Raw genomic sequence first — 288358 nt, 5'->3', positions numbered from 1 at the left:
GACCACCAGGTAATGCTCCATGGTTCTACTGCTGACCTTGCAGATAAGTTGGCTTGGAGACTAAAGTTCTGAATTGCGACGAAATTTCTATGTTACATCCTCACTAGGAAGCTGCGAGATTTACAGTAAACTTGCTTTGGTGCATCGGATTCAAGCTACTGTTCCACCAGGTGATGCTCCATGGTTCCACTGCTGAACTTGGAGATAAGCAGCCATGGAGACTAAAGTTCTGAATTGCAACGAAATGTCTCGGTCGTATTCTCTCTAGGAAGCTTCGGGAGTTACAGTACACTTGCTTTAGTGCATCGGATTTAAGCTACTGGTCCAACAGGTGATGCTTCGTGGTACCTCTGCTGATCTTGCAGATAAGTAGGCTTGAAGAATGCATTTTTGAATTACGACGAAATTTCTGGTTTGTATTCTCACTAGGCAGCATCCAGTGTTACAGTAAACTTGCTTTGGTGAATCGGATTTAAGCTACTGGTCCACCAGGTGATGCTCCATGGTTTTATTGCTGACCTTGCAAATAAGTAGTCTTGGAGACTAAGGTTCTGAATTTCGACGAAATTTCTTGGTAACATTCTCACTAGGAAGCTTCGAGAGTTACAGTACACTTGCTTTAGTGCATCGGATTTAACCTACGGGCCCACCAAGTGATGCTCCATGATTGCACTGATGACCTTGTAGATAAGTAGGCTTGGAGACTAAAGTTATGAATTGCGACGATATTTCTGAGCTATATTCCCGCAAGGAAGCTTCGAGAGTTACAGTAAACTTGCTTTGGTGCATCGGATTCAAGCTACTGTTCCACGAGGGTGATGGTCCATGGTTCCACTGCTGACCCCGCAGGTAAGTAGTCTTGGAGACTAAAGTTCTGAATTGATACCAAATTTCTAGGTAACATTTTACTAGGAAGCTACGAGTGTTACGGTAAACTTGCTTTGGTGCATCGGATTTAAGCTACCGGTCCACCAGGTGTTGCTCCATGGTTGCACTGCTGACTTTGCAGATAAGTAGGCTGGGGGAAAAAAGGTTTGAATTGCGACGTTATTTCTGGGTTATATTCTCACTAGGAAGCTTCGAGAGTTACCGTAAACTTGCTTTGGTGCATCGGATTTAAGCTACTGGACCACAAGGGTGATGCTAAATGGTTCCACTGTTGAAATTGCAGATAAGTGTTCTTGGAGACTAAAGTTCTGAATTGCGACGAAATTTCTGGGAGCTTCGAGAGTTACAGTATACTTGCTTTAATGCATCTGATTTATGCAACTTGTCCAGCATGTTATGCTCCATGGTTCCTCTGCTGACCTTGCAGATAAGTAGGATTGGAGACTAAAGTACTGAATTGCGATGAAATGTCTGGATAATATTCTCACTATGAAGCTTCGAGAGTTACAGTAAACTTGCTTTGGTGCATCGGAATTAAGCTACTGGTCCACAAGGGTGATGCTCCATGCTTCCACTGCTGAAATAGCAGATACGTAGTCTTGGAGACTAAAGTTCTAAATTGCGACTATATTTCTGTGTTATATGCTCACTAGGAAGCTTCGAGAGTTACAGTAAACTTGCTTTGGTGCATCGGAGTTATGCTATTGGACCAGCAGGTGATGCTCCATGGTTAGACTGCTGACCTCGCAGAGAAGTAGGCTTGGTGACTAAAGTTCTGAATTGATAATGAATTTCTAGTTTACATTCTCACTAGGAAGCTTCGAGAGTTACCTTAAGGCGGCTTTGGTGCATCGGATTTATGCTACTGGTCCACAAGTGTGATGCTCCATGGTTCCACTGCTGAAATTGCAGATAAGTAGGCTTGGAGACTAATGTTCTGTATTGCGACGATATTTCTGGGCTATATCCTTACTAGGAAGCTTAGAGAGTTATAGTAAACTTCTTTTGGTGCATCGGATTTAAGTTACTGGTCCACCAGGTGATGCTCCATGGTTCCTGTGCTGATCTTCCAGATAAGTAGGATTGGAGACTAAAGTTCTGAATAGCGACGAAATTTCTGGGTTACATTCTCACTAGGAAGCTTCGGGAGTTACAGTACACTTGCTTTAGTGCATCGGATTTAACCTACGGGCCCACCAAGTGATGCTCCATGGTTGCACTGATAACCTTGTAGATAAGTAGGCTTGGAGACTAAAGTTATGAATTGCGACGATATTTCTGAGCTATATTTCCGCTAGGAAGCTTCGAGAGTTACAGTAAACTTGCTTTGGTGCATCGGAATTTAGCTACTGGTCCACAAGGGTGATGCTCCATGCTTCCACTGCTGAAATAGCAGATACGTAGGCTTGGAGAGTAAAGTTCTGAATTGCGACGATATTTCTGGGTTTGTATTCTCACTAGGAAGCTTCGAGAGTTACAGTAAACTTGCTTTCCTGCATCGGATTCAAGGAACTGGTCCACCAGGCAATGCTCTATGTTTCCACTGCTGAAATTGCAAATAAGTATGCTTGGGGAGTAAACTTCTGAATTGCGACGAAATATCTGGGTTACATTCTCCCTAGGAAGCTACGAGAGCTACAGTAAACTTGCTTTGGTGCATCGGATTTAGGCTACTGGTCCACCAGGTGATGCTCCATGGTTGCACAGTATACCTGCCGATAAGTAGGCTTGGAGACTAAAGTTCTGAATTGCGACGAAATTTGTGGGTTTACATTCACAGTAGGAAGCTTTGAGAGTTACAGTAAACTTGCTTTTGTGCATCGCATTTTAGCTGCTGATCAACCAGGTTTGTTTCCATGGTTCTATTGCTGAAATTGCAGATGAGTATGCTTGGAGACTAAAGATCTGAATTGCGACGAAATTTCTGCGTTACATTCTCATGAGGAAGCTTCGAGAGTTACAGTAATCTTGTTTTGGTGCATCGGATTCAAGCTACTGGTGCACATGGGGATGTTCCATGGTTCCACTGGTGACCTCGCAGATAAATAGGCTTGGAGGCTTAAGTTCTGAATTGCGACGAAATTTCTGCGTTACATTGTCATTAGGAAGCATCGACAGTTACAGTAATCTTGTTTTGGTGCATCGGATTCAAGCTACTGGTCCACATGGTGATGCTCCATGGTTCCACTGCTGAACTCGCAGATAAGTAGGTTTGGAGACTAAAGCTCTGAATTGCGATGAAATTTCTGGGTTATATTCCCACTACTAAGCTTAGAGAGTTACAGTAAACTTGCTTTGCTGCATCGGATTCAAGGAACTGGTCCACCAGGCAATGCTCTATGTTTCCAATGCTGAAATTGCAAATAAGTAGGCTTGGAGACTAAACGTCAGCATTGCGACGAAATTTTTCGTTTACATTCTCACTAGGAATCTTCGAGAGCTACAGTAAACTTGCTTTGGTGCATCGGATTTAAGCTACTGGTCCACCAGGCATTGCTCTATGTTTCCACTGCTGAAATTGCGAATAAGTAGGCTTGGAGACTAAGGTTCTGAATTGCGATGAAATTTCTGGGTTTCCATTCACAGTAGGAAACTTTAAGAGTTACAGTAAACTTTCTTTTGTGCATCGGAATCAACCTACTGGAACATCAGGTAATGCTCCATGGTTCTACTGCAGACCTTGCAGATAAGAAGGCTTGGAGACTAAAGTTCTGAATTTCGATGAAATTTCTGGGTTATATTCGCACTAGGAAGCTTCGAGAGTTACACTGAACTTGCTTTGGCGCATCGGATTTAAGCTACTGGTCCACCAGGTGATGCTCCATGGTCCCACTGCTGAACTTGGAGATAAGCAGCCATGGAGACTAAAGTTCTGAATTGCGACGAAATGTCTCGGTCGTATTATCTCTAGGAAGCTTCGAGAGTTACAGTAAACTTGCTTTGCTGCTTCGGATTCAAGGAACTGGTCCACCAGGCAATGCTCTATGTTTCCGCTGCTGAAATTGCAAATAAGTAGGCTTGGAGACTAAGGTTCTGAATTGCGGCGATATTTCTGGTTTACATTCTCATAATGAAGCATCGAGTGTTACAGTAAATTTGCTTTGGTGCATCGGATTTAAGCTACTGTTCCACCAGGTGAGTCTCCATGGTTCCATTGCTGGAATTGCAGATGAGTAGGCTTGGAGACTAACGTTCTAAATTGCGACGAAATTTGTGGGTTTACATTCACAGTAGGAAGCTTTAAGAGTTACAGTAAACTTTCTTTTGTGCATCGGAATCAACCTACTGGACCACCAGGTAATGCTCCATGGTTCTACTGCTGACCTTGCAGATAAGTTGGCTTGGAGACTAAAGTTCTGAATTGCGACGAAATTTCTATGTTACATCCTCACTAGGAAGCTGCGAGATTTACAGTAAACTTGCTTTGGTGCATCGGATTCAAGCTACTGTTCCACCAGGTGATGCTCCATGGTTCCACTGCTGAACTTGGAGATAAGCAGCCATGGAGACTAAAGTTCTGAATTGCAACGAAATGTCTCGGTCGTATTCTCTCTAGGAAGCTTCGGGAGTTACAGTACACTTGCTTTAGTGCATCGGATTTAAGCTACTGGTCCACCAGGTGATGCTTCGTGGTACCTCTGCTGATCTTGCAGATAAGTAGGCTTGAAGAATGCATTTTTGAATTACGACGAAATTTCTGGTTTGTATTCTCACTAGGCGGCATCCAGTGTTACAGTAAACTTGCTTTGGTGAATCGGATTTAAGCTACTGGTCCACCAGGTGATGCTCCATGGTTTCATTGCTGACCTTGCAAATAAGTAGTCTTGGAGACTAAGGTTCTGAATTTCGACGAAATTTCTTGGTAACATTCTCACTAGGAAGCTTCGAGAGTTACAGTACACTTGCTTTAGTGCATCGGATTTAACCTACGGGCCCACCAAGTGATGCTCCATGGTTGCACTGATGACCTTGTAGATAAGTAGGCTTGGAGACTAAAGTTATGAATTGCGACGATATTTCTGAGCTATATTCCCGCAAGGAAGCTTCGAGAGTTACAGTAAACTTGCTTTGGTGCATCGGATTCAAGCTACTGTTCCACGAGGATGATGGTCCATGGTTCCACTGCTGACCCCGCAGGTAAGTAGTCTTGGAGACTAAAGTTCTGAATTGATACCAAATTTCTAGGTAACATTTTACTAGGAAGCTACGAGTGTTACGGTAAACTTGCTTTGGTGCATCGGATTTAAGCTACCGGTCCACCAGGTGTTGCTCCATAGTTGCACTGCTGACTTTGCAGATAAGTAGGCTGGGGGAAAAAAGGTTTGAATTGCGACGTTATTTCTGGGTTATATTCTCACTAGGAAGCTTCGAGAGTTACCGTAAACTTGCTTTGGTGCATCGGATTTAAGCTACTGGACCACAAGGGTGATGCTAAATGGTTCCACTGTTGAAATTGCAGATAAGTGTTCTTGGAGACTAAAGTTCTGAATTGCGACGAAATTTCTGGGAGCTTCGAGAGTTACAGTATACTTGCTTTAATGCATCTGATTTATGCAACTTGTCCAGCATGTTATGCTCCATGGTTCCTCTGCTGACCTTGCAGATAAGTAGGATTGGAGACTAAAGTACTGAATTGCGATGAAATGTCTGGATAATATTCTCACTATGAAGCTTCGAGAGTTACAGTAAACTTGCTTTGGTGCATCGGAATTAAGCTACTGGTCCACAAGGGTGATGCTCCATGCTTCCACTGCTGAAATAGCAGATACGTAGTCTTGGAGACTAAAGTTCTAAATTGCGACTATATTTCTGTGTTATATGCTCACTAGGAAGCTTCGAGAGTTACAGTAAACTTTCCTTTGGTGCATCGGAGTTATGCTATTGGACCAGCAGGTGATGCTCCATGGTAAGACTGCTGACCTCGCAGAGAAGTAGGCTTGGTGACTAAAGTTCTGAATTGATAATGAATTTCTAGTTTACATTCTCACTAGGAAGCTTCGAGAGTTACCTTAAGGCGGCTTTGGTGCATCGGATTTATGCTACTGGTCCACAAGTATGATGCTCCATGGTTCCACTGCTGAAATTGCAGATAAGTAGGCTTGGAGACTAATGTTCTGTATTGCGACGATATTTCTGGGCTATATCCTTACTAGGAAGCTTAGAGAGTTATAGTAAACTTCTTTTGGTGCATCGGATTTAAGTTACTGGTCCACCAGGTGATGCTCCATGGTTCCTGTGCTGATCTTCCAGATAAGTAGGATTGGAGACTAAAGTTCTGAATAGCGACGAAATTTCTGGGTTACATTCTCACTAGGAAGCTTCGGGAGTTACAGTACACTTGCTTTAGTGCATCGGATTTAACCTACGGGCCCACCAAGTGATGCTCCATGGTTGCACTGATAACCTTGTAGATAAGTAGGCTTGGAGACTAAAGTTATGAATTGCGACGATATTTCTGAGCTATATTTCCGCTAGGAAGCTTCGAGAGTTACAGTAAACTTGCTTTGGTGCATCGGAATTTAGCTACTGGTCCACAAGGGTGATGCTCCATGCTTCCACTGCTGAAATAGCAGATACGTAGGCTTGGAGACTAAAGTTCTGAATTGCGACGATATTTCTGGGTTTATATTCTCACTAGGAAGCTTCCAGAGTTAGTGTAAATTTGCTTAGGTGCATCGGATTTATGCTCTTGGTGAAGCAGGTGATGCTCCATGGTTCCACTGCTGACCTTGCAGATAAATAGGCTTGGACACTAAACTTCTGAATTCCGATGAAATTTCTGATTTATATTCTCACTAGGAAGCTTCGAGAGTTACAGTATACTTACCTTGGTGCATCGGATTTAAGCTACTTGTCCACCAGGTGTTGCTCCATGGTTCCTCTGCTGACCTTGGAGATAAGTAGGCTTCGAGACTAAAGTTCTGAATTGCGACGAAATTTCTGGGTTATATTCTCACTAGGAAGCTTCCAGAGTCACAGTATTCTTGCTTTGATGCATCGGATTTGTGCAACTTGTCCAGCAGGTGATGCCTAATGGTTCCTCTGCTGACCTTGCAGATAAGTAGGATTGGAGACTAAAGTACTGAATTGTGATGAAATTTCTGGATTATATTCTCACTATGAAGCTTCGAGAGTTACAGTAAACTGGCTTTGGTGCATCGGTTTTAAGCTACTGGTCCACCAGGTTATGCTCCATGGTTCCTCTGCCGACCTTGCAGATAAGTTGGATTGGAGACTAATGTTCTGAATAGCGACGAAATTTCTGGGTTACATACTCTCTAGGAAACTTCGAGAGTTACAGTACAGTTGCTTTAGCGCATCAGATTTAACCTACTTGTCCTCCAGGTGATGCTCCATGGTTGCAGTGATGACCTTGCAGATAAGTAGTCTTGGAGACTAAAGTTCTAAATTGCGTTGAAATTCCTGTCTTACATACTCATTTGGAAGCTTCGAGATCCAGAGTAAACTTGCTTTGGTGCATCGTATTCAAGATGCTGGTCCACCAGGTGATGCTCCATAGTTCCACTTCCGACCTTGCAGATAAGTATTCTTGGAGACTAAAGTTCTGAATTGATACGAAGTTTCTGGGTTACATTCCTCTAGGAAGCTTCGAGAGTTACCGTAAACTTGCTTTGGTGCATCGGATTTGAGCTACTGGTCTACCAGGTGGTGCTCCATGGTTACTCTGCTGACCTTGCACATAAGTAGGCTTCGAGACTAATGTTCTAAATTGCAACGAAATTTCGAAGCTACATTCTCGCTAGGAAGCTTCGAGAGTTATCATAAACTTGCTTTGGTGCATCGGATTTAAGCTACTGGTCCACAACGGTGATGCTCCAAGGTTCCACTGCTGAAACTGAAGATAAGTAGGCTTGGAGACAAATATTCTGAATTGCGACGAAATTTCGGAGTTACATTCTCATGAGGAGGCATCGAGAATTACACTACACTTGCGGTGGTGCATCGGATTTAAAATACTGCTCCACCAGGTGATGCTCCATGGTTCCATTGCTGACCTTGCAGATAAGTAGGCTTGGAGACTAAAGTTCTGAATTGCGACGATATTTCTGGGTTATATTCTCACCAGAAAGCTTCCAGAGTTACAGCAAATTTCCTTTGGTGCATCGGATTTATGCAACTGGTGAAGCAGATGATGCTTCATATTTCCAATTATGACCTTGCAGATAAGTAGGCTTGGAGACTAAAGTTCTGAATTGATACGAGATTTCTGGGTTACATTCTCACTAGGAAGCTTCGAGAGTTACAGTACACTTGTTTTAGTGGATCGGAATTAATCTACTGGTCCACTAGGTGATGCTCCAAGTTTCCACTACTGACCTTGCATATAAGTAAGCTTGGACACTAAAGTTCTGATTTGCGATGCAATTTCTAATTTATATTCTCACTAGGAAGCTTCGAGAGTTACAGTAAACATGCTTTGGTGCATCGGATTAAAGCTACTGGTCCACCAGGTGATGCTCCATGGTTACACTGCTGACGTTGCAGATAAGTAGGCTTGGACACTAAAGTTATGAATTGCGATGCAATTTCTGGTTTAAATTCTCAATAGGAAGCTTCGAGAGATACAGTAAACTTGCTTTGGTGCATCGGATTTAAGCTACTGGTCCACGAGGTAATGCACCGTGGTTCCTCTGCTGATTATGCAGAAAATAGGATTGGAGACTAAAGTTCTGAATTGCGACGATATTTCTGAGTTATATTCGCACTAGGAAGCTTCGAGAGTTACAGTAAACTTGCTTTGGTGCATCGTATTCAATATACTGGTCCACCTGGTGATGCTCCATGGTTCCGCTGGTGACCCCGCAGATAAGTAAATTTGGAAACTAAAGTTCTGAATTGCGATGAAACTTCTGGGTTATATTTTCACTAGAAAGCTTCGAGAGTCACAGTAAATATGCTTTGGTGCATCTGATTTGAGCTACTGTTCTACCAGGTGATTCTCCATGGTTACTCTGCTGACCTTGCAGATAAGTAGTCTTGGAGACTAAAATTCTAAATTACGACGAAATTTCTGGGTGACATTCTCATTAGGAAGCTTCGAGATATACAGTAAACTTGCTTTGGTGCATCGTATTGATGATACTGGTCCACAAAGTGATGCTACATGGTTCCACTGCAGACCTTGTAGATAAGTAGGCTTCGAGACTAAAGTTCTGAATTGTGACGAAATTTCAGAGTTACATTCTCACTAGGAAGTATTGAGAATTACAGTACACTTACTTTGGTGCATCGGATTTAACCCACTGATCCACCAGGTGATGCTCCATGGTTCCACTGTTGAAATTGCAGATAAGTAGGCTTGGAGACTAATGTTCTCAATTGCGACGATATTTCTGGGTTATATTTCCACTTGGAAGCTTCGAGAGTTGCAGTAAACTTGCTTTGGTGTATCGGATTTAACCTACTGGTGCACAAGGTGATGCTCCATGGTTCCACTGTTTATCTTGCAGGTAAGTAGGCTTGGAGACTAAAGTTCTGAATTGATACGAAATTTCTGGGTTACGTTCTCACTGGGGAGCTTCGAGAATTACAGTACACTTACCTTGGTGCATCAGATTTAACCGACTGGTCCACCCGTCGATGCTCCATAGTTGCACTGCTGAGCTTGTAGGAGAGTAGGCTTGGAGACTAATGTGCTGAATAGCAACGAAATTTCTTTGTTACATTCTCACTAGGAAGCTTCGAGAGTTACAGAACACTTGCTTTAGTGCATCAGATTTAACCTACTGGCCCACCACGTGAAGATCCAAGGTTGCACTGATGACCTTGCAGATAAGTAGGCTTGGAGAGTAAAGTTCTGAATTGCGACGATATTTCTGAGTTATATTCTCACTAGGAAGCTTCGAGAGTTAGAGTAAACTTGCTTTGGTGCATCGGATTTGAGCTACTGTTCTACCAGGTGATGCTCCATGGTTACTCTGCTGACCTTGCAGATAAGTAGGCTTCGAGAGTAAAGTTCTGAATTGCGACGAAATTTCGGAGTTACATTGTCACTAGGAAGCATCGAGAATTACAGTACACTTGCTTTGGTGCATCCGATTTAACCTGTTGGTCCACCAGGTGATTCTCCATGGTTGCGCTGCTGACCTTTGCACATAAGTGAGATTGAAGACTAAAGTTCTGAATTGCGACGAAATTTCTGGGTGACATTCTCATTAGGAAGCTTCGAGATATACAGTAAACTTGCTTTGGTGCATCGTATGCAAGATACTGGTCCACAAGGTGATGCTCCGTGGTTCCACTGCTGACCCTGGAGATAAGTAATCTTGGAGACTAAAGTTCTGTATTACGATGAAATTTCTGGTTTATATTCTCACTAGAAAGCTTCGAGAGTTACAGTAAACCTGCTTTGGTGCATCTGATTCGAGCTACTGGTTTACCATGTGATGCTCCATGGTTACTCTGCAGACCTTACAGATAAGTAGGCTTCAATACTATAGTTCTGAATTGAGACGAAATTTCGGAGTTACATTCTCACTAGGAAGCATCGAGAATTACAGTGCAATTGCTTTGGTGCATCGGATTTAACCTACTGGTCAACTAGGTGATGCTCCATTGTTCCACTACTGAAATTGCAGATAAGTAGGCTTGGAGACTAATGTTCTGAATTGCGACGATATTTCTGGGTTATATTTAAACTTGGAAGCTTCGAGAGTTACAGTAAACTTGCTTTGGTGTATCGGATTTAAACTACTGGTCCACAAGGTGACGCTCCATTGTTCTACTGCTGACCTTGCAGATAAGTAGGCTTTTATACTAAAGTTCTGAATTACGATGAAATAATGGGTTATATTTTCACTAGGAAGCTTCAAGAGTTACAGTAAACTTGCTTTGGTGCATCGGATTTAAGCTACTGGTCCATCAGGTGTTGCTTCATGGTTGCACTGCTGACCTTGCACATAAGTAGGCTTGGAGACTAAGCTTCTGAATTGTGACGAAATTTCATGGTTACATTCTCACAAAGAAGCTTCGAGAGTTACAGTAAGCTTGCTTTGGTGCATCGGATTTAAGCTACTGGTCCACCAGGTAATGCTCCATGGTTCCACTGCTGACCTTGCAGATATGTAGGCTTGGAGACTAAAGTTCTAAATTGCGACGAAATTTCTACCTTATATTCTCACCAGGAAGCTTCGAGAGATACTGTAAACGTGCTTTTGTGCATTTTATTAGAGCTACTGGTCCACCAGGTGATGCTCCATGGTACCACTGCTGACCTTGCAGATAAGTAGGCTTGGAGACTAAGCTTCTGAATTGCGACGAAATTTCTGGGTTACATTCTCACTAGGAAGCTTCGAGAGTTTCAGTAAACTTGCTTTGGTGCTTTGGATTTAAGCTACTGGTCCACCAGGTGATGCTTCATGGTTCCACTGCTGACCTTGCAGATATGTAGGATTTGAGTCTAAAGTTCTGAATTGCGACGAAATTTCTGGGTTATATTCTCACTAGGAAGCTTCGAGAGATACGGTAAACTTGCTTTGGTGCATCGGATTAGAGCTACTGGTCCACCAGATGATGGACCATGGTACCACTTCTGACCTTCCAGATAAGTAGGCTTGGAGACTAACCTTCTGAATTGCGATGAAATTTCTGGGTTACATTCTCACTAGGAAGCTTCGAGAGTTAGAGTAAACTTGCTTTGGTGCATCGGATTCAAGCTACAGGTCCACCAGGTGACGCTGCACATTTGCACTGCTGTCCTTGCAGGTAAGTAAGCTTGGAAACTAAAGTTCTGAATTGCGACGATATTTCTGTGTGGTTTTCTTACTAGGAAGTTTTCAGAATTACAGTAAACTTGCTTTGGTGCATCTGATTTATACTACTGGTTCAGCAGCTGATGGTCCAGGGTTCCACTGCTGACCGCACAGATAAGTAGTCTTGGAGACTAAAGTTCAAAATTGATACGAAATTTCTAGGTTACATTCTCACTATGAAGCTTCAAGAGTTACTGTAAACTCGATTCGATGCGTCGGATTTAAGCTACTGGTCCACCAAGTGATGCTCCATTGTTCCTCTGCAGACACTGCAGATAAGTAGCCTTGGAGACTAAAGTTCTGAATTGCACCGAAATTTCTGTGTTACATTCTCACTAGGAAAGTTCGAGAGTTACAGTACACTTACTTTGTTGCATCGGATTTAAACTACTGGTCCACCAGGTGCTCCTTGGTTGCACTGCTGACCTTGTAGATTTGTAGGCTTGGAGACTAATGTTCTGAACTGCTACGAAATTTCTGGATTACATTCTCATTAGGAAGCTTCGAGAGCAACAGGAAACATGCTTTGGTGCATCGGATGCAAGCTACAGGTCAACCAGCTGATACATAACTGTTCCATTGCTGTCCTTGCAGATAAGTAGGCTTGGAGACTAAAGTTCTGAACTGCGATGAAATTTCTGTGTTATATTCTCACTAGGAAGCTTCGAGAGTTACAGTAAACTTGCTTTGGTGCATCGGATTTAAGCTACTGGTCCACCAAGTGATGCTCCATTGTTCCTCTGCAGACACTGCCGATAAGTCGGCTTGGAGAATAATGTTCTGAATTGCGTCGAAATTTCTGGGTGATATTCTCACTAGGAAGCTTCTAGAATTATAGTAAACGTGCTTTGGTGCATCGGATTGAAGCTACTGGTCCACCAGGTGATGCTCCATGGTTCCACTTCTGACCAAGCGGATAAGTAAACTTGGAGACTACAGTTATGAACTGCGACGATATTTCTGGGTTATTTTCTCACTAGGAAGCTTCTAGAGTTACAGCAAACTTGCTTTGATGCATCGGATTTATGCAACTGGTCCAGCAGTTGATGCTCCATGGCTCCTCTGCCGACATTGCAGATAAGGAGGATTGGAGACTAAAGTTCTGAATAGCGAGGAAATTTCTGGGTTACATTTTCACTAGGAAGCTTCGAGAGTTACGGGACACTTGCTTCAGTGCATCGGATTTTACCTTCTGGTCCACAAATTGATGCTCCATGGTTGCACTGATGACCTTGCATATAAGTAATCTTGGAGACTATAGTTCTGAATTGCGACGATATTTCTAGGATATATTCTCACTAGGACGCTTCGAGAGTTGCAGTAAACTTGCTTCGTGCATCGGATTTAACCTACTGGTCCACCAGCTGATGCTCCATGGTTCCACTGCTGACCTTGCAGATAAGTAGTCTTGGAGACTAAACTTCTGAATTGCGACCAAATATCTGGATTATATTCTCACTAGGAAGCTTCGAGTAATACAGTAAACTTACTTTGTTGCATCGGATTCAATCTACTGGTCCACCAGGTGATGCTCCATGGTTCCATTGCTGACCTTGCAGATAAGAAGGCTTGGAGACTAAAGTTCTAAATTGCGACGAAATTTCTGGGTTACATTCTCACTAGGAAGGTTCGAGAATTACCGCAAACTTTCATTGGTTCATCGGATTTAAGCTACTGGTCCCTCAGGTGGTGCTAAATGGTCCCACTGCTGAAATTGCAGATAAGTAGCCTTGGAGACTAAAGTTCTGAATTGGGACGAAATTTCTGGGTTGTATTCTCACAAGGAGGCTTCGAGTGTTAAAGTAAACTTGCTTTGGTGCATCCGATGCAAGCTACTTGTCCACCAGGTGATGCTTAATGGTTCCTCTGCTGACTTTGCAGATAATTTAGGATGGAGAATAATGTTCTGAACAGCATTAAAATTTCTGGGTTATATTCTCACTACGAAGCTTCGAGATTTCCAGTAATCGTGTGTGGCGCAACGGATTTAAGCTACTGTTCCACCAGGTAACGCCCTTTGTTCCTCTACTGACCTTGCAGATAAGTTCTTTTGGAGACTAAAATTCTGAATTGCGACGATATGTCTTTGTTATATTCTCACTAGGAAACTTCAAGGGTTACAGTAAACTTGCTTTGGTGCATCGGATGTAAGGTACTGGGGTACCAGGTGATGCTCCATGGTTCCACTGCTATAATTGCAGATAAGTAGGCATGGAGACTAAACATCTGCGTTGCGGCGAAATTTTTGGGTTACATTCTCACTAGGAAGGTGCGAGAATTACCGTAATTTAGCATTGGTGCAACGGATTTAAGCTACTGGTCCACCAGGTGGTGCTCCATGGTTCTACTGCTGAAATTGCAGTTAAGTACGCTTGGTGACAAAAGTTCTGCATTGGAACGAAGTTTCTGGTTTGGATTCTCACAAGGAGGCTTCGAGAGTAACAGTAAACTTGCTTTGGTGCATCGGATTTAAGCTACTGGTCTACCAGGTGATGCTTAATGGTTGCACTCCTGACCTTCCAGATAAGTAGGCTTGGAGAATAATGTTCCGAATTGCGATGAAATTTCTGGGTTATATTCTCACTAGGAAGCTTCTGGAGTTACAGTACACTTGCCTTGGTGCATCGGATTTAACGTCCTGGTCCACCAGGGTATGCTCCATGATTGCACTGCTGACCCTGCAGATTAGTAGGCTTGGAGAATAATGCTCTGAAATGCCATGAAATTTCTGGGTTATATTGTCACTAGGAAGCTTCGAGAGTTACAATAAACTTGCTCTGGGGCATCGGATTTAAGCTACTGTTCCACCAGGTGATGCTGCACGGTTCCTCTACTGACCTTGCAGATAAGTAAGCTTGGAGACTAAAGTTCTAAATTGCGACCAAATTTCTTGGTTACATTCTCACTGGGAAGTTACGAGAGTTACAGTACACTTGCATTGGTGCATCGGTTTTCACCTACTGGTCCACCAGGTGATGCCCCATGGTTGCAAGCTGATCAAGCAGATAAATAGGCTTGGAGACTAAAGTTCTGAATTGTACGAAATTTCTGGGTCACATTCTCATTAGGAAGCTTCCAGAGTTGCAGTAAATATGCTTTGGTGCATAGGATTCAAGCTACTGGTTCACCAGGTGATGCTCCATGGTTCCATGGCTGTCTTCGCAGATAAGTAGGCTTTTAGACTAAAGTTCTGAATTGCGACGAAATTTATTGATTACATTCACACAAGGAAGCTTCGAGACTTACCGTAAACTTACTTGATGCATCGGAGTAATGCAACTGGTCCAGCAGGTGATGCTCCTTGATTCCTCAGCTGACCTTGCAGATAAGTAGGCTTGGAGACTAAGGTTCTGAAATGCGATGAAATTTCTTGGTTATATTCTCACTAAAAAGTTTTCAGAGTTAGAGTACACTTGTATTGGTGCATCAGATTTAAGCTACTAGTCCACCAGGTGGTGCTTAATTGTTCCACTGCTGAAATTGCACATAAGTAGGCTTGGAGACTAGAGTTCTGAATTGGGACAAAATTTCTGGGTTGTATTCTCACAAGGAAGCTTCGGGAGTTACAGTACACTTGCTTTGGTGCATCGGATTTAACGCTCCTGGTCCAACAGGTGATGCTCCATGGTTGCACTGCTGACCTTGCAGATAAGTAGGGTTGGAGAATAATGTCCTGATTTGCCATGAAATTTCTGGGTTATATTCTCACTACAAAGCTTCGGGAGTTACAGTACACTTGCTTTGGTGCATCGGATTTAAAGCTCCTGGTCCACCAGGTGATGCTCCATGGTTGCACTGCTGACCTTGCAGATAAGTAGGGTTGGAGACTAAAGTTCTGAATTGCGACGAAATTTTAGGGGTTACAATCTCACAAGGAAGCTGCTAGAGTTACCGTAAGCTTGCTTTGGTGCATAGGATAAATGTAACTGGTCCAGCATTGATGCTCCATGATTCGTCTGCTGACCTTGCAGATAAGTAGGCTTGGAGATTAAAGTTCCTGAGTTGCGATGATATTTCTGGGTTATATTCTCACAAGGAAGCTTCGAGAGTTACAGTTTACTTGGTTTGATACATCGGATTAATGCGACTTTTCCAGCAGGTGATGCTCGATGGTTCCTCAGCTGACCTTGAAGATTAGTAGGCTTGGAGACTGATGTTCTGAATTGCGACCAAATTTCTTGGTTACATTCTCACTAGGAAGCTTCGAGAGTTACAGTACTCTTGCTTTGGTGCATCGGATTTAACCTACTGGTCCAGCAGATGATGCTCCATGGTTGCACTGCTGACCTTGCAGATAAGTAGGCTTGGAGAAAAAAGATCTGAATTGCGACGAAATTTCTTGGTTACATTGCCATTAGGAAGCTTCGAGAGTTACAGTAAACTTCCATGGTGCATCGGATTTAAGCTAGTGGTCCACCAGGTGATGCTCTATGGTTCCACTGCTGTCTTCGCAGATAAGTAGGCTTGGACACTAAAGTTCTGAATTCTGACGAAATTTCTGGGTCACATTCTCACTAGAAAGCTTCGGGAGTTACAGTACATTTGCTTTTGTGCATCGGATTTAACATACTGATCCACATGGTGATGCTCCAAGGTTGCACTGCTGACCTTGTAGATAAGTGTGCTTGGAGACCAAAATTCTGAATTGCGACGATATTTCTGGGTTATATTCCTACTAGCAAGATTGGAGAGTTACAGTAAACGTGCTTTGGTGCATCGCATTTGAGCTACCGATCCACCAGGTGATGCTCCATGGTTCCACCGCTGACCTTGCAAATAAATAGGCTTGGAGACTAAAGTTCTTAATTGCGATGAAATTTCTGGGTTACATTCTCACTAGGACGCTTCGAGGCTTACAGTAAACTTGCTTTGGTGCATCGGATTTATGCTACTGGTCCACCAGGTGGTGCTCCATGGTTCCACTGCTGAAATTAGGGATCAGTACTCTTGGAGATTAAAGTTCATAATTGAGGCGAAATTTATGGGTTGTATTCTCACTAGGAGGCTTCGGGAAATACAGTTAAGTTGCTTTGGAGCATCGGATTCAAGCTACTGGTCCAGCAGGTGATGCTAAATGGTTCCACTGCTGAAATTGTAGATAAGTAGGCATGAAGACCAAAGTTCTGAATTGGGACGAAATTTCTGGGTTGTATTCTCTCTAGGAGGCTTCGAGAGTTACAGTTAACTTGCTTTGGCTCTTCGGATTCAAGCTACTGGTCCACCAGGAGACGTTCCATGGTTACACTGCTAAAATTGCAGATAAGTAGGCATGGAGACTAAAGTTCTGAATTTCGACGAAATGACTGGGTTACATTCTCTCTAGCAAGCTTCGAGATTTACCGGTCACTTACTTTGGTGCATCGGATTTAACCTACTGATCCACCAGGTGATGCTCCATGGTTCCTCTGCTTACCTTGCAGATAGGTAAGCTTGGAGACTAAAGTTCTGAATTGCGACCAAATTTCTTGGTTACGTTCTCACTAGAAAGCTTCGGGAGTTACAGTACATTTGCTTTGGTGCATCGGATTTAACCAACTGGTCCACCAGGTGATGCTCCATGGTTCCACTGCTGACCTTGAAGATAAGTAGGCTTGGAGATTAAAGTTCTGATTTGCGACGAAATATCTGGGTTACATTCACACTAGGAAAGTTCAAGAATGACCGTAAACTTGCATTGGTGCATCGGACTGAAGCTACTGGTCCACCAGGTAATGATCCATGGTTTCACTGGTAAAATTGTAGATAAGTACGCATTGCGACTAAAGTTCTTAATTGCGGCGATATTTCTGGGTTATATTCTTACCAGGAAGCTTCGAGAGTTACAGTAAACTTGCTTTGTTGCATCGGATTTAAGCTACTGGTCCACCAGGTGGTAATCCATGGTTACAGTGCTCAAATTGTAGAAGAGTAGGCTTGGATACCAAAGTTTTTAATTGGGACGAAACTTCTGGGTGTGTATTCTCTCTAGGATGCTTCGAGAGTTAAATTGAACTTGCTTTGGCTCTTCGGATTCAAGCTACTGGTCCACCAGGTGATGCTCCATGGTTCCACAGCTAAAATTGCAGATAAGTAGGCATTTAGGCTACTGTTTTGAGTTTCCACGAAATTACTGGGTTACATTCTCACTAGGAAGTTTCAAGAGTTACATTAAAGTGGCTTTGGTGCATCCTTTGCAAGCTACTGGTCCACTACGTGATGCTCCATGGTTCCACTGATTACCTTACAAATAATTAGGCTTGGAGACTAAAGTTCTGAATTGCAACGAAATTTTTGGGTTACATTCTCACTAGGAAGCTTCGAGAGTTACGGTTCACATACTTTGGGCATCAGATATAACCTACTGATCCACCTGGTGATGCTCTATGGTTGCACTACTGACCTTGTAGATAAGTAGGCTTGGAGACTGAAGTTATGGATAGCGACGATATTTCTGGGTTATTTACTCACAAGGATGTTTCGAGTGTTACAGTAAACTTGCTTTGATGCATCAGATTAATGCAACTGGTCCAGCAGATGATGCTCCATGGTTACTCTGCTGACCTTCCAGATAAGTAGGATTAGAGACTAAAGTTCTAAATTGCGACGAATCTTCTAGGTTAAATTCTCATTAGGAAGCTTCGAGAGTTACAGTGCACGTGCTTTGGTGCATCGGATTCAAGCTACTGGTCTATTCAGGTGATGTCCATGGTTGCACTTCTGACCTTGTTGATAAGTAAGCTTAGAGACTAAACTTCTGAATTGCGACGATATTTCTGGGTTATATTCTCACAAGGAAAATTCGGGAGTTACAGTAAACTTGCTTTGGTGCATCGTATTTAAGCTACCGATCCACCAGGTGATGCTCCATGGTTCCACTGCTGACCTTGCAAATAAAGAGGCTTCGAGACTAAAGTTCTGAATTGCGACGAAATTTCTGGTTAACATTCTCACAAGGAATGTTCGAAAATTACCGTAAACTGGCATTGGGTCATCGGATTTAAGCTACCAGCCCGCCAGGTGATGCTTAATGGTTCCTCTGCTGACCTTGCAGATGAGTAGGCTTGGAGACTAAAGTTCGGAATTGCGTCGAAATTTCTGGGTTACATTCTCATTAGGAAGCATCAAGAGTTACAGTAAAGTTGCTTTGGTGCATCGGATTCAAGCTACTGGTCCACCAGGTGAATCTCCATGGTTACACTGCTGACCTCGCAGATAATTAGCATTGGAGACTAAAATTCTTAATTGCGACAAAATTTCTGGTTTACATTCTCGCTAGGAAGGTTCGAAAATTAACGTAAACTTGCATTTTTGCATCGGATAAAAGCTACTGGTCCACTAGGTGGTGCTCCATGTTTCCACTGCTGAAATTGCCGATAAGTAGGCTCGGAGAATAAAGTTCTGAATATCGACGATATCTCTGAGTTATATTCTCACTAGGATGTTTCGAGAGTTACAGTAAACTTGCTTTGAGGATCAGATTAATGCAACTGGTCCAGCAGGTGATGCTCCATGGTTCCTCTGCTGACCTTGCAGATATGTAGGGTTGGAGAATAAAGTTCTAAATTGTGACGAAATTTATGGGTTATATTCTCACTAGGACGATTCGTGAGTTACAGCAAACTTGCTTTGGTGCATAGGATTTAAGCTACTTTTCCAACTTTTGATGCTCCATGATTACACTGCTGACCTTGCAGATAAGTAGGCCTGGAGACTAAAGTTCTGAATTGCGCCGAAATTTCTGGGTTATATTCCCACTAGGAAGCTTCGAGAGTTACAGTACTCATACTTTTGTGCATCGGATTTAACCTACTGGTCCACCAGGTGATGCTCCATAGTAGCACTGCTGACCTTGTAGCTAAGTAGGATTGGAGACTAAAGTTCTGAATTGCGACGATATTTCTGTTTTATATTCTCACTAGGAAGCTTTGAGAGTTACATAAAACTTGCTTTGATGCATCGGATTTTCGCAACTGATCCAGCAGTAGATGCTCCATGGTTCCACTGCTGACGTTGCAGATAAGTTGGCTTGAAGAGTAAAGTTCTGAATTGCGACGAAATTTCTAGGATGTATTCTCACTAGGGAGCTTCGAAAGTTACAGTAAACTTGCATTGGTTCATCGGTTTCAAGCTAGAGGTGTACCAGGTGATGCCCCATGGTTCCACGTCTGACCTTGCAGATAAGTAGGCTTGGAGACTCAAGTTCTGAATTGCGTAGAAATTTCTAGGTAGTATTCTCACTAAGAAGCTTCAAAAGTTACAGTAAACTTGCTTTGGTGCATCGGAATCAAGCTATTGGTAAACCAGGTGAGGCTCCATGGTTACACTGCTGACCTTGCTGATAAGAGGGCTTGGAATCTAAACTTCTGAATGGCTACGAAATTTCTGGATCACATTCTCACTAGGAAGCTTCGAGAGTTACAGTTATCTTGCTTTATCGCATCGCATTCAAGCTACTGGTCCACCAATTGATGCTCCATGGTTCCACTGCTGATCATCCAGGTAAGTGGGCTTTGACACTAACATTTAGATTTGCGACGAAATTTCTGGATTCCATTTTCGCTATGAAGCTTCGAGAGATACAGTAAATTTGCTATTGTGCATCCGATTAGAGCTACTGGTCCACCAGGTGATGCTCCTTGATTCCACAGCTGACCTTGCAGATAAGTTGGCTTGGAGACTAATGTTATGAATTGCGACGAACTTTCTGGGTTAAATTCTCACTAGGAAGCTTCAGGAGTTTCATAAAACTTCCTTTGGTGCATCGGATTTAAGCTACTGGTCCACCAGGTGATGCTCCATGGTTCCTCTGCTGACCTTGCAGATAAGTAGGATTAGAGTTTAAAGTTCAGAATTGCGACGAAATTTCTGGATTACATTCTCACTAGGAAGCTTCGAGAGTTACAGTAAACTTGCTTTGGTGCATCGGATTTAAGCTACTTTTCCATCATTTGATGCTCCATGGTATCAATGCTCATCTTGGAGATAAGTATTCTCGGAGAGCAAAGTTCTGAATTGCGATGAAATCTCTGGATTATATTCTCACTAAGAAGTTTCGAGAGTTACAGTTAACTTGCTTGCGTGCATCGGATTGGAGCTATTGGTCCACCAGTTGATGCTCCATGGTTTGCCTGCTGAACTCGCAGATAAGTATGGTTTTATACTGTAGTTTCGAATTGAGACGAGATTTCTGATTTACATTCTCACTAGGAAGCTTCGAGAGTTACATTAAACTTTCTTTGGAGCATCAGATTTAAGACACCAGGTGAAGCTCCATGATTCCACTGCTGACCTTGCAGATAAGTAGGCTTGGAGACAAAATCTCTCAATTGCCACGAAATTTCTGGATTATATTCTTACAAGGAAGCTTTGAGAGTTACAGTAAACCTGCTTTGGTGCATCGGATTTAAGCAACAGGTATACCAGGTAAGGCTCCATGGTTCCACAGCTAACCTTGCACATATGTAGGACCGGAGACTAAAGTTCTGAATTTGGACCAATTTCTGGGCATTATTCTCTGTATTAAGCTTCGAGAGTTGCAGTGCACGTGCTTTGGTGCATCGGACTTAAGCTACTGGTCCACCAGGTGAGGCTCTATGGTTCCACTGCTGACCTTGCAGATAAGTATGTTTGGAGACTAAAGTTCTGAATTGCGACTTAATTTCTGGGTTACATTCTCACTAGTAAGCTTCGACAGCTAAAGTAAACTTGCTTCGGTGGACGGTTTCAAGCTACTTGTCCACCAGGTGATGCTCCATGTTTTTACTGCTGACCTTGCAGACAAGTAGGCATGGAGACTATTGTTCTGAATTTTGATGAAATTTCTGGCTTGTATTCTCACTAGGAAGCTTCGAGAGTTACAGTAAACTTGCTTGGGTTCATTGGATTGGAGCTATTGGTCCACGAAGTGATGCGCCATGGTTTGCCTGCTGAACTCGCAAATAAGTATGGTTTTAGACTGTAGTTTCGAATTGAGACGAAATTTCTGATTTACATTCTCACTAGGAAGCTTCGAGAGTTAAGGTAAACTTTCTTTGGTGCATCAGATTTAAGCTACCAGGTGAAGCTCCATGGTTCCACTGCTGACCTTGCAGATAAGTAGGCTTGGAGACTAAATTTCTCAATTGCCACGAAATTTCTGGATTACATTCTCACAAGGAAGCTTTGAGAGTTACAGTAATCGTGCTTTGGTGCATCGGATTTAAGCTACAGGTATACCAGGTAAGTCTCCATGGTTCCACAGCTGACCTTGCACATATGTAGGACCGGAGACTAAAGTTCTGAATTGCTACCAAATTTCTGGGTTACATTCTCACTAGGAAGCTTCGACAGCTAAAGTAAACTTGCTTCGGTGGACGGATTCAAGCTACTTGTCCACCAGGTGATGCTCCATGTTTCTACTGCTGACCTTGCAGACAAGTAGGCATGGAGACTATTGTTCTGGATTTTGATGAAATTTCAATCTTATATTATCACTAGGCAATTCGAGAGTTACTGTAAACTTGCTTTGGGGCATCGGATTTAAGCTACTTGTCCACCAGGTGAGGCTCCATGGTTCCACTGCTGACCTTGCAGATAAATAGGCTTGGAGACGAAAGTTCTGAATTGTGACAAAATTTCTGGGTTACATTCTCACTAGGAAGCTTAGAGAGTTACAGTACCGTTGCTTTGGTTCATCGCAATTATCCTACTGGTCCACCTGGTGATGCTCCGTGTTTGCACTGCTGACCTTGCAGATGAGTAGTATTAAAGACTAAAGTTCTGAATTGCGACAATATTTCTTTGATATATTCTCATTAGAAAGCTTCGAGAGTTACAGTAAACTTGCATTGCTGCATGGGATTTAAGCTATGTTCCACAACGTAATGCTCCATGGTCCCACTGCTGACCTTGCAAACAAGTAGGCTCGGAGACCAAAGTTCTGAATTGCGATGAAATTCCTGGGTTTCATTCCCATTAGGAAGCATCGAGAGTTACAGTACAGTTGCTTTGGTGCATCGGATGTAACCTACAGGTCCACCAGGTGATGCTTCATGGTTTCACTGCTAAAATTGCAGATTAATAGTTAAGGAGACTAATGTTCTGAATTGTGAAGTAATTTCTCTCTTATATTCTCACCGGGAAGCTTCGAGAATCACAGTAAACTTGCTTGGGTGCATCGGATTGAAGCTACTGGTCCACCCGCTGATGCTCCATGGTTCCATTGATGAACTCGCAGATAAGTATGGTTGGAGACTATAATTCCGAATTGCGTCGAAATTTCTGTGTTTCATTCTCACTAGGAAGCTTTGAGAGTTACAGTACACTTGCTTTGGTGCATTGGATTTAAGATACTGGTCAACCAGATGATGCTCCTTGATTCCACTATTGACCTTGCAGATAAGTAGGCTTGGAGACTAAAGTTCTGAATTGTGACAAACTTTCTGGGTTACATACACACTAGGAAGCTTAGAGAGTTACAGTACAGTTGCTGTGGTTCATCGCATTTAACCTATTGGTCCACCAGATGATGTTCCATGGTTCCATTGCTGAACTCGCAGATAAGTAGGGTTGGAGAATATAATTACGAATTGCGTCGATATTTCTGGGTTACATTCTCACTAGGATGTTGGAGAGACACAGTAAATTTGCTTTGGTGCATCAGATTCATGCTACTGGTCCAACAGATAATGCTTCATGTTTCCAATGCTGAAATTGCAGGTAAGTAGGCTTGAAGACCAAAGTTTTGAATTTCGACTACATTTCTGGGTTACATTCTCACTAGGAAGCTTCGAGAGTTATAGTAAACTGGCTTTGGTGATTCTGATTTGTGCTACTGGTCCTCCAGGTAATGCTCCATGGTTCCACTGCTCACCTTGCAGATAAGTTGGCTTGGAGACTAAACTTCTGAATTGCGACGAATTTTCTGTGTTACAATCTCACTAGGTAAGCTTCAAGAGTTACAGTAATCTAGCTTTTGTGCATCGGATTTATGCTACAGGTCCACCAGGCGATGATCCATGGTTCCGCTGCTGACCTTGCAGATAAGTATGCTTGGAGACTAAAGTTCTAAATTGCGGCGACATTTCTGGGTTATATTCTAACTAGGAAGCTTCGAGAGTTACAGTAAACTTAGTTTGGTGCATCGCATATAAGCTTCTGGTATACCAGGTGATGCTACAAGGTTCCACTGCTAACCTTGCAAATAAGTAGACTTGAAGACTAAAGTTGTGAATTGCGATGAAATTTCTGTGTTATATTCCCACTAGGAAGCTGCGAGAGTTTCTGTTAACTTGCATTGGTGCTAAGGATTCAAGCTACTGGTCCACCAGGCGATGCTCCATGGTTCCACTGCTGACCTTGCAAATATGTAGGCTTGAAGACTAAAGTTCTGAATTGCGATGAAATTTCTGTGTTATATTTCCACTAGAAAGCTGCGAGAGTTACAGTTAACTTGCTTTGGTGCTTAGGATTCAAGCTACTACTCCACCAGGTGATGCTCCTTGGTTCCACTGCTGACCTTGCAGATAAGTAGGCTTGGAGACTAAACTACTGAATTACCCCGCAATTTCTGGGTTTCATTCTCACTAGGAAGTTTGAGTGTGACAGTAAATTAGCTTTGGTGCATCGGATACATGCTACTGGTCCAACATGGTATACTACATGGTTCTACTGCTAAAATTGCAGATAAGTAGGCTTGAAGACTAAAGTTCTCAACTGCGACGACATTTCTGGATTACATTTTCACTAGGAAATCTCGAGAGTTATAGTAAACTTGCTTTGATGAATTTGATTTGTGCTACTGGTCCACCAGGTGATGCACCATGGTTCCACTGCTGACCTTGCTAATAAGTAGGCTTGGAGACTAGACTTCTGAATTGTTACGAAATTTCTGCGTTACATTCTCACTAGGTAGGCTTCGAGAGTTACAGTAATCTTGCTTTTGTGCATCGGATTTGTGCTACTGGTCCACCAGGTGATGCTCCATGGTTCCACTGCTGACCTTGCTAATAAGTAGGCTTGGAGACTAGACTTCTGAATTGCGACGAAATTTCTGCGTTACATTCTCACTAGGTAGGCTTCGAGAGTTACAGTAATCTTGCTTTTGTGCATCGGATTTGTGCTACTGGTCCACCAGGTGATGCTCCATGGTTCCACTGCTGACCTTGCAGATAAGTAGGCTTGGAGACTAAACTTCTGAATTGCGGCGAAATTTCTGGGTTATATTCTCACTGGGAAGATTCAAGAGGTACAGTAAACTTGCTTTCGTGCATCAGATTTAAGCTACTTGTCCACCAGGTAATGCTCAATGGTTCCATTGCTAAACTTGCAAATAAGTAGGCTTGAAGACCAAAGTTTTGAATTGCGATGAAATTTCTGGGTACCATTCTCACTAGGAAGTTCGAGAGTTACAGTAAATTTGCTTTGGTGCATAGGATTTAAGCTACTTGCCCACGAGGTGATGTCCCATGGATCCACTGCTGACCTTGCAGATAAGTAGGCTTGGAAACTAAATTTCTGAAATGCGACGAAATTCTGCGTTACATTCTCACTAGGTAAGCTTCGAGAGTTACAGTAATCTTGCTTTTGTGCATCGGATTTATGCTACAGGTCCACCAGGGGATGCTCCATGGTTCCACTGCTGACCTTGCAGATAAGTAGGCATGGAGACTAAAGTTCTGAATTGCCCCGAAATTTCTGGGTTATACTCTCACTAGGAAGTTCGAGAGTTACAGTAAATTTGCTTTGGTGCAACGGATTCATGCTACTGGCGCAACAGGTGTTGCTCCATGGTTCCACTGCTGAAATTGCAGGTATGTAGGCTTGAAGACTAAAGTTCTGAGTTGCTACGACATTTCTGTGTTACATTGTCATTAGGAAGCTTCGAGAGTTATAATAAACTTCCTTTGGTGAATCGGATATGTGGTACTGGTCCACGAGGTGATGCTCCATGGTTCCACTGCTGCCTTGCAGATATGTTGGCTTGGAGACTAAACTTCTGAATTGCGACGATATTTCTGGATTACATTCTCACTAGGAAGCTTCGAGAGTTATAGTAAACTAGCTTTGGTGCATCGGATTTAAGCTATTAGCCCACCAGCTGATGCTCCGTGGTTCCACTGATGACCTTGCGGTTAAGTACGCATGGAGATTAAAGTTCTGAATTGCGACAAATTTTCTAGTTATATTCTCACTAGGAGACTTCGAGAGTTACAGTAATCTTGCTTTTGTGCATCGGATTTGTGCTACTGGTCCACCAAGAAATGCTCCTTGGTTCCACTGCTGACCTTGCAGATAAGTAGGCTTGGAGACTAAACTTTTGAATTGTGACATAATTTCTGGGTTACATTCTCACTAGGATGCTTCGAGAGTTACAGTAATCTTACTTTTGTGCATCGGATTTATGCTACTGGTCCACCAGGTGATGTTCCATGGTTCCACTGCTGACCTTGCAGATAAGTAGGCTTGGAGACTAATGTTCTGAATTCCGACGAACTTTCTGAGTTATATTCCCACTAGGAAGCTTCGTGAGTTGCAGAAAACTTCCTTTCGTGCATCGGATTTATGCTACTGGTCCACCAGTTAATGCCGCATGGTTCCACTGCAGACCTTGAAGATAGTAGTCTTGGAGACTAAAGTTCTGAACTGCGAAGAAATTTCTAGGTTAAATTCTCACTAGGAAGCTTCGACAGCTACAATAAACCTGCTTTGGTGCATCGGATTCATGCTTCTGGTCCACCAGGTGACGCTCTATTATTCAACTGCTGACCTTGCCGATAAGTAGGCTTCTAGACTAAAGTTCAGAATTGCGCTGACGTTTATGGGTTATATTAACCCTACTACGGTTCGAGAGTTATAGTAAACTGTCTTTGGTGCATCGGATTTAAGCTACTGGCCCACCAGGCGATGCTCCATGGTTCTACTGCTGACCTTGCAGACAAGTATTCTTGGAGACTAATGTTTGAATTGCGTGGAATTTTCTGGGTTACATTCTCACTTGGAAGTTCGAGAGTTACTTGCTTTGATGCATCTGATTCAGGCAACTGGTCCCCCAAGTAATGCTCCAAGGTTCCACAGCTGAAATTGCAGATACATAGGCTTGGAGACTAAGGTTCTGAATTGCGTCGACATTTCTGGGTTACATTCCCACTAGGAAGCTTCCAGAATTACAGTAAACTTGTGTTGGTGAATCGGATTTTTGCTACTGGTCCACCAGGAGATGCTCCCAGGTTCCACTGCTGACCTTGCTGATCAGTAGGCGTGCAGACTAAAGTTCTGAATTGCGACGAAATTTCTGGTTTACATTGTCACTAGGAAGCTTCGAGAGCTACAGCAAACTTGCTTTGGTGCATTGAATTTAAGCTACTGGCCCACCAAGTGAGGTTCCATGGATCCACTGCTGACCTAGCAGATAATTACGTTTGGCGACTAAAGTTCTGAAGTGCGACGAAATTTCTGGTTTACATTCTCACGAGGCAGCTACGAGAGTTACCGTAAACTTGCTTTGACGACTCGGATTTAAGCTACTGGTCCACCAGGTGATGCTCCATGGTTCCACTGCTGACCATTGAGATAAGTAGGCTTGGAGACTAAAGTTCTGCATTGAGACGAAATTTCTGTGTAATATTGTCACTAGGAAGCTTCGAGAATTGCAGTAAACGTTCTTTGGTGTATCGGATTTAAGCTCTTGGTCCACCAAGTGATGCTCCATGGTCCACTGCTGACCTTGCAGATAATTAGGCTTGGAGACTAAAGTTCTGAATTGAGACGAAATTTCTGGGTTACATTCTCACTAGGAAGCTTCGGGAGTTACAGTACACTTGCTTTAGTGCACCGGATTTAACCTACTGGTCCACCAGTTGATGCTCCGTGGATCCACTGCCGACCTTGCAGATAAGTAGTCTTGGAGACTAAAGTTGTGAATTGGGGCGAAATTTCTGGGTTACATTCTCACTAGGAAGCTTCGGGAGCTACAGAAAACTTGCTTTGGTGTATAGGATTTAAGTTACTGGTCCACCAGGTGATGCTCCATTGTTCCACTGCTGATCTTCCTGATAAGTAGGCTTGGAGATTAAAGTTGCGAATTGGGACGAAATTTCTTTGTTTCATTCTCACTAGGAGGCTTCGAGAGTTGCAGTAAAGTTGCTTTTGTGCATCGGATATAAGCCACTGGTCCACCACGTGATGTTCCATGGTTCCACTGCTGACCTTGGAGATAGGTAGGCTTGGACACTAAAGTTCTGAATTGCGACAAAATTTCTGGATTACTTTTCACAAGGAAGCTTCGAGAGTTACAGTTAACTTGTCTTGGTGCTTCGGAATTATGCTATTTGTCCACCAGGCGCTGCTCCATGGTTCCACTGCTGACCTTGCGGATACGTAGGCTTTTACACTAATTTTCTGAATTGCAACGCAATTTCTGGGTTTCATTCTTACTAGGAAGCTTCAAGAGTTACATCGGATTAAACGTACTGGTCCAACGGGTGATGCTCCACGGTGACACTGCTGACTTTGCAGATAAGTAGGATTATAGACTAATGTTGTAAATTGCGACGAAATTTCTGGGTTTCATTCTCACTAGGAAGCTTCGAGAGTTGCAGTAAACTTATTTTGTTCCATCGGAATTTAGCTACTGGTCCACGAAGTGATGCTCCGTGGTTTCACTGCTGACCTTGCAGGTGAGAGGCTTGGAGTCCAAATTTCTGAATATCGATGACATTTCTGGGTTAAATTCTTACCAGGAAGCTTAGAGAGTTACAGTAATCTTGCTTTTGTGCTTCGGAATTAAGCTGCTGGTCCACCAGGTGATGCTCCATGGTTCCACTGCTGACTTTGCAGATAAGTAGGTTTGGAGACTAAAGTTGTGAATTCCGACGAGATTTCTGGGTTTCATTCTCACTAGGAAGCTTCGAGAGTTTCAGTAATCTTGCTTTGTTTCATCGGTATTAAACTACCGTTCCACCAGGTGATGCTCCATGGTTCCACTGCTGACCTTGCAGATAAGTGTGCTTGGAGACAAACATTCTGAATTGCGACGACATTTCTCGGTTACATTCTCACTAGGAACCTTAGACTTACAGTAAACTTGGTTTGGTGAATCAGATGTGTGCTACATGTGCACCAGGTGTTGCTCCATGGTTCCACTTCTGACCTTGCAGATAAGTAGGCTTGGAGAGAAAAGTTCTCAAAGGCGACGAAATTTCTGGTTTACATTGCCACTAGGGAGCCTCGAGAGCTACAGTAAACTTGTTTTGGTGCATTGGATTTAAGCTTCTGGCTCTCCAGGTGGTGCTCCATGGATCCACTGCCGACCTACCAGATAAGTACGCTTGGAGACTAAAGTTCTGATTTGCGAAGAAATTTCTGGGTTACATTTTCACTAGGAAGCTTCGAGAGTTATAGTAAACTTTCTTTGGTTCTTCGGAATTAAGCTACTAGTTCACCGGGTGACGCTCCATTTTTCCACTGCTGACCTTGCAGATACGTAGGCTTAGAAACTAATGTTCTGAATTGCGAAGCAATTTCTTGGTTACATTCTCACTAGAAAGCTTCGAAAGTTACAGTAAACTTGCTTTGGAGCATCTGATTTAACGTACTGGTCCACCAGGTGATGCTCCATTGTTCCACTGCTGAAATGGCATATTAGTAGGCTTGGAGACTAAAGGTCTGAATTGCGATGACATTTCTTTGCTACATTCTCACTAGGAAGCTTCGAGAGGTACAGTAAACTTGCTTTGGTGCATCGGATTCAAGCTACTGGCCCACAAGGTGATGCTCCACGGTTCCACTGTAGACCTTGTAGATAAGTAAGCCTGGAGTCTTATGTTCTGAATTGAGACGTAATTTCTGGTTTACATTCTCACTAGGGAGCTTCGAGAGTTGTTGTAAACTTGCTTTGGTGAATCGGATTTGTCCTACATATCCACCAGGTGATGTTCCATGGTTAAACTGCTGACCTTGGAGATAAGTAGGCTTGGAGACTAAAGTTCTGAATTGCGAAGAAATTTCTGGGTTACATTTTCACTAGGAAGCTTCGAGAGTTACAGTAATCTTCCCTTGGTGCTTCGGAATTAAGCTATTGGTCCACCAAGTGATGCTCCGTGGTTCCACTGCTGACCTTGCAAGTGAGTAGTCTTGGAGTCTAAATTTCTGAATATCGATGACATTTCTGGGTTAAATTCTTACCAGGAAGCTTCGAGAGTTACAGTAATCTTGCTTTGGTGCTTCGGAATTAAGCTACTGGTCCACCACGTGATGCTCCATGGTTCCACTGCTGACCTTGCAAATAAGTAGGCTTGGAGACTAAAGTTGTGAATTCCGACGAGATTTCTGGGTTTCATTCTCACTAGGAAGCTTCGAGGGTTTCAGTAAACTTGCTTTGTTGCATCGGTATTAAACTACCGGTCCACCAGGTGATGCTCCATGGTTCCACTGCTGACCTTATAGATCAGTAGGCTTGGAGAGAAAAGTTCTGAAACGCGACGAAATTTCTGGTTTACATTGTCACTCGGAAGCTTCGAGAGTTATAGTAATCTTTCTTTGGTGCTTCGGAATTAAGCTACTGGTCCACCAAGTGATGCTCCGTGGTTCCACAGCTGACCTTGGAGGTGAGTAGGCTTGGAGTCTAAATATCTGAATATCGATGACATTTCTGGGTTAAATTCTTACCAGGAAGCTTCGAGAGTTACAGTAATCTTGCTTTGGTGCTTCGGAATTAAGCTACTAGTCCACCAGGTGATGCTCCATTTTTCCAGTGCTGACCTTGCAGATACGTAGGCTTAGAAACTAATGTTCTGAATTGCGAAGCAATTTCTGGGTTACATTCTCACTAGAAACCTTCGAGAGTTACATTAAACTTGCTTTGGAGCATCTGATTTAACGTAGTGGTCCACCAGGTGATGCTCCATGATTCCACTGCTGACCTTGCAGACAAGTAGTCTTGGAGACTAAAGTTCTGAAGTGAGATGAAATTTCTGGGTTATATCCTCATTACGAAGCTTCGAAAGTTGTAGAGAACTTGCTTTGGTGTATCGAATTTATGCTACTGGTCCACCAGGTGATGCTCCATGGTTCCACTGATGACCTTGCAGATAAGTAGGCTTGGAGACTAAATTTGTGAATTGCGACGAAATTTCTAGGTTTCATTCTCACTAGGAAGCTTCGAGAGTTGCAGTAAACTTATTTTGTTCCATCGGAATTAAGTTACTGGTCCACCAGGTGATGCTCCATGGTTCCACTGCTGACCTTGCTGATAAGTACGCTTGCAGACTAAAGTTCTGAATTGCGACGAAATTTCTGGTTTACATTGTCACTAGGAAGCTTCGAGAGCTACAGTAAACTTGCTTTTGTGCATTGGCTTTAAGCTACTGGCCCACCAGGTGATGTTCCATGGATCCACTGCTGACCTTGCAGATAATTACGTTTGGCGACTAAAGTTCTGAATTGCGACGAAACTTCTGGTTTACATTCTCACTAGGGAGCTTCGAGAGTTGTTGTAAACTTGCTTTGGTGAATCGGATTTGTCCTACATATCCACCAGGTGATGTTCCATGGTTAAACTGCTGACCTTGGAGATAAGTAGGCTTGGAGACTAAAGTTCTGAATTGCGAAGAAATTTCTGGGTTACATTTTCACTAGGAAGCTTCGAGAGTTACAGTAATCTTCCCTTGGTGCTTCGGAATTAAGCTATTGGTCCACCAAGTGATGCTCCGTGGTTCCACTGCTGACCTTGCAAGTGAGTAGTCTTGGAGTCTAAATTTCTGAATATCGATGACATTTCTGGGTTAAATTCTTACCAGGAAGCTTCGAGAGTTACAGTAATCTTGCTTTGGTGCTTCGGAATTAAGCTACTGGTCCACCACGTGATGCTCCATGGTTCCACTGCTGACCTTGCAAATAAGTAGGCTTGGAGACTAAAGTTGTGAATTCCGACGAGATTTCTGGGTTTCATTCTCACTAGGAAGCTTCGAGGGTTTCAGTAAACTTGCTTTGTTGCATCGGTATTAAACTACCGGTCCACCAGGTGATGCTCCATGGTTCCACTGCTGACCTTATAGATCAGTAGGCTTGGAGAGAAAAGTTCTGAAACGCGACGAAATTTCTGGTTTACATTGTCACTCGGAAGCTTCGAGAGTTATAGTAATCTTTCTTTGGTGCTTCGGAATTAAGCTACTGGTCCACCAAGTGATGCTCCGTGGTTCCACAGCTGACCTTGGAGGTGAGTAGGCTTGGAGTCTAAATATCTGAATATCGATGACATTTCTGGGTTAAATTCTTACCAGGAAGCTTCGAGAGTTACAGTAATCTTGCTTTGGTGCTTCGGAATTAAGCTACTAGTCCACCAGGTGATGCTCCATTTTTCCAGTGCTGACCTTGCAGATACGTAGGCTTAGAAACTAATGTTCTGAATTGCGAAGCAATTTCTGGGTTACATTCTCACTAGAAAGCTTCGAGAGTTACATTAAACTTGCTTTGGAGCATCTGATTTAACGTACTGGTCCACCAGGTGATGCTCCATGATTCCACTGCTGACCTTGCAGACAAGTAGTCTTGGAGACTAAAGTTCTGAAGTGAGATGAAATTTCTGGGTTATATCCTCATTACGAAGCTTCGAAAGTTGTAGAGAACTTGCTTTGGTGTATCGAATTTATGCTACTGGTCCACCAGGTGAAGCTCCATGGTTCCACTGATGACCTTGCAGGTAAGTGGGCTTGGAAACTAAAGTTCTGAATTGCGACCAAATTTCTGGGTTACATACTCACTAGGAAGCTTGGAGAGTTAAGGTAAACTCCCTTTGGAGCATCGGATTTAAGCAACTGCTCCACCAGGTGATGCTCCATGGTTCCACTGCAGACCTTGCAGATAAGTAGTCTTGGAGAGAAAAGTTCGGAATTGCGACGGAATTTATGGTTTACATTCTCACTAGGGAGCGTCGAGAGTTACAGTAAACTTGCTTTGGTAAATCGGATTTGTGCTACTGGTCCACCAGGTGATGCTCTATGGTTCAGCTGCTAACCTTGGAGATTTGAAGGCTTGGAGACTAAAGTTCTTAATTGCGACAAAATTTCTGTGTTACATTTTCACTAGGAACCTTCGAGGGTTACAGTAAACTTGCTTTGGTGCTTCGGAAATAAGCTACTGGTCCAGCAGGCGATACTCCATGGTTCCACTGCTGACCTTGCAGATAAGTAGGCTTGGAGACTAAATTTGTGAATTGCGACGAAATTTCTAGGTTTCATTCTCACTAGGAAGCTTCGAGAGTTGCAGTAAACTTATTTTGTTCCATCGGAATTAAGTTACTGGTCCACCAGGTGATGCTCCATGGTTCCACTGCTGACCTTGCAGATAAGTATGCTAGGAAACTATAGTTCTGAATTGCGACGTTATTTCTGGACTACATTTTCACTAGGAAGCTGCGAGAGTTACAGTAATCTTCCTTTGATGCATCAGATTCAAGTTACTGGTCCGCCAGGTGATGCTCCATTGTTCCACTGCTGATATTGCAGATTAGTAGGCTTGGAGACTAAAGTTCTGAATTGCGATGACATTTCTTTGCTACATTCTCACTTGGAAGCTTCGAGAGGTACAGTAAACTTGCTTTGGTGCATCGGATTCAAGCTACTAGCCCACAAGGTGATGCTCCACGGTTCCACTGTAGACCTTGCAGATAAGTAGGCCTGGAGTCTTATGTTCTGAATTGCGACGAAATTTCTGGTTTACATTCTCACTAGGGAGCTTCGAGAGTTACAGTAAACTTACTGTGGTGGATCGGATTTGTGCTACTGGTCCACCAGGTGATGCTCCATGGTTCCACTATTGATCCTGCAGATAAGTTGCCTTGGAGACTGAAGTTCTGAATTGCGACGAAACTTCTGGGTTATATTCTGAGTAGGAAGCTTCGGGAGTTACAGTAATCGTGCTTTGGTGCATCTAATTTAAGCTACTGGTACACCAAGTGATGCTCCAAGGTTCCACTGCTTACCTTGCAATTACGTAGGCGTACAGCCTAAGGTTCTGAAATGTGTTGAAATTTCTGGGTTACCTTCTCACTAGGAAACTTCGAGAGCAACAGTGAACTTGATTTGTTGCATCGGATTTTAGCTACTGATCCACCGGTTGATGTTCCATGGTTCCACTGCTGACTAAAGTTCTGAAATGCGATGAAATTACCTGTTATATTCCCTCTAGGAAGCTTCGACAGTTACAGTATACCTGCTTTGGTGCATCGGATTCAAGCTTCTGGTCCATTATGTGATGCTCCATATTTCCACTGCTGACCTAGCAGATAAGTAGGCTTGCGGACTAAAATTCTGAATTTCGACGATATATCTGGGTTTTATTCTCACTAGGAAGCTTCGACAGTTACAGTTATCTTGTTTTCGTGCATCGGATTTAAGCTAGTGGTGCACCAGGGGATGCTCTATGGTTCCACTGCTGACCTTGAGATAAGTAGGCTTGGAGACTAAAGTTCTGAATTGCGACGAAATTTCTTTGTTGTATTCTCACCAGGAAGCTTCGAGAGGTACAGTAAACTTGCTTTGGTGCATCGGATTCCAGCTACTGGTCCACCCGGTGATGTTCCATGGTTCCAATGCTGACATTGCAGATAAGTAGGCTTAGAGACTAAAGTTCTGAATTGCGACGAAATTTCTGGGTTATAATGTGACTAGGAAGCTTCGGGAGTTACAGTAATCTTCCTTTGGTGCATCGGATTTAAGCAACTGGTACACCAGGTGAAGCTCCAAGGTTCCACTGCTGACCTTGCAAGTAAGTAGGCGTACAGCCTAAAGTTCTGAAACGTGATGAAATTTCTGAGTTACATTCTCACTAGGAAGCTTCGAGAGCAATAGTGAACTTGCTTTGTTGCATCGGGTTTAAGCTATTGGCCTAAGGTTCCACTGCAGACTAAAGTTCGGAATTGCGATGAAATTTCTGAGTTATATTCCAACTTGGAAGCTTCGAGAGTTGCATAAAACTTGCATTGGTGCATCGCATTTAAGCTACTCATCCACCAGGTGATGCTCCATGGTTCCACTGCAGACCTTGCAGATAAGTAGGCTTAGACACTTAAGTTCTGAATGGCGACAAAATTTCTGGATTGTATTCTCATTAGGAAGCTTTGAGATGTACAGTAAACTTGCTTTGGTCCAACGGATTCATCCTACTGGTCCACTAGGTGATGCTCCATGGTTCCACTGCTGACCTTACAGATAAGTAGGCTTGGAGACTAAAGTTCTGAATTGCTACGAAATTTCTTTGTTGTATTCTCACTAGGAAGCTTCGAGAGGTACAGTAAAATTGCTTTGGTGGATCGGATTCCAGTTATTGGTCCACCTGGTGATGTTCCATAGTTCCAATGCTGACATTGCAGATAAGTAGGCTTGGAGACTAATGTTCTGAATTGCGACGAAACTACAGGGTTATATTCTCACTAGGAAGCTTCGAGAGTTATAGTAAACTTGCTTTGGTGCATCGGATTTAACATATTGGTCCACAGGTGATGCTCTATGGTTCCACTGCTGACCTTGCAGATAAGTAGGCTTGTAGACTGAAGTTAAGAATTGCGACGAAATTTCTTGATTATTTCTCAATACTAAGTTTCGAGAGTTATAGTACACGTGCTTTGGTGCATCAGATTCAAGCTACGGGTCCACTACGTGATGCTCCATGGTTCCACAGCAGACATTGCAGGTAAGTAGGATTGGAGACTAAAGTTCTGAATTGGGAAAAAATTTCTGGGTTACATTCTCACTAGGAAGCTTCGAGAGTAACAGTAATCTTGCTTTGGTGCATCGCATTTAACCTACAGATCTACCAGGTGATGCTCCATCGTTGCACTGCTGACCTTGCAGATAAGTAGGCTTGAGGACTAAAGTTCTGTATTGCGATGAAATTTCTGGATTATATTCTCACTACGAAGCTTCGAGAGTTACTGTAAACTTGCTTTGGTGCTTTGGATTCAAGCTACTGGTCCACCAGGTGATGCTCCATCCTTCCACTGCAGACCTAGCAGATAAGTAGGCTTGGACACTCAAGTTCTGAATTGCGACTTAATTTCTTGGTTACATTTTTACTGCGATGCTTCGAGAGCTACAGTAAACGTGCATTGGTGCTTTGGATTCAAGCTTCTGGTCCACCAGGTGATGCTCCAGGTTCCACCACTGACCTTGCCGATATGTAGGTTTAGAGGCTAAAGTTTTGAATTGCGATGAAAATTCTGGGTTATATTCCCACTAGGAAACTTCGAGAGTTACAGTAAACTTGCTTTGGTGCATCGGATTTAAGGTACTGGTCCACCAGGTATTGCTCCATGGTTCCACTGCTGACTTTGCAGACAAGGAGACTTGGAGACCTGAATTGCGATGAAATTTTTTGCTTACATTCCCACTAGGAAGCTTAGAGAGTTACAGTAAACTCACTTTGGTGCATCGGATTTAAGCTACTGGTCCACCAGGTGATGCTCCATGGATCCACTGCTGACCTTTCAGGTAAAGGAGTCTTGGAGACTCAAGTTCTGAATTGAGACGAAATTTCTGGGTTATATTCTCACTAGGAAGCTTCGAGAATTGCAGTAAACTTGCTTTGGTGCATGAGATTGAAGCTACTGGTCCACCAAGTGATGCTCCATGGTGCCACTGCTGACCTTTCTTATAAGTAGTCTGAAAGACCGAAGTTCAGAATTGGGACGATATTTCTGAGTTATATTCTCACTTGGAAGATTGAGAGTTACAGTAAACTTGCTTTGGTGCATCTGATTCAGGCTACTGGTCACATAAGTGATGCTCCAAGGTTCCACTGCTGACCTTGCTGATAAGTAGGCTTGGAGACTAACGTTCTGAATTGCGACAAAATTTCTGGTTTATATTCTCACTAGGAAACTTCGAGAGCTACAGTAAACTTTCTTTGGTACATCGGATTTAAACTACTGGCCCACCAGGTGATGCTCCATGGTTGTACTGCTGAGTTTGCAGACAAGTATTCTTGGAGACTAATGTTTTAATTGCGTGGAATTTACTGGGTTACATTCTCACTTGGAAGTTCGAGAGTTACAGTAAACTTGCTTTGATGCAACTGATTCAGGCTACTGGTCCCCCAAGTAATGCTATAAAGTTCCACAGCTGAAATTGCAGATACGTAGGCTTGGAGACTAAAGTTCTGTATTGCGAGAACATTTCTGGGTTACATTCCCACTAGGAAGCTTCCAGAATCACAACAAAAACTTGTGTTGGTGAATCGGATTTTTGCTACTGGTCCACCAGGAGATGCTCCCAGGTTCCACTGCTGACCTTGCTGATAAGTACGCTTGCAGACTAAAGTTCTGAATTGCGACGAAATTTCTGGTTTACATTGTCACTAGGAAGCTTCGAGAGCTACAGTAAACTTGCTTTTGTGCATTGGCTTTAAGCTACTGGCCCACCAGGTGATGTTCCATGGATCCACTGCTGACCTTGCAGATAATTACGTTTGGCGACTAAAGTTCTGAATTGCGACGAAACTTCTGGTTTACATTCTCACTAGGGAGCTTCGAGAGTTGTTGTAAACTTGCTTTGGTGAATCGGATTTGTCCTACATATCCACCAGGTGATGTTCCATGGTTAAACTGCTGACCTTGGAGATAAGTAGGCTTGGAGACTAAAGTTCTGAATTGCGAAGAAATTTCTGGGTTACATTTTCACTAGGAAGCTTCGAGAGTTACAGTAATCTTCCCTTGGTGCTTCGGAATTAAGCTATTGGTCCACCAAGTGATGCTCCGTGGTTCCACTGCTGACCTTGCAAGTGAGTAGTCTTGGAGTCTAAATTTCTGAATATCGATGACATTTCTGGGTTAAATTCTTACCAGGAAGCTTCGAGAGTTACAGTAATCTTGCTTTGGTGCTTCGGAATTAAGCTACTGGTCCACCACGTGATGCTCCATGGTTCCACTGCTGACCTTGCAAATAAGTAGGCTTGGAGACTAAAGTTGTGAATTCCGACGAGATTTCTGGGTTTCATTCTCACTAGGAAGCTTCGAGGGTTTCAGTAAACTTGCTTTGTTGCATCGGTATTAAACTACCGGTCCACCAGGTGATGCTCCATGGTTCCACTGCTGACCTTATAGATCAGTAGGCTTGGAGAGAAAAGTTCTGAAACGCGACGAAATTTCTGGTTTACATTGTCACTCGGAAGCTTCGAGAGTTATAGTAATCTTTCTTTGGTGCTTCGGAATTAAGCTACTGGTCCACCAAGTGATGCTCCGTGGTTCCACAGCTGACCTTGGAGGTGAGTAGGCTTGGAGTCTAAATATCTGAATATCGATGACATTTCTGGGTTAAATTCTTACCAGGAAGCTTCGAGAGTTACAGTAATCTTGCTTTGGTGCTTCGGAATTAAGCTACTAGTCCACCAGGTGATGCTCCATTTTTCCAGTGCTGACCTTGCAGATACGTAGGCTTAGAAACTAATGTTCTGAATTGCGAAGCAATTTCTGGGTTACATTCTCACTAGAAAGCTTCGAGAGTTACATTAAACTTGCTTTGGAGCATCTGATTTAACGTACTGGTCCACCAGGTGATGCTCCATGATTCCACTGCTGACCTTGCAGACAAGTAGTCTTGGAGACTAAAGTTCTGAAGTGAGATGAAATTTCTGGGTTATATCCTCATTACGAAGCTTCGAAAGTTGTAGAGAACTTGCTTTGGTGTATCGAATTTATGCTACTGGTCCACCAGGTGATGCTCCATGGTTCCACTGATGACCTTGCAGATAAGTAGGCTTGGAGACTAAATTTGTGAATTGCGACGAAATTTCTAGGTTTCATTCTCACTAGGAAGCTTCGAGAGTTGCAGTAAACTTATTTTGTTCCATCGGAATTAAGTTACTGGTCCACCAGGTGATGCTCCATGGTTCCACTGCTGACCTTGCAGATAAGTATGCTAGGAAACTATAGTTCTGAATTGCGACGAAATTTCTGGACTACATTTTCACTAGGAAGCTGCGAGAGTTACAGTAATCTTCCTTTGATGCATCAGATTCAAGTTACTGGTCCGCCAGGTGATGCTCCATTGTTCCACTGCTGATATTGCAGATTAGTAGGCTTGGAGACTAAAGTTCTGAATTGCGATGACATTTCTTTGCTACATTCTCACTTGGAAGCTTCGAGAGGTAACACACGCGAGACAGATTGCATCGGATTCAAGCTACTAGCCCACAAGGTGATGCTCCACGGTTCCACTGTAGACCTTGCAGATAAGTAGGCCTGGAGTCTTATGTTCTGAATTGCGACGAAATTTCTGGTTTACATTCTCACTAGGGAGCTTCGAGAGTTGCTGTAAACTTGCTTTGGTGCTTCGGAAATAAGCTACTGGTCCACCAGGTGATGCTCCATGGTTCCACTGCTGACTTTGCAGATACTTAGGCTTGGACACTAATTTCTGAATTGCAACGCAATTTCTGGGTTTCATTCTCACTAAGAAGCTTCAAGAGTTACAGTAAACTTACTTTGGTGGATCGGATTTGTGCTACTGGTCCACCAGGTGATGCTCCATGGTGACACTGCTGACCTTGCAGATAAGTAGGCTATGAAATTAAAGTTCTGAATTGCAATGATATTTCTGGGTTATATTGCAACTAGGAAGCTTCGAGACATAAAGTAAACTTACTTTCATTCATTGTATTTATACTACTGTTCCACCAGGAGATGCTCCATGGTTCCACTATTGATCTTGCAGATAAGTTGCCTTGGAGACTGAAGTTCTGAATTGCGACGAAACTTCTGGGTTATATTCTGAGTAGGAAGCTTCGGGAGTTACAGTAATCGTGCTTTGGTGCATCTAATTTAAGCTACTGGTACACCAAGTGAAGCTCCAAGGTTCCACTGCTTACCTTGCAATTACGTAGGCGTACAGCCTAAGGTTCTGAAATGTGTTGAAATTTCTGGGTTACCTTCTCACTAGGAAACTTCGAGAGCAACAGTGAACTTGATTTGTTGCATCGGATTTTAGCTACTGATCCACCGGTTGATGTTCCATGGTTCCACTGCTGACTAAAGTTCTGAAATGCGATGAAATTACCTGTTATATTCCCTCTAGGAAGCTTCGACAGTTACAGTATACCTGCTTTGGTGCATCGGATTCAAGCTTCTGGTCCATTATGTGATGCTCCATATTTCCACTGCTGACCTAGCAGATAAGTAGGCTTGCGGACTAAAATTCTGAATTTCGACGATATATCTGGGTTTTATTCTCACTAGGAAGCTTCGACAGTTACAGTTATCTTGTTTTCGTGCATCGGATTTAAGCTAGTGGTGCACCAGGGGATGCTCTATGGTTCCACTGCTGACCTTGAGATAAGTAGGCTTGGAGACTAAAGTTCTGAATTGCGACGAAATTTCTGGGTTATAATGTGACTAGGAAGCTTCGGGAGTTACAGTAATCTTCCTTTGGTGCATCGGATTTAAGCAACTGGTACACCAGGTGAAGCTCCAAGGTTCCACTGCTGACCTTGCAAGTAAGTAGGCGTACAGCCTAAAGTCCTGAAACGTGATGAAATTTCTGAGTTACATTCTCACTAGGAAGCTTCGAGAGCAATAGTGAACTTGCTTTGTTGCATCGGGTTTAAGCTATTGGCCTAAGGTTCCACTGCAGACTAAAGTTCGGAATTGCGATGAAATTTCTGAGTTATATTCCAACTTGGAAGCTTCGAGAGTTGCATAAAACTTGCATTGGTGCATCGCATTTAAGCTACTCATCCACCAGGTGATGCTCCATGGTTCCACTGCAGACCTTGCAGATAAGTAGGCTTAGACACTTAAGTTCTGAATGGCGACAAAATTTCTGGATTGTATTCTCATTAGGAAGCTTTGAGATGTACAGTAAACTTGCTTTGGTCCAACGGATTCATCCTACTGGTCCACTAGGTGATGCTCCATGGTTCCACTGCTGACCTTACAGATAAGTAGGCTTGGAGACTAAAGTTCTGAATTGCTACGAAATTTCTTTGTTGTATTCTCACTAGGAAGCTTCGAGAGGTACAGTAAAATTGCTTTGGTGGATCGGATTCCAGTTATTGGTCCACCTGGTGATGTTCCATAGTTCCAATGCTGACATTGCAGATAAGTAGGCTTGGAGACTAATGTTCTGAATTGCGACGAAACTACAGGGTTATATTCTCACTAGGAAGCTTCGAGAGTTATAGTAAACTTGCTTTGGTGCATCGGATTTAACATATTGGTCCACAGGTGATGCTCTATGGTTCCACTGCTGACCTTGCAGATAAGTAGGCTTGTAGACTGAAGTTAAGAATTGCGACGAAATTTCTTGATTATTTCTCAATACTAAGTTTCGAGAGTTATAGTACACGTGCTTTGGTGCATCAGATTCAAGCTACGGGTCCACTACGTGATGCTCCATGGTTCCACAGCAGACATTGCAGGTAAGTAGGATTGGAGACTAAAGTTCTGAATTGGGAAAAAATTTCTGGGTTACATTCTCACTAGGAAGCTTCGAGAGTAACAGTAATCTTGCTTTGGTGCATCGCATTTAACCTACAGATCTACCAGGTGATGCTCCATCGTTGCACTGCTGACCTTGCAGATAAGTAGGCTTGAGGACTAAAGTTCTGTATTGCGATGAAATTTCTGGATTATATTCTCACTACGAAGCTTCGAGAGTTACTGTAAACTTGCTTTGGTGCTTTGGATTCAAGCTACTGGTCCACCAGGTGATGCTCCATCCTTCCACTGCAGACCTAGCAGATAAGTAGGCTTGGACACTCAAGTTCTGAATTGCGACTTAATTTCTTGGTTACATTTTTACTGCGATGCTTCGAGAGCTACAGTAAACGTGCATTGGTGCTTTGGATTCAAGCTTCTGGTCCACCAGGTGATGCTCCAGGTTCCACCACTGACCTTGCCGATATGTAGGTTTAGAGGCTAAAGTTTTGAATTGCGATGAAAATTCTGGGTTATATTCCCACTAGGAAACTTCGAGAGTTACAGTAAACTTGCTTTGGTGCATCGGATTTAAGCTACTGGTCCACCAGGTATTGCTCCATGGTTCCACTGCTGACTTTGCAGACAAGGAGACTTGGAGACCTGAATTGCGATGAAATTTTTTGCTTACATTCCCACTAGGAAGCTTAGAGAGTTACAGTAAACTCACTTTGGTGCATCGGATTTAAGCTACTGGTCCACCAGGTGATGCTCCATGGATCCACTGCTGACCTTTCAGGTAAAGGAGTCTTGGAGACTCAAGTTCTGAATTGAGACGAAATTTCTGGGTTATATTCTCACTAGGAAGCTTCGAGAATTGCAGTAAACTTGCTTTGGTGCATGAGATTGAAGCTACTGGTCCACCAAGTGATGCTCCATGGTGCCACTGCTGACCTTTCTTATAAGTAGTCTGAAAGACCGAAGTTCAGAATTGGGACGATATTTCTGAGTTATATTCTCACTTGGAAGATTGAGAGTTACAGTAAACTTGCTTTGGTGCATCTGATTCAGGCTACTGGTCACATAAGTGATGCTCCAAGGTTCCACTGCTGACCTTGCTGATAAGTAGGCTTGGAGACTAACGTTCTGAATTGCGACAAAATTTCTGGTTTATATTCTCACTAGGAAACTTCGAGAGCTACAGTAAACTTTCTTTGGTACATCGGATTTAAACTACTGGCCCACCAGGTGATGCTCCATGGTTGTACTGCTGAGTTTGCAGACAAGTATTCTTGGAGACTAATGTTTTAATTGCGTGGAATTTACTGGGTTACATTCTCACTTGGAAGTTCGAGAGTTACAGTAAACTTGCTTTGATGCAACTGATTCAGGCTACTGGTCCCCCAAGTAATGCTATAAAGTTCCACAGCTGAAATTGCAGATACGTAGGCTTGGAGACTAAAGTTCTGTATTGCGACAACATTTCTGGGTTACATTCCCACTAGGAAGCTTCCAGAATCACAACAAAAACTTGTGTTGGTGAATCGGATTTTTGCTACTGGTCCACCAGGAGATGCTCCCAGGTTCCACTGCTGACCTTGCTGATAAGTACGCTTGCAGACTAAAGTTCTGAATTGCGACGAAATTTCTGGTTTACATTGTCACTAGGAAGCTTCGAGAGCTACAGTAAACTTGCTTTTGTGCATTGGCTTTAAGCTACTGGCCCACCAGGTGATGTTCCATGGATCCACTGCTGACCTTGCAGATAATTACGTTTGGCGACTAAAGTTCTGAATTGCGACGAAACTTCTGGTTTACATTCTCACTAGGGAGCTTCGAGAGTTGTTGTAAACTTGCTTTGGTGAATCGGATTTGTCCTACATATCCACCAGGTGATGTTCCATGGTTAAACTGCTGACCTTGGAGATAAGTAGGCTTGGAGACTAAAGTTCTGAATTGCGAAGAAATTTCTGGGTTACATTTTCACTAGGAAGCTTCGAGAGTTACAGTAATCTTCCCTTGGTGCTTCGGAATTAAGCTATTGGTCCACCAAGTGATGCTCCGTGGTTCCACTGCTGACCTTGCAAGTGAGTAGTCTTGGAGTCTAAATTTCTGAATATCGATGACATTTCTGGGTTAAATTCTTACCAGGAAGCTTCGAGAGTTACAGTAATCTTGCTTTGGTGCTTCGGAATTAAGCTACTGGTCCACCACGTGATGCTCCATGGTTCCACTGCTGACCTTGCAAATAAGTAGGCTTGGAGACTAAAGTTGTGAATTCCGACGAGATTTCTGGGTTTCATTCTCACTAGGAAGCTTCGAGGGTTTCAGTAAACTTGCTTTGTTGCATCGGTATTAAACTACCGGTCCACCAGGTGATGCTCCATGGTTCCACTGCTGACCTTATAGATCAGTAGGCTTGGAGAGAAAAGTTCTGAAACGCGACGAAATTTCTGGTTTACATTGTCACTCGGAAGCTTCGAGAGTTATAGTAATCTTTCTTTGGTGCTTCGGAATTAAGCTACTGGTCCACCAAGTGATGCTCCGTGGTTCCACAGCTGACCTTGGAGGTGAGTAGGCTTGGAGTCTAAATATCTGAATATCGATGACATTTCTGGGTTAAATTCTTACCAGGAAGCTTCGAGAGTTACAGTAATCTTGCTTTGGTGCTTCGGAATTAAGCTACTAGTCCACCAGGTGATGCTCCATTTTTCCAGTGCTGACCTTGCAGATACGTAGGCTTAGAAACTAATGTTCTGAATTGCGAAGCAATTTCTGGGTTACATTCTCACTAGAAACCTTCGAGAGTTACATTAAACTTGCTTTGGAGCATCTGATTTAACGTACTGGTCCACCAGGTGATGCTCCATGATTCCACTGCTGACCTTGCAGACAAGTAGTCTTGGAGACTAAAGTTCTGAAGTGAGATGAAATTTCTGGGTTATATCCTCATTACGAAGCTTCGAAAGTTGTAGAGAACTTGCTTTGGTGTATCGAATTTATGCTACTGGTCCACCAGGTGATGCTCCATGGTTCCACTGATGACCTTGCAGATAAGTAGGCTTGGAGACTAAATTTGTGAATTGCGACGAAATTTCTAGGTTTCATTCTCACTAGGAAGCTTCGAGAGTTGCAGTAAACTTATTTTGTTCCATCGGAATTAAGTTACTGGTCCACCAGGTGATGCTCCATGGTTCCACTGCTGACCTTGCTGATAAGTACGCTTGCAGACTAAAGTTCTGAATTGCGACGAAATTTCTGGTTTACATTGTCACTAGGAAGCTTCGAGAGCTACAGTAAACTTGCTTTTGTGCATTGGCTTTAAGCTACTGGCCCACCAGGTGATGTTCCATGGATCCACTGCTGACCTTGCAGATAATTACGTTTGGCGACTAAAGTTCTGAATTGCGACGAAACTTCTGGTTTACATTCTCACTAGGGAGCTTCGAGAGTTGTTGTAAACTTGCTTTGGTGAATCGGATTTGTCCTACATATCCACCAGGTGATGTTCCATGGTTAAACTGCTGACCTTGGAGATAAGTAGGCTTGGAGACTAAAGTTCTGAATTGCGAAGAAATTTCTGGGTTACATTTTCACTAGGAAGCTTCGAGAGTTACAGTAATCTTCCCTTGGTGCTTCGGAATTAAGCTATTGGTCCACCAAGTGATGCTCCGTGGTTCCACTGCTGACCTTGCAAGTGAGTAGTCTTGGAGTCTAAATTTCTGAATATCGATGACATTTCTGGGTTAAATTCTTACCAGGAAGCTTCGAGAGTTACAGTAATCTTGCTTTGGTGCTTCGGAATTAAGCTACTGGTCCACCACGTGATGCTCCATGGTTCCACTGCTGACCTTGCAAATAAGTAGGCTTGGAGACTAAAGTTGTGAATTCCGACGAGATTTCTGGGTTTCATTCTCACTAGGAAGCTTCGAGGGTTTCAGTAAACTTGCTTTGTTGCATCGGTATTAAACTACCGGTCCACCAGGTGATGCTCCATGGTTCCACTGCTGACCTTATAGATCAGTAGGCTTGGAGAGAAAAGTTCTGAAACGCGACGAAATTTCTGGTTTACATTGTCACTCGGAAGCTTCGAGAGTTATAGTAATCTTTCTTTGGTGCTTCGGAATTAAGCTACTGGTCCACCAAGTGATGCTCCGTGGTTCCACAGCTGACCTTGGAGGTGAGTAGGCTTGGAGTCTAAATATCTGAATATCGATGACATTTCTGGGTTAAATTCTTACCAGGAAGCTTCGAGAGTTACAGTAATCTTGCTTTGGTGCTTCGGAATTAAGCTACTAGTCCACCAGGTGATGCTCCATTTTTCCAGTGCTGACCTTGCAGATACGTAGGCTTAGAAACTAATGTTCTGAATTGCGAAGCAATTTCTGGGTTACATTCTCACTAGAAAGCTTCGAGAGTTACATTAAACTTGCTTTGGAGCATCTGATTTAACGTACTGGTCCACCAGGTGATGCTCCATGATTCCACTGCTGACCTTGCAGACAAGTAGTCTTGGAGACTAAAGTTCTGAAGTGAGATGAAATTTCTGGGTTATATCCTCATTACGAAGCTTCGAAAGTTGTAGAGAACTTGCTTTGGTGTATCGAATTTATGCTACTGGTCCACCAGGTGAAGCTCCATGGTTCCACTGATGACCTTGCAGGTAAGTGGGCTTGGAAACTAAAGTTCTGAATTGCGACGAAATTTCTGGGTTACATACTCACTAGGAAGCTTGGAGAGTTAAGGTAAACTCCCTTTGGAGCATCGGATTTAAGCAACTGCTCCACCAGGTGATGCTCCATGGTTCCACTGCAGACCTTGCAGATAAGTAGTCTTGGAGAGAAAAGTTCGGAATTGCGACGGAATTTATGGTTTACATTCTCACTAGGGAGCGTCGAGAGTTACAGTAAACTTGCTTTGGTAAATCGGATTTGTGCTACTGGTCCACCAGGTGATGCTCTATGGTTCAGCTGCTAACCTTGGAGATTTGAAGGCTTGGAGACTAAAGTTCTTAATTGCGACAAAATTTCTGTGTTACATTTTCACTAGGAACCTTCGAGGGTTACAGTAAACTTGCTTTGGTGCTTCGGAAATAAGCTACTGGTCCAGCAGGCGATACTCCATGGTTCCACTGCTGACCTTGCAGATAAGTAGGCTTGGAGACTAAATTTGTGAATTGCGACGAAATTTCTAGGTTTCATTCTCACTAGGAAGCTTCGAGAGTTGCAGTAAACTTATTTTGTTCCATCGGAATTAAGTTACTGGTCCACCAGGTGATGCTCCATGGTTCCACTGCTGACCTTGCAGATAAGTATGCTAGGAAACTATAGTTCTGAATTGCGACGTTATTTCTGGACTACATTTTCACTAGGAAGCTGCGAGAGTTACAGTAATCTTCCTTTGATGCATCAGATTCAAGTTACTGGTCCGCCAGGTGATGCTCCATTGTTCCACTGCTGATATTGCAGATTAGTAGGCTTGGAGACTAAAGTTCTGAATTGCGATGACATTTCTTTGCTACATTCTCACTTGGAAGCTTCGAGAGGTACAGTAAACTTGCTTTGGTGCATCGGATTCAAGCTACTAGCCCACAAGGTGATGCTCCACGGTTCCACTGTAGACCTTGCAGATAAGTAGGCCTGGAGTCTTATGTTCTGAATTGCGACGAAATTTCTGGTTTACATTCTCACTAGGGAGCTTCGAGAGTTACAGTAAACTTACTGTGGTGGATCGGATTTGTGCTACTGGTCCACCAGGTGATGCTCCATGGTTCCACTATTGATCCTGCAGATAAGTTGCCTTGGAGACTGAAGTTCTGAATTGCGACGAAACTTCTGGGTTATATTCTGAGTAGGAAGCTTCGGGAGTTACAGTAATCGTGCTTTGGTGCATCTAATTTAAGCTACTGGTACACCAAGTGATGCTCCAAGGTTCCACTGCTTACCTTGCAATTACGTAGGCGTACAGCCTAAGGTTCTGAAATGTGTTGAAATTTCTGGGTTACCTTCTCACTAGGAAACTTCGAGAGCAACAGTGAACTTGATTTGTTGCATCGGATTTTAGCTACTGATCCACCGGTTGATGTTCCATGGTTCCACTGCTGACTAAAGTTCTGAAATGCGATGAAATTACCTGTTATATTCCCTCTAGGAAGCTTCGACAGTTACAGTATACCTGCTTTGGTGCATCGGATTCAAGCTTCTGGTCCATTATGTGATGCTCCATATTTCCACTGCTGACCTAGCAGATAAGTAGGCTTGCGGACTAAAATTCTGAATTTCGACGATATATCTGGGTTTTATTCTCACTAGGAAGCTTCGACAGTTACAGTTATCTTGTTTTCGTGCATCGGATTTAAGCTAGTGGTGCACCAGGGGATGCTCTATGGTTCCACTGCTGACCTTGAGATAAGTAGGCTTGGAGACTAAAGTTCTGAATTGCGACGAAATTTCTTTGTTGTATTCTCACCAGGAAGCTTCGAGAGGTACAGTAAACTTGCTTTGGTGCATCGGATTCCAGCTACTGGTCCACCCGGTGATGTTCCATGGTTCCAATGCTGACATTGCAGATAAGTAGGCTTAGAGACTAAAGTTCTGAATTGCGACGAAATTTCTGGGTTATAATGTGACTAGGAAGCTTCGGGAGTTACAGTAATCTTCCTTTGGTGCATCGGATTTAAGCAACTGGTACACCAGGTGAAGCTCCAAGGTTCCACTGCTGACCTTGCAAGTAAGTAGGCGTACAGCCTAAAGTTCTGAAACGTGATGAAATTTCTGAGTTACATTCTCACTAGGAAGCTTCGAGAGCAATAGTGAACTTGCTTTGTTGCATCGGGTTTAAGCTATTGGCCTAAGGTTCCACTGCAGACTAAAGTTCGGAATTGCGATGAAATTTCTGAGTTATATTCCAACTTGGAAGCTTCGAGAGTTGCATAAAACTTGCATTGGTGCATCGCATTTAAGCTACTCATCCACCAGGTGATGCTCCATGGTTCCACTGCAGACCTTGCAGATAAGTAGGCTTAGACACTTAAGTTCTGAATGGCGACAAAATTTCTGGATTGTATTCTCATTAGGAAGCTTTGAGATGTACAGTAAACTTGCTTTGGTCCAACGGATTCATCCTACTGGTCCACTAGGTGATGCTCCATGGTTCCACTGCTGACCTTACAGATAAGTAGGCTTGGAGACTAAAGTTCTGAATTGCTACGAAATTTCTTTGTTGTATTCTCACTAGGAAGCTTCGAGAGGTACAGTAAAATTGCTTTGGTGGATCGGATTCCAGTTATTGGTCCACCTGGTGATGTTCCATAGTTCCAATGCTGACATTGCAGATAAGTAGGCTTGGAGACTAATGTTCTGAATTGCGACGAAACTACAGGGTTATATTCTCACTAGGAAGCTTTGAGAGTTATAGTAAACTTGCTTTGGTGCATCGGATTTAACATATTGGTCCACAGGTGATGCTCTATGGTTCCACTGCTGACCTTGCAGATAAGTAGGCTTGTAGACTGAAGTTAAGAATTGCGACGAAATTTCTTGATTATTTCTCAATACTAAGTTTCGAGAGTTATAGTACACGTGCTTTGGTGCATCAGATTCAAGCTACGGGTCCACTACGTGATGCTCCATGGTTCCACAGCAGACATTGCAGGTAAGTAGGATTGGAGACTAAAGTTCTGAATTGGGAAAAAATTTCTGGGTTACATTCTCACTAGGAAGCTTCGAGAGTAACAGTAATCTTGCTTTGGTGCATCGCATTTAACCTACAGATCTACCAGGTGATGCTCCATCGTTGCACTGCTGACCTTGCAGATAAGTAGGCTTGAGGACTAAAGTTCTGTATTGCGATGAAATTTCTGGATTATATTCTCACTACGAAGCTTCGAGAGTTACTGTAAACTTGCTTTGGTGCTTTGGATTCAAGCTACTGGTCCACCAGGTGATGCTCCATCCTTCCACTGCAGACCTAGCAGATAAGTAGGCTTGGACACTCAAGTTCTGAATTGCGACTTAATTTCTTGGTTACATTTTTACTGCGATGCTTCGAGAGCTACAGTAAACGTGCATTGGTGCTTTGGATTCAAGCTTCTGGTCCACCAGGTGATGCTCCAGGTTCCACCACTGACCTTGCCGATATGTAGGTTTAGAGGCTAAAGTTTTGAATTGCGATGAAAATTCTGGGTTATATTCCCACTAGGAAACTTCGAGAGTTACAGTAAACTTGCTTTGGTGCATCGGATTTAAGCTACTGGTCCACCAGGTATTGCTCCATGGTTCCACTGCTGACTTTGCAGACAAGGAGACTTGGAGACCTGAATTGCGATGAAATTTTTTGCTTACATTCCCACTAGGAAGCTTAGAGAGTTACAGTAAACTCACTTTGGTGCATCGGATTTAAGCTACTGGTCCACCAGGTGATGCTCCATGGATCCACTGCTGACCTTTCAGGTAAAGGAGTCTTGGAGACTCAAGTTCTGAATTGAGACGAAATTTCTGGGTTATATTCTCACTAGGAAGCTTCGAGAATTGCAGTAAACTTGCTTTGGTGCATGAGATTGAAGCTACTGGTCCACCAAGTGATGCTCCATGGTGCCACTGCTGACCTTTCTTATAAGTAGTCTGAAAGACCGAAGTTCAGAATTGGGACGATATTTCTGAGTTATATTCTCACTTGGAAGATTGAGAGTTACAGTAAACTTGCTTTGGTGCATCTGATTCAGGCTACTGGTCACATAAGTGATGCTCCAAGGTTCCACTGCTGACCTTGCTGATAAGTAGGCTTGGAGACTAACGTTCTGAATTGCGACAAAATTTCTGGTTTATATTCTCACTAGGAAACTTCGAGAGCTACAGTAAACTTTCTTTGGTACATCGGATTTAAACTACTGGCCCACCAGGTGATGCTCCATGGTTGTACTGCTGAGTTTGCAGACAAGTATTCTTGGAGACTAATGTTTTAATTGCGTGGAATTTACTGGGTTACATTCTCACTTGGAAGTTCGAGAGTTACAGTAAACTTGCTTTGATGCAACTGATTCAGGCTACTGGTCCCCCAAGTAATGCTATAAAGTTCCACAGCTGAAATTGCAGATACGTAGGCTTGGAGACTAAAGTTCTGTATTGCGAGAACATTTCTGGGTTACATTCCCACTAGGAAGCTTCCAGAATCACAACAAAAACTTGTGTTGGTGAATCGGATTTTTGCTACTGGTCCACCAGGAGATGCTCCCAGGTTCCACTGCTGACCTTGCTGATAAGTACGCTTGCAGACTAAAGTTCTGAATTGCGACGAAATTTCTGGTTTACATTGTCACTAGGAAGCTTCGAGAGCTACAGTAAACTTGCTTTTGTGCATTGGCTTTAAGCTACTGGCCCACCAGGTGATGTTCCATGGATCCACTGCTGACCTTGCAGATAATTACGTTTGGCGACTAAAGTTCTGAATTGCGACGAAACTTCTGGTTTACATTCTCACTAGGGAGCTTCGAGAGTTGTTGTAAACTTGCTTTGGTGAATCGGATTTGTCCTACATATCCACCAGGTGATGTTCCATGGTTAAACTGCTGACCTTGGAGATAAGTAGGCTTGGAGACTAAAGTTCTGAATTGCGAAGAAATTTCTGGGTTACATTTTCACTAGGAAGCTTCGAGAGTTACAGTAATCTTCCCTTGGTGCTTCGGAATTAAGCTATTGGTCCACCAAGTGATGCTCCGTGGTTCCACTGCTGACCTTGCAAGTGAGTAGTCTTGGAGTCTAAATTTCTGAATATCGATGACATTTCTGGGTTAAATTCTTACCAGGAAGCTTCGAGAGTTACAGTAATCTTGCTTTGGTGCTTCGGAATTAAGCTACTGGTCCACCACGTGATGCTCCATGGTTCCACTGCTGACCTTGCAAATAAGTAGGCTTGGAGACTAAAGTTGTGAATTCCGACGAGATTTCTGGGTTTCATTCTCACTAGGAAGCTTCGAGGGTTTCAGTAAACTTGCTTTGTTGCATCGGTATTAAACTACCGGTCCACCAGGTGATGCTCCATGGTTCCACTGCTGACCTTATAGATCAGTAGGCTTGGAGAGAAAAGTTCTGAAACGCGACGAAATTTCTGGTTTACATTGTCACTCGGAAGCTTCGAGAGTTATAGTAATCTTTCTTTGGTGCTTCGGAATTAAGCTACTGGTCCACCAAGTGATGCTCCGTGGTTCCACAGCTGACCTTGGAGGTGAGTAGGCTTGGAGTCTAAATATCTGAATATCGATGACATTTCTGGGTTAAATTCTTACCAGGAAGCTTCGAGAGTTACAGTAATCTTGCTTTGGTGCTTCGGAATTAAGCTACTAGTCCACCAGGTGATGCTCCATTTTTCCAGTGCTGACCTTGCAGATACGTAGGCTTAGAAACTAATGTTCTGAATTGCGAAGCAATTTCTGGGTTACATTCTCACTAGAAAGCTTCGAGAGTTACATTAAACTTGCTTTGGAGCATCTGATTTAACGTACTGGTCCACCAGGTGATGCTCCATGATTCCACTGCTGACCTTGCAGACAAGTAGTCTTGGAGACTAAAGTTCTGAAGTGAGATGAAATTTCTGGGTTATATCCTCATTACGAAGCTTCGAAAGTTGTAGAGAACTTGCTTTGGTGTATCGAATTTATGCTACTGGTCCACCAGGTGATGCTCCATGGTTCCACTGATGACCTTGCAGATAAGTAGGCTTGGAGACTAAATTTGTGAATTGCGACGAAATTTCTAGGTTTCATTCTCACTAGGAAGCTTCGAGAGTTGCAGTAAACTTATTTTGTTCCATCGGAATTAAGTTACTGGTCCACCAGGTGATGCTCCATGGTTCCACTGCTGACCTTGCAGATAAGTATGCTAGGAAACTATAGTTCTGAATTGCGACGAAATTTCTGGACTACATTTTCACTAGGAAGCTGCGAGAGTTACAGTAATCTTCCTTTGATGCATCAGATTCAAGTTACTGGTCCGCCAGGTGATGCTCCATTGTTCCACTGCTGATATTGCAGATTAGTAGGCTTGGAGACTAAAGTTCTGAATTGCGATGACATTTCTTTGCTACATTCTCACTTGGAAGCTTCGAGAGGTACAGTAAACTTGCTTTGGTGCATCGGATTCAAGCTACTAGCCCACAAGGTGATGCTCCACGGTTCCACTGTAGACCTTGCAGATAAGTAGGCCTGGAGTCTTATGTTCTGAATTGCGACGAAATTTCTGGTTTACATTCTCACTAGGGAGCTTCGAGAGTTGCTGTAAACTTGCTTTGGTGCTTCGGAAATAAGCTACTGGTCCACCAGGTGATGCTCCATGGTTCCACTGCTGACTTTGCAGATACTTAGGCTTGGACACTAATTTTCTGAATTGCAACGCAATTTCTGGGTTTCATTCTCACTAAGAAGCTTCAAGAGTTACAGTAAACTTACTTTGGTGGATCGGATTTGTGCTACTGGTCCACCAGGTGATGCTCCATGGTGACACTGCTGACCTTGCAGATAAGTAGGCTATGAAATTAAAGTTCTGAATTGCAATGATATTTCTGGGTTATATTGCAACTAGGAAGCTTCGAGACATAAAGTAAACTTACTTTCATTCATTGTATTTATACTACTGTTCCACCAGGAGATGCTCCATGGTTCCACTATTGATCTTGCAGATAAGTTGCCTTGGAGACTGAAGTTCTGAATTGCGACGAAACTTCTGGGTTATATTCTGAGTAGGAAGCTTCGGGAGTTACAGTAATCGTGCTTTGGTGCATCTAATTTAAGCTACTGGTACACCAAGTGAAGCTCCAAGGTTCCACTGCTTACCTTGCAATTACGTAGGCGTACAGCCTAAGGTTCTGAAATGTGTTGAAATTTCTGGGTTACCTTCTCACTAGGAAACTTCGAGAGCAACAGTGAACTTGATTTGTTGCATCGGATTTTAGCTACTGATCCACCGGTTGATGTTCCATGGTTCCACTGCTGACTAAAGTTCTGAAATGCGATGAAATTACCTGTTATATTCCCTCTAGGAAGCTTCGACAGTTACAGTATACCTGCTTTGGTGCATCGGATTCAAGCTTCTGGTCCATTATGTGATGCTCCATATTTCCACTGCTGACCTAGCAGATAAGTAGGCTTGCGGACTAAAATTCTGAATTTCGACGATATATCTGGGTTTTATTCTCACTAGGAAGCTTCGACAGTTACAGTTATCTTGTTTTCGTGCATCGGATTTAAGCTAGTGGTGCACCAGGGGATGCTCTATGGTTCCACTGCTGACCTTGAGATAAGTAGGCTTGGAGACTAAAGTTCTGAATTGCGACGAAATTTCTGGGTTATAATGTGACTAGGAAGCTTCGGGAGTTACAGTAATCTTCCTTTGGTGCATCGGATTTAAGCAACTGGTACACCAGGTGAAGCTCCAAGGTTCCACTGCTGACCTTGCAAGTAAGTAGGCGTACAGCCTAAAGTCCTGAAACGTGATGAAATTTCTGAGTTACATTCTCACTAGGAAGCTTCGAGAGCAATAGTGAACTTGCTTTGTTGCATCGGGTTTAAGCTATTGGCCTAAGGTTCCACTGCAGACTAAAGTTCGGAATTGCGATGAAATTTCTGAGTTATATTCCAACTTGGAAGCTTCGAGAGTTGCATAAAACTTGCATTGGTGCATCGCATTTAAGCTACTCATCCACCAGGTGATGCTCCATGGTTCCACTGCAGACCTTGCAGATAAGTAGGCTTAGACACTTAAGTTCTGAATGGCGACAAAATTTCTGGATTGTATTCTCATTAGGAAGCTTTGAGATGTACAGTAAACTTGCTTTGGTCCAACGGATTCATCCTACTGGTCCACTAGGTGATGCTCCATGGTTCCACTGCTGACCTTACAGATAAGTAGGCTTGGAGACTAAAGTTCTGAATTGCTACGAAATTTCTTTGTTGTATTCTCACTAGGAAGCTTCGAGAGGTACAGTAAAATTGCTTTGGTGGATCGGATTCCAGTTATTGGTCCACCTGGTGATGTTCCATAGTTCCAATGCTGACATTGCAGATAAGTAGGCTTGGAGACTAATGTTCTGAATTGCGACGAAACTACAGGGTTATATTCTCACTAGGAAGCTTCGAGAGTTATAGTAAACTTGCTTTGGTGCATCGGATTTAACATATTGGTCCACAGGTGATGCTCTATGGTTCCACTGCTGACCTTGCAGATAAGTAGGCTTGTAGACTGAAGTTAAGAATTGCGACGAAATTTCTTGATTATTTCTCAATACTAAGTTTCGAGAGTTATAGTACACGTGCTTTGGTGCATCAGATTCAAGCTACGGGTCCACTACGTGATGCTCCATGGTTCCACAGCAGACATTGCAGGTAAGTAGGATTGGAGACTAAAGTTCTGAATTGGGAAAAAATTTCTGGGTTACATTCTCACTAGGAAGCTTCGAGAGTAACAGTAATCTTGCTTTGGTGCATCGCATTTAACCTACAGATCTACCAGGTGATGCTCCATCGTTGCACTGCTGACCTTGCAGATAAGTAGGCTTGAGGACTAAAGTTCTGTATTGCGATGAAATTTCTGGATTATATTCTCACTACGAAGCTTCGAGAGTTACTGTAAACTTGCTTTGGTGCTTTGGATTCAAGCTACTGGTCCACCAGGTGATGCTCCATCCTTCCACTGCAGACCTAGCAGATAAGTAGGCTTGGACACTCAAGTTCTGAATTGCGACTTAATTTCTTGGTTACATTTTTACTGCGATGCTTCGAGAGCTACAGTAAACGTGCATTGGTGCTTTGGATTCAAGCTTCTGGTCCACCAGGTGATGCTCCAGGTTCCACCACTGACCTTGCCGATATGTAGGTTTAGAGGCTAAAGTTTTGAATTGCGATGAAAATTCTGGGTTATATTCCCACTAGGAAACTTCGAGAGTTACAGTAAACTTGCTTTGGTGCATCGGATTTAAGCTACTGGTCCACCAGGTATTGCTCCATGGTTCCACTGCTGACTTTGCAGACAAGGAGACTTGGAGACCTGAATTGCGATGAAATTTTTTGCTTACATTCCCACTAGGAAGCTTAGAGAGTTACAGTAAACTCACTTTGGTGCATCGGATTTAAGCTACTGGTCCACCAGGTGATGCTCCATGGATCCACTGCTGACCTTTCAGGTAAAGGAGTCTTGGAGACTCAAGTTCTGAATTGAGACGAAATTTCTGGGTTATATTCTCACTAGGAAGCTTCGAGAATTGCAGTAAACTTGCTTTGGTGCATGAGATTGAAGCTACTGGTCCACCAAGTGATGCTCCATGGTGCCACTGCTGACCTTTCTTATAAGTAGTCTGAAAGACCGAAGTTCAGAATTGGGACGATATTTCTGAGTTATATTCTCACTTGGAAGATTGAGAGTTACAGTAAACTTGCTTTGGTGCATCTGATTCAGGCTACTGGTCACATAAGTGATGCTCCAAGGTTCCACTGCTGACCTTGCTGATAAGTAGGCTTGGAGACTAACGTTCTGAATTGCGACAAAATTTCTGGTTTATATTCTCACTAGGAAACTTCGAGAGCTACAGTAAACTTTCTTTGGTACATCGGATTTAAACTACTGGCCCACCAGGTGATGCTCCATGGTTGTACTGCTGAGTTTGCAGACAAGTATTCTTGGAGACTAATGTTTTAATTGCGTGGAATTTACTGGGTTACATTCTCACTTGGAAGTTCGAGAGTTACAGTAAACTTGCTTTGATGCAACTGATTCAGGCTACTGGTCCCCCAAGTAATGCTATAAAGTTCCACAGCTGAAATTGCAGATACGTAGGCTTGGAGACTAAAGTTCTGTATTGCGAGAACATTTCTGGGTTACATTCCCACTAGGAAGCTTCCAGAATCACAACAAAAACTTGTGTTGGTGAATCGGATTTTTGCTACTGGTCCACCAGGAGATGCTCCCAGGTTCCACTGCTGACCTTGCTGATAAGTACGCTTGCAGACTAAAGTTCTGAATTGCGACGAAATTTCTGGTTTACATTGTCACTAGGAAGCTTCGAGAGCTACAGTAAACTTGCTTTTGTGCATTGGCTTTAAGCTACTGGCCCACCAGGTGATGTTCCATGGATCCACTGCTGACCTTGCAGATAATTACGTTTGGCGACTAAAGTTCTGAATTGCGACGAAACTTCTGGTTTACATTCTCACTAGGGAGCTTCGAGAGTTGTTGTAAACTTGCTTTGGTGAATCGGATTTGTCCTACATATCCACCAGGTGATGTTCCATGGTTAAACTGCTGACCTTGGAGATAAGTAGGCTTGGAGACTAAAGTTCTGAATTGCGAAGAAATTTCTGGGTTACATTTTCACTAGGAAGCTTCGAGAGTTACAGTAATCTTCCCTTGGTGCTTCGGAATTAAGCTATTGGTCCACCAAGTGATGCTCCGTGGTTCCACTGCTGACCTTGCAAGTGAGTAGTCTTGGAGTCTAAATTTCTGAATATCGATGACATTTCTGGGTTAAATTCTTACCAGGAAGCTTCGAGAGTTACAGTAATCTTGCTTTGGTGCTTCGGAATTAAGCTACTGGTCCACCACGTGATGCTCCATGGTTCCACTGCTGACCTTGCAAATAAGTAGGCTTGGAGACTAAAGTTGTGAATTCCGACGAGATTTCTGGGTTTCATTCTCACTAGGAAGCTTCGAGGGTTTCAGTAAACTTGCTTTGTTGCATCGGTATTAAACTACCGGTCCACCAGGTGATGCTCCATGGTTCCACTGCTGACCTTATAGATCAGTAGGCTTGGAGAGAAAAGTTCTGAAACGCGACGAAATTTCTGGTTTACATTGTCACTCGGAAGCTTCGAGAGTTATAGTAATCTTTCTTTGGTGCTTCGGAATTAAGCTACTGGTCCACCAAGTGATGCTCCGTGGTTCCACAGCTGACCTTGGAGGTGAGTAGGCTTGGAGTCTAAATATCTGAATATCGATGACATTTCTGGGTTAAATTCTTACCAGGAAGCTTCGAGAGTTACAGTAATCTTGCTTTGGTGCTTCGGAATTAAGCTACTAGTCCACCAGGTGATGCTCCATTTTTCCAGTGCTGACCTTGCAGATACGTAGGCTTAGAAACTAATGTTCTGAATTGCGAAGCAATTTCTGGGTTACATTCTCACTAGAAACCTTCGAGAGTTACATTAAACTTGCTTTGGAGCATCTGATTTAACGTACTGGTCCACCAGGTGATGCTCCATGATTCCACTGCTGACCTTGCAGACAAGTAGTCTTGGAGACTAAAGTTCTGAAGTGAGATGAAATTTCTGGGTTATATCCTCATTACGAAGCTTCGAAAGTTGTAGAGAACTTGCTTTGGTGTATCGAATTTATGCTACTGGTTCACCAGGTGATGCTCCATGGTTCCACTGATGACCTTGCAGATAAGTAGGCTTGGAGACTAAATTTGTGAATTGCGACGAAATTTCTAGGTTTCATTCTCACTAGGAAGCTTCGAGAGTTGCAGTAAACTTATTTTGTTCCATCGGAATTAAGTTACTGGTCCACCAGGTGATGCTCCATGGTTCCACTGCTGACCTTGCTGATAAGTACGCTTGCAGACTAAAGTTCTGAATTGCGACGAAATTTCTGGTTTACATTGTCACTAGGAAGCTTCGAGAGCTACAGTAAACTTGCTTTTGTGCATTGGCTTTAAGCTACTGGCCCACCAGGTGATGTTCCATGGATCCACTGCTGACCTTGCAGATAATTACGTTTGGCGACTAAAGTTCTGAATTGCGACGAAACTTCTGGTTTACATTCTCACTAGGGAGCTTCGAGAGTTGTTGTAAACTTGCTTTGGTGAATCGGATTTGTCCTACATATCCACCAGGTGATGTTCCATGGTTAAACTGCTGACCTTGGAGATAAGTAGGCTTGGAGACTAAAGTTCTGAATTGCGAAGAAATTTCTGGGTTACATTTTCACTAGGAAGCTTCGAGAGTTACAGTAATCTTCCCTTGGTGCTTCGGAATTAAGCTATTGGTCCACCAAGTGATGCTCCGTGGTTCCACTGCTGACCTTGCAAGTGAGTAGTCTTGGAGTCTAAATTTCTGAATATCGATGACATTTCTGGGTTAAATTCTTACCAGGAAGCTTCGAGAGTTACAGTAATCTTGCTTTGGTGCTTCGGAATTAAGCTACTGGTCCACCACGTGATGCTCCATGGTTCCACTGCTGACCTTGCAAATAAGTAGGCTTGGAGACTAAAGTTGTGAATTCCGACGAGATTTCTGGGTTTCATTCTCACTAGGAAGCTTCGAGGGTTTCAGTAAACTTGCTTTGTTGCATCGGTATTAAACTACCGGTCCACCAGGTGATGCTCCATGGTTCCACTGCTGACCTTATAGATCAGTAGGCTTGGAGAGAAAAGTTCTGAAACGCGACGAAATTTCTGGTTTACATTGTCACTCGGAAGCTTCGAGAGTTATAGTAATCTTTCTTTGGTGCTTCGGAATTAAGCTACTGGTCCACCAAGTGATGCTCCGTGGTTCCACAGCTGACCTTGGAGGTGAGTAGGCTTGGAGTCTAAATATCTGAATATCGATGACATTTCTGGGTTAAATTCTTACCAGGAAGCTTCGAGAGTTACAGTAATCTTGCTTTGGTGCTTCGGAATTAAGCTACTAGTCCACCAGGTGATGCTCCATTTTTCCAGTGCTGACCTTGCAGATACGTAGGCTTAGAAACTAATGTTCTGAATTGCGAAGCAATTTCTGGGTTACATTCTCACTAGAAAGCTTCGAGAGTTACATTAAACTTGCTTTGGAGCATCTGATTTAACGTACTGGTCCACCAGGTGATGCTCCATGATTCCACTGCTGACCTTGCAGACAAGTAGTCTTGGAGACTAAAGTTCTGAAGTGAGATGAAATTTCTGGGTTATATCCTCATTACGAAGCTTCGAAAGTTGTAGAGAACTTGCTTTGGTGTATCGAATTTATGCTACTGGTCCACCAGGTGAAGCTCCATGGTTCCACTGATGACCTTGCAGGTAAGTGGGCTTGGAAACTAAAGTTCTGAATTGCGACGAAATTTCTGGGTTACATACTCACTAGGAAGCTTGGAGAGTTAAGGTAAACTCCCTTTGGAGCATCGGATTTAAGCAACTGCTCCACCAGGTGATGCTCCATGGTTCCACTGCAGACCTTGCAGATAAGTAGTCTTGGAGAGAAAAGTTCGGAATTGCGACGGAATTTATGGTTTACATTCTCACTAGGGAGCGTCGAGAGTTACAGTAAACTTGCTTTGGTAAATCGGATTTGTGCTACTGGTCCACCAGGTGATGCTCTATGGTTCAGCTGCTAACCTTGGAGATTTGAAGGCTTGGAGACTAAAGTTCTTAATTGCGACAAAATTTCTGTGTTACATTTTCACTAGGAACCTTCGAGGGTTACAGTAAACTTGCTTTGGTGCTTCGGAAATAAGCTACTGGTCCAGCAGGCGATACTCCATGGTTCCACTGCTGACCTTGCAGATAAGTAGGCTTGGAGACTAAATTTGTGAATTGCGACGAAATTTCTAGGTTTCATTCTCACTAGGAAGCTTCGAGAGTTGCAGTAAACTTATTTTGTTCCATCGGAATTAAGTTACTGGTCCACCAGGTGATGCTCCATGGTTCCTCTGCTGACCTTGCAGATATGTAGGGTTGGAGAATAAAGTTCTAAATTGTGACGAAATTTATGGGTTATATTCTCACTAGGACGATTCGTGAGTTACAGCAAACTTGCTTTGGTGCATAGGATTTAAGCTACTTTTCCAACTTTTGATGCTCCATGATTACACTGCTGACCTTGCAGATAAGTAGGCCTGGAGACTAAAGTTCTGAATTGCGCCGAAATTTCTGGGTTATATTCCCACTAGGAAGCTTCGAGAGTTACAGTACTCATACTTTTGTGCATCGGATTTAACCTACTGGTCCACCAGGTGATGCTCCATAGTAGCACTGCTGACCTTGTAGCTAAGTAGGATTGGAGACTAAAGTTCTGAATTGCGACGATATTTCTGTTTTATATTCTCACTAGGAAGCTTTGAGAGTTACATAAAACTTGCTTTGATGCATCGGATTTTCGCAACTGATCCAGCAGTAGATGCTCCATGGTTCCACTGCTGACGTTGCAGATAAGTTGGCTTGAAGAGTAAAGTTCTGAATTGCGACGAAATTTCTAGGATGTATTCTCACTAGGGAGCTTCGAAAGTTACAGTAAACTTGCATTGGTTCATCGGTTTCAAGCTAGAGGTGTACCAGGTGATGCCCCATGGTTCCACGTCTGACCTTGCAGATAAGTAGGCTTGGAGACTCAAGTTCTGAATTGCGTAGAAATTTCTAGGTAGTATTCTCACTAAGAAGCTTCAAAAGTTACAGTAAACTTGCTTTGGTGCATCGGAATCAAGCTATTGGTAAACCAGGTGAGGCTCCATGGTTACACTGCTGACCTTGCTGATAAGAGGGCTTGGAATCTAAACTTCTGAATGGCTACGAAATTTCTGGATCACATTCTCACTAGGAAGCTTCGAGAGTTACAGTTATCTTGCTTTATCGCATCGCATTCAAGCTACTGGTCCACCAATTGATGCTCCATGGTTCCACTGCTGATCATCCAGGTAAGTGGGCTTTGACACTAACATTTAGATTTGCGACGAAATTTCTGGATTCCATTTTCGCTATGAAGCTTCGAGAGATACAGTAAATTTGCTATTGTGCATCCGATTAGAGCTACTGGTCCACCAGGTGATGCTCCTTGATTCCACAGCTGACCTTGCAGATAAGTTGGCTTGGAGACTAATGTTATGAATTGCGACGAACTTTCTGGGTTAAATTCTCACTAGGAAGCTTCAGGAGTTTCATAAAACTTCCTTTGGTGCATCGGATTTAAGCTACTGGTCCACCAGGTGATGCTCCATGGTTCCTCTGCTGACCTTGCAGATAAGTAGGATTAGAGTTTAAAGTTCAGAATTGCGACGAAATTTCTGGATTACATTCTCACTAGGAAGCTTCGAGAGTTACAGTAAACTTGCTTTGGTGCATCGGATTTAAGCTACTTTTCCATCATTTGATGCTCCATGGTATCAATGCTCATCTTGGAGATAAGTATTCTCGGAGAGCAAAGTTCTGAATTGCGATGAAATCTCTGGATTATATTCTCACTAAGAAGTTTCGAGAGTTACAGTTAACTTGCTTGCGTGCATCGGATTGGAGCTATTGGTCCACCAGTTGATGCTCCATGGTTTGCCTGCTGAACTCGCAGATAAGTATGGTTTTATACTGTAGTTTCGAATTGAGACGAGATTTCTGATTTACATTCTCACTAGGAAGCTTCGAGAGTTACATTAAACTTTCTTTGGAGCATCAGATTTAAGACACCAGGTGAAGCTCCATGATTCCACTGCTGACCTTGCAGATAAGTAGGCTTGGAGACAAAATCTCTCAATTGCCACGAAATTTCTGGATTATATTCTTACAAGGAAGCTTTGAGAGTTACAGTAAACCTGCTTTGGTGCATCGGATTTAAGCAACAGGTATACCAGGTAAGGCTCCATGGTTCCACAGCTAACCTTGCACATATGTAGGACCGGAGACTAAAGTTCTGAATTTGGACCAATTTCTGGGCATTATTCTCTGTATTAAGCTTCGAGAGTTGCAGTGCACGTGCTTTGGTGCATCGGACTTAAGCTACTGGTCCACCAGGTGAGGCTCTATGGTTCCACTGCTGACCTTGCAGATAAGTATGTTTGGAGACTAAAGTTCTGAATTGCGACTTAATTTCTGGGTTACATTCTCACTAGTAAGCTTCGACAGCTAAAGTAAACTTGCTTCGGTGGACGGTTTCAAGCTACTTGTCCACCAGGTGATGCTCCATGTTTTTACTGCTGACCTTGCAGACAAGTAGGCATGGAGACTATTGTTCTGAATTTTGATGAAATTTCTGGCTTGTATTCTCACTAGGAAGCTTCGAGAGTTACAGTAAACTTGCTTGGGTTCATTGGATTGGAGCTATTGGTCCACGAAGTGATGCGCCATGGTTTGCCTGCTGAACTCGCAAATAAGTATGGTTTTAGACTGTAGTTTCGAATTGAGACGAAATTTCTGATTTACATTCTCACTAGGAAGCTTCGAGAGTTAAGGTAAACTTTCTTTGGTGCATCAGATTTAAGCTACCAGGTGAAGCTCCATGGTTCCACTGCTGACCTTGCAGATAAGTAGGCTTGGAGACTAAATTTCTCAATTGCCACGAAATTTCTGGATTACATTCTCACAAGGAAGCTTTGAGAGTTACAGTAATCGTGCTTTGGTGCATCGGATTTAAGCTACAGGTATACCAGGTAAGTCTCCATGGTTCCACAGCTGACCTTGCACATATGTAGGACCGGAGACTAAAGTTCTGAATTGCTACCAAATTTCTGGGTTACATTCTCACTAGGAAGCTTCGACAGCTAAAGTAAACTTGCTTCGGTGGACGGATTCAAGCTACTTGTCCACCAGGTGATGCTCCATGTTTCTACTGCTGACCTTGCAGACAAGTAGGCATGGAGACTATTGTTCTGGATTTTGATGAAATTTCAATCTTATATTATCACTAGGCAATTCGAGAGTTACTGTAAACTTGCTTTGGGGCATCGGATTTAAGCTACTTGTCCACCAGGTGAGGCTCCATGGTTCCACTGCTGACCTTGCAGATAAATAGGCTTGGAGACGAAAGTTCTGAATTGTGACAAAATTTCTGGGTTACATTCTCACTAGGAAGCTTAGAGAGTTACAGTACCGTTGCTTTGGTTCATCGCAATTATCCTACTGGTCCACCTGGTGATGCTCCGTGTTTGCACTGCTGACCTTGCAGATGAGTAGTATTAAAGACTAAAGTTCTGAATTGCGACAATATTTCTTTGATATATTCTCATTAGAAAGCTTCGAGAGTTACAGTAAACTTGCATTGCTGCATGGGATTTAAGCTATGTTCCACAACGTAATGCTCCATGGTCCCACTGCTGACCTTGCAAACAAGTAGGCTCGGAGACCAAAGTTCTGAATTGCGATGAAATTCCTGGGTTTCATTCCCATTAGGAAGCATCGAGAGTTACAGTACAGTTGCTTTGGTGCATCGGATGTAACCTACAGGTCCACCAGGTGATGCTTCATGGTTTCACTGCTAAAATTGCAGATTAATAGTTAAGGAGACTAATGTTCTGAATTGTGAAGTAATTTCTCTCTTATATTCTCACCGGGAAGCTTCGAGAATCACAGTAAACTTGCTTGGGTGCATCGGATTGAAGCTACTGGTCCACCCGCTGATGCTCCATGGTTCCATTGATGAACTCGCAGATAAGTATGGTTGGAGACTATAATTCCGAATTGCGTCGAAATTTCTGTGTTTCATTCTCACTAGGAAGCTTTGAGAGTTACAGTACACTTGCTTTGGTGCATTGGATTTAAGATACTGGTCAACCAGATGATGCTCCTTGATTCCACTATTGACCTTGCAGATAAGTAGGCTTGGAGACTAAAGTTCTGAATTGTGACAAACTTTCTGGGTTACATACACACTAGGAAGCTTAGAGAGTTACAGTACAGTTGCTGTGGTTCATCGCATTTAACCTATTGGTCCACCAGATGATGTTCCATGGTTCCATTGCTGAACTCGCAGATAAGTAGGGTTGGAGAATATAATTACGAATTGCGTCGATATTTCTGGGTTACATTCTCACTAGGATGTTGGAGAGACACAGTAAATTTGCTTTGGTGCATCAGATTCATGCTACTGGTCCAACAGATAATGCTTCATGTTTCCAATGCTGAAATTGCAGGTAAGTAGGCTTGAAGACCAAAGTTTTGAATTTCGACTACATTTCTGGGTTACATTCTCACTAGGAAGCTTCGAGAGTTATAGTAAACTGGCTTTGGTGATTCTGATTTGTGCTACTGGTCCTCCAGGTAATGCTCCATGGTTCCACTGCTCACCTTGCAGATAAGTTGGCTTGGAGACTAAACTTCTGAATTGCGACGAATTTTCTGTGTTACAATCTCACTAGGTAAGCTTCAAGAGTTACAGTAATCTAGCTTTTGTGCATCGGATTTATGCTACAGGTCCACCAGGCGATGATCCATGGTTCCGCTGCTGACCTTGCAGATAAGTATGCTTTAAGACTAAAGTTCTAAATTGCGGCGACATTTCTGGGTTATATTCTAACTAGGAAGCTTCGAGAGTTACAGTAAACTTAGTTTGGTGCATCGCATATAAGCTTCTGGTATACCAGGTGATGCTACAAGGTTCCACTGCTAACCTTGCAAATAAGTAGACTTGAAGACTAAAGTTGTGAATTGCGATGAAATTTCTGTGTTATATTCCCACTAGGAAGCTGCGAGAGTTTCTGTTAACTTGCATTGGTGCTAAGGATTCAAGCTACTGGTCCACCAGGCGATGCTCCATGGTTCCACTGCTGACCTTGCAAATATGTAGGCTTGAAGACTAAAGTTCTGAATTGCGATGAAATTTCTGTGTTATATTTCCACTAGAAAGCTGCGAGAGTTACAGTTAACTTGCTTTGGTGCTTAGGATTCAAGCTACTACTCCACCAGGTGATGCTCCTTGGTTCCACTGCTGACCTTGCAGATAAGTAGGCTTGGAGACTAAACTACTGAATTACCCCGCAATTTCTGGGTTTCATTCTCACTAGGAAGTTTGAGTGTGACAGTAAATTAGCTTTGGTGCATCGGATACATGCTACTGGTCCAACATGGTATACTACATGGTTCTACTGCTAAAATTGCAGATAAGTAGGCTTGAAGACTAAAGTTCTCAACTGCGACGACATTTCTGGATTACATTTTCACTAGGAAATCTCGAGAGTTATAGTAAACTTGCTTTGATGAATTTGATTTGTGCTACTGGTCCACCAGGTGATGCACCATGGTTCCACTGCTGACCTTGCTAATAAGTAGGCTTGGAGACTAGACTTCTGAATTGTTACGAAATTTCTGCGTTACATTCTCACTAGGTAGGCTTCGAGAGTTACAGTAATCTTGCTTTTGTGCATCGGATTTGTGCTACTGGTCCACCAGGTGATGCTCCATGGTTCCACTGCTGACCTTGCTAATAAGTAGGCTTGGAGACTAGACTTCTGAATTGCGACGAAATTTCTGCGTTACATTCTCACTAGGTAGGCTTCGAGAGTTACAGTAATCTTGCTTTTGTGCATCGGATTTGTGCTACTGGTCCACCAGGTGATGCTCCATGGTTCCACTGCTGACCTTGCAGATAAGTAGGCTTGGAGACTAAACTTCTGAATTGCGGCGAAATTTCTGGGTTATATTCTCACTGGGAAGATTCAAGAGGTACAGTAAACTTGCTTTCGTGCATCAGATTTAAGCTACTTGTCCACCAGGTAATGCTCAATGGTTCCATTGCTAAACTTGCAAATAAGTAGGCTTGAAGACCAAAGTTTTGAATTGCGATGAAATTTCTGGGTACCATTCTCACTAGGAAGTTCGAGAGTTACAGTAAATTTGCTTTGGTGCATAGGATTTAAGCTACTTGCCCACGAGGTGATGTCCCATGGATCCACTGCTGACCTTGCAGATAAGTAGGCTTGGAAACTAAATTTCTGAAATGCGACGAAATTCTGCGTTACATTCTCACTAGGTAAGCTTCGAGAGTTACAGTAATCTTGCTTTTGTGCATCGGATTTATGCTACAGGTCCACCAGGGGATGCTCCATGGTTCCACTGCTGACCTTGCAGATAAGTAGGCATGGAGACTAAAGTTCTGAATTGCCCCGAAATTTCTGGGTTATACTCTCACTAGGAAGTTCGAGAGTTACAGTAAATTTGCTTTGGTGCAACGGATTCATGCTACTGGCGCAACAGGTGTTGCTCCATGGTTCCACTGCTGAAATTGCAGGTATGTAGGCTTGAAGACTAAAGTTCTGAGTTGCTACGACATTTCTGTGTTACATTGTCATTAGGAAGCTTCGAGAGTTATAATAAACTTCCTTTGGTGAATCGGATATGTGGTACTGGTCCACGAGGTGATGCTCCATGGTTCCACTGCTGCCTTGCAGATATGTTGGCTTGGAGACTAAACTTCTGAATTGCGACGATATTTCTGGATTACATTCTCACTAGGAAGCTTCGAGAGTTATAGTAAACTAGCTTTGGTGCATCGGATTTAAGCTATTAGCCCACCAGCTGATGCTCCGTGGTTCCACTGATGACCTTGCGGTTAAGTACGCATGGAGATTAAAGTTCTGAATTGCGACAAATTTTCTAGTTATATTCTCACTAGGAGACTTCGAGAGTTACAGTAATCTTGCTTTTGTGCATCGGATTTGTGCTACTGGTCCACCAAGAAATGCTCCTTGGTTCCACTGCTGACCTTGCAGATAAGTAGGCTTGGAGACTAAACTTTTGAATTGTGACATAATTTCTGGGTTACATTCTCACTAGGATGCTTCGAGAGTTACAGTAATCTTACTTTTGTGCATCGGATTTATGCTACTGGTCCACCAGGTGATGTTCCATGGTTCCACTGCTGACCTTGCAGATAAGTAGGCTTGGAGACTAATGTTCTGAATTCCGACGAACTTTCTGAGTTATATTCCCACTAGGAAGCTTCGTGAGTTGCAGAAAACTTCCTTTCGTGCATCGGATTTATGCTACTGGTCCACCAGTTAATGCCGCATGGTTCCACTGCAGACCTTGAAGATAGTAGTCTTGGAGACTAAAGTTCTGAACTGCGAAGAAATTTCTAGGTTAAATTCTCACTAGGAAGCTTCGACAGCTACAATAAACCTGCTTTGGTGCATCGGATTCATGCTTCTGGTCCACCAGGTGACGCTCTATTATTCAACTGCTGACCTTGCCGATAAGTAGGCTTCTAGACTAAAGTTCAGAATTGCGCTGACGTTTATGGGTTATATTAACCCTACTACGGTTCGAGAGTTATAGTAAACTGTCTTTGGTGCATCGGATTTAAGCTACTGGCCCACCAGGCGATGCTCCATGGTTCTACTGCTGACCTTGCAGACAAGTATTCTTGGAGACTAATGTTTGAATTGCGTGGAATTTTCTGGGTTACATTCTCACTTGGAAGTTCGAGAGTTACTTGCTTTGATGCATCTGATTCAGGCAACTGGTCCCCCAAGTAATGCTCCAAGGTTCCACAGCTGAAATTGCAGATACATAGGCTTGGAGACTAAGGTTCTGAATTGCGTCGACATTTCTGGGTTACATTCCCACTAGGAAGCTTCCAGAATTACAGTAAACTTGTGTTGGTGAATCGGATTTTTGCTACTGGTCCACCAGGAGATGCTCCCAGGTTCCACTGCTGACCTTGCTGATCAGTAGGCGTGCAGACTAAAGTTCTGAATTGCGACGAAATTTCTGGTTTACATTGTCACTAGGAAGCTTCGAGAGCTACAGCAAACTTGCTTTGGTGCATTGAATTTAAGCTACTGGCCCACCAAGTGAGGTTCCATGGATCCACTGCTGACCTAGCAGATAATTACGTTTGGCGACTAAAGTTCTGAAGTGCGACGAAATTTCTGGTTTACATTCTCACGAGGCAGCTACGAGAGTTACCGTAAACTTGCTTTGACGACTCGGATTTAAGCTACTGGTCCACCAGGTGATGCTCCATGGTTCCACTGCTGACCATTGAGATAAGTAGGCTTGGAGACTAAAGTTCTGCATTGAGACGAAATTTCTGTGTAATATTGTCACTAGGAAGCTTCGAGAATTGCAGTAAACGTTCTTTGGTGTATCGGATTTAAGCTCTTGGTCCACCAAGTGATGCTCCATGGTCCACTGCTGACCTTGCAGATAATTAGGCTTGGAGACTAAAGTTCTGAATTGAGACGAAATTTCTGGGTTACATTCTCACTAGGAAGCTTCGGGAGTTACAGTACACTTGCTTTAGTGCACCGGATTTAACCTACTGGTCCACCAGTTGATGCTCCGTGGATCCACTGCCGACCTTGCAGATAAGTAGTCTTGGAGACTAAAGTTGTGAATTGGGGCGAAATTTCTGGGTTACATTCTCACTAGGAAGCTTCGGGAGCTACAGAAAACTTGCTTTGGTGTATAGGATTTAAGTTACTGGTCCACCAGGTGATGCTCCATTGTTCCACTGCTGATCTTCCTGATAAGTAGGCTTGGAGATTAAAGTTGCGAATTGGGACGAAATTTCTTTGTTTCATTCTCACTAGGAGGCTTCGAGAGTTGCAGTAAAGTTGCTTTTGTGCATCGGATATAAGCCACTGGTCCACCACGTGATGTTCCATGGTTCCACTGCTGACCTTGGAGATAGGTAGGCTTGGACACTAAAGTTCTGAATTGCGACAAAATTTCTGGATTACTTTTCACAAGGAAGCTTCGAGAGTTACAGTTAACTTGTCTTGGTGCTTCGGAATTATGCTATTTGTCCACCAGGCGCTGCTCCATGGTTCCACTGCTGACCTTGCGGATACGTAGGCTTTTACACTAATTTTCTGAATTGCAACGCAATTTCTGGGTTTCATTCTTACTAGGAAGCTTCAAGAGTTACATCGGATTAAACGTACTGGTCCAACGGGTGATGCTCCACGGTGACACTGCTGACTTTGCAGATAAGTAGGATTATAGACTAATGTTGTAAATTGCGACGAAATTTCTGGGTTTCATTCTCACTAGGAAGCTTCGAGAGTTGCAGTAAACTTATTTTGTTCCATCGGAATTTAGCTACTGGTCCACGAAGTGATGCTCCGTGGTTTCACTGCTGACCTTGCAGGTGAGAGGCTTGGAGTCCAAATTTCTGAATATCGATGACATTTCTGGGTTAAATTCTTACCAGGAAGCTTAGAGAGTTACAGTAATCTTGCTTTTGTGCTTCGGAATTAAGCTGCTGGTCCACCAGGTGATGCTCCATGGTTCCACTGCTGACTTTGCAGATAAGTAGGTTTGGAGACTAAAGTTGTGAATTCCGACGAGATTTCTGGGTTTCATTCTCACTAGGAAGCTTCGAGAGTTTCAGTAATCTTGCTTTGTTTCATCGGTATTAAACTACCGTTCCACCAGGTGATGCTCCATGGTTCCACTGCTGACCTTGCAGATAAGTGTGCTTGGAGACAAACATTCTGAATTGCGACGACATTTCTCGGTTACATTCTCACTAGGAACCTTAGACTTACAGTAAACTTGGTTTGGTGAATCAGATGTGTGCTACATGTCCACCAGGTGTTGCTCCATGGTTCCACTTCTGACCTTGCAGATAAGTAGGCTTGGAGAGAAAAGTTCTCAAAGGCGACGAAATTTCTGGTTTACATTGCCACTAGGGAGCCTCGAGAGCTACAGTAAACTTGTTTTGGTGCATTGGATTTAAGCTTCTGGCTCTCCAGGTGGTGCTCCATGGATCCACTGCCGACCTACCAGATAAGTACGCTTGGAGACTAAAGTTCTGATTTGCGAAGAAATTTCTGGGTTACATTTTCACTAGGAAGCTTCGAGAGTTATAGTAAACTTTCTTTGGTTCTTCGGAATTAAGCTACTAGTTCACCGGGTGACGCTCCATTTTTCCACTGCTGACCTTGCAGATACGTAGGCTTAGAAACTAATGTTCTGAATTGCGAAGCAATTTCTTGGTTACATTCTCACTAGAAAGCTTCGAAAGTTACAGTAAACTTGCTTTGGAGCATCTGATTTAACGTACTGGTCCACCAGGTGATGCTCCATTGTTCCACTGCTGAAATGGCATATTAGTAGGCTTGGAGACTAAAGGTCTGAATTGCGATGACATTTCTTTGCTACATTCTCACTAGGAAGCTTCGAGAGGTACAGTAAACTTGCTTTGGTGCATCGGATTCAAGCTACTGGCCCACAAGGTGATGCTCCACGGTTCCACTGTAGACCTTGTAGATAAGTAAGCCTGGAGTCTTATGTTCTGAATTGAGACGTAATTTCTGGTTTACATTCTCACTAGGGAGCTTCGAGAGTTGTTGTAAACTTGCTTTGGTGAATCGGATTTGTCCTACATATCCACCAGGTGATGTTCCATGGTTAAACTGCTGACCTTGGAGATAAGTAGGCTTGGAGACTAAAGTTCTGAATTGCGAAGAAATTTCTGGGTTACATTTTCACTAGGAAGCTTCGAGAGTTACAGTAATCTTCCCTTGGTGCTTCGGAATTAAGCTATTGGTCCACCAAGTGATGCTCCGTGGTTCCACTGCTGACCTTGCAAGTGAGTAGTCTTGGAGTCTAAATTTCTGAATATCGATGACATTTCTGGGTTAAATTCTTACCAGGAAGCTTCGAGAGTTACAGTAATCTTGCTTTGGTGCTTCGGAATTAAGCTACTGGTCCACCACGTGATGCTCCATGGTTCCACTGCTGACCTTGCAAATAAGTAGGCTTGGAGACTAAAGTTGTGAATTCCGACGAGATTTCTGGGTTTCATTCTCACTAGGAAGCTTCGAGGGTTTCAGTAAACTTGCTTTGTTGCATCGGTATTAAACTACCGGTCCACCAGGTGATGCTCCATGGTTCCACTGCTGACCTTATAGATCAGTAGGCTTGGAGAGAAAAGTTCTGAAACGCGACGAAATTTCTGGTTTACATTGTCACTCGGAAGCTTCGAGAGTTATAGTAATCTTTCTTTGGTGCTTCGGAATTAAGCTACTGGTCCACCAAGTGATGCTCCGTGGTTCCACAGCTGACCTTGGAGGTGAGTAGGCTTGGAGTCTAAATATCTGAATATCGATGACATTTCTGGGTTAAATTCTTACCAGGAAGCTTCGAGAGTTACAGTAATCTTGCTTTGGTGCTTCGGAATTAAGCTACTAGTCCACCAGGTGATGCTCCATTTTTCCAGTGCTGACCTTGCAGATACGTAGGCTTAGAAACTAATGTTCTGAATTGCGAAGCAATTTCTGGGTTACATTCTCACTAGAAACCTTCGAGAGTTACATTAAACTTGCTTTGGAGCATCTGATTTAACGTACTGGTCCACCAGGTGATGCTCCATGATTCCACTGCTGACCTTGCAGACAAGTAGTCTTGGAGACTAAAGTTCTGAAGTGAGATGAAATTTCTGGGTTATATCCTCATTACGAAGCTTCGAAAGTTGTAGAGAACTTGCTTTGGTGTATCGAATTTATGCTACTGGTCCACCAGGTGATGCTCCATGGTTCCACTGATGACCTTGCAGATAAGTAGGCTTGGAGACTAAATTTGTGAATTGCGACGAAATTTCTAGGTTTCATTCTCACTAGGAAGCTTCGAGAGTTGCAGTAAACTTATTTTGTTCCATCGGAATTAAGTTACTGGTCCACCAGGTGATGCTCCATGGTTCCACTGCTGACCTTGCTGATAAGTACGCTTGCAGACTAAAGTTCTGAATTGCGACGAAATTTCTGGTTTACATTGTCACTAGGAAGCTTCGAGAGCTACAGTAAACTTGCTTTTGTGCATTGGCTTTAAGCTACTGGCCCACCAGGTGATGTTCCATGGATCCACTGCTGACCTTGCAGATAATTACGTTTGGCGACTAAAGTTCTGAATTGCGACGAAACTTCTGGTTTACATTCTCACTAGGGAGCTTCGAGAGTTGTTGTAAACTTGCTTTGGTGAATCGGATTTGTCCTACATATCCACCAGGTGATGTTCCATGGTTAAACTGCTGACCTTGGAGATAAGTAGGCTTGGAGACTAAAGTTCTGAATTGCGAAGAAATTTCTGGGTTACATTTTCACTAGGAAGCTTCGAGAGTTACAGTAATCTTCCCTTGGTGCTTCGGAATTAAGCTATTGGTCCACCAAGTGATGCTCCGTGGTTCCACTGCTGACCTTGCAAGTGAGTAGTCTTGGAGTCTAAATTTCTGAATATCGATGACATTTCTGGGTTAAATTCTTACCAGGAAGCTTCGAGAGTTACAGTAATCTTGCTTTGGTGCTTCGGAATTAAGCTACTGGTCCACCACGTGATGCTCCATGGTTCCACTGCTGACCTTGCAAATAAGTAGGCTTGGAGACTAAAGTTGTGAATTCCGACGAGATTTCTGGGTTTCATTCTCACTAGGAAGCTTCGAGGGTTTCAGTAAACTTGCTTTGTTGCATCGGTATTAAACTACCGGTCCACCAGGTGATGCTCCATGGTTCCACTGCTGACCTTATAGATCAGTAGGCTTGGAGAGAAAAGTTCTGAAACGCGACGAAATTTCTGGTTTACATTGTCACTCGGAAGCTTCGAGAGTTATAGTAATCTTTCTTTGGTGCTTCGGAATTAAGCTACTGGTCCACCAAGTGATGCTCCGTGGTTCCACAGCTGACCTTGGAGGTGAGTAGGCTTGGAGTCTAAATATCTGAATATCGATGACATTTCTGGGTTAAATTCTTACCAGGAAGCTTCGAGAGTTACAGTAATCTTGCTTTGGTGCTTCGGAATTAAGCTACTAGTCCACCAGGTGATGCTCCATTTTTCCAGTGCTGACCTTGCAGATACGTAGGCTTAGAAACTAATGTTCTGAATTGCGAAGCAATTTCTGGGTTACATTCTCACTAGAAAGCTTCGAGAGTTACATTAAACTTGCTTTGGAGCATCTGATTTAACGTACTGGTCCACCAGGTGATGCTCCATGATTCCACTGCTGACCTTGCAGACAAGTAGTCTTGGAGACTAAAGTTCTGAAGTGAGATGAAATTTCTGGGTTATATCCTCATTACGAAGCTTCGAAAGTTGTAGAGAACTTGCTTTGGTGTATCGAATTTATGCTACTGGTCCACCAGGTGAAGCTCCATGGTTCCACTGATGACCTTGCAGGTAAGTGGGCTTGGAAACTAAAGTTCTGAATTGCGACGAAATTTCTGGGTTACATACTCACTAGGAAGCTTGGAGAGTTAAGGTAAACTCCCTTTGGAGCATCGGATTTAAGCAACTGCTCCACCAGGTGATGCTCCATGGTTCCACTGCAGACCTTGCAGATAAGTAGTCTTGGAGAGAAAAGTTCGGAATTGCGACGGAATTTATGGTTTACATTCTCACTAGGGAGCGTCGAGAGTTACAGTAAACTTGCTTTGGTAAATCGGATTTGTGCTACTGGTCCACCAGGTGATGCTCTATGGTTCAGCTGCTAACCTTGGAGATTTGAAGGCTTGGAGACTAAAGTTCTTAATTGCGACAAAATTTCTGTGTTACATTTTCACTAGGAACCTTCGAGGGTTACAGTAAACTTGCTTTGGTGCTTCGGAAATAAGCTACTGGTCCAGCAGGCGATACTCCATGGTTCCACTGCTGACCTTGCAGATAAGTAGGCTTGGAGACTAAATTTGTGAATTGCGACGAAATTTCTAGGTTTCATTCTCACTAGGAAGCTTCGAGAGTTGCAGTAAACTTATTTTGTTCCATCGGAATTAAGTTACTGGTCCACCAGGTGATGCTCCATGGTTCCACTGCTGACCTTGCAGATAAGTATGCTAGGAAACTATAGTTCTGAATTGCGACGTTATTTCTGGACTACATTTTCACTAGGAAGCTGCGAGAGTTACAGTAATCTTCCTTTGATGCATCAGATTCAAGTTACTGGTCCGCCAGGTGATGCTCCATTGTTCCACTGCTGATATTGCAGATTAGTAGGCTTGGAGACTAAAGTTCTGAATTGCGATGACATTTCTTTGCTACATTCTCACTTGGAAGCTTCGAGAGGTACAGTAAACTTGCTTTGGTGCATCGGATTCAAGCTACTAGCCCACAAGGTGATGCTCCACGGTTCCACTGTAGACCTTGCAGATAAGTAGGCCTGGAGTCTTATGTTCTGAATTGCGACGAAATTTCTGGTTTACATTCTCACTAGGGAGCTTCGAGAGTTACAGTAAACTTACTGTGGTGGATCGGATTTGTGCTACTGGTCCACCAGGTGATGCTCCATGGTTCCACTATTGATCCTGCAGATAAGTTGCCTTGGAGACTGAAGTTCTGAATTGCGACGAAACTTCTGGGTTATATTCTGAGTAGGAAGCTTCGGGAGTTACAGTAATCGTGCTTTGGTGCATCTAATTTAAGCTACTGGTACACCAAGTGATGCTCCAAGGTTCCACTGCTTACCTTGCAATTACGTAGGCGTACAGCCTAAGGTTCTGAAATGTGTTGAAATTTCTGGGTTACCTTCTCACTAGGAAACTTCGAGAGCAACAGTGAACTTGATTTGTTGCATCGGATTTTAGCTACTGATCCACCGGTTGATGTTCCATGGTTCCACTGCTGACTAAAGTTCTGAAATGCGATGAAATTACCTGTTATATTCCCTCTAGGAAGCTTCGACAGTTACAGTATACCTGCTTTGGTGCATCGGATTCAAGCTTCTGGTCCATTATGTGATGCTCCATATTTCCACTGCTGACCTAGCAGATAAGTAGGCTTGCGGACTAAAATTCTGAATTTCGACGATATATCTGGGTTTTATTCTCACTAGGAAGCTTCGACAGTTACAGTTATCTTGTTTTCGTGCATCGGATTTAAGCTAGTGGTGCACCAGGGGATGCTCTATGGTTCCACTGCTGACCTTGAGATAAGTAGGCTTGGAGACTAAAGTTCTGAATTGCGACGAAATTTCTTTGTTGTATTCTCACCAGGAAGCTTCGAGAGGTACAGTAAACTTGCTTTGGTGCATCGGATTCCAGCTACTGGTCCACCCGGTGATGTTCCATGGTTCCAATGCTGACATTGCAGATAAGTAGGCTTAGAGACTAAAGTTCTGAATTGCGACGAAATTTCTGGGTTATAATGTGACTAGGAAGCTTCGGGAGTTACAGTAATCTTCCTTTGGTGCATCGGATTTAAGCAACTGGTACACCAGGTGAAGCTCCAAGGTTCCACTGCTGACCTTGCAAGTAAGTAGGCGTACAGCCTAAAGTTCTGAAACGTGATGAAATTTCTGAGTTACATTCTCACTAGGAAGCTTCGAGAGCAATAGTGAACTTGCTTTGTTGCATCGGGTTTAAGCTATTGGCCTAAGGTTCCACTGCAGACTAAAGTTCGGAATTGCGATGAAATTTCTGAGTTATATTCCAACTTGGAAGCTTCGAGAGTTGCATAAAACTTGCATTGGTGCATCGCATTTAAGCTACTCATCCACCAGGTGATGCTCCATGGTTCCACTGCAGACCTTGCAGATAAGTAGGCTTAGACACTTAAGTTCTGAATGGCGACAAAATTTCTGGATTGTATTCTCATTAGGAAGCTTTGAGATGTACAGTAAACTTGCTTTGGTCCAACGGATTCATCCTACTGGTCCACTAGGTGATGCTCCATGGTTCCACTGCTGACCTTACAGATAAGTAGGCTTGGAGACTAAAGTTCTGAATTGCTACGAAATTTCTTTGTTGTATTCTCACTAGGAAGCTTCGAGAGGTACAGTAAAATTGCTTTGGTGGATCGGATTCCAGTTATTGGTCCACCTGGTGATGTTCCATAGTTCCAATGCTGACATTGCAGATAAGTAGGCTTGGAGACTAATGTTCTGAATTGCGACGAAACTACAGGGTTATATTCTCACTAGGAAGCTTCGAGAGTTATAGTAAACTTGCTTTGGTGCATCGGATTTAACATATTGGTCCACAGGTGATGCTCTATGGTTCCACTGCTGACCTTGCAGATAAGTAGGCTTGTAGACTGAAGTTAAGAATTGCGACGAAATTTCTTGATTATTTCTCAATACTAAGTTTCGAGAGTTATAGTACACGTGCTTTGGTGCATCAGATTCAAGCTACGGGTCCACTACGTGATGCTCCATGGTTCCACAGCAGACATTGCAGGTAAGTAGGATTGGAGACTAAAGTTCTGAATTGGGAAAAAATTTCTGGGTTACATTCTCACTAGGAAGCTTCGAGAGTAACAGTAATCTTGCTTTGGTGCATCGCATTTAACCTACAGATCTACCAGGTGATGCTCCATCGTTGCACTGCTGACCTTGCAGATAAGTAGGCTTGAGGACTAAAGTTCTGTATTGCGATGAAATTTCTGGATTATATTCTCACTACGAAGCTTCGAGAGTTACTGTAAACTTGCTTTGGTGCTTTGGATTCAAGCTACTGGTCCACCAGGTGATGCTCCATCCTTCCACTGCAGACCTAGCAGATAAGTAGGCTTGGACACTCAAGTTCTGAATTGCGACTTAATTTCTTGGTTACATTTTTACTGCGATGCTTCGAGAGCTACAGTAAACGTGCATTGGTGCTTTGGATTCAAGCTTCTGGTCCACCAGGTGATGCTCCAGGTTCCACCACTGACCTTGCCGATATGTAGGTTTAGAGGCTAAAGTTTTGAATTGCGATGAAAATTCTGGGTTATATTCCCACTAGGAAACTTCGAGAGTTACAGTAAACTTGCTTTGGTGCATCGGATTTAAGGTACTGGTCCACCAGGTATTGCTCCATGGTTCCACTGCTGACTTTGCAGACAAGGAGACTTGGAGACCTGAATTGCGATGAAATTTTTTGCTTACATTCCCACTAGGAAGCTTAGAGAGTTACAGTAAACTCACTTTGGTGCATCGGATTTAAGCTACTGGTCCACCAGGTGATGCTCCATGGATCCACTGCTGACCTTTCAGGTAAAGGAGTCTTGGAGACTCAAGTTCTGAATTGAGACGAAATTTCTGGGTTATATTCTCACTAGGAAGCTTCGAGAATTGCAGTAAACTTGCTTTGGTGCATGAGATTGAAGCTACTGGTCCACCAAGTGATGCTCCATGGTGCCACTGCTGACCTTTCTTATAAGTAGTCTGAAAGACCGAAGTTCAGAATTGGGACGATATTTCTGAGTTATATTCTCACTTGGAAGATTGAGAGTTACAGTAAACTTGCTTTGGTGCATCTGATTCAGGCTACTGGTCACATAAGTGATGCTCCAAGGTTCCACTGCTGACCTTGCTGATAAGTAGGCTTGGAGACTAACGTTCTGAATTGCGACAAAATTTCTGGTTTATATTCTCACTAGGAAACTTCGAGAGCTACAGTAAACTTTCTTTGGTACATCGGATTTAAACTACTGGCCCACCAGGTGATGCTCCATGGTTGTACTGCTGAGTTTGCAGACAAGTATTCTTGGAGACTAATGTTTTAATTGCGTGGAATTTACTGGGTTACATTCTCACTTGGAAGTTCGAGAGTTACAGTAAACTTGCTTTGATGCAACTGATTCAGGCTACTGGTCCCCCAAGTAATGCTATAAAGTTCCACAGCTGAAATTGCAGATACGTAGGCTTGGAGACTAAAGTTCTGTATTGCGAGAACATTTCTGGGTTACATTCCCACTAGGAAGCTTCCAGAATCACAACAAAAACTTGTGTTGGTGAATCGGATTTTTGCTACTGGTCCACCAGGAGATGCTCCCAGGTTCCACTGCTGACCTTGCTGATAAGTACGCTTGCAGACTAAAGTTCTGAATTGCGACGAAATTTCTGGTTTACATTGTCACTAGGAAGCTTCGAGAGCTACAGTAAACTTGCTTTTGTGCATTGGCTTTAAGCTACTGGCCCACCAGGTGATGTTCCATGGATCCACTGCTGACCTTGCAGATAATTACGTTTGGCGACTAAAGTTCTGAATTGCGACGAAACTTCTGGTTTACATTCTCACTAGGGAGCTTCGAGAGTTGTTGTAAACTTGCTTTGGTGAATCGGATTTGTCCTACATATCCACCAGGTGATGTTCCATGGTTAAACTGCTGACCTTGGAGATAAGTAGGCTTGGAGACTAAAGTTCTGAATTGCGAAGAAATTTCTGGGTTACATTTTCACTAGGAAGCTTCGAGAGTTACAGTAATCTTCCCTTGGTGCTTCGGAATTAAGCTATTGGTCCACCAAGTGATGCTCCGTGGTTCCACTGCTGACCTTGCAAGTGAGTAGTCTTGGAGTCTAAATTTCTGAATATCGATGACATTTCTGGGTTAAATTCTTACCAGGAAGCTTCGAGAGTTACAGTAATCTTGCTTTGGTGCTTCGGAATTAAGCTACTGGTCCACCACGTGATGCTCCATGGTTCCACTGCTGACCTTGCAAATAAGTAGGCTTGGAGACTAAAGTTGTGAATTCCGACGAGATTTCTGGGTTTCATTCTCACTAGGAAGCTTCGAGGGTTTCAGTAAACTTGCTTTGTTGCATCGGTATTAAACTACCGGTCCACCAGGTGATGCTCCATGGTTCCACTGCTGACCTTATAGATCAGTAGGCTTGGAGAGAAAAGTTCTGAAACGCGACGAAATTTCTGGTTTACATTGTCACTCGGAAGCTTCGAGAGTTATAGTAATCTTTCTTTGGTGCTTCGGAATTAAGCTACTGGTCCACCAAGTGATGCTCCGTGGTTCCACAGCTGACCTTGGAGGTGAGTAGGCTTGGAGTCTAAATATCTGAATATCGATGACATTTCTGGGTTAAATTCTTACCAGGAAGCTTCGAGAGTTACAGTAATCTTGCTTTGGTGCTTCGGAATTAAGCTACTAGTCCACCAGGTGATGCTCCATTTTTCCAGTGCTGACCTTGCAGATACGTAGGCTTAGAAACTAATGTTCTGAATTGCGAAGCAATTTCTGGGTTACATTCTCACTAGAAAGCTTCGAGAGTTACATTAAACTTGCTTTGGAGCATCTGATTTAACGTACTGGTCCACCAGGTGATGCTCCATGATTCCACTGCTGACCTTGCAGACAAGTAGTCTTGGAGACTAAAGTTCTGAAGTGAGATGAAATTTCTGGGTTATATCCTCATTACGAAGCTTCGAAAGTTGTAGAGAACTTGCTTTGGTGTATCGAATTTATGCTACTGGTCCACCAGGTGATGCTCCATGGTTCCACTGATGACCTTGCAGATAAGTAGGCTTGGAGACTAAATTTGTGAATTGCGACGAAATTTCTAGGTTTCATTCTCACTAGGAAGCTTCGAGAGTTGCAGTAAACTTATTTTGTTCCATCGGAATTAAGTTACTGGTCCACCAGGTGATGCTCCATGGTTCCACTGCTGACCTTGCAGATAAGTATGCTAGGAAACTATAGTTCTGAATTGCGACGAAATTTCTGGACTACATTTTCACTAGGAAGCTGCGAGAGTTACAGTAATCTTCCTTTGATGCATCAGATTCAAGTTACTGGTCCGCCAGGTGATGCTCCATTGTTCCACTGCTGATATTGCAGATTAGTAGGCTTGGAGACTAAAGTTCTGAATTGCGATGACATTTCTTTGCTACATTCTCACTTGGAAGCTTCGAGAGGTACAGTAAACTTGCTTTGGTGCATCGGATTCAAGCTACTAGCCCACAAGGTGATGCTCCACGGTTCCACTGTAGACCTTGCAGATAAGTAGGCCTGGAGTCTTATGTTCTGAATTGCGACGAAATTTCTGGTTTACATTCTCACTAGGGAGCTTCGAGAGTTGCTGTAAACTTGCTTTGGTGCTTCGGAAATAAGCTACTGGTCCACCAGGTGATGCTCCATGGTTCCACTGCTGACTTTGCAGATACTTAGGCTTGGACACTAATTTTCTGAATTGCAACGCAATTTCTGGGTTTCATTCTCACTAAGAAGCTTCAAGAGTTACAGTAAACTTACTTTGGTGGATCGGATTTGTGCTACTGGTCCACCAGGTGATGCTCCATGGTGACACTGCTGACCTTGCAGATAAGTAGGCTATGAAATTAAAGTTCTGAATTGCAATGATATTTCTGGGTTATATTGCAACTAGGAAGCTTCGAGACATAAAGTAAACTTACTTTCATTCATTGTATTTATACTACTGTTCCACCAGGAGATGCTCCATGGTTCCACTATTGATCTTGCAGATAAGTTGCCTTGGAGACTGAAGTTCTGAATTGCGACGAAACTTCTGGGTTATATTCTGAGTAGGAAGCTTCGGGAGTTACAGTAATCGTGCTTTGGTGCATCTAATTTAAGCTACTGGTACACCAAGTGAAGCTCCAAGGTTCCACTGCTTACCTTGCAATTACGTAGGCGTACAGCCTAAGGTTCTGAAATGTGTTGAAATTTCTGGGTTACCTTCTCACTAGGAAACTTCGAGAGCAACAGTGAACTTGATTTGTTGCATCGGATTTTAGCTACTGATCCACCGGTTGATGTTCCATGGTTCCACTGCTGACTAAAGTTCTGAAATGCGATGAAATTACCTGTTATATTCCCTCTAGGAAGCTTCGACAGTTACAGTATACCTGCTTTGGTGCATCGGATTCAAGCTTCTGGTCCATTATGTGATGCTCCATATTTCCACTGCTGACCTAGCAGATAAGTAGGCTTGCGGACTAAAATTCTGAATTTCGACGATATATCTGGGTTTTATTCTCACTAGGAAGCTTCGACAGTTACAGTTATCTTGTTTTCGTGCATCGGATTTAAGCTAGTGGTGCACCAGGGGATGCTCTATGGTTCCACTGCTGACCTTGAGATAAGTAGGCTTGGAGACTAAAGTTCTGAATTGCGACGAAATTTCTGGGTTATAATGTGACTAGGAAGCTTCGGGAGTTACAGTAATCTTCCTTTGGTGCATCGGATTTAAGCAACTGGTACACCAGGTGAAGCTCCAAGGTTCCACTGCTGACCTTGCAAGTAAGTAGGCGTACAGCCTAAAGTCCTGAAACGTGATGAAATTTCTGAGTTACATTCTCACTAGGAAGCTTCGAGAGCAATAGTGAACTTGCTTTGTTGCATCGGGTTTAAGCTATTGGCCTAAGGTTCCACTGCAGACTAAAGTTCGGAATTGCGATGAAATTTCTGAGTTATATTCCAACTTGGAAGCTTCGAGAGTTGCATAAAACTTGCATTGGTGCATCGCATTTAAGCTACTCATCCACCAGGTGATGCTCCATGGTTCCACTGCAGACCTTGCAGATAAGTAGGCTTAGACACTTAAGTTCTGAATGGCGACAAAATTTCTGGATTGTATTCTCATTAGGAAGCTTTGAGATGTACAGTAAACTTGCTTTGGTCCAACGGATTCATCCTACTGGTCCACTAGGTGATGCTCCATGGTTCCACTGCTGACCTTACAGATAAGTAGGCTTGGAGACTAAAGTTCTGAATTGCTACGAAATTTCTTTGTTGTATTCTCACTAGGAAGCTTCGAGAGGTACAGTAAAATTGCTTTGGTGGATCGGATTCCAGTTATTGGTCCACCTGGTGATGTTCCATAGTTCCAATGCTGACATTGCAGATAAGTAGGCTTGGAGACTAATGTTCTGAATTGCGACGAAACTACAGGGTTATATTCTCACTAGGAAGCTTCGAGAGTTATAGTAAACTTGCTTTGGTGCATCGGATTTAACATATTGGTCCACAGGTGATGCTCTATGGTTCCACTGCTGACCTTGCAGATAAGTAGGCTTGTAGACTGAAGTTAAGAATTGCGACGAAATTTCTTGATTATTTCTCAATACTAAGTTTCGAGAGTTATAGTACACGTGCTTTGGTGCATCAGATTCAAGCTACGGGTCCACTACGTGATGCTCCATGGTTCCACAGCAGACATTGCAGGTAAGTAGGATTGGAGACTAAAGTTCTGAATTGGGAAAAAATTTCTGGGTTACATTCTCACTAGGAAGCTTCGAGAGTAACAGTAATCTTGCTTTGGTGCATCGCATTTAACCTACAGATCTACCAGGTGATGCTCCATCGTTGCACTGCTGACCTTGCAGATAAGTAGGCTTGAGGACTAAAGTTCTGTATTGCGATGAAATTTCTGGATTATATTCTCACTACGAAGCTTCGAGAGTTACTGTAAACTTGCTTTGGTGCTTTGGATTCAAGCTACTGGTCCACCAGGTGATGCTCCATCCTTCCACTGCAGACCTAGCAGATAAGTAGGCTTGGACACTCAAGTTCTGAATTGCGACTTAATTTCTTGGTTACATTTTTACTGCGATGCTTCGAGAGCTACAGTAAACGTGCATTGGTGCTTTGGATTCAAGCTTCTGGTCCACCAGGTGATGCTCCAGGTTCCACCACTGACCTTGCCGATATGTAGGTTTAGAGGCTAAAGTTTTGAATTGCGATGAAAATTCTGGGTTATATTCCCACTAGGAAACTTCGAGAGTTACAGTAAACTTGCTTTGGTGCATCGGATTTAAGCTACTGGTCCACCAGGTATTGCTCCATGGTTCCACTGCTGACTTTGCAGACAAGGAGACTTGGAGACCTGAATTGCGATGAAATTTTTTGCTTACATTCCCACTAGGAAGCTTAGAGAGTTACAGTAAACTCACTTTGGTGCATCGGATTTAAGCTACTGGTCCACCAGGTGATGCTCCATGGATCCACTGCTGACCTTTCAGGTAAAGGAGTCTTGGAGACTCAAGTTCTGAATTGAGACGAAATTTCTGGGTTATATTCTCACTAGGAAGCTTCGAGAATTGCAGTAAACTTGCTTTGGTGCATGAGATTGAAGCTACTGGTCCACCAAGTGATGCTCCATGGTGCCACTGCTGACCTTTCTTATAAGTAGTCTGAAAGACCGAAGTTCAGAATTGGGACGATATTTCTGAGTTATATTCTCACTTGGAAGATTGAGAGTTACAGTAAACTTGCTTTGGTGCATCTGATTCAGGCTACTGGTCACATAAGTGATGCTCCAAGGTTCCACTGCTGACCTTGCTGATAAGTAGGCTTGGAGACTAACGTTCTGAATTGCGACAAAATTTCTGGTTTATATTCTCACTAGGAAACTTCGAGAGCTACAGTAAACTTTCTTTGGTACATCGGATTTAAACTACTGGCCCACCAGGTGATGCTCCATGGTTGTACTGCTGAGTTTGCAGACAAGTATTCTTGGAGACTAATGTTTTAATTGCGTGGAATTTACTGGGTTACATTCTCACTTGGAAGTTCGAGAGTTACAGTAAACTTGCTTTGATGCAACTGATTCAGGCTACTGGTCCCCCAAGTAATGCTATAAAGTTCCACAGCTGAAATTGCAGATACGTAGGCTTGGAGACTAAAGTTCTGTATTGCGACAACATTTCTGGGTTACATTCCCACTAGGAAGCTTCCAGAATCACAACAAAAACTTGTGTTGGTGAATCGGATTTTTGCTACTGGTCCACCAGGAGATGCTCCCAGGTTCCACTGCTGACCTTGCTGATAAGTACGCTTGCAGACTAAAGTTCTGAATTGCGACGAAATTTCTGGTTTACATTGTCACTAGGAAGCTTCGAGAGCTACAGTAAACTTGCTTTTGTGCATTGGCTTTAAGCTACTGGCCCACCAGGTGATGTTCCATGGATCCACTGCTGACCTTGCAGATAATTACGTTTGGCGACTAAAGTTCTGAATTGCGACGAAACTTCTGGTTTACATTCTCACTAGGGAGCTTCGAGAGTTGTTGTAAACTTGCTTTGGTGAATCGGATTTGTCCTACATATCCACCAGGTGATGTTCCATGGTTAAACTGCTGACCTTGGAGATAAGTAGGCTTGGAGACTAAAGTTCTGAATTGCGAAGAAATTTCTGGGTTACATTTTCACTAGGAAGCTTCGAGAGTTACAATAATCTTCCCTTGGTGCTTCGGAATTAAGCTATTGGTCCACCAAGTGATGCTCCGTGGTTCCACTGCTGACCTTGCAAGTGAGTAGTCTTGGAGTCTAAATTTCTGAATATCGATGACATTTCTGGGTTAAATTCTTACCAGGAAGCTTCGAGAGTTACAGTAATCTTGCTTTGGTGCTTCGGAATTAAGCTACTGGTCCACCACGTGATGCTCCATGGTTCCACTGCTGACCTTGCAAATAAGTAGGCTTGGAGACTAAAGTTGTGAATTCCGACGAGATTTCTGGGTTTCATTCTCACTAGGAAGCTTCGAGGGTTTCAGTAAACTTGCTTTGTTGCATCGGTATTAAACTACCGGTCCACCAGGTGATGCTCCATGGTTCCACTGCTGACCTTATAGATCAGTAGGCTTGGAGAGAAAAGTTCTGAAACGCGACGAAATTTCTGGTTTACATTGTCACTCGGAAGCTTCGAGAGTTATAGTAATCTTTCTTTGGTGCTTCGGAATTAAGCTACTGGTCCACCAAGTGATGCTCCGTGGTTCCACAGCTGACCTTGGAGGTGAGTAGGCTTGGAGTCTAAATATCTGAATATCGATGACATTTCTGGGTTAAATTCTTACCAGGAAGCTTCGAGAGTTACAGTAATCTTGCTTTGGTGCTTCGGAATTAAGCTACTAGTCCACCAGGTGATGCTCCATTTTTCCAGTGCTGACCTTGCAGATACGTAGGCTTAGAAACTAATGTTCTGAATTGCGAAGCAATTTCTGGGTTACATTCTCACTAGAAACCTTCGAGAGTTACATTAAACTTGCTTTGGAGCATCTGATTTAACGTACTGGTCCACCAGGTGATGCTCCATGATTCCACTGCTGACCTTGCAGACAAGTAGTCTTGGAGACTAAAGTTCTGAAGTGAGATGAAATTTCTGGGTTATATCCTCATTACGAAGCTTCGAAAGTTGTAGAGAACTTGCTTTGGTGTATCGAATTTATGCTACTGGTCCACCAGGTGATGCTCCATGGTTCCACTGATGACCTTGCAGATAAGTAGGCTTGGAGACTAAATTTGTGAATTGCGACGAAATTTCTAGGTTTCATTCTCACTAGGAAGCTTCGAGAGTTGCAGTAAACTTATTTTGTTCCATCGGAATTAAGTTACTGGTCCACCAGGTGATGCTCCATGGTTCCACTGCTGACCTTGCTGATAAGTACGCTTGCAGACTAAAGTTCTGAATTGCGACGAAATTTCTGGTTTACATTGTCACTAGGAAGCTTCGAGAGCTACAGTAAACTTGCTTTTGTGCATTGGCTTTAAGCTACTGGCCCACCAGGTGATGTTCCATGGATCCACTGCTGACCTTGCAGATAATTACGTTTGGCGACTAAAGTTCTGAATTGCGACGAAACTTCTGGTTTACATTCTCACTAGGGAGCTTCGAGAGTTGTTGTAAACTTGCTTTGGTGAATCGGATTTGTCCTACATATCCACCAGGTGATGTTCCATGGTTAAACTGCTGACCTTGGAGATAAGTAGGCTTGGAGACTAAAGTTCTGAATTGCGAAGAAATTTCTGGGTTACATTTTCACTAGGAAGCTTCGAGAGTTACAGTAATCTTCCCTTGGTGCTTCGGAATTAAGCTATTGGTCCACCAAGTGATGCTCCGTGGTTCCACTGCTGACCTTGCAAGTGAGTAGTCTTGGAGTCTAAATTTCTGAATATCGATGACATTTCTGGGTTAAATTCTTACCAGGAAGCTTCGAGAGTTACAGTAATCTTGCTTTGGTGCTTCGGAATTAAGCTACTGGTCCACCACGTGATGCTCCATGGTTCCACTGCTGACCTTGCAAATAAGTAGGCTTGGAGACTAAAGTTGTGAATTCCGACGAGATTTCTGGGTTTCATTCTCACTAGGAAGCTTCGAGGGTTTCAGTAAACTTGCTTTGTTGCATCGGTATTAAACTACCGGTCCACCAGGTGATGCTCCATGGTTCCACTGCTGACCTTATAGATCAGTAGGCTTGGAGAGAAAAGTTCTGAAACGCGACGAAATTTCTGGTTTACATTGTCACTCGGAAGCTTCGAGAGTTATAGTAATCTTTCTTTGGTGCTTCGGAATTAAGCTACTGGTCCACCAAGTGATGCTCCGTGGTTCCACAGCTGACCTTGGAGGTGAGTAGGCTTGGAGTCTAAATATCTGAATATCGATGACATTTCTGGGTTAAATTCTTACCAGGAAGCTTCGAGAGTTACAGTAATCTTGCTTTGGTGCTTCGGAATTAAGCTACTAGTCCACCAGGTGATGCTCCATTTTTCCAGTGCTGACCTTGCAGATACGTAGGCTTAGAAACTAATGTTCTGAATTGCGAAGCAATTTCTGGGTTACATTCTCACTAGAAAGCTTCGAGAGTTACATTAAACTTGCTTTGGAGCATCTGATTTAACGTACTGGTCCACCAGGTGATGCTCCATGATTCCACTGCTGACCTTGCAGACAAGTAGTCTTGGAGACTAAAGTTCTGAAGTGAGATGAAATTTCTGGGTTATATCCTCATTACGAAGCTTCGAAAGTTGTAGAGAACTTGCTTTGGTGTATCGAATTTATGCTACTGGTCCACCAGGTGAAGCTCCATGGTTCCACTGATGACCTTGCAGGTAAGTGGGCTTGGAAACTAAAGTTCTGAATTGCGACGAAATTTCTGGGTTACATACTCACTAGGAAGCTTGGAGAGTTAAGGTAAACTCCCTTTGGAGCATCGGATTTAAGCAACTGCTCCACCAGGTGATGCTCCATGGTTCCACTGCAGACCTTGCAGATAAGTAGTCTTGGAGAGAAAAGTTCGGAATTGCGACGGAATTTATGGTTTACATTCTCACTAGGGAGCGTCGAGAGTTACAGTAAACTTGCTTTGGTAAATCGGATTTGTGCTACTGGTCCACCAGGTGATGCTCTATGGTTCAGCTGCTAACCTTGGAGATTTGAAGGCTTGGAGACTAAAGTTCTTAATTGCGACAAAATTTCTGTGTTACATTTTCACTAGGAACCTTCGAGGGTTACAGTAAACTTGCTTTGGTGCTTCGGAAATAAGCTACTGGTCCAGCAGGCGATACTCCATGGTTCCACTGCTGACCTTGCAGATAAGTAGGCTTGGAGACTAAATTTGTGAATTGCGACGAAATTTCTAGGTTTCATTCTCACTAGGAAGCTTCGAGAGTTGCAGTAAACTTATTTTGTTCCATCGGAATTAAGTTACTGGTCCACCAGGTGATGCTCCATGGTTCCACTGCTGACCTTGCAGATAAGTATGCTAGGAAACTATAGTTCTGAATTGCGACGTTATTTCTGGACTACATTTTCACTAGGAAGCTGCGAGAGTTACAGTAATCTTCCTTTGATGCATCAGATTCAAGTTACTGGTCCGCCAGGTGATGCTCCATTGTTCCACTGCTGATATTGCAGATTAGTAGGCTTGGAGACTAAAGTTCTGAATTGCGATGACATTTCTTTGCTACATTCTCACTTGGAAGCTTCGAGAGGTACAGTAAACTTGCTTTGGTGCATCGGATTCAAGCTACTAGCCCACAAGGTGATGCTCCACGGTTCCACTGTAGACCTTGCAGATAAGTAGGCCTGGAGTCTTATGTTCTGAATTGCGACGAAATTTCTGGTTTACATTCTCACTAGGGAGCTTCGAGAGTTACAGTAAACTTACTGTGGTGGATCGGATTTGTGCTACTGGTCCACCAGGTGATGCTCCATGGTTCCACTATTGATCCTGCAGATAAGTTGCCTTGGAGACTGAAGTTCTGAATTGCGACGAAACTTCTGGGTTATATTCTGAGTAGGAAGCTTCGGGAGTTACAGTAATCGTGCTTTGGTGCATCTAATTTAAGCTACTGGTACACCAAGTGATGCTCCAAGGTTCCACTGCTTACCTTGCAATTACGTAGGCGTACAGCCTAAGGTTCTGAAATGTGTTGAAATTTCTGGGTTACCTTCTCACTAGGAAACTTCGAGAGCAACAGTGAACTTGATTTGTTGCATCGGATTTTAGCTACTGATCCACCGGTTGATGTTCCATGGTTCCACTGCTGACTAAAGTTCTGAAATGCGATGAAATTACCTGTTATATTCCCTCTAGGAAGCTTCGACAGTTACAGTATACCTGCTTTGGTGCATCGGATTCAAGCTTCTGGTCCATTATGTGATGCTCCATATTTCCACTGCTGACCTAGCAGATAAGTAGGCTTGCGGACTAAAATTCTGAATTTCGACGATATATCTGGGTTTTATTCTCACTAGGAAGCTTCGACAGTTACAGTTATCTTGTTTTCGTGCATCGGATTTAAGCTAGTGGTGCACCAGGGGATGCTCTATGGTTCCACTGCTGACCTTGAGATAAGTAGGCTTGGAGACTAAAGTTCTGAATTGCGACGAAATTTCTTTGTTGTATTCTCACCAGGAAGCTTCGAGAGGTACAGTAAACTTGCTTTGGTGCATCGGATTCCAGCTACTGGTCCACCCGGTGATGTTCCATGGTTCCAATGCTGACATTGCAGATAAGTAGGCTTAGAGACTAAAGTTCTGAATTGCGACGAAATTTCTGGGTTATAATGTGACTAGGAAGCTTCGGGAGTTACAGTAATCTTCCTTTGGTGCATCGGATTTAAGCAACTGGTACACCAGGTGAAGCTCCAAGGTTCCACTGCTGACCTTGCAAGTAAGTAGGCGTACAGCCTAAAGTTCTGAAACGTGATGAAATTTCTGAGTTACATTCTCACTAGGAAGCTTCGAGAGCAATAGTGAACTTGCTTTGTTGCATCGGGTTTAAGCTATTGGCCTAAGGTTCCACTGCAGACTAAAGTTCGGAATTGCGATGAAATTTCTGAGTTATATTCCAACTTGGAAGCTTCGAGAGTTGCATAAAACTTGCATTGGTGCATCGCATTTAAGCTACTCATCCACCAGGTGATGCTCCATGGTTCCACTGCAGACCTTGCAGATAAGTAGGCTTAGACACTTAAGTTCTGAATGGCGACAAAATTTCTGGATTGTATTCTCATTAGGAAGCTTTGAGATGTACAGTAAACTTGCTTTGGTCCAACGGATTCATCCTACTGGTCCACTAGGTGATGCTCCATGGTTCCACTGCTGACCTTACAGATAAGTAGGCTTGGAGACTAAAGTTCTGAATTGCTACGAAATTTCTTTGTTGTATTCTCACTAGGAAGCTTCGAGAGGTACAGTAAAATTGCTTTGGTGGATCGGATTCCAGTTATTGGTCCACCTGGTGATGTTCCATAGTTCCAATGCTGACATTGCAGATAAGTAGGCTTGGAGACTAATGTTCTGAATTGCGACGAAACTACAGGGTTATATTCTCACTAGGAAGCTTTGAGAGTTATAGTAAACTTGCTTTGGTGCATCGGATTTAACATATTGGTCCACAGGTGATGCTCTATGGTTCCACTGCTGACCTTGCAGATAAGTAGGCTTGTAGACTGAAGTTAAGAATTGCGACGAAATTTCTTGATTATTTCTCAATACTAAGTTTCGAGAGTTATAGTACACGTGCTTTGGTGCATCAGATTCAAGCTACGGGTCCACTACGTGATGCTCCATGGTTCCACAGCAGACATTGCAGGTAAGTAGGATTGGAGACTAAAGTTCTGAATTGGGAAAAAATTTCTGGGTTACATTCTCACTAGGAAGCTTCGAGAGTAACAGTAATCTTGCTTTGGTGCATCGCATTTAACCTACAGATCTACCAGGTGATGCTCCATCGTTGCACTGCTGACCTTGCAGATAAGTAGGCTTGAGGACTAAAGTTCTGTATTGCGATGAAATTTCTGGATTATATTCTCACTACGAAGCTTCGAGAGTTACTGTAAACTTGCTTTGGTGCTTTGGATTCAAGCTACTGGTCCACCAGGTGATGCTCCATCCTTCCACTGCAGACCTAGCAGATAAGTAGGCTTGGACACTCAAGTTCTGAATTGCGACTTAATTTCTTGGTTACATTTTTACTGCGATGCTTCGAGAGCTACAGTAAACGTGCATTGGTGCTTTGGATTCAAGCTTCTGGTCCACCAGGTGATGCTCCAGGTTCCACCACTGACCTTGCCGATATGTAGGTTTAGAGGCTAAAGTTTTGAATTGCGATGAAAATTCTGGGTTATATTCCCACTAGGAAACTTCGAGAGTTACAGTAAACTTGCTTTGGTGCATCGGATTTAAGCTACTGGTCCACCAGGTATTGCTCCATGGTTCCACTGCTGACTTTGCAGACAAGGAGACTTGGAGACCTGAATTGCGATGAAATTTTTTGCTTACATTCCCACTAGGAAGCTTAGAGAGTTACAGTAAACTCACTTTGGTGCATCGGATTTAAGCTACTGGTCCACCAGGTGATGCTCCATGGATCCACTGCTGACCTTTCAGGTAAAGGAGTCTTGGAGACTCAAGTTCTGAATTGAGACGAAATTTCTGGGTTATATTCTCACTAGGAAGCTTCGAGAATTGCAGTAAACTTGCTTTGGTGCATGAGATTGAAGCTACTGGTCCACCAAGTGATGCTCCATGGTGCCACTGCTGACCTTTCTTATAAGTAGTCTGAAAGACCGAAGTTCAGAATTGGGACGATATTTCTGAGTTATATTCTCACTTGGAAGATTGAGAGTTACAGTAAACTTGCTTTGGTGCATCTGATTCAGGCTACTGGTCACATAAGTGATGCTCCAAGGTTCCACTGCTGACCTTGCTGATAAGTAGGCTTGGAGACTAACGTTCTGAATTGCGACAAAATTTCTGGTTTATATTCTCACTAGGAAACTTCGAGAGCTACAGTAAACTTTCTTTGGTACATCGGATTTAAACTACTGGCCCACCAGGTGATGCTCCATGGTTGTACTGCTGAGTTTGCAGACAAGTATTCTTGGAGACTAATGTTTTAATTGCGTGGAATTTACTGGGTTACATTCTCACTTGGAAGTTCGAGAGTTACAGTAAACTTGCTTTGATGCAACTGATTCAGGCTACTGGTCCCCCAAGTAATGCTATAAAGTTCCACAGCTGAAATTGCAGATACGTAGGCTTGGAGACTAAAGTTCTGTATTGCGAGAACATTTCTGGGTTACATTCCCACTAGGAAGCTTCCAGAATCACAACAAAAACTTGTGTTGGTGAATCGGATTTTTGCTACTGGTCCACCAGGAGATGCTCCCAGGTTCCACTGCTGACCTTGCTGATAAGTACGCTTGCAGACTAAAGTTCTGAATTGCGACGAAATTTCTGGTTTACATTGTCACTAGGAAGCTTCGAGAGCTACAGTAAACTTGCTTTTGTGCATTGGCTTTAAGCTACTGGCCCACCAGGTGATGTTCCATGGATCCACTGCTGACCTTGCAGATAATTACGTTTGGCGACTAAAGTTCTGAATTGCGACGAAACTTCTGGTTTACATTCTCACTAGGGAGCTTCGAGAGTTGTTGTAAACTTGCTTTGGTGAATCGGATTTGTCCTACATATCCACCAGGTGATGTTCCATGGTTAAACTGCTGACCTTGGAGATAAGTAGGCTTGGAGACTAAAGTTCTGAATTGCGAAGAAATTTCTGGGTTACATTTTCACTAGGAAGCTTCGAGAGTTACAGTAATCTTCCCTTGGTGCTTCGGAATTAAGCTATTGGTCCACCAAGTGATGCTCCGTGGTTCCACTGCTGACCTTGCAAGTGAGTAGTCTTGGAGTCTAAATTTCTGAATATCGATGACATTTCTGGGTTAAATTCTTACCAGGAAGCTTCGAGAGTTACAGTAATCTTGCTTTGGTGCTTCGGAATTAAGCTACTGGTCCACCACGTGATGCTCCATGGTTCCACTGCTGACCTTGCAAATAAGTAGGCTTGGAGACTAAAGTTGTGAATTCCGACGAGATTTCTGGGTTTCATTCTCACTAGGAAGCTTCGAGGGTTTCAGTAAACTTGCTTTGTTGCATCGGTATTAAACTACCGGTCCACCAGGTGATGCTCCATGGTTCCACTGCTGACCTTATAGATCAGTAGGCTTGGAGAGAAAAGTTCTGAAACGCGACGAAATTTCTGGTTTACATTGTCACTCGGAAGCTTCGAGAGTTATAGTAATCTTTCTTTGGTGCTTCGGAATTAAGCTACTGGTCCACCAAGTGATGCTCCGTGGTTCCACAGCTGACCTTGGAGGTGAGTAGGCTTGGAGTCTAAATATCTGAATATCGATGACATTTCTGGGTTAAATTCTTACCAGGAAGCTTCGAGAGTTACAGTAATCTTGCTTTGGTGCTTCGGAATTAAGCTACTAGTCCACCAGGTGATGCTCCATTTTTCCAGTGCTGACCTTGCAGATACGTAGGCTTAGAAACTAATGTTCTGAATTGCGAAGCAATTTCTGGGTTACATTCTCACTAGAAAGCTTCGAGAGTTACATTAAACTTGCTTTGGAGCATCTGATTTAACGTACTGGTCCACCAGGTGATGCTCCATGATTCCACTGCTGACCTTGCAGACAAGTAGTCTTGGAGACTAAAGTTCTGAAGTGAGATGAAATTTCTGGGTTATATCCTCATTACGAAGCTTCGAAAGTTGTAGAGAACTTGCTTTGGTGTATCGAATTTATGCTACTGGTCCACCAGGTGATGCTCCATGGTTCCACTGATGACCTTGCAGATAAGTAGGCTTGGAGACTAAATTTGTGAATTGCGACGAAATTTCTAGGTTTCATTCTCACTAGGAAGCTTCGAGAGTTGCAGTAAACTTATTTTGTTCCATCGGAATTAAGTTACTGGTCCACCAGGTGATGCTCCATGGTTCCACTGCTGACCTTGCAGATAAGTATGCTAGGAAACTATAGTTCTGAATTGCGACGAAATTTCTGGACTACATTTTCACTAGGAAGCTGCGAGAGTTACAGTAATCTTCCTTTGATGCATCAGATTCAAGTTACTGGTCCGCCAGGTGATGCTCCATTGTTCCACTGCTGATATTGCAGATTAGTAGGCTTGGAGACTAAAGTTCTGAATTGCGATGACATTTCTTTGCTACATTCTCACTTGGAAGCTTCGAGAGGTACAGTAAACTTGCTTTGGTGCATCGGATTCAAGCTACTAGCCCACAAGGTGATGCTCCACGGTTCCACTGTAGACCTTGCAGATAAGTAGGCCTGGAGTCTTATGTTCTGAATTGCGACGAAATTTCTGGTTTACATTCTCACTAGGGAGCTTCGAGAGTTGCTGTAAACTTGCTTTGGTGCTTCGGAAATAAGCTACTGGTCCACCAGGTGATGCTCCATGGTTCCACTGCTGACTTTGCAGATACTTAGGCTTGGACACTAATTTTCTGAATTGCAACGCAATTTCTGGGTTTCATTCTCACTAAGAAGCTTCAAGAGTTACAGTAAACTTACTTTGGTGGATCGGATTTGTGCTACTGGTCCACCAGGTGATGCTCCATGGTGACACTGCTGACCTTGCAGATAAGTAGGCTATGAAATTAAAGTTCTGAATTGCAATGATATTTCTGGGTTATATTGCAACTAGGAAGCTTCGAGACATAAAGTAAACTTACTTTCATTCATTGTATTTATACTACTGTTCCACCAGGAGATGCTCCATGGTTCCACTATTGATCTTGCAGATAAGTTGCCTTGGAGACTGAAGTTCTGAATTGCGACGAAACTTCTGGGTTATATTCTGAGTAGGAAGCTTCGGGAGTTACAGTAATCGTGCTTTGGTGCATCTAATTTAAGCTACTGGTACACCAAGTGAAGCTCCAAGGTTCCACTGCTTACCTTGCAATTACGTAGGCGTACAGCCTAAGGTTCTGAAATGTGTTGAAATTTCTGGGTTACCTTCTCACTAGGAAACTTCGAGAGCAACAGTGAACTTGATTTGTTGCATCGGATTTTAGCTACTGATCCACCGGTTGATGTTCCATGGTTCCACTGCTGACTAAAGTTCTGAAATGCGATGAAATTACCTGTTATATTCCCTCTAGGAAGCTTCGACAGTTACAGTATACCTGCTTTGGTGCATCGGATTCAAGCTTCTGGTCCATTATGTGATGCTCCATATTTCCACTGCTGACCTAGCAGATAAGTAGGCTTGCGGACTAAAATTCTGAATTTCGACGATATATCTGGGTTTTATTCTCACTAGGAAGCTTCGACAGTTACAGTTATCTTGTTTTCGTGCATCGGATTTAAGCTAGTGGTGCACCAGGGGATGCTCTATGGTTCCACTGCTGACCTTGAGATAAGTAGGCTTGGAGACTAAAGTTCTGAATTGCGACGAAATTTCTGGGTTATAATGTGACTAGGAAGCTTCGGGAGTTACAGTAATCTTCCTTTGGTGCATCGGATTTAAGCAACTGGTACACCAGGTGAAGCTCCAAGGTTCCACTGCTGACCTTGCAAGTAAGTAGGCGTACAGCCTAAAGTCCTGAAACGTGATGAAATTTCTGAGTTACATTCTCACTAGGAAGCTTCGAGAGCAATAGTGAACTTGCTTTGTTGCATCGGGTTTAAGCTATTGGCCTAAGGTTCCACTGCAGACTAAAGTTCGGAATTGCGATGAAATTTCTGAGTTATATTCCAACTTGGAAGCTTCGAGAGTTGCATAAAACTTGCATTGGTGCATCGCATTTAAGCTACTCATCCACCAGGTGATGCTCCATGGTTCCACTGCAGACCTTGCAGATAAGTAGGCTTAGACACTTAAGTTCTGAATGGCGACAAAATTTCTGGATTGTATTCTCATTAGGAAGCTTTGAGATGTACAGTAAACTTGCTTTGGTCCAACGGATTCATCCTACTGGTCCACTAGGTGATGCTCCATGGTTCCACTGCTGACCTTACAGATAAGTAGGCTTGGAGACTAAAGTTCTGAATTGCTACGAAATTTCTTTGTTGTATTCTCACTAGGAAGCTTCGAGAGGTACAGTAAAATTGCTTTGGTGGATCGGATTCCAGTTATTGGTCCACCTGGTGATGTTCCATAGTTCCAATGCTGACATTGCAGATAAGTAGGCTTGGAGACTAATGTTCTGAATTGCGACGAAACTACAGGGTTATATTCTCACTAGGAAGCTTCGAGAGTTATAGTAAACTTGCTTTGGTGCATCGGATTTAACATATTGGTCCACAGGTGATGCTCTATGGTTCCACTGCTGACCTTGCAGATAAGTAGGCTTGTAGACTGAAGTTAAGAATTGCGACGAAATTTCTTGATTATTTCTCAATACTAAGTTTCGAGAGTTATAGTACACGTGCTTTGGTGCATCAGATTCAAGCTACGGGTCCACTACGTGATGCTCCATGGTTCCACAGCAGACATTGCAGGTAAGTAGGATTGGAGACTAAAGTTCTGAATTGGGAAAAAATTTCTGGGTTACATTCTCACTAGGAAGCTTCGAGAGTAACAGTAATCTTGCTTTGGTGCATCGCATTTAACCTACAGATCTACCAGGTGATGCTCCATCGTTGCACTGCTGACCTTGCAGATAAGTAGGCTTGAGGACTAAAGTTCTGTATTGCGATGAAATTTCTGGATTATATTCTCACTACGAAGCTTCGAGAGTTACTGTAAACTTGCTTTGGTGCTTTGGATTCAAGCTACTGGTCCACCAGGTGATGCTCCATCCTTCCACTGCAGACCTAGCAGATAAGTAGGCTTGGACACTCAAGTTCTGAATTGCGACTTAATTTCTTGGTTACATTTTTACTGCGATGCTTCGAGAGCTACAGTAAACGTGCATTGGTGCTTTGGATTCAAGCTTCTGGTCCACCAGGTGATGCTCCAGGTTCCACCACTGACCTTGCCGATATGTAGGTTTAGAGGCTAAAGTTTTGAATTGCGATGAAAATTCTGGGTTATATTCCCACTAGGAAACTTCGAGAGTTACAGTAAACTTGCTTTGGTGCATCGGATTTAAGCTACTGGTCCACCAGGTATTGCTCCATGGTTCCACTGCTGACTTTGCAGACAAGGAGACTTGGAGACCTGAATTGCGATGAAATTTTTTGCTTACATTCCCACTAGGAAGCTTAGAGAGTTACAGTAAACTCACTTTGGTGCATCGGATTTAAGCTACTGGTCCACCAGGTGATGCTCCATGGATCCACTGCTGACCTTTCAGGTAAAGGAGTCTTGGAGACTCAAGTTCTGAATTGAGACGAAATTTCTGGGTTATATTCTCACTAGGAAGCTTCGAGAATTGCAGTAAACTTGCTTTGGTGCATGAGATTGAAGCTACTGGTCCACCAAGTGATGCTCCATGGTGCCACTGCTGACCTTTCTTATAAGTAGTCTGAAAGACCGAAGTTCAGAATTGGGACGATATTTCTGAGTTATATTCTCACTTGGAAGATTGAGAGTTACAGTAAACTTGCTTTGGTGCATCTGATTCAGGCTACTGGTCACATAAGTGATGCTCCAAGGTTCCACTGCTGACCTTGCTGATAAGTAGGCTTGGAGACTAACGTTCTGAATTGCGACAAAATTTCTGGTTTATATTCTCACTAGGAAACTTCGAGAGCTACAGTAAACTTTCTTTGGTACATCGGATTTAAACTACTGGCCCACCAGGTGATGCTCCATGGTTGTACTGCTGAGTTTGCAGACAAGTATTCTTGGAGACTAATGTTTTAATTGCGTGGAATTTACTGGGTTACATTCTCACTTGGAAGTTCGAGAGTTACAGTAAACTTGCTTTGATGCAACTGATTCAGGCTACTGGTCCCCCAAGTAATGCTATAAAGTTCCACAGCTGAAATTGCAGATACGTAGGCTTGGAGACTAAAGTTCTGTATTGCGACAACATTTCTGGGTTACATTCCCACTAGGAAGCTTCCAGAATCACAACAAAAACTTGTGTTGGTGAATCGGATTTTTGCTACTGGTCCACCAGGAGATGCTCCCAGGTTCCACTGCTGACCTTGCTGATAAGTACGCTTGCAGACTAAAGTTCTGAATTGCGACGAAATTTCTGGTTTACATTGTCACTAGGAAGCTTCGAGAGCTACAGTAAACTTGCTTTTGTGCATTGGCTTTAAGCTACTGGCCCACCAGGTGATGTTCCATGGATCCACTGCTGACCTTGCAGATAATTACGTTTGGCGACTAAAGTTCTGAATTGCGACGAAACTTCTGGTTTACATTCTCACTAGGGAGCTTCGAGAGTTGTTGTAAACTTGCTTTGGTGAATCGGATTTGTCCTACATATCCACCAGGTGATGTTCCATGGTTAAACTGCTGACCTTGGAGATAAGTAGGCTTGGAGACTAAAGTTCTGAATTGCGAAGAAATTTCTGGGTTACATTTTCACTAGGAAGCTTCGAGAGTTACAGTAATCTTCCCTTGGTGCTTCGGAATTAAGCTATTGGTCCACCAAGTGATGCTCCGTGGTTCCACTGCTGACCTTGCAAGTGAGTAGTCTTGGAGTCTAAATTTCTGAATATCGATGACATTTCTGGGTTAAATTCTTACCAGGAAGCTTCGAGAGTTACAGTAATCTTGCTTTGGTGCTTCGGAATTAAGCTACTGGTCCACCACGTGATGCTCCATGGTTCCACTGCTGACCTTGCAAATAAGTAGGCTTGGAGACTAAAGTTGTGAATTCCGACGAGATTTCTGGGTTTCATTCTCACTAGGAAGCTTCGAGGGTTTCAGTAAACTTGCTTTGTTGCATCGGTATTAAACTACCGGTCCACCAGGTGATGCTCCATGGTTCCACTGCTGACCTTATAGATCAGTAGGCTTGGAGAGAAAAGTTCTGAAACGCGACGAAATTTCTGGTTTACATTGTCACTCGGAAGCTTCGAGAGTTATAGTAATCTTTCTTTGGTGCTTCGGAATTAAGCTACTGGTCCACCAAGTGATGCTCCGTGGTTCCACAGCTGACCTTGGAGGTGAGTAGGCTTGGAGTCTAAATATCTGAATATCGATGACATTTCTGGGTTAAATTCTTACCAGGAAGCTTCGAGAGTTACAGTAATCTTGCTTTGGTGCTTCGGAATTAAGCTACTAGTCCACCAGGTGATGCTCCATTTTTCCAGTGCTGACCTTGCAGATACGTAGGCTTAGAAACTAATGTTCTGAATTGCGAAGCAATTTCTGGGTTACATTCTCACTAGAAAGCTTCGAGAGTTACATTAAACTTGCTTTGGAGCATCTGATTTAACGTACTGGTCCACCAGGTGATGCTCCATGATTCCACTGCTGACCTTGCAGACAAGTAGTCTTGGAGACTAAAGTTCTGAAGTGAGATGAAATTTCTGGGTTATATCCTCATTACGAAGCTTCGAAAGTTGTAGAGAACTTGCTTTGGTGTATCGAATTTATGCTACTGGTCCACCAGGTGATGCTCCATGGTTCCACTGATGACCTTGCAGATAAGTAGGCTTGGAGACTAAATTTGTGAATTGCGACGAAATTTCTAGGTTTCATTCTCACTAGGAAGCTTCGAGAGTTGCAGTAAACTTATTTTGTTCCATCGGAATTAAGTTACTGGTCCACCAGGTGATGCTCCATGGTTCCACTGCTGACCTTGCAGATAAGTATGCTAGGAAACTATAGTTCTGAATTGCGACGAAATTTCTGGACTACATTTTCACTAGGAAGCTGCGAGAGTTACAGTAATCTTCCTTTGATGCATCAGATTCAAGTTACTGGTCCGCCAGGTGATGCTCCATTGTTCCACTGCTGATATTGCAGATTAGTAGGCTTGGAGACTAAAGTTCTGAATTGCGATGACATTTCTTTGCTACATTCTCACTTGGAAGCTTCGAGAGGTACAGTAAACTTGCTTTGGTGCATCGGATTCAAGCTACTAGCCCACAAGGTGATGCTCCACGGTTCCACTGTAGACCTTGCAGATAAGTAGGCCTGGAGTCTTATGTTCTGAATTGCGACGAAATTTCTGGTTTACATTCTCACTAGGGAGCTTCGAGAGTTGCTGTAAACTTGCTTTGGTGCTTCGGAAATAAGCTACTGGTCCACCAGGTGATGCTCCATGGTTCCACTGCTGACTTTGCAGATACTTAGGCTTGGACACTAATTTTCTGAATTGCAACGCAATTTCTGGGTTTCATTCTCACTAAGAAGCTTCAAGAGTTACAGTAAACTTACTTTGGTGGATCGGATTTGTGCTACTGGTCCACCAGGTGATGCTCCATGGTGACACTGCTGACCTTGCAGATAAGTAGGCTATGAAATTAAAGTTCTGAATTGCAATGATATTTCTGGGTTATATTGCAACTAGGAAGCTTCGAGACATAAAGTAAACTTACTTTCATTCATTGTATTTATACTACTGTTCCACCAGGAGATGCTCCATGGTTCCACTATTGATCTTGCAGATAAGTTGCCTTGGAGACTGAAGTTCTGAATTGCGACGAAACTTCTGGGTTATATTCTGAGTAGGAAGCTTCGGGAGTTACAGTAATCGTGCTTTGGTGCATCTAATTTAAGCTACTGGTACACCAAGTGAAGCTCCAAGGTTCCACTGCTTACCTTGCAATTACGTAGGCGTACAGCCTAAGGTTCTGAAATGTGTTGAAATTTCTGGGTTACCTTCTCACTAGGAAACTTCGAGAGCAACAGTGAACTTGATTTGTTGCATCGGATTTTAGCTACTGATCCACCGGTTGATGTTCCATGGTTCCACTGCTGACTAAAGTTCTGAAATGCGATGAAATTACCTGTTATATTCCCTCTAGGAAGCTTCGACAGTTACAGTATACCTGCTTTGGTGCATCGGATTCAAGCTTCTGGTCCATTATGTGATGCTCCATATTTCCACTGCTGACCTAGCAGATAAGTAGGCTTGCGGACTAAAATTCTGAATTTCGACGATATATCTGGGTTTTATTCTCACTAGGAAGCTTCGACAGTTACAGTTATCTTGTTTTCGTGCATCGGATTTAAGCTAGTGGTGCACCAGGGGATGCTCTATGGTTCCACTGCTGACCTTGAGATAAGTAGGCTTGGAGACTAAAGTTCTGAATTGCGACGAAATTTCTTTGTTGTATTCTCACCAGGAAGCTTCGAGAGGTACAGTAAACTTGCTTTGGTGCATCGGATTCCAGCTACTGGTCCACCCGGTGATGTTCCATGGTTCCAATGCTGACATTGCAGATAAGTAGGCTTAGAGACTAAAGTTCTGAATTGCGACGAAATTTCTGGGTTATAATGTGACTAGGAAGCTTCGGGAGTTAGAGTAATCTTCCTTTGGTGCATCGGATTTAAGCAACTGGTACACCAGGTGAAGCTCCAAGGTTCCACTGCTGACCTTGCAAGTAAGTAGGCGTACAGCCTAAAGTTCTGAAACGTGATGAAATTTCTGAGTTACATTCTCACTAGGAAGCTTCGAGAGCAATAGTGAACTTGCTTTGTTGCATCGGGTTTAAGCTATTGGCCTAAGGTTCCACTGCAGACTAAAGTTCGGAATTGCGATGAAATTTCTGAGTTATATTCCAACTTGGAAGCTTCGAGAGTTGCATAAAACTTGCATTGGTGCATCGCATTTAAGCTACTCATCCACCAGGTGATGCTCCATGGTTCCACTGCAGACCTTGCAGATAAGTAGGCTTAGACACTTAAGTTCTGAATGGCGACAAAATTTCTGGATTGTATTCTCATTAGGAAGCTTTGAAATGTACAGTAAACTTGCTTTGGTCCAACGGATTCATCCTACTGGTCCACTAGGTGATGCTCCATGGTTCCACTGCTGACCTTACAGATAAGTAGGCTTGGAGACTAAAGTTCTGAATTGCTACGAAATTTCTTTGTTGTATTCTCACTAGGAAGCTTCGAGAGGTACAGTAAAATTGCTTTGGTGGATCGGATTCCAGTTATTGGTCCACCTGGTGATGTTCCATAGTTCCAATGCTGACATTGCAGATAAGTAGGCTTGGAGACTAATGTTCTGAATTGCGACGAAACTACAGGGTTATATTCTCACTAGGAAGCTTCGAGAGTTATAGTAAACTTGCTTTGGTGCATCGGATTTAACATATTGGTCCACAGGTGATGCTCTATGGTTCCACTGCTGACCTTGCAGATAAGTAGGCTTGTAGACTGAAGTTAAGAATTGCGACGAAATTTCTTGATTATTTCTCAATACTAAGTTTCGAGAGTTATAGTACACGTGCTTTGGTGCATCAGATTCAAGCTACGGGTCCACTACGTGATGCTCCATGGTTCCACAGCAGACATTGCAGGTAAGTAGGATTGGAGACTAAAGTTCTGAATTGGGAAAAAATTTCTGGGTTACATTCTCACTAGGAAGCTTCGAGAGTAACAGTAATCTTGCTTTGGTGCATCGCATTTAACCTACAGATCTACCAGGTGATGCTCCATCGTTGCACTGCTGACCTTGCAGATAAGTAGGCTTGAGGACTAAAGTTCTGTATTGCGATGAAATTTCTGGATTATATTCCCACTACGAAGCTTCGAGAGTTACTGTAAACTTGCTTTGGTGCATCGGATTTAAGCTACTGGTCCACCAGGTATTGCTCCATGGTTCCTCTGCTGACTTTGCAGACAAGGAGACTTGGAGACCTGAATTGCGATGAAATTTTTTGCTTACATTCCCACTAGGAAGCTTAGAGAGTTACAGTAAACTCACTTTGGTGCATCGGATTTAAGCTACTGGTCCACCAGGTGATGCTCCATGGATCCACTGCTGACCTTTCTTATAAGTAGTCTGAAAGACCGAAGTTCAGAATTGGGACGATATTTCTGAGTTATATTCTCACTTGGAAGATTGAGAGTTACAGTAAACTTGCTTTGGTGCATGAGATTGAAGCTACTGGTCCACCAAGTGATGCTCCATGGTGCCACTGCTGACCTTTCTTATAAGTAGTCTGAAAGACCGAAGTTCAGAATTGGGACGATATTTCTGAGTTATATTCTCACTTGGAAGATTGAGAGTTACAGTAAACTTGCTTTGGTGCATCTGATTCAGGCTACTGGTCACATAAGTGATGCTCCAAGGTTCCACTGCTGACCTTGCTGATAAGTAGGCTTGGTGAATAAAGTTCTGAATTGAGACGACATTTCTGGGTTATATTCTCACTAGGAAGTTTCGGGAGTTGCAGAAAACTTGCTTTGGTGTATCGGATTTAAGCTACTGGTCCACAAGGTGATGCTCCATGGTTCCACTGCTGACCTTACAGGTAAGTAGGCTTGGAGACTAAAGTTCTGAATTGCGACGAAATTTCTGGGTTACATTCTCACTAGGAAGTTCGAGAGTTACAGTAAACTTGCTTTGGTGATTCTGATTTGTGCTACTGTTCCACCAGGTGATTCTGAATGGTTCCACTTACGACCTTCCAGATAAGTAAGCTTGGAGACTAAAGTTCTGAATTGAGACGAAATTTCGGGGTTATATTCTCACTAGGAAGCTTCGAGAGTTACAGTAAACTCTCAATGGTGCATCGCATTTAAGCTGCTTGTCCACCAGGTGATGCTCCATTGTTCCACTGCTGACCTTGCAGATAAGTTGGCATTGAGACTAAAGTTCTGAATTGAGATAAAATTTCTGGGTTATATTCCCACTATGAAGCTACGAGAGTTACAGTAAACTTGCTTTGGTGCTAAGGATTCAAGCTACTGGTCCACCAGGTGATGCTCCAAGTTTCCACTGCTGACCATACAGATAAGAAGGCTTGGAGACTAAACTTGTGAATTGCAACGAAATTTCTATGTTTCATTCTCACTAGGAAACTTCGAGAGTTACAGTAAACATGAATTTGTGCTTTGTATTTAACCTACTGGTCCACCAGGTGATGCTCAATGGATCCACTGCTGACCTTGCAGATAAGTCGGCTTGAAGTTTCAAGTTCTGAATTGAGACGAAGTTTCTGGGTAATATTCTCACTAGGAAGCTTCGAGAATTGCAGTAAACTTGGTTTGGAGCATCGGATTTAAGCTCTTGGTCCACCAGGTAATGCTCGATGGTTCCACTCCTGACCTTGCAGATATTTAGGCTTGGAGACTAAAGTTCTGAATTGCGACGAAATTTCTGGGTTATATTCTCACTAGGGAGCTTGCAGAGTTGCAGTAAACTTGCTTTGGTGAATCGGATTTATGCTACTGGCCCACCAGATGGTGCTCAATGGTTCCACTGCTGAAATTGCAGATACGTAAGTTTGGAGAGTAAAATTGTGGATATCGATAACATTTCTTGGTTAAATTCTCACTAGGAAGCTTCGAAAGGTAGAGTAAACTTGCTTTGGAGCATATGATTCAAGCTACTGGTCCACCAGGTGATGCTAAATTGCTCCACTGCTGAAACTGCAGATAAGTAGGCTTGGAGACTAAAGTTCTCAATAGCGACGAAATTTCTGGGTTACGTTGTCACTAGGAAGTTTCGGGAGCTACAGCAAACTGGCTTTGGTACTTTGGATTTAAGCTACTGGCCCACGAGGTGATGCTCCATGGTTCCAGTTCTGACCTTGCAGATAAGTATGCTTGGAGACTAATGTTGAGAATTGCGACGCAATTTCTAGGATACATTCTCACTAAAAGCTTCGAGAGTTACAGTAAACTTGCTTTGGTGCTTAGGATTGAAGCTACTGATCCACCAGGTGATGCTCCATGATTCCACTGTTGACCATGCAGATAAGTAGGCTTGGCGACAAAAGTTGTGAATTGCGACGAAATTTCTGGATTTCATTCTCACTAGGAACCTTAGAGTTACAGTATACTTGAATTGATGCATCGGATTTAACCTACTGGTCTACCAGGTGATGCTCCAAGGTTCCACTGCTGACCTTGCAGATAAGTAGGCTTGGAGACTAAAGTTCTGAATTGCGACGAAATTTCTGGTTTCCATTGTCACTAGGAAGCTTCGAGAGGTACAGTAAACTTGCTTTGGTGTATCGGATTTAAGCTACTGGTCCACTGGGTGATGCTCCATGGTACCACTGCTGACCTTGCAGGTAAGTAGGCTTGGAGATTATTGTTCTGAATTGCGACGACATTTCTGGGTTATATTGTCACTAGGAACCATCGAGAGTTACAGTAAACTTGCTTTGGTGAATCGGATTTGTGCTACTAGTCCACCAGGTGATGCTCCGTGGCTCCTCTGCTGACATTGCAAATAAGTAGGCTTGCAGAATAAAGTTCTGAATTGCGACGAAATTTCTGGGTTACATTGTCACTAGGAAGCTTCCGGAGTTACAGTAAACTTGCTTTTGTGCATCCAATCTAAGCTACTGGCCCACCAGGTGATGCTGCATGGTTCCAGTGCTGACCTAGCAGATACGTACGCTTGGAAACTAAAGTTCTGAATTGCGAGGGAAATTCCTGGCTTATATTCTCACTTAGAAGCTTCGAGAATTGCAGTAAACTTGCTTTGGTGCATCGCAATTAAGCTACTGGTCCACCAAGTTATGGTCCATGGCTCCACTGCTGACATTGCAAATAAGTAGGCTTGCAGAATAAAGTTCTGAATTGCGACGAAATTTCTGGGTTACATTGTCACTAGGAAGCTTCCGGAGTTACAGTAAACTTGCTTTGGTGCATCGAATCCAAGCTACTGGCCCACCAGGTGATGCTGCATGGTTCCAGTGCTGACCTAGCAGATATGTACGCTTGGAACCTAAAGTTCTGAATTGCGAGGGAAATTCCTGGCTTATATTCTCACTTAGAAGCTTCGAGAATTGCAGTAAACTTGCTTTGGTGCATCGGATTCAAGCTACTGGCCCACCAGGTGATGCTCCATGGTTCCACTGCAGACCTTTCAGATAAGTGGGCCTGGACACTAAGGTTCTGAATTGCGACGAAATTTCTGGGTTACATTCCACTAGGGAGCTTCGAGAGTTACAGTTAACTTGCTTTTGTGAATCGGATTTGGGTTACTGGTCCACCAGGTGTTGCTCCATGGTTCCACTGCTGAAATTGGAGATAAGTAGGCTTGGAGACAAAAGTCCTGAATTGGGACGAAATTTCATGGTTACATTTTCACTAGGAAGCTTCGAGAGTTACAGTAAACTTGCTTTAGTGCTTCGGAATTAAGCTACTGGTCCACTAGGTGATGCTCCATGGTTCCACTGCTGACCTGCAGATATGTAGGCTTGGAGACTAAATTTCTGAATGGTGACGAAATTTCTAGGTTATATTCTCAGTAGGTAGCTTAGAGAGTTACAGTAAAATTGCTTTCACGCATCGGATTTAAGCTACTGATTTGCCAGTTGATGTTACATGGTTACAAAGCTGAAATTGCCAATAAGTGGGCTTGGAGACTAAAGTTCTGAATTGCATCGAAATTTCCTGATTACATTCTCACTAGGAAGCTTCAAGAGTTACAGTAAACTTGCTTTGGTGTATCGGATTCAAGCTACTGGTCCACCAGGTGATGCTCCATGGTTCCACTGCTGACCTTGCAGATAAGTAGGCTTGGAGACTAAAGTTATGAATTGGGACGAAATTTCTGGGTTACATTTTTACTAGGAAGCTTCGAGAGCTACAGTAAACGTGCATTGGTGCATCGGATTCAAGCTTCTGGTCCACCAGGTGATGATCCATGGTTCCACTGCTGACCTTGCAGATAAGTAGGCTTGGAGACTAAAGTTATGAATTGCGACAAAATTCCTGGCTTATATTCTCACTTAGAAGCTTAGAGAATTGCAGTAAACTTGCTTTGGTGCATCGGATTTAAGCTACTGGTCCACGAGGTGAAGCTCCATGGTTCCACTGCTGACCTTGCAGATAAGTAGTCTTGGAGACTAAAGTTCTGAATTTTTACGAAATTTTTGGATTTCATTCTCACTACGAAGCTTCTAGAGCTGCAGAAAACTACTTTGGTGCATCGGAGTCAGGCTACTGATCCACCAGGTGATGCTCAATGGTTCCACTGCTGAAATTGCAGATACGTAAGCTTGAAGAATAAAATTCTGAAATTCGATCACGTTTCTGGGTTAAATTCTCACTAGGAAGCTTCGAAAGGTACAGTAAACTTGCTTTGGTGCATCGGATTCAAGCTACTGGCCCACCAGGTGATGGTTCCACTGCAGACAATGCAGATAAGTGGGCCTGTACACTAAAGTTCTGAATTGCGACGAAATGTCTGGGTTACATTCCACTAGGAAGCTTCGAGAGTTACAGTAAACTTGCTTTAGTGCTTCGGAATTAAGCTACTGGTCCACTAGGTGATGCTCCATGAATCCACTGCAGACCTTGTAGATAAGTAGTCTTGGAGACTAAAGTTGTGAATTGCGAAGAAATTTCTGGATTACATTCTCACTAGGAAGCTTCGAGAGCTACAGAAAACTAGCTTTGGTGCATCTGAATCAAGCTACTGGTCCAACAGGTTCTGCTCCAAGGTTCCACTGCTGAAATTGCAGATACGTAAGCTTGGAGAGTAAAATTCTGAATATCGAAGACATTTCTATGTTACATTCTCGCTAGGAAGCTTCAAAAGGTAGGGGTAAACTTGCTTTGGTGCATCAGATTCAAGCTACTAGCCCACCAGGTGATGCTCCATGTTTCCACCGCAGATCACGCAGATAAGTAGGCCTGGAGACTAAAGTTCTGAATTGTGACGAAATTTCTGGGTTACATTTCCAGTAGGAAGCTTCGAGAGTTACAGTAAACTTACATTGGTGAATCGGGTTTGTGCTACTGTTCCACCAGGTGATTCTGAATAGTACCACTGCAGACCTTGCAGATAAGTATGCTTGGATATATAAATTCTGAATTGCGACGACATATCTGGGTTATATTCTCACTAAGAAGCATCGAGAGTTACAGTAAACTTGCTTTGGTGCTTACGATTCAAGCTACTTGTCCACCAGGTGATGCCCCAAGGTTCCACTGCTGAACATGCAGATAAGTAGGCTTGGAGACTAAAGTTGTGAATTGCGATGAAATTTGTTGGTTACATTCCCACTAGGATTCTTGGAGCTCTCGAAGCTTCACAGTGAGAATATAACCCAGAAATTTCGTCGCAATACAGAACTTTACTCTCGACGCCTACTTTACAGCAAGGCCTGCAGTGGGGCGAAGGAGCATCACCTGGTGGACGAGTAGGTTAAATCCGGATCAGCAAAGCCCATTTACTGTAACTCTCGAAGCTTCCTAGTGCGAATATATCCCATAAATATCGTCGCATTCAGAACTTTAGTCTCCAAGCCTACTTATCTGCAAGGTCAGCAGTGGAACAATGGAGCATCACCTGGTGGACCAGTAGCTTAAATCAGACGCACCAAAGCTAGTTTACTGTAACTCTCGAAGCTTCCTAGTGAGTATATAACCCAGAAAGTTCGTAACAATTCAAAACTTTGGTCTCAAAGCCTACTTATCTGCAATTTCAGCAGTGGATTTATGGAGCATCACCTGGTGGACCAGTAGCTTGAATTCGCTGCACCAAAGCAAGTTTACTGTACCTCTCGAAGTTTCCTAATGAGAATACAACCCAGAAATTTCGTCGCAATTCTGAACTTTAGTCTCCATGCCTACTTGTCTGCAAGGTCAGCAGTGGAATTATAGAGCATCACCTTGTGCACCAGTAGGTGAAATCAGATGCAACAAAGCCAATTTACTGTAACCCCCCAAGCTTCCTAGTGAGAATGTAACAAAGAAATTTCGCCGCAAATCAGAACTTTAGTCTCCACGCATACTTATCTGCAAGGTCAGCAGACGAACCATGGAGCATCACCTGGTGGACCAGTATCTCAAATCTGGTTCATCAAAGCTAATTTTCTCTAGCTCTCGAAGCTCCCTAAAGAGAATGTTACTCAGAAACTTCTTCGCAATTCCGAACTTTAGTCTCCAAGACTAGTAATCTGCAAGGTCAGCAGTGGACCATGGATCATCACCTGGTGGACAAGCAGCTTAAATCCGATGCACCATAGCAAGTTCACTGTAACTATCGAAGCTTTCTAGTCAGAATGTAACCCAGATATTTCGTGGCGATTCAGAACTTTAGTCTCAAAGGCTACTTATCTGCAAAGTCAGCAGTGGAAGCATGGAGTATAACCTGGTGTACCAGTAGCTAGAATCCTAATCACCACAGAAAGGTTACTGTAACTCTCGATGGTTCCTAGTGAGAATGTAACCAAGAAAGTTTGTCCCAATTCAGAACTCTAGTCTCTAAGCCAACTTATCTCCAATTCAGCTTTGGAACCATGGAGCATTACTAAGTGGACATGAAGCTTGAATCCGATGCACCAAAGCAAGTTTACTGTAACTCTCGTACTTCCTAGTGAGAATGTAACCCAGAAATTTCGTCGCAATTCAGAACTTTAGTCTCTAAGCTTACTTATCTGCAAGATCATCAGTGGAACCATGGAGCATCACCTGGTGGAGCAGTAGCTTGAATCGAATGCACCAAAGTACGTTTACTGTAAATCTGGAAGCTTCCTAGTGAGAATATAACCCAGAAATTTTGTCGCAATTCAGAACGTTAGTCTCCAAGCCTACTTATTTTCAGGGTCAGCAGTGGAACCATTGTTCATCACCTGGTGGAACAGTAACACAAATCCGATTCACCAAAGAAAGATAATTGCTACTCTCGAAGCATCCTAGTGAGAATTTAACCCAGAAATGTTGTCCCAATTCAGAACTCTAGTCTCCAAGCCAACTTACCTGCAATTTCAGCTTTGGAACCATGGAGCATTATTTAGTGGACCAGTAGCTTTAATCCGATGCACCAAAGCAAGTTTACTGTAACTGTCGAACTTCCTAGTGAGAATATAACCCAGATATTTCGTCGCAATTTAGAACTTTAGTCTCCAAATTTTCTTATCTGCAAGGGAAAAATGCCGCATACCTGGTGGACAAGTAGCTTAATTCTGATGCACCAAAGAAAGTTTGCTGCAACTCTCGAAGCTTCCTAGTGAGAATATAACCCAGAAATTTTGTCGCAATTCAGTACTTTAGTCTTCAAGCCTACTTATCTGCAAGGTCAGCAGTGGAACCATGGAGCATCACCTGGTGGACCAGTCGGTTAAATCATATGCACCAAAGCAAGTTTACTGTTACTCTTGAAGCTTTCTAGTGAGAATGTAACCCATAAATTTCGTCGCAAATAAGAACTTTAGTTCTCAAGACTACTTATTTGCAAGGTCAGCAGTGGAACAATGGAGTATAACCTGGTGGACCAGTAGTTTGAACCCTAAGCACAAAGGAAAGGTTGATGTAACTCTCGCAGCTTCCAATGAGAATATAACCCAGAAATTTCGTAGCAATTCAGAACTTTGGTCTCGAAGCCGACTTATCTGCAAGGTCAGCAGTGGAACCATAGTGCCTCACCTTGTGGCCCAGTAGGTTAAATCCGATGCACCAAAGCAAGTTTACTGTAGCTCTCCAAGCTTCCTAGTAAGAATGTAACCCAGAAATTTCGTCGCAATTCAGAACTTTAGTCTCCAAGGCTACTTCTCTGCAAGGTCAGCAGTGGAACCATGGAGCATCACCTGGTGGACCAGTAGGTTAAAACCGATGCACCAAAGCAAGTTTATTGCAACTCTCGGTGCTTCTTTGTGACAATATAACCCAGAATTTTCGTCGCAATTCAGAACTTTAGTCTCAAAGCCTACTTATCTGCAAAGTCAGCGGTGTTCATCTACATCTACATCTACATGACTACTCTGCAATTCACATTTAAGTGCTTGGCAGAGGGTTCATCGAACCACAATCATACTATCTCTCTACTATTCCACTCCCGAACAGCGAGCGGGAAAAACGAACACCTAAACCTTTCTGTTCGAGCTCTGATTTCTCTTATTTTATTTTGATGATCATTCCTACCTATGTAGGTTGGGCTCAACAAAATATTTTCTCATTCGGAAGAGAAAGTTTGTGACTGAAATTTCGTAAAAAGGTCTCGCCGCGACGAAAAACGTCTATGCTGTAATGACTTCCATCCCAACTCGTGTATCATATCTGCCACACTCTCTCCCCTATAACGCGATAATACAAAACGAGCTGCCCTTTTTTGCACCCTTTCGATGTCCTCCGTCAATCCCACCTGGTAAGGATCCCACACCACGCAGCAATATTCTAACAGAGGACGAACGAGTGTAGTGTAAGCTGTCTCTTTAGTGGACTTGTTGCATCTTCTAAGTGTCCTGCCAATGAAACGCAACCTATGGCTCCCCTTCCCGACAATATTATCTATGTGGTCCTTCCAACTGAAATTGTTCGTAATCTTAACACCCAGGTACTTAGTTGAATTGACAGCCTTGAGAATTGTACTATTTATCGAGTAATCGAATTCCAACGGATTTCTTTTGGAAGTCATGTGGATCATCTCACACTTTTCGTTATTTAGCGTCAACTGCCACCTGACACACCATACAGCAATCTTTTCTAAATCGCTTTGCAGCTGATACTGGTCTTCGGATGACCTTACTAGACGGTAAATTACAGCATCATCTGCGAACAGTCTAAGAGAACTGCTCAGATTGTCACCCAGGTCATTTATATAGATCAGGAACAGTAGAGGTCCCAGGACGCTTCCCTGGGGAGCACCTGATATCACTTCAGTTTTACTCGATGATTTGCCGGCTATTACTACGAACTGTGACCTTCCTGACAGGAAATCACGAATCCAGTCGCACAACTGAGACGATACCCCATAGCTCCGCAGCTTGATTAGAAGTCGCTAGTGAGGAACGGTGTCAAAAGCTTTCCGGAAATCTAGAAATACGGAATCAACTTGAGATCCCCTGTCGATAGCGGCCATTACTTCGTGCGAATAAAGAGCTAGCTGCGTTGCACAAGAGCGATGTTTTCTGAAGCCATGCTGATTACGTGTCAATAGATCGTTCCCTTCGAGGTGATTCATAATGTTTGAATACAGTATATGCTCCAAAACCCTACTGCAAACCGACGTCAATGATATAGGTCTGTAGTTAAATGGATTACTCCTACTACCCTTCTTGAACACTGGTGCGACCTGCGCAATTTTCCAATCTGTAGGTACAGATCTATCGGTGAGCGAGCGGTTGTATATGAGTGCTAAGTAGGGAGCTATAGTATCAGCGTAATCTGAAAGGAACCTAATCGGTATACAATCTGGACCTGAAGACTTGCCCGTATCAAGCTTCGCAACCCCTAAGGTATCTACTTCTATGAAACTCATGCTAGCAGATGTTCGTGTTTCAAATTCTGGAATATTCCATTCGTCTTCCCTGGTGAAGGAATTTCGGAAAACTGCGTTCAATAACTCCGCTTTAGCGGCACAGTCGTCGATAACAGTACCATCGGCACTGCGCAGCGAATGTATTGACTGCGTCTTGCCGCTTGTGTACTTTACATACTACCAGAATTTCTTCGGATTTTCTACCAAATTTCGAGACAATGTTTCGTTGTGGAACCTATTAAAGGCATCTCGCATCGAAGTACGTGTCAAATTTCGCGCGTCTGTAAATTTTAGTCCATCTTCAGGATTTCGCGTTCTTCTGAACTTCGCATGCTTTTTCCGTTGCCTCTGCAACAGCGTTCGGACCTTTTTTGTGTACCACGGGGGATCCGTTCCATCTCTTACCAATTTATGAGGTATGAATATCTCAATTGCTGTTGCTACTATATCTTTGAATTTGAGCCACATCTCGTCTACATTCGCATAGTCAGTTCGGAAGGAATGGAAATTGTCTTTTAGGAAGGCTTCTAGTGGCACTTTATCCGCTTTTTTAAATAAAATTATTTTGCGTTTGTTTCTGATGGATTTGGAAGAAATGGTATTGAGCCTAGCTACAATGACCTTGTGATCACTAATCCCTGTATCAGTCATGATGCTCTCTATCAGCTCTGGATTGTTTGTGGCAAAGAGGTCAAGTGTGTTTTCGCAACCATTTACAATTCGCGTGGATTCGTGGACTAACTGCTCGAAATAATTTTCGGAGAATGCCTTTAGAACAATCTCGGAAGACGTTTTCTGCCTACCACCGGTTTTGAACAAGTATTTTTGCCAACATACCGAGGGTAGGTTGAAGTCCCCACCAACTATAACCGTATGAGTGGGGTATTTATTTGTTACGAGACTCAAACTTTCTCTGAACTGTTCCGCAACTGTATCATCGGAGTCTGGGGGTCGGTAGAAGGAGCCAATTATTAACTTAATTCGGCTGTTAAGTATAACCTCCACCCACACCAATTCGCACGGAGTATCTACTTCGACTTCACTACAAGATAAACCACTACTGACAGACACAAACACTCCACCACCAATTCTGCCTAATCTATCTTTCCTGAACACCGTCTGAGACTTCGTAAAAATTTCTGCAGAACTTATTTCAGGCTTTAGCCAGCTTTCTGTACCTATAACGATATCAGCTTCTGTGCTTTCTATTAGCGCTTGAAGCTCAGGGACTTTTCCAGCGCAACTACAACAATTTACAACTATAATTCCGACTGTTCCTTGATCCAAGAACGTCCTGTAATTGCCAAGCACCCTTTGACATTGCAGCCCATCCCGCACTTACCGGAGGCCTACTAACCTAAAAAACCGCCCAGTCCACGCCACACAGCCTCCGCTACCCGTGTAGCCGCCAGCTGAGTGTAGTGAACTGCTGACCTATTCAGCGGAACCCGAAACCCCACCACCCTATGGCGCAAGTCAAGGAATCTGCAGCCAATACGGTCGCAAAACTGTCTGAGCCTCTGATTCAGACCCTCCACCCGGCTCTGCACCAAAGGTCCGCAGTCGGTTCTGTCAACGATGCTGCAGATGGTGAGCTCTGCCTTCATCACGTAAGCAAGACCGGCAGCCTTCACCAAATCAGATAGACGCTGGAATCCAGAGGGACTTTCCTCAGATCCAAAGCGACACACGTCATTAGTGCCGACATGTGTAACCATAGAGCATTACCTTGTGCACCAGTAGGTTAAATCCGATGCACCAAAACAAGTTTACTGTAACTTTCGATGCTTTCTAGTGATAATGTAACCAAGAAATTTCGTCGCCATTCAGAACTTTAGTCTCCATGCATACTGCACTGCAAGGTCTGCAGTGGAACGATGGAGCATCACGTAGTGGACCAGTAGCGTGAATCCGATGCACAAAAGCACGTTTATTGTAACTCTCCAAGCTTCCTAGAGAGAGTATAACCCAGAAATTTCATCACAATTCAGAACATTAGTCTCCACGCCTCTTTATTTGCAATGTCTGCAGTGGAACCAAGAGCATCACCTGGTGGAATAGAAGCTTGAATCCGATGCACAAAACAAGGTTTACTGTAGCTCTCGAAGCTTCCTAGTAAGAATGTAACCAAGACTTTACGTCGCAATTCAGAACTTTAATCTCCAAGCCAACTTATCTGTAAGATCAGATGGAGCATCGGCTGGTGAACCAGTAGCTTAAATCCGATTCACGAAAGCAAGATTACTATAACTCTCGACGCTTCCTAGTGAGAATGTAACCCAGAAATTTCGTCGCAATTCAGAACTTTTGTCTCCAGGCCTACTTATCTGCAAGGTCAGCAGCGGAACCATGGAGTATCACCTGGTAGACCATTAGGATAATTCCGATGCACCAAAGAGAGTTTACTGTAACTCTCGATGCTTCATAGTGAGAATGTCACCAGCAAATTTCGTCGCAATTCAGAACTTTAGTCTCCAAGCCACCTTATCTGTAATTTCAGCACTGGAACCATAGAGCATCACTTAGTGGACCAGTAGCTTGAATTCGATGCACCAAAGCAAGTTTACTGTAACTCTCGAACTTCCTAGTGAGAATGTAACCCATACATTTCGTCGCAATTCAGAACTTTAGTCTCGTAACCTACTTATATGCAAGGGCAGCAGTGGAACCATGCCGCATCACCTGGTGGACCAGTAGATTAAAACCGATGCACCAAAGCAAGTTTACTGCAACTCTCGGAGCTTCTTTGTAAGAATATAACCCAGAGATTTCGTCGAAATTCAGAACTTTAGTCTCAAAGCCTACTTATCAGCAAGGTCAGCGGTGGAACCATGGAGTAAAACCTGGTGGACCAGTAGGTAGAACCCTAAGCACCACAGAAAGGTTACTGTAACTCTCGAAGGTTCCTAGTGAGAATGCAACCAAGAAATTTTGTCCCAATTCAGAACTCCAGTCTCCAAGCCAACTTATCTGCAATTTCAGCTTTGGAACCATGGAGCATTACTTAGTGGACATGTAGCTTGAATCCGATGCACCAAAGCAAGTTTACTGTAACTCTCGAACTTCCTAGTGAGAATGTAACGCAGAAATTTCGTCGTAATTCAGAACTTTAGTCTCCAAGCTTACTTATCTGCAAGATCAGCACTGGTACCATGGAGCATCACCTGGTGGAGCAGTAGCTTAAATCCAATGCACCAAAGTACGTTTACTGTAAATCTCGAAGCTTCCTAGTGAGAATGTAACCCAGATATTTCGTCGCAATACAGAACTTTAGTCTCCAAATCTACTTATTTGCAAGGGCAGCAGAGGAACCATGCCGCATCATCTGGTGGACCAGTACCTTAAATCCGATGCACCAAAGCAAGTTTACTGTAGCTCTCGAAGCTTCCTAGTGATAATGTAACCAAGAAATGTCGTCGCAATTCCAAACTTTAGTCTCGAAGCCTACTTATCGTCAACATCAGCAGTGGAATCATGGAGCATCACATGGTGGAACAGCAGCTTAAATCCGATGCACCAAAGCAAGTTTACTGCAACTCTCGAAGCATCCTAGTGAGAATATAACCCAGAAATTTTGTCCCAATTCAGTACTTTAGTATTCAAGCCTACTTATCTGCAAGGTCAGCAGTGGAACCGTGAATCATCACCTGGTGGACCAGTCGGTTAAATAAGATGCACCAAAGCAAGTTTACTGTAACTCTTGAAGCTTTCTAGTGAGAATGTAACCCATAAATTTCGTCGCAAATTAGAACCTTAGTCTCCAAGACTACTTATCTGCAAGATCAGCAGTGGAACAATGGGGTATAACCTGGTGGACCAGTATCTTGAACCCTTATCACCAAAGAAAGGTTAATGTAACTCTCGAAGCTTCCTAGTGAAAATATAACCCAGAAATTTCTTTGCAATTCAGAAGTTTAGTCTCCAAGCTTACTTATCCGCAAGATCAGCAGTGGAACAATGGAGCATCACCTGGTGGAGCAGTAGCTTAAATCCAATGCACCAAAGCACATTTACTGTAAATCTCGAAGCTTCCTAGTGAGAATGTAACCCATAAATTTCGTCTCAATTCAGAACTTTAGTCTCCAAACCTACTTATTTGCAAGGGCAGCAGTGGAACCATCCCGCATCAACTGGTGGACCTGTAACCTGAATCCGATGCACCAAAGCAAGTTTACTGAAACTCTCGTACTTCCTAGTGAGAATGTAACCCAGAAATTTCGTGGCAGTTCAGAACTTTAGTCTCCAAGCCTACTTATCCCCAACGTCAGCAGTGGAACCATGGAGTATAACATGGTGGACCAGTCGGTTAAATCCGATGCACCAAAGCAAATTTACTGTATCTCTCGAAGCTTTCTTGTGAGAATGAAACCCAGAAATTTCGTCGCAAATCAGAACTTTACTCTCCAAGTCTCCTTATCTTTAAGATCAGCAGCTGAACCTTTGAGTATAACCTGGCGGACCACTAGCTTGAACCCTTATAACCAAAGAAACGTCAATGTCACTCTCGAAGCTTCCTAGTGAGAATATAACCCAGAAATGTCTTTGCAATTCAGAAATTTAGTCTCCAAGCCTACTTATCTGCAAGGTCAGCAGTGGAACCATGGAGACTCACATGTTGGCGCAGTAGGTTAAATCCGATGCACCAAAACAAGTTTACTGTAACTTTCGAAGCTTTTTAGTGACAATATAACCCAGAAATTTTCTCGCAATTCAGTACTTTAGTCTCCAAGCCTACTTATCTGCAAGGCCTGTTGTGGAACCATGCAGCATCACGTAGTGGACCAGTAGCGTGAATTCGATGCACCAAAGCACGTTCACTGTAATTCTCGAAGCTTCCTAGTGAGAGTATAACCCAGAAATTGCGTCGGAATACCCAACTTCAGTCTCCAGCACTACTTATCTGCAAGGTCAGCGGACGAACGATGGAGCAATACCTGGTGTACCAGTATCACGAATAAGAATCATAAAAGCAGGATTATTGTAACTCTCGAAGCTTCCTAGTGCGAATATAACCCAGAAATTTCGTCGCATTCCGAACTTTAGTCTCCAAACCTACTTATCTGCACGGTCAGCAGTGGAACCATGGATCATCACCTGGTAGACCAGTATCTTAAATCCGATGCACCAAAGCCAGATTTCTGTAGTTCTCGAAGCTTCCTAGTGAGGATGTAACCCAGAAATTTCGTCGTACTTCAGAACTTTAGTCTCCAAGACTACTTCTCGGCAAGGTCAGCAGTGGAACCATGGAGCATCACCTAGTGGACCAGTAGCTTATATCCGATGCACCAAAGCAAGTTTACTGCAACTCTCGAAGCTTCTTTGTGATAATATAACCCAGAAATTTCGTCGCAATTCAGAAGTTTAGTATCCAAACCTACTTATCTGCAAGTATAGCAGTGGAACCATAGAGCATCAACATATGCACCAATAGGTTAAATCCGGTGCAACAAAGCGAATTTACTGTAACTCTCGAAGCTCCCATGTGAGAATGTAACCCAAAAATTTCGTCCCAATTCAGAACTTTAGTCTCCAAGTCTACATATCTGAAGCTCAGCAGACGAACCATGGAGCGTCGAAAATTCTTAGTGCGAATATAATTCAGAAATTTCGTCGCAATTCCGAACTTTAGTCTCCAAGCAATGTTATCTGCAAGGTCAGCAGTGGAACCATGGAGTACAAAATGGTGGACCAGTAGCTTGAACCCTAAGCACCAAAGAAAGGTTACTGTAACTTTCGAAGTTTCCTAGTGAGAATATAAGACAGAAATTAAGTCCCATTTATGAACTTTAGTCTCCAAACCTACTTATCTGCATGGTCCGCAGTGGAACCATAAGGCATCACCTGGTGGTAATGTAGGTTAAATCCTATGCACCAAAGCAAGTTTACTGTAGCTCTCGAAGCTTCCTTGTAAAAATGTAACCCAGAAATTTCGTCGCCATTAAGAACTTTTGTCTCCAAGACTGCTTATCTGCAATGTCAGCAGTGGAACCATGGAGCATCACTTGGTGCAACAGTAGCTTAAATCCGATGCACCAAAGCAAGTTTACTGCAACTCTCGAAGCTTCTTTGTGATAATATATCACTGAAATTTCGTCGCAATTCAGAACCTTAGTCTCCAAGCCTACTTATCTGCAAGGTCTGCAGTGGAACCATATAGCATCATGTAGTGGATAAGTAGCTTGAATCCGATGCACCAAAGCACGTTTACTGTAACTCTCAAAGCTTCCTAGTGAGAGTACAACCCATAAATTTCGTCGCAATACCCAACCTCAGTCTCCAACACTACTTATCTGCAAGGTCAGCAGACGAACCATGGAGCATTACCTCGTGGACCAGTATCTTATATCCGATTCCCCAAAGCAAGTTTTCTGTAGCTCTCGAAGATTCCTAATGAGAATGGTACTCAGAAAATTCGTCGCAATTCAGAACTTTAGTCTCCAAGACTACTTATCTGAAATTCAGCAGTGGACCGTGGAGCATTACCTAGTCGACAAGTAGCTTAAATTAGATGCACCAAAGCATGTTTACTGTAGCTCTCGAAGCTTCCTAGTGACAATGTAACCCAGAAATTTAGTCGCAATTTAGAACATTAGTCTCCAAGCCTACTTTTCTGCAAGGTCTGCAGTGGAACCATGGAGCATCACCTGGTGGACCAGTAGCTTAAATCCGATGCACCAAAGCAAATTTACTGTAACTCTCGAAGCCTCCTAGTGACAATGTAACCCAGAAATTTAGTCGCAATTTAGAACATTAGTCTCCAAGCCTACTTATCTGCAAGGTCTGCAGTGGAACCATGGAGCATCACGTACCGGACCTGTAGCTGGAATCCGATGCACCAATGAACGTTTACTGTAACTCTCCAAGCTTCCTAGTCAGAGTATATCCCAGAATTTTCGTCGCAATACCCAACTTTAGTCTCCTAGTCTACTTATCTGCAAGGTCAGCAGAAGAACCATCGAGCATCACCTGGTGGACCAGTATCTTAAATCCGATTCACCAAAGTTAGTTTTCTGTAGCTCTAGAAACTTCCTAATGAGAATTATACTCAGAAATTTTGTCACAATTCAGAACTTTAGTCTCCAAGACTACTTATCTGAAATTCAGCAGTGGACCATGGAGTATCACCTGGTGGACAAGTAGCTTAAATTAGATGCACCAAAGCATGTTTACTGTAGCTCTCGAAGCTTCCTAGTGAGAATGTAACCGAGAAATTTCGACGCAATTCATAACTTTACTCTCCTAGCCTACTTATCTGCAAGTTCAGGAGACGAATCATGGAGCGTCACCTGGTGGACTAGTAACTTAAATCCGATGCACCAAAGCAAGTTTACTGCACTCTCGAAGCTTCCTGGTGAGAATGTAACCCAGAAATTTCGTCGCAATTCAGATCTTGAGTCTCCAAGCCTACTTATTTGCAAGGTCAGCATTGGAGCCATGGAGCATCACCTGGTGGACCAGTAGCTTAAATCCGATGCACCAAAGCAAGTGTACTGTAACTCTCGAAGCATCCTAGTAAGAATGTAACCCAGAAATTTCTTCGCAATTCAGAACTTTAGTCTCCAAGCCCACTTATCTGCAATTTCAGCAGACGAACCATGGAGCATCACCTGGTGGACTAGTAGCTTAAATCCGATGCACCAAAGCAAGTTTACTGCAACTCTCGGAGCTTCTTTGTGACAATAAAACCCAGAAATTTCGTCGCAATTCAGAACATTAGTCTCAAAGCCTACTTATCTGCAAGGTCAGCGGTGGAACCATAGAGCATTACCTTGTGCACCAGTTGGTTAAATCCGATGCAGCAAAACAAGTTTACTGTAACTCTCGAAGCTTTCTTGTGAGAATGTAAAAAAGAAATTTCGTTGCCATTCAGTACTTTATTCTCCATGCATACATATTTGCAAGGTCTACAGTGGGACGATGGAGCATCACGTAGTGGACCAATAGCTCTAATCCGATGCACCAAAGCACGCTTACTGTAACTCTCGAAGCTTCCTAGTGAGAGTATAACCCAGAAATTTCGTCGCAATACCCAACTTTAGTCTCCAACACTACTTATCTGTAAGGTCAGCAGACGCAACATGGAGCATCAGCCATTGGACCAGTATCTTTAATACTCCTCACCAAATCAAGTTTTCTGTAGCTCTCGAAGCTTCCTAATGAGAATGTAACCCAGAAATTTAGTCACAATTCATAACTTTAGTCTCCAAGACTAGTAATCTGCAAGGTCAGCAGTGGACTATGGAGCATCACCTGGTGGACAAGTACCTTAAATCCGATGCACCAAATCAAGTTTACAGTACCTGTCGAAGCTTCCTACTAAGAATGTAACCCACAAATTTCGTCGCGATTCAGAACTTTAGTCTCCAAGCCTACTTATCTGCAAGTTCAGCAGTGAAACCATTGTGCATCACCTGGTGTACCAGTTGCACAAATCCGATTCACCAAAGCTATTTTATACTAACTCTTGAAGCTTCGTAGTGAGAATGTAAACCAGAAATTTTTTCCCAATTCACAACTTTAGTCTCCAAATCTACTTATCTGCAGGGCAGTAATGGAACCATCCCGCATCAACTGGTGGACCTGTAACCTGAATCCGATGCACCAAAGCAAGTTTACTGAAACTCTCGAACTTCCTAGTGAGAATGTAACCCAGAAATTTCGTGGCAGTTCAGAACTTTAGTCTCCAAGCCTACTTATCTCCAACGTCAGCAGTGGAACCATGGAGTATAACATGGTGGACCAGTCGGTTAAATCCGATGCACCAAAGCAAGTTTACTGTATCTCTCGAAGCTTTCTTGTGAGAATGAAACCCAGAAATTTCGTCGCAAATCAGAACTTTACTCTCCAAGGCTCCTTATCTTTAAGATCAGCAGCTGAACCTTTGAGTATAACCTGGTGGACCACTAGCTTGAACCCTTATAACCAAAGAAACGTCAATGTCACTCTCGAAGCTTCCTAGTGAGAATATATCCCAGAAATGTCTTTGCAATTCAGAAATTTAGTCTCCAAGCCTACTTATCTGCAAGGTCAGCAGTGGAACCATGGAGCCTCACATGGTGGCGCAGTAGGTTAAATCCGATGCACCAAAACAAGTTTACTGGAATTTTCGAAGCTTTTTAGTGAGAATATAAAACAGAAATTTTCTCGCAATTCAGTACTTTAGTCTCCAAGCCTACTTATCTGCAAGGCCTGCTGTGGAACTATGGAGCATCTCGTAGTGGACCAGTAGCTTGAATTCGATGCACCAAAGCACGTTCACTGTAATTCTCGAAGCTTCGTAGTGAGAGTATAACCCAGAAATTGCGTCGGAATACCCAACTTCAGTCTCCAGCACTACTTATCTGCAAGGTCAGCAGACGAACCATGGAGCATCACCTGGTGTACCAGTATCACGAATAAGAATCACAAAAGCAGGATTATTGTAACTCTCGAAGCTTCCTAGTGCGAATATAACCCAGAAATTTCGTCGCATTCCGAACTTTAGTCTCCAAACCTACTTATCTGCACGGTCAGCAGTGGAACCATGGATCATCACCTAGTAGACCAGTATCTTAAATCCGATGCACCAAAGCCAGATTTCTGTAGTTCTCGAAGCTTCCTAATGAGAATGGTAACCAGAAATTTCGTAGCTATTCAGCACTTTAGTCTCCAAGACTACTTCTCGGCAAGGTTAGCAGTGGAACCATGGAGCATCACCTAGTGGACCAGTAGCTTAAATCCGATGCACCAAAGCAAGTTTACTGCAACTCTCGAAGCTTCTTTGTGATAATATAACCCAGAAATTTCGTCGCAATTCAGAAGTTTAGTATCCAAACCTACTTATCTGCAAGTATAGCAGTGGAACCATAGAGCATCAACATATGCACCAATAGGTTAAATCCGATGCAACAAAGCGAATTTACTGTAACTCTCGAAGCTCCCATGTGAGAATGTAACCCAAAAATTTCGTCCCAATTCAGAACTTTAGTCTCCAAGTCTACATATCTGAAGCTCAGCAGACGAACCATGGAGCGTCGAAAATTCTTCGTGCGAATATAACCCAGAAATTTCGTCGCAATTCCGAACTTTAGTCTCCAAGCAATGTTATCTGCAAGGTCAGCAGTGGAACCATGGAGTACAAAATGGTGGACCAGTAGCTTGAACCCTAAGCACCAAAGAAAGGTTACTGTAACTCTCGAAGTTTCCTAGTGAGAATGTAACACAGAAATTAAGTCCCATTTATGAACTTTAGGCTCCAAACCTACTTATCTGCATGGTCCGCAGTGGAACCATAAGGCATCACCTGGTGGCCATGTAGGTTAAATCCTATGCACCAAAGCAAGTTTACTGTAGCTCTCGAAGCTTCCTTGTAAAAATGTAACCCAGAAATTTCGTCGCCATTAAGAACTTTTGTCTCCAAGACTGCTTATCTGCAAGGTCAGCAGTGGAACCATGGAGCATCACTTGGTGCAACAGTAGCTTAAATCCGATGCACCAAAGCAAGTTTACTGCAACTCTCGAAGCTTCTTTGTGATAATATATCACTGAAATTTCGTCGCAATTCAGAACTTTAGTCTCCAAGCCTACTTATCTGCAAGGTCTGCAGTGGAACCATATAGCATCATGTAGTGGATAAGTAGCTTGAATCCGATGCACCAAAGCAAATTTACTGTAACTCTCGAAGCCTCCTAGTGACAATGTAACCCAGAAATTTAGTCGCAATTTAGAACATTAGTCTCCAAGCCTACTTATCTGCAAGGTCTGCAGTGGAACCATGGAGCATCTCGTACCGGACCTGTAGCTGGAATCCGATGCACCAATGAACGTTTACTGTAACTCTCCAAGCTTCCTAGTCAGAGTATATCCCAGAATTTTCGTCGCAATACCCAACTTTAGTCTCCAAGTCTACTTATCTGCAAGGTCAGCAGAAGAACCATCGAGCATCACCTGGTGGACCAGTATCTTAAATCCGATTCACCAAAGTTAGTTTTCTGTAGCTCTAGAAACTTCCTAATGAGAATTAAACTCAGAAATTTCGTCACAATTCAGAAAATTTGTCTCCAAGCCTACTTATCTGCAAGGTCAGCAGACGAACCATGGAGCATCACCTGGTGGACTAGTAGCTTAAATCCGATGCACCAAAGCATGTTTACTGTAGCTCTCGAAGCTTCCTAGTGAGAATGTAACCCAGAAATCTCGTTGCAATTCAGAACTTTGGTCTCCAAGCCTACTTATCTTCAAGGTCAGCTGTGGAATTAAGAAGTATCACCTGGTCGACCAGTAGCTTAAATCCGATGCACCGAAGCAAATTTACTCTAACTCTCGAAGTTTCCTAGTGAAAATGGAAACCAGATATTTCGTCGCAATTCTGAATGTTAGTCTAACAAGGATACTTATCTGGATGGTCAGCAGTGGAACCATGTAGCCTCACCTGGGTTACCAGTAGCTTGATTCCAATGTACCAAAGCAAGTTTACTGTAACATTTGAAGCTTCTTATGGAGAATATAACCCAGAAGTTTCTACGCAATTCAGAAATTTAGTTTCCAAGTCTACTTACCTGCAAGGTCGGCAGTGGAACCATGGAGCATCACCTGGTGGACCTTTAGCTTAAATCCGATGGAGCAAAGCAAGTTTAATGTTACTATCGAAGTTTCGTAATGAGAATGTAACCCAGAAATTTCGTCACAATTCAGAAAATTTGTCTCCAAGCCTACTTATCTGCAAGGTCAGCAGACGAACCATGGAGCATCACCTGGTGGACTAGTAGCTTAAATCCGATGCACCAAAGCAAGTTTACTGCAACTCTCGAAGCTTCCTGGTGAGAATGTAACCCAGAAATTTCGTCGCAATTCAGAACTTTGGTCTCCAAGCCTACTTATCTTCGAGGTCAGCTGTGGAATTAAGAAGCATCACCTGGTCGACCAGTAGCTTAAATCCGATGCACCGAAGCAAATTTACTCTAACTCTCGAAGTTTCCTAGTGAAAATGGAACCCAGATATTTCGTCGCAATTCTGAATGTTAGTCTAACAAGGATACTTATCTGGATGGTCAGCAGTGGAACCATGTAGCCTCACCTGGGTTACCAGTAGCTTGATTCCAATGTACCAAAGCATGTTTACTGTAACATTTGAAGCTTCTTATGGAGAATATAACCCAGAAGTTTCTACGCAATTCAGAAATTTAGTCTTCAAGTCTACTTACCTGCAAGGTCGGCAGTGGAACCATGGAGCATCACCTGGTGGACCTTTAGCTTAAATCCGATGGAGCAAAGCAAGTTTAATGTTACTATCGAAGTTTCGTAATGAGAATGTAACCCAGAAATATCGTCACAATTCAGAAATTTTGTCTCCAAGCCTACTTATCTGCAAGGTCAGCAGAGGAACCATGGAGCATCACCTTGTGGATCAGTAGCTTAAGTCCGATGCACCAAAGCAAGTGTACTGTAAGTCTCCAAGCTTCATAGTGAGATTGTGACCCAGAAATATCTTCGATATTCAGAACGTTAGTCCCCAAACGTACTTATCAGCAAGGTCAGCAGTGGAACCATGGAGTATCAACTGGGGGACCTGTAGCTTAAATCTGATACATCAAACCAAGTTTACTGTAACTCTCGATGTTTCCTAGTGAGAATGTAATCCAGAAATTTCGTCGCATTTAAGAACTTTAGTCTCCAAGCCAACTTATTTGCAAAGTCAGCAGTGGAAACATGGAGCATCACCTGGTGTACCAGTAGCTTAAATCCGCTGCACCAAAGGAAGATTAAAGTAACTCTCGAAGCTTCCTAGTGAGAATGTGACCCTGAAATTTCGTCGATATTCAGATCGTTAGTCCACAAGCCTACTTAACTGAAAGGTTAGCAGTGCAACCATGGAGTATCATTTGGGGTACCATTAGCTTAAATGCGATGCACCAATGAAAGTTTACCATTACTCTCGAAGCTTCCTAGTGAGAATATAACTCCGAAATTTTTTCGCAATTCAGTACTTTAGTCCCCAAGATTACTTAACTCCAACGTCGGCAGTGGAACCATGGAGCATCACCTGCTGGATTAGTAGCTTGAAAGCGATGCACAAAACCAAGTTCACTGTAACTCTCGAAGCTTCCTAGTGAGAATGGAAACCAGAAATTTCATCGCAATTCAGAACGTTATTTTCAAAGACTACTTATCTACAAGGTCGGCAGTGGAACCATGGAGCATCACCATGTGGACCAGTTGCTTGAATCCAATGCACCAAAGCAAGTTTACCGTAACTCCCGAAGCTTCCTAGTGAGATATAACCCAGAAACTTCGTCGCAATTCAGAACATTAGTCTTCAACCCTACTTATCTGCTAGGTCGGCAGTGGAACCATGGAGCATCACCTGGTGGACCATTAGCTTAAATCCAATGCACCAATCCAAGTTTACTTTAACTATCGAAGCTTCCAAATGAGAATGTAAACCAGAAACTTCGTCGCAATTCAGAACTTTTATCTCCAAGCCTACTTATCTGCAAAGTCAGCAGTGGAATTAAGAACCATCAATTGGTGGACCAGAAGCTTAAATCCGATGCACCAAAGCAATTTTACTGTAACTCTCGAAGCTTCCTAGTGAAAATGGAACCCAGAAATTTCGTCGTAAATCTGAATGTTAGTCTCCAAGCCTACTTGTCTGGATGGACAGCAGTGAAACCATGTAGCTTCACCTGGTTTACCAGTATCTTGATTCAGATGCACTAAAGCAAGATTACTATAACTCTCTAAGCTTCCTAGTGAGAATGTGATCCAGAAATTTCGTCGCAATTCAGAACGCTAGTCTCCAAGCCTACTTTTCTCCAAGGTCAGCAGCGGAACCATGGAGCATCAGCTGGTGGTCTAGTAGCTTGAATCCGATGTAGCAAAGCTAGTTTACCGTTACTCTCCAAGTTTCCAAGTGAGAATATAACCCAGAAATTTCGTCGCAATTACGAACTTTAATCTCCAAGCCTACTTATTTGCAATGTCGGTAGTGCAACCATGGAACATCACCTGCTCGATAAGTAGCTTAGAACCGATGCACCAAAGCAAGTTTACTGTGACTTTCGAAGCTTCCTAGTGAGAATAGATCCCAGAATTTTCGTCGAAATTCTAAGAGTTATTTTCCAAGCTTACTTATCTTTAAGGTCAGCAGTTTAACTATGGAGCATCAACATTTGGACAAGTACCTTGAATCAGATGCACCAAAGCAAGTTTACTGTAACTCCCGAAGCTTCCTAGTGAGAATATAACCCAGAAACGTCTTCGCAAGTCAGAACCTCAGTCTCCAAGCATACTTATCTGCAAGGTCGGCAGTGGAACCATGGAGCAATACCTTTTGACCATTAGCCTAAATCCGATGGAGCAAAGCAAGTTTACTGTTACTATCGAAGCTTCCTATGAAGAATGTAACCCAGAAATTTCATCTTAATTCAGAACTTTTGTCTCCAAGCCTACTTAACTTCAAGGTCAGGTGTGGAATTAAGAAGCATCACCTGATGGACCAGTAGCTTAAATCCGATGCACCAAAGCAAGTTTACTGCAACTCTCTAAGCTTCCTGGTGAGAATGTAACCCAGAAATTTCGTCGCCATTCAGAACTTTAGTCTCCAAGCGTACTTATCAGCAAGGTCGGCAGTGGAACCATGGAGTATCAACTGGGGGACCTGTAACTTAAATCTGATGCATCAAAGCAAGTTTACTGTAACTCTCGAAGTTTCCTAGTGAGAATGTTATCCAGAAATTTCGTCGCATTTCAGAACTTTAGTCTCCAAGACTACTTCTCTGCAATTACACCGGTGGAACCATGGACCATCACCTGGTTTATCAGTAACTTGAATCCGATGCACCAAAGCAAGTTTACTGTACCTCCCGAAGCTTACTAGTGAGAATATAACCCAAAAATTTCGTCGCAATTCACAACTTTAGTCTCCAAGCCTACTTATCTCCAACGTCGGCAGCGGAACCATAGAGCATTACCTGCCGGGTTAGTAGCTTGAAACCGATGCACCAAACCAATTTCACTGTAACTATCGAAGCTTCCTAGTGAGAATGGAAACCTGAAATTTCGTCGCAATTCAGAACGTTATTTTCAAAGCCTACTTATCTACAGGGTCAGCAGTGGAACGATGGAGCATCACCATGTGGACCAGTAGCTTGAATCCAATGCACCAAAGCAAGTTTACCGTAACTCCCGAAGCTTCATAGTGAGAATATAACCCAGAAATTTCATCGCATTTCAGAACTTTAGTCTCCAAGCCTACTTCTCTGCAATTACACCGGTGGAACCATGGACCATCACCTGGTTTATCAGTAACTTGAATCCGATGCACCAAAGCAAGTTTACTGTAACTCCCGAAGCTTACTAGTGAGAATATAACCCAAAAATTTCGTCGCAATTCACAACTTTAGTCTCCAAGCCTACTTATCTCCAACGTCGGCAGCGGAACCATGGAGCATCACCTGCCGGGTTAGTAGCTTGAAACCGATGCACCAAAGCAAATTTACTGTAACTCTCGAAGCTTCCTAGTGAAAATGGAACCCAGAAATTTCGTCGTAAATCTGAATGTTAGTCTCCAAGCCTACTTGTCTGGATGGACAGCAGTGGAACCATGTAGCCTCACCTGGTTTACCAGTAGCTTGATTCCGATGCACCAAAGCAAGATTACTTCCTAGTGGGAATGTGATCCAGAAATTTCGTCGCAATTCAGAACGTTGGTCTCCAAGCCTACTTATCTCCAAGGTCAGCAACGAAACCATGGAGCATCACCTGGTGGTCCAGTATCTTGAATCCGATGCACCAAAGCAACTTTATTGTAACTCTCGATGCTTCCTAATGTGGATGTAACCCAGAAATTTCGTCGCAATTTAGAACTTTAGTCTCCAAGCCCAGTTATCTGCAAGGTCCGCAGTGGAACCATGGAGCATCACCTGGTGGACCAGTAGTTTAAATCCGATGCACCAAAGCATGTTTACTGTAAGACTCGGAGCTTCCTAGTGAGAATGCAGCACAGAAATTTGGTCGCAATTCAGAACTACAATCTCCAAGCCTACTTATCTGTAAGGTCTGCAGAGGATCAATGGAGCATCACCTGGTGGACCAGTTGGTTAAATCCGATGCACCAAAGTAAGTGTACTGTAATTCTCGATACTTCCTAGTGGGAATGTAACTCTGAAATTTCGTCACAATTCAGTGTACTGTAACTCCCGAAGCTTCCTAGTGAGAACGTAACCAAGAAATTTGGTCGCAATTCAGAACTTCAGTGTCCAAGCCTACTTATCTTCAAGGTCAGCTGAGGAAGCATCAAGCATCACCTGCTGGAAAAGTCGCATTAATCCGATGTATCAAACCAAGTATACTGTAGCTCTCGAAGCTTCCTTGTGAGAATATAACCCAGAAATATCGTCGCAACTCAGGAACTTTAATCTCCAAGCCTACTTATCTGCAAGGTCAGCAGACGAATCATGGAGCATCACCTGCTGGACCAGTTACATATATCCGATGCACCAAAGCAAGTTTACGGTAACTCTAGCAGCTTCCTTTTGAGATTGTAACCCCTAAAATTTCGTCGAAATTCAGAACTTTAGCCTTCAAATCTACTTATCTGCCAGGTCAGCAGAGGAGCAATGGGCATCACCTGGTGGAACAGTAGCTTAATTCCGTTACGCGTCAGCAAGTTCACTGTAACACTCGAAGCTTTCTAGTGCGAATATAACCCAGAAATTTCATCACAGTTCAGAAAATTATTCTCCCAGAACATTTATCTGCAAAGTCAGCAGTGCAACCATGGAGCATCACCTGGTGGACGAGTAGGTTAAATGAGATGTACCAAAGCAAGTGTATTGTAACTCCCGAAGCTTCCTAGTGAGAATATGACCCAGAAATTTAGTCGCAATTCAGAACTTTAGTCTCCAACCCTACTTATCTGCAAGGTCAGCAGTGCAACCATGGAGCATCACCTGGTGGTCCAGGAGCGATAAATCCGATGCACCAAAGCAAGTGTACTGTAACTATCGAAGCTTCTTAGTGAGAATATAACCCAGAAATTTCATCGCAAATCAGGACATTATTCTCCAACCCTACTTATCTGCAAGGTCAGCAGTGCAACCATGGAGCATCACTTGGTGGACCAGGAGCGTTAAATCCGATGCACCAAAGCAAGTGTACTGTAACTCCCAAAGCTTCCTCGTGAGAATACAACCCAGAAATTTCGTCCCAATTCAGAACTTTCGTCTCCAAGCCTACTTATCTGCAAGATGAGCAGAGGAACCATGGAGCATCACCTTGTGGACCAGTATCTTCAATACGATGCACCAAAGCAAGTTTACTGTATCTCTCGAAGCTTCCTATCGAGAATTTAAACCAGAAATTTCATCGCAATTCAGAACTTTAGTGTCTAAGCCTACTTATCTGCAAGGTCAGCAGTGTAACCATGGAGCATCACCTGGTGGACCAGTAGCTTAAATCCGATACACCAACGCATGTTTACTGTAACTCTCGAAGCTTCGTAGTGAGAATATAATACAGAAATTTCATCCCAATTCAGACCTTTAGTCTCCAATTATACTTATCAGCAAGGTCAGCAGAGGAACCACGGAGTATCACCTGGTGGACATGTAGCATAAATCCGATGAACCAAAGAAAGTTTACTGTAACTCTCGAAGCTTCCTAGTGAGAATATAAATTAGAAATTGCATCGCAAATCAGAACTTTAGTGTCCAAGCTTACTTATATGCAAGGTCAGTAGTGAAACCTTGGAGCATCACCTAGTGGACCAGTAGGTTAAATCCGATGCACTAAAACAAGTGTACTGTAACTCTCGAAGCTTCCTAGTGAGAAAGTAACCCAGAAATCTCGTATCAATTCAGAACTTTAGTCTCCAAGCCTACTTGTCTGCAAGGTCATAATTGGAACCATGAAGCATCATCTGCTTCACCAGTTGCATAAATCCGATGCACCAAAGGAAATTTCCTGTAACTCTGGAAGCTTTCTAGTGAGAATATAACCCAGAAATATCATCGCAATTCAGAACTTTAGTCTCCAAGCCTACTTATCTGCAAGGTCAGCAATGGAATCATAGAGCATCACCTGTTGGAGCAGTCTTTTAAATCCGATGCACCAAAGCAAGTGTACTGTAATTCTGGATGCTTCCTCATGAGAATGTAACTCCGAAATTTCGTCGCAATTCAGAATATTTGTCTCCAAGCGTCCTTATCTACAATTTCAGCAGTGGAACCATGGAGCATCACCTGCTTCACCAAGAGCATAAATCCGATGCACCTAAGCAAATTTACAGTAACTCTGGAAGCTTCCTAGTGAGAATATAACCCAGAAATATCGTCGCAATTCAGAACATTTATCTCCAATCCTACTTATCTGCAACTTCAGCAGTGGAACCATAGAGCATCACCCTTGTGGACCAGTAGCTTAAATCCGATGCACCAAAGCAAGTTTACCGTAACACTCGAAGCTTCCTAGTAAAATGTAACCTAGAAATTTCGTATCAATTCAGAACTTTAGTCTCCAAGCCTACTGACCTGCGGGGTCAGAAGTGGAACCATGGAGCATCACCCTCGTGGAGCAGTAGCTTGAATCCGATGCACCAAAGCAAGTTTACTGTAACTCTCGAAGCTTCCTTGCGGGAATATAGCTCAGAAATATCGTCGCAATTCGTAACTTGAGTCTCCAAACCTACTTATCTGCAAGGTCATCAGTGCAACCATGGAGCATCACTTGGTGGGCCCGTAGGTTAAATCCGATGCACTAAAGCAAGTGTACTGTAACTCCCGAAGCTTCCTAGTGAGAATGTAACCCAGAATTTTCGTCGCTATTCAGAACATTAGTCTCCAATCCTACTTATCTGGAAGATCAGTACAAGAAGCGTGGAGCATCACCTGGTGGACCAGTAACTTAAATCCGATGCACCAAAGCAAGTTTACCGTAGCTATCGAAGCTTCCTATTGAGAATGGAAATCAGAAATTTCGTCGCAATTCAGAAGCGTAATCTCCAAGCCTACTTATCTGCAAGGTCAGCAGTGGTACCATGGAGAATCACCTGGTGGACCAGTAGCTCTACTCCGATGCACCAAAGCACGTTTACTGTATCTCTCGAAGCTTCCTAGTGAGAATATAAACCAGAAATTTCGTCGCAATTCAGAACTTTAGTCTTCAAGCCTACATATCTGCAAGGTCAGCAGTGGAACCATGAAGCAACACCTGGTGGACCAGTAGTTTAAATCCGATGCTCTAAAGCAAGTTAACTGAAACTCTCGAAGCTTCCCAGTGAGAATGTAACCCAGAAATTTCATTGCAATTCAGGAATATTATCTCCAATCTCACTTACCTGCAAGGTCAGCAGTGCAACCAATGAGCAACACCTGGTGGACCAGTAGCTTAAATTCCATGCATCAATGCAAGTTTACTGTAACTATCGAAGCTTCCTAGTGAGGATAAGACCCAGAAATATCGACGCAAATCAGAACTTTAGTCTCAATGCCTACTTATCTGCAAGGTCAGCAGTACAACCATGGAGCATCACCTGGTGGACTAGTAGGAAAAACCCGATGCACTAAAGCAAGTGTACTGTAACTCTTGAAGCTTCCTAGTGAGAAAGTAACCCAGAAATTTCGTCGCAATTCTGAACTTTACTCACCAATCATTTTTATCTACAAGGTCACCAGAGAAACAATGGAGCATCACCTGGTGGGCCAGTAGCTTAAATCCGATGCACCAAAGCCAGATCACTGTAACTCTCGAAGCTTCCTAGTGAGAATATAACCCAGAAATTTCATCGCAATTCAGACCTTTAGATTCCAATCCTACTTACCTGCAAGGTCAGCAGAGGAACCATGGAGCATCACCAGCTGGACAAGTTGCATAAATCTGAAGCATCAAAGCAAGTATGCTGTAACTCTCGAAGCTTCCTAGTGAGAATGTATCCCAGAAACTTCATCGTAATTCAGAAGCTTAGTCTTCAAGCCTACTTATCTGCAAAGTCAGCAGTAGTACCATGGAGCATCACCTCTAGGACCAGTAGCTCTAATTAAATGCAGAAAAGCACTTTTTCTGTAACTCTCGAAGCTTCCTAGTGAGAATGTAACCCAGAAATTTCGTCGCAATTCAGAAGCTTAGTCTCCAAGCCTACTTATCTGCAAGGTCATCAGTGCAACCATGGATCTTCACGTGGTGGGCCAGTAGGTTAAATCCGATGCACTAAGGCAAGTGTTCTGTAACTCTCGAAGCTTCCTAGTGTGAATGTAACCGAGAAAGTTCATCGCTATTCAGAACTTCAGTCTCCAATCCTACTTATCTGCAAGATCAGCAGAGGAACCATGGAGCATCACCTGGTGGACCAGTAACTTAAATTTGATACACCAAAGCAAGTTTACTGTAACTCTCGAAGCTTGCTAGTGAGAATATAACAAAGAAATTTCGTTGTTATTCAGAACTTTAGTCTCCAAGCCTACTTTCCTACAAGCTCAGCAGTGCTACTATGTAGCATCACCTGGTGGACCAGTCGGTTAAATCTGATGCACCAAGGTAAGTGTACTGTAATTCTCGAAGCTCCCCAGTGAGAACTTAACCCAGAAATTTCGTATCAATTCAGAACTTTAGTCTCCAAGCCTACTTACCTGCAAGATCAGCAGTGGAAAGATGGAGCATCACCTTGTGCACCACTAGGTTAAATCCGATACACCAAAGCAAGTTTACTGCAACTCTCAAAGCTTCCGAGTGGAAATATAACCCAGAAATATCGTCGCAATTCAGAACATTAGTGTCCAAGTCTACTTATCTGCAATTTCAACAGTGGAACCATGGAGCATCACCTGGTGGACCAGTGGGTTAAATCCGATGCACCAAAGTAAGTGTACTGTAATTCTCGATACTTCCTAGTGGGAATGTAACTCTGAAATTTCGTCACAATTCAGAACTTTAGTCTCGAAGCCTACTTATCTGCAAGGTCTGCAGTGGAACCATGAAGCATCACCTTGAGGACCAGTATCTTCAATACGACGCACCAAAGCAAGTTTACTGTATATCTCGAAGCTTCCTAATGAGAATGTCACCCAGAAATTTCGTCGTAATTTAGAACTTTAGTCTCCAAGACTACTTATCTGCAAGGTCAGCAGAGTAACCATGGAGCATCACCCGGTAGAACAGTAGCTCAAATCAGATGCACCAAAGCATATTTACTGTGACTCTCGGAGCTTTCTAGTGAAAATATAACCCAGAAATTTCATCGCAATTCAGAACTTTAGTCTCCAAGTTTACTTATATGCGGGCTCACCAGTGGAACCATGGAGCATCACCAGATGGACCAGTATCTTGAATACGATGCGCCAAAGCAAGTTTACTGTATCTCTCGATGCTTCCTATCGAGAATTTAAACCAGAAATTGCATCGCAATTCAGAACTTTAGTGTCCAAGCCTACTTATCTGCAAGATCAGCAGTGTAACCATGGAGCATCACCTGGTGGACCAGTAGCTAAAATCCGATGCACCAAAGCATGTTTACTGTAACTCTCGAAGCTTCGTAGTGAGAATATAATACAGAAATTTCATCCCAATTCAGACCTTTACTCTCCAATCCTACTTATCAGCATGGTCAGCAGAGGAACCATGGAGTATCACCTGGTGGACATGTAGCATAAATCCGATGAACCAAAGAAAGTTTACTGTAACTCTCGAAGCTTCCTAGTGAGAATATAAATTAGAAATTGCATCGCAAATCAGAACTTTAGTGTCCAAGCTTACTTATATGCAAGGTCAGTAGTGGAACCTTGGAGCATCACCTAGTGGACCAGTAGGTTAAATCCGATGCACTAAAACAAGTGTACTGTAACTCTCGAAACTTCCTAGTGAGAAAGTAACTCGAAATCTCGTATAAATTCAGAACTTTAGTCTCCAACCCTACTTAACGGCAAGGTCATAATTGGAACCATGAAGCATCATCTGCTTCACCAGTTGCATAAATCCGATGCACCAAAGGATATTTCCTGTAACTCTGGAAGCTTTCTAGTGAGAATATAACCCAGAAATATCGTCGCAATTCAGAACTTTAGTCTCCAAGCCTACTTATCTGCAAGGTCAGCAATGGAACCATGGAGCATCACCTGGTGGAGCAGTATTTAAATCCAATGCACCAAAGCAAGTGTACTGTAATTCTCGATGCTTCCCAGTGAGAACGTAACTCCGAAATTTCGTGGCAATTCAGAACTTTATTCTCGAAGAATACTTATCTCCAAGTTCAGCAGGGTAATTATGGAGCATCACCTGGTAGACCAGTAACTGAAATCCGATGCACTGAAGCAAGTTTACTGTAACTCTCGAAGCTAATTAGTGAGAATATAACTCAGAAATTTCATCGCAATTCAGAACTTTAGTCTCCACGATTACTTACCTGCAGGGTCACTAGTGGAACTAAGGAGCATCTCCAGGTGGACCAGTATCTAGAATACGATGCACCAAAGCACGTTTTCTGTATCTCTCGAAGCTTCCTAGTGAGAATATAACTCAGAAAAATTGTCGCAATTCAGCACTTTAGTCTATAAGCCTACTTGCCTGCAGGGTCATCAGTGCAACCATGGAGCATCACCTGGTGGGCCAGTAGGTAAAATCCAATGCACTAAAGCAAGTGTACTGTAACTGTCGAAGCTTCCTAGTGAGAATGATACCCAGAAATTTCGTCGCTATTCAGAAATTTAGTCTCCAATCCTACTTATCTGCAAGATCAGCACAGGAACCATGGAGCATTACCTGGTTGACCAGTAGCTTAAATCCGATGCACCAAAGCAAGTTTACTGTAACTCTCGAAGCTTCCTAATGAGAATAGAATCCAGAAATTTCATCGCAATTCAGAACTTTAGTCTCCAATCCTACTTATCTGCAAAGTCAGCAGAGCAACCATGGAGCATCACCTGGTAGACAAGTAGCTTAAATCCGATGCACCAACCAAGTTTACTGTAACTCTCGAAGCTTCCTAGTGAGAATATAAACCAGAAATTGCATCGCAATTCAGAACTTTAGTGTCCAAGCTTTCGTATCTGCAAGGTCAGCAGTGGAACCATGGAGCATCACCTGGTGGACCAGTAGGTTAAATCCGCTGCACTAAAGCAAGTGTACTGTAACTCTTGATGCTTCCTACTGAGAATGTAAACCAGAAATTTCGTCTCTATTCAGAACTTTACTCTACAATCCTAGTTATCTGGAAGATCAGCACAGGAACCATGGAGCATCACCTGGTGGACCAGTAACTTAAATCCGATGCACCAAAGCTAGTTTACTATAACTCTCGAAGCTTCCTAGTGAGGATATAGCCCAGATATATCGTCGCAATACAGAACATTAGTCTCCAAGCCTACTTATCTGCAATCTCAGCAGTGGAACCATGGAGCATCACACTTGTGGACCAGTAGCATCCTACTTATCTGCAAGATCAGCAGAGGAACCATGGAGCATCACCTGGTGGACCAGTACCTTAGATCCGTTGCACCAAGGCAAGTTTACTGTAATTCTCGAAGCTTCCTAGAGAGAATATAACCCAGAAATTTCATCGCTATTCAGAACTTTAGTGTCCAACCCTACTTACCTGCAAGGTCATCAGTGCAACCATGGAGCACCGCCTGGTGGGCCAGTTGGTTAAATCGGATGCACTAAAGCAAGTGTACTGTATCTCACGTAGCTTCCTGGTGAGAAAGTAAACCAGTAATTTGGTCGCTATTCAGAACTTAAGTTTCCAATCCTATTATCTGCATAATCAGCAGAGGAATTATGGAGAATCACCTGGTGGACCAGTAGCTTATATCCGATGCACCAAAGCAAGTTTACTGTATCTCTCGAAGCTTCCTGTTGAGACTTTAAACCAGAAATTGCATAGCAATTCAGTACTTTAGTGTCCAAACCTACTTATCTGCAAGGTCAGCAGTGTAACCATGGAGCATCACCTGGTGGACCAGTAGCTTAAATCCGATGCACCAAAGCATGTTTACTGTAAACTCTCGAAGCTTCGTAGTGAGAATATAATACAGAAATTTCATCCCAATTCAGAACTTTAGTCTCCAATCCTACTTAACAGCAAGGTCAGCAGAGGAACCATGGAGTATCACCTAGTGCACCAGTAGGTTAAATCCGATGCACTAAAACAAGTGTACTGTAACTCTCGAAGCTTACTAGTGAGAAAGTAACCCAGAAATTTCGTATCAATTCAGATCTTTAGTCTCCAAGCCTACTTATCTGCAAGGTCATAATTGGAACCATGAAGCATCACCTGCTTCACCAGTTGCATAAATCCGATGCAGCAAAGGAAATTTCCTGTAACTCTGGATGCTATCTAGTGAGAATATAACCCAGAAATATCGTCGCAATTCAGAACTTTAGTCTCCAAGCCTACTTATCTGCAAGGTCAGCAATGGAACCATGGAGCATCACCTGCTTCACCAAGAGCATAAATCCGATGCACCTAAGCAAATTTACAGTAACTCTTGAAGCTTCCTAGTGAGAATATTACCCAGAAATATCGTCGCAATTCAGAACTTTAATCTCCAAGCCTACTTATCTGCAATTTCAGCAGTGGAACCATAGAGCAACACCCTTGTGGACCAGTAGCTTAAATCCGATGCACCAAAGAAAGTTTATAGTAACACTCGAAGCTTCCTAGTAAAATGGAAGCTAGAAATTTCGTATCAATTCCGAACTTTAGTCTCCAAGCCTATTTACCTGCGGGGTCAGCAGTGGATCCATGGAGCATCACCCTTGTGGAACAGTAGCTTGAATCCGATGCACCAAAGCAAGTTTACTGTAACTCTCGAAGCTTCCTTGCGAGAATATAGCTCAGAAATATCGTCGCAATTCATAACTTTAGTCTCCAAGCCTACTTATCTGCAAGGTCATCAGTGCAAAAATGGAGCATCACTTGGTGGGCCAGTAGTTTAAATCCGATGCACCAAAGCAAGTGTACTGTAACTCCCAAAGCTTCCTAGTGAGAATGTACACAGAAATTTCGTTGCAATTTATAACTTTTTTCTCCAAGTTTATTTATGAGCAAGGTCAACAGTGGAACCATGGAGCATCACCTGGGGGACCTGTGGATTAAATCCGATGTACCAAAGCAAGTTTACTCTAACTTTCGAATCTTCCTCGTGAGAATGAACCTAGAAATTTGGTCACAATTCAGAAATTTAGTCTCCAAGCCTACTTATTTGCAAGGTCAGCAGTGCAACCATGGAGAATCACCTGGTGGACAACTAGCTTAAGTCCAATGCACCAAAGCAAGTTTACTATAACTCTCGAAGCTTCCTAGTGAGAATATAACCCAGAAATACCGTCGCAATTCAAAACTTTGGTCTCCAAGCCTACTTATCTGCAAGGTCAGCAGTGCAACCATGGAGCAACACCTGGTGCACCGGTAGCTTAAATCCGACGCACTAAAGCAAGTGTACTGTAACTCTCGAAGCTTCATAGTGAGAATGATACCCAGAAATTTCGTCGCTATTCAGAACTTTAGTCTCCAATCCTACTTATCTGCTATATCAGCAGAGGAACCATGGAGCATCACCTGGTGGACCAGTAGGTTAAATCCGGTGCACTAAAGCAAGTGTACTGTAACTCTCGAAGCTTCCTAGTGAGAATATAACCAGAAATTTCATCGCTATTCAGAACTTTATTCTCCCCATCCTACTTATCTGCAAGATCAGCAGAGGAACAATGGAGCATCACCTGGTGGACCAGTAGGTTAAATCCGGTGCACTAAAGCAAGTGTACTGTAACTTTCGAAGCTTCCTAGTGAGAATGTAACCCAGAAATTTCGTCGCTATTCAGAACTTTAGTCTCCAATCCTACTTATCTGCTATATCAGCAGAGGAACCATGGAGCATCACCTGGTGGACCAGTAGGTTAAATCCGGTGCACTAAAGCAAGTGTACTGTAACTCTCGAAGCTTCCTAGTGAGAATATAACCAGAAATTTCATCGCTATTCAGAACTTTATTCTCCCCATCCTACTTATCTGCAAGATCAGCAGAGGAACATTGGAGCATCACCTGGTGGACCAGTAGGTTAAATCCGGTGCACTAAAGCAAGTGTACTGTAACTTTCGAAGCTTCCTAGTGAGAATGAAACCCAGAAATTTAGTTGCTATTCAGAACTTAAGTCTCCAATCCCACTTATCTGCAAGATCAGCAGAGGAACCTTGGAGCATCACCTGGTGGACCTGTAGCTTAAATCCGACGCAGCAAAGCAAGTTTACTCTAACTCTCGAATCTTCCTAGTGAGAATGTAACCCAAAAATATCGTCGCAATTCAGAACTTTAGTCACCAAGCCTACATATCTGCAAGGTCATCAGTGCAACCATGGATCTTCACGTGGTGGGCCAGTAGGATAATCCGATGCACTAAAGCAAGTTTACTGTAACTCTCGAAGCTTCCTAGTGAGAATGTAACAAAGAAATTTCGTAGCTATTCAGAACTTTAGTCTCCAAGCCTGCTTTCCTACAAGCTCAGCAGTGCAGCTATGGAGCATCACCAGGTGGACCAGTCGGTTAAATCAGATGCAGCAAGGTAAGTGTAGTGTAATTCTCGAACCTCCCCAGTGAGAACGTAACCCAGAAATTTCGTATCAATTCAGAACTTTAGTCTCCAAGCCTACTTATCTGCAAGGTCAGCAGTGGAACTATGGAGCATCAGCTGGTGGACCAGTATCTTGAATACGATGCACAGAAGCAAGTTTAATGTAGCTCTCGAAGCATCCTAATGAGAATGTAACCCTGGAATTTCGTCTCAATTTAGAACTTTAGTCTCCAATCCTACTTCTCTGCAGGGTCAGCAGTGGAACCATGGAGCATCACCTTGTCGACCAGTATCTTGAATAAAAAGCACAAAAGCATGTTTACTGTACCTCTCGAAGCTTCCTAATGAGATTGTAACCCCAAAATTTCGTCACAATTAAAAACTTTATTCTCCGAACATACTTATTTGCATGGTCATCAGTGGAACCATGGAGTATCACCTGGTAGATCAGTAGCATAAATCCGATGCACCAAAGCAAGTTTACTGTAACTCTCTAATCATTCTAGTGAGAATATAACCCAGAAATATCGTCGCAATTTAGAACTTTAGTCTCCTAGACTACTTATCTGCAATATCAGCAGTGGAACCATGGAGCATCACCTGGTGGACCAGTGGGTTAAATCCGATGCACCAAAGTAAGTGTACTGTAATTCTCGATACTTCCTAGTTAGAATGTAACTCTGAAATTTCGTCGCAATTCAGAACTTTAGTTTCGAAGCCTACTTATCTGCAAGGTCTGCAGTGGAACCATGGAGCATCACCTTGTGGACCAGTATCTTCAATACGATGCACCAAAGCAAGTTTACTGTATATCTCGAAGCTTCCTAATGAGAATGTCACCCACAAATTTCGTCGTATTTTAGAACTTTAGTCTCCAAGACTACTTATCTGCAAGGTCAGCAGTGGAACCATGGAGCATCACCTGTTAGACCAGTAGCTTAAATCCGATTCACCAAAGCAAGTGTACTGCCATTCTCGATGCTTCCTAGTGAGAATGTAACATAGAAGTTTCGTCGCAATTCAGAACTGTAGTTTCCAATCCTACTTATCGGCTAGGTCAACAGTGGAACTATGGAGCATCAACTGCTCAAACAGTATCTTAAATCCGATGCACAAAAGCAAGTTTACTGTAACTGTCAAAGCCTCCTAGTGCGAATATAACTCAGAAATATCGTCGCAATTCAGAACCTTAGTCTCCAAGTTTACTTATCTGCGGGGTCACCAGTGGAACCATGGAGCATCACCAGGTGGACCAGTATCTTGAATACGATGCGCCAATGCAAGTTTACTGTAACTTTCGAAACCTCCTAGTGCGAATATAACTCAGAAATATCGTCGCAATTCAGAACTTTAGTATCCAAGCCTGCTTATCTGCAAGGTCATCAGTGCAACCATGGAGCATCGCCTGGTGGGCCAGTTGGTTAAATCGGATGCACTAAAGCAAGTGTACTGTATCTCACGAAGCTTCCTGGAGAGAATGTAAACAAGTAATTTGGTCGCTATTCAGAACTTTAGTCTCCAATCCTATTATCTGCATAATCAGCAGAGGAATTATGGAGCATCACCTGGTGGACCAGTAGCTTAAATCCGATGCACCAAAGCAAGTTTACTGTATCTCTCGAACCTTCCTGTTGAGAATTTAAACCAGAAATTGCATCACAATTCAGAATTTTAGTGTCCAAGCCTACTTATCTGCAAGGTCAGCAGTGTAACCATGGAGCATCACCTGGTGGACCAGTAGCTTAAATCCGATGCACCAAAGCAAGTTTACTGTAACTCTCGAAGCTTCCTAATGAGAATAGAATCCAGAAATTTCACTGCAAATCAGAACTTTAGTCTCCAATCCTACTTATCTGCAAAGTCAGCAGAGGAAACATGGAGCAACACCTGGTGGACAAGTAGCTTAAATCCGATGCACCAACCAAGTTCACTGTAACTCACGAAGCTTCCTAGTCAGAATATAAACCAGAAATTGCATCGCAATTCAGAACTTTAGTGTCCAAGGTTACGTATCTGCAAGGTCAGCAGTGGAACCGTGGAGCATCACCTGGTGGACCTGTAGGTTAAATCCGGTGCACTAAAGCAAGTGTACTGTAACTTTCGAAGCTTCCTTGTGAGAATGTAACCCAGAAATTTCGTCGCTATTCAGAACTTTAGTCTCCAATCCTACTTATCTGCTATATCAGCAGAGGAACCATGGAGCATCACCTGGTGGACCAGTAGGTTAAATCCGGTGCACTAAAGCAAGTGTACTGTAACTCTCGAAGCTTCCTAGTGAGAATATAACCAGAAATTTCATCGCTATTCAGAACTTTATTCTCCCCATCCTACTTATCTGCAAGATCAGCAGAGGAACAATGGAGCATCACCTGGTGGACCAGTAGGTTAAATCCGGTGCACTAAAGCAAGTGTACTGTAACTTTCGAAGCTTCCTAGTGAGAATGTAACCCAGAAATTTCGTCGCTATTCAGAACTTTAGTCTCCAATCCTACTTATCTGCTATATCAGCAGAGGAACCATGGAGCATCACCTGGTGGACCAGTAGGTTAAATCCGGTGCACTAAAGCAAGTGTACTGTAACTCTCGAAGCTTCCTAGTGAGAATATAACCAGAAATTTCATCGCTATTCAGAACTTTATTCTCCCCATCCTACTTATCTGCAAGATCAGCAGAGGAACAATGGAGCATCACCTGGTGGACCAGTAACTTAAATCCGATGCACCAAAGCTAGTTTATTGTAACTCTCGAAGCTTCCTAGTGGGAATATATTCCACAAATTTCATCGCAATTCAGAACTTTAGTCTCCAAGCCTACTTATGTGCAAGGACAGCAGTGGAATCATGGTGCATCACCTGGTGGAACCATAGCTTAAATCAGATGCACCAAAGCAAGTGCACTGTAATTCTCGATGCTTCCTAGTGAGAATGAAACCCAGAAATTTAGTTGCTATTCAGAACTTAAGTCTCCAATCCCACTTATCTGCAAGATCAGCAGAGGAACCTTGGAGCATCACCTGGTGGACCTGTAGCTTAAATCCGACGCAGCAAAGCAAGTTTACTCTAACTCTCGAATCTTCCTAGTGAGAATGTAACCCAAAAATATCGTCGCAATTCAGAACTTTAGTCACCAAGCCTACATATCTGCAAGGTCATCAGTGCAACCATGGATCTTCACGTGGTGCGCCAGTAGGATAATCCGATGCACTAAAGCAAGTTTACTGTAACTCTCGAAGCTTCCTAGTGAGAATGTAACGAAGAAATTTCGTTGCTATTCAGAACTTTAGTCTCCAAGCCTGCTTTCCTACAAGCTCAGCAGTGCAGCTATGGAGCATCACCAGGTGGACCAGTCGGTTAAATCAGATGCAGCAAGGTAAGTGTAGTGTAATTCTCGAACCTCCCCAGTGAGAACGTAACCCAGAAATTTCGTATCAATTCAGAACTTTAGTCTCCAAGCCTACTTATCTGCAAGGTCAGCAGTGGAACTATGGAGCATCAGCTGGTCCACCAGTATCTTGAATACGATGCACAGAAGCAAGTTTAATGTAGCTCTCGAAGCATCCTAATGAGAATGTAACCCAGGAATTTCGTCTCAATTTAGAACTTTAGTCTCCAATCCTACTTCTCTGCAGGGTCAGCAGTGGAACCATGGAGCATCACCTTGTCGAACAGTATCTTGAATAAAAAGCACAAAAGCATGTTTACTGTACCTCTCGAAGCTTCCTAATGAGATTGTAACCCCAAAATTTCGTCACAATTAAAAACTTTATTCTCCGAACATACTTATTTGCATGGTCATCAGTGGAACCATGGAGCATCACCTGGTAGATCAGTAGCATAAATCCGATGCACCAAAGCAAGTTTACTGTAACTCTCTAATCTTTCTAGTGGGAATATAACCCAGAAATATCGTCGCAATTTAGAACTTTAGTCTCCTAGACTACTTATCTGCAATATCAGCAGTGGAACCATGGAGCATCCCCTGGTGGACCAGTGGGTTAAATCCGATGCACCAAAGTAAGTGTACTGTAATTCTCGATACTTCCTAGTTAGAATGTAACTTTGAAATTTCGTCGCAATTCAGAACTTTAGTTTCGAAGCCTACTTATCTGCAAGGTCTGCAGTGGAACCATGGAGCATCACCTTGTGGACCAGTATCTTCAATACGATGCACCAAAGCAAGTTTACTGTATATCTCGAAGCTTCCTAATGAGAATGTCACCCAGAAATTTCGTCGTATTTTAGAACTTTAGTCTCCAAGACTACTTATCTGCAAGGTCAGCAGTGGAACCATGGAGCATCACCTGTTAGACCAGTAGCTTAAATCCGATTCACCAAAGCAAGTGTACTGCCATTCTCGATGCTTCCTAGTGAGAATGTAACATAGAAGTTTCGTCGCAATTCAGAACTGTAGTTTCCAATCCTACTTATCGGCTAGGTCAACAGTGGAACTATGGAGCATCAACTGCTCAAACAGTATCTTAAATCCGATGCACAAAAGCAAGTTTACTGTAACTGTCAAAGCCTCCTAGTGCGAATATAACTCAGAAATATCGTCGCAATTCAGAACCTTAGTCTCCAAGTTTACTTATCTGCGGGGTCACCAGTGGAACCATGGAGCATCACCAGGTGGACCAGTATCTTGAATACGATGCGCCAATGCAAGTTTACTGTAACTTTCGAAGCCTCCTAGTGCGAATATAACTCAGAAATATCGTCGCAATTCAGAACTTTAGTATCCAAGCCTGCTTATCTGCAAGGTCATCAGTGCAACCATGGAGCATCGCCTGGTGGGCCAGTTGGTTAAATCGGATGCACTAAAGCAAGTGTACTGTATCTCACGAAGCTTCCTGGAGAGAATGTAAACCAGTAATTTGGTCGCTATTCAGAACTTTAGTCTCCAATCCTATTATCTGCATAATCAGCAGAGGAATTATGGAGCATCACCTGGTGGACCAGTAGCTTAAATCCGATGCACCAAAGCAAGTTTACTGTATCTCTCGAACCTTCCTGTTGAGAATTTAAACCAGAAATTGCATCGCAATTCAGAATTTTAGTGTCCAAGCCTACTTATCTGCAAGGTCAGCAGTGTAACCATGGAGCATCACCTGGTGGACCAGTAGCTTAAATCCGATGCACCAAAGCAAGTTTACTGTAACTCTCGAAGCTTCCTAATGAGAATAGAATCCAGAAATTTCACTGCAAATCAGAACTTTAGTCTCCAATCCTACTTATCTGCAAAGTCAGCAGAGGAAACATGGAGCAACACCTGGTGGACAAGTAGCTTAAATCCGATGCACCAACCAAGTTCACTGTAACTCACGAAGCTTCCTAGTCAGAATATAAACCAGAAATTGCATCGCAATTCAGAACTTTAGTGTCCAAGGTTACGTATCTGCAAGGTCAGCAGTGGAACCGTGGAGCATCACCTGGTGGACCTGTAGGTTAAATCCGGTGCACTAAAGCAAGTGTACTGTAACTTTCGAAGCTTCCTTGTGAGAATGTAACCCAGAAATTTCGTCGCTATTCAGAACTTTAGTCTCCAATCCTACTTATCTGCTATATCAGCAGAGGAACCATGGAGCATCACCTGGTGGACCAGTAGGTTAAATCCGGTGCACTAAAGCAAGTGTACTGTAACTCTCGAAGCTTCCTAGTGAGAATATAACCAGAAATTTCATCGCTATTCAGAACTTTATTCTCCCCATCCTACTTATCTGCAAGATCAGCAGAGGAACAATGGAGCATCACCTGGTGGACCAGTAGGTTAAATCCGGTGCACTAAAGCAAGTGTACTGTAACTTTCGAAGCTTCCTAGTGAGAATGTAACCCAGAAATTTCGTCGCTATTCAGAACTTTAGTCTCCAATCCTACTTATCTGCTATATCAGCAGAGGAACCATGGAGCATCACCTGGTGGACCAGTAGGTTAAATCCGGTGCACTAAAGCAAGTGTACTGTAACTCTCGAAGCTTCCTAGTGAGAATATAACCAGAAATTTCATCGCTATTCAGAACTTTATTCTCCCCATCCTACTTATCTGCAAGATCAGCAGAGGAACAATGGAGCATCACCTGGTGGACCAGTAACTTAAATCCGATGCACCAAAGCTAGTTTATTGTAACTCTCGAAGCTTCCTAGTGGGAATATATTCCACAAATTTCATCGCAATTCAGAACTTTAGTCTCCAAGCCTACTTATGTGCAAGGACAGCAGTGGAATCATGGTGCATCACCTGGTGGAACCATAGCTTAAATCAGATGCACCAAAGCAAGTGCACTGTAATTCTCGATGCTTCCTAGTGAGAATGAAACCCAGAAATTTAGTTGCTATTCAGAACTTAAGTCTCCAATCCCACTTATCTGCAAGATCAGCAGAGGAACCTTGGAGCATCACCTGGTGGACCTGTAGCTTAAATCCGACGCAGCAAAGCAAGTTTACTCTAACTCTCGAATCTTCCTAGTGAGAATGTAACCCAAAAATATCGTCGCAATTCAGAACTTTAGTCACCAAGCCTACATATCTGCAAGGTCATCAGTGCAACCATGGATCTTCACGTGGTGCGCCAGTAGGATAATCCGATGCACTAAAGCAAGTTTACTGTAACTCTCGAAGCTTCCTAGTGAGAATGTAACGAAGAAATTTCGTTGCTATTCAGAACTTTAGTCTCCAAGCCTGCTTTCCTACAAGCTCAGCAGTGCAACTCTGGAGCATCACCAGGTGGACCAGTCGGTTAAATCAGATGCAGCAAGGTAAGTGTAGTGTAATTCTCGAACCTCCCCAGTGAGAACGTAACCCAGAAATTTCGTATCAATTCAGAACTTTAGTCTCCAAGCCTACTTATCTGCAAGGTCAGCAGTGGAACTATGGAGCATCAGCTGGTCCACCAGTATCTTGAATACGATGCACAGAAGCAAGTTTAATGTAGCTCTCGAAGCATCCTAATGAGAATGTAACCCAGGAATTTCGTCTCAATTTAGAACTTTAGTCTCCAATCCTACTTCTCTGCAGGGTCAGCAGTGGAACCATGGAGCATCACCTTGTCGAACAGTATCTTGAATAAAAAGCACAAAAGCATGTTTACTGTACCTCTCGAAGCTTCCTAATGAGATTGTAACCCCAAAATTTCGTCACAATTAAAAACTTTATTCTCCGAACATACTTATTTGCATGGTCATCAGTGGAACCATGGAGCATCACCTGGTAGATCAGTAGCATAAATCCGATGCACCAAAGCAAGTTTACTGTAACTCTCTAATCTTTCTAGTGGGAATATAACCCAGAAATATCGTCGCAATTTAGAACTTTAGTCTCCTAGACTACTTATCTGCAATATCAGCAGTGGAACCATGGAGCATCCCCTGGTGGACCAGTGGGTTAAATCCGATGCACCAAAGTAAGTGTACTGTAATTCTCGATACTTCCTAGTTAGAATGTAACTTTGAAATTTCGTCGCAATTCAGAACTTTAGTTTCGAAGCCTACTTATCTGCAAGGTCTGCAGTGGAACCATGGAGCATCACCTTGTGGACCAGTATCTTCAATACGATGCACCAAAGCAAGTTTACTGTATATCTCGAAGCTTCCTAATGAGAATGTCACCCAGAAATTTCGTCGTATTTTAGAACTTTAGTCTCCAAGACTACTTATCTGCAAGGTCAGCAGTGGAACCATGGAGCATTACCTGTTAGACCAGTAGCTTAAATCCGATTCACCAAAGCAAGTGTACTGCCATTCTCGATGCTTCCTAGTGAGAATGTAACATAGAAGTTTCGTCGCAATTCAGAACTGTAGTTTCCAATCCTACTTATCGGCTAGGTCAACAGTGGAACTATGGAGCATCAACTGCTCAAACAGTATCTTAAATCCGATGCACAAAAGCAAGTTTACTGTAACTGTCAAAGCCTCCTAGTGCGAATATAACTCAGAAATATCGTCGCAATTCAGAACCTTAGTCTCCAAGTTTACTTATCTGCGGGGTCACCAGTGGAACCATGGAGCATCACCAGGTGGACCAGTATCTTGAATACGATGCGCCAATGCAAGTTTACTGTAACTTTCGAGGCCTCCTAGTGCGAATATAACTCAGAAATATCGTCGCAATTCAGAACTTTAGTATCCAAGCCTGCTTATCTGCAAGGTCATCAGTGCAACCATGGAGCATCGCCTGGTGGGCCAGTTGGTTAAATCGGATGCACTAAAGCAAGTGTACTGTATCTCACGAAGCTTCCTGGAGAGAATGTAAACCAGTAATTTGGTCGCTATTCAGAACTTTAGTCTCCAATCCTATTATCTGCATAATCAGCAGAGGAATTATGGAGCATCACCTGGTGGACCAGTAGCTTAAATCCGATGCACCAAAGCAAGTTTACTGTATCTCTCGAACCTTCCTGTTGAGAATTTAAACCAGAAATTGCATCGCAATTCAGAATTTTAGTGTCCAAGCCTACTTATCTGCAAGGTCAGCAGTGTAACCATGGAGCATCACCTGGTGGACCAGTAGCTTAAATCCGATGCACCAAAGCATGTTTACTGTAACTCTCGAAGCTTCGTAGTCAGAATGTAATACAGAAATTTCATCCCAATTCAGAACTTTAGTCGCCAATCGTAGTTATCAGCAAGGTCAGCAGAGGAACCATGGAGTATCACCTGTTGGACTTGTAGCATAAATCTGATGAATTAAAGAAAGTTTACTGTAACTCTCGAAGCTTCCTAGTGAGAATATAAATTAGAAATTACATCGCAATTCAGAACTTTAGTGTCCAAGCTTACTTATATGCAAGGTCAGTAGTGGAACCATGGAGCATCACCTGGTGTACCAGTGGCTTAAATCCGATGCACCAAAGCAAGATTACTGTAACTCTCGAAGCTTCCTAGTGAGAAAGTAACCCAGAAATTTCGTATCAATTCAGAACTTTAGTCTCCAAGCCTACTTATCTGCTAGGTCATAATTGGAACCATGAAGCATCACCTGCTTCACCAGTTGCATAAATCCGATGCACCAAAGGAAATTTCATGTAACTCTGGAAGCTTTCTAGTGAGAATATAACCCAGAAATATCGTCGCAATTCAGAACTTTAGTCTCCAAGCCTACTTATCTGCAAGGTCAGCAATGGAACCATGGAGCATCACCTGGTAGACCAGTAGCTCAAATCCGATGCACCAAAGCAAGTTTACGGTAACTCTCGAAGCTTCCTAGAGGAATGTAACACAGGAATTTCGTCGCAATTTAGAACTTTAGTCTCCAAGACTACTTATCTGCAAGGTCTGCAGTGAAACCATGGAGCATCACCTGGTGTACCAGTAGCTTAAATCCGATGCACCAAAGCAAGATTACTGTAACTCTCGAAGCTTCCCTGTGAGAATATAATCTAGAAATGTCGTCGAAATTAGGAACTTTAGTCTCCAAGCCCACGTATCTGCAAGGTCATCACTGCAACCATGGAGCATCACCTGGAGGACAAGTAGTTTAAATCCGATGCACTAAAGCAACTGTACTGTAACTCTCGAAGTTTCCTAGAGAGAATGTAACACAGAAATTTCGTTGCTATTCAGAACTTTGGTCTCCAATCCAACTTATCTGCAAGGTCGGCAGAGCAACCATGGAACATAGCCTGGTGGACCAGTAGGTTAAAACCGATCCACCAAAGCCAGTTTACTGTTACTCTCGAAGCTTCATAGTAAGAATATAATCCAGAAATTTCATCACAATTCAGTACTTTAGTCTCCAATCCTACTTAACTGTAAGGTCAGCAGTGGAACCATTAGGCATCACCTGCTGGACAAGTTGCACAAATCCGATGCATCAAAGCATAAATACTGTGACTCTCGAAGTTTCCTAGTGAGAATATAACCCAGAAATTTCGTCGCAATTTAGAACTTTAGTCTCCAAGCCTACTTACCTGCGGGGTCAGCAGTGGAACCATGGAGCATCACCCTCGTGGAACAGTAGCTTGAATCCGATGCACCAAAGCAAGTTTACTGTAACTCTCGAAGCTTCCTTGCGAGAATATAGCTCAGAAATATCGTCGCAATTCATAACTTTAGTCTCCAAGCCTACTTATCTGCAAGGTCATCAGTGCAACCATGGAGCATCACTTGGTGGGCCAGTAGTTCAAATCCGATGCACCAACCAAGTTTACTGTAACTCTCGAAGCTTACTAGTCAGAATATAAACCAGAAATTGCATCGCAATTCTGAACTTTAGTGTCCAAGGTTACGTATCTGCAAGGTCAGCAGTGGAACCATGGAGCATCACTTCGTGGACCAGTAGGTTAAATCCGGTGCACTAAAGCAAGTGTATTGTAACTCTCGAAGCTTCCTAGTGAGAATGTAACCCAGAAATTTCGTCGCTATTCAGAACTTTAGTCTCCAATCCTACTTATCTGCAATATCAGCAGAGGAACAATGGAGCATCACCTGGTGGACCAGTAACTTAAATCCGATGCACCAAAGCTAGTTTATTGTAACTGTCGAAGCTTCCTAGTGGGATTATATTCCACAAATTTCATCGCAATTCAGAACTTTAGTCTCCAAGCCTACTTATGTGAAGGACAGCAGTGGAATCATGGAGCATCACCTGGTGGACCATTAGCTTGATCCGATGCATCAAAGCAAATTTACTGTAGCTCTCGAAGCTTCCTAGTCACTATTTACCCAAAAATTTCGTCGCAATTCAGAACTTTAGTCTCCAACTTTACTTACCCGCAAGGTCAACAGTGGAAAAGTGGAGCATCACCTGTAGGACCTGTAGCTTAAATCCGACGCAGCAAAGCAAGTTTACTCTAACTCTCGAATCTTCCTAGTGAGAATGTAACCCAAAAATATCGTCGCAATTCAGAACTTTAGTCACCAAGCCTACATATCTGCAAGGTCATCAGTGCAAACATGGATCTTCACGTGGTGGGCCAGTAGGATAATCCGATGCACTAAAGCAAGTTTACTGTAACTCTCGAAGCTTCCTAGTGTGAATCAAACCCAGAAAGTTCATCGCTATTTAGTACTTTAGTCTCCAATCCTACTTATCTGCAAGATCAGCAGAGGAACCATGGAGAATCACCTGGTGGACAAGTAGCATAAATCCGATGCACCAAAGCAAGTTTACTGTAACTCTCGAAACTTCCTAGTGAAAATATAAACCAGAAGTTGTATCACAATTCAGAACTTTATTGTCCAAGCTTACTTATCTGCTAGGTCAGCAGTGGAACATTGGAGCATCACCTGGTGGACCAGTAGGTTAAATCCGATGCACTAAAGTGAGTGTACTGTAACTCTCGAAGCTTCCTAGTGAGAATGTAACAAAGAAATTTCGTTGCTATTCACAACTTTAGTCTCCAAGCCTACTTTCCTACAAGCTCAGCAGTGCAACTATGGAGAATCACGAGGTGGACCAGTCGGTTAAATCAGATGCACCAAGGTAAGTGTAGTGTAATTCTCGAACCTCCCCAGTGAGAACGTAACCAAGAAATTTCGTACCAATTCAGAACTTTAGTCTCCAAGCCTACTTACCTGCAAGATCAGAAGTGAAACCATGGAGCATCACCTTGTGCACCAGTAGTTTAAATCCGATACACCAAAGCAAGTTTACTGCAACTGTCGAAGCTTCCAAGTGGAAATATAACCCAGAAATATCGTCGCAATTCAGAACTTTAGTCACAGAGCCTACTTATCTGCTAGGTCATCTCTGCAACCATGGATCATCACCTGGTGGGACAGCAGGTTAAATCCGATGCACTAAAGCAAGTGTACTGTAACTCTCGGAGCTTCATAGTAAGAATGAAACCCAGAAATTTCGTCGCTATTCAGAACTCTAGTCTCCAATCCTACTTATCTGCAAGATCAGCAGAGGAACCATGGAGCATCACCTGGTGGACCAGTACCTTAGATCCGATGCACCAAGTTTACTGTAATTCTCGAAGCTTCCTAGTGAGAATATAATCCAGAAATTTCATCGCAATTCAGAACTTTAGTGTCCAAGCCTACTTATCTGCAAGGTCAGCAGTGGAACTATGGAGCATCAGCTGGTGGACCAGTATCTTGAATACGATGCACAGAAGCAAGTTTACTGTAGCTCTAGAAGCATCCTAATGAGAATGTAACCCAGGAATTTCGTCTCAATTTAAAACTTTAGTCTCCAATCCTACTTATCTGCATGGTCAGCAGTGGAACCATGGAGCATCACCTGGTAGATCAGTAGCATAAATCCGATGCACCAAAGCAAGTTTACTGTAACTCTCTAAGCTTTCTAGTGAGAATATAACCCAGAAATATCGTCGCAATTTAGAACTTTAGTCTCCTAGACTACTTATCTGCAATATCAGCAGTGGAACCATGGAGCATCACCTGGTGGACCAGTGGGTTAAATCCGATGCACCAAAGTAAGTGTACTGTAATTCTCGATACTTCCTAGTGAGAATGTAACTCTGAAATTTCGTCGCAATTCAGAACTTTAGTTTCGAAGCCTACTTATCTGCAAGGTCTGCAGTGGAACCATGGAGCATCACCTTGTGGACCAGTATCTTCAATACGATGCACCAAAGCAAGTTTACTGTATATCTCGAAGCTTCCTAATGAGAATGTCACCCAGAAATTTCGTCGTAATTTAGAACTTTAGTCTCCAAGACTACTTATCTGCAAGGTCAGCAGTGGCACCTTGGAGCATCACCTGTTAGACCAGTAGCTTAAATCCGATTCACCAAAGCAAGTGTACTGCCATTCTCGATGCTTCCTAGTGAGAATGTAACATAGAAATTTCGTCGCAATTCAGAACTGTAGTATCCAATCCTACTTATCGGCTAGGTCAACAGTGGAACTATGGAGCATCAACTGCTCAAACAGTATCTTAAATCCGATGCACAAAAGCAAGTTTACTGTAACTCTCGAAGCCTCCTAGTGCGAATATAACTCAGAAATATCGTCGCAATTCAGAACCTTAGTCTCCAAGTTTACTTATCTGCGGGGTCACCAGTGGAACCATGGAGCATCACCAGGTGGACCAGAATCTTGAATACGATGCGCAAAAGCAAGTTTACTGTAACTTTCGAAGCCTCCTAGTGCGAATATAACTCAGAAATATCGTCGCAATTCAGAACTTTAGTATCCAAGCCTGCTTATCTGCAAGGTCATCAGTGCAACCATGGAGCATCGCCTGGTGGGCCAGTTGGTTAAATCGGATGCACTAAAGCAAGTGTACTGTATCTCACGAAGCTTCCTGGTGAGAATGTAAACCAGTAATTTGGTCGCTATTCAGAACTTTAGTCTCCAATCCTATTATCTGCATAATCAGCAGAGGAATTATGGAGCATCACCTGGTGGACCAGTAGCTTAAATCCGATGCACCAAAGCAAGTTTACTGTATCTCTCGAACCTTCCTGTTGAGAATTTAAACCAGAAATTGCATCGCAATTCAGAATTTTAGTGTCCAAGCCTACTTATCTGCAAGGTCAGCAGTGTAACCATGGAGCATCACCTGGTGGACCAGTAGCTTAAATCCGATGCACCAAAGCACGTTTACTGTAACTCTCGAAGCTTCGTAGTGAGAATATAATACAGAAATTTCATCCCAATTCAGAACTTTAGTCGTCAATCGTACTTATCAGCAAGGTCAGCAGAGGAACCATGGAGTATCACCTGTTGGACATGTAGCATAAATCTGATGAATTAAAGAAAGTTTACTGTAACTCTCGAAGCTTCCTAGTGAGAATATAAATTAGAAATTGCATCGCAATTCAGAACTTTAGTGTCCAAGCTTACTTATATGCAAGGTCAGTAGTGGAACCATGGAGCATCACCTAGTGCACCAGTAGCTTAAATCCGATGCACTAAAACAAGTGTACTGTAACTCTCGAAGCTTCCTAGTGAGATAGTAACCCAGAAATTTCGTATCAATTCAGAACTTTAGTCTCCAAGCCTACTTATCTGCTAGGTCATAATTGGAACCATGAAGCATCACCTGCTTCACCAGTTGCATAAATCCGTTGCAGCAAAGGAAATTTCCTGTAACTCTGGAAGCTTTCTAGTGAGAATATAACCCAGAAATATTGTCGCAATTCAGAACTTTAGTCTCCAAGCCTACGTATCTGCAAGGTCAGCAATGGAACCATGGAGCATCACCTGGTGTACCAGTATTTTAAATCCGATGCACCAAAGCAAGTGTACTGTAACTCTCGATGCTTCCTCATGAGAATGTTACTCCAAAATTTCGACGCAATTCAGAACATTTGTCTCCAAGCCTACTTATCTTCAATTTCAGCAGTGGAACCTTGGAGCATCACCGTTGTGGACCAGTAGCTTAAATCCGATGCACCAAAGCAAGTTCATAATAACTCTCGAAGCTTCCTTGTGAGAATGTAAACCAGAAATTTCGTATCGATTCAGAACTTAAGTCTCCAATCATACTTACGTGCGAGGTCAGAAGAGGAACCATGGAGCATCACCTGCTTCACCAGTAGCATAAATCCGATACTCCAAAGGAAATTTACTGTAACTCTGTAAGCTTCCTAGTGAGAATATAACCCAAAAATATCGTCGCAATTCACAACTTTAGTCTCCAAGCATACTTACCTGCAAGATCAGCAGTGGAACCATAGAGCTTCGCCTGGTGGACTACTAGGTTAAATCCGATGCACTAAAGCAAGTGTACTGTAATTCTCGATGCTTCCTAGTGAGAATGTAACTCCGAAATTTCGTCGCAATTCATAACTTTAGTCTCCAAGCCTACTTATCTGCAAGGTCATCAGTGCAACCATGGAGCATCACTTGGTGGGCCAGTAGTTCAAATCCGATGCACCAACCAAGTTTACTGTAACTCTCGAAGCTTCCTAGTCAGAATATAAACCAGAAATTGCATCGCAATTCTGAACTTTAGTGTCCAAGGTTACGTATCTGCAAGGTCAGCAGTGGAACCATGGAGCATCACCTCGTGGACCAGTAGGTTAAATCCGGTGCACTAAAGCAAGTGTATTGTATCTCTCGAAGCTTCCTTGTGAGAATGTAACCCAGAAATTTCGTCGCTATTCAGAACTTTGGTCTCCAATCCAACTTATCTGCAAGGTCGGCAGAGGAACCATGGAACATAGCCTGGTGGACCAGTAGGTTAAAACCGATGCACCAAAGCCAGTTTACTGTTACTCTCGAAGCTTCATAGTAAGAATATAGTCCAGAAATTTCATCACAATTCAGTACTTTAGTCTCCAATCCTACTTATCTGTAAGGTCAGCAGAGGAACCATTAGGCATCACCTGCTGGACAAGTTGCACAAATCCGATGCATCAGAGAATGAATACTGTGACTCTCGAAGTTTCCTAGTGAGAATATAGCTCAGAAATATCGTCGCAATTCATAACTTTAGTCTCCAAGCCTACTTATCTGCAAGGTCATCAGTGCAACCATGGAGCATCACTTGGTGGGCCAGTAGTTTAAATCCGATGCACTAAAGCAAGTGTACTGTAACTCCCGAAGCTTCCTAGTGAGAATGTAACCCAGAAATTTCGTCGCTATTCAGAACTTTAGTCTCCAATCCTACTTATCTGCAATATCAGCAGAGGAACAATGGAGCATCACCTGGTGGACCAGTAACTTAAATCCGATGCACCAAAGCTAGTTTATTGTAACTCTCGAAGCTTCCTAGTGGGAATATATTCCACAAATCTCATCGCAATTCAGAACTTTAGTCTCCAAGCCTACTTATGTGCAAGGACAGAAGTGGAATCATGGAGCATCACCTGGTGGACCATTAGCTTGATCCGATGCACCAAAGCAAACTTACTGCAGCTCTCGAAGCTTCCTAGTCACTATTTACCCAGAAATTTCGTCGCAATTCAGAACTTTAGTCTCCAACTTTACTTACCCGCAATGTCAACAGGGGAAAAGTGGAGCATCACCTGTAGGACCTGTAGCTTAAATCCGACGCAGCAAAGCAAGTTTACTCTAACTCTCGAATCTTCCTAGTGAGAATGTAACCCAAAAATATCGTCGCAATTCAGAACTTTAGTCACCAAGCCTACATATCTGCAAGGTCATCAGTGCAACCATGGATCTTCACGTGGTGGGCCAGTAGGATAATCCGATGCACTAAAGCAAGTTTACTGTAACTCTCGAAGCTTCCTAGTGTGAATCAAACCCAGAAAGTTCATCGCTATTTAGTACTTTAGTCTCCAATCCTACTTATCTGCAAGATCAGCAGAGGAACCATGGAGCATCACCTGGTGGACAAGTAGCATAAATCCGATGCACCAAAGCAAGTTTACTGTAACTCTCGAAACTTCCTAGTGAAAATATAAACCAGAAGTTGTATCGCAATTCAGAACTTTATTGTCCAAGCTTACTTATCTGCAAGGTCAGCAGTGGAACATTGGAGCATCACCTGGTGGACCAGTAGGTTAAATCCGATGCACTAAAGTGAGTGTACTGTAACTCTCGGAGCTTCCTAGTAAGAATGAAACCCAGAAATTTCGTCGCTATTCAGAACTCTAGTCTCCAATCCTACTTATCTGCAAGATCAGCAGAGGAACCATGGAGCATCATCTGGTGGACCAGTACCTTAGATCCGATGCACCAATGCAAGTTTACTGTAATTCTCGAAGCTTCCTAGTGAGAATATAATCCACAAATTTCATCGCAATTCAGAACTTTAGTGTCCAAGCCTACTTATCTGCAAGGTCAGCAGTGGAACTATGGAGCATCAGCTGGTGGACCAGTATCTTGAATACGATGCACAGAAGCAAGTTTACTGTAGCTCTCGAAGCATCCTAATGAGAATGTAACCCAGGAATTTCGTCTCAATTTAGAACTTTACTCTCCAATCCTACTTATCTGCAGGGTCAGCAGTGGAACCATGGAGCATCATCTTGTGGACCAGTATCTTGAATACGAAGCACAAAAGCATTTTTACTGTACCTCTCGAAGCTTCCTAATGAGAATGTAACCCCAAAATGTCGTCACAATTAAAAACTTTATTCTCCGAACATACTTATTTGCATGGTCAGCAGTGGAACCATGGAGCATCACCTGGTGGACCAGTGGGTTATATCCGATGCACCAATGTAAGTGTACTGTAATTCTCGATACTTCCTAGTGAGAATGTAACTCTGAAATTTCGTCGCAATTCAGAACTTTAGTTTCGAAGCCTACTTATCTGAAAGGTCTGCAGTGGAACCATGGAGCATCACCTTGTGGACCAGTATCTTCAAAACGATGCACCAAAGCAAGTTTACTGTATATCTCGAAGCTTCCTAATGAGAATGTCACCCAGAAATTTCGTCGTATTTTAGAACTTTAGTCTCCAAGACTACTTATCTGCAAGGTCAGCAGTGGAACCATGGAGCATCACCTGTTACACCAGTAGCTTAAATCCGATTCACCAAAGCAAGTGTACTGCCATTCTCGATGCTTCCTAGTGAGAATGTAACATAGAAATTTCGTCGCAATTCAGAACTGTAGTTTCCAATCCTACTTATCGGCTAGGTCAACAGTGGAACTATGGAGCATCAACTGCTCAAACAGTATCTTAAATCCGATGCACAAAAGCAAGTTTACTGTAACTCTCGAAGCCTCCTAGTGCGGATATAACTCAGAAATATCGTCGCAATTCAGAACCTAAGTCTCCAAGCCTGCTTATCTGCAAGGTCATCAGTGCAACCATGGAGCATCGCCTGGTGGGCCAGTTGGTTAAATCGGATGCACTAAAGCAAGTGTACTGTATCTCACGAAGCTTCCTGGTGAGAATGTAAACCAGTAATTTGGTCGCTATTCAGAACTTTAGTCTCCAATCCTATTATCTGCATAATCAGCAGAGGAATTATGGAGCATCACCTGGTGGACCAGTAGCTTAAATCTGATGCACCAAAGCAAGTTTACTGTATCTCTCGAACCTTCCTGTTGAGAATTTAAACCAGAAATTGCATCGCAATTCAGAATTTTAGTGTCCAAGCCTACTTATCTGCAAGGTCAGCAGTGTAACCATGGAGCATCACCTGGTGGACCAGTAGCTTAAATCCGATGCACCAAAGCACGTTTACTGTAACTCTCGAAGCTTCGTAGAAAGAATATAATACAGAAATTTCATCCCAATTCAGAACTTTAGTCGCCAATCGTACTTATCAGCAAGGTCATCAGAGGAACCATGGAGTATCACCTGTTGGACATGTAGCATAAATCCGATGAATTAAAGAAAGTTTACTGTAACTCTCGAAGCTTCCTAGTGAGAATATAAATTAGAAATTGCATCGCAATTCAGAACTTTAGTGTCCAAGCTTACTTATATGCAAGGTCAGTAGTGGAACCATGGAGCATCACCTAGTGCACCAGTAGGTTAAATCCGATGCATTAAAAAAGTGTACAGTAACTCTCGAAGCTTCCTAGTGAGAAAGTAACCCAGAAATTACGTATCAATTCAGAACTTTAGTCTCCAAGCCTACTTATCTGCTAGGTCATAATTGGAACCATGAAGCATCACCTGCTTCAACAAGTTGCATAAATCCGATGCAGCAAAGGAAATTTCCTGTAACTCTGGAAGCTTTCTAATGAGAATATAACCCAGAAATATCGACGCAATTCAGAACTTTAGTCTCCAAGCCTACGTATCTGCAAGGTCAGCAATGGAACCATGGAGCATCACCTGGTGTACCAGTATTTTAAATCCGATGCACCAAAGCAAGTGTACTGTAACTCTCGGTGCTTCCTCATGAGAATGTTACTCCAAAATTTCGACGCAGTTCAGAACATTTGTCTCCAAGCCTACTTATCTTCAATTTCAGCAGTGGAACCATAGAGCATCGCCTGGTGGACTACTAGGTTAAATCCGATGCACTAAAGCAAGTGTACTGTAATTCTCGATGCTTCCTAGTGAGAATGTAACTCCGAAATTTCGTCGCAATTCAGAACTTTAATCTCGAAGCCTACTTATGTGCAAGGTCAGCAGAGGAACCATGGAGCATCACCTGGTAGACCAGTAGCTCAAATCCGATGCACCAAAGCAAGTTTACGGTACCTCTCGAAGCTTCCTAGAGGAATGTAACACAGGAATTTCGTCGCAATTTAGAACTTTAGTCTCCAAGACTACTTATCTGCAAGGTCTGCAGTGGAACCATGGAGCATCACCTCGTGTACCAGTAGCTTAAATCCGATGCACCAAAGCAAGATTACTGTAACTCTCGAAGCTTCCCTGTGAGAATATAATCTAGAAATGTCGTCGAAATTAGGAACTTTAGTCTCCAAGCCCACGTATCTGCAAGGTCATCACAGCAACCATGGAGCATCACCTGGAGGAAAAGTAGGTTAAATCCGATGCACTAAAGCAACTGTACTGTAACTCTCGAAGTTTCCTAGAGAGAATGTAACACAGAAATTTCGTCGCTATTCAGAACTTTGGTCTCCAATCCAACTTATCTGCAAGGTCGGCAGAGGAACCATGGAACATAGCCTGGTGGACCAGTAGGTTAAAACCGATGCACCAAAGCCAGTTTACTGTTACTCTCGAAGCTTCATAGTAAGAATATAGTCCAGAAATTTTATCACAATTCAGTACTTTAGTCTCCAATCCTACTTATCTGTAAGGTCAGCAGAGGAACCATTAGGCATCACCTGCTGGACACGTTGCACAAATCCGATGCATCAGAGCATGAATACTGTGACTCTCGAAGTTTCCTAGTGAGAATATAGCTCAGAAATATCGTCGCAATTCAGAACTTATTCTCCAAGCGTACTTATTTGCAATTTCAGCAGTGGAACCATGGAGCATCTCCCTTGTGGACCAGTAGCTTAAATCCGATGTACCAAAGCAAGTTTACGGTAACCCTCGAAGGTTCCTAGTGGAATGCAACTTAGAAATATCTTATCAATTCAGAACTTTAGTCTCCAAGCCTACTTATCCGATGCACTAAAGCAAGTGTACTGTAACTCTCGAAGCTTCCTAGTGAGAATGATACCCAGAAATTTCGTTGCAATTTAGAACTTCAGTCTCCAAGACTACTTATCTGCAAGGTCTGCAGTGGAACCATAGAACAGTACCTGATGGACCAGTAGCTTAAATCTGCTGCATTAAAGCAAGTATATTGCAACTCTCAAAGCTTCCTAGTGGGAACATAACCCACTAACTTCATCGCTTTTCAGAACTTTAGTCTCGAAGCCTACTTATGTGCAAGGACAGCAGTGGAACCATGGAGCATCACCTGGTGGACCTGTAGCATGATCCAAAGCAGCAAGGCAAGTTTACTGTAGCTCTCGAAGCTTCCTAGTCAGTATTTACCCAGAAATTTCATCGCAATTCAGAAGTTTAGTCTCCAAGTTTACTTATCCGCAAAGTCAGCAGTGGAACCATGGACGTTCACCTGGTGGAACTGTAGCTTAAATCCTATACACGAAAGCAAGTTTACTCTAACTCTCGAAGCTTCCTAGTGAGAATGTAACTAGAAATTGCAACGCATATCAGAATTTTAGTATCCAAGCTTACTTATCTGCAAGGTCAGCAGTGGAACCATGGTGCATCACCTGGTGGAACCGTAGCTTAAATCGGATACACCAAAGCAAGTTTACTCTAACTCTCGAAGCTTCCTAGTGAGATTATAACCCAGAAATGTCGTCGCAATTCAGAACATTAGTCTCCAATCCTACTTGTCTACAATGTCGGCAGTGGAACCATGGAGCGACACCTGGAGGACCAGTAGCTTAAATCCGATTCACCAAAGCAAGTTTACTGTAACACTGGATTCTTCCTAGTGAGAATACAAACCAGAAATTTCGTCGTAATTCAAAAATTTATTCTTCAATCCTACTTATCTGCAAGATCAGCAGAGGAACCATGAAGCATCACCTGGTGGACCAGTAGCTTTATTCCGATGCACCAAAGCATGTTTACCGTAACTCTCAAAGATTTCTCGTGAGAATATAAACCATAAATAACATCACAATACAGAACTTTAGTCTCCAAGCCAACTTATCTGCACGAAGCTTCCTAGAGAGAATACGACCGAGACATTTCGTCGCAATTCAGAACTTTAGCCTCCATGGCTGCTTATCTCCAAGTTCAGCAGTGGAACCATGGAGCATCTCCTGGTGGAACAGTAGCTTAAATCCGATGCAGCAAAGCAAGTTTGGTGTAACTCTCGAAGCTTCCTAGTGGGAATATAACCCAGAAATTTCATCGCAATTCAGATTTTTAGTCTCGAAGCCTACTTGTCTGCAAGGTCAGCAGTAGAACCATGGAGCATTACCTGGTGGTCCAGTAGGTTGATTCCGATTCACAAAAGAAAGTTTACTGTAACTCTTAAAGCTTCCTACTGTGAATGTAAACCCACAAATTTCGTCGCAATTTAGAACTTTAGTTTCCAAGCCTACTCATCTGCAATTCCAGCAATGGTGGAGACTCACCTGGTGCAACAGTAGCTTAAATCCGATGCACCAAAGCAAGTTTACTGTAACACTCGATGCTTCATTATGAGAATGTAAACCAGAAATTTCGCCGCAATTCAGAACTTATTCTCTAAGCCTACTTATTTACAATTTCAGATGCGGAACCATGGAGCATCACCCTTGTGGACCTGTAGCTTAAATCCGATGTACCAAAGCAAGTTTACGGTAACTCTCGAAGCTTCCTAGTGAGAATGATACCCAGATATGTCGTCGCAATTTAGAACTTCAGTCTCTAAGACTACTTATCTGCAAGGTCTGTAGTGGAACCATAGAACAGTACCTGATGGACCAGTAGCTGCATTAAAGCAAATATATTGTAACTCTCAAACTTCCTAGTGGGAATATAACCCACTAACTTCATCGTTTTTCAGAACCTTAGTCTCGATGCCTACTTATGTGCATGGACACCAGTTTAACCATGGAGCATCACCTGGTGGACCTGTAGCTTGATCCAAAGCAGCAAAGCAATTTTACTGTAGCTCTAGAAGCTTCCTAGTGAGTATGTACCCAGAAATTTCGTCGCAATTCAGAACTTTAGTCTCCAAGTTTACTTATCCGCAAAGTCAGCAGTGGAACCATGGAGCATCACCTGGTGGAACTGTAGCTTAAATCCTATACACCAAAGCAAGTTTACTCTAACTCTCGAAGCTTCCTAGCGAGAATGTAACCAGAAATTGCATCGCATATCAGAACTTTAGTATCCAAGCCTACTTATCTGCAAGGTCAGCAGTGGCCATGGAGCTTCACCTGGTGGAACTGTAGCTTAAATCGGATACACCAAAGCAAGTTTACTCTAACTCTCGAAGCTTCCTAGTGAGAATATAAACCAGAAATGTCGTCGCAATTCAGAACATTAGTTTCCAAGCCTACTTATCTGCAAGGTCAGCAGGGGAAGTATGGAGCATCACCTGGTGAACCAGTAGCTTAAATCCGATTCACCAAAGGAAGTTTACTGTAACACTGGATGCTTCCTAGTGAGAATACAAACCAGAAATTTCGTCGTAATTCAAAAATTTACTTTTCAAGCTTACTTATCTGCAAGATCAGCAGAGGTACCATGAAGCATCACCTGGTGGACCAGTAGCTTTATTCCGATGCACCAAAGCATGTTTACCGTAACTCTCAAAGCTTCCTCGTGAGAATATAACCCATAAATATCATCACAATACAGAACTTTAGTCTCCAAGCCAACTTATCTGCAAGGTCAGCAGAGGAACTATCTAACATCACCTGGTGGAGCAGTAGTTTAAGTCGGATGCACCGAAGCAAGTTTTCTAGTGAGAATGTAACCCAGAAATTTCGTCGCTATTCAGAACTTTATTCTCCAAGTTAACTTAACTGCAAGGTCAGCAGGGGAACTTTGGAACATCACCTGGTGGAACAGTAGTTTAAGTCCGAGGCACCAAAGCAAGTTTACCGTAAGTCTCGAAGCTTCCTAGTGACAATATAACTCAGAAATATCGCCGCAATTCAGAACAATAGTCTCTAAGCCTTCTTATCTGCAAGGTCAGCAGGGGAAGTATGGAGCATCACCTGGTGAACCAGTAGCTTAAATCCGATGCACCAAAGCAAGTTTAGTGTAACTCTCGAAGCTTCCTAGTGGGAATATAACCCAGAAATTTAATCGCAATTCAGAACTTTAGTCTCCAAGCCTACTTATTTGCAATTTCAGCAGTGGAAACATAGAGCATTGCCTGGTGGACCAGTTCCTTGAATCCGATGCAGCAAAGCAAGTTTACTGTAACTCTCGAAGCTTCTTAGAGAGAATATGACCGAGACATTTCGTCTTAATTCAGAACTTTAGTCTCCATGGCTGTTTATCTCCAAGTTCAGCAGTGGAACCATGGAGCATCACCTGGTGGACCATTAGCTTAAATCCGATGCATCAAAGCAAGCTTAGTGTAACTCTCGAAGCTTCCTAGTCGGAATATAACCCAGAAATTTCATCGCAATTCAGAACTTTAGTCTCCAAGCCTACTTATCTGCAATTTCTGCAGTGGAAACACAGAGCATCACCCTTGTGGACCAGTAGCTTAAATCCGATGCACCAAAGCAAGTTTACGGTAACTCTCGATGTTTCATAGTGAGAATGTAACCTAGAAATTTCGTATCAATTCAGAACATAAGCCTCCAAGCCTATTTATCTGCGAGGTCAGCAGTGGGACCATGGAACATCACCATGTGGACCAGTAGCTTGAATCCGATGCACCAAAACAAGATTACTGTAACTCTTGAAGCTTACCTGTGACAATATAACAAAGAAACTTCGTCGCAAATCAGAACGTATTCTCTAAGCCCACTTATTTGCAATTTCAGCAGCGGAACCATGGAGCATCTCCCTTGTGGACCAGTAGCTTAAATCCGATGTACCAAAGCAAGTTTACGGTAACTCTCGAAGCTTCCTAGTGGAATGCAACTTAGAAATATCATATCCATTCAGAACTTTAGTCTCCAAGCCTACTTATCCGATGCACTAAAGTAAGTGTACTGTAACTCTCGTAGCTTCCTAGTGAGAATGATAGCCAGAAATTTCGTCGCAATTTAGAACTTCAGTCTCCAAGACTACTTATCTGCAAGGTCTGTAGTGGAACCATAGAACAGTACCTGATGGACCAGTAGCTTAAATCTGCTGCATTAAACCAAGTAATTTGTAACTCTCAAAGCTTCCTAGTGGGAACATAACCCACTAACTTCATCGCTTTTCAGAACTTTAGTCTCGAAGCCTACTTATGTGCATCGACAGCAGTGGAACAATGGAGCATCACCTGGTGGACCTCTAGCTTGATCCAAAGTAGCAAAGCAATTTTACTGTAGCCCTCGAAGCTTCCTAGTGAATACGTACCCAGAAATTTCGAGGCAATTGAGAACTTTAGTCTCCAAGTTTACTTATCCGCAAACCATGGAGCATCAGCTGGTGGAACTGTAGCTTAAATCGTATACACCAAAGCAAGTTTACTCTAACTCTCGAAGCTTCCTAGTGAGAATATAACCCAGAAATGTCGTCGCAATTCAGAACATTAGTCTCCATGGCTGCTTATCTCCAAGTTCAGCAGTGGGACCATGGAGCATCACCATGTGGACCAGTATCTTGCATACGATGCACCAAAGCAAGCTTACTGTAACTCTCGAAGCTTCCTAGTGTGAATATATCTCAGAAAAATCGTTGTAATTCAGAACTTCAGTCTCCAAGCCCACTTATCTGCAATGTCAGCAATGGAACCATGTAGCCACACCTGGTGAACCAGTAGCTTAAATCCGATGCACAAAAGCAAGTTTACTGTGACTCTCAAAGCTTCCTACTGTGAATATAAACCCAGAAATATCGTCGCAATTCAGAATTTTTGTCTCCAAGCCTACTTAACGGCAATTTCACCAGTGGAACCAAGGAGCATCACCTGGTGGGCCAGTAGCTAGAATCCGATTCACCAAAGCAAGTTTACTGTAACTCTCGAAACTTCCTAATAAGAAAACAACCCAGAAATTTCGTCGCCAGACAGAAATTTACTCTCAAAGCCTTTTTATCTGCAAGGTCAGCAGTGTAACCACGGAGTATCACCTGGTGAACAAGTAGCTCAAATCGGATGCAACAAAGTAAGTGTACTGTAACTCTCGAAGCTTCCTAGTGAGAATGCAACCCAGAAATTTCATCGCAATTCAGAACTTTAGTCTCAAACCCTACATAACATAAAGGTAGGCATAAGTACCATGCAGCATTACCTGGTGGACAAGTAGCTTAAATCCGATGCACCAAAGCAAGTTTACTTTAAGTCTCGAAGCATCCTAGTGGGAATGTAACCCAGAAATTTCGTCGCTATTCAGAACTTAAGTCTCCAAGCTTACGTATCTGCAAGGAAACGAGTGGCACCATGGAGCATCACCTGGTCGACCAGTGGCTTAAAACCGATGCACCTAAGCAAGTATACTGTGACCTCTCGAAGCTTCCTAGTGAGAATATAACCCAAAATATCGTCACAATTCAGAACTTTAGTCTCCAAGCATGCTTATCTGCAAGGTCAGCATTGTAACCACGGAATAACACCTGGTGAACCAGTACCTTCAATCCGATGCACCAAAGCAAGATTAGTGTAACTCTCGAAGCTTCCTAGTGGGAATATAACCAAGAATTTTCATCGCAATTCAGAACTCTAGTCTCCAAGCCTACTTATGTGCAATGTCAGCATTGGAACCATATAGCATCACCTGGTGGACCAGTAGCTTAAATCCGATGCAAAAAAGTAAGTTTACTGTAACTCTCGAAGCTTCCTAGTGGGAATATAAAACAGATATTTCATCGTAATTAAGAACTGTAGTCTCCAAGAATACTTAGTTGCAAGGTCAGCAGTGGAACCACCGAGCTTCACCTGATTGTCCAGTTGCTTAAATCCTTGCACCAAAGCAAGTTTACCGTAACTCTCAAAGCTTCCTAGTGAGAATATAACCCAGAAATATCGTCGAAATTCAGAAGTTTAGTCTCCAAGCTAACTTATCTGCAATTTCAGCAGTGGAACCATGGAGCATCACCTGCTGGACCAGTAGCATAAATCCAATGCACCGAAGCAAGTTTACTGTAACTCTTGAAGCTTCCTAGTGAGAATGTAACCCAGAAATTTCGTCGCAATTCAGAACTTTAGGCTCCAAGCCTACTTATCGGCAATTTTACCAGTGGAACCATGGAGCATCACCTGGTGGACCAGTAGCTAGAATCCGTTGCACCAAAGTAAGTTTACTGTAACTCTCGAAGCTTCCTAGTAAGATTACAACCCAGAAATTTCGTCGCAATTCAGAACTTTATTCTCCAAGCCTACTTAACCGCAATGTCAGCAGTCGAACCATGGAGCAACACCTGGTGGACCAGTAGCTTAAATGCGATGCACCAAAGCAAGATTATTGTAACTCTCGAAGCTTCCTAAGGAGAATATAAAACAGAAATTTAAACGCAGTTCAGAACTTTAGTCTCCAATCCTACTTATCTGCACGGTCAGCAGAGGCACCATGGAGCATCACCTGTTGGACAAGTTGCATAAATCCGATGCATCAAAGCAAGTATACTGTAACTCCCGAAGCTTCCTACTAAGAATATAACCCAGAAATATGGTCGCAATTCAGAACTTTTGTCTCCAAACCTACTTATCGGCAAGGTCATCAGTGCAACCACGGAGCATATCATGGTGGAACAGTAGGTTAAATCCGATGCACCAAAGCAAGTGTACTGTAACTCTCGAAGCTTCCTAGTGAGAATACGACCTAGACAATTCTTCGCAATTCAGAAATTAAGTCTCCATGCCTACTTATCTGCTATGTCAGCAGTGGAACCATGGAGCATCACCTGGTGAACCAGTAGCTTAAATCCGATGCACTAATGCAGCTTATTGTAACTCTCGAAGCTTCCTAGTTCGAATATAACCCAGTAATTTCATCGCAATTCAGAACTTTAGTCTCCAAGCCTACTTATCTGGTAGGTCAGCAGTAGAACCATGGAGCACTACCTGGTGGACCAGTAGATTGATTCCGATGCGCCAAAGCAAGTTGAGTGGAACTCTCAAAGCTTTCTAGTGAGAATGTAACGCAGAAATTTCGTCGCAATTCAGAACTTTAGTCTCCAAGGCTACTTATCTGCAGGTCTGCAGTGGACCCATAGAGCATCACCTGGTGCACCAAAAGCTTAAATCCGATGCACCAAAGCAACTTTACTGTAACTCTCGAAGCTTCCTACTGGGATTATAACCCAGATATTTCATCGCGATTCAGAACTTTAGTCTCCAATCCTACTTATCTGCAAGGTCACCAGAGGAACCACGGAGCGTCACCTGATGGAAAAATTGCATAAATCCGATGCATCAAAGCAAGTAGACTTTAACTCTCGAAGCTTACTAGAGAGAATATAACCCAGAAATATCGTCGCTATTCAGAAGTTTAGTCTCCAAGCCTACTTACCTACAAGGTCAGCAGTGCAACCATGGAGCACCACCTGGTGGACCAGTAGGTTAAATCCGATGCACCAAAGTAAGTGTACTGTAACTCTCGACGCTTCCCAGTGAGAATGTAACACAGAAATATCGTCGCAATTTAGAACTTTGTACTCCAAGCCTACTTATCTGCAATTTCAGCAGTGAAACCATGGAGCATCACCCTTGTGGGCCAGTAGCTTAAATCCGATGCAAAAAAGCAAGTTTACGGTAACTCTCGAAGCTTCCTAGTGAGAATGTAACCTAGAAATTTCGTATCAATTCAGATCTTTAGTCTCCAAGCAAACTTATCTTCAAGGTTAGCAGTGGAACCATTGAGCGTCACCTGCTGCACCAGTAGCATAAATCCAATGCAACAAAGCAAGTTTACTGTAAATCTGGAAGCTTCCTAGTTAGAATGTAAACCAAAAATTCGCCGCAATTCAGAACTTTAGGCTCCAAGCCTACTTATCGGCAATTTCAGCAGTGGAACCATGGAGCATCACCTGGTGGACCAGTAGCAAGAAGTCGTTGCACCAAAGCAAGTTTACTGTAACTCTCGAAGCTTCCTAGTAATAATACAACCCAGAAATTTCGTCGCAATTCAGAAATGTACTCTCCAAGACTACTTATCTGAAAGGTCAGCAGTGGAACCATGGAGCATCACCTGGTGGACCAGTAGCTTAAATCCGATGCACCAGAGCAAGGTTATTGTAACTCTCTAATCTTCCTAGTGGGAATATAACCACAAATTTCATCGCAATTCAGAAATATTAGTCTCCATGCCTACTTACCTGCAATGTCAGCAGAGGAACCATGGAGCGTCACCTGATGGAACAGTTGCATAAATCCGATGCATCAAAGCAACTTTACTTGAACTCTCCAAGCTTACTAGTGAGAATATATCCCAGAAATATCGTCGCAATTCAGAAGTTTAGATTCTAAGCCTACTTACCTACAAGGTCAGCAGTGCAACCATGGAGCATAACCTGGTGGACCAGTAGGTTAAATCCGAGGCACAAAAGTAAGTTTACTGTAACTCTCGAAGCTTCCTTCTGAGGATGTAACCCAGAAATTTCGTATCAATTCAGAACTTTATTCTCCAAGTTAACTTATCTGCAATTTCAGCACTGAAACCATGGAGCATCACCCTTGTGGATCAGTAGCTTTAATCTGATGCACCAAAGCACATTTACGGTAACTCTCGAAGCTTCCTAGTGCGAATGTAACCTAGAATTTTCGTATCAATTCAGAATTGTAGTCTCCAAGCCAACTTATCTGCGAGGTCAGCAGTGGAACCATGGAGCATCACCTGGTGGACCAGTAGCTTGAATCCGATGCACCAAAGCACTTTTACTGTAACTCTCCAAGCTACCTAGGTCTAATGTAACACAGAAATTACGTCTCAATTCAGGAGTTTAGTCTCCAAGCCAACTTATTTGCAAGGTCAGCTGTGGAACTATGGAGCATCACCTGGTGGACAAGTAGCTTAAATCCGATGCACCAAAGCAAGTTTACTGTAACTGTCGAAGCTTCCTAGTGAGAATGTGACCCAGAAAGTTCGTCTAAATTCAGAACTTAGGCTCCAAGCCAACTTATCGGCAATTTCAGCAGTGCAACCATGGAGCATCACCTGGTGGAATGGTAGCTTAAATCCGATGCACCAAAGCAAGTTTACTGTAACTCTCGAAACTCCCTAGTGAGAATGTAACCCTGAAATTTGGACGCAGTTCAGAACTTTAGTCTCCAAGGTTACTTAACTGCAATGTCAGCAGTCGAACCATGGAGCAACACCTGGTGAACCAGTAGCTTGAATCCGATGCACTTAAGGAAGTTTACTGTAACACACGATACTTCCTAGTGACAATGTAACCCAGAAATTTCGTTGCAATTCAGAACTTTAGTCTTCAAACCTACTTATATGCAAGGTCATCAGTGCAACCATGGAGCATCACCTGGTGGACCAGTAGGTTAAATCCGAAGCACCAAAGAAAGTGTACTGTAACTCTCGAAGCTTCCTAGTGAGAATGTAACCCAGAAATATCGTCGCAATTCAGAACTGTCTACTTATTTGCAGTTTCAGCAGTGGAAATATAGAGCACTACCTGGTGGACCAGTTGCTTGAATCCGATGCACCAAAGCAAGTTTAATGTAACTCTCGAAGCTTCCTAGTGAGAATACGACCCAGACATTTCGTCGCAATTCAGAACTATAGTCTCCATGCCTACTTAGCTGCAAGGTCAGCAGTGGAACCATGGAGCATCAACTGGTGAACCAGTATCTTAAATCCGATGCGCCCAAGCAATTTTAGTTTAGCTCTCGAAGCTTCCTAGTGGGAATATAACCCAGAAATTTCGTCGCAATTCAGAACTTTAGTTTCCAAGCCTACTTATCTGCTGGGTCAGCAGCAGAACCATGTAGCAATACCTGGTGGACCAGTAGCTTGAATACGATGCGCCAAAGCAAGTTTAGTGTAACTCTCAAAGCTTCCTAGTGAGAATGTAAACCAGAAATTTCGTCTGAATTCAGAACTTTAGTCTCCAAGTCTACTTATCTGCAGGTCGGCAGTCTAACCATGGAGCATCACCTGGTGGACCAGTAGCTTAAATCCGATGCACCAAAGCAAGTTTACTGTAACTCTCGAAGCTCCCTAGGTCTAATGTATTACAGAAATTTCGTCACAATTCAGGAGTTTATTCTCCAAGCCTACTTATTTGCAAGGTGAGCAGTGGAACCATCAAGCATCACCTGGTGCAACTGTAGCTTAAATCGGATACACCAAAGCAAGTTTACTGTAACTCTCGAAGCTTCCTAGTGAGAATGTACCCCAGAAATATCGTCGCTATTCAGTACTTTAGTCTCTAAACCTACTTATCTGCATGGTCATCAGTGCAACCATGAAGCATCACCTGGTGGACGAGCAGGTTAAATCCGAAGCACCAAAGAATGTGTACTGTAACCTAAAAATTTCGTATCAATTCAGAATTTTACTCTCCAAGCCAACTTATCTGCGAGGTCAGCAGTGGAACCATGGAGCAACAGCTGGTGGACCAGTAGCTTGAATCCGATGCACCAAAGCACGGTTACTGTAACTCTCGAAGCTTCCTAGTGAGAATATAACACAGATATTTCGTCGCAATTCAGAATATTTTTTCCAAACCTACCTATCGGCAGTGTCTGCAGAGGAACAATGGAGCATCACTTGGTGGACCAGTAGCTTAAATCCGATGCACCAAAGCAAGTTTACAATAACTCTCGAAGCTTCCTAGTGACAATACGACACAGACATTTCTTCGCTATTCATAACTTTAGTCTCCATGCCTACTTATCTGCTAGGTCAGCAGTAGAACCATGGAGCACTATCTGGTGGACCAGTAGCTTGATTCCGATGCGTCAAACCATGTTGAGTGGAACTCTCAAAGCTTCCTAGTGAGAATGTAACCCAGAAATTTCGTCGCAATTCAGAACATTAGTCTCCAAGTCTACTTATCTGCAGGTCGGCAGTGGAACCCTAGAGCATCACCTGGTGCACCAAAAGCTTAAATCCGATGCACCAAAGCAGGTTTACTGTAACTCTCGAAGCTTCCTAGTGAGAATACAAAACAGAAATTTCGTCGTAATTCGAAAATTTTGTCTCCAAGCCTACTTATCTGCAGGATCAGCAGTGGAACCATGGAGCATCACCTGGTGGACCAGTAGCTTAAATCCGATGCATCAAAGTAACTTTACTGTAACTCTCGAAATTTCCTAGTGGGAATATAACCCAGATATTTCATCACAATTCAGAACTTTAGTCTGTAAGAATACTTAATTGCAAGGTCAGCAGTGGTACCATCGAGCATCACCTGGTCGACCAGTAGCTTAAATCATTGCCCCACAGCAAGTTTTCCGTAACTCTCAAAACTTCCTAGTGTGAATATAACCCAGAAATATCGTCAAATTTCAGAACTTTAGTCTCCAAGCATACTTACCTGCAAGGTCAGTAGGGGACTACAGAACATCACCTGGTGGACCAGTAGCTCAAATCCGATGCACCAAAGCAAGTTTACTGTAACTCTCGAAGCATCCTAGTGAGTATACGACCGAGACATTTCGTCGCAATTCAAAACTTTAGTCTCCATGCCTACTTATCAGAAATTTTAGCAGTGGAACCATGGAGCATCACTTGTTGGACCAGTAGCTAGATTCCGATACCAAAGCAAGTTTTCTGTAACTCTCGGAGCTTCCTAGTGACAATACAAAACAGAAATTTCGTCGTAATTCAAAAATTTAGTCTCCAAACCTACTTATCTGCAAGATCAGCAGTGGAACCATGGAGCATCACCTGGTGGACCAGTAGCTTAAATCCCATGCACCAAAGTAAGTTTACTGTAACTCTCGAAATTTCCTAGTGGGATTATAACCCAGATATTTCATCACAATTCAGAATAGTCTCCAAGTATACTTAATTGCAAGGTCAGCAGTGGAACCACCGAGCATCACCTGGTGGACTAGTAGCTTAAATCCGATGCACCTAAGCAAGTTTACTGTAACTCTCGAAGCTTCCTAGTGAAAATGTAAATCAGAAATTTCATCGGAATTCAGAACCTTTGTCTCCAAAGCTACGTATCTACAAGTTCAGCAGTGCAACCATGGAGCATCACCTGATGGACCAGTAGCTTAAATTCGATGCACCAAAGCAAGATTAGTGTAACTCTCTAAGCTTCCTAGTTAGTAAGTAACCCAGAAATTTCGTCGCAATTCGGAACTTTAGTCTCCAAGCATACGTAACTGCAAGGTCAGCAGTGGAACCATGGAGCATCACCCGGTGGACCAGTAGCTTGAATCCGATGCACTAAAGCAAGTTTACTGTAGCTCTCGAAGCTATCTAGTGAGAATGTAACCCAGAAATTTCGTCGCAATTCAGAACTTTAGTCTCCAAGCCTACTTATGTGCAATGTCAGCAGTGGAAAAATGGAGCACCTGTTGGACCAGAAGCTTAAATCTAATGCAACAAAGCAAGTTTACTGGCTCATTCGAAGCTTCCTAGTGAGAATACGACCCAGAAATTTCGTCGCAATTCAGAACTTTAATCTGCTTGCCTACTTATCTGCTAGGTCAGCAGTAGAACCATGGCGCATTACCTGGTGGTCCAGTAGCTTGATTCCGATGCACCAAAGAAAGTTTAGTGTAACTCTCAAAGCTTCCTAGTAAAAATGTAACCCAGAAATTTCGTCGCAATTCAGAACTTTAGTCTCCAATCCTACTTATCTGCAGGTCTTCAGTGGAACCATGGAGCATCGGCTATAGAGACAGAATTGCTCAATATTTCTGCAAGGACTTCCAGCGACTTGTCCGTGCCATGTTGAATTGCTACAATATTTGAGGCCTTTGGAGGTCCGGTGCTGTATTAGGAGGTACCCCATGACTTTTGTCACCTCACTGTAGACTCCATTTTATGAGCGCCGTCTCCTTGGTGACAGATCGAAACTGTGTATCTCCGGTCATGGAGAGTGTCCGCTCGATTTCACTCTATGTTTCTATCAGTGTGTACCACGTGTAAATTCATACACAGCAGGAAGCTGTTCTCCAGGGGAAGCCAGGAGCTCTACCCGCTAGCCATGCCCTATCACCAGTGCCATAGCAGTCAGTCTAGCTGCACACTTCCCCCCTACCCACAGCTCGCTGTCCGAGTGTAAGGAGGGAGAGGCTGCAAATCTGCTACATTGAAATGGTAATCTAGTCTCGCTGCATACGACTTGGCTTCATATTTCGCATTTGTCAACAACACAGATCACAAACAAAACAAATTTTCAACATTATCTACTTATTTCTGGCACACTGAGGACGAAATACACTACTGGCCATTAAAATTGCTACACCAAGAATAAATGCAGATGATAAACGGATATTCATTGGACAAATATATTATACTAGAAGTGACATGACATTAACTTTTCACGTAATTTGGGTGCATAGATCCTGAGAAATCAGTACCCAGGACAACCACCTCTGGCCGTAATAACGGCCTTAATAAAATTGGGCATTGAGTCAAACAGAGCTTTAATGGCGTGTACAAGTACAGCTGCCCATGCAGCCTCAACACGATACCACAATTCATCAAGAGCAGTGACTGGTGTATTGTGACGAGTCAGTTGCTCGGCCCCCATTGACCAGACATTTTCAATTGGTGGGAGATCTGGAGAATGTGCTGGCCAGGGTATCAGTCGAACATTTTCTGTATCCAGAAAGGCCCGTACAGGACCTGCAACATGCGGTCGTGCTTTATCCTGCTGAAATGCAGGGATCGAGTGAATGGTAGAGCCACGGGTCGTAAAACATCTGAAATGTAACTTCCACTGTTCAAAGAGCCGACAACGCAAACAAGAGGTGACCGAGACGTGTAACCAATGGCATCCCATACCATCACGCCGTGTGATACGCCAGTATGAGGGTTACGAATACACGCTTCCAATGTGTGTTCAGCGCGATGTCACCAAACACGGATGCGACCATCATGATGCTGTAAAGAGAGCCTGGATTCATCCGAAAAAAATGACGTTTTGCCATTCCTGCACTCAGATTCGTCGTTGAGTACACCATCGCAGGCGCTCCTGTCTGTGATGCAGCGTCAAGGGTAGACGCAGCCATGATAGTCCATGTTGCTACATACGTCGTCGAACTGTTCGTGCAGATGGTTGTTGTAAACGTCTCCATCTGTTGACTCAGGGATCGAGACGTGGCTGCACGATCCGTTACAGCCAAGCGGATAAGATGCCTGTCATCTCGACTGCTAGTGATACGAGATCGTTGGGATCCAGCATGGCGTTCCCTATTACCCTCCTGAACCCACCGATTCCATATTCTGCCAACAGTCATTGGTTCTCGACCAACGCGAGAGGCAATGTCGCGATATGATAAACCACATTCGCGATAGGCTACAATCCGACCTTTATCAAAGTCGGAAACGGGATGGTACGCATTTCTCCTCCTTACACAATGCATCACAACAACGTATCACAAGGCAATGCCGGTCAACTGCTGTTTATGTATGAGAAATCGGTTGGAAACTTTCTTCATGTCAACACGTTGTAGGTGTCGCCACCGGCGTCAACCTTGTGTGAATGCTCTGAAAAGCTAGTCATTTGCATATCACAGCATCTTCTTCCTGTCGGTTAAATTTCGCGTTTGTAGCGCATCATCTTCGTGGTGTAGCAATTTTAATGGCCAATAGTGTACAGTTTTTATCTCGTACAAACAGTCGGCATACGGACAGACACGGACAGTTTCACAGATGTAAGGATTACAGGCTTGGACGCAGCCGCCTCGTGCGAGTACGGGAGCGAGCTGGCGCTATCTTGGAAAGCTGACGTACTGCTGTGTCAGCATTCGCCGGCCGCAGAGCGCCTCCACGCACACAATAGTCGCATCGGGTCACTGGCCGCACGCACAGGCAGAACTGTTCGCAAAGCGCGTGGTTACGACGCGTACTTTATGTCTTTTTCAGCTCAAAATGGAGTCTTGACGAATCCGTATTTATTCGTGGGTTGTGATGTTTGGTTTGTGGGACGCTCAACTGCGCTGTCATCAGCGCCTGTACAATTCCCAATTTTATTGCAGTCCAATTTTTTTACAGTCATATCTAGCCACTGTCAGAACTGATTATGATGGTGATGAAATATGAGGACAACACAAACACCCAGTCCATGGGCGGAGAAATTCCCCAACCCGGTATTTATTCGTGGTAGGACGTCAGACAGTTAGGATGGGTCAGAGTAGAGAGCACTTTATTATAAATGTTCTAACAGAAATTAAGTGGTAATGGTTAATAACTCGTAGTTCGCGTCTTTCTGTACCTCACGGACCCCACGCTGCAATAATACTGAGAAATATTGAGGGAGGGCCTCAACCGAGGACTGAAACCCATAACCATGTCATACAGATCCTCGCACTCAGGTTGCCAGTAGGCATGACTTAGTTCCGTAATCGGAAAAAGGTTGATGGAATTACTTGAGCACTTTTGTAATCACGTTATGGACACATGAAACCTCTACCCTAGGAAAACGATGTAAACATCCTTGGCACTTTTAATGTGAAACTATAACTCTTTAAAACAGGAATTACATTATAGATGAGTCAGTTACATGAGCACACGAGCAGGGGTACTTTCAACTGAAACCACAAACGGTCTTGAACACAACTCTAATCCCTGGAAATATCCTTAAAACGTTTACGAAACCACCCTTGCAATGTTTTCAAGGTCACAATGAATTCTTCGAACCTTACATTTTCTGTCTTCACAGCCACTGTGCTTAGGAAAATGGGCATCGTTTTTATACATCTCAGAATGTGTCATGTCAACTGATCCCTTCTTTTAGTGTAGTTACACCATACATTTCTTTTCTCACCAGTTGTTTTCAGTGTCTGCTCATTGGTTACAAGATCTACCTATCTAATCTCCAGCATTCTTCTGTTGCATCACATTTCAAAAGCTTCTATTCTCCTCTTGTCTAAACTATTTATCGTCCATGTTTCACTTGCATACAAGGCTACACTCCATATAAATACCGTCAGAAACGACTTCCTGACACTTAAAGCTACATTCGCTGTTCTCAAATTTCTCTTCTTCAGCAACGTTACATTTTAAATCTTCTCTACTTCATCAGTTATTTTTCTGCCCAAATAACAAAACTCATTTACTACTTTTAGTATATCTTTTCCTAATCTAATTTCCTCAGCAACGCCTGAGTTAACTCCACTGTATTCCATTACTCTTGTTCTGCCTTTTTTTACGTTCATTTTATAACCTTTCGTCGAGACAATCTCCATTCCTTCCGACTGCTCTTGCTAAATACTTTCGAATAAAGATGGATCAGTTCTTCACATTCAAAGCCTATTGTTAAGAAATAAAGCTCAGAGTATCTGCACGGAACGACATCATCATATACTTACAAGAATAATCTGGAGCGCTCTATCAGTAGTGATTCGGAAATCTGCGCTGGCACTACATTCCCCGTAGCAGAACATTCTCCACCATTTCGGCAAAATTCTGTACAGTCCAGACATGTTGACAGCGCTTTGAATGAGACTGGGAGCATCCTGACAGGCTATCTACGACCAGTTCCTGTGAGCAAACTGTACCACATCATGGGAATTGCACCACCAAGCATTCGCAGGAAAGCAGCATCAGAGGGGGAGAAGAGGGAATAGGGAACTGATCCCAGACATCCACTGTTGGATGTAAACGTCTAAGACTCAGATCAACAAAGAGCTCCCTACAAACAACTTCTAATTATTCCTTTATATCCCGGAACTCGCAGAGTGGAGCGTTGGCGAGATTCTTTGCCTGCAGCATACGAAATGATGGCCAAAGAGAAACCAGCTGCAGATTCACACCTAACGTAAGTGACGAAAACGCCGAAAGGATTGAGAACCTAGGGTGTCACGGTGTAAAGTCAATCTCACGAAATGGGGGAGGGGGCTTCAGTAGTGATAAAATTTACCGGTGTGGTAACTTGCAGAACTGACAATATCTCTTCGTATGCAGCAACCTGCCGAATACAGTACTATCGGTGATCTTGCTGCAGCGAACAAAACAGCAGCTTTTCATCTTCCTGACAGTATTTCATACGTTCGTGTTGTAGATATTAATCCCCGTATTTTTATTATTATTGCTTTTGTCTGCACTCTATTGTATTTCCTCTGTAGTTGATTCTTTGTGTGTAATCGAGGTCTGCGCGTGTTATTAATGGTCTACCAATAATGTGATAATTTCGAGTCCTAGTCACGTAAAATAAATAATAAATTAATTAATACTTCGTGGACTTTCTGCTGACTTATGTGCATCAACCGAAGTATTCTCTCTCTCTCTCTCTCTCTCTCTCTCTCTCTCTCTCTCTCTCTCTCTCTCTCTCCTCCCCCCTGTATGTCTGTCGCAGTGATAATGTGTTTGATATTCACTGCGGCGGTAAAAGTCTTAAATGGAATTTCGACTTCTTCCGGGTACGCTTTTCCTGCCATTACTCACAGCTGCCCTTTGGACGCTATCATCACTAATAGCGATTTATTGTCGAGTGCCGTTCACGGCTCATTTCAGCGCTGTTGAATATGTAACAGGGCAAATGATACCGCGAGCGCGTTTCATCTTGCCGCCGGTCTGTGATGCTAAATGGCGCGTAATTTGCAGCAGCGGGAAATATTCACGAGCTAACCGTGAACTGCAGGGCCACAATTAGACCCTCTGGTTATACAGGTTTACAGTTAACAGTTACAATGTTGTTATGCTGTGGTTAAAGTATCCAAGAAATTTTACCTCTCGCTTTGGTTCGAGGTCGCACACTAAAGAAAGATTCACTGATTACATTGCTCCTTTTCCTATGTTCTTTGTAGAAAAAGTTTAAGATTAGTTATATAAAATATGTGGAGCTGAGGGTTGGAGGCCAGATATCAAGGTGCTCCCTCAGACGAGCAAGATTAATCATTTATTTCACAGTAAGTTATATGAAAGAGAGAAAACCTAACCGTGGAAACCAGTGTGCTGCTAAAAATCAACGACAGCTCTTTTCAGATTGCTACGGTTTCTACAGACGATGGATAGCTTGATCTCAACACGATGGTATAAACATCTCGTTTAAAGATGTTGTACTTTTTTCTTTGGGGTATTCTATTGTCTACCCCTGTGTTAGAACTCAATTTATTTTAATTATATTTGGCTCTTTGAGGTCTTGTTCGGATGTGACTAATTTCAAAGATAAATTTATCTATTCATAGTACATACTTTTAATCTTCTGCACGAGTGTTTCATGTAGATATGTGTATGCCCGTAAATTCTGATAGTTATTTTGAAAATAAAAAATATGTCGTACTGTATGTAAACTGAAATGTACCCCAAATTTATATGACCTTGTGGTACTTTTCCAATTGCGTTTAGGATCAAAGATTTCATTCCCTCTTAACAAATGTATGATGTGCCGTTCACCATGAGTACGAAAGAAACCCAGAAGATACTCAAACTCCTGCCATGCTTTTGAGAGCAAGCTTGGAGCTGCTGGAATCACTGACTTCATGCGGCGCCGCAGTTCATCCAGAGCTTTTGGAGCTGGTGACATATTGACGGGGTCTGTCCCAAACATTGCAAAAACAGGCAACATAACGTGAAACCAGGCAACGTTGGAGATCGGTGGTGCAACGCGAAATCAGTGTGGCCCTTAGGGCTAATCTGTCGTTGAGGCATTTTATTGTGTAAGAAATGCAGTTACGTCACGTCAGACAATTGTAACTAAATTGTACCTATTGAAACGTTATCACTGATGCGACACGCATTGGATAACGAATGAGCGAGATAGCTCCACCAGTCAATATATTATTACATGCCTTCTACGTAGTGGAGCGACTTAAATTGATTGAGGCAAGTCTTCTGGGCCAGATTTTATAGCAGTTAGGTTTCATTCGGATTTAACCATCAAATACAACCACACGTTCGTGAAAGACCCGTACCAAAAGACTCTAAAGTTGTTCTCGTCACACTAGTACTCAAGAAAGGGACTAGAAGTAATTCGCTGAATCAAAAGTCCAGATGATCGATTTGCAATGTGATTTTGGAACATATACTGGGCTCGAACTTTACGAAAAACCTGACAAAATATATATTGACACATAGTCAACACCGATTCGGAAATGTTGTTCTTGTGAAACACAACTGTCTTTTTGTTCTCACGAAGTAATTACGCTATCGACAGGGGTCTCAAGTTGATTCCATGTTTCTAGATTTCTGGAAAAGGTTATTGATACCGTTCAACACAAGCGTCTTCTAATCGATCTGCGTACATATTGAGTATCATCTCCTGTCTCACAGGATTCGTGATTTCCTGTCAGACAGATCACAGTTCGTAGTAACTGACGGGAAGGTATCAAGTGAAACATAAATCATGTCCCCAAGCAAGCATTATATGCCCTCTGCTGTTCTTAATCTGTATTAACGGTTCAGGAGACGATCTGAGCAGCTCTGTTAGACTGTTTGCAAACGATGTTTTCATTTGCCGTCTGATAAACTATTCAGGAGATCAATACGGACTACAAAATGATTTACACAAAAATTTTTGACATCATCGTAGGACAATGACGCGTAGTACCGACTGGTAGCTGTCACGAACTGCTTCACTACTGCACAGCAGCTAGGTGCGCTGGCTCTTCACGACGTCTGCCAGCATCGTTTTATATCACGACTAATGTCGATTTTACGTTAGTTTTAAAGGTGGATAAGTTTTTTCTTAACATTGCCCATTAAAAACTTTATATATTTCATCGGAGCTTTGGTCTCAGGACGCTTTATAGACAGTAACTTGTTAACAGAATTAAGAAAGAAAAACGTTATTGCTTTCTAGACTCTTTTATATTACAATTTACAAGATATCAGTATGGTTCGAAAGTGTCAGTTGAGCCTTAACAATACAAATGAGATGTCCTCCACATGAGCTCTAAAAAATTTTGTTTACACGACAATCTGCACAAATTTAAAAGTGTTCCATTCAGTTAGATTACAGCAGTCATGGAAGATTGCGTTTCATTGACAAAAGTCTAAGAGGTGCAACGAATCTACTAAAGAGACTACGTATACTACGTTTTTCCTTCTTCCTCTGAGGTATGGTTTTCTTACTAGTTAGGATTGAAGGAGGACACTGGAAAACTTCAAAGAAGATCAGCCATTTTTGTATTGTTGTCGAATAGGGAAGACAGTGCCACGGATATAACAAGCGAATTTAGGGGACAGTTATTAAGACAAAATTGTTTTCCATTGTGGCTGGATCTTTTCACGAAATTTCGGTCGTCAGCTGTCTCCCCCGAATGCGATAAATTTCGTTCACTTCCACCCACGTAGGGAGAAATGACCATCACCATAAAATACGAGAAATCAATGGTCGCATGAGAAGTAGAATTTTTACCACATGGTATTCGAGAGTGGAACGGTAGAGAATTACTGTGAAAGTGGCACTACGCACCTTCTACCAAGCAGTTAAGTGTGGATTGCACAGTAGATATGAAGATCTAGGTGTAGACGTAGAACTGTAGGCAGCCACATTCACCAGGAACTTGCTACTAGCACTAAGGTAAACTTGTGGTTTTGACGTGAATGTAAAAATCCAGCTCCAGCAGCTATCTTCATCCGTTTAGAAGATATTAATGTTAAAATTCACCTCCAGTATCTGTCTTCATCCGTGTAAAAGATATTACCTTGTAAATTTGAGATAGTGTTCCGACTTGATAGACCGCAAGTGTCCCGTATCAAACTGTTCGTCTCAACTTGGTCTACACTACTTGGTACATTGTAAACTTCAAATTGCCCTACAAAAACAACGTAAGCTACAGCGCATGCACCTCGAGCGAGTTTTTCAACATTCTCGCGCTCTCTTCGCGCAAACAATTAGTTCTAGTGAAAAAAAAATGAATAGGACCTTTTTCGCTGGAGGGTGTGGTTATTCAAGAAAACATTTCAAAGTAATATTAAATGTCTTCTACCTCAGAAACCATTCGGAATAGGGCAAACATTCATATGAAGTTTTTTGTTCAGAATCACTAATACCATCACCCCTCAAAGCATGTACCTTTCCTCCTGATTCACTCTGTACGTACAGGGTGTCCCTTTTATCTTGACCACCCTAAATATCTTTTTATCCAAATGAAAATTACAAAATGTTTCGAGCAAATGTTCTTTAGCCGTCAGGAGGACATCAATCAGCAAGATTGCCTTGGTTTTTTGGTTTTGTCCATCCGAGTTTTGTGATCGCTTCACGGTTTTTTGACTGACATGTGGCCGTGCATTGTCGTGCAACAGCAAAACATCCTGCTTTTGCCGTTGTGGTCGAAAACGACTCAGTTGAGCTGCACATATGCATCAGAATTTATGGTGCTTCCACTTGGCATGATGTCCACAAGCAAGAGTCCTTCGCAATCGAAAAACACCGTAGCCATAACTTTTCCAGCAGAAGGTGTGGTTTTAATTTTTTTAACCTTGGGTGAATTTCCATGATGCTACTCCACTGATTGCCCCTTCCTCTCTGGTGAAACCTGTTTTGGTAGCTTTGTTTTTTACAAAGATATGAACAACGGTATGACTTTTTTACATCACACCCTGTATTTTCATTCGGCAATTCATTTTCTCTCCTAAAGACCTATTCGTAAATTTGTCACAGTGTATCATTCACTCAAACATAACATTATTAATTACATAACACATCACTGACGTTGACGCTAGAAATGTAAACATAAGTAGAATGCACATCCGTCATTACGTCAACTATCGTCAGTTGAAGAGTTGTGTGAGTAGAATGTACACAAAAGAAAAGAAGGGAGAAATGCTACTCATCTATGAGGAATGTAAGTCAGCAGAACAGTAATTGCAATATTGTTTTCTTATGTACGGGTACATTTATTACAGTAGTTTAGTCCTTTTAAATACTGTTGTGTAGAGTAGGCATACAGTAAAGGCTGTCCTTCCTACAAACTGCATCGACATAACGTTTCTTTTATTGTTGTTAAAGGTAAGCGAAATGCTACGCAGGCAGCGGAACTGTACAGAAAACGATATCCTGACAAGAACCCATCTCCCCGGTGATTGTTTTCTCGTCTTGTTGCGACGCTTCAGGAAATGGGAAGTTTCAACCCACGACAACCCAATCGTCGTAGCACTGCCGAAGTTGCTGTTCTCGCTTCCGTTGCTATGAATCCACATCTGAGCACACGACAGCTTGAACACGAGATTGGCATTTCTAAAGCCAGTGTACATGGTTATCTTACTCGTCACCGGTTCCGTCCTTACCATGTACACCTACATCGAGAATTGCATGGGAATGATTTCCACAATCGTGTACAGTTCTGTCAGTGGGCAGAGCAGCAAATCCTCGCCAACGCGAACTTCTTCTCCAATGTTCTATTTACCGATGAATGTTCCTTCTCAAAAACAAAGGACAGGAACATGCATTATTGGTCCAGCGACAACCCACGATGGCTTAGATAGGTGGAACATCAGTGTCAATGAAGAGTTCACGTCTGGTGTGGGATGCTTGCTACTATAATCGTGGCCCTTACTTCATCAATGGTAGTGAAAACGGCGCATCGTATGCCAACCTCCTCAGACGAATTCTTCCTCCTCTTCTGGATGAAGTGCCGCTAAGGACCAGAATACTTTTGTGGGATCAACACGATGGATGTCCAGCACATAATGCCTTGCGTGCACGTCGTGTTCTGAACCGCAGGTATCCTGCCCGATGGATTGGTCGAGGAGGAACAGTTAACTTGCCCTGATAGGTCTCCTGATTTAAGTTCTCTGGAATTTTTTTCTTTGGGGATGCATTAAAGATGTTGTCTATCGCGATATTCCAACAACTCTAGACGACATGCAGGAGCGTAACTCTCTTAAGCACGCTAAACTGGAAGCAGAAAATAATTCTTTCATTCAACGAGTGCACCAGTGTATCGGTGTCCAGGGTCAACACTTGGAGCAACTTTGAATGTTCTACTCCTGGGCAGTGGTACAGGAAGACAAAGTCAATTTTGTGTTATGTTTTTACTTGGTTTTCATTTGTTTTCTCACAACTCCAGCAAGTGGAGGAGTTTGTGATCCCGGGCTCAAAGTCAATGTTGTGTTATGTAATTAATAACAGTTTTGTTTCAGTGAATGGTACAGTGTGATACATTTTTATATAGATCTTTAGGAGAGGAAATGAATTACTGAATAAAAAATACGGGGTGCCATTTAAAAAAGTCATACCGCTGTTCATATTTTTGTAAAAAACAAAGCTACAACGAAGGCAATCATGCTGATTGATGTCCCCAAGACGACTAAAGAACATTTGATTGAAACATTTTGTAATCTGCATCTGGACAAACAGTCATGTTCCACTGAGCGATTCATACAATAAAGTCAGTATACGTAGCAGACTTAATCACACGACAACTAGGGACGCGAGGGACGAAAGTTCTTTGAAATTAACTGCACCAGGAATACAGTCCCTTACGATCTACACCCTCATTCACAACTCTGAAGTACTGACTTTACTTCTGAGCCATGTGGTGCATTATGCTGATGCCAATACTCGAACGACCTTTTCATCTGAATCAGTAGTACTCACATTGTGCTTATTCTCTACGGTGCTGCTCCACAAATACCTTGGAAGTTCCAGCATTATTCTTTCCAAACTGATTTTATTATTAATAAAACTATTTTTGAGACACGTATTGTCTTTATCTTTCAATGACTAGTCCATAATTACTTTTAAAAAGTAAGAGTCAATTATGAATAATACAGAACGCTACATATGTTTGTACAGTTCGTGTGAATTTAAAATCTGATGCAGAATATTTTGTTCCTATCGTTTGTTATTTCTCCACAAGTAGTTATGCATTTCTGATTCGTAATGAGAAATCTTCCACAAAATTTGTGTCTGAGATTTTCATTAAAACGTACCCAGGACTGATGCCCCGTTTTGGAAATAGTTGTGACATTTACAAATGATCGAAACGATTTGTTATACAAACAAATTTAATACAAGAGAACGCGTGAGAAAATCATCTTTCTTTGCAGGATGTGCTGTATGTCAATGTAACCAAATAAATAAGGAAGATACAGTAATGTTTATTGCTTTTCCATGTTATTCAGCTGTGTGAAAGTTGAATGAGAGCTGCATTTATTGGCTATCATACACCGACTCCAGATCACTCAATAACCCAGCATTTGTTCTCACAGAACGTAATGTAGAAGGAGAAAATTCTATGGCTGTGAGCAACGAGTCTAAGCAGTGGCACAGCTGGCAACAAAAGTATTTGAATTTACTTTGTACAAACTCTACGTAAATATTACAAAATTTTATAAAAGCGTTATCTGTACTAAAAATAAATCTGTGAAAGCGTCATGTCCCTCTGTCTTTGAACGCGTTGATCTCCAAACCTATGAGACCAATTTTCATTGGAGTTTCGCAGGTAAGCCGACCGTAGTTCGGGTACTGTATAGGCCTTAATTCATCAAAATCAAATTACGAGTTTTAAAGTTTTACTGAAACTTTCTTCGCTGTCTCTCTGCTTGTCTGAACATGCTGCGTAATCTCCAAAACTTCTAACGAATTTTCATGGGATCTTCACTCGTCACTTGAGCGTAGCTAGGGGACACCGATAAGCTATGTGTCATAAAATCTGGATCACCAAAAAGAATGTCCATACGTAGTATAAACAATTAAGTATGTATGTATGTACGTACGAGTAAGTGTGTTCCGTATCTACTCCGAAACCACTGAGCTGAGTTCAAAAACATTTGGTGCCCATATCACTTACTATCTAGGAAGAACGCCTGCGGGATTAATAACTAGCTACCTAGCAGAGGGGTGCGGGAGAAAGAAGTGCAGACCACGACGAGCGAATACTCAGATTTTATTTATCCAGTATTTGAGGACTAGGACACTTAGTGACCTACAATAATCTTTCCACATAATTTGCTACCAGTGTGGAGATTTTTCTCGCTTACAGCCCTCCCAAAACGAGGGTAGGAAAAAAGTATGTCACTGAGTACATTTTCGCCGTTCATGCAATAACACTGCCGAATCACGCACGGCGTTCTACTTTATTTCTTCTTTACTACTAACTGTATTTACGTTACATTTTGCAGACAGTGTCCAGATCCAGCACTGAATATACGTTCAAAATGATATCATCATACAGCTTCAGGAGACACGATCTCATAAACACTGAGGTGTGTGGGAAAATTTCCTCATAGTGCATGACGTCTGAATTTATTACTTCTTTGGTTGTAACTCTGTTCGCAACACATTTTCGACCAGTATCCACGGATGCCGCCGAATGTCTCTACAAAATTCCACTGAGGTGACAACAGTCACGTGACACCTCCCAATGCCGAGTCGGGCCTCCTCTTGCCCGGCATAGTGCAACAGTCCGCCTTGCATGGACTCAGCAAGTCGTTAGAAGTCCACTGCGCAAATACCGAGACACGCTGCCTCTGCAGTCGTCCATGATTGGGATGATGTTGACAGTGCAGGTTTTTGTACACGAACTGGCCTCCCTATTATTTCCCATAAATGCTCTATGGCTTTATACTGGCCGATCTGGGTGGCCAGATCATTCGCTCGAATTGTCCAGAATGTTATGCAAACCAATTGCTAATAGTTGAGACAGTATGACATGGCACATTGTCACTCATATTATTGTCACGGTTTTTTTGGGGAACATGAATTCCATCAATGGCTGACCATTCCGTGTAAACAGAGCCCACACCATTATTGGGCCACCGCCATCTCGAACAGTGCCTTGTTGACAACTTGGGTCCATTGGTTCGTGGGGTCTGCCTCACATTCGAACCCTACAATCAGCTCTTCTCAACTGAGGGGACTCATCTGACCAAGCTTTCCAGTAGTCTACAGTCCAGTCAGTATATTCAGGAGCACAGGCGAGGCGCTGCAGGTGATGTCGTGTTGTTAGAAAATGCACGCGCGTCCGTCCTCTGATGCCATAGCCCAATAACGCCAGATTTCACTGCAGTGTCCTAACAGATACTTTCAGCGTACATCCCACATTGATTTCTGTGATTATTTCACGTATTGTTGTATGTCTTTTAGCGGTGATAAGTCTACGAGAAGCTCGGTCGTTAAGTGAAGGCATCGGCCATTGCATTGTGTATGGTGAGTGGTAATGTCAGAAAATGTGGTATTCTCGACGCCCTCTTCACACTGTGGAACTCATTTTATTGCATTCCATAACAATTTTCGAAACGGAATGTCCCACACTTGTAGCTTCAGCGACCACTCCATGTTCAAAGTATGTTAATTCCTGTCGTGTGGCCATAATCGAGCCAGAAATATTTTCACATGAATCACATGAGTACAAATGATAGCTGTGTCAAGCCCTTTTACACCTTGTGTACGCGATATTACTGCCGTATGCATATGTGCATATCGCTGTTCAACGACTTTTGTTATCTGAATTGTAAGGTGGTGTGGTCTTCTGACCTTCATTTCTTACATATTCCGTCCTCATAATCGTATTCTGCACATCAAGACGCTTCATTCGAACCCAAAATCGATAAGGTAGAGTCAATTTTGTATGAATTCATGTAAGCAATATGCAAATGTAATAAGTAAATCGCAAGTGCACACTGAGGTTGGAAAAGTCGAGGCTGGCGTACACAACATGAGAGCCACAGGAATTTTCTTTCTAAAGAGGCAACCAACCCACTGGGAGGCCCATCCCTTCAGATGGATGAGTCAACAAACACCTACTTTCGCCAGAGTGACCTCACAGAGAGAGCACAACTTTTGGCAGAGCGAAAGGATAATGACCCATGTGTTCGACGTAAAAGCAAATTGCGCTACATTGTATGGGAGCGCCCAGAAGACGTATTTTTTGAATGACGGACTGCGTAGTTATGGAGTTCTCACAGGAGGACAGCATGTGCCTAACGGAGATGCTACATATTACCGAACTGGTCGACTTGAACGAAACGTCATTCTCTCATTTAAAAGAGCAACGCTGATTGGCGAAATATTTCTGATGCTAAGAGCCAGAGGAGTAAGGGAAGACAGCGAATGATATACCCTTGCAATTTTTCAAGAAAAAGGGGCCGTTCCGTTGTCACTCTTGAAGCAGGAACACGTAACGAGAGCGAGTTCGCTCCTATGTGTACGGAAAGAGCGAGGAACAAAGTCTCTCCTCAGTACCACGGGGAAAGCACCTCTGTTAGCGAATTGGAGTAATACTCTATATTGAGTCACTCATGATTGTTGTTCACTGTGTGAACATGGACACAATACTAGTTAAACGCCTGTGAGCGAATATTGAGTGGCATCTCATTGGACTGTTTATCTGACTAGTGTACCACGCCAATAGACTAGGGGTGGGTAGGAGTCCTTGACTTCATCAAGGCGTAGGGAGAGTTTGAGTGGCGAAGGTCAGTCCAGATAGAAAGAGATAGTTGTCGTATTTGTCAGCAGCGAGCGACGCAGGCAGCAGTCGTTGCAGCTCACGGTATTGTGCGCTACAGTGTATGCGAGCCCCATCTTTCCTCCGTAACAGTACACTCCATTACATTTCTCACGCGACAGCGTTGACCGTACCTAGAAAAGTTTTTCAGGTTATGTAGGCGCGGCTCTCAGCCATTCTGCCGAGTAAATAACATTCTTAAAGAACCTTTCCATATGACGCAATCTACTGTTCCGAAAAGAACCCAGGAACTTATTAATTTCAAGGAAAAAGTTTCACCTGATTTCTCAGAATTTTTTTCGCAATAAATAATATTTTTCGTTCGTTTAATGTTTTTCTTATGCTAACTAGCAATATTCCAGTACCCAAGTATTGGTTACGTAAGAATATAGAATATTTTTGTGTCTTTTCCTTACAGTGGACGACTCCAGAAGATATTTGTTGCTGAATGTTTTTCAAGAAGCTCTTATTGGTACATTATGAGCGTCTGTCTGACTTCTTTAGTAGTGTGAGGTGGAAATTGTTTCTTGCAGGAGCCAAAGGGTACTTGTTGACTCAATCCATTGTGCAACTTGACAAAACAAAAGCCATACACTCACAGAGTGTCTACCGCTGTAGAGGAGAGAGAGGAGGAGGAGGAGGAGGAGCCCGCATCTCGTGGTCGTGCGGTAGCGTTCTCGCTCCCCACGCCCGGGTTCCCGGGTTCGATTCCCGGCGAGGTCAGGGATATTCTCTGCCTCGTGATGGCTGGGTGTTGTGTGCTGTCCTTAGGTTAGTTAGGTTTAAGTAGTTCTAAGTTCTAGGGGACTGATGACCATAGATGTTAAGTCCCATAGTGCTCAGAGCCATTTGAACCATTTTTGAAGAGGAGGAGGAGTAAAGGGTAAAGGAGGAGATGGAGTGAAGGAAGAGGAGATGGACATATAAACAAAAGAGAAGGACAGAGAGAGAGGCAAGAGGAGATGGAGAAAAATTGGATGGGAAAGGCAGACGAGATGGACAGAGAGTGGGGGAAGGAAACGATTAGCCTATAGAATTTAAATATACACATACCTGGGCGACACTAGGGAATCAGTTATTTGTCAATAAGTTTAAAAAATTAACAAATGTATGTTGTTAATAATTTGTTACAAAATTACTGAATTCATATTAAATGAAAGCATCTGTTCACAAAGCATATCGCTGCCATACAGATCGATTTACGCAATGTTATATTTGATACCAATGAAGTGATCGATATACATCGGTATCGGACAGTTCATAACACAAATCAGGCATCACAGTCCTGAACTTGGACTCTTACATGGTCTCGTAGAAAGTAACCGTGTGCCATGCACGATACCCTCGCCTGACGTGCCGTGTTGCAGAGCACGTGGTGTGGCAGCTGCGGCACTCGGAGGGCCGGGCGCGCGCGCTGCTGTCGCCGCTGCTGGGACGGCTGCCCGCGGCGCCCTGAGGCGACGACCCGCTGGCGGCGCTGTACGGGCGGCTGGTGGCGCGCCTGGAGGCGCCGCTCCAGCTCCTGCTGCGGCAGGGCGCGCTGCTGGACGGCGCCCTGGAGGAGCTGGTGGCGCTCCTCTTCCCGCTGGCCTACGAGCGCGCGCTGGGCGGCGGCGGCGGCTCGCACCGCCTGGCGGCCGAGTACCGCGGGTGCCTGCGGAGGGCGGCGAAGGAGCTGCGGCCGGCGGGGGACGCGCCAAGACGCCTGGCCACTCCCCTGCAGCACGCCCTGCGGGCGGCCGGCGTGCTGAGGCAGGCGCTGCTGCCTGGGGCCCGCGTGCTCAGCAGCGCAGACTCGCTGCTCAACGGGCAGGGCGGGCCGACAGGTGCGTCCGCCGTCGCCAGCCCAGTTAAGCTGCACAGTAAGGAGGTCTTACGAGGGTAATCCCAAAAGTAAGGTCTATTTTCTTATAAGTGCAGAACTCTGTTTATGTGACACTGTTGTTAAGAGTGCTTCACGCGCTATGTGTAAACATGCGCACGCCTCGCTCAGGCACTCAGTCTTCTCTTGTCAACCAGTGTAAATGGAGCTCCCGTTGGATGTTACCGCCAACTGCGAATTGCGAGCAGTTATTCGGTTTTTGAACGCAAACGGCACTGCGCCCATTGAAATCCATCGCCAATTGACGGAAGTGTTTGGAGTCGTGCATGTATGTCAAAAATGTTCATAATACGTGTCGATAGTTTGCAGCTAGTCAGACAAATTCACGACGAACAAAGAGGCGGGACACCGTCAGTTTCTGAGGATACAGTGTTGAAGGTTGAGCAAACCATGCGCGAAGATGCATTGGCAGAAATGGTGATTATGTCGAAAAACAGCTAAATATTCAAGCGGTAAACTGATGTAAACCATTGTAGAAATAAACAGGTCTATGCGCTTATAAAAAATAGGAGACCTTACTTTTGGGATTACCCTCGTAACTACGTATTTGACAGACCAGCTTGGGAAGCAGGCATGAAAACTGCGTGCCAGGGGCTTGCTTGGGGATAGTATTGTCTACCTAAACTGGTAACGAATAGCCAAAATGAGTAAACTTTGGGAACATGAATTCGATGAATGGCTATCCATTCTATTTGGTGAGATTTAGTGGGACACCACCCCCTCCCCCTCACGTGAGGTTTACTCCATAGTCGACTTAAAAATATCTAAAAATTCAAAGTTTTTTATTTGTTTTAAATACTGATTGCAACACTTCAATAAAAGCATGTTTTATTTTTAACAAGTGATTAAAAACCACTTCATCTTAAACACGCCAGTGCTGAGAAGTATTCAGAAGAACATGGAGACAAACGGACAAAAAGGCTCCACGAAAATAGTATTAACTGTTTTGATGGAACCGTAAAGAACTGATCTTTTATTGGAGTATTTCATACATTAAATATCATTGAAACTAAATTTTCTTTGCGGATGAAAGACAACATAGTTTGTGTTTTCCTTTGATCTGTAAGATCACACTCTGGATTCATGTCACCCCTAAGAGAATTCTTATCAGTGAACTTCAGCTCAGCTTCCTTTCACAAACAATTAACTTGTTCGCATCTGTGCTCTGACTTGATGGCATGCTGATTAACACACACATTGTAAATGTTTTGATACAAAATCATGTTGAACACAGTTACATCGGCCTTATACAGGGTGATTTTTTTCCACTGTGTACAAACTCTAGCCACTGATCGATAGTAGGGCATGGAAACAAAGAAGTCTAATAAACTAATGTCCGGAAAGCATGGTTTCCACGCTAGACACCATTTATTCAGTCATACATTGTTACAATGACTGCGGGCTAATACCCACTGTGTCAAAAATAGTTACTATGTGCCTCAACGCTTGCATGTATGCGCTGTAGCATGTTCTGTCTCACACTGGCCAGGCTGCATCCGAACAGTCTCAACGAGCATCTGTAATAGGGTCTCCATACAAGATACTTTTGAGATGGCCCTATAACTGGAAATTTCGTTCGTTGAGATCCAAAGAAGAGGCAGTACATGCAACTTGGACACCATCGTCAGACTGATCGACCAGCGTAGATATGAGTGAGATGCGTCCCGACGTTAATGGCGAAGTGTGATGGAGCACCATCATGTAGCAGCCACATAACGCTTCTTTCAGCAGCGGAGGCAAAGTCACCCACAAGAAAAGTCGACAGTTCCTGCCTGGTGGACGACGTTGAAGGAAGACTGGTCCCAAAGAACGGTCGCTAGTTATCATGGCCCACACATTCCGGCTGCACCGATGCTGATGATTCGCTGCCACCATACGACGGAGTGTCTGCATTCTATCGTGCATATGACTGTTATGAAAGTTGAGGATACCACTCAGCGTAAAGGTAGTCTCATCTGCGAATAGGATGGATGACACAAATGTCAGAACAGTGATTGCCTGGTGAAGAAACCAGTGACAAAACTGATCCCGACGTGGAGAGTCTGTCGCTAGAAAGCCCTGCACACGCTGTAAGTGATAATGATAGTTACAATAGTTACAATGGAGAAAGTTCCACACGGTCGTCTGGCTTACCCTGTAGTAGCGGGCGAACGGCCTGATGTTGACACAGCGGTCGCCTTGCACAGTGTTAATCACATTTTCCTCCAAGTCTGGTGTCCGAGCATTTCGAGTATGTCCTTCATGATTTCCTGCTTCCTGAAACGACACTGTCTCAGACAAACGGCGACACTATTACAAACATTAAATGGTGTCGTTGTTGTCGGCTATGATTGCTCTGCTGATGCAAACTAGCTGCCGCCGCCAGTTGCCATTTGCAGTTATTCCAGTATCATTGTAGTCCATCTCCTTCTTCCCTTCTTGCTGTCCTGCCTCTCTCTCTCTCTCTCTGCAATTTGCAGTTATTCCAGTATCATACTAGTCCATCTCCTTCTTCCCTTCTTGCTGTCCTGCCTCTCTCTCTGCCATTTGCAGTTATTCCAGTATCATACTAGTCCATCTCCTTCTTCGCTTCTTGCTGCCTGCCTCTCTCTCTGCCATTTGCAGTTAATCCAGTATCATACTAGTCCATCTCCTTCTTCCATTCTTGCTGCCTGCCTCTCTCTCAGCCATTTGCAGTTATTCCAGTATCATACTAGTCCATCTCCTTCTTCCCTTCTTGCTGTCCTGCCTCTCTCTCTGCCATTTGCAGTTATTCCAGTATCATACTAGTCCATGTCCTTCTTCCCTTCTTGCTGTCCTGCCTCTCTCTCTCTCTCTCTGCAATTTGCAGTTATTCCAGTATCATACTAGTCCATCTCCTTCTTCCCTTCTTGCTGTCCTGTCTCTCTCTCTGCCATTTGCAGTTATTCCAGTATCATACTAGTCCATCTCCTTCTTCGCTTCTTGCTGCCTGCCTCTCTCTCTGCCATTTGCAGTTAATCCAGTATCATACTAGTCCATCTCCTCCTTCCCTTCTTGCTGTCCTGCCTCCCTATCTGTCATTTGCAGTTATTCCAGTATCATACTACTCCATCTCCTCCTTCCCTTGTTGCTGTCCTGCCTCTCTCTCTGCCATTTAAAGTTATTCCAGTGTCATACTAGTCCATCTCCTTCTTCCCTTCTTGCTGTCCTGCCTCTCTCTGCGCTATTTGCAGTTATGCCAGTATCATACTAGTCCATCACCTAATTCCCTTCTTGTTGTCCTGCCTCTCTCTCCACCATTTTCAGTTATTCCAGTGTCATACTACTCCACCTCCTTCTTCCCTTCTTAATGTCCTGCCTCTCTCTCTGCCATTTGCAGTTATTCCAGTATCATACTAGTCCATCTGCTTCTTCCCTTCTTGCTGTCCGACCTCACTCTACGCCATTTGCAGTTATTCCAGTATCATACTAGTCCATCTCCTTCTTCCCTGCTTGCTGTCCTGTGACTCTTTCTGCCATTTACAGTGATTCCAGTATCATACTAGTCCATCTCCTTCTTCCCTTCTTGCTGTCCTGCCTCTCTCTCTGCCATTTAAAGTTATTCCAGTGTCATTCTACTCCATCTCCTTCTTCCCTTCTTGCTGTCCTGCCTCTTTCTCCGCCATTTGCAGTTCTTCCAGTGTCATACTAGTCCATCTACTTCTTCCCTTCTTGCTGTCCTGCCTCTCTCTCTGCAATTTTCAGTTATTCCAACATCATACTAGTCCATCTCGTTCTTCCCTTCTTCCTGTCCTGCCTCTCTCTCTTCCATTTGCAGTTATTCCAGTATCATACTAGTCAATCACCTTCTCCCCTTCTTGCTGTCCTGCTACTCTCTCTGTCATTTGCAGTTATTCCAGTGTCATACAAGTTCATCTCCTTCTTCCCTTCTTGCTTTCCTGCCTCTCTCTCCGCCATTTTCAGTTATTCCAGTGTCATACTAGTCCATCTCCATCTACCCTTCTTGCTGTCCTGTCTCTATCAACGCTCTTTGCAGTTAATCCAGTATCATACTAGTCCATCTCCTTCTCCCCTCCTTGCTGTCCAGCCGCTATCTCTGCCATTTGCAGTTATTCCAGTATCATACTAGTCCATCTCCTTCTTCCCTTCTTGCTGTCCTGCCTGTCTGTCTGCCACTTGCTGTTATTCCACTATCATACTAGTCCAACTCCTTCTTCCCTTCTTGCTGTCCTGCCTCTCCATCTGCCATTTTCAGTTACTCCAGTATCATACTAGACCATCTCCTTCTTCCCTTCATGCTGTCCTGCCTCTCTCTCCTCCATTTGCAGTTATTCCTGTATCACACTACTCCATCTCCTTCTTCCCTTCTTGCTGTCCTGCCTCTCTTTGCCATTTTCAATTATTCCAGTATCGTACTAGTCCATATCCTTCTTCCCTTCTTGCTATCCTGAATCTCTCTCTGCCATTTGCAGTTATTCCAGTACCATACTAGTCCATCTCCTTCTTCCCTTCCTGTTGTTCAGCCTCCCTCTCTCTGCCATTTGCAGTTATTCCAGTATCATACTAGTCCATCTCCATCTTCCCTTTATGCTGTCCTGTCTCTCTAACCGCCAAACTTCAGTTATTCCAGTGTCATACTAGTGCGTCTTCTTCTTCCCTTCTTGCCGTCCTGCCTCTCTCTCTGCCATTTGCAGTTATTCCAGTATCATACTAGTCCATGTCCTTCTTCCCTTCTTGCTGTCCTGCCTCTCTCTCTGCCATTTTCGGTTATTCCAGTGTCATACTAGTCCATTTCCTTCTTCCCTTCTTCCTGTCCTACCTCACTCTACGCCATTTGCAGTTATTCCAGTATCATACTAGTCCATCTCCTTCTTCCCTGCTTGCTGTCCTGAGACTCTCTCTGCCATTTACAGTTATTCCAGTATCATACTCGTCCATCTCCTTCTTCCCTTCTTGCTGTCCTGCCTCTCTCTCTGCCATTTTCAGTTATTAAAGTATCATACTACTACAACTCATTCTTCCCTTCTTGCTGTCCTACCTCTTTCTCCTCCATTTGCACTTATTCCAGTATCATACTAGTCCATCTCCTTCTTCCCTTCTTGCTGTCCTGCCTCTCTCTCTCTCTCTGTCATTTGCAGTTATTCCAGTATCATACTAGTCCATCTCCTTCTTCCATTCTTGCTGCCTGCCTCTCTCTCAGCCATTTGCAGTTATTCCAGTATCATACTAGTCCATCTCCTTCTTCCCTTCTTGCTGTCCTGCCTCTCTCACTGCCATTTGCAGTTATTCCAGTATCATACTAGTCCATGTCCTTCTTCCCTTCTTGCTGTCCAGCCTCTCTCTCTGCCATTTTCGGTTATTCCAGTGTCATACTAGTCCATCTCCTTCTTCCTTTCTTGCTGTCCTACCTCACTCTACGCCATTTGCAGTTATTCCAGTATCATACTAGTCCATCTCCTTCTTCCCTGCTTGCTGTCCTGAGACTCTCTCTGCCATTTACAGTAATTCCAGTATCATACTCGTCCATCTCCTTCTTCCCTTCTTGCTGTCCTGCCTCTCTCTCTGCCATTTTCAGTTATTAAAGTATCATACTACTACAACTCCTTCTTCCCTTCTTGCTGTCCTGCCTCTTTCTCCTCCATTTGCACTTATTCCAGTATCATACTAGTCCATCTCCTTCTTCCCTTCTTGCTGTCCTGCCTCTCTCTCTCTCTCTCTGCCATTTGCAGTTATTCCAGTATCATACTAGTCCACCTCCTTCTTCCATTCTTGCTGCCTGCCTCTCTCTCAGCCATTTGCAGTTATTCCAGTATCATACTAGTCCATCTCCTTCTTCCCTTCTTGCTGTCCTGCCTCACTCTCTGCCATTTTCAGTTATTCCAGTATCATACTACTACAACTCCTTCTTCCCTTCTTGCTGTCCTGCCTCTCTCTCCGCCATTTGCAGTTATTCCAGTGTAATACTAGTCCATCTCCTTCTTCCCTTCTTGCTGTCCTGCCTCTCTCTCCTCCATTTGCAGTTTTTTAAGTATCATACTAGTCCATCTCCTTCTTCCCTTCTTGCTGTCCTGCCTCCCTCTCTGCCATTTGAAGTTATTCTAGTATCGTACGAGTCCATCTCCTTCTTCCCCTCTTGCAGCCCTGCCTCTCTCTCTTCCATTTGCAGTTATTCCAGTATCATACTAGTCCATCTCCTCCTTCCCTTCTAGCTGTCCTGCCTCTCTATCTGTCATTTGCAGTTATTCCAGTATCATACTTCTCCATCTCCTCCTTCCCTTGTTGCTGTCCTGCCTCTCTCTCTGCTATTTAAAGTTATTCAAGTGTCATACTAGTCCATCTCCTTCTTCCCTTCTTGCTGTCCTGCCTCTCTCTCCGCTATTTGCAGTTATGCCAGTATCATACTAGTCCATCTCCTAATTCCCTTCTTGCTGTCCTGCCTCTCTCTCCACCATTTTCAGTTATTCCAGTGTCATACTACTCCACCTCCTTCTTCCCTTCTTAACGTCCTGCCTCTCTCTCTGCCATTTGCAGTTATTCCAGTATCATACTAGGCCATCTGCTTCTTCCCTTCTTGCTGTCCGACCTCACTCTACGCCATTTGCAGTTATTCCAGTATCATACTAGTCCATCTCCTTCTTCCCTGCTTGCTGCCTGTGACTCTCTCTGCCATTTACAGTTATTTCAATATCATACTAGTCCATCTCCTTCTTCCCTTCTTGCTGTCCTGCCTCTCTCTCTGCCATTTTCAGTTATTCCAGTGTCATACTACTCCATCTCCTTCTTCCCTTCTTGCTGTCCTGCCTCTCTCTCCGCCATTTGCAGTTATTCCAGTGTCATACTAGTCCATCTACTTCATCCCTTCTTGCTGTCCTGCCTCTCTCTCTGCAATTTTCAGTTATTCCAACATCATACTAGTCCATCTCCTTCTTCCCTTCTTCCTGTCCTGCCTCTCTCTCTTCCATTTTTAGTTATTCCAGTATCATACTAGTCAATCTCCTTCTCCCCTTCTTGCTGTCCTGCTACTCTCTCTGTCATTTGCAGTTATTCCAGTGTCATACTAGTTCATCTCCCTCTTCCCTTCTTGCTTTCCTGCCTCTCTCTCCGCCATTTTCAGTTATTCCAGTGGAATACTAGTCCATCTCCATCTACCACTATTGCTGAGCTGTCTCTATCAACGCTCTTTGCAGTTAATCCAGTATCATACTAGTCCGTCTCCTTCTCCCCTCCTTGCTGTCCAGCCTCTCTCTCTGCCATTTGCAGTTATTCCAGTATCATACTAGTCCATCTCCTTCTTCCCTTCTTGCTGTCCTGCCTGTCTGTCTGCCACTTGCTGTTATTCCACTATCATACTAGTCCAACTCCTTCTTCCCTTCTTGCTGTCCTGCCTCTCCATCTGCCATTTTCAGTTACTCCAGTATCATACTAGACCATCTCCTTCTTCCCTTCATGCTGTCCTGCCTCTCTCTCCTCCACTTGCAGTTATTCCTGTATCAAACTACTCCATCTCCTTCTTCCCTTCTTGCTGTCCTGCCTCTCTTTGCCATTTTCAGTTATTCCAGTATCATACTAGTCCATCTCCTTCTTCCCTTCTTGCTATCCTGAATCTCTCTCTGCCATTTGCAGTTATTCCAGTACCATACTAGTCCACCTTCTTCTTCCCTTCCTGTTGTTCAGCCTCCCTCTCTCTGCCATTTGCAGTTATTCCAGTATCATACTAGTCCAACTCCATCTTCCCTTTATGCTGTCCTGTCTCTCTAACCGCCAAACTTCAGTTATTCCAGTGTCATACTAATGCGTCTTCTTCTTCCCTTCTTGCCGTCCTGCCTCTCTCTCTGCCATTTGCAGTTATTCCAGTATCATACTAGTCCATGTCCTTCTTCCCTTCTTGCTGTCCTGCCTCTCTCTCTGCCATTTTCGGTTATTCCAGTGTCATACTAGTCCATTTCCTTCTTCCCTTCTTCCTGTCCTACCTCACTCTACGCCATTTGCAGTTATTCCAGTATCATACTAGTCCATCTCCTTCTTCCCTGCTTGCTGTCCTGAGACTCTCTCTGCCATTTACAGTTATTCCAGTATCATACTCGTCCATCTCCTTCTTCCCTTCTTGCTGTCCTGCCTCTCTCTCTGCCATTTTCAGTTATTAAAGTATCATACTACTACAACTCATTCTTCCCTTCTTGCTGTCCTACCTCTTTCTCCTCCATTTGCACTTATTCCAGTATCATACTAGTCCATCTCCTTCTTCCCTTCTTGCTGTCCTGCCTCTCTCTCTCTCTCTGTCATTTGCAGTTATTCCAGTATCATACTAGTCCATCTCCTTCTTCCATTCTTGCTGCCTGCCTCTCTCTCAGCCATATGCAGTTATTCCAGTATCATACTAGTCCATCTCCTTCTTCCCTTCTTGCTGTCCTGCCTCTCTCACTGCCATTTGCAGTTATTCCAGTATCATACTAGTCCATGTCCTTCTTCCCTTCTTGCTGTCCAGCCTCTCTCTCTGCCATTTTCGGTTATTCCAGTGTCATACTAGTCCATCTCCTTCTTCCTTTCTTGCTGTCCTACCTCACTCTACGCCATTTGCAGTTATTCCAGTATCATACTAGTCCATCTCCTTCTTCCCTGCTTGCTGTCCTGAGACTCTCTCTGCCATTTACAGTAATTCCAGTATCATACTCGTCCATCTCCTTCTTCCCTTCTTGCTGTCCTGCCTCTCTCTCTGCCATTTTCAGTTATTAAAGTATCATACTACTACAACTCCTTCTTCCCTTCTTGCTGTCCTGCCTCTTTCTCCTCCATTTGCACTTATTCCAGTATCATACTAGTCCATCTCCTTCTTCCCTTCTTGCTGTCCTGCCTCTCTCTCTCTCTCTCTGCCATTTGCAGTTATTCCAGTATCATACTAGTCCACCTCCTTCTTCCATTCTTGCTGCCTGCCTCTCTCTCAGCCATTTGCAGTTATTCCAGTATCATACTAGTCCATCTCCTTCTTCCCTTCTTGCTGTCCTGCCTCACTCTCTGCCATTTTCAGTTATTCCAGTATCATACTACTACAACTCCTTCTTCCCTTCTTGCTGTCCTGCCTCTCTCTCCGCCATTTGCAGTTATTCCAGTGTAATACTAGTCCATCTCCTTCTTCCCTTCTTGCTGTCCTGCCTCTCTCTCCTCCATTTGCAGTTTTTTAAGTATCATACTAGTCCATCTCCTTCTTCCCTTCTTGCTGTCCTGCCTCCCTCTCTGCCATTTGAAGTTATTCTAGTATCGTACGAGTCCATCTCCTTCTTCCCCTCTTGCAGCCCTGCCTCTCTCTCTTCCATTTGCAGTTATTCCAGTATCATACTAGTCCATCTCCTCCTTCCCTTCTAGCTGTCCTGCCTCTCTATCTGTCATTTGCAGTTATTCCAGTATCATACTTCTCCATCTCCTCCTTCCCTTGTTGCTGTCCTGCCTCTCTCTCTGCTATTTAAAGTTATTCAAGTGTCATACTAGTCCATCTCCTTCTTCCCTTCTTGCTGTCCTGCCTCTCTCTCCGCTATTTGCAGTTATGCCAGTATCATACTAGTCCATCTCCTAATTCCCTTCTTGCTGTCCTGCCTCTCTCTCCACCATTTTCAGTTATTCCAGTGTCATACTACTCCACCTCCTTCTTCCCTTCTTAACGTCCTGCCTCTCTCTCTGCCATTTGCAGTTATTCCAGTATCATACTAGGCCATCTGCTTCTTCCCTTCTTGCTGTCCGACCTCACTCTACGCCATTTGCAGTTATTCCAGTATCATACTAGTCCATCTCCTTCTTCCCTGCTTGCTGCCTGTGACTCTCTCTGCCATTTACAGTTATTTCAATATCATACTAGTCCATCTCCTTCTTCCCTTCTTGCTGTCCTGCCTCTCTCTCTGCCATTTTCAGTTATTCCAGTGTCATACTACTCCATCTCCTTCTTCCCTTCTTGCTGTCCTGCCTCTCTCTCCGCCATTTGCAGTTATTCCAGTGTCATACTAGTCCATCTACTTCATCCCTTCTTGCTGTCCTGCCTCTCTCTCTGCAATTTTCAGTTATTCCAACATCATACTAGTCCATCTCCTTCTTCCCTTCTTCCTGTCCTGCCTCTCTCTCTTCCATTTTTAGTTATTCCAGTATCATACTAGTCAATCTCCTTCTCCCCTTCTTGCTGTCCTGCTACTCTCTCTGTCATTTGCAGTTATTCCAGTGTCATACTAGTTCATCTCCCTCTTCCCTTCTTGCTTTCCTGCCTCTCTCTCCGCCATTTTCAGTTATTCCAGTGGAATACTAGTCCATCTCCATCTACCACTATTGCTGAGCTGTCTCTATCAACGCTCTTTGCAGTTAATCCAGTATCATACTAGTCCGTCTCCTTCTCCCCTCCTTGCTGTCCAGCCTCTCTCTCTGCCATTTGCAGTTATTCCAGTATCATACTAGTCCATCTCCTTCTTCCCTTCTTGCTGTCCTGCCTGTCTGTCTGCCACTTGCTGTTATTCCACTATCATACTAGTCCAACTCCTTCTTCCCTTCTTGCTGTCCTGCCTCTCCATCTGCCATTTTCAGTTACTCCAGTATCATACTAGACCATCTCCTTCTTCCCTTCATGCTGTCCTGCCTCTCTCTCCTCCACTTGCAGTTATTCCTGTATCAAACTACTCCATCTCCTTCTTCCCTTCTTGCTGTCCTGCCTCTCTTTGCCATTTTCAGTTATTCCAGTATCATACTAGTCCATCTCCTTCTTCCCTTCTTGCTATCCTGAATCTCTCTCTGCCATTTGCAGTTATTCCAGTACCATACTAGTCCACCTTCTTCTTCCCTTCCTGTTGTTCAGCCTCCCTCTCTCTGCCATTTGCAGTTATTCCAGTATCATACTAGTCCAACTCCATCTTCCCTTTATGCTGTCCTGTCTCTCTAACCGCCAAACTTCAGTTATTCCAGTGTCATACTAATGCGTCTTCTTCTTCCCTTCTTGCCGTCCTGCCTCTCTCTCTGCCATTTTCAGTTATTCCAGTATCATACTAGTCCATCACCTTCTTCAATTCTTGCTGTCCTGCCTCTCTCTCTCACATTTACAGTTAATCCAGTATCAGACTAGTCCATCTCCTTCTCCCTTCCTTCTGTTCAGCCTCCCTCTCTCTGCCATTTGCAGTTATTCCAGTATCATACTAGTCCATCTCCTTCTTCCCTTTATGCTGCCCTATCTCTCTCTTCGCCAATCTTCAGTTATTCCAGTGTCATACTAGTCCATCTCCTTCTTCTCTTCTGGCTGTTCTGCCTCTCTCTCTGTCATTTGCAGTTATTCCAGTATCATACTAGTCTATCTCCTTCTTCCCTTCTTGTTGTCCTGCCTCTCTCTCTGCTATTTGCAGTTATTCCAGTATCATACTAGTCCATCTCCTTCTTCCCTTCTTGCTGTCTTGCCTCTCTCTGTCTGACATTGGCAGTTATTCCAGTATCATACTAGTCCATCTCCTTCTTCCATTCTTCCTGTTCTGCCTATCTCTCTGCCGTTTGCTGTGATTCCAGTATCATAGTAATCCATCTCCTTCTTCTCTTCTGGCTGTCCTGCCTCTCTGTCTGTCATTTTTTAGTTATTCCAGTATCATACTAGTCCATCTCCTTCTTCCTTTCTTGTTGTCCTGCCTCTATCCTTGACATTTGCAGTTATTCCAGTACTGTACTAGTCCACCTCCTTCTTCCCTTCTTGACCTCCTTCCTCTCTCTCTGCCATTTGCAGTTATTCCAGTATCTTACTAGTCCATCTCCTTCTTCCCTTCTTGCTGTCCTGCCTGTCTGTCTACCATTTCCAGTTATTCCAGTATCATACTAGTCCATCTCCTTCTTCCCTTCTTTCTGTGCTGCCTCTCTATCTGTCATTTACAGTTATTCCATATCATACTACTCCATCTCCTCCTTCCCTTCTTGCTGTCCTGCCTCTATCTCCGCTATTTGCAGTTATTCCAGTATCATACTAGTCCATCTCCTAATTCCCTTCTTGCTGTCCTGCCTCTCTCTCCACCATTTTCAGTTATTCCAGTGTCATACTACTCCACCTCCTTCTTCCTTTCTTAATGTCCTGCCTCTCTGTCTGCCATTTGCAGTTATTCCAGAATCATACTAGTGTATCTGCTTCATCCCTTCTTGCTGTCCGACCTCACTCTACGCCATTTGCAGTTATTCCCATATCATACTAGTCCATCTCCTTCTTCCCTGCTTGCTGTCCTGTGACACTCTGTGCCATAACAGTTATTCCAGTATCATACTAGTCCATCTCCTTCTTCCCTTCTTGCTGTCCTGCCTCTCTCTCTGCCATTTTCAGTTATTCCAGTGTCATACTACTCCATCTCCTTCTTCCCTTCTTGCTGTCCTGCCTCTCTCTCCGCCATTTGCAGTTATTCCAGTGTCATACTTGTCCTTCTACTTCTTCACTTCTTGCTGTCCTGCCTCTCTCTATCTGCAATTTTCAGTTATTCCAAAATCATACTAGTCCATCTCCTTCTTCCCTTCTTCCTGTCCTGCCTCTCTCTCTTCCATTTGCAGTTATTCCAGTATCATACTAGTCAATCTGTTTGTTCCCTTCTTGCTGTCCTGCTACACTCTCTGTCATTTGCAGTTACTCCAGTGTCATACTAGTCCATCACCTTCTTCCCTTCTTGCTTTACTGCCACTCTCTCCACCATTTTCAGTTAATCCAGTGTCATACTAGTCCATCTCCATCTACCCTTCTTGCTGTCCTGTCTCTATCAACGCCCTTTGCAGTTATTCCAGTATCATACTAGTCCATCTCCTTCTCCCTTCTTGCTGTCCAGCCTCTCTATCTGCCATTTGCAGTTATTCCAGTATCATACTAGTCCATCTCCTTCTTCCATTCCTGCTGTCCTGCCTGACTGTCTGCCACTTGCTGTTATTCCACTATCATACTAATCCATCCCCTTCTTCCCTTCATGCTGTCCTGAGTCTCTCTCCTCCATTTGCAGTTATTCCTGTATCAAACTACTCCATCTCCTTCTTCCCTTCTTGCTGTCCTGCCTCTCTTTGCCATTTTCAGTTATTCCAGTATCATACTAGTCCATCTCCTTCTTCCCTTCTTGCTATCCTGCCTCTCTCTCTGCCATATGCAGTTATTCCAGTATCATACTAATCCATCTCCTTCTTCCCTTCCTGCTGTTCAGCCTCTCTCCCTCTGCCATTTGCAGTTATTCCAGTATCATACAAGTCCTTCTCCATCTTCCCTTTATGCTGTCCTGTCTCTCTAACCGCCAATCATCAGTTATTCCAGTGTCATACTATTGCGTCTTCTTCTCCCTTTCTTGCCGTCCTGCCTCTCTCTCTGCCATTTTCAGTTATTTCCGTATCATACTAGTCCACCTCCTTCTTCTCTTCTGGCGGTCCTGCTTCTCTCTCTGTCATTTGCAGTTATTCCAGTATCATACTAGTCCATCTCTTTCTTCCCTTCTTGCTGTCCTGCCTCTCTCTTTGCCATTTTCAGTTAATCCAGTTTCATACTAGTCCATCTCCTTCTAACCTTCTTGCTGTCGTGCCTCTCTCTCCGCCATTTGCAGTTATTCCAGTATCATACTAGTCCACCTCCTTCTTCCCTCCTTGCTGTCCAGCCTCTCTCTCTCTGCCATTTCCAATTATTCCAGTATCATACTAGTCCATCTCCTTCTTCCCTTCTTGCTGTCCTGCCTCTCTCTCTGCCATTTGCAGTTATTCCAGTATCATACTAGTCCATCACCTTCTTCCCTTCTTGCTGTCCTGCCTCTCTCTCTGCCATTTACAGTTAATCCAGTATCAGACTAGTCCATCTCCTTCTCCCTTCCTTCTGTTCAGCCTCCCTCTCTCTGCCATTTGCAGTTATTCCAGTATCATACTAGTCTATCTCCTTCTTCCCTTTATGCTGCCCTATCTCTCTCTTCGCCAATCTTCAGTTATTCCAGTGTCATACTAGTCCATCTCCTTCTTCTCTTCTGGCTGTTCTGCCTCTCTCACTGTCATTTGCAGTTATTCCAGTATCATACTAGTCTATCTCCTTCTTCCCTTCTTGTTGTCCTGCCTCTCTCTCTGCTATTTGCAGTTATTCCAGTATCATACTAGTCTATCTCCTTCTTCCCTTCTTGTTGTCCTGCCTCTCTCTCTGCTATTTGCAGTTATTCCAGTATCATACTAGTCCATCTCCTTCTTCCCTTCTTGCTCTCTTGCCTCTCTCTGTCTGCCATTGGCAGTTATTCCAGTATCATACTAGTCCATCTCCTTCTTCCATTCTTCCTGTTCTGCCTATCTCTCTGCCGTTTGCTGTGATTCCAGTATCATAGTAATCCATCTCCTTCTTCTCTTCTGGCTGTCCTGCCTCTCTGTCTGTCATTTTTTAGTTATTCCAGTATCATACTAGTCCATCTCCTTCTTCCTTTCTTGTTGTCCTGCCTCTATCCTTGACATTTGCAGTTATTCCAGTACTGTACTAGTCCACCTCCTTCTTCCCTTCTTGACCTCCTTCCTCTCTCTCTGCCATTTGCAGTTATTCCAGTATCTTACTAGTCCATCTCCTTCTTCCCTTCTTGCTGTCCTGCCTGTCTGTCTACCATTTCCAGTTATTCCAGTATCATACTAGTCCATCTCCTTCTTCCCTTCTTTCTGTGCTGCCTCTCTATCTGTCATTTGCAGTTATTCCATATCATACTACTCCATCTCCTCCTTCCCTTCTTGCTGTCCTGCCTCTCTCTCCACCATTTTCAGTTATTCCAGTGTCATACTACTCCACCTCCTTCTTCCTTTATTAATGTCCTGCCTCTCTCTCTGCCATTTGCAGTTATTCCACAATCATACTAGTGTATCTGCTTCATCCCTTCTTGCTGTCCGACCTCACTCTACGCCATTTGCAGTTATTCCCATATCATACTAGTCCATCTCCTTCTTCCCTGCTTGCTGTCCTGTGACACTCTGTGCCATAACAGTTATTCCAGTATCATACTAGTCCATCTTCTTCTTCCCTTCTTGCTGTCCTGCCTCTCTCTCTGCCATTTTCAGTTATTCCAGTGTCATACTACTCCATCTCCTTCTTCCCTTCTTGCTGTCCTGCCTCTCTCTCCGCCATTTGCAGTTATTCCAGTGTCATACTTGTCCTTCTACTTCTTCCCTTCTTGCTGTCCTGCCTCTCTCTATCTGCAATTTTCAGTTATTCCAAAATCATACTAGTCCATCTCCTTCTTCCCTTCTTCCTGTCCTGCCTCTCTCTCTTCCATTTGCAGTTATTCCAGTATCATACTAGTCCATCTGTTTGTTCCCTTCTTGCTGTCCTGCTACACTCTCTGTCATTTGCAGTTACTCCAGTGTCATACTAGTCCATCACCTTCTTCCCTTCTTGCTTTACTGCCACTCTCTCCACCATTTTCAGTTAATCCAGTGTCATACTAGTCCATCTCCATCTACCCTTCTTGCTGTCCTGTCTCTATCAACGCCCTTTGCAGTTATTCCAGTATCATACTAGTCCATCTCCTTCTCCCTTCTTGCTGTCCAGCCTCTCTATCTGCCATTTGCAGTTATTCCAGTATCATACTAGTCCATCTCCTTCTTCCATTCCTGCTGTCCTGCCTGACTGTCTGCCACTTGCTGTTATTCCACTATCATACTAATCCATCCCCTTCTTCCCTTCATGCTGTCCTGAGTCTCTCTCCTCCATTTGCAGTTATTCCTGTATCAAACTACTCCATCTCCTTCTTCCCTTCTTGCTGTCCTGCCTCTCTTTGCCATTTTCAGTTATTCCAGTATCATACTAATCCATCTCCTTCTTCCCTTCTTGCTATCCTGCCTCTCTCTCTGCCATATGCAGTTATTCCAGTATCATACTAGTCCATCTCCTTCTTCCATTCCTGCTGTTCAGCCTCTCTCTCTCTGCCATTTGCAGTTATTCCAGTATCATACAAGTCCTTCTCCATCTTCCCTTTATGCTGTCCTGTCTCTCTAACCGCCAATCTTCAGTTATTCCAGTGTCATACTATTGCGTCTTCTTCTCCCTTTCTTGCCGTCCTGCCTCTCTCTCTGCCATTTTCAGTTATTTCAGTATCATACTAGTCCACCTCCTTCTTCTCTTCTGGCGGTCCTGCTTCTCTCTCTGTCATTTGCAGTTATTCCAGTATCATACTAGTCCATCTCTTTCTTCCCTTCTTGCTGTCCTGCCTCTCTCTTTGCCATTTTCAGTTAATCCAGTTTCATACTAGTCCATCTCCTTCTAACCTTCTTGCTGTCGTGCCTCTCTCTCCGCCATTTGCAGTTATTCCAGTATCATACTAGTCCACCTCCTTCTTCCCTCCTTGCTGTCTAGCCTCTCTCTCTCTGCCATTTCCAATTATTCCAGTATCATACTAGTCCATCTCCTTCTTCCCTTCTTGCTGTCCTGCCTCTCTCTCTGCCATTTGCAGTTATTCCAGTATCATACTAGTCCATCTCCTTTTTCCCTTCTTTCTGTCCTGACTCTCTCTTTGCCATTTCCAGTTATTCCAGTATAAATCTAGTCAATCTTCTTCCCCCTTCTTGCTGTCCTGCCTCTCTCTCTGCCATTTGCTGTTATTCCACTTTCATACTATTCCACCTCCTTCTTCCCTTCTTGCTGTCCTGCCCCTTCCTCTGACATTTGCAGTTATTCCAGTATCATACTATTCCATCTCCTCCTTCCGTCTTGCTGTCCTTCCACTCTCTCTGCCATTTGCACTTATTCCAGTATCATACTAGTCCATCACCTTCTTCCCTTCTTGCTGTCATGCCTCTCTCTCTCTGCCATTTACAGTTAATCCAGTATCAGACTAGTCCATCTCCTTCTCCCCTTCTTGCTATATTGCCTCTCTCTCTGCCATTTGTAGTTATTCCAGTACCATACTAGTCCATCGCCTTCTTCCCTTCCTTCTGTTCAGCCTCCCTCTCTCTGCCATTTGCAGTTATTCCAGTATCATACTAGTAAATCTCCTTCTTCCCTTTATGCTGTCCTGTCTCTCTCTTCGCCAATCTTCAGTTATTCCAGTGTCATACTAGTGCGTCTTCATCTTCCCTTCTTGCCGTCCTGCCTCTCTTTCTGCCATTTTCAGATATTGCAGTATCATACTAGTCCATCTGCTTCTTCTCTTCTGGCGGTCCTGCCTCTCTATCTGTCATTTGCAGTTATTCCAGTATCATACTAGTCCATCTCTTTCTTCCCTTCTTGCTGTCCTGTCTCACTCTCTGCCATTTTCAGTTAATCCAGTTTCATACTAGTCCATCTCCTTCTAACCTTCTTGCTGTCGTGCCTCTCTCTCCGCCATTTGCAGTTATTCCAGTATCATACTAGTCCACGTCCTTCTTCCCTCCTTTCTGTCCAGCCTCTCTCTCTGCCATTTCCTATTATTCCAGTATCATACTAGTCAGTCTCTTTCTTCCCTTCTTGCTGTCCTGACTCTCTCTCTGCCATTTGCAGTTATTCCAGTATCAATCTAGTCAATCTTCGTCTCCCCTTCTTGCTGTCCTGCCTCTCTCTCTGCCATTTGCAGTTATTTCACTTTCATACTAGTCCACCTCCTTCTTCCCTTCTTGCTGTCCTGCCCCTCCCTCTGCCATTTGCAGTTATTCCGGTATCATACTATTCCATCTCCATCTTCCTTTCTTGGTGTCCTGTCTCTCTCTCCGCCATTTTCAGTTATTCCAGTGTCATACTAGTCCATCTCCTTCTTCCGTCTTGCTGTCCTGACTCTCTCTCTGCCATTTGCAGTTATTCCAGTATCAATCTAGTCAATCATCGTCTCCCCTTCTTGCTGTCCTGCCTCTCTCTCTGGCAATTGCACTTATTCCAGTATCATACTAGTCCATCATCTTCTTCCCTTCTTGCTGTCTTGCCTCTCTCTCTCTCTGCCATTTGCAGTTATTCCAGTATCATACTAGTCCATCTCTTTCTTCATTTCCAGCTCTTCTGCCTCTCTCTGCCATTTGCGGTTTTTCCAGTATCATACTAGTCCATCTCCTTCTTCCCTTTATTCTGTCCTGCCTCTCTCTCCACCAAACTTCAGTTATTCCAGTTTCATACTGGTCCATCTTTTTCTTCCCTTCTTGCTGTCCTGCCTCTCTCTCTGCCATTTGCAGTTATTCCAGTATCATACTAGTCCTTCTCCTTCTTCTCTTCAGGCTGTCCTGCCTCTCTCTCTGCCATTTGCAGTTATTCCAATATCATACTAGTCCACCTCCTTCTTCCCTCGTTGCTGTCCAGCCTCTCTCTCTGCCATTTGCAGTTATTCCAGTATCATACTAGTCCATCTCCTTCTTCCCTTCTTGCTGTCACGCCTCTCTCTCCACCATTTGCAGATATTCCACTATCATACTAGTCCATCTCCTTCTTCCCTTCCTGTTGTCCTGCCTCTCTCTCTGTCATTTGTAGTTATTCCAGTATCATACTAGTCCATCTCCTTCTTCCCTTCTTGCAGTCCTGCCTCTCTCTCTCTCTCTCTGCCAATTGCAGTTATTCCAGTATCATACTAGCCCATCTCCTTCTTTCCTTCTTGCTGTCTTGCCTCTATCTCTCTCTCTCTGCCATTTGCAGTTATTCCAGTATCATAGTAGTCCATCTCCTTATTCCCTTCCAGCTCTTCTGCCTCTCTCTGCCATTTGCAGTTATTCCAGTATCATACTAGTCCATCTCCTTCTTCCCTTTAATCTGTCCTGATTCTCTCTCTCTGCCGTTTGCAGTTATTCCAGTATCAATCTAGTCCATCTTCTTCTCCCGTTCTTGCTGTCCTGCCTCTCTCTCTGCCATTTGCAGTTATTCTGCTTTCATACTAGTCCATCTCCTTCCTCCCTTCTTGCTGTCCTGCCCCTCCCTCTGCCATTTGCAGTTATTCCAGTATCATACTAGTCCATCTCCTTCTTCCCTTCTTGGTGTCCTGCCTCTCTCTCCGCCATTTTCAGTTATTCCAGTGTCATACTAGTCCATCTTCTTCTTCCCTTCTTGCTATCCTGCCTCTCTCTCTGCCATTTGCAGTTATTCCAGTATCATACTAGTCCATCTGCTTCCTCCCTTCTTGCTGTCCTGCCTCTCGCTCTGCCATTTGCAGTTATTCCAGTGTCATACTAGTCCATCTCCTTCTTCCCTTCTTGCTGTCCTACCTCTCTCTCTGCCCATTTCTTCCTCCTCTCTGTCCATCTGTTGCTCCACCTCAGTCCACCTGCTTCATCCCCTCTATCGAATCAACTCGTAAAGAAACTTTTGTAATCTTGCTTCTTCTGCAGAAAACTGAAATTAAGTGTTGATTTGTTATCCTAATGGAGAAAAAATTTGTTAGCCATGTGAACTGTGTAAACGTCTTTCAGTGTGGTATTATATTCTGTAATTGTATTTTCTAGTGCGGAGTTTGGAGAGCACCCCAGCTCCTAGCGAGCATGGAAAATCACTTGAAGACAACACTCAACAAGCTAGTAGATGTCACCTTAAGCTATCGGAAAAAGACTAGGAAAGTAACTCATAAATATTAACACAATGGGAATATTATTTTATTTTTTTTCTAGTAATGTCTGATGGACAGATATTAACTGCAACACATCTGTTTTGTGCAGGTAGGCAGATGCTTACAGGTGTGGATTATATAACTGTCACATTAAGAAGTCATAGTTGCAAAATACTGACACGAATTTTTTACAGGCGAATGGAAAAACTGATAAAAGTCCACCTCTGGGAAGATGAGTTTGGGTTCGAGGGAAATGTAGGAACACGCGAGGTAGCACTGACCCTATGTGTTAGAAGATGCATTAAAGAAATGCCAACCTACGTTTATAGTATTTGTACAAAAAAAATTTTTTTGATCATTTTGACTGTAATAAACTCTGAAATTCTGATGGTACCAGAGGCGAAGTACAGGGAACGATCGGTTATATATAACTTGTACAGAAGCGATACTGTAGCTGAGCGGAAAGATATGAAAGAGAAGCAGCGGCTGAGAACGGAGTGAGGCAGGGCAGTAGCCTCACCCGAAGTGGCGTTGACAGAAGACTTTAGGGGTACGATGAGCAGAAAGAAGAACTTAGCATCACAAGAAGTTCATCTTCCTGTGTCATTCAAAGCTTCTTCCAGGTCCTTTGGCGTATTTTGAGAAGACAAGATGCCAATTAATAAATGATCGTCTTCCAAGGCAAAATCGAAGGCAGGAGACCAGTAGAAGGAGCAGCAAGTAGATGGTAGAATCAAGCGAAGATGATAACCTGCCTATATGACTTGACTGAAATATGAAGAGCGACCTCTGCGTAATTTAAAGAAATTTTTTATAGGCAACATTGTGTTGAAAAATGTTTTCAGTGATTGAAGGTGACAGGCTTTCGTGTAGAAAGCAGTCATTAAAAACTGTATTGAACGCGATCTTGATTATAAAATATCTTTAAACCTGCTTATTTCTTCGCATTATACTAATAAGTGCTGAAGATCGGTGTGGATGGAGAAGTTTAGTCGAAGAAATGAATGATGAAATGAGATCACGACCACCATCATCCACGAGTAAACCGACTAATGAAGATGAGCTTAACTGGCGACTGTGGAAGGTAGAGTATTCAACCACAAAAACAAAATTAAATTTGAGGGACAGCAAGATAAACATTAGGAAAGACAAGGAGCACGGGAGGGAGAAGGGCTGGAGACGCCTTGTCCTGGCTGTTGAAACAGACAGAAGGGTGGTTGGGGACTTTTACGAAAGCGCTTTAGCGCACGTCATCGGCTGGTCGGTGCGTGGTGGAGACCTGACGCTGACAGACACAAGGGTTGCACGAAAATATGGAAACACTGCGAGAAATGCGCACTTGAGCATAAAGGCAGACGCTAGGCAAGCCTGCTGGCGGCGGTGTTGTATTTGACCACGAACGGCACCTTTGCTGTACTCTCAATAATTTGCAAGTGTCAGTCCTGTAGTTATGAGTGCGCTATGTCGAAGCTAAGTGAATTTAATCGTGAGAAAATTGTTGGTGCTCGTATCGTAACCAAGATAGCCGAAGGGCTTACTGTTGCAAGAGACACTGTATTGACGATTTATATCGCATAGGAGAAATCGAAAAAAACATGATCTCCACTAAGTCACAACCCGGATGAAAGCGTAGCCTGCGTTGAACGATCGTGACAGACGGTCAGCGAAGAGAAACTTCCTGGCAGATTAAAACCGTGTGCCGGAGCGAGACTAAAACTCGGGACCTTTGCCTTTCGCGGGCAAGTTGGCTCAAATGGCTCTGAGCACCATGAGACTTAACTTCTGAGGTCATCAGTCCCCTAGAACCTAGAACTACTTAAACCTAACTAAACTAAGGACATCACAAACATCCATGCCCGAGACTGGATTCGACACTTTGACCGTAGCGGTCTCGCGGTTCTAGACTGGAGCGCCTAGAACCACTCGGCCACTCTGGCCGGCCGCGGGCAAATGCTCTATCATCTGAGCTACCCAAGCACGAAACACCCCCGTCCTTACAGCTTTAATTCCGCCAGTACCTCGTCTACTGCTTTCCAAACTCCACATAATTCTCCTGCGAACCTTGCAGAACTATCACTCCTGGAAGAAAGGAACTAATACTATTTCTGCAAGGCCGCAATAACCTCTCTTCCAGGAGTGCTAGTTCTACAAGGATCGCAGGAGAGCTTCTGTGAAGTTTGGAAAGTAGGAGACGAGGTACTGGCGGAAGTAAAGTTGTGAGGACGAGGCGTGAGTCGTGCTTGAGTAGCTCAGATGGTAGAGCACTTGCCCGCGAAATGCAAAGGTTCCGAGTTCGAGGCTCGGTCCGGCGCACGGTTTTAATCCGCCATGAAGTTTCAGCGCACACTCCGCTGCACAGTGAAAATCTCATTCTGGGTCAGCGAAGAGGAGGGAAACAAAAATAAAAGGACGACAGCTGCAGAAGTCACTGGAGAACTAAATGCCGCACTCACGACTCCTGTAAGCGCCAAAAGAACACGAAGGGAGCTGCGTAAGCTGCGAACTGCAAGGCGAGTTGGAATCCCAAATCCACACATCAACTGCCCATAACAGGAAAGCATGTCGCCGAAGTCATAAAACCACGACGAAGGAGCGATCAAACAAAGTCATTTGTTTCACACTATTTCCAACTTCTGGCCAAGTCTACGCTCGGTGTACGCCGTCCCAGGTCTATGATGCAGGCTGCTCTTCGCCAAGAGTGAAGTATGGCGGGCGGCGGCGAGGGGGAAGGGTGTTCGGTGATTACTGGGGCAGTATTGGCGTGGCATTCCTTGGATCCCACGGTGACTTTCCAAGGTCGCATTCCTGTCAAGCATTATGTGACCATTATGGCCGATAGGTGCATCCCAACGCACAGTACTTGATCCCCACTGGTGGTGACGTTCTCTCACCTCGCACCGGTTTTGTGAGCACCAGGAGAATTTCCCGCATCTTTCCTGGCCACCACAGTCATCAGATCTCAGCATTACTCAGCCCATATGGCCTGCTTGGAAGACAATGGTGTGTGATCACTGTCCACCATGATCACCATCTGAACTTGCCACTGCTCCGCAAGGCCTGTCGGAGTGGCCGTGTGGTTCTAGGCGCTTCAGTCTGGAACCGCGTGACCGCTACAGTCCGGGTTCGAATCCTGCCTCGGGCATGGATGTGTGTGATGTCCTTAGGTTAGTTAGGTTTAATTAGTTTTAAGTTCTAGGTGACTGATGACCTCAGAAGTTAAGTCGCATAGTGCTCAGAGCCATTTGAACCATTTTGAACTACTCCGCAGGAAGAATGGTATCAGCTTTCCGTAAAAACCATCAAGACTTCCAATGACACAACATCTGGAAGAATATCAACGATTGCTGTTGCCTAACAACTTAAGGGTAAAGCGGTACTATTTCGTCAACAGAAAATTCCCAACGAACTGAAAACTATACGAAGTCTGTTCAAAAAATTCCGGAACTTCAGCCACAAAATTTTTCCACGTTTACCTTTTACTTATTGTGCGTCTTTTCCTTCGAAATACCCTCCTCTACGATTGATACACCTCTCCCAACGCCGTTTCTTGATCCAGAAGCAGTCTCAATACGCCTCTTGTTGGATCGCGCAAAGTGACGTCTGCGAATTTTCTTCTATCTCATCTATCGTCCCAGATATTCGTCCCTTCAACGAAGTCTTCAACTCTGGAAATAAAAAAAAGTCCGCAGGGGCCAGGTCTGGAGAGCATGGAGGATGAGGCAGGACGGTGATTTCGTGTATTCTGCAAGTGTCGCGCGTGACTCATGAGCCGTGAGACGAACTTGACGTGAGCAGCATGTCATGAGATCCTGACGCTGCATCTTGGAAGATTCAGCGTCAGGATCTCATGACATGATCGAACTGGAATGTAACATTCTTCTGCAATCTCTCGGACAGTCAGTCTTCGATTGGCACAATTTCGTTGACGCTCCTCACACGACCGTCGGCGGTAGATGTCGAAGGGCGTGCTGAATAAGGGTAATTTTTAACTTCCGTCCTGCCATTTTTAAACCGCGTGAACCATCCATAACACCGAGTACTGCTTAATCAAATGGTTCAGAGCACTATGGGACTTAACTCCTAAGGTCATCAGTCCCCTACAACTTAGAACTACTCAAACCGAACTAACCTAAGGACATCACACACATCCATGCCCGAGGCAGGATTCGAACCTGCGATCGTAGCGGTCACGCGGTTCCAGATTGTAGCGCATAGAACCGCTCGGCCACCCCGGCCGCCACTGCTTAGTCACTCATCGTCTTAGGATTGTTGCATCATTTAGTGTGTGTCTGTAAAAATTTTCTTGAGTTCAAGTATAATGCAGATGCGTTGCTCCTCTAACACTGCCAGCTCAACATTCGCAAACTGTGCGACACAACTTTCTACTCAATACAGCACTGAACAACAAGTAACAGATATACAACAATGAAACTTTCGGCAGTTACACATTTAACACAGGCTTGTGAAGAGATGCCAACCGCATTTCACTCTAACACACCGCTGGCGCGAAATTACGAATGTTCTGAAACTTTTAGAAAGATCTCGTATTTCGTTCATATGGCACATTCTCCGCTGTGTACCGCCTGGAACTAGATGACACCGAACAAAACCTATTTGTTTGTGGAAATGCAAACAACGTAGGTCTATGACTTGGCCATCTGAATTAAATTAGGAGGTATCCAAAGAACACAGACCAGCAGGAAAATACAGAGGGACTAACCACATCCAGACGAAGAAACTTTCCCGAAAAGGAACAAAATGTTATCAATTACGTAATGGAACATACGATATTTTACATATTCTCAAAAACGGAGAAGAGTGAACAAGATTTCTGGTTGCACATGACTACTGATATGCACCACCACGAACTACAATAAATGATATATTATTACAAGAAATATGGATTCTTCCTTAACATAACTCTTGCGGATTCTACGCAAATGTCACCTAAGAATTTACTCAACTGGAAATTTCTCACAGATCTCCGCTCGAAGACATAAAGATGAATATATTGTAACGTAAATAACTATTTATAAAATTCGTTTCGTTTTCTGATACGATTTCCTTTGTGATGTGATTTTATTAACTTTAACATTAAACTTTCATACAGTGTACCTGGTGCGTCACACGAGGCAGCATCATAGGGTAGAGTCCGCGCTTATGTTTTAACAGGTTTCACAGGGATGTTTATGGCGTTACATCTCACATCGTCTAAGTAAACTTGTAGGAGACCTATTGACCATACTAACACAAAAATCTGGGCAAGGAGGCTATGCAAACTGACCGCTGCATCATCCTCTCCTGATAGCTTTAAGTATGTCAGCAGAGGTACGGAGACGGGACAGTACAACACTCCCTCAAACATAACTATTAGCTTTTCAAAAGTGCATGTGGTATTACTTCTTCGCGTAGCTCCTCAGTGGACAGTGTTCTGGATGATGATGATGATGTTTGGTTTGTGAGGCACACAACGGCACGGTTATCAGCGCCCGTACAAATTTCCAACCTTTGCTCAGTCCAAACTCGTCACTTTCGCGAATGATGATGAAATGATGCTGACAACACCAACACCCAGTCATCTCGAGGTAGGTGAAAATCCCTCACCCCACAGTTCTGAAAATGCCACCGAGGAAATAAACGCCCAGTCATCTCGAGGCAGGTGAAAATCCCTCATTCCACAGTTCTGGAAATGCCACCGAGGAAATAGGATTCAAACATATATCACTCTCAATGCTGTCATACTGACCACTTTTGTGGAGGCAAACGCAGGCCACATTCTGCACTCCTGCACTCTGCACTTCTGCTTCATTCTGCATTGTAAATGAGTATAGAATCTGCTGGTGACAGTAGTATCATCGGCGAGGAATGATTCCAAAATGGTAATCACTGATTGATACATAGCCACACATTGAATTGGCGCCATTTTTTGATGTACTATATTGTTTTTTACAGTAGTGGTTTGGAAGTCGTTGGTACTGCCATGCTGTAGTTAGCAAACTGTTTTCGTTAAGACAGGTATGTCACGCTCGCTAAAGTTTCATCTATATAGTTAGGTTACATGTAAAAACCACGATTACCTGACAAATATGTTCACAGTAATTTAATTGTTCCTGTGCTGCCATAAGTAATCCTGTTCTTGTGACATAGTGACACGTGGCACTGCTGCACGTGTACTGCTCCTAGCGCTGCAATGCAGTGCTCTATCTAATGCAGGGACCATCTGCTGTAAGGGGTTGCAGTAACTGAAGTGCACTTCTGCTGCCACTCGCAGCCCACATACTGTGCCAGATGGTACTTTAGTGCTGTGTGTGTGTCCTACTACTTCTGGTAACATAGGCTGCAGCGGCTCAGTTAACTACCTTAGGCCATACATAAGTCTACGACACTTCTGCTCTCACAAGTGTGAAATGTCAGTGGACGCCCCAGGATAAAGGAACTACTAAACGGGGATGGAAAGGTGCAGGCCATTTATCACAAGTCGTTTGTTACTTCACAAGAGTCCAATAATATTTTATAGCATAGATAAATCTTATAATTCAGCTGCCTGGCAAAAAACACATTTCGTCTGAATTCTCTTATTACACCTTATCACCATAAACATTTTTCAAACATACATTAAAAATGGAAACTCTTCAATTCGTATTTACAGATAAACAACACACAAATAGGTTCAAAATAAATAAATAGAAAAATGAATTTTTTATACCAGTTGCCAAGATTGAAAACATATATCATCAACCAGAGATTTTTTCTGAATTCTCTTACTGCACCTTACCACTATAAATATAGATTCTTCAAGCATACATTAAAAATACGACTCTTCAATTCAGATTTACATGTAAACAGCACACAAATAGGTTCAATATAAATAAATTTTTTGTATCACTGGCCAAAGTGAATGACGTAATTCTGAAAACGCACTTGCTCAATCAGGGAAGGATCTTGGGAATACTCAAGTCACTGACGTGAAAAATAATAAAATACCATTTAACAATTGAGCACTACATCAAAATTAAACTATTACGTACAAAAACCGCAGAAGGGGCAGGTACGACAGTCATGGTCTCAGTAAGGTTGTTTAGAATAACAACACTCAAAGAAATACTATCGTAATCACATTTGGAACAATAAATATTAATTTTCATGGGAAGACAAAATCTCACCAGAGTTATAAGACACAATTACCCAAAAGAGCCAATATTCACTGGCCACAAGCGTCTGATTACCACCGCCGTAAGAACCTTTATAGTCGTTCCATCACTCAGGGAAGGAACAACTTCCAGTACAAATCAGTTTCGACCTCAGTGTCAGTAACACACGACACGGCCTGGAAGAGCTGACAGTTAATTTCAGGCACAGCTGACAAATAAGCAGACATTGAAGAATTTGTATTTAAACTAAGTTATAAGACATACAAATGTGGCGCTCAGTTTCAAACAGAGGCACCAAACGATAAATTCAATTCTTCAAACAGAGTGATGGACAACGATAGGCAATCCAGCTTAGCGGGAGCATCTTGAACACGGCAGCACATGCGGCAGCACATGCGGCAGTCAAGTAACGAGTACCTTACTCCTAAGGACAGAGCAGATGGTATAAAAAATGAACACCACTCCAACACCCATACCAGCGACTACACCTCCTTAATGCAGGGTAAGTTGGTTGCATCGACATTAGGCCCAAGTATTGCCGGCCAACACAACTCTAGCGACGACCGGCCGCTTAAACAACCGTGCGCCCCATAAGCTCCGTTAACAGCCCACCATACGTCACACGTGGCTGCTATCTCTCTGACGCCCTGACTGCGACCGAATGACCACCCAAGGAACTGTAACCAAGACTCAACTAACAGGCCGCCGAAGCGCCACCTGGCGACTGACTACAGAGAGATGGATGGCTCCAGTAAGGCAAAGACGTAAAACAGCTTCACAGCTCCGGCATATATGCCATACAGGTCATAGGACAGTGCTGCTGAAATGATTCAGTGTACTGTGTGACTACCTCCAGTTTCAGTTACTACATAGAACTGTCGCGCTGCCTACTCAACATGTTGGACACCTGCCTCAGGCTGCTGCAACTGAATAACACCTATGTTGCTCATGCCGTACTGCTCAGAGTACCATACACTGTGCTGACACTGCGCATATCGGATCATCCCGCTGTAACTAAAATCTCCTACACAGTGTGCATAGCTGGACTGCACTGCTGCACATGTCACACTCCACATACTAGCTCCATGTGCTGTGCAGCTGCCTGTAATGCTGTCACAGGCGGAGTAGCACCAGGCATCATGTCACGTGCTGCAGAAATCGAAGTGTTAGGTCTACCATATGCTTTGTTGACACCATACTGCCTGATGTGCTACTCTGCTACTTGAGACTGATGTATCTGAACGTCACCCCTGTTACTGCAGTTGCGGTGGGGCGGGGTTTTGTCGTCGTCTCTCGTTCGTCCTGTGTCACCTTAATTGTCCACCTACCTCAGTACGGCTTCACTCTGCAGTAGTGGCAGTAGGCCGTGTAAAGCAGCGTTGATGAAACCACGACCTAACCCCTACTACACAGTGGATGCGTAATTTAAGTTGCAGATCAGTTCCAATAAGTTCATTTTTAACCAATTTCGGGTGGTGGGGAAAATGCAGTTTACCTGTAGTAAGCCTTCGGAACTTCTAGTAAATTGGTTTTTATTCTTACAGAAGCTATCAAGTCCAAATCTACTTTTATAACTGCTCTTTCATTTCAAGTACGAAGCTTGGCGAGCGACTCTCTCTATGGTCGCAGGTTCGAATCCTGCCTCGGGCATGGATGTGTGTGATATCATTAGGCTAGTTAGGTTTAAGTAGTTCTAAGTTGTAGGGTACTGATGACCTCGGAAGTTGAGGCCCATAGTGCTCAGAGACATTTGAACCATTTTTGAATCTCTCTATGCCACCCCATTCTCTGCCTACCTAACTTTCTGCGCGCAGGAACAGCTTAGTTCTAATTGGCCAATAGTCTTAATGACCAATCAGAATGATCCTTTTAGAGCACTCTCGCGGCAAATCTTACCTGAGCCAATCGCTAATCAGAAAAATCATTTACTTCATTCCAGTGCCGATTTCTAATATAATGTTTAATAAAATAGACCGAAATACAAAATTACCTTTAAATTAATTTTAAAACTTATTCTACTTCGGACTTCTATTCTTCCTGCTTTCTTACAAAAGCAAGCACTCATCGACGTAAGTCATCACCTTCGTGGTTAAAACACCATTTTCCCCCGGTTAAATATCATAAGCTTTTCGTAAAATAGTATTAAGTTTTTTTCGTATGTTCCACAGACACTCTCTCATTCATTCCCATGTATATACACAACAAAGTAATAAGCAGATAATAATTTTGAATGATTTTTACACTACGAAATTGCAGCATAATTAAAGTTTTGAAAAGATAAATTCCAGTTAAGTGATTTTGTAAATTGAGAAATCGGATTATGACTTTACATGATAATAAAAAACAAACTGCTGTTGTTCCTAACTGAGTTTTGAAACATAAGTGTCGGGTTTTTGGACATTTAAGTAATTTATTAAATCTCCAGAAATGTTGTTGTTGTGGTCTTCAGTGCTGAGGCTGGTTTGATGCAGCTATCCTGTACAAGCTTAGAGTATTCATCTCTTGGTCTCCTATGATTCTTACCCTCCACGCTGCCCTCCAGTTCTAAATTGGTGATCCCTAGATGCCTCAGAACATGTCCCACCAACCGATCGCTTCTTCTAGTCATGTTGTGCCACAAACTCCTCTTCTCCCCAATTCTATTCAATACCATCTCATTAGTTATGTGATTTTTCCCATCTAATCTTCAGCATTCTTCTGTAGCACCACATTTCGAAAGCTTCTATTCTCTTCTTATCCAAACTATTTATCGTCCACGTTTCAATTCCATACATGGCTATACTCCATACAAATACTTTCAGAAACGACTTCCTGCCACTTCAATCAATACTCGATGTTAATAATCTCTGTTCTTCAGAAACGCTTTCCTTGCCATTGGCAGTCTACATTTTATATCCTCTCTAATTCGACCATCATCATTCTTTTTGCTCCCCAAACAACAAAATTGATCTATTACTTTTAGTGTCTCGTTTCGTAAAGTAATTCCCTCAGCATCACCCTATTTAATTCGACTACATTCCAATATCCTCGTTATTGTTTTTCATGATGTTCATCTTATATCCTCCTTTCAAGACATTGTCCATTGCGTTCAACTGCTCTTCGAAGTCCGTTGCTGCCTCTGACAGTACTATAAGAGATAAAAATCTGAAATTTTAACAGACTCTTTTACTTAATAACAAAAGATGGTATACCAAGTTTGAGCAAAATCGGATGATAATTACTATAGTTTATTTATATTCGTAGAGGGTATGAATTTACGTTCCTATTGGATGTCACTGGAGACCGCTCTCATGGCCGACAGCGTCAGCTGCGGTGTCAGTCATAGCGGAAAGGAAATCCTTGCAGCCACTGTGATACACGGCTGCGTGCTATATTGTACTGAGCCGGCCATGGTGGCCGAGCGGTTCTAGGCGGTACAGGCTGGAACCGCGCGACCGCTACGGTCGCAAGTTCGAATCCTGCCTCGTGCATGGATGTGTGTGATGTCCATAGGTTAGTTAGGTTTAAGTAATTCTAAGTTCTAGGGGACTGATGACCTCAGATGTTAAGTCCCATAGTGCTCAGACCCATTTGAACCATTTATACCGTAGTGAGTGTTATCCCGTAATAACTTGCTACGTTACATATTGGAGCCAGCATCTTGCCAGTCTTCGGTGCTGTGTGTGTCCTATTATTCATGATAGCGCAGTAAGACCTGTCCCAGACCACTGTAACTAAGCACAACACCTGCTGTGTTATGAGAGGTGGAGAAGTGGCCGACGTGCTGTGACATATGGGGCTGCTGCATATGCGGTACTGCTCGCGCTACCACATGCTGTGACGATGCTGCCCTGTCTGTTCAGACTGAACACCATTTCTTCTGTGTCGGCACAGGTGGGGCGGCGGCCGAGGCGCAGTGCCACGCGGCGCTGGTGCGCATGTCTCACTGCTGGCGCTGCCGCGGGCTCCATAGGCGCGTCCGCCCCTGCGCCGGGCTCTGCCTGAACGTGCTGCGCGGCTGCCTGACGCAGCGCGCCGCCGAGCTGGACCTGCCGTGGAACGGCTACGTCGAGGCGGCCGAGAGGCTGCTCGCCGCCGTCCAGGGCCGCGCCGCCCTCGACGACGTGCTGTGCGCGCTCGACGCACGCATCGCTGAGGCGGCCGCGGCCGCCGTCGAGCGGAGCGCCACTCTGCAGCAACAGGTGCGCTGTCATTTGTTCTTTTCATATTGCTGTTGCATTAATCACGTACAAGCAGTGCCTAACATTTACAAGGATTGTATATTGTGGTGTGCGTACTGTAAGAGCTGCGGTACACACACCATCAGAGTATCAGACTTGCGCTCTAACGAAGTAGCCGAGTGTCAACAATATGTCTCGTGGTCTTACCGTGGCGTGTTTATCTTCTACCGTTAGGTCAGACGATAAAAATGCCACTTGGACGCTTAGAGTAGCACATTGACAGTGACCAACTTTAAACAGAACTTGATTAATTTTCACACATATTTATTAAAATAACAACAAACATAGACATTACATAACTTGATCCTGGATGCTGTTTACAATTGACAATCTGAAGTTCCTTTGGGCTTGGTAAGTTAATCTTATTCTCACATAAATCTGATACTTGACAAAGTGTCTATACATTTCTCTTCATGGCTATGTACAGGAATATGATAATCTTATTAGGCGCAGACTGAAACTTGACTACAGACTGGTACAGACTGATGTAGACTGGTGCAGACCAATGCAGACTGACTAATCGGAGGTCTGTAAACTCGTTATAATACCTCGCGCGTTCAGATATCACGGCGCGAGTGTGATCCGCGAGCAGTAAAACTTCTACGTTATCAGCAATCTCATTGGCTGCGTTACGTATTAATACGCGGATCGGCGGAAGCAGAATTTGGTCCGTCTCTAAGTGCGTCCGTCTCTAGTGCGGAGACGGACGAGCGCTGCTCCTGCGCTGTTGTGTTTAATGGGGCGCGCTCTAGTGGGAAAGTTGTGTACGAGCTGACTACGCGGAACTATGTACACAACACATATGCAATGTAATAAAGCAAGGAACTCTCAAGGATGATCAGAGTAGTTTCCTTTTTCAGAAGAACTGATGATACAACTTATGTGGCGCGCTGGGTAGCCGAGCGGTTGCAGGCGCTTTGCCACTGTTCGCGCAGCTCCGCCCCCCCCCCCCCCCCCCCCCACCACGGAGGTTCGAGTCTTCGAACGGGAATGTGTGTGTGTGTGTGTGTGTGTGTGTGTCTGTCTGTGTGTGTGTGTGTGTGTGTGTGTGTGTGTGTGTGTGTGTGTGTGTGTTGTCAGCGAAAGTTAGTTTTAAGTTGGATTAAGTATTGTGTAAGCCTAGGGATCGATGACCTCAGCAGTTTCGTCCCATAGGAACTTACCACAAATTTCCAAATTTTATCAGTTAGGTCGACAAAAGACCACGATTAATGTATTCTCTTAAGCCTATTTCCGCCGACTCTTGTCTGCACGCTGTAAAATAAGATAACAGTCAACAGAAACCGGCGAGGATCAAGAGGTTAGTCGTGAAAATACTGTTCACAGAAATGGACTCGTCATATTGACAGGAATGTGAGGTGATGTCTCGCAGGAGACATTAAAAATGGCCCAAGCCCCGCGGATTTTCATACTATGTTTTCTTCTGGGAATTTCTGACAGTCAACTCAGTCTCAGAGTCTATTCAGGGAAGTTTACACAATGATTCGATGCTTGTAGTCCTTTCACCGAGCATGATATAGGTATGTTATAAATGTAGTGTTGACACGCCCTGCTAAACCCGCAGCACAGGACAAGTAGTAGGAATAGTGAAAGGGGGCCAGAATGAGCGGCTGTCACTTACACTCAACACATAACACTTTCTTTAGTTGTCCAAAGATTACAGGGCAACTTCTAAGCTTGACTATCGACAGAAAACGTCTTTAATTCACAAACGGCTGGAAGCCCATGAGTTAAATACAACTGCTATAAATATTTCTTTTGAGACAGAAGGCTCTATGCTTTAACCTTAAATAGTATTTAATGCCAAGGTATGTAAGGCTCTGAGCACTATGGGACTCAACTGCTGTGGTCATCAGTCCCCTAGAACTTAGAACTACTTAAACCTAACTAACCTAAGGACATCACACACGTCCATGCCCGAGGCAGGAGTCGAACCTGCGACCGTAGCGGTCGCGCGGTTCCAGACTGAATCGCCCAGGTACGACTCCTGCTTCGGGCATAGATGTGTATGATGTCCTGAGGTTAGTTAGGTTGACGTAGTTCTAAGTTCTAGGGGACTGATGACCTCAGATGTTAATTACCACGCTTTCCACGCCCGGGTTCCCGGGTTCGATTCCCGGCGGGGTGAGGGATTTTCTCTGCCTCGTGTTGACTGGGTGTTGTGTGATGTCCTTAGGTTAGTTAGGTTTAAGTACTTCTACGGTCTAGGGGACTGATGACAATAGATGTTAAGTCCCATAGTGCTCAGAGCCATTTGAACCATTTGTTAATTCCCTTAGTGTTCAGAGCCATTTGAACCATTTTTTTAATTTCATCTCTCAAAGCTACCCATTCTTCCTCTACTGTATTTCTTTCCCCCATTCTTGTCAATCGTTCCCTAATGGTCGCCCTGAAACTCTCTACAACCTCTGGTTCTGTCAGTTTATCCAGGTCCCATTTCCTCAAATTCCCACATTTTTGCTGTTTCCCCAGTTTTAATCTACAGTTCATAACTAATAGATTGTGGTCAGAGTCCACATCTGCCCCTGGAAATTTCTTATACATTTAGGAACCAGCTTTTAAATTGTGTCTTGCCATTATGTAATCTATCTGAAATCTTCCAGTATCTCCAGGTTTCTTCCATGTATACAGCCTTCTTTCATGATTCTTGAACCAAGCGTTAGCTATAATTAAGTTATGCAAAATTCTACCAGACGGCTTCCTCTTTCATTACTTACCCCCATTCCATATTCACCTACTACGTTTCCTTCTATTGCTTTTCCTACGATCGAATTCCAGTCACCCATGACTATTAAATTTTCATCTCCATTCACTATGTGAATAATTTCTTTATGCCATCATACATCTCTTCGTCATCTGCAGAGCTAGTTGTCATACAAACTTGTACTACTGTGGTGGGCGTGGGCTTTGTATCTATCTTGGTCACAATAATGCGTTCACTCTGCTGTTTATAGTAGCTTACCCACATTCCTATTTTTTTATTCATCATTAAACCTACTCCTTTCATTACCCCTATTTGATTTTGTATTTATAATCCTGTAGTCACCTGGCCAGAAGTCTTGTTCCTCATGCCACAAAACATCACCTATTCCCATTATATCTAACTTTAATCTATTTCCCTTTTTAAGTTTTCTAACCTACCTGCTCCGACACGTAGAACGCCAGTTTTCTATCTCCTGATAACAATATCCTGCTGAGTTGTCGCCGCTCGAATGGGGGACTTTTTTACCTCCGGAATATTTTACCCAATAGGACGCCATCTTCATTTAACCATACAGTAAAGCTGCATATCCTCGGGAAAAATTACGGCTGTAGTTTCCCCTGGCTTTCAGCCGTTCGCAGTACCACAACAGCAAAGCCGTTTGGTTGGTGTTACAGGGCCAGATCAGTCAATCATAGTGACTGTTGCCCCTGCAACTACTGAAAAGGCTGCTGCCCCTCTTCAGGAACCACACGTTTGTCTGGCCTCTCAACAGATACCCCTCCGTTACACCTACGTTAGGGCTATCTGTATCGCTGAGGCACGCAAACCTCCCCACCAATGGAAAGGTCCATTGTTCATGAGGGGGGGGGGGGGGGTAATACTTGATAACTAAGACCCTCAAAACTTAAGGTGGCTGAAGGCTGATGCTTTAAAACAATACAATAAATTTTCAACAAGGAGAAGGTCCAATTTAGAAAAACTTACGTTCAAAATGGCTGAAGTCCTTTGATTTTAAAAACACAATTACAAACATACAAATTCCAACCATGGGCTGTGAGTCATCACAAAAAAAGGTGAACGCCAACTAGAAAGGCAGATAGGCAACAGCGCTCAGATGTTTCCAGGGGGCTCGGTCTACCCTTGAAATCTTAACGTTCGCTTAGGTGAGACAAGAAGTCGGCCCCAACTATACTCGATCCGCCGGCAACACAACCAAAAGACAGTCAGGGACCCACCACGGACAAGACGACTTCTTAACCACCGACCAGTAAACGAGAATTCCAAATCCAAAACGTTACAGAGATAGCCCCCCACAACCGAAAATACATTAAGCTGTCAAAAACTACACACCATGTTGGACAGCGACAATACATAAGGAAAGAACACTTCCTGAATTTACGTCAGCGACCAGGGCAGGTAACCGGAGCACTAACGGCCACAAGGCGTAAAATTCCGCTGGTGCAGTTGAATTTCAAACCGACAAATGTAGTTAATTTCACCAGATGGAGGTTAAATTTTCACCGACTCGAACACTTGCTGTTGCTCCTAGGAACACCGCCAACAGCAAACCACCAACCAAGGAAGGGTACAACGTGAACAGACGTAGCTTCGGCAATTAAATCACCACTCAACTTTAATGTCCTGGGTCGGTGAGCCACGAACCGCGTAGCACTCGGAACTGCCCCCATCTGCTCCAACACTGCATAGACACAGCCAGCGGGCCCAGCCGACTGCGCTGCGCGGAGACTTGTTTGCTGACCCACTCCAACAGACCAAATGGATGCAAACCGCCAAGCCTGAACTATAAACACCAGATTGAAGATGGTATACGGTGCAAATATCGATACACACCACTGCTGCCACACGTAGAAAGAGAAAGAACAGGAGCATAACCACAATGACCGCAGGAAACCAAACGCAGAGTAACATCCAAGTTTTAAAGCAAAGCATAAGCTGGGGCCAGCACGGCTCAAGTGTCTTTGTAGCCATGAAATAGAATTTAATCTTTAGAATGAGTGACTCCGATATGAGCTGGACAATCGAGAGTTCGGGAAAACGGGAAACACCGGGCCCACAAATCAACAGGTTATTATTTCATGCAAATAACAATTTAATTATAAGTTAAAATGTAGCTTAATATCAAAGAAATAAATACTGCAATTTAAATCTTAAGGCCACTTTTTAAATGAAATGTAACGTACTTTTAGTAATAATAAAAATAATAATAGCTGAGGTGAAATTTGCAATTTAAATCTTAAGGCCACAGTTTGGAGAAATATGACTACAAGGTCATTCTTTTCAGATTGCTGCAATCAAACGAAGCCACACTTAACTCTTTGCCATCCGCACGTCTCATACAAATTTATTCGCATGGCCCCGCAGCGCTAATTCGGATTACTTGGCTTGTCGGCGGCCGCTTCTCACCTTTCCGTTGATGACAAGCTTGGAACACACTGACTTTTGCGCGCTTTAATTTTCCCGGAAATCCTCTATTTTGCCGTATAGTTCCACAAACACGAATTTTCTTTTCAAGTAACTTCTCTGCAACTTGAGGTGATGCCACATTTCATCAGAAGATGTCAATAGTTCCATCACTGTTTTTGCTAAACGCTGTCTAGCGCTGGAATATTTCTTAAATGAGCAAATGTATCCCGTACTCGATTCAGACAGCATCCAAATGAGTATGCCGTATTTCGTAGTTTTCGATGGACTGTAGACTTTAAAATTTAACCGTCCACGCCACGGTATCATTCCTTCATTGAATGAGATGTTTTACTTAGTTTCAACTTTTTCGAAAAATAATCAATTACGAATTGCACCTTGAAAACCGGTCGGCATTATCCGGTTTAGTGTTATTGGAAAAATGTAAAAAGCATAATATTTGTCTGAATCGGTTGCAGGACATAGTTTTGCGAAATATCGATGTGTCTGTGAACCGATTCGTTGACCAATAATAATCGATCATTGTTTTTTTTTTACAATTCCCGTAAGGATAGCAAGTCCCAACCATTTTCTGTGTACGGGTCCCGTAACGTTGACAAATTTGGCATTTTTTAATCCAATTTCCTTCCATTGCAATTTTGACTGTTGTACGTGTTGGTTTCGTTGCTGATATATTCAAATAGATCGTTGCCAAAATGTAATTCTACGATATGCTCGACGCTCTGTCTCTGGGAAACATGTTTGTACCCAGAGATCCTTCAAATTTATTATTGGTCCTCAGTCTGACCACACTGCACTGTCTTCTTCGTAGCGTTCGCCAAATTCTTCTTGCAAGTATTTCACCATCTTCCGATGATTCTGCTTTGCCTTTTTTTTTTATCCAATGTCTTCTTCCTAATCGGCCAAAGTCGTCCGGAACATCAGACAAGACGTCCGCTCACACATCGTAAATCATCGTATCGTCTCTTTCGTCTGCCATAATGAAAGGGCACAAGTACTTATACAAATAAAACACTTGTTGATGTGTGTAACTTATTGTTACCTAAACAATACATCAACAGAATGCTAAAGATACTAAAGTGCTGTCGCCGCCCACTGCGCGATACTGCTCTCGCGACACCACTGTAGTGTTGCCGGCACTGACCAATAGTATGCAGTCGACACCGCTGTGGTGTCGCAGGCTGTTGACCGCTATTTCGCGCACGACGCCACTGTGGTCTCGCAGTCTCGTGAAGGCGGAAAGCCTCGTTCGCGGGGTGGAATCTGAGCTAACTATTTGTTGTATCGTTCCCAGAACCGATCGCAGTCCTCTGGTTTGGAGCCGAGTGAAAGGATTAAACCAGAGGCTCAGACGATTCTGCGGAGATGTGGGTTCCAAATTTCTCGAACTCCGCTTTCGGGTGGAGATATGTAGGGTCCCCCTGAAGAGGGAAAGCGGCTACAACTGTAGCGGAGTATGTGTGGAGTGCACAGTGCGTTTCTTAGGTTAGAGAATTCCCTTCCTAGGCCTGACAAGACGCCTCCTGAGACGCGACAAGGTAGCAGTAGGCAAAACGCAACACGGAATGACAATATTAATGTGGTAATAGTAAACTGCAGGAGCGTCTATAGAAAGGTCCCAGAACTGCTCTCATTAATAAACGGTCACAATGCCCACATAGTAATAAGGACGGAAAGTTGGCAGAAACCAGATGTAAACTGTAATGAAATTCTAAACTCAGATTGGAATGTATACCACAGAGGCAGGCTGGACAGTGAAGGGGGAGACGTGTTTATAGCGATAAGAAGTGCAATAGGAAATCGAAGGAAATTGACGGAGATCAGAAATGTGAAATAATTTGGATGAAGGTGACGGTTAAAGCAGGCTCAAACACGGTTATTGGATGTCTCTATAGGTCCCCCGGCTCAGCAGCTGTTGTGGCTGAGCACCTGAAGGAAAAATTTGAAAATCTTTCGAGTAGTTTTCCCGACCATATTATAGTTTTGGGTTGAGATATGAATTTACCAGATATAGACTGGCAGACTCAAACGTTTATAACGGGTGGCAGGAACAAAGAATCCAGTGAAATTTTTTTAAGTGCATTTTCTGAAAACTACCTTGAGCAGTTAAACAGAGAAACGACTCGTGGCGATAAGATATTAGACCTTCCGGTGACAAACAGACCCGAACTATTTGAAACAGTTATCGCAGGACAGGGAACCAGCGATCATAAAACGGTTACAGCATCGGTGATTTCAGCAGTAAATAGAAATATTAAAGAAAAGGTAGGAAGATTTTTCTGTTTAGCAGAAGTGACAAAAAGCAGATTTCAGAGTACTTGACGGCTCAACACAAAAGTTTTGTGTCAAGTACAGATAGTGCTGAGGATCATTGGACAAAGTTCAAAAGCATCGTACAATATGCATTAGATGAGTATGTGCCTATCGAGATTGTAAGGGATGGAAAAGAGCCACCATTGCACAACAATCGAGTTAGAAAACTGCTACGGAAGCAAGGGGAAATTCACAGCAAACATAAACATAGCCAAAGCATTGCAGACAAGCAAAAATTACGCGAAGCGAAATGTAGTGTGAGGAGGGCTATGCGAGAGGCGTTCAACGAATTCGAAAGTGAAGTTCTGTGTACTGACTTGGCAGAAAAGCCTAAGAAAAATTTGGTCTCATGTCAAAGCCGTAGCTGGATCAAAACAAAATGTCCTGACACTCTGTGACCAAAATGGTACTGAAACAGAGGATAACAGACTAAAGACCGAAATACTAAAAGTCTTTTTCCGTCTGGAACCGAGCGACAGTTACGGTCGCAGGTTCGAATCCTACCTCGGGCATGGATGTGTGTGATGTCCTTAGGTTAGTTAGGTTTAATTACTTATACGTTCTAGGTGACTGATGACCTCAGAAGTTAAGTCGCTTAGTGATCAGAGCCATTTGAACCATTTTTTTCTCTTTTTCCAAAGCTGTTTCACAGACGAAGACTGGAGCGATTTTGTCATCTGTGGGAGAATCTAGAGAAGGAACTACAGTGCAAAGACAAAAGGCCGCTGGACCTGATGGGATACCAGTTCGATTTTACACAGAGTACGGGAAGGAACGTGCCCCCTTCTTGCAGCGGTGTACCGTAGGTATCTAGAAGAGCGTAGCGTTTCAAACGATTGGAAAAGGGTACAGAAGGTCATACCCGTTTTCAAGAAAGGACGTCGAACAGATGTGCAGAAGTATAGACCTATATCTCTAACGTCGATCAGTTGTATAATTTTGGAACACGTTTATGTTCGAGTATAATGACTTTTATGGAGACTAGAAACCTACTCTGTAGGAAACAGCATGGGTTTCGGAAAAGGCGATCGTGTGAAACCCAGCTCGCGCTATTCGTCCACGAAACTCAAGGGGCCATAGACACGGGTACCCAGGTAGATGTCGTGTTTCTTGACTTCCGCAAGGCCTTTGATACAGTTCCAAACAGTCGTTTAATGAACAAAGTAAGAGCATATGGACTATCAGACCAATTGTGTGATTGGATTGAAGAGTTCCTAGAAAACAGAAAGCAGCATGTCATTTTCAATGGAGAGAAGTCTTCCGAAGTAAGACTGATTTCAGGGGAGTGTCGTAGTGCTATTCACAACACATATAAATGACCTTATGGATAACACCGGAAGTTCAATGAGGCTTTTTGCGGATGATGCTGTAGTGTATCGCGAGGTTGTAACAATGGAAAATTGTACTGAAATGCAGGAGGGTCTGCAATGAATTGACACATCCTGCAGGGAATGGCAATTGTATCTCAATGTAGAGAATTGTAATGTGCTGCGAATACATAGAAAGAAAGATCCTTTATCATTTAGCTAAAATATAGCAATTGGAAGCATTTAATTCCATAAATTATCTGGGAGTACGCATTAGGAGTGATTTAAAATGGAATGATCATATAAAGTTGATCGTCGGTAAAGCAGATGCCAGACTGAGATCATTGGAAGAATCCTAAGGAAATGCAGTCCGAAAACAAAGGAAGTGGGTTATAGTACACTTGTTAGCCCACTGCTTGAATACTGCTCACCGGTGTGGGATCCGTACCAGATAGGGTTGATAGAAGAGATAGAGAAGATCCAACGGAGAGCAGCGCGCTTCGTTACACGATTATTTAGTAATGGCGAAAGCGCTACGCAGATGATAAACTCCATTAGAATACATTTCAGGACGCTCAGTAGTTCGGTACGGGCTTTTGTTGAAGTTTCGAGAACATTCCTTCACCGAGGAGTCAAGCAGTATATTGCTCCCTCCTACGTATATTTCGCGAAGAGACCATGAGGATAAAACCAGAGAGATTAGAGCCCACACAGAGGCGTACCGACAATCTTTCTCTTCACGAACAATACCAGACTGGATAGAAGAGAGAACCGATAGTGGTACTCAAGGTATCCTCCGCCACTCACCGTCAGGTGCCTTGCGGAGTATCGATGTAGACGTAAAAGTAAGAAGGATATCAAAAGCAGACTAGCAATGTCAAAAGGGGCACTCCTGGCCAATTCAAGTCTACTAGCTTCAAACATAGGCCTTAATTTGAGGAAAAAATTTCTGAGAACATACACTCCTGGAAATTGAAATAAGAACACCGTGAATTCATTGTCCCAGGAAGGGGAAACTTTATTGACACATTCCTGGGGTCAGATACATCACATGATCACACTGACAGAACCACAGGCACATAGACACAGGCAACAGAGCATGCACAATGTCGGCACTAGTACAGTGTATATCCACCTTTCGCAGCAATGCAGGCTGCTATTCTCCCATGGAGACGATCGTAGAGATGCTGGATGTAGTCCTGTGGAACGGCTTGCATGCCGTTTCCACCTGGCGCCTCAGTTGGACCAGCATTCGTGCTGGACGTGCAGACCGCGTGAGACGACGCTTCATCCAGTCCCAAACATGCTCAATGGGGGACAGATCCGGAGATCTTGCTGGCCAGGGTAGTTGACTTACACCTTCTAGAGCACGGGATACATGCGGACGTGCATTGTCCTGTTGGAACAGCAAGTCCCCTTGCCGGTCTAGGAATGGTAGAACGATGGGTTCGATGACGGTTTGCATGTACCGTGGACTATTCAGTGTCCCCTCGACGATCACCAGAGGTGTACGGCCAGTGTAGGAGATCGCTCCCCACACCATGATGCCGGGTGTTGGCCGTGTGTGCCTCGGTCGTATGCAGTCCTGATTGTGGCGCTCACATGCACGGCGCCAAACACGCATACGACCATCATTGGCACCAAGGCAGAAGCGACTCTCATCGCTGAAGACAACACGTCTCCATTCGTCCCTCCATTCACGCCTGTCGCGACACCACTGGAGGCGGGCTGCACGATGTTGGGGCGTGAGCGGAAGACGGCCTAACGGTGTGCGGGACCGTAGCCCAGCTTCATGGAGACGGTTGCGAATGGTCCTCGCCGATACCCCAGGAGCAACAGTGTCCCTAATTTGCTGGGAAGTGGCGGTGCGGTCCCCTACGGCACTGCGTTGGATCCTACGGTCTTGTCGTGCATCCGTGCGTCGCTGCGGTCCGGTCCCAGGTCGGCGGGCATGTGCATCTTCCGCCGACCACTGGCGACAACATCGATGTACTGTGGAGACCTCACGCCCCACGTGTTGAGCAATTCGGCGGTACGTCCACCCGGCCTCCCGCATGCCCACTATATGCCCTCGCTCAAAGTCCGTCAACTGCACATACGGTTCACGTCCACGCTGTCGCGGCATGCTACCAGTGTTAAAGACTGGGATGGAGCTCCGTATGCCACGGCAAACTGTCTGACACTGACGGCGGCGGTGCACAAATGCTGCGCAGCTAGCGCCATTCGACAGCCAACACCCCGGTTCCTGGTGTGTCCGCTGTGCCGTGCGTGTGATCATTGCTTGTACAGCCCTCTCGCAGTGTCTGGAGCAAGTATGGTGGGTCTGACACACCGGTGTCAATGTGTTCTTTTTTCCATATTCAGGAGTGTACGTATGGAGTACGACACTCTATGGTAGTGGAACATGGATTGTGGGTAAACCGGAATACGAGAGAATCGAAGCATTTGAGATGTGGTGCTACAGCTGACTGTTGAAAACTAGGTGGAATGAGGAGGTTCTGCGCAGAATCGCAGAGGAAAGGAATACGTGGGAAACACTGACAATGAGAAGGCACAAGGTGATACGACATCTGTTAAGATATAAGGGCATGACTTCCATGGTACCAGAGGGAGCTGCAGATGGCAAAAACTGTTGAGGAAGACAGCGATTGGAATACATCCAGTGTGGTGTGCGTACTGTAAGACCTTCAGTACACACGCCATCAGATTATTTGACCTGTCGCTCTAACGAAGTAGGCGAGTTTCAGCAATATGTCCCGTGGTCTTATCGTACAGTGTTTATCTTCTGCCGTTAGGTCAGACGATAGTAATGCCACTTGCACGCTTAGAGTAGCAGATTGACGGTGACCAATTTTAAACAGAACTTGATTAATTTTCACACACATTTATTAAAGTAATAACAAGCATAAAAATTACTTAACTTGGTTCTGGATGCTATTTACAACTGACAGTCTGAAGTTCGTTTGGTCTTGGTACATTAATCTAAACTCCTGGAAATGGAAAAAAGAACACATTGACACTGGTGTGTCAGACCCACCATACTTGCTCCGGACACTGCGAGAGGGCTGTACAAGCAATGATCACATGCACGGCACAGCGGACACACCAGGAACCGCGGTGTTGGCCGTCGAATGGCGCTAGCTGCGCAGCATTTGTGCACTGCCGCCGTCAGTGTCAGCCAGTTTGCCGTGGCATACGGAGATCCATCGCAGTCTTTAACACTGGTAGCATGCCGCGACAGCGTGGACGTGAACCGTATGTGCAGGTGACGGACTTTGAGCGAGGGTGTATAGTGGGCATGCGGGAGGCCTGGTGGACGTACCGCCGAATTGCTCAACACGTGGGGCGTGAGGTCTCCACAGTACATCGATGTTGTCGCCAGTGGTCGGCGGAAGGTGCACGTGCCCGTCGACCTGGGACCGGACCGCAGCGACGCACTGATGCACGCCAAGACCGTAGGATCCTACGCAGTGCCGTAGGGGACCGCACCGCCACTTCCCAACAAATTAGGGACACTGTTGCTCCTGGGGTATCGGCGAGGACCATTCGCAACCGTCTCCATGAAGCTGGGCTACGGTCCCGCACTCCATTAGGCCGTCATCCGCTCACGCCCCAACATCGTGCAGCCCGCCTCCAGTGGTGTCGCGACAGGCGTGAATGGAGGGACGAATGGAGACATGTCGTCTTTAGCGATGAGTGTCGCTTCTGCCTTGGTGCCAATGATGGTCGTATGCGTGTTTGGCGCTGTGCAGGTGAGCGCCACAATCAGGACTGCATACGACCGAGGCACACAGGGCCAACACCCGGCCTCATGGTGTGGCGAGCGATCTCCTACACTGGCCGTACACCTCTGGTGATCGTCGAGGGGACACTGAATAGTGCATGGTACATCCAAACCGTCATGGAACCCATCGTTCTACCATTCCTAGACCGGCAAGGGAACTTGCTGTTCCAACAGGACAATGCAGGTCCGCATGTATCCCGTGCCACCCAACGTGCTCTAGAAGGTGTAAGTCAACTACCCTGGCCAGCAAGATCTCCGGATCTGTCCCCCATTGAGCATGTTTGGGACTGGATGAAGCGTCATCTCACGCGGTCTGCACGTCCAGCACGAACGCTGGTCCAACTGAGGCGCCAGGTGGAAATGGCATGGCAAGCCGTTCCACAGGACTACATCCAGCATCTCTACGATCGTCTCCATGGGAGAATAGCAGCCTGCATTGCTGCGAAAGGTGGATATACACTGTACTAGTGCCGACATTGTGCATGCTCTGTTGCCTGTGTCTATGTGCCTGTGGTTCTGTCAGTGTGATCATGTGATGTATCTGACCCCAGTAATGTGTCAATAAAGTTTCCCCTTCCTGGGACAATGAATTCACGGTGTTCTTATTTCAATTTCCAGGAGTGTACATTATCTCACATATATCTCTGATACCTGACAATAGTGTCTATCCATTATCTTCATGGCTATGTACAGGAATATGGTAATCTTAATAGGCGCAGACTGAAACTTGACTATAGACTGGTACAGACAAATGTAGAGCTCGTACAGACTAATGCAGACTGGTACAGACCGGTGCAGACAAATGTAGACTGACTAATCGGGGGTCTGTACACTCGTTATAATACCTCGTGCGTTCACGTATCACTGCGCGAGTGTGATCCGTGAAGAGAAAAGGTTCTATGTTAGCAGCAATCTCATTGGCTGCGTCACATACTAATACGCGGATCGGCGGAAGCAGAATTTGGTCCGTCTCTATGGCAGCGCCATCTCGTAGTGTGGAGACGGACGAGCGCTGCGCCTGCGCTGTTGTGCTTAGCGGGGCGCGCTCTAGTGGGAAAGTTGTGTTCGCTCTGATTACGTGGAACTATGTACACAACACGCAGAAAATAATTGATGACGCAGGTTTCAAGTGCTTCTCTGATATGAAGAGGTTGGCTCATGAGAGGAATTTGAAGCGTGCCGCATCAAACCAGTCAGAAGACCAATGACTCCCAAAAAACCAAAAAAGTCGAAATTATAAAAACATAAAACATAAAAGGATAAGCCCTAACTCGAACAATAAAGGAAAATAAAGAGTATGAGGAAACTGTAAATCCTAAATAAAACTCATAATAAAGCTGATCTAGCAACTAAAATATAAAAAAGTACATAAACACTAGCGTGTAGTGGAGTCAGTACAAGAAGTTCCCTGGTAGCGTGGCGTTGACGGTTGCAAGTGAACAACAATAGCCGTTTGTGTAACTTAACAACTCTGTGGCGTTGCCAACACAGGCGTTTACAAAATCGCGTTACGTGACTGGTTGAGGAACGCGCACGAAGCTGCGACACTCAGCCCGCTGCAACTGTCAGGAACCAATTTAGGCCGACTCTGCTGCACCAGTTCCCTGTCGCTGACGTCACGGAAGCACTCCATGGGCTCCCTACCATTGGCCAGCTTTCATGCGACCATTCGTTGATTTTAAGCCTGTCTTTTGGTTTGAGACACACTAACACATTTAGATTCAATTTTTCTTAATCTAGGACGAATTTTTATGTCTATTCCATTTAGATTTAAGCAACACACAATAAAATAAAGGTATTAAAGCATTCTAACTTCACTCTACAGTGTCTTCACAGGGGACACTTCCGCCATTTAGGTTCGTCCACGTGGCCTCGCCTGTAGCAGACATTTCCACGACCATATTGGGGAATGAAAACTTTGCCGAAATTTCGGGCGACTTGTGGCAGAGTATTACACAGTATTGCTCTTGTCTTCGACTATACTTTACCAGGCATACATACATTGGTAACAGTTTCACATTTTTATCGATGTTTCTTGTTTTTGTACATGTAAACTGGTTACCTATTCTTAACTTTCGTGTGTGTCTGTATGGCAACGTGAACCTGAACAACGCAAATCGTGTGCTTACGTCAACACTATTTAAAAGTGTTGCAAAATCCATTTAAAATGGTATAGATGTACTGCAATTAATTTACACTGAAAATAATTAGACTACGTGAAACTGTACATTAAATAGGCTATCCTGAGAAATTGTGTACTGCACAGTGCAGTGAACAGTGCTACAATGCGTGACGTCACAGTGCTTATGTTACAGTTCCAACACACAAAACTATCAGAATAAAGATTCTACATAAAATTACAAACCACACTCTGAAAGAATAACTATCCAAAATACTTCTGTGAAAATTTCGTGGAAATTTATGTTCCCGAAGTGACTAAATAAAATGGTACACACACGCATGTATGACACTGCACTGTAAGTAAAAGATTGTCTGAGAAAGTAAGAGAGATCTGAAGTAAACTTTACTGAACTGAACCTGATAATAATTTTCAAAGGCAAATATTGAATGTGAACATATTTACTGCTTCCTGACTGGTATTAAACTGCACCTAATAAATTTTGATGACTTAGCTAGTGGTAACGACAACTCGGTACCACTCGACAGTGGTGAACATTAAAGCGGTTTGAGCCGCCATGTCATTGATTGTGCGGCCGCTCCCGCCGGAGGTTCGAGTCCTCCCTCGAGCATGGGTGCGTGTGTGTGTTGTTCTTAGCATAAGTTAGTTTAAAGTAGTGTGTAAGGGACCGATGACCACAGCAGTTTGGTCCCTTAGGAATTCACACACATTTGAATTTTTTTTTTCAATATTAAAATACAGCGCAGCGGCAAACCAACGAAAGAAAAAACTTCACAAGTGCAATGTATGGAGAAGCAACTATGCTATGCACATCGTGCTTTATGTTTTGAGCAACCGTATTCCTTTAAATGCAGTGCTCTTACAACTACAACATTAAACTTTCGTCAGGAGACTGTGAAAGAAGCTCAACTTACTAAGAGAAAAAGAGCCTAGCATTCAAAATTGTGTTATGAATCTCATTCCTTAAGAATTACAATCATCTTAACAAAAATCACTTAAGACTCTGCCACAAAAGAGGGCCAATAAAATAGTAAAAGAATGTAGAATTTATGACTCTGAGTCCAAGTTACGTGAGCAGATAATTTTGTTTAATCCTGTCTCGGCAATAAAACTAACAGACCAGAACCAATAAAAAACATGCAAAAAAATTTGCCTTTCTCCAACTCGCGTTAAATTACGCGAGAGCAAGCATTGCTGCGACAACCATACGTGAGTACCTTCACACTTCTCAAATCAGTCTTTACAAAATCATGTTTCGAAAAAGCAACATCCTCTGCATTTTCATCTCTGTGTTTTGCTAGTTGTTTCCAGACCGCTTAGCAGCATGGGCTAAACTCTCTCACTTACTTCTCACTGAATGATATACTGGCAACGAAAAAAGCTACTGACACTCAAAGATCACATTGCTTGTACTCAGAACCTCTGTGCCGTAACATATCGACTACTGAAGACTTCTCGTTGAAAATATCCCGTGTACAAATATGAAGTATGACACATCGAATAAAAAGAGAGCTCAAGTCACTTTCATTTCCCGTACCAGTTAGTCACGTTAAATACTCCAGAAGAAAAGGACAAACTGAGTGATAACCGCCAAGTATTTAAATCCAACTTGAAAGGTTCCCTCGTGGCACATTCCCATTCTGTACAGGAGTTCACAGAAATGGCTGAGAACGTCTCTCTGCAGTGAGTTTTTTCTTCGCATACTCTCTCTCGATCATCGGCATTTTATAAGCTGACTCGTCCATAACGAAAGAGCTGTGACTCCCACAGTCCCACGGAACCCGGCACATAAACAAATAAGATGAATGAATGAATGTATAGTGATCGCTAAGCCATAGTTTTCCTCCCCCTATTCGCTTGCGCTCTGTTTACAGTTCAGCACGTCACAGTCTATATTTACAATCCGCGTTCCACGGTACGGTGGGTGGTGGAGGGTGTCTCGTACCAGTACTTGTCGTTTCCCCTCCTGTTGACTCGCAAACAGAGCGAGGGAAAAACGACTGCCTGTACACCTCCCTGTCTTCGTGATCCTTACGCGCGATGTATGTTGACGACAGTAGAATCGTTCTGCAGTCACCTTCAAATGCCGGCTCTCTAAATTTTCTCAATAGCGCTTCTCGAAAATGAAACATCCCCTTAGAAAAATTAATGAATTACTGTGCTGATAAACCCCTTACGTTATTTGATTTTCAAACAGTTGAGCAAAACTGAACGTACTCAGACATTTCTCTCTTTAGTTATTCTGATCATCACTAAAGTGACACACAATATTTTTAGCGCAACGCAGTTTGACTTTCCATAATCCCTACAAAAGAAGGGCCCTGACTATCTCTAACCTATACCTTTCATTAACCGCTTACCTCACAAAAATCTTCGTTACTAGAACTACTGCAATACAGCTAGCGCCAATACTGCCAGCTAAATAAAGGATTTTAACTACTGAAGGCAATAACTACTGATAGGCACAGTTAGCAAATGAAAGATTTTTATAGAGAACAAACAATGTATTTACCTTAATAGTTTTCAAAAGTCATTATATATATATATATATATATATATATATATATATATATATATATATATATTAACGGCATCCAGCCTTACAAATTTCGTTTTTATGACGGAACGGACACATGTCCAGATCGTCCACTATCAGAACTCCGCCATCTCTCTCCCCACATCCACCACTGCTGGCGACTCACCTCAACAGGTTCACATCCAACTGCCCAACACAACAATAGCGAATATTCCAACAATGCCAACCAGCCACAGACTGCACACAGCACAGCCAGTTACCAACATAAAAACCTAAACAGCCAACTTACAAAAAGAACGTCGCCTTCCCTCCGGGGATTCCCACCTGAGTTCCCGAAGCATCTCCGCATCACTTAACGCGTTGCTCGAACCTACCGGTAACAAATCTAGCCGCCCGCCTCTCAATTGCTTCGATGTCCTCCTGCAATCCGACCTGGTACGCATCCCAAACACTGGAGCAGTACTCAAGAGCAGGTTGCACAACCGTCCTATATGCGGTCTCCCTTACAAGTGAACCACTGTTTCCTAAAATTCTCCCAATGAACCGAAATGGACCATTTGCCTTCCTATCACAGTTTTCACGTGCTCGTTCCACATCATATCTCTTTGCAACCTTATAGCCAGACGTTTCAACGACTTGAGTACGTCAAGCAGAACACTAGTAATAATATATCCGATAATTAAAGGTCTGTTCTGCCCACTCATTTGCATTAACAAACATTTTTCCAGATTTAGAGCTAGCTGCCATTCATCAACCAACTGGAAATTTTGCCTAGATCGTCTTGTATCTTCCTACAGTCACTCAACTTCGAGAAATTACCGCAGACCACGGCATCGTCAGCAAACAACCGCAGATTGCTGCTGCCCCCCCCCCCCCTCCCCACCCTCAGGCCGACAAATCATTTACGTATACAGAGAACAACAGCGGTCCTACCACACTTCCCTGGGACATTCCTAAGTCGTCGAACCACCCACATATCTGTGAACTTATTCAATAGGCTCATACCTCCCTCAACAGCCTTCAATGGGTCACCGTGTCAAAAGATTTACGGAAATATAGAAATATGGAATCTGCCTCTTGCCCTTCATCTACCTCAGAGTATCATGTGAGAGGAGGGCAAGCTGAGTTTCGCACGAGCAATGCTCTCTAAAACCATGCTGATTCCTGGGCATAAGGTTCTTAGTCTCATGATTACCTTGTTACATTCGAACTGAGAATATGTTCAAGGATTCTGCAGCAAACAGAAATTAAGGTTATTGGTCTGTAACTTGGCGGGACCGTACTTATATCTTTCTTTTATACTGGGGTCATCTGCTCTTTTTTCCAATTATATCTATAAGTGTCCCACAATACTGTAATGAGTAGGAAAGAGCAAATACCATTCTTACTGAGAGAGAGAGAGAGAGAGAGAGAGAGAGAGAGAGAGAGAGAGCGAAACATGTATTGCTACAAAGAATCTGCATGTCGGGATACGGGTTCCTCTACAGGCTGTTACAATAGGCATGAAGTTTAGTAAGCTTTTTTCGTGAAAGTGACAGAGAGACGGGATTCCGCAGTCACAGATCGTTGCTTCGCCTGGACGGCGCGACGCGGCTGTGATCTCTGCGGCTGCTCTGTCTATCACGGCCGCCGCAGTTGGCCCGCTGCGCACTCGCGCGGGGAAAAGGACAAAAGAGGGCAGAATTAGGGAACAAACGAGCCATTGTTCCAGATTTAAAACAGCTCGTCCCTTCAAATAACATAAATTCAGTGTTCGGCATTGTGAGAGAGAGACAGAGAGAGAGAGAGAGAGAGAGAGAGAGAGAGAGAGAGACAGCTATGTGCGTGCGCGGGGTGGAGGGGCGGTAGTAGGGCAGGGGAATGCGACAGTGCACTAGGAATCTCGTCGTAAATAGAAATGGCCGGAAACAAAAGAGTGGCGCCCTGGGTTCCGTGCGTCCTTCCCTCGCGTTGCCACGCCCTCTGCCGGCGACCGTCTTTTCTTTACATTTCGCGGCTGACGTTAAGCAATCCTTCGTATTATGGATCTCAGCTTTGCTACATTTCGTAAATTAAAATCCACAAATCTTTATTCACTAAACTGTTATACCAGTGTTTATAAGTTTGTTCTGCAGTTTTCTTTATTATTGCTTTCGTTACGATTAATTAATTTGATCCACATAAATGTTTTGTTATTTCTCTATTCTTGATTCATTGGACTTGCAGTGCGATTTTCCCCTCTCAGCTTCGAAAATAAAGGTATTTATTTCTTCAAAATAAAATTGAGTCGTCGATTGCACAACGCGGTTACCTTATAGTACTTTATCGGTTTCGGCAGATTAATCTGTCATCTTAGGAAGTCTACAAAATTTAAGAAAACACGAATCATCAGAACGCGGCCTTACGTGTATGTAAGGTGCAAGAAACGTATTGAGTACACCGATAAGCAGACATCAAAATCAAGGAAGCATAATGATATCAAAATGTGTATGCCATTATTATAACCAAAGAATTAAGCTGGTGAGCATAAAAATATAGGTAAGGCATATAATAAAGAAATTATACAGTAGATAAAAAGGCTCAAGCGCTCATGAAGTGTCAGTACGGAGTTTAGGTTAAGAGGTCCTACTCAAAGGCTGGTATAGAACCTTATTTATTAAAGGTTGATGGTATAGCGCCTGCCCACTCCACTTTCCACTACCCTGGAGACTTTTAGAAGCACCAGGTGAATCAACTGAACGCAAATTCGGTGTCAGCGAATGGAGAACGTAGAGGGTCACAATTATTGAACTATATGAAATAAAATCCTCATACCCCCTGAACAGTTTGCGTTAGGATATTCAACCTGCACTGTTGGCGGCGGGGCATCATAGGAATTAGTGTAGTTTGGTTTAAATAGTTCTAAGTTCTATGGGACTCATGACCACAGCTGTTGAGTCCCATAGTGCTCAGAGCCATTTGAACCATTTTTTGCAAAAACTTTCTGCTTTCGCTATTTAGTGAAAGATGTTATCGACAAAATGTTTCTAAAAGCCCTGAAATTATTTGTGAAGTTTATTGGAAGCCGTTAAGTGCTCACGTTCCCAAATACCAGTTGATTATAATCTGAGTAACTTATTCTCCGCTGGACCCACAGTTTGTACAAAGCCATAATGTGACAATTTCTTTACAATTGCTTATTTCTTATTGATAACATAAGTTCACCACAAGCTTGTTCCGTTATGTGTCATGATGTAATGACGTCTATAAATCACCTTGGAACGTAAGTTCTCTTATGTATCAATTATGATTTGCCTCTCTGCGCGCCGTTAGCTAGGCAGCTTTAAGACATATACGAGGTTTGATCAAAAAAATTTTCTACGCTTATTTTTTACTTATTGTGCATGGTCTCCTTCGAAATACTCTCCTTCGCAATTGACACACCGCTCCCAAAGCGATTTGCACTTCCGGAAGCAGTCTTGGTACGCGTCTTGCTGGATCGAGCGAAGCCCAGCCTGCCAATTTCCTTTTATCTCGTCTCCCCTTTCAATGGGGTATTCAACTTTGGGAATACAATAAAGTCCACAGGAGCCAGGTCTGTAGAGTACGAATGGTGCGTCAACACAGTGGTTTCGTTTTTTGTACAACAGTCACGCACCAAGAAGTGTGAATGAATCCCTTGGCATGAATCCATGACGCTCTAATCCTTCAAAGTTAAAGAAAACTCTCAGCATTGCTTTGACTTAATCTGACGAACTCTTTGTTCTTGGAGAACCCAGTGACAAGATTGAGCCTTGGTTTCAACATCGTAACCATAGACGCACGTCTCATCACCAGTTATGGTTCTCTTAACGAAAATCTCATTCTAGTTTGTGCGATCCAAAAGCTTTTCACAGCTTCGAAGGGAAGGTCTTTCTGACCTTGACTTATGAGCCGTGGGACGAAGCTGTGTCAGGATTTCATGACATGATCCAGCTCAAATATTACATTCTTCTACAATCTCTCGGACAGCCAGCCTTCGATTGACATGCACAATTTCGTTGACATTCCTGACATGAGCGTAGTCGGTAGACGTCAAAGAGGATCCTGAACGAGGGTCCTTTAACTTCCATCCGGCCATTTTTAACCAGTGTGAACCAGTCGTGACACGGAGTACTGCTTAAGCACTCATCATCGTAGGCTTCTCGCATCATTTAGTGTGTGTCTGTAAATGTTGCCCTGAGTTTCACGCAAATTTTACAGCAGACGCGTTGCTCCACTAACTGTGCCATCTCGAAACCCGCAAACTGTGCGACAACGTTCTACTCAATACAGCACTGAACAATAACTAACAGACATGAAACAATGAAACTTCCAGCAGTTACATATTAAACACAGGCTGGTGCAAGAATGCCCCGCGCATTTCGCCAATGGGGAGAAATTATGAATGTTCCGGAAGTTTTTGAACAGACCTCGTACACTATTTCTCATTATAATATTTGATTTGTTGTGTTAAAGTCCGCCTCTATAGCTCAGTGGTATGCGGAGGATCTGGGTTCGATTTCTGGTACTGCCAGTGGGGAGAACTGGCAACGGGTGGACTCAGTCTCGTGATGCCAACTGAGGGGTGACCTGACCTGATAGTAGCGCCTCCAAGGTGAAGAAAACCGTCAAGACCGTAAGCATGTAATAGCAGTTGTGGGGAATGCGGATAGTCGTCTTCGGTTCACTGGTAGAATTTTGGGAAGATGTGGTTCATTTGTAAAGGAGACCGCTTATAAAACACTAATACGACCTATTCTTGAGTAGTGTTCTAGCATTTGGGATCCCTATCAGGTCGGATTGGAGGGCATAGAAGCAATTCAGAAGCGGGGTGCTAGATTTGTTACTGGTAGATTTGATCATCATGCGAGTGTTACGGATATGCTTCAGGAACTTGGGTGGGAGTCTCTAGAGGAAAGGAGGCATTCTTTTAGTGAATAGCTACTGAGGAAATTTAGAGAACCAGCATTTGAGGCTGACGGCAGTTCAGTTTTACTGCCGCCAACTTACATTTCGCGGAGAGACTACAAAGATAAGATAAGACAGAGTAGGCCTTGTACAAAGGCATATAGGCAGTCATTTTTCCCTCGTTCTGTTTGGGAGTGGAACAGGGAGATAAGATGCTAGTTGTGGTACGAGGTACCCACCGCCACGCACCGTATGGTGGATTGCGGAGTATGTATGTAGATGTAGATGTAGAGAGCGGCGCGCTGGCCCCACGCTCCTCTGTACCGCATACAAATAAGGCCACTGACAGAATGTCATCGATTCGCCCTTGTAGGCCAGAAAGCAGAGCATAACGAGGAAAATTTACTCGCTGTGTCTTTGTCTCACACGTGTTGCCTTACGCTAGGGTGCGCTACCGTGCTGATACAATGACTTGTGGACAAAAGCGTTCCTGAAAATGGCTCACCTGCCCAGAGACCCCGCCTGAATCCAATGAAACATCTTCGTGTGGAGTCAGAACTTTGACTGTGCTCTAGATCCCAGCGTCCAACATCACTACCTCCACCGGTTTCGGCACTCGAGGGAGAACAGGCTGCCATGGGCAGACATTCAGACACCTCACTGAAAGTGTTCCCAGCAAAGTTTAAGCCGTCATAAAAGCGAAAGGTGGACGCACACCATATTAATGCTCTAACTGAAGGGAAGTCGTCGAGTAAGACAGAAGTGATTTCTGGCAATCCCCATGGTAGTGTTATAGGCCCACTGCTGTTCCTTGTCTGTATAAACTGTTGTGGTTGGCAGGAGTGCCAACACCGTGTTACTAGAGGAGGTCGATGGGCAAGCGTTTTAGCTCACGCAGACTGGCGTGAGGTCTGGAACAGGACAAGGAAATTAGAATTTAGAAACTACGGACGTAGCTGGTGGAATACTTAACTTTAATCCATTAATGACGAACGTCGCTCTTGATGGTACATGATCACAATATCAATAGTAACTGATAATGGCGCCTTGCTAGGTCGTAGCAAATAACGTAGCTGAAGGCGATGCTAACTATCGTCTCGGCACATAAGAGCGTCTATTGTCAGTGAACCATCGGTAGCAAAGTCGGCTGTACAACTGGGGCGAGTGCTAGGAAGTCTCTCTAGACCTGCCGTGTGGCGGCGCTCGGTCTGCAATCACTGATAGTGGCGACACGCGGGTCCGACGTATACTACCGGACCGCTGCCGATTTAAAGGCTACCACCTAGCAAGTGTGGTGTCTGGCGGTGACACCACATTCCTCCCCCGAAAATCGGCGTACGGTTGTGGCATAAGGCTTCCGCCCGTTGTGGGGAGGGCCTCATGTTGACGTATGCGACGAGGTGGGGAGCCTAACAACAGGCGAGGCTGTGCCCCCCCCACCCTGCTCAAATGGTTCAAATGGCTCTGAACACTATAGGACTTAACATCTGTGGTCATCAGTCCCCTAGAAGTTAGAACTACTTAAACCTAACCAACCTAAGGACATCACACACAACCATGCCCGAGGCAGGATTCGAACCTGCGACCATAGCGGCCGCGCGGCTCTGGACTGAGCGCCTAGAACCGCTAGACCACCGCGGCCGGCATGCACCCTGCCATTCGGACCGCGGGGAGCTAGGAAACGCCTGAAAACCTGCTCCATGGTGCACGACAACATGCGGTGTATGCGCCCGTGGGAGGGACCGAAGGGTCGACCTCCATCGGGCCGGGGCACCCGACGGGCGAAGACGACATATGGTCCGGAGCGGGCAAGAGTTCCATGTCGGAGGACAACTGGTCACGGGAAGCGATCTGCGGCGCGTGACCCAGGGAGGCGCCCGGCGGTTGCACCGACGCGTCCACTGCGGGCGTCGCAAGCGGGAGAACAGGCGGCGGCGGCGCGTCGCCATGGGGCAAAATGGAAGGCAGCGTTGGTAACACCTGGAGCTGAGGCGAGCCAGTAGATGGGTCCCCGGGGCGCCGACCGGACGGCACCGTGGCAGAAAGCAGACGGCGAGCGGCAGATCCCGTGCGACGACAGAGGCGCAGCTGGTTGAGATGCCGGCGCAACTCACCAGAGGCTCCCAAAATCAGATACATAGTGCGTCCGAGGCAGCGAAGAATGCGCCCTTCGAGCCAACGCCGTGAACCTCGGTAGTGGCGATAGCAGACAACGTCGCCTGGAGCAAAAGCAGGTGTCTGACGCTGCACAGGAACCTGATGCGGCGGATGTAGCAAAGACATCAAGGTTCGATGATGACGACCATGGAGCAACTCAGCCGGTGAGCGACCATCTCGGGGCTGAGAGCGATACGAGGACAAAAAGAGCAATAACACGTCCTCCCGAGAATGCGTCTCTTTCAACTTCTACATCTGTGACTTGAAAGTCCTGACCAATCTTTCAGCGGCACCGTTTGACTGTGGCGAGAACGGCGCGGACATCAGATGTTGAATACCATTGGCCTTGCAGAATGACTGAAATTCTGCGGACATGAATTGTGGGCCATTGTCGGAAACAATAGTCTGTGAAAGACCTTCAATGCAAAAGATAGCGGATAACGTTTGGATGATGGCAGATGACGTCGTGGAAGACATACGGACAACAAAAAGAAAATTACTGAATGAATCTACCACAACCAACCATCGAGCATTCCAGAATGGACAAGCAATATCGATGTGTAAGCGTTGCCAGGGGGAAGTGGCTCTTGGCCATGTAAAGAATTTCCGCGGTGGTGCTGATTGTTGCTCGGAACACACCATGCAAGAAGAGCACATATTCGCAATCGCGGCATCGATTCCGAACCAAGTACAGTGCTGACGAGCAACTTGTTGCGTTCTCACTATACCCCAATGTCCCTGGTGGAGAGGCTGTAAGACAGATGACTGTAACGAACGTGGTACCACGACCCTGGACATCATTATCAGAACGCAACAGCAAAACACCACGTCGTATAAAAAGTCTCTCCTTGTGAGCAAAAAATCGGCGAACAAACGGGTCCCCGATCTGTGACTTTGACAAGGGCCATTGCGTAGCAACAAAACGCAGAACGGGAGCAAGGACAGGGTCGGCAGCTGTGGCTGTAGCTACACGACGAAAATCAATCGGAAACGATTCGACCACGTCATCGGTTTCCGCATCAATGAACATGCAAGCAAGTTCGGAGGAATCGAATGCCCTATCCTCAGCAAGAGGCAAGCGGGACAACGCATCGGCGTTTCCGTGCTTAGCAGTGGACCGATACAAGATATCGTAGCGGTACAGCGACAGGAAAATAGACCAGCGAAGGAATTTCTACGCTGTAAGTGTAGGTACAGGCTTGGTCGGATGAAAAAGCGATGTCAACGGTTTGTGGTCTGTGATTAAGGTAAAGTGACGACCATACAAGAAATCATGAATCTTTCTAACACCAAATACGAGAGCCAATGCTTGTTTTTCGATCTGTGAATAATTTCTTTGCGCAGACGAGAGCAATTTAGACGCAAAGGCAATAGGGCGATCGTGCAATCCAACTTTGTGCGCAAGCACAGCACCGATCCCGAAATCCGATGCATCCACCATCAACAAAAGGGGCTTCTGGGGATCGAATGGCGTAAGGCAAGTATTGGAAAGCAACGCCGATTTCAACTGGCAAAAGGCGCTTTCGCATTCCGTCGTCCAGACGAACGGAACACCCTTACGGCGTAAGCGATGAAGCGGAGCTGAAATGGAAGGGCATGCAGAACTTAGCGGTTATAATACGTAATTTTTCCCAGCACACTCTGTAGCTGCTTCAAATTCTGCGGCGAAGGCAAGTCTTGTATGGCATGGAGGTGCGTTGGACTAGGATGTATGCCTTGGGCATTGAGTACATGTACCAAGTATGGCAAGTTACGAGCAAAAAACACACATTTCTCCTTCCGCAAGCGAAGACCATTTTGTCGCAAGACCTGAATTAATGTTCTGAGATTGGCCAAATGTTCTTCTTCCGTCTTTCCGGAGATCACAATATCGTCCAGAAAATTTGCCGCAGTAGGGACTGACGCACAAAAAGTTTGTAGATATTACTGAAACAATGTAGGGGCGGATGCACACCCGAATGGCAGTCGTTTGAATCGATACAAACCAAGATACGTGTTAACCACCAAAACGCGCTGGGATTTTTCGTCCACCGGTATTTGCAAGTACGCATCTGCGAGGTCCAACTTCGAAAAATATTTACCCGGGCTCAGCTTGTCAAAAAGATCTTTCGGGCGGGGTAAAGGAAAAGTTGCAATCACTAGTTGTTGATTCGCTGTTGCCTTGAAGTCCACACAAAGTCTCAACTTTCCGGAATGTTTTGGCAAAATTACTAAGGCTGATGCCCAGAGAGAAGCCTGCACACGTTCAATTACACCTTCTGATTCCAAATCGTGTAATGTTTTTGCGACCTCATCACGCAATGCGTGGGGAACATTGCGCGCTCTGAAAAATTTCGGTTGCTCGTTTACTTTCAGTTCCAAATGCGCATTATAGTTCTTAGCGCAACCGAGGCCCGGTGCAAAAATGTCTGCAAATTCTTCACATAGACGAGAAACACTGTCGGAAGGCACCGTCTGGTTCACTGATAGGACCTGATTTACTATAGACAAGTTAAACAACTGAAATAAACCGAAACAAGTTAAGTGCAGAAGAAGAACGAAGGGCGTAAAATGACACAAGTTTTGTTTCTCCTTTGTATGTTGCAAGAAGGCTGCACTATCCTAACACAGGGATATCTAGACCGGAATAGCTAGTTAACTTGCGGCACGCAACGGAGGTGTGCCCAGCAGTTTGTAAGTGTCTTGATTGATCAGTGAAACTGCAGCTCCTGTGTCGAACTGGAATGGTATCACTTTTCCGTTAATGTCCAAGTCCACAAAAAGTTTATTGTCCTGCTGATGACAAAGGCGACTGTCTCGTGCAATGTGAACTGACACTGGTACATAATCACTTGCGACTTGACGGGAGTTCCGGCGATGTCGACGCACACTATTTTTGGGACGAACACAGTCACTATTAGAGAGAGTGCCACTGGGCGGAGTGGAATGAACTACATGAATTTCCACGGGCGAAGTTTCGCGAGCCTGAGTATCCATGGTTCGATTCTAATTCCGGCGCGAAGCTTAGGGCCTGGAACGGTTTTGAGCTTCCGATCTGAGTTTTTCTGGCAAACACTCTGAACATGTCCTTTTTTATTACTATGAAATCAAATAGCTTGGCGTGACGGGCAATTCTCACGCGAATGTTTAGTAGCACACCGCGGGCATGATCTGATCACTGCTTTTGCTTGCCGGCGCGGGACACGTGGCTGAGAGCCTGGCGGCAGCGGCGCGGCCGGGCGCGAGGGCTGTTTACTGCTCCGTGCAGCTCGCCCGGCGGGCCGGTTAACCTGACACACTGCTGGCGAAGTTTCAAATGATTCCTGAGCAAATTCAAGGGTGTCCTGCCGATCCAATATGTCCATCACTTGTTGAAGGGAGGCAGTTACTAGTTTCAAAATCTGTTCCCTTATACGAACATCAGAAACGTTCTGCGCAATTGCATGACGCACTATAGTATCTGAATATGGGAGTCCACATTGACACTCAAAAACACAACCCATAGTAAGGCCTTGCAAGGTTGCAACCCACTCCCGATTAGTCTGACCTGCCGTACGTTTTGTACGATAGAAGGTACACCTTTTCGCAACTACATTGACTGATTCTTTGAAATATGCATCTAATGCAGACAAAATTTCTTCGTAGGACAGAGTTGCTACGTCGCGTGGGGGAAATAATTTGACTATCACACGGTACGTTTATACCCCGACAGATGAAAGGAGAAAAGGCTGCTGCTCGTTACCTTGAATTCTGTAGGCGGCGAGATGGAATCCAAATTGGCGTGACCACTCCCTCCAGCATCAAAAGGTCGAAAAGTGGGTGCGTTAGCGGTGAAGCGGCTGCTGCCGCATCGTTTTGCATCGCACGTTGACCCTGGCCGATCTGTCCAAGGGCATCCAGTAAGGCCTGCGTTTGCTGATTCTGTAAGCGATAAAATTCGGACAGAACATCTGGAGATTGTGGCGAAGCCATTACACAAGTAAATCAGGGCAGTATATATAAGAACTCGGTTTTCCTCATCGCCAATGTTGTGGTTGGCAGGAGAGCCAACACCGTGTTACTAGAGGAGGCCGATAGGCACGCGTTTTAGCTCACGCAGGCTGGCGTGAGGTCTGGAACATGCAAGGGAATTAGAATTGAGAAACTACGGACGTAGCTGGTGGAATACTTAACTTTAATCCATTAATGACGAACGTCGCTCTTGATGGTACATGATCACAGTATAAATAGTAACTGATAATGGCGCCTTGCTAGGTCGTAGCAAATAACGTAGCTGAAGGCTATGCTAACTATCGTCTCGGCACATGAGGGCGTATTTTGTCAGTGAACCATCGGTAGCATAGTCGGCTGTACAACTGGGGCGAGTGCTAGGAAGTCTCTCTAGACCTGCCGTGTGGCGGCGCTCGGTCTGCAATCACTGATAGTGGCGACACGCGGGTCCGACGTATACTACCGGACCGCGGTCGATTTAAAGGCTACCACCTAGCAAGTGTGGCGTCTGGCGGTGACACCACATAAACGATTTAGGAGACAATCTGAGCAGCCGTCTGAGGTTTTTTGCAGATGATTAAGCCGTTTATGGTTTGTTAAAATCGTCAGAACAAAACAGATTGCAAAACGTATTAGAAGAGATATCTGTATGGTGCGAAAATTGGCAATTCACCCTAAGTAATGAAAAGTATTAGGTCCTACTTGTGATTGATAAAAGGAGTCTATTAAACTTCGGCTACACGATAACTCAATCGCATATAAAGGCCTTAATTTAACTAATACCTTGGATTACGACTGCAAACAACTTAAATTGGAAAGAACAGATAGAAAATATCGTGGGAAGGCAAACCAAAGACTGCTTTTCATTGGCAGGACACTTAGAAAATGTAACAGATCTATTAACGGGACTGCCAACACTACCCTTGGCCTTCCTCGTTTGGAGTACTGCTGAGCGGTGTGGGATCCTCACCATATAGGATTAGCGGAGTACATGGAGAAAGTTCAAAGAAGAGCGGCACGTTTTGTGTTATCGAGAAATAGGGGAGAGAGTGTCAAGGATACAATACACGATTTGGGGTGGGCACCGTTAACACAAAGGCGTTTCTCATTGCGGCAGGCTCTTCTAACGAAATTTCATTCACCAGATTTCTCCTCCGAATGCGAAAACATTTTGTTAACGCCGACCTATATAGAGAGAAACGATCATCGCAATAAAATAAGGGGAATCAGAGCTCGCAACGAAAGATATGGATGTTCGTTTTTGCGGCTCGCTATTCGAGAGTGAAGTAACAGAGAATTATTGTGAAGGTGGTTCGATGAACTCTGTTCCAGGCACTTCAGTGCATTTAGATATACATGTAGATATATAAGTGTCCAGAAAACTTTTCGTAGGATAATGTGCAACCGCTATTCTCCGAGTCACTTCCCACATCGGAATTGTGGGGTGTTTCACTCCAGTTCCCATCCTTCGTGTGTTTAACTGAACAGTGACAGGGTATCAGCAAAGGCAAGGAAAAAGAGGAAGGGAACGGAGCTCCTGATTTTAGAAACGATGGGAGTATCAAGTTGTATTTGATAACAGAGTTAAACATTTTCAGACATTCTGGCATCAGCAGAATGTGCTTGTATGCAAAGTGTTTTCTAAATTAAAACTGTATGTCAAACCTGACTCATTTATCCATAATTAATCCTCACAGCGTCAATTTCACAAGTACCTACCTTCCTTCGTTCGGAGGACCATTTCTGTATCCTTCTGTTTGATTTTTGTTCGTGTGAGAATTAGCGTCGCTGAGAAATGCTTTAATCATAATCTAGGCTTTGTTTCTAGGACGAATGTTTCACTCTACAACGACGTGTACACTCTTTTCAAACTTTCTGACAGACAATCTGTGTGCTGGCCGCGATGTGAACCCAGCAAACCTCTCACCAGCTGAGCAATCCAGGCACAACTCACGAACCGCCCTCACAATTTTAATTCTGCCAACGTATTCCTCCTACTTCACAAGCTCCACAGAAAGTACAGACGTCGGACTTTTGTACACTAGTGGCCAGGGCACCAACTTTACACATTAATTCCCTTTGTTTTATATGCGCAGCGGGATGACGTTTGTGGGTAAGAATTCTGTTTCCATGACCGCAGCTCGTGGTCGTGCGGTAGCGTTCTCGCTTCCCACGCCCAGGTTCCCGGGTTCGATTCCCGGCGGGGTCAGGGATTTTCTCTGCCTCGTGATGACTGGGTGTTGTGTGCTGTCCTTAGGTTAGTTAGGTTTAAGTAGTTCTACGTTCTAGGGGACTGATGACCATAGATGTTAAATCCCATAGTGCTCAGAGCCATTTGAACCATTTGTTCCCACCGCCATTCGCGGCAATACTCTGCTTGACAGTAAAATCTTCCGTGCTGTTAAGCTGCGTCGTCTTCTCCTTCAGACTTCCTCAGTGCTCGGAATTTCGATCCCTGGACTGGGATTTTCTTATCCCACAGACGCGACTGCCGTTTTGCGTCCGCCTGCAGTCGAATAGCGAACGCCTCGATTTCCTCTTTCCGTAAGTTCGCTGAACAATAACATCCGTGTTGATTCCGCTACCTTTCGGCTGGCGGCGCTTAGGTACCGCATTCCACCGTCGCGCAGACAGATCAGTCAGTTTTGCAAATACTCAGTGCGCTGTGTGTGAGCGGTGGAGGTTGGTGTAACGACAAGTGAAAAGGGCAAGTTACTGTTAGTGACATACTGTTCAAACTTTTGTTTCCATAAGCCGCTCGTCGATGGCGTTGATAGATACAAGTGTACGGTTTGCTGTTAAATCACAGTCGTGAAAAGGGATGACACGTGTGTATTAAACCGGCAGAGAGTCGATAATATCGTGAAGAGAAAGGCTGAAAACAATTTGTGCTAGCGCCCCTCTAAACTTAGATGCCTCGAGTTAGCTAATGATGATATTGACAAAAATATTAATGCCACTCGATTCTAGGCACTTCCGAAGTTATCTAGCAACTTAGAGAATCCGCGAAGCACCCGTGAGAAATGTTTCCACAAATAAAGGAAAGACAATATTTTATTTGTGAATAATCCTCAAAGAATATTATAGATTTCTCATGATAAAACAATTTCTATTTTCTGAAAGCGTGAAAGCTTTTTTTTACTAACTGGGCCTTTAAGAGTTGCCCTTAGCTTTTCCACCAAATGTTTACAAATCATGGGCTAAATGAAAACGATTAATTCGCATCGTTTTTTTAAATTCCAAACAGGAAAAAAATACATCTAAGGAAGATTTGTCCTTAGTTTCAAATAACACCAATACCCACTTTATGTATGTTGATTTTGAGATGATAATTCACCAGGCAATTACTACGTTTAGCCCCAAACCAATATAAACGGCTGTAGATTTCATCTCGGGCATATAAGTTATTTTAAATCAAAAGAATCTAAATCAGAATACTGTTGAAAACTTTTTTGGACTGTCTCTCCTGCCCCATGACCAAACTGAAGATTGCTTACTCCAAGACCTAATGTCCCGCAAACCTATCAATGAACATCTGGATGACTTTTTTGAATATTGGCATCATACAGATATTCTTGCAGGTAGCGACTTTCCAGCCTTTATGTGGGTCGACTTTAGTAGTAGTTCTCAGTGGACTACTAACTGCTCTGAGGAATTCCACGCTGAAATGGATGATCAATTTTACTCTTTCCAGCCCAATATACTCCTTCGGTGAGACATTAAACAGTTGCTCAGACTCAGACTTACGTTAAAACGAGACGCGAGAAGAAAACTACTCCCAAAAACGTGTGGGACAAAAAACATCGTATCAATACCTTCAAACATGTTCTCTCCCACCTATTTAATTTTGTTACTTATGATTGATAACTGCAACTTTGCTTGTAGTGTACTTACATTACGATAATATCATAAAGCCAAACATTTTTAACTATACATACTCTATCTAGACAGTCTGAGACGTGGCGCAAATCGTCAGGTCGCCCCACGCCCACATCTTTGGAACGTGGGCCGGGAGGCTTGCGAAGCCACGAGATATAGACATGCCATGAGATGGGTGACGTCAGCTTTGTCAAGGAGTGGTGGCAGTGAGGCGTTTGCAAACAACAGTTCTGAATTGGGCGTGTGTGCTGCATCCTATAGTTTGTTGCCGATTTGTCTTCTGAGCACGCGGGGCGTGTTTCCAAAGAGGTTGTAGGGACCAAAGATCTGAAACTTCGGGCTGATGCTAGAACAGAAACATCTATCCTAACCATAGCGACAGACAGCAAATATTGAATAGTGATATGGTTGAGGAATCCGATTCTGAGAGAATGTAAAGAAAACGCTTCAGCGTTTGTTGTTGATAATTCTTCCGGGTTATGTGGCCGTGGTCCATGAAATTCTTCTATTCCTAACGTTTCGTCCAATACTACGTTGGACATCTTCAGAGGTATGGCTGGTCCTGTCGACTCTGAAGATGTCCAACGTAGTATTGGACGCAGCATTAGGAATAGAAGAATTCCATGAACCACGCCCACATAACCCGGAAGAATTATCAACAACAGTACCATCTGGTCGTGAAAGCCTTCATTGTATGCTTCAGCGTTTGTATACGTCAGCCGCGTTAGGCAGAGATCAACAGAAGCCACACTTTGTAAAAGTAAATTATTTTACAGACAAAATTCATGAAAATATTGTTTGGCTACTCCATGGTGTACTGAAGAAGATTGTCCAGCCGAAATTGGTATTACCACAGCAAAATTTACGCGCGTTTCGACTGTAACAAACTGTATTATTTTTCATTTGTTTCAAAGTTCCTAACTGTCTCATACAGATTTTGAGTTAAAAACATGCCAGTGTACTGCCGCAACGAAATGGACAATTTTGATGTGCTTTTAGGTACTAACGAACTTGCCTCAGGCATGGATGTGTGTGATGTACGTAGGTTAGTTAGGTTTAATTAGTTCTACGTTATGGGGGACTGATGACCTTAAAAGTTAAGTCCCATAGTGCTCAGAGCTATTTGAACAATTGTTTTTACTAACGAACTTCCTCCGATGTCCTACACATCTCTATCAAAAGACAAATAGAGACAGGACTATTAATTTCGGAATAATAATTTTGAAATGAGACTTTTTCGAAATTAACATATTGTTATCTTACTCCATCCCTAAAATATTAATGTTGAGATAATAGCTGTTGTGAAAGATGAATGGATACTGTTCGTGTAGGAAACAACTGATAACGATTTGGAAGAGTATACGTACGGTATGCAAGAGAAAATCTTAGAAAGGTATTTAACTGGAGTGATTTTGGACTGCTACGTAGACAAAAGAGTTGTCAAACTGTGATTTCATTTCATTTAACTGCGCTGGACCGAAAACGTGCAGGTTTAAGCGGAATAACTGGCTAAAGAATACTAGACAAAGAGCAATACCACAATAGAGACGTGCTGTTCTTTGATCTTTAACTTCTTGGTCTGCCTCTTCAGGTGGGTTGTGCTACGTTTCCATGAAAGCGGGTAGGAACTGGAACTCGCTAACTCAGCAGAAAAAGTTTCGTTAACGATTAAACGTCAGTTACTGAAACTGTTATTTATTTTCTTTTCCCGTTACTACTTGCATCAAAGGACACCGTAATTGACCGTTACATGAAGTCCGTTAGTGTTTCGGACAGCTTTTTCGCGAAAAGTACTCGTACCAGGCGCTTGTGTAACAAGTCTTTAACTATGTAAGTGCATGTTCTCATCTCCAATCGTAATTGTATTTTATTTTATTTGGCTTTCGGAGTGTAATGGCCGATTAGCTAGATAAAAGGTACTAAACACACATTGATTGATGACATTGTATCAGGATATATATATATATATATAAGTTTAAAATTGTGTGTTTTATTTTTTTTTTTAATGGCTCTGAGCACTATGAGACTTAACTGCTGAGGTCATCAGTCCTACACACATCCACGCCGGAGCCAGGATTCGAACCTGCGGCCGTAGCGGTTCCCCACCCCTCTGTGTTTTTCAGTCTGTTGTTGATTGACGTATAATTAAAGTATCGATCAATAGTTTTGGTTAATTTAAAGGATAAGATAGAGGAACGATATAAGAATATTAACGACTGCTAATGGTGTTGTGGAAGAAATATCCACTGGGGTGACGAAAGTTGTGGGATAAAGATATGCACATATACAGATGGTTACAGTATCGCGTACAAAACCTATAAAAGGGCAGTGCATTGGCGGAGCCATCATTTGTACTCAGGAGATTCACATGAAAAGGGTTCCGACGTGATTATGGCCGTACGACGGAACTTAACAGACTTTGAACGCGGAATGGTGTTTTCATAGGACATTCAGCTTCGAAAATAATCAGATTTCAATATTTTGCACATGGTAGGCGTTAGCTCTCACCACGGATAAAAGCTGTGGCCGACGGCCTTCGCAAACGCCGCTGCTTTCGGTCGTTAGGTGTAGAGGTGTCAGTATTAACAGACAAGCAGCACTGCGTGAAGTAACCGACGCCGTACGTCTCCATTAGGACAATGCAGCGAAATTCAGCATTTATGGTCTATGGGAGCACATGACCGACGCGATTCCCTTTGCTAACAGCACGACATCGCCTGCAGCGCCTCTCCTGGGCTCGTGACCATATCGAATGGAGCCCAAACGATTGGAAAATCGTAGCCTAGTGAGATGAGTCCCGGTAAAAGCTGATGGTTGGGTTCTAGTTTGGGGCAGACCCCTCAAAGCCACGGACCCAAGTCGTCAACAAGGCACTGCGCAAGCTGGTGGTGGCTCCATAACGGTGTGGGCCGTGCTTACGTGGAACAGACTGGGACCTGTGGTCAAATGGTTCAGATGGACATCACATACATCTATGCCCGAGGCAGGATTCGAACCTGCGACCGTAGCGGGCTCGGCTCCAGACTGTAGCGCCCAGAACCGTACGGCCACTCCGGCCGGCACCTGTGCTCAAAATGTGCCGATAATTGACTTGAACGGTTATGTTAAGGTACTTGGACCCCATTTGCAGCCGTCCATGGACTTCATGTTCCCAAACAACGATTTAATTATTATGGATGGCACTGCTTCATGTCGCCGAGCCACAACTGTTCGCAATTGTGATGAGCATTCTGGAAAATTCGAGCGAATGATTAAGCCACCCGGATCGCCAGAAATGAGTCTTATCGAATATTTACGGGACATAATGGAGAGGTCAGTTCGCGCATAAAATCCTGCAGCGGCATCATTTTCGGAATTATGGACGGCTATTGAGGTAGCATGGCTCCAGATAGTTTCAGTTGACTGCCGACGACTCGTTCAGTCCACGCCACGTGGAGCTGCTGCACTACTCCAGGCAAAAGGAGGTCCGACACGATATCAGGTAGTGTCACGTGACTTTTGTCACCTCGGTGTGGGTGTACAAACACACGGCCGTAACAACTTGCAAAACGTCTTAAAAAGGCATTTATCCGTGAGTGATTCTGAACTGATATGTAAAAAAAGAGAAGTGTTTTAGAGGGTAGAGAGGGTAGAGCGACTAAGATAATTGTTCTAGCACAACACATCTTCGAAATAGAACGAAAAGGTGTAGGAACAATATCGATGTAAATGTTTGATGCTACAGTTGATCGTACATATAAAATACGTATTAGCATGGACCGGCTTGATCAACTTGTTGGCACTGTGTCATTACGGCTGGACGCAACATTCATTTGGTCCACATGCCACAAGACTTCCTCGGACAGTTTGTGTGCAGGTTAGACATTTTGTCCACAAAAATCATACCGTGCCACCTACTTCATCTTTGGAATACATTTGTAGCTGCCGTGCCATTTCACTACTATATTGTGGTGCACATGTTTTCAGTACTGCAAGAGAGCTGACTCTATAAGAAACCCACAACACCCACTCTCTTGTGGCCGCCACTCATGATGGACAATTAGAGTGGAATCTCATAGTGGAACGACAAGTGCGACTAACTTTTTGAAGTCTCGTCGTATCATTCATTGAGTGACTGAGATACGTTCCAGTCCTCTTGCCATTGTTGAAAAGCATTCATAGTGATCTGACGGTGCAATTCAGAGGGTGAAAGTACTGGTCGATATATGTTTCGAATTTTGTGTTTTCTTGGAAAAGAATATCTTCTTCTTCATCATGAGTGATACGACTTTGAGATCTTACCCACAGGAATTCAATCGTCTGATTTTTGAATTTCACGCTGGATGTGCTGCCAAATGATTGCTTGTTTTCAAATTCCACTTCTTATGCCTTAGGGGTTATAAGACTGACTTCGAATCAGACAGAATGAGGACCTTGGAAATCTGAGGGAACTTACATATTTTAATACTTATAGTAAGACAACAGTTTCCACAGAAAAATAATCTAAGTTTCTTTCTGCAACTGAAACATTTTGAAGACATGCATTGGTATAAAAAGAAAAGCACAGCCCATATTTTATCCCTCCGAGAATTCGAAGCCATTGCAATACATGTGTAAAGAAAATAAAATAAAATAAATAAACGATAATTCGTAGTTTGCTTGCTACAGTACATTGCGTCAGAAATGTGGATTTGATATTAGTTATGAGTTGTTTAAACGTACACGTACTCCTTGGAGACTAATTATGCATATCTCCAAACGCAGTGCCGTAGGCGAGGGATGTTTCCTGTATTCTTCGCAGAACCACATCAGTACAGTAATGGAGTATTCTGAATCCATCGGATAATTCTTAAGGTCTTGGAGAGTACCAGTCACAAATGTGTGTGTGTGTGTGTGTGTGTGTGTGTGTGTGTGTGTGTGTGCGCGCGCGCGCGCGCGTCTGTGTGTGTGTGTGTGTGTGTGTGTGTGTGTGTGTGTGTGTAAGGGGAGGGGGGTGCCCTCGTCTACACCTTTAATGAGTCGAGTGAATATGTGAATACCGCGTTGCTAACTGTGTGTTGGTGAGTTGCAATGATACAAATGGTTCAAATGGCTCCGAGCACTATGGGACTTAACCTCTGAGGTTCAAATGGCTCTGATCACTATGCGACTTAGCTTTTGAGGTCATCAGTCCTCTATAACTTAGAACTACTTAAACCTAACTAACCTAAGGACATCACACACATCCATGCCCGAGGCAGGATTCGAACCTGCCACGGTAGCGCGGTTCCAGACTGTAGCACCTAGAACCGCTCGGCCATCTCGGCCGGCTGCAATGATACCTTAGAACTTCAAGGCGCTGTAGGGGACGCCTAGGAGAACGGAGTGATCACAGAAACCCATACCTGGAAATCTCATCTGATGACACTACAGTGCATCTAAACCACTTCTTTCCTGCATTTTGGTACGGCACTGCTTGTGAAGGTTTCAAATCCCAATCCAATACAAAAGTCTTACTTTTCGTATACAATCATCATATTACACACTACGCTCATTGTAACAGAATTCATTCTAAGGAGAAACCGAATGAGTTTGTACTGTTTTAAAGAGAGTGACTGAAGGCTTTAAGTTCTATCCTGCCTTCCTGATTTAGGTTATCTGTTGTTTCCCCAAATAGTTCAGCCAAGCACCGTAATGGTTTCTACTGAAAGATCGCGGTTGATAACCAATTTCATTCTTGTCACAATGGACTCGTAAGTAGGTACGTGCCTTTATCTCTAAATTGGATTGTTTTCAGAATGAAATTTTCACTCTGCAGTGGAGTTAGCGCTGATTTTGAAACCTGAACTTGGGTTGAAAACTTCCTGGCAGATGAAAACTGTGTGCCCGAACGATACTCGAACTCGGGACCTTTGCCTTTCGCGGGCAAGTGCTCTACCATCTGAGCTACCGAAGCAGGACTCACGCCCAGTACTCACAGCTGTACTTCTGCCAGTATCTCGTCTGGCACATGTGAAATATCCTTGTAAATGAGAAAACAACCGGGGAATTCGCTTTTCAAGTATTATCGTAGCAAGTGTTTGATCTCAATTTCAAGATTATGCCTACCGTACGGCTACCAGCTCTCTTACAACATCAAAGATAGACACGTCTGCATGTTCGCTACAGCTCACGGTAGGGTGAATGATGTTACGACGCGTGCACTCCATACGAATGCTGGCGGCAAGTACTTTGGAAAACATCATGTTACTATTTTTTATTCGTAACAGGAAGTACTATAGTGGTAGTGGCTTTCTCTTTAATTTTGTTTTGTGGTACCTTGGGATTCCTTTCATTTTATTTTAATTTTCACGAGTGCTTATACTTTTTTCTTACTTGCGTATTTGAGATAAAATTCTGCAAGACCCAGTGGCGTAAAGGGCAGTAAATGTTATGTAGGCAGCGAAAGAACTTTCTCTCCCTCTAGCAGCAGATCGCTCGAAAAGCGAATAGTTCGAAACGAATGGAAAACGACGCAGGTAACAAAACCAAAGAAGTTACTTGCATCTCAAGTATCACAAACAGTACACATTTCAGACATAATTCAGACCGCAACGTACGTATTTTCAGATGTGTTTACTTCCACGACGTTATCATGCACAATGGCCAGCCTACGTTCCGCTGGCGCTAGATTGTTACTTACGTATCAGGTAGGAGTTGCTGCGCTGGCTGTTGTGTTTGCAGGCAAGCTGCCGAGGCGGGCCGACCCAGAAGAGGTAGCGCTGCAGCTTGTTGATCTGATGAAACGCTGCGTTCGCGTGCGGACCGAGCCGTTACCTGCGGAATATACTGCTAAACGGCTGGCGACACGCCGCCGTAACAGCGTCAGCAGCGCTGCATGCTGACCCTATCGGATTCGACGCGTGTAGCGACCCAGGGTTGCGTTGTTCCCACATACTTCTATACTTCTCTTCCTCTCGCCCTCTTCCTCCTGGCTCTTTCTCTCTCTCTCTCTCTCTCTCTCTCTCTATATATATATATATATATATATATATATATATATATATATATATATATATATATATATATATCCCTCCTCTGCCGTTGTCATTCGTGACACTGAGCTTAATTTTGGCGTTGAAGTCATTAGTAACGGCCAACAGCCCTGATCCACTTTTGCTGAAATAAAAAAATACATAAAATTTAAGTAGTGAAGAAGCGATTCGGAAACTAATTAAATAGTGTAGATGAAATGCATCAGGGACAAATACGGCTCAGAACTCTATCTAAAATTTCGTTTGCTGTAGCATTTCTAAATCGATTAACACGAACTGAAGGGTAAAAAACGGAGGAGCTGGGAGGGAAAGGGCTAGATCCGTGGTTGCTAAACTTAGAAGTTTTTAAATCCTCCCATGAGATACCAAAAAAAGTTGGACAGAAATAAGAACTTACTTTTTTTTTTTTAAAAAAAAAAAGTGCGATTGTTTATGGCCTGTAAACTTATACGTCTAGTATATATGAAATGAAATTGAATTAAATATTATTTCCAAGACTATCACATAATGTTTCAAGCTTCTAAAAGTGCAATTTTGATTAATTCACCACCTTCGTATGGTTTCTTATTCTGTGCAATAATTTTTTAAGCTTGGAATTACGCCTCAGTTGCTACATTATTCTTGTACAGTACTTTTAAAAAGTTGATTGTTGAGCCGCAAGTTTGGATTGTACCCTTGACGCAGAATACAGTGGGAAATCCTTTCCAATCAAATGGTTCAAATGGCTCTGAGCACTATGGGACTAAACATCTGTGGTCATCAGTCCCTAGAACTTAGAACTACTACCTAACGACATCACACACATCCATGCCCGAGGCAGGATTCGAACCTGCGACCGTAGCGGTCGCGCGGTTCCAGACTGAAGCGCCTAGAACCGCACGGCCACACAGGCCGGCTCCTTTTCAATCCCTGAGTGAAGGCGGGTTTGTAGAGACGTTCAATATTCCCTTTCTTCCCAACTGATACACTTGAATGACACACTAAACAAACACATCTGTCCTTCACCTGTGACAACTTTTTTGCTTTTTGCTTGAACACGCCATCATTAAAGAAAAAGGAAGCTTAGTATTAATGTTTAAATCAAACAATCCACGTTAGCAAATATCTTATATCCGCACGAAAAATATAACGTGCACGAGTGTGCAATGAGGTACGAGGCTGACACTGTAGTGTTCTTGATTGAAAATGGCAGTTGCGTGTGAGAAACAAGCAGTTGTTCCCATGAGCGCCGTCAAAGCTCAGTGGAACAATCAACATTGGCCAACCTGAGCGTTACCGGGGTCTACTGAAAAGGTCCCCGCGAGCTTCTAGGGGCTCGCGATCGACTGTTTGCCAGAGGAACAACCATACTTTTTATATAAAAAAACTAGCACCGGAAAACTAAAACTTACACAAATTTATGGATGTAAAGGTTCATAATTGAGGCAAAGAATGGTCACATGTCAAAATGACACCAGAAACTTAAAACAACGTGATTAAAGCAGGCAAAATACGTCAGGAGCCTGTCCCTGTCCTCTGGCAACAAGGCTGCACACTGCGTAGCAGCTTCGGAATATGCCCCACTAAATGGTAACAGGAATACAGAAATACAAGTCGCTGAGGAATGAAATAAATAGTAAGTGCAGGGAAGCTAAGACGAAATGGCTGCAGGAAAAATGTGAAGACATCCAAAAAGATATGATTGTCGGAAGGACAGACTCAGCATACAGGAAAGTCGAAACAACCTTTGGTGACATTAAAAGCAATGGTGGTAACATTAAGAGTGCAACGGGAATTCCACTATTAAATGCAGAGGAGAGAGCAGATAGGTGGAAAGATTACATTGAAAGCCTCTATGAGGGTGAAGATTTGTCTGATGTGATAGAAGAAGAAACAGGAGTCGATTTAGAAGAGATAGGTGATCCAGTATTAGAATCGGAATTTAAAAGAGCTTTGGAGGACTTACGGTAAAATAAGGCAGAAAGGATAGATAACATTCCATCAGAATTTCTAAAATCATTAGGGGAAGTGGAAACAAAACGACTATTCACGTTGGTGTGTAGAATATATGAGTCTGGCGACATACTATCTGACTTTCGGAAAAGCATCATCCACACAATTCCGAACACGGCAAGAGCTGACAAGTGCGACAATTATCGCACAATCAGCTTAACAGCTCATTCATCGAAGCTGCTTACAAGAATAATATACAGAAGAATGGAAAAGAAAATTGAGAATGCGCTAGGTGACGATCAGTTTGGCTTTAGGAAAAGTAAAGGCACTAGAGAGGCAATTCTGACGTTACGCCTAATAATGGAAGCAAGGATTTGTCGACCTGGAAAAAGCGTTCGACATTATAAAATGGTGCAAGCTGTTCGAGGTACCGAAAAATGTAGGGGTATGCTATAGGGAGAGACGGGTCATATACAATATAGAACAGCGAGAAACATAACATCAGGATTGATGGTCACGAAGTCAATGAAGTTAAGGAATTCTGCTACCTAGGCAGTAAAATAACCAATGACGGACGGAGCAAGGAGGACATCAAAAGCAGACTGGCTTGGCAAAAAAGGCATTTCTGGCCAAGAGAAGTCTACTAATATCAAATACCGGCCTTAATTTGAGGAAGAAATTTCTGAGGATGTACGTCTGGAGTACAGCATTGTATGGTAGTGAAACATGGACTGTGGGAAAACTGGAACAGAAGAGAATCGAAGCATTTGAGATGTGGTGCTATAGCCGAATGTTGAAAATTAGGTGGACTGATAAGATAAGGAATGAGGAGGTTCTACGCAGAATGGGAGAGGAAAGGAATATGTGGAAAACACTGATAAGGAGAAGGGACAGGATGATAGGACATCTGCTAAGACATGAGGGAATGACTTCCATGGTACTAGAGGGAGCTGTAGAGGGCAAAAACTGTAGAGGAAGACAGAGATTGGAACACATCCAGCAAATAATTGAGGACGTAGGTTGCAAGTGCTACTCTGAGATGAAGAGGTTAGCACAGGAAAGGAATTCGTGGCGGGCCGCATCAAACCAGTCAGTAGACTGATGACTAAAAAAAAAAAAAAATGGTAACACTCGCAGACACTCTCATTCAACACTAGTAATAAACCAGTTACAGAATAAACGGCATGAAATCAAACAACTTCATAAACAAAGTTAATGGAGATTATATATAAACCGATAATCTATACTAATATAAATGCAGAAGTGTGTTTGTTCTAATGGTTCTAATGGCTCTGAGCACTATGGGACTTAACTTCGGAGGTCATCAGTCCCCTAGAACTTAGAACTACTTAAACCTAACTAACCTAAGGACATCACACACATCCATCCCCGAGGCAGGATTCGAACCTGCGAACTTAGCGGTCTCTTGGTTCCAGACTGTAGCGCCTAGAACCGCCTTGGCATTCCGGCCGGCGAAGTGTGTTTGTCTCTTACCTTTTCACAGCTGAATCATTGACCCGATTTAATGAAATTTGCTGTGCAGATAGATTGAACACTGAGGAAGAACACTGTTGATTTAGAAAGCTCGTAGTACAAGATTTGAAAGAATATTACGCGCATTAGGAAAAAAAATATTACTCCTTGAAAAAGCTATTCACTATTTGCAACTTTATAATTCTTGTCAAAATGCTTTTGTTGGTTTATATGTTCTACGTAATACGAATCAAAGTAATGAATACAATGCTTCACAGCCCGCAATCTGTTTAATCCATACTACTTACTGGTATTACACTAACGTCCAGAAAAAAAATAGAACACTTTTAACGGCTAGAGATAAGTCGTTCATATTCACAGTACATGTACATTAGTATCTTCTGCAGAAATGATTAGGATTTCAGTCACCTCGGTTCAGCGTGCGTCCTATTGCCTAGCAGACTCAAATCTGCAACACTTTCGCCATCATGGATGGCGATAGAGGCAGCATGGCTCAGTACATCCGCAGGGGACTTCCAGCGATTTGACTTGACAGCACGTCGAGTTGTTGCACTACGTCAGGTGAAAGGAGGTTCGACACTAGGTTACGAGATGTTCAGTGACTTTCGTTTCATCACTGTATAAAGCGAATAAATATGCACCTCCTGCGGAAAATCGCCATTCCAACAGACTTGCCGCACTCGGCAGTTTTTCTGGAAAGAAATGTCAAATACGTATAGTTAATTAGAGTTGTTCATACCACGATAACCAAGGGCAGAGGTTCAAAATTATCAGAGAGAATTAAATGGGTGATACGCAGGTACTGGTCCACTCTCCAGGCAAGTACACTACTAGCCATTAGAATTGCTACACGAGGAAGATATCCAGATAACAAACGGGTATTGATTGGACAAATATATTATACTAGAACTGACATGTGATTACATTTACACGCAGTTTGGGTGCATAGATCCTGAGAAATCAATACCCAGAACAACCACCTCTGTAGGAATTTTAATGGCCAGTAGTGTACTCCTGTGTCGCTGCAGACAGTCTAGTACTAATAAAGACTGCGTTGTAGGTTTTACTCTTACCAGTACACGACGCAAGCCTCGTATGGAACGCTGGAAGTGTGTAGAGTCCTCAGCACAGACGAAATATTTGTGGGACGCTCTGGCTGGTTGAGCTCTAACGGAGCGCGCTTCGAGGTTGTCACAGAGTGGCCTGGTCCCTGTGACCCTCTCGTTCCCGCCGCCTCCCTGCTGCTGCCTCTGCGTGCCTAATGCGATTACCGAACCCGGCTTACACGGCCTCAGCCGGGGCCGCTGCCGCATCTGGCTGCCGGCCACACGAGCGCACTCCGGACGAGTAGCCTCTCATCTGCTGCTGCTGCTGCTGCTGCCGCTGCCGCTGTGCTCGGTATCTACAGACGCAAGTGGCGCAAAGGCACGCACTGAGAAACACTGTACCCGGGGCACCGCCAGCGACACAAAGTGGTACAGCTTTTCCCGCTGCCACTGTCCTGCTTAACACGACGTGAAATACTCTTCAGTTTTCTAAGCCTTTTTTCATCTCTTGGCACCAAGGACTGAATTAATTATTATAAGTATATTGTATTTAACTTTGTTAGGCAGCATCGACCATACGACCAGTAATAACTCCAACAGCACAGACCTAATATAACCAATCACTTTAAGTGAGGTGACGAAAGAAACGTATTATCATGAATAGTAAAACAGTGACAGTACTTTGATTTTCTTCTTGTGATTGCATGCAACCGGTAACAAGAATCATCAGTGCTGATTCGGCAGGGAACGGAGGGCGTCTACATCACTTTCAACGCGAGGTGTTTGAGAAAGTGCACGTACGTTGTTGATACCTGAGAAGTCCGTCTTTTAGGTTTTCTGGAACTCTTACACTTGCACCCTGTTACCGACTTACCAACACCTGTCTCAGAAGTTACTCGTTGGTGTTTCCGCAGAAAACGTTGTAGATAGGGCAACCACAGCTATGACTAGTCATCTTGGGTATCAATAACAGCTTTAGCTGTATTTTAGTCCTTTATTATTGGATCATTATCAGTTTCGTGACACCTTCAGCTGAAGATGTGACAAAAACAGTAGAGAGCAAAAGTTCGGTACCTTTTTATCCAATATTCGTTTTCCTTCACAACAAGACACCAGTAAAAAGCGATACTGCATAGAATAAAACAGTCGGATTCCATTATAGTGGATGGGTCCTAAACAAATCGTACCATAGTGGTCCATTTGTAAGGGAAAAATAAATAAAAACTATCAATACCTAATTTTGGACCAGAATGAAAAACCAAGAAGTGATTGCCCCAAAATGTGGGTTTTAGTGCCACGAAACCGGTAATGATTCCATAATAAAGGACGAAATACAGCTGGAGCGGTTATTAATACCCAAAATCATTGCTGTTTCGTTCGCAGTAACAGTGGCCACATGCGCAGTTACCAATAGCTGTCACAAAATAACCGGAAGGGTCTCCTAGAACACTTTATACACTGTAATTTCCGCAACATTGTCAGGTTACTGTTTGTGTCGCATACATCATATGTTCAATATAAAGCCAGTGGATAGTTCAAAGATCCTTCTAAATATACACTCTGAGACAAAAAACGACTCACGACGAAGGAGTCATCGGAATGAGACGAAAATCGGTAGCTGAGATGCAGATGTACAGTCAAAGTAAAGATTACAATTTCAGAAAAACTCGATAATTTATTCAAGAAAAAGAGCTTCACAAATTCAGGAAGTCATCAACACGTTGGTCCACGTCCCGTCCTTACGCAAACGGCTATTCGACTTGGAGTTGTTGGATGTCCTCCTGAAGGATGTAGTGCCGGATTTTGTCCAATTGGCGCATTAGATCGTGAAAATTCCAACCCGTGACGATCCTTATGTTCGCAGTTGGGAGAGATCAGGCGAACTTCCTGGTCAAAGTTGGGCAAGCGCGAAGACAAGTAATCGATATTCTCGCCGTGTTTGGTCAGGCATTACCTTGCTCAAATGTAAGCCAAGGATGGCTTGCCATGAAAGACAACAAAACGGGGCGTAGAATATCGCTGTGCTCTAAAGGAACCGTGGGTGACAACCAAAGTGGTCCTGCTACGAAAAGAACTGACACACCAGACCATCACTCCTGGTTATCGGGTTGTATGGCGGGCAATAGTTGAGTTGTGGACACGTCTTCGGCTTGAAGTGTCACATACTGGAGTGGAGTTGTCTTCAGTCGTGAATCCCGCTTCGAACTGAGCCTAGATTGCCAGTGAAGACATATCTGGAGACGAACGGACTGACTGGCGTCCGCCTTGCGCCCGGATGGCCAGGAGTGATGGTCTGAGGTACCATCTCTTTTCATAGCAGGATCACTTGGTAGCCATCGGCGATTCCGCAACAGCACGGCGATACATCGACGATATTCTGTGTCCTGTTTTCTTGTCTTTCATGGCAAGCCATCCTAGGTTTACATGTCGGCAAGACACTGCCTGCCCGCACACAGCGGGTGCTCTCTGGTGCTTGTGTTCGTGCTTGCCAAACCCTGCCTCGGCCAGCAACGTCTTTGGATCTCTCCCCGACTGAGAACGTTTGTATCATTATGGGCAGGGCCCTCCAACAAGCTCCGGATGTTTACCATCTAAAGCACCAGACGGACGGAATTTGGCACGGTATCTCTCAGGAAGACATCCAACAACTCTGTCAGTCAATGCTTGCTCGAGGGTTAGATATGGACCAATGCATAATTGATTCCCACAATTTATCAAGCTCTTTTTCTTGAATTGACCATCCAGTTTTTCTGAAATTGTAATAATTTGTTTGTACATGTGCGTCGTATCTATCTATTTTCGTCACAGTTGGATAACTTCTTCTTAGTGCGTCATTTTTCTCGAATGTTAAGTGTGGGAAATAAATTTAACATTATGGTGAATTAGCATCCATTACTATTTACTTAAGTCTAAACAGTAAGTGACAACTTGTAAGACGACTTCATTTAACTTCCCAATATTGCGGTACTGGTCCGCAGAAACTGTCACAAAATCCATTTAATGTGTTATGACAGAAAATTCTATCTTACAGGACATTCTAAAATGTCATGAAGGAAGATCGGCCACTACATTCTTAGTTAACAGAATATAAATTACAAAGTCAATCTTTCGCCACATATACGAATAACGTAGCGGATAACGTGATGAGGCTTTTAGCAGATGACGCTGTTGTGTGCAACAAAGTCGCAACGCTAGGAAACTGTAGCGATGTGCAGGGAGGGAGGCGTGCGCATGATCGACGCCTGGCAGATACACAACAAACTGAAAGTGTTGTGGTTGGCAGGAGAGCCATCACAGGGTTACTAAAGGAGGCCGAAATGCCCGCGTTTTAGCTCACGAAGGCTGGCGTGAGGTCTGGAATATGACAAGGGAATTAGAGTTGAGAAAAACGGACGTAGCTGGTGGAATACTTAACTTTAATCCATTAATGACGAACGTCGCTCTTGACATTACATGATTCACAGTATCTATAGAAACTGATAATGGCGCCTTGCTAGGTCGTAGCAAATAACGTAGCTGAAGGCTATGCTAACTATCGTCTCGGCAAATGAGAGCGTAGAAGTCAGTGAACCATCGGTAGCAAAGTCGGCTGTACAACTCGGGCGAGTGCAAGGAAGTCTCTCTAGACCTGCCGTGTGGTGGCGCTCGGTCTGCAATCACTGATAGTGGCGACACGCGGGTCCGACGTATAGTAATGGACCGCGGCCGATTTAAAGGGTACCACCTAGCAAGTGTGGTGTCTGGCGGTGACACCACAGAAAGTCTATAGGTTTGTATCGAATGCTTGTTCAATATTATGAAATAAATGAAAAAGTTGTAAAGTATATTATGGAACACTACAAATATTGTGCAGCGTGTGGCCATTACTGAGCAGTACTCTGCCACTTGCTTACAAGATTCATTTTCGTTCATAAAACTTTCAGAGGCCCCATATTTCGTTTTGGTATCTTTTATTATTGTTACACTAGTTGGGAAATGTGCAAAAAATTAAGAAATTAAATAGGTTCGAATGACTCATGTAGGTGAACTGTCTCTTCGCTACTATTTAAAATCAATTTTACCTTGTATATATATATATATGAAATTTTCTTCTTTTATTTACCAGTGTATAAGTAAGAGTGATTTTTTAACATTATTGGAGCATAAAGTGTTGGGTTGTATTCGGTTCTGTGAGGATAAAGACAAAGGGTTTATTGATATTCCTCAGCCTTTTAAAAATGTCATTAAGTTAATTCGCAAGGAACAACATATTCCTATTTGAACTGCATATTAATTTTATTCTTTTCTGGCAGTCACTAGTCAAAGAGTTCCTTTAACTTTTTGGGTAATTTTTCCTTATTTAACTTATGTAATCCCTTTTTCTTACAGTTTCTTACATACGTTTTACTACATTAGTTTTTTATATCGCGATGTGTGCTAGATGGTTACCAAATTTCACATTTTTCTTTACAATGTTCTTTGTATTCTGTTATTAAAATTCTTTCGTATGTAGTTAGTTTAGCTGCGATTTTATTGTCTTTGATTTTTATTGGTACATTAGAGATTCTTAACTTCATAAATTAACTCCCTCAGTGTCACTATTTTTTTTGCTTCTTATTTTGGAGAAAATTCTTTTCGATATTGCTGAGGTTGAATCTGTATATAAGACACAGAACAGCGAAAACTTTTACTAGGTTTAGGTAACATCAATGTGAATGAAAACGAAAGGACGAGAAAGCTAATGCGTGTTAATTACTGGTCAGTACATGCAAAGAAAGGTATCGAACATCTCTGAGGGAAGTTCTTATAAGGAAATTCTAATACGACGGTTGTCCGTAAATTAATGTCTCCAATGCTTTTTCACCTAGTAAACATCATTTTCTTGCAAAACCAATTACAGATTTTGAAAGACTGGACTGCTAGCTATTTTTCAACGTAGCCTCGTCACGATAGATGCACTTTTGGATACATTCCGAAAGCTTTTTCATACCCTCGTCGTACCAGTCTCACGCCGACTCGTGCAGGAAGGAATGGATGCCTTCTGCTCTTCGTCGCTTGAGAATATTATTTCCCGCCGTCAGTGGTAGCCAAATCAGGGCTGTGTGGAGGATGGTCAATGATTTTGCACCCAAATTTGGCAATGAGGTCTGTCGTTGGGCGGGTGACGTAAGGGCGGGCGTAGTTATGGTGCAAAGGAACTCCCTTTGTCAGCCGGCACTTGCTTTTGTTCTGTATAGCCCGCCGTAGCTTTGTTAGTGTCCCGCAGTCCCCTGCCACGTTAATTGCTGTACCCCTTCCCAGGTAGTCGGCCAGCAGAACGCATTTCCTCTTCCAGAGTACCGGATCCTTCACCTCACCCCTCGGCGGCGTTTGCTTGAACTTCCTCACATTTGGAGAACCGAAATTGTTCCTTAAGCTCTGGCGTGAAGTAGTGGATCAGAGTCTAATTCACGGTTGCAACTGAATCCACCCTCTTCCCCGTAACGGAGCAGAAAATTGCGTGCACTTTCCATGGAATCTTTTACGAAATTCCAGTCACCAACATTCTCCTCCGAATGCGAAAATATTTTGCTGACGCCGACTTCCATAGGGAGGAACGATAACCAAGATAAAATCAGGGAAATCAGAGCTCATAGGCAAACGTATAGGTGTTCATTCTACCCGCGCGCTATACGAGATTGGAATAACAGAGAACTGTGAAGGTGGTTCGATAAACCCTCTGTCAATTTCTTAAATGTAATTTGCAGAGTATCCATGTAGATGTAGATGTAGATGTGCTTCTTTTTGTGTTCATCAGTGAGCATCCGGTGACACCCACCTGGCGCATGCCTTGTGGTACTTCAAACTGTCCGCGAAAACCTTGTCGTAGGCAGTCTTAAAGACATCCTCTGTCAGTTCGCCAATCTCTCGCACAGTCACACGCCGGTCTGGAATTAAAACTTCTTCAGCTTCCGTCACTGTCTCGTTCGAAACTGATGGACCCCTGTGGCCGTCCTTGTCGTGCTCATTTGCCCAGCCGTCTGCCAACTCCCCACACCATTTACGCACTTGTTTCACGTCTGTATACTTTTCTCCATACACACTTGTTAACTCGCGATGGATTTCAGTTGGAGTCGACCCCTTAAACCGCAGAAACTTTATCACAGAACGCAATTCACACTTGGTGGAAGCGTTGATCTTTCCCTTCCATGGGAAGCCGCCATCCGGATGGTTTCCGGCACACGCAGCCGTTTACCGATCGCAGCAGTGCTGAGCCAGGGGTGCCTCCAAACGGCGCCCAGAGACATTGCTCAGACGCTGGCCGAGCATTTTGCTCAAACTACTGCCAATGCAAGCCAGGATCCCGGGTTTTGTCGCTACCGTGCAACTGTAGAGAGGAAAAAGTTGTACATCAGGTCCAACGGTTCTGAGGCCTACAACTTCCCTTTCTCTGTGTGCGAGCTGGAATCGGCTCTGGCTGAGGCTGCTGACACTGCATCCGGTCACGACAACATCCGGTGTTGCATGCTTCGTCATTTTCCAGCAGCGTCCCAGGAAATCCTCCTCGACTGTTTTAATCTAATATGGCAAGCAGGTAACTTCTCCAACTCGTGGAGGGAGGCAATTCTGATCCCTCTGCTCAAACCAGGAAAGGACCGTGCGTGTCAAAGTAGTAATCGAGCATAGCCCTAACGGGCTGTATAGCAAAGACCCTGGAACGGATGGTTAACCATCGTCTGGTCTGGCTTTTGGAGACCAGGCAACTTCTTAGCCGCTCTCAGTCTGGATTCCGTAAATATCGGTCCACGGTTGATAAGCTGGCCCTCCTAGAGGCAGTTATTCAGCAGGCTTTCCACCGTCAGCGTCACTGTATCGGCATATTCTTTGATAACAGTAAGGCATATGATACTACTTGGAGACTGTATTCTTGCACAACTGCATGAATGGTTCTTTCGTGGGCACCTCCCCATTTTCATTCGGTCTTTGCTGTCTCAGTGGATTTTTCGGACCCAAGTTGGTAACACACAGTCTGATCGGTTTGAACTGGAGAATGGTGTCCCTCAGGGCAGTGTTTTAAGTGTTACCCTTTTTGCCATAGCCATCAACAGTATAACGTCTACAGTGAGGAGTCCAGGTGCTTCTTATATGTGAGCGACTTTGCTGTTTTCTGTTCCTGTGAACCGTCAGTTGCGGCTAACAGTGCGGCGGTTAGAGGAGTGGGCTGCAAAGAGGGGTTTTCAGTTTTCTGCCGAAAAGTCTGTTTGTGTTCATTTTAATCGTTCTCGTCGACCTTTTAACCATCCGGCGGCAGCTCCTACTGGTGCGCCAGGCTTGTAAGTTTCTCGCAGCTCCAACCCCGCCTGCTCACCATATAGTTCCTCATCCGCCTCCGGACCGTCTTTACCCCCACCATCCCCAGACTACATTGCCGTTTGGAATCCGTGTGCAATGTGTGCTACAGTCCCTCGGTGTTGAGTCTGTACTCCCCAAATCCACGGTTTTAACTATCTGCCACCCTGTTTACTAGAGAGGCCCAGAGTGATTTTAGGTCTGGTGCGGTACAGGAGAGATAGCACTCCTGCTTCCGTTTTTCATGGGGTCTTTTCTGCCGTTTTATCTGATCACCACGACAATGTAGCTGTTTCTACGGATGGGTCTAAGCAGGGTGACTCTGTTGGTTGCTCTGTAGTCTTCCTGGATCGTGTCCTCGTCAGACTGACTCCCGAATTTACCACCTTTGACGCAGAATTGTATGCCATCTTGCGGGCACTGGAGCAGATGAGACTTTGTCCCAGTGTTGGATTTCTCGTCTGTTCAGATTCTTTGAGCGCCCTTTACTATCCCCATCGTTTGTACCCAGAAGATAAGGGAACCCAGACTATCCACGGCGCCCTCCTTCAACTACATCGATTGGGGAAGGAGGTGTCTTTCTGCTGGATACCAGGGCATGCGGGAATTCTGAGGAATTAAAGGACTGATCAAGAAGCCAAGGAGACGTGTCGTGACGGTCAGGTCTTTTAGTGTGCCATCCCACTGCATGCCCTCACCTCGCTGTTGAGGTATAAAGTCCTGTGTCGTTGGGAACATGAGTGGCTAGAAGTGACCGACAACAAGCTCCATGTGATCAAGCCCATAACTCGTTCCAGCTACGTCGACTGGACGAGGTCATCCTTACTCGTCTTCGCATCGGCTACAGCTATGAGGCATGGATTTTTACTCTGGCTAGACGACCCTCCGATGTGTTGTGCTTGTGTCGTGCAGATCACGGTGCACCACGTTTTATTGGACTGCATTTTATTTGCTGACAAGCGGACTGCAGCGGATTTGCCGGCGGATCTGCAGTCTCTTTTATGCAAAGCTCAAACGAATGTAGTTCGGATTTTAAAGTTCTGAGAATTGTCCCACATTTTAACAAGATTTCGGGGAGATATGTTTAACGTGTCAACGGGGTGGGTGGCTCATCCAAATTTTTTCGTAAGTGGTCAGCCAGTTTCATTTCCCTGTGCTGTTCTTGTATCTCTTTTATGGTTTTCTTCCTCTTTTTTACTTTCTTGATTGACCCTTGGTTTTAGTGCACCAGAGAATACCTGTGCGGTAGTCATTGTGCGGTCGTTTCGTGTGCATGCGTGTACGACAGTTTTCATTCTTATCGGCATTCGTTTGTTTTCATCGATGTCAGAGCGCTAGTAACCTCGCCGTTGGGCGCCCGTGAGATCCCAAACCACACACACACACACACACACACACACACACACACACACACACACTCCATCGTTAACGGCTGTCTCGCCAAGAATGAGCGCCTCAGAAAGATGGGGACTGGCAACAGTAGTGGAGAGGTTTGGGAAGCAAAGAACACGGTGCTGTTGTCAGATTTAAGCTAGCTCGGTCCTGCCCGAACGGAGCTCGTTGGAGACCTTACTTTACGGACAGCCCTCGTGTACGCGAATTTTTGACACTCTTTTGCTAATTTTCCTTCCATTGTTTTCTTCCGAGAGTAATGTAAAGAAACTATGAAACAGCATCAACCACTTGAGCGTCAAACCTTTTGAAACGCAGTAAATGATACTCCATTTTAGTGTAGTTCAGTAACAGTGTATAATACCGATCCTCTAGGGGCCACTTCAGCCGGTGAGCCCTGGCAGTGCAGCTACCGGCCCCTGTGGGCCAGACACTCTCTCTCTCTCCTGGCCGCCCTGCTGCGGTGGCACTCGTCGGCTGCGGCTGTGCCCCGGCGTGCTGTGGACACAGGCCCGGTGGCTGCGGTGCGCCTCCAGAGGAGGGCGTGTTAAGCGCGACCTGCGCACAAAGGCGACGGCCGCCCTGTCCGCCTCTAACGCGACCGTTTTGTCTGCGCCCACGTCCGGCGAACAATCTCTTTGGGTGCGGCGCGACTCGACACGGCTTCTATCCACAGCAGGGCCGACAGACGTTCCCAGCGACCACTACAGCTCTCGGCGTGTCCGCGAAACGAGGCCGCACTGTACAGTGATCCTCCGTACACACACAAACTGACTCACTGACAGAGTTCGGCTTACCGCAAACGTTCGTTGTCTGTACACACAAAGCGCATTTCAAAAAGATTCACCCGTTTTCAACAAGATTATATTTTCAACATGAATGAAGATAGGAACTTTCCAAAGAATCCTGATACAAAGATATATCATTTAGATGACAATCAGTTTGGCTTTTCGTAAGGTAAACTATACCATTAATAAGGCACGTCTGCAAAATACTGACACGAATTCTTTACAGACGAGTGGAGAAACTGGTAGAAGCCGGCCTCGGGGAAGATCAGTTTGGATTCCGTAGAAATGTCGGAAAAAGTGAGGCAATACTGACCCTACGACTTATATTACAAGCTAGATTAAGTAAAGGTAAACCTACGTTTCTACCATGTGTAGACTTAGAGAAAGCTTTTGACAATGTTGACTGGAATACTATCTTTCATACTCTAAAAGTAGCAGCTGTAAAATACAGGGAGCGAAAGGCTATTTACAATTTATACAGAAACCAGATGGCACTTGTAAGAGTTGAGGGGCATGAAAGGGAAGCAGTGTTCGGGAAATGAGTGAGACAGGGCTGTAGCCGATCCCAGATGTTATTCAATCTGTATATTGAGCAAGCAGTAAAGGAAAGAAAACAAAAGATCGGAGTAGGTATTAAAATCCATGGAGAACAAATAAAAACTTTGAGGTTCGCCGATGACATTGTAATTCTGTCAGAGACAGCAGAGGACTTGGAAGAGCAGTTGAACGGAATTGACAGTGTCTTGAAAGGAGGATATAAGATGAACATCAACAAAAGCAAAACGAGGATAATGGAATGTAGTCGAATTTAAGTCAGGTGATTCTGAGGATATTAGATTAGAAAATCGGACGCTTAAAGTAGTAAATGAGTTTTGCTAGTTGAGCAGCAAAATAACTCACTATGGTCGAAGTAGAGAGGATATAAAATGTAGACTGGCAATGGCAAGGAAAGCGGTTCTGAAGAAGAAAAATTTGTTAACATCGAGTATAGATTTAAGTCTCAGGAAGTCATTGCTGAAAGTATTTGTATGGACTGTAGCCATGTATGGAAGTCAAACGTGGACGATAAATAGTTTAGACAAGAAGTGCTACAGGAGGATGCTGAAGATTAGGTGGGTAGATCACATAACTAATCAGGAGGTATTAAATAGCATTGGGGAGAAGAGAAATTTGTGGCGCAACCTGAATAGAAAAGGGATCGGTTGGTAGGACATATTTTGAGGCATCAGGGGATCACCAATTTAGTATAGGAGGTCAGCGTGGAGGGTAAAAATGGTAGAGGGAGATCAAGACATGAATACACTAAACAGATTCAGAAGGATGTAGGTTGCAGTAGGTACTGGGAGATGAAGAAGCGTGCACAGCGTAGAGTAGCATGGAGAGCTTCATCAAACCTGTCTCTGGGCTGAAGACCACGATAACAACAAGGTAAAGGCACCAGACAGGCAGTTTTGACGAAATGATTGGTAATAGTAACAAGACTAAGGAAAATCTAGAGACGCTCATAGGATTTGTAGACAATGTAAAGTGGGCCAAGATCTTTCAAAAATTCTGAGAAAAAAAGTGTTACCTATGGGGGAAGACGTATGTACAATATGTACAAGAACAAAAAGGTATAAAATAAGAATCGAAGACCAAGAATGGATTGCACAGTTTAAAAAAGGGCGTAAGACAGTCTTCCTCCTTTATTGTTTAATCTGTACATCGATAGAGCAGTGACGAAAATACAAGAATGGTTCAAGAAAAGAATTAAAATTGATGGTGAAGGGATGTGAATGATAAGGTCCGCTGATGACTTTGCTATCATCAGTAAAAGTGTGGAACAACTGTTGAAAGGAATGTACAGTAATGGTACAGGATATGGACTGAGGGCAACCGCGCGGCCTCTCCCAGCGGAGGTTCGAGTTCTCCCTCGGACATGGGTGTGTGTGTTGTTCTTAGCATAGGTTAGTTTAAGTTAGTTTACGTAGTGTGTAAGTCTAGGGACCGATGATCTCTGCAGTTTGGTCCCTTAAGAACTCACGTACATTTGAAAATTTTTTAGGGTAACCAGAAGAATTACTAGCAGTAGCACAAATCAGACTAACCATAAAGCTAAAATCCTAGGGTTTATTTACAGCATTAAAGTTTCCACAAAAATAAACAGGAAGTGAACAATAAATGAATAATGTATTGTCAACTGTTGTTAACAACTGGCCGGTCTACGTGGCCGTGCGGTTCTAGGCGCTACAGTCTGGAGCCGAGCGACCGCTACAGTCGCAGGTTCACATCCTGCCTCGGGCATGGATGTGTGTGATGTCCTTACGTTAGTTGGGTTTAATTAGTTCTAAGTTCTAGCCGACTGATGACCTCAGAAGTTAAGTCGCATAGTGCTCAGAGCCATTTGAACCATTTTTGAGGAGGAGGAGGAGTAAAGGGTAAAGGAGGAGATGGAGTGAAGGAAGAGGAGATGGACATATAAACAAAAACTTTTTCCGTCGGTCAACAAGCTGTTCACCTTCTCGGCGGTAGAAGTCAAGTTTTCAAGTCCACGTCATTACTGAGCGAAACAGTACGCAACGCATTCGAGAAAGATCAGAACAGATGGAAATCCGAAAGCGCCAAGTTGGAACAGTGTGGTGGATGTGTCAGCATGTCCGAGTCAAGCGTTTCAGTGGTTTCCTTGGGGATGTGAGGGTGTTGTCATATTGTAGAAGACGCCATGTCGCCGATCAGGTCGTTGTTCCTGGATAGTGTTATTGAGTCGATGCGTTTGTTGAATGTAAAGTTACGCATTCACGGTTTGGTTCCGTTCAAGCAATTCGTGCTCGATCATACACATCTTTGAAGTCGAAATTGCCGTCTTTTAATCGCTTAACCAATTCTGAATCGTCATAAGTGGCAATGCTTCTTCGTCATACGCTTCCCAAATCTCTTGGCACCTCGATTAAACGCAAAAAGCAGAAAGCATCGAAAAAGTGTCAACCTACACACCATTTTAATGACCTGGAAAAGAACAGAAAGCATACCACCATCAGAAACAAAACACGCTGTTTTATACAGCACTTAATTCTGTACTGAATAACATAAAACGCAATGCCATAACATTTTATTCCTCACACAATTTTTTCGCATAAAAAAGCAGAGAGGCTTATGGGCCATCCCAATAGCTCTAGTTAGGGAAATCTGGTTCCTTGGAAGCAAAATACGTATGACGGACTAACCAAGGAGGACAAAAAAGTAAAATAGCAAAGTTGGAGAGGGTATTCGTGGCCAAAAGCAGTCTGTTAGTTTGAGCCATGGTCATTATTTAAGGAAGAACTTTCTGGGAATGTACCTGTGCTACACATCCTTGTGTGGAAGTGAATCATGGACTGTTGTGATACCGGAACCGAAGAGAATCTAAGCGTCTGTGTACTACAGAGGGCTCATGTGGGCTGATAAGGAATGAGGAGGTTCTCTGGAGTATAGGTGAGTAGTGGAATATGTGGAGAACACTGACTAGAAAAAGGGACAGGGTGATAGGATATACTTTAAAGCATCAGCTTCCGAACCGTAGAGAGTAAAAACTGCAGGGTAAGACAGAGAATCGAATATACCAAACAAATAATTGAGGACGTTGGATGTAAATGCTACTTTCGCATCAAACCAGTCAGAGGACAGACGAAAAAAAAAATTACATGCATACTCTCATACACTTGTCGTACTTTCTGCAACTTCGCTTTGGACCAAAATTTTCCCTTACCGATCATAGATATTCAATGTGCTTTCCACCAGCTGTACAACAAATGGCCTTAGAGTGTCACACTACTTCTAGCATCTCTGGAGTTGTTATATTTCATTGGTGGCCAGTGATGAAGTACTGATGTGCTACAGCACGCTGTAAATAACACTTTAAAATTATGCCAATGCGAACTGGAAATAGCACTAAAATTACGCTATTTGATTTAAAATGCGAACGAAATGGACGAAAACATGTTTTGCAGTTCTCTCGATGCAGTAACTAGATACCACAGTGTCGGGTACCGAAATGATTTCAGCTGTGCTATGATCCAGAGAAGAGAGACAGCTGTCTTTGTGCGTCTGCACAAGCTCTGTGTGACGTCATACCTGCCGGTACTAACTGTGCTACAATCCTCACAGTGCCACTGAAATAACACAGGTCTAGCAATATCTCCACCACACCACCTGAGCTCTAACCAAGCGACCAATGAAAAGTCAGAACTGGGAGGCCAAACGATAAGCGCTGTGTTTCACCCATGTATAGATTTTTATAGTGAATGCCGTTTTTGGCGCATAGAAGTTTTATCACAAACACGTACGATTTCTTACAATTAAGTGTCAGTTAATGATGCTTCAGCAATGTAAGCCTTCAGGAGATATTAACATGCATAATAATGCTGTTAAGTATTGTTAAATATTGCGCGTCTTCAGCGTGGCCGTGAGGTTAGGAGACGTAGGGTTACAGAACAGAAAGAAGTATTTTTACATTGTGTTGTATGAAATTATCACTTTTTCTCATCCTTCACGTTCGTAACAGATTCTGGGAGCAGCAACGGCATTTCTATTCTTCCTTGTCACATATATTTGACCGTTTCATCTGAAAATGTTGAGAATCCACAGTCTGTGGCTAGACAGAATAATTGAGAAGAATATGGTAGCCTACGTTGGCAGTTTGAGCTACAAAGTTATAGATACTCATAAATTCGGAGGCAGAAAACAACGATGTATGAGTTCTACTTTTTATTTTAATACGTTTTTTGTGCACTTCTTTTCTGTTTATTTTTTTAGTAGTGTACCACACTGGCTAAATTTTGCATGCAGCGTCAGTGTTGTATTTATTGTTATTGCTATGAAGCGTCACAATTCGTCCCAAGTTGTTGGAAGGTGAGGCATACAGACAGCGTCCTTCACAACACAAAAATTACGACATACTGTGATATCAGGCAACATTAGAGATAAATGGTGCAATGAGGATCTGTGCACCCCTTTATGCTGTGAGGCAGTGAAGAGTCGCATCTCAACGAAAATCACGCGAGCAGTGATTTCACGTCAGAGCAGCACTTGCAACGTACGTCCTCAGTTATTTGCTGGACGTATTCCGATCTCTGTCTTCCTATACTGTTTTTACAATGTACAGCTCCCTCTAGTACAATGGAAGCTATTCCCTGATAGTTTCGCAGATGTCCTATCACCGTGTCCCTTCTTCGTTTCAGTGTTTTGCACAGATTCTTCTCCTCTCCGATTCTGCGCACCACCTCCTCATTCCTTACTCTACCAGTGTACCTAATTTTCAACGTTCGTCAAATGCTTCGATTCTCTTCGGTTCCGGTTTTCCCACAGCTCACGTTTCACTAACATACTATGCTGTCCTCCTGGCATACATTCTCAAAAAATTTATCCTCAATCAAATTAGGTGCTATGTTTGATACTAGTAGACTTCTCTTGGCCAGGGAGTCCCTTTCTGCCAGTCCGTCCGTCACTGGTTATTTTGCTGCCTAGGAAGTAATATTGCTTAACATCACTTACGTCGGGAGCATCAATTCTGATGTTAAGTTTCCGCTGTTCTCGTTTCTGCTACTTCTCTTTATTTTCGTCTTTTTCGATTTACTCTCAATCTATATTCAGTGCTCATTAGACTATTCATTCGATTCAGCAGAACTAGTAATTGTTCTTCACTTTCACTGAGGATAGAAATATCATCAACAAATCGTATCTTTGATATCCTTTCAGTTTGAATTTTAACACCACTCCTAAAGCTTCCTTTTATTTCTCTCATTGCTTCTTCGTCTTGTCGATGAATAGTAGGGCGAAAGACTGCATCCCTGAATGAAATTTTCAATGTGCATCAGAGGGTGCGCTGATATGAAACTTCCTGGCAGATTAAAACTGTTTGCCGGACTGAGACTCGAACTCGGGACCTTTGCCTTTCGCGGGCAAGTGCACTTGCACGCGGAAGGCTGAGTTCCCGACTTAGAGTCTCGGTCCCGCACACAGTTTTAATCTGCCAGGAAGTGACTACATCTCTTTCTTACATCATTTTTAATATGAGCACTTCCTTTTTGGTCTTCCATTTTTACTATTCGCTCTTGGCGCATGTACGTGTTGTGTATTACCAGTCTATCCAAGTATTTTACCCCTAAGTGCCTCAGAACGTCTAACATCTTATATCATTTTGCACTGTCGAGCGCTTTTTGCAGGTCAACAAATCCAAAGAACGTGTATTGATTTTTCTTCAGTCTTGCTTCCAATTTTATCCGCAACGTCACAACAACCTCTCTGGTGCCTTTATCTTTCCTTAAATCCAAACTGACTGTCATCTAACACATCCTCAGTTTTCTTTTCTATTCTCTTGTATATTATTCTTGTCAACAACTTGGATTCGTGATTATGCAATAATTCTTACACTCGTAGGCTCTTTCAATCTTCGGAATTGTGTGAACGATGTTTTTCTGAAAGTCACGTGATATATCATCAGACTTGTACATTCTACACAACAACGTAAATAGTAATTTTGTTGCCAATTCCACCAATGCTTTTAGAAATTCTGATTGAATGTTATCTATCCCTTCTGCCTTATTCGATCTCAAATCTTCAAAAGTTCTTTTAAATTGTGATTCTAATACTGGATAACCTGTCTCTTCTAAATCGACTCCTGCTTCTTCTTCTTTCCCGTCATCTATCCCATAGAGAGACTTTCAATGTGCTATTTTAACATATCCGCTCACTCCTTTCCATTTATAAGTGGAATTCCCATTGCGCTCTTAATGTTACCATACTACCCTTGCTTTTAATTTCACCGAAGATAGGCCTTCCTGTATGGTGAGTCGGCCCTTCTATTAATTTATTTTTCTATTTCTTCACATTTTTCATGCATCCATTTCATCTTAGCTTCCCTACAAATCCTATTCATTTCATTTTTCAGCGATATGTATTTGTATTCCTGAATTTCCCCTGAACATTTTTGTACTTCCTTGTTTCTTCTTTGTACCTACGTTTCTTTTCCAACTCCTGTGATTGCCTTGATTGAGATGTCCATTCCTCTTCAGCTGGACTGACTATTGAGCTATTCGTCACTGTAGTACCTATAGCCCCAGAGACCTTGAAGCGTATCTCTTCATTACTTAGTACTTCCGCATCCAATTTCTTTGCTTAATGATTCTTCCTGACTAATCTATTAACCTTCAGCCTACTCACCATCACTACTAAATTGTTACATGATTCTATATCTGCTCCTGGGTACGCCTTACAATTCCGTATCTGATTTCCGAAACTCTGTCTGACCATGATATAATGTAACTGAAATCTTCCCGTATCTCCCGGCCTTTATCAAATATACTTCCTCCTCTAGGGATTCTTGAACAGAGTATTTGCTATAACTAGCTGAAATTTATAATAGAAGTTAAATTATTCACTATTATCATCCGAATTTTATTGCAGAACTAAATACTCTTTCACCTCTCACATTCCTAGTACCAAGCCCATATTCCCATGTAATCCTTTCTTCTGCTCATTTCCCTACCACTACATTCCAATCCCCCATGACTATTAGATTTTCGTCTCCCTTCCCTACTGAATTACCCGTTCGATATCCTCACATACTTTCTGCACCTCTTCATACTCAGCATACAACGTCGGAATGTATACCTCAACCATCGTTGTCGTTGTTGGTTTGCTGTCGATTCTGACGAGAAAAACAGTATCAACGAACTGTTCTCAGTAACACACACTCTGCACTACCTTCCCATTCATAACGAATCCTGCTCCTGTTATACCATTTTCTGCTTCTGTTACTATTACCCTATACTCATCTGACCGGTAATCTTTCTTTCCATTTCACTTAGCTGTACCTAGATCGAGCTTTAGCATTTATCCTTTCAGATTTTCTAGCTTTCCTACCATGTTGAAATTTCTGATATTCGATGCTTCGACTCGTGGGACCTTATTCTTTCGTTGGTTAGTCGATATTTTCCTCATGGTCACCTTCCCCTAGGCAGACCCCTGCCGTAGAGCTGAATGGGGGACTATTTCGTAATCTTTTGCTAATGGAGAGATGATCACGACACTTTTCAATTACAGATCAAATGACTTGTGGATACAGATTACGTGTCTTGGATGTAGTGTTTCCCACTGCCCTCTGCGTCCTCATGCCGTTGAACATTGCTGATTCTTCCCCCTTTAGGGACAGTTTCCCACCACAATGACAAGAGAGTGCCCTGAACCGCTGTCCACTCCTCCGCCCTCTGTGACGAGGGGGTCCAAGTCTTCTCTCACAGCCATGAAGCGTTTTTTTTTTTACCGTGCTTAAAATTGCTCGTATTAAAATGTGTCAGCTCTTAGCTGTAATGAATATGAGATTAAGTTTTGCCTGTTGAGCACTTACAACGGCTGCAGTGAGTAAGGAGACTGCACAGTTTGGCGGCAGTGAGAATTACTACGATGTCTATAAAGTTGCAATGCTATGTTGAGCTTCGACTCACTACTGGTTAGTACACTTCTTGGTGACTGTCTTTTCTGTTTTGGCTCTGCCAAGTAGAGTAAATTAAAAGCAGTAGCTTTATAGTGGTATGACGAACTTGTACTGTGTCTGTCAACCGAAAAATAAACAACGTAACGAGTGTGTCTGAACATGAGCAACTGTATGATACCCGTCACATAACCTTGTTACTGCAATGTGTAATTTGTATCATAGCAGCATATTATCTGCTCTCATGCATGCATAAAGCGGCAACATTATGTGGCAGAGAGAGTCCCCTTCTTACGTTCCTCCTGAACATGGAAACAAAATTCTCTTTCTGCTTCCTTCACACCTCACTTTCCATTGAAGTTGAACCATAACTTAGCACCGACATCTTATATCGGCTTCTGTTAGCATCTACAGAGTGAGACGATGGAGCATGAGGTCACGAAAACGAAAAATCAAAAGAAAAAGAACATAGTTCAAACCTGATAGTGATTACCAAAAACTAGAACGCTTTTATGGCTTCAGAATTCAGAACGTCTCAGAGTTTAATCTGTATTGATGTAACAGCAGTGTACACATAGGCATTGCGTGCTCTCAAATAAAATGGTGAAAGGATGTGAGGTGTTGGCCCTCAAGTACGCACCCTCAGACTCAACATTGCAGTATTAAAAGTTTCGGCTGGTTTCGTTGTCTAGAGGCTGGGATGCGTAGTTTCCGCTTTACATGTCACATACTGCTGAGTCTACCGTATACAATATGAATATACACATGAACCGAATGGTCGAAGAGTCCTGTCACTCGGCAATCGCGAATGTAACGTAGAAATTTATAAATAAAAGAGTGCAATAAATAAAATCTGCAGGTACTATCTTAACGACTTTACATGATGAGTACAATAGTAGAAGTAATTTTGAGAATGTGGTATATTTCTGCAAAACACTTATTGGTGTTGATCGTCCAGCAATTAAATAGAATGTCAGTTGAATATCAGGGAAACAATAGATTCCCACTGCACCTAATTACTTATGAACTACCACATAGCTTGCGAGATATTCACTTCTAAACGCATACTATATCGTCACTGTAGAAACCGCGGAAATCTCACAAGTTAACAAGTCCGCATTCCGAAGTATTTATAGCTCTCGCGACCACGCGCAAACTGCTCCACACTCCAAGTCTCTCTCGCTACTGTACCTGTGACACGCCATTGCGTCCAGCACCTCTCGTGTCCTGTGCAGTGCTGCCCACAACTCCCCTCTCCTCACTCCACTTCGGTAGTCGCCTGCTGTAGTAACGAGCGCTGTGTTTGGCTAGAGCACTCCCGCCATGTCTTCAAGCCAATGCGCACTCACAAACAAAGAAACATATTCGAAATACTGGATTTAATTTAAATAACTTGATATTAAGTGAATATTTCTACGGCTAGACCATAAACACGCTCTAACATACATTTTTAAATACATAAACAAATTAAATAAACATATATCAAAGGAATAGAAGGTAGGCCTAATGTCTCTATGCTTTCTATAACACAGTAAATATTTAACCAATTTCTTCATGAATAGTATGTATCTGATAGAAACAAAGACATAGACGAATAAATATATTTATAAGCATGCTGCTACCGTATTTTCGTGTAACTTTGGGTTATTTATGGCCTGACGCGATTGATAGTAATCAGCCACTTTGACCTCCAATAATTCATGTACTATTCAAGTTATATGCCTATAATTTATACTAATTTAGGTTTACACTAATAGCTTTCTAAAGAGATGTCGCTCGACACAATCGGGTGAACCGTTTAGATTTTGGGAATTCGTTGCTGGATGTTACTTGTATACATTACTGGCTATTCAAATTGCTACACCAAGAGGAAATGCAGATGATAAACGGGCATTCAATGGAAAAATATATTATACTAGAAGTGACATGTCATTACATTTTCAGACAATTTGGGTGCATAGATCCTGAGAAATCAGTACCCAGAACAACCACCTCTGGCCGTAAAAACGGCCTTGATACGCCTGGGAATAGAGTCAACCAGAGCTTGGATGGCGTATAAGGTACAACTGCCCATGCAGCTTCAACACGATACCATAGTTCATCAATAGTAGTGACTGGTGTATTGTGACGAACCAGTTGCTCGGACACCATTGACCACACGTTTTCAGTTAGTGAGATATCTGGAGAATGTGCTGGTCAGGGCAACAGTCGAACATTTTCTGTGTCCAGAAAGGCCCGTACAGGACCTGCAACATGCGGTCGTGCATTATCCTGCTGAAATGTAGGGTTTCGCAGGAATCGAATGAAGGGTAGAGTCACGGATCGTAACACATATGAAATGTTCGCATTGACGGCACTTTGAACAGTGGACGATACAAGAGGTGACCGAGACGTGTAATTAATGGCACCTCATAACATAACGACGGGTGATACGCCAGTATGACGATGACGAATACACGCTTCCAATGTGCGTTCACCGCGATGTCGCCATACACGGATACGACCATCATGATGCTGTAAACAGAACCTGGATTTATCTGAAAAAATGACGTTTTGCCATTCGTGCACCCAGGTTCCTCGTTAAGTACACCATCGCATGCGCTCCTATCAGTGATTGCAGCGTCAAGGGTAACTGGAGCCATGGTCTCCGAGCTGATAGTCCATGCTGCTGCAAACGTCGTGGAACTGTTCTTGCAGATGGTTGTTGTCTTGCAAACGTCCCCATCTGTTCACTCAGGGATCGAGACGTGGCTGCACAATCCGTTACAGCCATGCGGTTAAGATGGCTGTCACCTCGACTGCAGGTGATACGGGGCCAATGGGATCCAGCACAGCGTTTCGTATTACCCACCTGAATCCACCGATTCCATATTCTGCTAACAGTCCTTGGATCTCGACCAACACGAGCAACAATGTCGCGATACGATAAACCACAATCGCGATAGGCTACAATCCGAGCTTTATCAAATTCCGAAAGTTGATGGTACACATTTCTCCTCCTTACACGAGGCATCACAACAACGTTTCACCAGGCAACGCCGCTCAACTGCTGTGTGTGTATGAGAAATCGGTTGGATACTTTCCTCATGTCAGCACGTTGTATGTGTCGCCAACTGCCCCAACCTTGTGTGAATGCTCTGTGAAGCTAATCATTTGCATATCACAGCATCTTCTTCCAGTCAGTTGAATTTCTCGCCTGTAGCACGTCATCTCCGTAGTGTAGCAATTTTAATGGCCAGTAGTGTAATTTATTGTCAGATACTAAACTTTAAGGTAATACAGATATTGAAAATCTGATTACACTGTCAGAATCGCCATGCATGGTAATGTACATGTTTCTTTTTTAGGTATAATGATTCCTCTGGCTACTATTAATTTCTATACAAACTGTGAAATGTCTGCCATTAAGGTTTCACAAAGTCCGCCGTCTTTGGCAGTGCCGGCATGTCTCCTTCATCGATACAGTGTCACCATTGAATTCCCAGCCACGCGGCTGGATCATACGCTCGGGCTACCCCTGAAGCTCGGATAATCTGCACCACGTGGTTGCTGCCGGACGGCGGCCCGCCTAGGGGCCCCAGCACGGCCACGCCAATTCCGAACTTAAAAAATATTTTCAGGGCGCCACAACTCGCCCGTTACCTCACAGCATGCACAACAGGAAGCATTAGGGGGTCTTGCATCCTGCTCCCTCCCCTCGAAACTGGGCTACAGAATTTTCACTCATATATTGTGGATAACCGCGAAGTCTCTGTGATATGTTTTCTGTGCCAGCTATTCAGTTTATCTCTTATGGCATGACATGTCTCGAAACTGTACAGCTCATATTATAAAAAAAAACTGGAATCATAAAGCCCCCCCCCCCAACCCACCGCCTCCTGCAAAAATTTCTGTGAGTGCTCATGAACATACCTGATACATAGGTTGAACCTATTTCCAATGGCATAGCAATATATGAAGGTGTCATTGGTCAAATACTGGGAGCGAAAGGCTATTTACAATTTGTACAGAAACCAGATGGCAGTTATGAAAGTCGAGGGACACGAAAGGGAAGCAGCTGTTGGGAAGGGAGTGAGACACGGTTGTAGTCTCTCCCTGATGTTATTCAATCTGTATATTGAGCAAGCAGTGAAGGAAACAAAACAAAAATTTGGAGTAGGTATTAAAATCCATGGAGAAGAAATAAAAACTTTAAGGTTCGCCGATGACAGTGTACTTCTGTCAGAGACCCCAAAGGACTTGGAAGACCAGTTGAACGGAATGGATAGTGTCTTGAAAGGAGGATATAATACGAACATCAACAAAAGCAAAACGAGGATAATCGAATGTAGTCGACTTAAATTGAGTGATACTGCGGAATTAGATTATGAAATGAGACACTTAAGTAGTAATGGAATTTTGCTATTTGGGGAGCACAATAACTGATGATGCTCGAAGTAGAGACGATATAAAATATAGACTGGCAATGGCAAGGAAAGCGGTTCTGAAGAAGAGAAATTTGTTAACATCGAGTATACATTTAAGTGTCAGGAAGTCGTTTCTGAAAGTATTTGTATGGAGTGTAGCCATGTATGGAAGTGAAACATGGACGATAAATAGTTTAGACAAAAAGAGACTAGAATTCGAAATGTGGTGCTACAGAAGAATGCTGAAGATTAGGTGGGTAGATCACATAACTAATGATCAGGTATTGCATAGAATTGGGGAGAAGAGAACTTTGTGGCACAACTAGACTAGAAGAATGGATCAGTTGGTAGGACATGATCTGAGGCATCAAGGGATACCAATTTAGTATTTGAGGGCAGCATGAAGGGTAAAAATGGTAGAGGGAGACCAAGAGATGAATACACTAAGTAGATTCAGAAGGATGTAGGTTGCAGTAGGTACTGGGAGATGCAGAAGCTTGCACAGAATAGAGTAGCATGGAGAGCTGCATCAAACCAGTCTTAGGACTTACGACCACAACAACAACAACAGCAGCATATGGGGACTGTGTCCTAGGGTTACTGACCAATCACTGAGCGTATGTTTGTTTACTTGTAGGTTAAACAAAAATACGATTATAGTCTGTGGTAGTTTTAAAACATTTCGTCACACTGATAGCAAGAAGGAAGTTGCAGTACTTAGCGTGGCAATTCGTGTTGTTTGACAATAAATAAGGCTTTAGAATCATCCATTCAGTATTAAGGGTAGGGGTTAACACTTTTACGCCATAGTCTGCTTCTTTAAGACTGGAAATGTGACTGTACAAAACACAGAATGAATTTCGCAAACAAATGGAAAACATTTCATTACTCAATTATGGAGATGTAATTATCATTCCACGAGGCTTGGTGTATGGGGGAAGGGAGAAGGCACAGAGAAGTCATCCTGTAGTTTTGTATGTAGCAAATACATAATGTTGCTTTTGATTCATATTTCGCTTCTGTAATAGTTCTAAAGGATTGCCCATCCTTTCCTGATAGTCACACCTGCAAATTATGCCTTAAAATATACATCTTTGAAAGTAATGTCAAACTGTGTTCATCCAGAAAACAGCAAAAATTAATAACATGGCGAAGGAAACTGAAAACTACTTAAACCGGCGAAATAACGTAATTCAAGAATGCCGTCTGTATTGAAACGTCCCCTTTCAAAAATTATTACAAGACTGTGCTTAATCTGACACACAATAGTTTTTAGCGCAACGCAATTTGACTTCCAAAAATCCCTACGAAAGAATGGCCCTGACTAACATTAACCTATACGTTTCACAAATCACTTACCTCACAATATTCTTCGTTACTCAAGCTACTGCAATACAGCGAGCGCCACTACTGCCAGCTAAATAAAAGATTCAAACTACGAAAGGCACTAACTACTGATAGGTATAGTTAGCAAATGAAAGATTTTAATAGAGAACAAACAATGTATTTACCTTAATAGTCATTATATAAATATATATATCAGTTCGTGACACCAATTCTTATAAATTTCAAAACTCCGCCATCTCTCTCCCCACGTCCACCACTGCTGGCGGCTCACCACCAACTGCACAACACTACGCGCTGTTAACATCCAGCTGCCCAACATTACAATTGCAGACAACAATGCAGACCAGCCACAGACTGCACACGGCATAGCCAGTCATTTTTATACAGAGCGCTACGTGGCGGCGGCGTTACCAATAAAAAAACCTAAACAGCCTACTTACATAGCCCCCTTGCTCCCCACAAAAAAATTTACAAATTGTTTTGGGCAGTGGCCAATACAGATATGAAAATTTTTTTCATAATTACAATGACAAAGAAATGAAATGCACACACTTATCGATACAATGTTGGTCAAAAGCTAAAATTTTCTCACAATCCATAAAGACAGTCCTGATCATTCATCAAAGTAAAATTGCAGTGTTTTTCTCAAAGTCTGAGTAGTAAAAGAAAATGCACACGGAAGTAGTGGATTTCCATGCAGTCTTGAAGAAGTAGTGTTGTCCTTTCAACAGAAAGACAGTGCTGACTCTTGACATGCAGACAGGTAATGGACCACAGCAGAGTCAGTCGACGTTGAAGACTATCGGTAGGTAGGTCATCACAGAGCAGACCCACTGTAGTCCTGGTAGAAATTACTATTGGGGGGCCACCAGAGGTGCAGACCCACTGCAGTCCTTGTAGAAATAATGGTATTGGTGGGTCATCAAAGGTGTAGACCAACTGTAGTCCTTGTAGAGATAGCCAGCAGCCATCTGTTTGACTGTGCAGGCGCACAATCACCATTGAAGAGTCTTGCGGATAATATAGGAAGTCCACTTGTGCACTCACAAAAATTGTTTTTGAAATGTCCTTGCAACCAGCAATGCTGTTAACCAGTCCCTTACTGAATTATTAACACACGTGCAGACACTACCAGCCCCTTCTTCTCACGTATTGTCCATATACTATGACCAACAGAAACGTGTGTAGTGAAATGTAATTTACAAGTTACTTAATTTGATGAACTGGTGTCAATTACAATTTTGTGACATAAGAATACAATAACAAAGGTACAAAATACATCTTTAAAGAACATAACAATACAGACAATACTTGCAGTACTACAGGCTTTACAAAAGAATCGAAATAGCAAATACATCAGTGTTACAAAAATTACGACATAAGTACATACATAAAGGATCAGAATAACTTTTGAAACATCAACTTCACACATGAGCATTAGAACAAAACAGAATAAATAATGTGTAAACATCTTTACAAAGTAAATAACATGTTATTAATGCAAGTTGTATTTGAGGATAACAGTATTCCTCATCATAGTGAATGTAGCTTAGTATTAGAAAAATTCTGCAACATAAGTCTTATCAGATAAACATATAAAGACAGGAAGAACATAAATACACAAGGGTACACAAATATAGTGGGATAACTCAAGGAAAGGCCATGGTTTGTTTTACTGCAGTATTTTGCAAACAAAACTTTATTTACTTCTCGGAGATCTCCCTTTGTTCTGCATTATTTCCAAAAAATTCTATCTATACCTGCTTTCTGTACTTTTCTCATATAACCTCTCGCTGCATTTCTTCAAATCCATTGCAACTCATTCTCTTACATAGGCTACCCCCTCTTAAGCTGACTTAAATCTACTGAGCTCAGATGCTTAACTAAGGGACGAGGCAATGCAGCGGCACAAAACAATTAATACAAACAGCAATGACAAAAAAATGCAAGTAAGCATAGCGAGCAGCAATAAATGTAATAATTTATATCTAAACATGACAAACCCACAAGCAGAAAAAATAGTACACTGAAGACAACAACGCAGATAAGGGAAATGTATATTCACATCTTAATGTCTGTGTAATTAAAATGATGCACCACTACTTATTCAATGAAATAAATTACCAAGTACTTGAAAAGAAAATTATGTATGCAGTTCCTGTGAAGGGCAATGTCTTTTCATGCTCCCTCATTTTTTTGGAAGTACATCACGAAGTTATTCTTTACTGGGTCTGTAGGCATACAGTATTTACATTAGTACATCTATAAAATTTTACTTTAACCAATGCTGCAGGGCAGCTAGAAACTACATATTCAACAAAATAGGCAAAGCAAGCGTGAAACGTCATTCAGAATACTGGCAAGTGATCTTTCAAAGAACACAAATTCTGGTCATATGTAAAGGCTGTTAGTGGCACCACAATTAGTGTTCAGTCCATCATGAATGAGAAAGGAACTTAGATTGAAGGGATCAAAGCAAAAGCTGAAACGTCATTCGCTAGCCATAAGGCATTTCATAATGCAGTAAACAGTCCTCCAACTAGCAAGACAATAGACGTAAAATGTTTCTCATCATTTCATTTCAGTAAATATCATAAATTAAGAGCTCCACAGTGTAATCATATGTTTTCAAGTTTGGGCGTGTCGTATTTGCGATGCTTTCTACAAAGGAATGAATGTCAATAGCGAGGATAATGGCCTTTTTTTTTACCTGTGTCTCTGAAAGGCACACACTAATGGCTTTCTTTTTGTCAGGTGGCCGTCGCGCAGCTGGATGCCCACGACGCATTATGTGCAGGTGGTCACTTAACTGTCTTATCAAAATATTTACGACACCAGTTTCCGCTACAGTGGCAGTCTCATATAAAAAAAAATTCACAGGTCAAGAATTTGCGTGACACATCAGTAGAAACAAAATGCTATTGATATAACAGTGTCCAAAAAATTTTCGTCGGCATTATAATACATTAACGCATTTACATACATTTCATAACTCTTAAAGTACGATTCTTGGTTTCCAACAACCTTTTTCACAAACCAGAGTCCCTAACCTCTACTCATTATTTCTTACCTTATTCATCGACACTTCTTCAATATTCCATCATAACACATAAGTAGCATAATCAAATAACTCATATAGCATCAGCTTCTTGACCATAAACATACCACAATAGCATAATACACATCGTCATTGTAATAATAACATCATAACACATCAGTCAAATCTCAATCGTCGTAGCTTCCTCCAATAATTTCAAAACCTAAAAACAATTCTCTGGTTATGTCAAGTGTCATCTGCCTCAAACGTACTTTAAAAATCATGATCTCATACCAAATATGTCATTCAAAGCTCCTATAGTATCACAATGGTTCTGAAAAAATATGAACAGTTCACAAAGTACAGACAAAATACAATTTCGTAAGTGTGAAGTTATCCAACTGTGTAATTACGTAAACATCTGTCACTGATGTAGTAAAATGAATGTTTGTCTCTCCCAGTTAAATGATCAGATAGCTGTGTAATTAATGTATTAGAGAAATACGGTACCAATGTGTAAAGTTGTATAAGCAAATACCATATTACCTAGGGCTCCTTGTGCTTGCCACACACATGGTACACGAAGCAGGCGTTTACCCCCCTGAGGATTAATGTAATTATATTCTCAGGTGTTACAGATTACAGCAATGGAATGAAATGTATCACGGAAAACCTTTGTATCATTGAACTTCAAATAACTTCAAAAATAAATGTTTTAAGTACAAAATTAGTCACTCAAATACGCGTACTGTAGCACTAAACTGTGCGTTTTGTTGTAAGATAATCTCTGTGGAAGTGTCGTAGTTATCGTCCTCCGAAAGCTAAGTTCTGCAGAAGTCAATGTACTGACCTCATGATAAACAAAAGTGAAATGCTTTG

At 43.4% G+C, this 288358-nt stretch overlaps 1 protein-coding gene across 1 annotated transcript; it reads left to right on the top strand.

Annotated features, from left to right (window-relative positions):
• The first annotated feature begins 130491 nt into the window (after window positions 1-130491).
• Window positions 130492-260971, top strand: LOC126278712 (glypican-4-like). The gene is made up of 4 exons (XM_049978986.1): window positions 130492-130549; window positions 185966-186370; window positions 216827-217134; window positions 260786-260971. The coding sequence occupies exons 1-4, from the start codon at window positions 130492-130494 to the stop codon at window positions 260969-260971; spliced, it is 957 nt and encodes a 318-aa protein (XP_049834943.1).
• The last annotated feature ends 27387 nt before the right edge of the window (window positions 260972-288358 follow it).

This window comes from Schistocerca gregaria, chromosome 6 (genome assembly GCF_023897955.1).
Source record: "Schistocerca gregaria isolate iqSchGreg1 chromosome 6, iqSchGreg1.2, whole genome shotgun sequence".
Taxonomy (NCBI): domain Eukaryota; kingdom Metazoa; phylum Arthropoda; class Insecta; order Orthoptera; family Acrididae; genus Schistocerca; species Schistocerca gregaria.
This window is presented reverse-complemented; position numbering and strand designations above follow the sequence as displayed.

What these genes read in the sequence shown, in the direction of transcription:
- LOC126278712 (XM_049978986.1), top strand. Translation starts at nt 130,492, where the DNA reads ATGGAGCATCACCAGCTGGACAAGTTGCATAAATCTGAAGCATCAAAG. An exon ending in AGCATCAAAGCAAGTATGCT is followed by an intron (nt 130,550 to 185,965) that starts GTAACTCTCGAA and finishes CGGCGCCCTGAG; the next exon opens with GCGACGACCCGCTGGCGGCG. An exon ending in CAGCCCAGTTAAGCTGCACA is followed by an intron (nt 186,371 to 216,826) that starts GTAAGGAGGTCT and finishes GTGTCGGCACAG; the next exon opens with GTGGGGCGGCGGCCGAGGCG.